General features: G+C 35.1%; 14 protein-coding genes and 3 long non-coding RNA genes across 37 annotated transcripts; 9 read left to right on the top strand and 8 right to left on the bottom strand.

Annotated features, from left to right (window-relative positions):
* Window positions 1-12,669: 12,669 nt before the first annotated feature.
* Window positions 12,670-17,653, top strand: LOC125675560 (uncharacterized). Its single transcript, XR_007370557.2, has 3 exons — window positions 12,670-13,281; window positions 13,482-13,672; window positions 16,949-17,653. It is a non-coding gene; the product is annotated as an uncharacterized LOC125675560 (long non-coding RNA).
* Window positions 17,654-48,051: 30,398 nt separating this feature from the next.
* LOC125677690 (uncharacterized) lies at window positions 48,052-52,511 on the bottom strand. Its single transcript, XM_048915825.2, has 5 exons — window positions 52,316-52,511; window positions 52,060-52,218; window positions 51,514-51,609; window positions 49,061-49,175; window positions 48,052-48,824 (listed from the first exon to the last, which is right to left on the bottom strand). The coding sequence occupies exons 1-5, from the start codon at window positions 52,380-52,382 to the stop codon at window positions 48,650-48,652; spliced, it is 612 nt and encodes a 203-aa protein (XP_048771782.2). The 5' UTR covers window positions 52,383-52,511; the 3' UTR covers window positions 48,052-48,649.
* An 8,290-nt stretch (window positions 52,512-60,801) lies between these two features.
* Window positions 60,802-73,151, top strand: LOC125674192 (uncharacterized). Of its 7 annotated transcripts, XR_008801601.1 has the most exons (6): window positions 60,802-65,103; window positions 65,465-65,698; window positions 66,501-66,645; window positions 67,591-67,686; window positions 68,699-68,975; window positions 72,399-73,151. It is a non-coding gene; the product is annotated as an uncharacterized LOC125674192 (long non-coding RNA). The 7 variants fall into 7 exon arrangements; XR_008801600.1 differs by lacking the exon at window positions 67,591-67,686; XR_008801602.1 differs by lacking the exon at window positions 67,591-67,686 and having other exon boundaries at window positions 65,969-66,645.
* A 2,833-nt stretch (window positions 73,152-75,984) lies between these two features.
* Window positions 75,985-80,588, bottom strand: LOC125676804 (uncharacterized). Its single transcript, XM_056159723.1, has 5 exons — window positions 80,470-80,588; window positions 80,209-80,373; window positions 79,706-79,801; window positions 77,027-77,141; window positions 75,985-76,790 (listed from the first exon to the last, which is right to left on the bottom strand). Exons 1-5 carry the CDS (start codon window positions 80,534-80,536, stop codon window positions 76,616-76,618), a joined length of 618 nt encoding a protein of 205 aa, XP_056015698.1. The 5' UTR covers window positions 80,537-80,588; the 3' UTR covers window positions 75,985-76,615.
* Window positions 80,589-99,787: 19,199 nt separating this feature from the next.
* LOC125674188 (galaxin-like) lies at window positions 99,788-111,641 on the bottom strand. 3 transcript variants are annotated; one of them, XM_048911282.2, is made up of 8 exons: window positions 111,533-111,641; window positions 111,230-111,346; window positions 110,865-111,002; window positions 107,219-107,527; window positions 105,363-105,518; window positions 104,713-105,007; window positions 104,467-104,588; window positions 99,788-103,357 (listed from the first exon to the last, which is right to left on the bottom strand). In XM_048911282.2, exons 1-8 carry the CDS (start codon window positions 111,576-111,578, stop codon window positions 102,975-102,977), a joined length of 1,566 nt encoding a protein of 521 aa, XP_048767239.1. In that variant the 5' UTR covers window positions 111,579-111,641; the 3' UTR covers window positions 99,788-102,974. The 3 variants fall into 3 exon arrangements, with proteins under 3 accessions (XP_048767239.1, XP_048767241.1, XP_048767240.1); XM_048911284.2 differs by lacking the exon at window positions 104,467-104,588; XM_048911283.2 differs by lacking the exons at window positions 110,865-111,002; window positions 111,230-111,346; window positions 111,533-111,641 and adding an exon at window positions 109,537-109,726.
* A 16,007-nt stretch (window positions 111,642-127,648) lies between these two features.
* On the bottom strand, window positions 127,649-137,536 carry LOC125674186 (uncharacterized). The gene is made up of 9 exons (XM_048911279.2): window positions 137,148-137,536; window positions 136,904-136,987; window positions 136,076-136,150; window positions 135,700-135,759; window positions 135,022-135,142; window positions 132,586-133,342; window positions 130,465-131,543; window positions 129,359-129,442; window positions 127,649-127,892 (listed from the first exon to the last, which is right to left on the bottom strand). The coding sequence occupies exons 1-7, from the start codon at window positions 137,506-137,508 to the stop codon at window positions 131,217-131,219; spliced, it is 1,785 nt and encodes a 594-aa protein (XP_048767236.2). The 5' UTR covers window positions 137,509-137,536; the 3' UTR covers window positions 127,649-127,892; window positions 129,359-129,442; window positions 130,465-131,216.
* Window positions 137,537-149,072: 11,536 nt separating this feature from the next.
* On the top strand, window positions 149,073-151,660 carry LOC125676803 (galaxin-like). Its single transcript, XM_056158972.1, has 4 exons — window positions 149,073-149,151; window positions 150,147-150,302; window positions 150,658-151,003; window positions 151,142-151,660. Exons 1-4 carry the CDS (start codon window positions 149,073-149,075, stop codon window positions 151,452-151,454), a joined length of 894 nt encoding a protein of 297 aa, XP_056014947.1. The 3' UTR covers window positions 151,455-151,660.
* Window positions 151,661-155,192: 3,532 nt separating this feature from the next.
* LOC130053118 (uncharacterized) lies at window positions 155,193-156,563 on the top strand. The gene is made up of 2 exons (XR_008801604.1): window positions 155,193-155,438; window positions 155,665-156,563. It is a non-coding gene; the product is annotated as an uncharacterized LOC130053118 (long non-coding RNA).
* A 2,277-nt stretch (window positions 156,564-158,840) lies between these two features.
* Window positions 158,841-175,735, bottom strand: LOC125674189 (importin subunit alpha-1-like). Of its 2 annotated transcripts, XM_048911285.2 has the most exons (11): window positions 175,606-175,733; window positions 175,266-175,359; window positions 170,584-170,721; window positions 169,476-169,657; window positions 169,077-169,249; window positions 168,465-168,547; window positions 167,513-167,723; window positions 166,090-166,376; window positions 164,639-164,821; window positions 160,500-160,649; window positions 158,841-159,491 (listed from the first exon to the last, which is right to left on the bottom strand). In XM_048911285.2, the coding sequence occupies exons 2-11, from the start codon at window positions 175,320-175,322 to the stop codon at window positions 159,396-159,398; spliced, it is 1,560 nt and encodes a 519-aa protein (XP_048767242.1). In that variant the 5' UTR covers window positions 175,323-175,359; window positions 175,606-175,733; the 3' UTR covers window positions 158,841-159,395. The 2 variants fall into 2 exon arrangements, with proteins under 2 accessions (XP_048767242.1, XP_056015693.1); XM_056159718.1 differs by having other exon boundaries at window positions 158,841-160,649; window positions 175,606-175,735.
* Window positions 175,736-176,225: 490 nt separating this feature from the next.
* LOC125675630 (centrosomal protein 43-like) lies at window positions 176,226-201,081 on the top strand. Of its 7 annotated transcripts, none has more exons than XM_048913394.2 (17): window positions 176,227-176,341; window positions 177,206-177,259; window positions 177,362-177,413; window positions 178,306-178,394; window positions 178,787-178,924; window positions 179,963-180,019; window positions 180,309-180,379; window positions 181,050-181,111; window positions 181,225-181,242; window positions 182,057-182,157; window positions 187,258-187,439; window positions 188,011-188,091; window positions 189,799-189,932; window positions 192,065-192,118; window positions 195,772-195,805; window positions 196,052-196,196; window positions 198,472-201,081. In XM_048913394.2, the coding sequence occupies exons 1-17, from the start codon at window positions 176,261-176,263 to the stop codon at window positions 198,550-198,552; spliced, it is 1,434 nt and encodes a 477-aa protein (XP_048769351.1). In that variant the 5' UTR covers window positions 176,227-176,260; the 3' UTR covers window positions 198,553-201,081. The 7 variants fall into 7 exon arrangements, with proteins under 7 accessions (XP_056015696.1, XP_048769351.1, XP_048769350.1 ...); XM_048913393.2 differs by having other exon boundaries at window positions 192,065-192,130; XM_048913395.2 differs by lacking the exon at window positions 181,225-181,242 and having other exon boundaries at window positions 192,065-192,130.
* Window positions 201,082-202,251: 1,170 nt separating this feature from the next.
* LOC125675729 (nucleolar MIF4G domain-containing protein 1-like) lies at window positions 202,252-221,637 on the bottom strand. 2 transcript variants are annotated; one of them, XM_056159710.1, is made up of 14 exons: window positions 221,272-221,637; window positions 217,729-217,872; window positions 217,249-217,390; window positions 214,843-214,944; window positions 213,558-214,143; window positions 211,943-212,142; window positions 210,942-211,063; window positions 210,614-210,707; window positions 209,003-209,224; window positions 208,077-208,202; window positions 205,954-206,069; window positions 204,795-204,959; window positions 204,300-204,431; window positions 202,252-202,589 (listed from the first exon to the last, which is right to left on the bottom strand). In XM_056159710.1, exons 1-14 carry the CDS (start codon window positions 221,497-221,499, stop codon window positions 202,296-202,298), a joined length of 2,673 nt encoding a protein of 890 aa, XP_056015685.1. In that variant the 5' UTR covers window positions 221,500-221,637; the 3' UTR covers window positions 202,252-202,295. The 2 variants fall into 2 exon arrangements, 1 of the variants encoding a protein (XP_056015685.1); XR_008801589.1 differs by having other exon boundaries at window positions 202,455-202,589; window positions 204,782-204,959.
* Window positions 221,638-225,436: 3,799 nt separating this feature from the next.
* LOC125674735 (uncharacterized) lies at window positions 225,437-227,865 on the top strand. Its single transcript, XM_048911991.2, has 3 exons — window positions 225,437-225,952; window positions 226,344-226,551; window positions 227,439-227,865. Exons 1-3 carry the CDS (start codon window positions 225,456-225,458, stop codon window positions 227,604-227,606), a joined length of 873 nt encoding a protein of 290 aa, XP_048767948.2. The 5' UTR covers window positions 225,437-225,455; the 3' UTR covers window positions 227,607-227,865.
* A 1,352-nt stretch (window positions 227,866-229,217) lies between these two features.
* On the top strand, window positions 229,218-248,191 carry LOC125674736 (chromatin modification-related protein MEAF6-like). Of its 5 annotated transcripts, none has more exons than XM_056159726.1 (8): window positions 229,218-229,358; window positions 230,601-230,716; window positions 234,292-234,379; window positions 236,442-236,478; window positions 239,380-239,551; window positions 243,898-243,928; window positions 244,161-244,206; window positions 247,064-248,191. In XM_056159726.1, the coding sequence occupies exons 1-7, from the start codon at window positions 229,254-229,256 to the stop codon at window positions 244,164-244,166; spliced, it is 555 nt and encodes a 184-aa protein (XP_056015701.1). In that variant the 5' UTR covers window positions 229,218-229,253; the 3' UTR covers window positions 244,167-244,206; window positions 247,064-248,191. The 5 variants fall into 5 exon arrangements, with proteins under 5 accessions (XP_056015701.1, XP_048767950.1, XP_048767951.1 ...); XM_048911993.2 differs by having other exon boundaries at window positions 234,280-234,379; XM_048911994.2 differs by lacking the exon at window positions 244,161-244,206.
* Window positions 248,192-249,716: 1,525 nt separating this feature from the next.
* On the bottom strand, window positions 249,717-250,989 carry LOC130053115 (outer dense fiber protein 3-like). The gene is made up of 2 exons (XM_056159727.1): window positions 250,895-250,989; window positions 249,717-250,119 (listed from the first exon to the last, which is right to left on the bottom strand). The coding sequence occupies exons 1-2, from the start codon at window positions 250,987-250,989 to the stop codon at window positions 249,870-249,872; spliced, it is 345 nt and encodes a 114-aa protein (XP_056015702.1). The 3' UTR covers window positions 249,717-249,869.
* Window positions 250,990-251,045: 56 nt separating this feature from the next.
* On the top strand, window positions 251,046-255,455 carry LOC125675387 (outer dense fiber protein 3-like). The gene is made up of 5 exons (XM_048913020.2): window positions 251,046-251,159; window positions 253,484-253,591; window positions 253,796-253,897; window positions 253,984-254,195; window positions 255,055-255,455. Exons 1-5 carry the CDS (start codon window positions 251,105-251,107, stop codon window positions 255,298-255,300), a joined length of 723 nt encoding a protein of 240 aa, XP_048768977.2. The 5' UTR covers window positions 251,046-251,104; the 3' UTR covers window positions 255,301-255,455.
* A 1,617-nt stretch (window positions 255,456-257,072) lies between these two features.
* LOC125674036 (uncharacterized) lies at window positions 257,073-271,003 on the top strand. Its single transcript, XM_048911048.2, has 12 exons — window positions 257,073-257,456; window positions 258,310-258,469; window positions 259,072-259,242; window positions 259,863-259,954; window positions 261,618-261,844; window positions 262,672-262,934; window positions 263,150-263,375; window positions 265,218-265,307; window positions 265,698-265,906; window positions 266,796-266,996; window positions 267,092-267,266; window positions 267,874-271,003. The coding sequence occupies exons 1-12, from the start codon at window positions 257,149-257,151 to the stop codon at window positions 267,981-267,983; spliced, it is 2,232 nt and encodes a 743-aa protein (XP_048767005.2). The 5' UTR covers window positions 257,073-257,148; the 3' UTR covers window positions 267,984-271,003.
* A 1,483-nt stretch (window positions 271,004-272,486) lies between these two features.
* On the bottom strand, window positions 272,487-286,904 carry LOC125674037 (sodium/potassium-transporting ATPase subunit beta-1-like). Its single transcript, XM_048911049.2, has 6 exons — window positions 286,879-286,904; window positions 286,034-286,418; window positions 278,566-278,673; window positions 277,333-277,508; window positions 275,982-276,086; window positions 272,487-275,522 (listed from the first exon to the last, which is right to left on the bottom strand). Exons 2-6 carry the CDS (start codon window positions 286,335-286,337, stop codon window positions 275,214-275,216), a joined length of 1,002 nt encoding a protein of 333 aa, XP_048767006.1. The 5' UTR covers window positions 286,338-286,418; window positions 286,879-286,904; the 3' UTR covers window positions 272,487-275,213.
* Window positions 286,905-288,358: the final 1,454 nt, after the last annotated feature.

Below are 288,358 nucleotides of genomic sequence, written 5' to 3'. Positions count from 1 at the left end.
GAAAAGAACTATTATACAGTTTAACTTCTCAAAAGTAAATATAAAAACTCATGTGTCATATGATATTTAGCCAAAGCTAAACACTCGAATTATCAAACAAAAGCAAATGAACTGATGAAATCTTTTAAAGGTGCTGCAGCCATGTCAGAAAAAGACAGTGAGCTAAGTAATGCCATGTAAAAGGGTTGTTGTGTGATATGAATGCACCTATGAAAATATTGTGCTGTTCATAATTCTACATAGGAACATGGTTTATTGATTAAAGAACGACTCGTATAAATGTCAGTAATGCTAAAGTGTGGCAGTTATTTATCTTGGTTAACGAAACATTAAAAACGTTGGCCTTATATTTAAAAATAACCCGCCAGTCTATTATTGGAAACCAGTGTTTTCCCTTTACATTTCTGAGTCGGCCGTTTCGTCAGTAAAAGCGCTATACCTCTTTACAGGAAAGCGTCCTGACATAGTGCAGATTCAAGTTCGTTAAAATCATGGCACCAGGAATAGGATGGGCCACAAAAGGGAATCAAAAGTTTACATGCTAATGTATAGAAAAAATCTTTAAAAATCTTCTCCAAAACCAAAGGGCCAATTTCAACCAAACATAGCACAAAGCATCCTTGGGTGAAGGGAGTTTTCTTCAAATGAAGAATCATGCCCCCAACAAAGGGAAGATAATCACAAAATTGCAAAATTAGGGAGGGGTAATTTAAAAATCTTCTCAATAACCACTGGACCAGAAGAGCTGAAATTTCAGTGAAAGCTTCCTGACATAGTACAGATTCAATTTCGTTAAAATCATGACCCCTGGGGGTAGGTTGGGGCCGCAATAGAGGATCAAAATTTTTCATACGAATTTATATGTAAAATCTTCTTCTCAAGAACCACTGGGCCATGAAAGTACAGTTCTACATGAAAGCTTCCTGGCATAGTGCAGATTCAATAAAAATTATGTCCCCCGGGACAGGATGGGGCCACAATAGGGATAAAAGTTTTACATGCCAATATATAAGGAAAATCTTTAAATATGGGCCAAGGTAACTCAGATGAGCGATGTGGCCCTTTGGCCTCTTTTTAGAAAAACCTTGTTTTTGTTACAGATACAGAGATTGCCCTGAAATTTAATTACAAGCTTCCTATCGGAGAAATATAAAATCAGTTTACATTTCAGCTGGATTGGTGCACCATGACCTACTTTATGGGTAATAGCAGGTCAAACAGTTTTCCAGATTTTTTTCATTATGAATAAGGTTTTGCCACAAAAAAAAAGAATTCATATTTTCTCCGGCCCTGATTCTGAAAAATACATAATCAGATCACATTTCAACTTGATATTGGTGCACCTTGACCTACTTTAGGGTTAAAAGTAGCTAGGTCAATTAGTTTTCTGGACCTTTTCTCATCATGGAACTTTTGCTGTGATTTGGTGCTAGCTGCAGAACTAATTTGATGCATGCTATGATACCTAATAAAACATTCTTAGGAGATTCAAATTGACCTTCTAATTTTTAGAATAACAATATTTTTGAAAATAAACAGTATTTGTTAATTTTTTTAAAGATAAGATTACTCGTAAACATAAAGATTACTCCAAATCAGGCACAGAAAAATGAGGTGAGATTGGACAAAAATTGTGTTTACGTAACTTATTCTGCTTAAGACTAATCACTCTTTCCGACCTTGAACTCGTATTCATGATAAGGTGGTCTAGCCTTAATAATTTCTGTGTAAAGCTTGTGATAATTAGCAGGACCTAGTCACATTAGAGTCGCTGATTAGTGTCAGAAGGAAGAAGATGCGAATGCGTTTTGATGAATTGCAAACACTACATGGCTTCTTTTCAGAGTTTTTCTGACCCATTTTGGGGTATTAGATGAAATTATTATTGACCTACAATGTAGTAAGGAATAATCGATTGTCTCTGTGAATCTCTGTTTGGATTGGGATATTAATTGTGGTTTTATTGATAATGATATGACAGGCTAATGACTTTACACATCCAAGACAGTTGATTTTTTGGTGAACATTTCTGGTTTTCATAAAATCCTAATCTTGTAGAAACAAAGATCTCATGCCCATCATTAAGTTTAGGAATTGAAAGGGTTGGCTGCATTCTTTAAGATTGTATCGCAGGATGTAGATTTTGGTTGATCATAAAGTTAAGTACTATTGTGGGTTGAAATGTTTACGCCCTCTGCACGGAGAACTACACCGCATGGTAGAGTTTGATGTTATGCACGCTATTGCGTCATACAACATAACATGTCAGTTATGCGGATTCTTTTTTTTTTTCGGGGGGGGGTATGAAATTTTGACGTCTTTTTTATTTCCATTCAGTCAGTTGATTTTAATCATTAAAAAGCAAATATATTATTTATATGTGTTTGTGTTTGTAATATATTGATGGAAACTTCCTTTTTCATAATCAAAAGGGCACTTCAAAATTAAAAAAAAAAAGTTTATAGATACAGTTTTTGACATTTTACTTTGAAGTCCATTTTTATTGGGGGGGGGGGTGTTAATCCCTGCAGCTATTAATTTCATAAATTTATACAGGAACTTATAACAAAGGGTTACACATCAATTTTGAGTGAAGGTATTATACAAGTCGGGCTTACATTGACCAGAGATTAATGACACACATGTTTGTGTCATAAAAATATTATCTGTTGCGTATTCTTAAAGTTGATCGGTCCTCGTGTGATGTCATAGCTTTTTACAAAAATCTTTAATGGAATTAAAAAAAAATTGCGCATGATAGAAATATATCTTTCAGAGGAATTTTATTGACTGCAAAAAATAAAAAAAAAACACCACTCTGATTCCACGCATAAGTACTCTGAAGGTGAAATAAAAAATATGCTAGAGTTCCTCATTGACAATATCTTCGTGGTCTTTGGTGATCAGGTCTTCCAACAGTCTGTTGGAATTCCCATGGGCACGAATTGTGCTCCTTTGTTAGATGACCTGTTTCTATATTCATATGAAGCAGAACTTATTCAAAAACTGCTACGCGAGAAGAAAAAATTTCTCGCTGTGGCCTTCAATTCGACATTTAAATATATCGATGACGTTTTGTCTATTAACAATGATAGCTTTCATTCATATGTCGATTTGATATATCCCTGTGAGCTCGAAATAAAGGACACCACAGAGTCGTCCATTTCTGATTCATACTTAGATATTTTATTGAAAGTATACATTAACGGCAAACTGACAACTCAACTGTATGACAAACGGGATGATTTCAGCTTCTCCATCGTCAACTTCCCATATTTATGTAGCAATATTCCATTATCACCTGCATATGGTGTTTATATATCTCAACTGATTCGATATGCAAGAGCTTGTTCTGCGTATAGTCAGTTTTTAAATCGAGGTAAGCTACTGCCAAACAAGTTGATGATGTAGGGGTTTCAACAGTCTCGATTGAAGTCAGCATTTCGCAAATTCTATGGCCGTTATAACGATCTAGTTCGTCAATACAACCTCGCATTGGGTCATATGCTGTCTGACGTGTTTCACACCGATTATTAAGCCGTTCTTGGCACACTGATTTTGACTGCGGATAACTCCGTTTACCTGATCAGGATATAGGGCTCACGGCGGGTGTGACCGGTCAACAGAGGATGCTTATTTCTCCTAGGCACCTGATCCCACCTCTGGTGTGTCCAGGGGTCCGTGTTTGCCCAACTATCTATTTTGTATTGCTTATAGGAGATATGAAATTGATCACTGTTCGTTATCTTCACCTTGCATTTTTAAAAGGTTTATATTTTCCATAGATAATCAATTCTTTGTAATTAAAAAAAAATGATGTTAAGGGCAATAACTCTTATGCTGGTATTTCTTCTACTATATGTCTATTATACATAATTTCCCCAATATCCACAATTGATTCATATATATTTATGAATTAACATTTTTTTAAACTGTTGACACTTAAAATTTGTCATTTCAACAAGTTTTTATCTATTTCAATTATTCTGTGTAACGAAAATGTGTGATTTTGTGATGTTAACACATACTTCCGTTTTTTATGTCTGACATCGTTAAAAATTTGGTAACATACACATTTTCTTTGGTTATTGATTATATTTAACTATATTGAATGGAAATTAATACAGATTTTCCACTTTTAACCATTAATATTGATAAGTCACAAGAAGATTGACCAACCTTAATTAGCAGAACAGACCTTGTGGTGTCCATGATTGATAAAATTACGTCACACTCTAATTGAGACTGGATGGTTTACTGGTTGTACAATGTTATTTTGAGAAACATTTGAAGTTGGGTCACAATTACAACATTTTGAAGATATACATTTTTGAAATATACACGAGGACATGAACTGTATTGCTTTACGCCTGCAAGCGATTAAGTGCTTCATGAAAAGTAGGCCGCTATGAAGCGTTAACTGCTATTGAAACCCTCATGTATTTTCGAAATTGAAATTTATTTCTTATATTTACATTCTATTTTTATTTCTGTCAGAGATTTCCCAGCTATTAAATCGGTCATACTATATTAAGCTATTCAAACTCTCATGTATTTTTATAAAAGAGGAATTCAAATTATTTCTTATATATGTATATACATTCTATTTTCATTTCTGTCAGATAATTCGAAGCCTTTAAAATAGTCGTACTTAATTACATTCATGTGGAAATGGCTATCATTTCAATTATTTAAGATATCAAAGGCAAAAACATTGAAAATTTAAATATTAAATGATGATTAACGCATCCATTGATATCTGACAATTATCATTCTATTTCCAAGTACTATTCCGTTATTCGTTGAATTACAGCATATCTTATGATGGTCAAAGAATTCTCATACTCTGAGGATCTTATTTTGTTAAAACTTATGACCCCCGGGTCTGTGATGGGGGAAGGCACATTTGGTTTCAAGTTTCACAAAAAAAATACATAAGTAGAAATCTAAGATAAAGTTTTTGAAATCAGTTTGTGCATCCTCATGTAATACACGATAGTCAAGTGACAGATTTTGACATTGAAATGATTGTGTGGGACATCAATTTTAATGGTCATGTCGCAGGTGAGTATAGTGGCCGATGAGCCTCTCTTTCTAGCCCACAGTTCTACACTGCACGGATATTTTCTTATAACCCCTGCAATAAAGTTGTGGGTGGTATACTGGAATCGGGTTGTCCGTCTGTCCGTCCGTCCGTCTGTAGACGGAATGGTTTCCGGGCTCTAAAGCGTTATCCTTTCCACCTACAGTCACCATATCATACATATGGACTACCCATGGGATGAAGATGTTCCCTATCGATTTTGGGGTCAAAGATCAAGCGCACTCCTAGAGAAGAGACTACCCAAGGTTTTGTCATGCCCTTTCTTTCTTACACTCAGGACAGAGGTAATGTATACCTATTAACAACACCCTTTGGGAGATTGGGGTAAGCGGGGGGTATTCTTAGTGAGCATTGCTCACAGTACCTCTTGTTGTTTTATGCATTCCTTCATAGCGGGAGGGGAATATTGCTTTGCATAGCGGGAAGGGAGTATTGCTTTGCATAATGGGAGGGGAATATTCCTTTGCATTGTGGGAGGGGAATATTGCTTTGCATCGTGGGAGGGGAATGTTGCTTTGCATTGTGGGAGGGGAATGTTGCTTTGCATTGTGGGAAGGGAATATTGTTTTGCATCGTGGGAAGGGAATATTGCTTTGCGTTGTGGGAGGGGAATATTGCTTTGCATTGTGGGAAGGGAATATTGCTTTGCATATATGTCAATTGCTCAGTCTGCCGGTCACTCTCCCACTGCAGCACATTAACCTCATTTCAAACTTGGTGGACTGATATACAACAATATGTACATAATTCGTATTGCTTAGCATGTTGTACAAGGTCACAGTCACTACCAGGTTCCACATTTTTTATGTGTGTAATGATATCTTGTGCAATGCAAATTAGTCTTTTAGCAATGCATAGACATCACAATTTTATAATTGCTTGCAGTTAACTAGCTGACAAACACTAAGATTACAGACTTTAAGAATTGTTTTGTGTGTTTGTTATTCTGTCATCAATTGAAAATCGTGGAAACATTAAATCATTGAAAATAAATTACTATAAAAAAAAAAGTTTCATTTGACTGCGAAGAGTAATTCTGTACAAACTGTTTTATAACAGATTTCAGCGTTGGAAGACATTTATTTTTGATAAAAACAACACATAATTCGATATGAATTTTGATGTGTCAACAACACTAAATTAACTGCACAAAATAAAAAGTCCTTTTTTCTTTCTTTAGTAATTACATGTATCTGGTTTCGCTTTCATATTGAAAAACATGGTAATGACCTCCAAGGACTCATTAATCATATCTCTCGCAGATTTAACATTATCATTTCATCTACTGATCATATTTCCAGCCTCAGCGCTCTTTGAAATCAAAGAACATGCATCTCCAACAAGTGCGCTGGAAAATGCAACAACTTTTGAAGTGTACAACTGGAAAATGAAACAGTGATAATATAGTAATTTTTTTAGTCATTTGAATTGTAAGTGGAGAAAAATGGTGTAATGACGGCAGTTTTGTGCACGATCACCATAGGGTGACTAACGATGTTGTTCCATACTTCATCAGACGTTTTTTGAATTCTCCTATTACAAATTGTTGTTTGATTTTTTAGTGTTGATTACAATTATCAAATTGTCCGTCATTTTTCTCATTGTGAAAATCTCGGTCCTCACATCAAAAGTCAGACAAAGGTTTTCTCGTAAAGCAACCCCCCTCGATGTCAATTATTTTGAGATCGAAAGCCTCAATTTGCAGTGGAAGGGCTATAGTAGGCACACTGAATATTCTCGTTTGTGACAACCACGCAAGAAACAACCATTTTGCTATTTCTTTCAAAGAATTTCATTAAGAAGTAAAAAAGAACCCCCCCCCCCCACAAAATTCGGAGTTGATGCATGATGCTGAAATTTCGTTGATGCATGATGCTGAAATTTCATTGAACTGATTTTATTGAGGTTGATCTATCTGGTTTCATGGAAGCTTCTTCTAACTGATGCAGTTGTCTAGTTTGGAGATCTAATAAGGGCTACAAAGCATGCAATCTTTTTGCTGAAATGAGAAAAATGATAACAAAGTCCCTTTAAAAGATAAGATCTGAGAGAGGAAACAGACATGTTTGCAGATTTTTAAATGTTTCTTTGTTTTCTTTTATCTCGCTGCTCTTTATTGATTTTTTTTTTCATTCTTACAATGGCTAATGATGTAAAACCTTCAATTTGGTCATAGATAGCTATGATTAAATACAGAAAAAGAAAAAGAAACAGTTTAATTGTTGTCAGAACTCTTTGTTTCATCATGGTGAGCTTTGTCGAAATGCGCATCTGCTGCATCAAAATTGGTACCGGATAAGTTTTACATTATGACCCCTGGGTCGAGGCCTCTGCTGGTGGACTGTTAGTTCCCGAGGGTCTCTACAGCCCAGTAGCTAAGTACTTCGTTACTAGCTTGAAAATACGGATGTATATTTAATTGCTGTTATAAAATTTAGAAATTCATTTCAAAATTAAGGATTATCTCCCTTACGCATAGTTCTTGTCCTTAGACCAATTTGACTCCACTTTTTTGGCAAACTGTTTTCCCCTATAATAGCTCTAAAACTTAATTGTTATTTCGGGTTTCAAACATTTCGGTTGAGCATCACTGAAGAGACATTATTTGTCGAAATGCGCATCTGGTGCCTCAAAATTGGTACCGTATAAGTTTTACACTTGACTGAATGAAAATTATGTGCATGTATACGATAATACATGTATGAGATCTATTTAATGAAGATATATGAAGAAAATAGAGTGATGACTTTTGTGTCTTATGAGTAGAATTAGTCAAAATGCGCATCTGGTGCATCAAAATTGGTACCGTATAAGTTATATATATATATATATATATATATATATATATATATATATATAAACCTCTGGGGGACACTATACACTGTATTTGGAATACCTAGTGGGACTGATCCCCTTGCTGAAGGGGAAACGGGCCAGCAAACTTAGGCCAGATTTTGTCATTTGGGGCAAAACCTGGTGATGAAGGTAAATCTTGATATATATAGATATGTATGTTTCATTTATGTGTAAAGTGGTTGCTGTTGTGTGACAAGTAAACTATTAAAAAATCTTTCTCCACCTTTCAAAATGAAAACTATATCAAAATGATACCGTATAGCGGGTTTTTTTGCAGGGTGATAAATTTGGCTTGTTTTAGCGGGTAGATAGCTTTCCACCAAATATCACTTGCCAAATCTGCACCCAATTGAGTCTTCAGTATTAGCAAGAGAGTAACTCTTCCATGTACACCAGAATTATTCCAGCTAAAATTATTACCATTCCTTTTAGCCAGTAAAGTGCCACATTTTAGACCCGTAGAAAAAACTCACTGTATGATATTCAGAAAAATGGAAAGTAAATATGGACAGCTGAAAGGGGTGGGATCCAAGTGTAACATTGTAAGATTAATGCCAGCATTTCTTATTTCATTTAGTTCAGAATGCGCCGCCTGAGTTTGATTTTGAGGCCAGTTTGACGGACTCGGATGAAGATATGCCCTCTGATGGGTGTGGGTCTCCCAGAATGCAACGCAAAAAGCGTCCCAAGATTTTTCGACCGAAGAAGGTGGAGAGATCCATAACCTTCCGTACACTCGATGAACTTTTGTGCAACAACAGTCTTCCAGAGGTAAGGATGTTACTGTATTCGTGCTACTGAGGGCCCTGGGCACTTAGAAAATTGGAAAAGGGGGTGGTTATTCAGTACTTTTGTGTTCAAATATTTCTAAATGAGTTATTGTTATATTTTCCTTTACAATAGAGATAATCCACCCAAGTCTTAAAATTTTATTGATTTATTATTTCAAAGTGTCAAAACAATATAGTAAATGCACGAAAGATGTAGCTATAATCGGTATAAGGTAAATGTTACTGTATTTAGGAAGGGGAGGGGGGCTATTGATTTTTGAGAGGGAGTACTGAGGACCTATACTTATTCCGATCCCTACGTTCTTTGACACTCTTCAAAGAGTCATATCACTGAAATTCCACGAATGTGGTACGATAAGCACCGAATCCTTTGAGATGAATATTTGAATAGCTACCGCTTGACGGGAAACTCGTTCGGATTGACAACAATTCACTTCAGGTACTGACGAAGTTTGCCAATAAGATGTCAGGGTGGGGTTTTTTTTATCTCTCCTGATGACTTAGATTAAGGTAAAATAATCTTGTTAGAGCACATTTTACTCCATGACGTACTCCATATTATAAAATTTCAGGGTGGATTAGTTTACATTTACTATGGTTTCTCAACAAGTCTCAGATAAGTACGTCCATTATGCGGAGGATTAACCGATTTACACAGAAATTGATTTCATTTTTTTAAATAAATGTAAACAGAAGGCTGTACACTGGGATTTTTATGGAGGATTTTTTGATGATAACAGAAGCCAGTTGGATCATCTGGTATCCAAAAAAAAAAAGAGAACTTTGTGGTTTTATCTATTCTGACATTACGATGGGCACTACTTCAGTAAAATAACCGCTTCAGCAAATGATGCCCTACTGGGATATATTTCTTAGAGAGCAGTTAACAATCTACTGATCATATACATATGTTGTAAGTAATTTCCATATATATCATATTTTATATCTGACCAAATGAGGAATTGACGGCCATGTTTTATTCATTAGTTCGTTAAACTAGTGGATTCTGTTGTATGTAAATATGAACTGACTTTTATATACAGAAATTTCTTGTGAGTAGACGAAATGAAGAACCAATCATTCCATAGAGATAAGTATAGTTCAGTCACTGATAGAGCCCTCAAAGTTGTCCTATTTCCATACTTAGTTCTGCGTTGGAGAGAAACATCTCTCTCTCTCTCTCTCTCTCTCTCTCTCTCTCTCTCTCTCTCTCTCTCTCTCTCTTGTAAGGTTATCTAAGGAACCACTGAGAAGGGTATATAAATATCATCTATACATTTGATATACTTTTAAACGTAGCTAAATTTGCAAAAGAATTTTGATGATATTCTCATCCAATCTGCTAATAATCAGGAAAGAATATCAAAGATGCAGCTGATCTCTAATCTGAATTCGGTTTATCGACTACACAGAAATTACTTATCCATAAAAATAAAGGGGACTGGTTGCTTTTATGATAAATTAATTACCGAACACATGAATTTGTCATTATTTTATATCAAGTTTGACATTCGTAGTTATGAAGAAAACATAAAATATTTTGAGTGTATATAAATCAATAACGATGTTAGCCTCTACAACATTAATCATGCACTGCTGTCCATAAAGGCTGGTTTTTCTAAATAAAGTCATACTTTTAGTAGTGGATGAAATAGTATTGAACACTATATGTGAGAAATTAATCGCGTTTATTATCTATCACTGAAAACATATTAAAAAATATCTTGCTGAGAAAATATGTTATTCGGTTCATTACCGTTAAAGTGTTTATACAGTTATTGATGGGGCCTCCGTGGCCGAATGGTTAGAGCATCGCGCTCAATATCACACGGCCTCTCATCTCTGTCGGCGCAGGTTCGAATCCTGCTCGCGCCGGTAAGTGAGAAAGTTTCCCAGTTTACTTTCGGAAGGTCGGTGGTCTCCTCCAAGGTGCATTGTATCCGGGTTCTCTCTTTACCCCGGCTGGTCAGTGTGATGAGGAGGGTGAAAACAGATCATGTAAGTATGGAGTTAGTATAGATGCTTGGTGTATACCTTCATTTTCCCCCTTTTATAAAATTGTAACAAGAAGGAAGAAAGTTCAACCAATCATCCAGACCGAGATTTGAACCTATTGAACCTAAATTCCCAGTCAGGTGTCCTACCAACTGAGCTATCTGGTCACCGGCGATTTAAGCCGTCTGGCCACATTCCTCCCTAATTGAATGTCTTCATGCATTGAAGATATGAACCCAGGAACTTTATACCCTGGCAGGTATTTACCTGTCAGTTCCAGGTGCTGGTCTACAGCACCAAATATAACAGGAAAGGTGAAAATGTAACATATTAGACCTCAACCAGGCCCCCTCAAGCTCTAGTCATAGGATCTACTAACTGAGCTATCTGATCACTGGCGATCGAACCCGTCTGACTGTCACAGAATTATTATTATTAAACGCATCATTCTGAAGGGTAAAAAAAGATTTTTGAAATCCTTTAGCTACTGTTCTGTTGACTGACCACTGGTCAACAGTTTCTGGAACTGTTACCCTCAATCAATCTGTTGATGGATTTCCTTAATTTCTCTGATTATGTAAGTCACTGTTTCCTTTTTGTCAAGGTAAACCAATCCGGGAAGTGAAGGTATATAAAATTAAATAGTTATAGACTGGGTTTTCTGACATCAGGAGTTTCGTTTGACCCCAGACTGGATCCCTTGTCCAAAAAAAACTTTTGTCATAGAACAAGTGAATTACTAATGTGACAGAATTATTTTCAATTTATTCATTGACATCACCATGTTGGCATACAGTCAAAATAACAAACAAATGACATACAAAAAAAAAAAAAAGGAAAACAGTTATGGCACAATGACTATAGCATATATAAGACATATTGATACGGTTCTTTAAAGTCCCTGAATTTGTTTCCTATGCATAAAGCATCTATCTAAATAGTTACACAAACATTTTGCAATATTATAATCACGTGGGTTAACAATTTCTTGAATGGGATCAGTACCAGAGTATAAAGTATCACAAAATAATATCATAAATATCCAAGTTTGTCATACACGGGACAGTAAAGACAGATTTTATAAGCTATGCACTTGGTTCATTGATTAAGTGGCTACTACTGTTTTATTCTTGAAACTGTCTAGATTTACAGTTACTTACGAATGATGAATTTTAAAGTTTTGCGGTAGGACAGTTTTTTTTAAAAATAATATGTACATATAGATATTGTTTTAAATATTCCATTGTCCATTATGTATATTCTTGTTCATTTTTCACGACTAATTCAACATTTGACAAGCATGGAGATGTTGCTTTTAGAAGTTTGAGTCAGATATTAAAATGTCACATTCAGTGTGAGTTCAAGTCCGGATGTTAAAATGTCCCATTTAATTTAATATGAATTTCCACTCTGAAATTCTTTCTTTTTTGAAACTCCCTCCAGAGCAGATCGGCGACATGAATATCGAATATTTACTGTCACATCCCCGAGGATTACTTTGTCAAACTGTTAAAAAAAAAAAGGTGTTAATGCATTCAAGTGCGTGGAAACCCTCCTCATTCGAAATCGCAATCAGCATATGAGAAAAATGTGTTTTCTCTCTTGATATTTGTTTAAAAAGATAATTTAGTAATAATGTCAGACAAATTATGTGGAAAAATATATCTACAAATCAATTTCATTACCTAACTGAGGGACGCCAGACTAATATAGTGATCATGAATATTCATTGATGATTTGTGCAAGTTCTATTGGTCTTTGACAATAATAAATCGCTAAAGATGCTGACTTAGCCGTCCAAGGTCAACATTCATTTCCAGAGTCTTCCTAACGATGTCCCATATAATGAGATAAATTTGGCCCCATGCTTATTTTTATATTGAAAGTAGTACATGCTTAGGAATCCTATTTTATGTGTACAAATTGGGTGGGTCATTTAGAAATTTGTGACTTGGAAATAAGTTGATTTGTGTTGAGAACATTGGAAGAATTGCATTTAGAAAGATATTTATCTGAAATGATTAAAGCTATGTATCCAGCAACTGAAGTACCTGTTCTACAAATTGTTATGAGACCAAGAGGAAAACGTTTGATTGGTTAAAAAAAATATTCAAACTGCATGAAAATATATACTTGCATGTAAATCATCATTTCTTACCATCACGTTGTTTTTGAGGAAAAAGCACTCTATGTCATTAAATCAAAAGATCCCTCATAAAACGGACCTCTTGGGAGATCTGGATAAATGTACTTATTTTCTTCATCTCTTAGGAAATCTGCCACCGTGCCTCTCTTCCGAATTCTCCACTGCACAGGGCTATAGACTCGCCCATGAGAGACATACAGGAAGAAATTTTACAAGGCACCTGCAAGCACTATAGTCCTATATTTAAACGAAAATCAAGACATTTTAATCCCACGAATTTTGATAACGAGACTGACGATCCCACTGACGATCGCACGCTAGAGGAGATCAAGTATTCCCAAAGTTTTAGGAATTTAGAGACTTTCCAAAAGGCTCAGCTTAAACAGAAGGTACGGATGTTTGTAGACCAAAGAGAGATAACTCGTGTTGTGAATTTAGGTTCATTTGCTTTATTTCACAGACAATTATATCGCTACTACTACAGAGTACTCTTTAGTAAATTCTAATCCAATAGTTGCCTGTGCTTTATATTTTTTTTTAAAAAGAAGAATTGTTTTATATGAAATATTTTTATTCGTCTAACTGTTAGCTTCAGAAGGTGCGGAAGAGAGGCGAAGACAGGGGAAGATCAAGGTACCCACATCTGGGGTTTCGCTAGTTTCGCATGCACAATAAAGCTCCTCTCTGGAACGAGAACATTCAAGTATACCAGCTGGACTTTGGGGACGGGTCAATTAAGAATCGGCCAAAAACTTCCAGATCGAGTTCCGAAGTCGTCAGGTGGGTATTTGTTCCAGATCGAGTTCCGTTGTCGAATGTTTTCACATCGGTTGATGTTTACAAAGTTCCAATTTCACAATGATAGACATAGAATGGAAACATGAAATATTTTAAAATTGATTTTAATCAGTGTGATGCTCATATTCTCCTGAATGTTTATGTGTGTGTGTGTGTGTTGTTTCAATACTGAATTGCCTCATTAATTATTCATGAGAAGGAGCGATTAGGAACGGGTGGAATGAAGCGTAATCAACAGTGGGTTTCCGACCATGACCCATGCATGGTGCTCAATTTCGTTGCAGTAAGGTCTCTTTTTTGTACCGTTATCTGAGAGTTAGTTTTCCAGGTTAAACATTCTTATTTTTCTTTTCTTTATTACGCATGCTTGCTTCAGTTTTGATATCCTTTTCAATGCTTTTTGTATTGCGAGAAAATGAAACATAGATTGATTGCTACGATATCGGACCTATGTTAAGGTTTTACACGGAGAACACATGTAAAGGAGAATCGAACACACGACAGTGAGAATCGAACACAGGGCAGGGGAATTCGAAGCTGAGACCGGAAATTGCGAAAACGAGCACATTAACCACTTTTCTATCGTGACCAGGTTTTCCTTCATGTAAAAAAGGAAAGAAGAAAAACGTGATTCGTTTGTTTCACAATTGTAATGATTTTAGTGTGTGTGTTGTTTTACTGGATTTTCTTAAGGAAAAAAATAGGAATACCATTATTATTGTTTGATTTCTATGAATATGACCGGGGCATATAGTTTTTGTCATGTCCGTTTGCCACTCTTCCGTCACATTTGCGTTTAGCTCAGCTTCAAGGAAACTATTCGAAATATTTTTATCAAACCTTATATCTGATACATATTGGTGACATCTATTCCACTGCATCAATATTTTTTTAACCTTGACATTTCTTTTGACCCTAGCCTCACTATTTTCCCTATTTGTTGGTTACTGGTTCACTCAGTTTTAAAGTGATTAATGAAGTGTTTATTTACCCCACTCTGAAGATAGTGTTTGTCATCTCTGTCTGTTCATCTGTATAAACATGTATTGAACTTGACTGGACAATCTTCTGCTTGCATTTTTAGGTCACCTGAGTATACTCAGGTGACCTATTGCAATCGGTTGTCGTGCGTCGTCCGTCGTGCGTTAACAATTGAACATTTTTAACTTCTTCTTGTTATACACCAATCCAATTCTTTTCAAATTTGGTATGAAGGATCTTTGCGACAAGGGGGACTGAAGTTGTAAATTTCAGGACTCCAGCACCCTGGGGGCCTAGGGGGTGGGGGGAAAACTGCCCAAAATTGACCAATTTTCAAAACTCTTCTTCTCAAGAACAGCACGTGTAAGAAAAACTAAATGGATGGTGATGGAGAGCAGGAAGGCCTCTACCAAAATTGTAAATTTCATTATCCCCGGGGTAGGGGTTCAGACCCCAGGGTAGGGCCAAACTTGTTATATAGGGTTTATGCGTAAAACACTTAAATAACATCTTTAGTGCTCTTGATACTAAATTGAAACTAAATGGATAGAGCAGGTAGTCTTTTACGAAAATTGTAAGTTTGATGATCTCCAGAGTAAGGGTTCTGACCCCAGGGTGGGGCCAAACTTAGTATATGGTATTCATGTGTAAGTTTGCTGATACTGTATAAAATCTAAATGCAAACTTAGGAGTAGCAGAAAATGATGTACAAAAAATGGTGAATTTCAATCAAAACCCAGAGTTATGACTTTAGGATAAGTCGAAATTAGTCATATGTTTTGATGTTTTAATGTTAATACACATATTATTTAGAGCCTTTCATCAGTGTATGCACGTTTGAAGGCAGTGAAGTTTTAAGAGCACATCTTTGTTTTATATTGTTGCTGAACATTAGAATTTAGCTTAGATATTCAGAACAGGGAATTTTGGCTAGATTTCATAGCCCATGGAAGCAGTGATACTTTTTCACTAGTATTCAGGTGACCGATAAGGCCCGTGGGCCTCTTGTTCATATATCAACCTCACTTTAAGACAAACTATTCAACATATTTTATGGTGAACGAAAACACAAAGCATGACGGAAAGACGGAAGACGGACATGACAAACACGATATGCCCCGGTCATATTCATGTCACCTTGAGGCATTCGTGTCCTATGTATATATTTCTAGTTCAATCTGTAATTATGTTTATGCGTAAAACACTTAAATAACATCTTCAGTGCTCTTGTTTAGATTTTTAGCATTTAAAATACCCTGTACATCCTGGTAGAACTTTAAATTTTTTCATGATGAGTGAGAAAAATTGAATTTGCTTGTCATCATGTTTTTGTTGTTAAGAACATTTCTAGGCCTCGGGTGACATGTATATGACTGTAGAACAATGAACTAACAATGGGAATCATAAGGGTATTTTCAGGTTAAACTGCACTGTTCACTATAAGTATAATGCTTTATAACAAAATGTGAAGATAAACGTATTACGGAGTGACTCACCGTTACTGAGGGGGTGCGGTTTAGTAGAGTATATTAGGGGAGGCCAGTGGGAATTCCAACGATTGTTCAAGGGGGATAATTTAGTAAGCAGTCCTCGGCCGACGACCAAATACATTATGTATGTCATTTTCATAAAAGAGAAGAAAAAAGTCGGTTACTGTGATCTCGTATTTAACTCTTATATAGGGATGTTACAAGTATACAGGATGTTAGGTAGGAGAAGGGAACTGTGTCAAGGTGTTGATGCGTATCTCAGGTGTACGAAATGTAGACCAATTAAAATGACTGTCTGTTGGAATTCGGATAAGATTTCTGTGCATTCTTAATTTTGCCGATTGTTCAATTTGAAGAGTTTTATTTTACATGGTAACGTGAGACGCCGTGAAACTGGAATATGTACACATCTTAATTTCATTTCTACACTCACTGACATTACAAACTTCTTATCTATTTAAGTCATCTATTTACAAGGTGTTTTTTTTTTTCTATGTTATTTTAAATTCATTGAAATAGATACCTGTGTACTGCATGGGTTATAAATCGGCAGTACGATGGAGTTTAAATACATATCGTGCGAGTACACATACCAAGGCCATGCGATCTATTCCAATGAATAACCCTCCTATTGCTCTCATGAATGTAGATGAAGAAAAAGGCGATAACTGATTGATTGATTTTTTTTACGCCGTTTTGGCAATATTTCAGCCATTTTACGGCGGTTACTGAGTACAGAGGACTTTGTATGAATATTTGGTAATTGTTTTAATTGTTCTTTTTACAGGTAATGTAGTTTGGTAGGATTGGGAGTAATGTGTACACCCTGGATTTCCAGTATCCGTTCACTGCGTTACAAACGTTCTCTCTAGCGTTAGCTAACGTGACGCAACGACTGAAATAGAAAGGGACACGGGGGAGGTTGGGGGGTAAATAGACACACTCCAACCAAAAATAAATCTTTCTAGAAGCTGGGATACATACATGTCGTACATATTTTTTTTCAATGTAAAGAATAGAGTTGCAATAAACACGTATTTGTATAAGTGTCTTTTATATAATGTTGGAATTTTTCAATGAAATTATTTTTTTATTTTTCAAAATTAATGAGAAATAGTAAAGGATTAAGTATATCTAAATAAAAACAAATGTTCTTCACTTTTTCGTACAATTTGTAACTTATGATTGTGATTCAGCATTTCAATATATTGTATAAATATACAAAGGGTCTAGCACCTTAGAACCTATACAATGGAGTAGATAGGTAATTGTGTTATTTATAAAGTCTCTTCTCAGCTGGCTGTATGTTAGGTTATTTGAATTAATCATGCCCTTTTGGGGCATTTTTCTAATTATTTTTTAAATCTCAATATTATGCTTGTCTTTTGTTAAATTGTAAGGAGATTTAGTTGAAGAAGCTTGCTCGTGTATGACTTTTAAACATGTAGATATGCCAAGTTACTTTTTGAATAAAAATTATCAAATCCTGTGTTATTTTGGATTATATTATTTTTTTTTCCGTTGTCGATTATTCTAACTTGAGCTGGCGTTTCGGTGGTGCCTTGAAATAATCGCTGCTTGATTTAAAAAGAAAAAACCACGTGCTGTTTCCTGTGTCTTATATATTCAGAAATCCAACCATTGGAGATGTTGTCTCATGAATGGTATATTTAGGGGTAGACATTTAAAAGGACACATTTGGACTGACCAAAATATGTATTGCTTCAGAATTTATTTTGCATACGTTAAGTCAATGGGCTTTTGGTTTGGTGGGAGTTATTTTATTTTTGTTAAAGTTGGTTGCTTGTTTGTATTGTTTTTGCATTATTATTTTTATATTTTATTATTGTAACTGATAGTAGTTTATGGGTTTGGGGGTGAAAAATTTCAATCTAATTTGTTTCTGTTTTTGTTTTTGCTCGTGAGAAATAAAATTATATCCGGAAATTCTGTTCTAAAGAATTGGGTTTCGTTTGCAATAACAGGTGATGGATGAATGAAAAGGAATAAAGAAGCTCCGTATGTGAATGAAAACACCAGTGGTGTGTTGACATTAAAAATAATACCGTGGAACACCAGACGAAACAATTATTCAGCGTTTTCTTGAACTGAGTTGACATGAGTGGACTTCCCGTACGAAAACGTGGAGTGCTATTGGAAGATTTTTGCAAGTCATATAGGTGTATTATGATTACATACTTTCTAAAATTCGGATAGAAAAAACAAACTTGAAGACACTGATAATGTAATAGCTGTGAATATAAGTTACAAACAGAATAAAAAGGAAACGCCATTAAGACGATGCATTAGGTGTGATAAGACAATTAAACCTGTTTGAACTGAGAAACTGATATTCGAGTTTGGTTCATGGTCAGTATCTGAAAGCGAATAACACGAGATGACTGGGTATAATCCTTGATGTTTCGTCAGATTTTTAATACAATGTGTACAGAATTAGATTTTCCGTACCACACTGTTGAAGTTCACATCAGATTACATCTTTAAAATGCATGTATGTTGAAGTAAAATGCAATCTCAAAACATGACCGCCGAATTTTTTTTATATATGACAATTTTACATGAACTTTAAGAGTAGTTACTCTTTCTTCTGCGTAGTTGTCTATACGCAAGTACGCAAAAATCTGCATACACATCATTTGCTAGAGAGAGATCAATAGAGATACACAGAGAGAGAGAGAGAGAGAGAGAGAGAGAGAGAGAGAGAGAGAAGAATTATAATCATTTTAATCAACATCATACTGTCCATTAAATCTTAAAGGGTTTTTTTAATTACAAATTTTCAACACCATGTTAAATATCACAGAAATGGGTGATTATGAATCATGGGTAAACCCCAGGAGCTTCCGGTGACTTTGCCCTCTGGGCTACGATCTCAAGGCCGCCACCAGACTCCCTACCTTGCTTTGCGTATACTTCATTTTCTTTCTGGCCACGTGCCTGTTTTTACATACGTGTAAGTATAGATTAGACTTATTGAAACCAATTTAGGGCCCTTGTGGGTAATCAAAGAGTAACACACAAAAGAAGGTATGAAGTTCACGAATGAAAATTGATATTCTTTGTTATCAGTAACATTTACTATATATACCAATCGAAAACAACGAACGAAAGCGGACAATGCAATTCTCAAAAAACAATGTAAAGTACACACGGTGAGTTGGCATAATAAAACACTTAAATAGAAATTAATTTTGTGACTTCTTTTTGCTTTGGGAATTGACAAGAAACTCTGTTTCTACGCACAAAAATAGATGATATCGTGGGTAAAACCCAGGAGTTTCCGGGGACATTGCCCCCTGTGCCCCATGCAGTCTCAAGGCCGCCACCATACCAATCGCTGTACTTTGCGTATAGTTGATTTTCGTTCCGGTTGATTCGTATCTCAGGTGTTTGTCACACTAAATGTAGACCAAGTATAAAGACTCTCTATTGGAATGCGGATAGGATTTCTGTGTATTCTTAATTTTGCCGATTGTTCAATTTGAAGAGTTTTATTTTAAATGGAGTGTGCGACGCTTTGGAACTGGAATATCTAATTATTTTCATTTCATAGTCAATGGGCTTTTGGTTTGGAAGAAAAAACACAAAGCAAAAGAATCTTTAAGACACTAATAATGCAATAGCTGTAAATATAAATTACAAACAGAATAAAAACTAGTAATCCTAATTGTTCGCGAACAATTAGAGGTCTTTCCACCTTTTCTGGATTTGTTTCTTGACCTTCAATCTTGATCCATTCTTCAGTAGGTCAAATGAGGCCAAAAAACTTTCAAGTCAATGTAAACTTGGAAAACTTTCAGGGGCCATAACTATTTAAAGGCGTTGGTGAATCTTTTCGCACTGAATAGATTGAAGAGTCTACTAAATCAGTACAAAACATTAATGATTAAGGTTTGGTATCTCCAGGGTTAACGGTTTCGAAGGACTAGTGATAACAAGCTTTATTTGTAAGATGGGCAATAATTTTTAAAGGAGCCCGGCTTAAGGGCCAAGAAAGATGATTTAATCGGTTTTAAAAGAACATACTAATGATGCAATGAAAAATGATGTATGTTGAAAGACAAAAGAGATATAAAAAGAGCTAAATTCTCAATATTTGAAGTAACTTTGACCTTTGACCTTCACCTAATATTCAGGGTCAAAGGTCAATGATCACATTGCAGTTGGTCCCATGTTTCTATGATTATCCGTTTAAAAGTTAACGATTAGCACAAACACATAAAAGGGCAATAACTCATATAAGTGGTCAGCGGATCCTTTCACACTGAATATGTTGAAGTTGTGCTTTGAGAAACCGAAGACATTGGTGAAGGTTTGGTGTCTCTATGGTCTATGGTTTCAAAGAGGTAGCGATAACAAGGTTAATAATGTAAGGGGCAATAACTTTTAAAGGGGTCAGTCTTAGGGTACAGGTATCAAATCTTTAAAATGGATTTAAAAGGACATACTAAAGATTCAATTATATGTAGTATATGTTGAAAGACAAAAGAGATATAAAAAGAGCTAAATTTCTCATATTTTGAATGACCTTGACCTTTGACCTTGACATAAATTAAAAGGTCAAAGAATGGAGATTCTAATGCAGTTGGTCCCATGTCTCTAGGATAAATGGTTTTATTTTTTTTCAATTATTTCTAAAAATGAAAAACTTTCAGGGGCAATAACTCATAAAAGGGGTCGAAGAATATTTTCACAATGACTAGATTGAAGAGTCTCCTTGAATAGTTGAAGACATTGGTGAAGGTTTGGTGTCTCTACGGTCTATGGTTTCAGAGGAGTAGCGATAACAAGGTTAATACTGTAAAGGGCAATAACTTTTAAAGGGGTCAATCTTAGGGTACAGGAATTAAATCTTCAAAATAGATTTAAAAGGACATACTAAAGATGCAATGATATGTAGTATATGTTGAAAGACAAAAGAGATATAAAAAGAGCTAAATTTCTCATATTTTGAATGACCTTGACCTTTGACCTTGACATAAATTAAAAGGTCAAAGGATGAAGATTCTAATGCAGTTGGTTCCATGTCTCTAGGATAAATGGTTTTAATTTTTTTCAATTATTTGTAAAAATCAAAAACTTTCAGGGGCAATAACTCATAAAAGGGGTCGAAGAATATTTTCGCAATGACTAGATTGAAGAGTCTCCTTGAATAGTTGAAGACATTGGTGAAGGTTTGGTGTCTCTACGGTCTATGGTTTCAGAGGAGTAGCGATAACAAGGTTAATACTGTAAAGGGCAATAACTTTTAAAGGGGTCAATCTTAGGGTACAGGAATTAAATCTTTAAAATAGATTTAAAAGGACATACTAAAGATGCAATGATATGTAGTATATGTTGAAAGACAAAGAGATATAAAAAGCTAAATTTCTCATATTTTGAATGACCTTGACCTTTGACCTTGACATAAATTAAAAGGTCAAAGGATGAAGATTCTAATGCAGTTGGTCCCATGTCTCTAGGATAAATGGTTTTAATTTTTTTTTAATTATTTGTAAAATTCAAAAACTTTCAGGGGCAATAACTCATAAAAGGGGTTGAAGAATATTTCGCAATGAATAGATTGAAGAGTCTCCTTGAATAGTTGAAGACATTGGTGAAGGTTTGGTGTCTCTACGGTCTATGGTTTCAGAGGAGTAGCGATAACAAGATTAATACTGTAAGGGGCAATAACTTTTAAAGGGGTCAATCTTAAGGTACAGGAATTAAATCTTTAAAATAGATTTAAAAGGACATACTAAAGATGCAATGATATGTAGTATATGTTGAAAGACAAAAGAGATCAAAAAAGAGCTAAATTTCTCATATATTGAATGACCTTGACCTTCGACCTTGACATAAATTAAAAGGTCAAAGGATGAAGATTATAATGCAGTTGGTCCCATGTCTCTAGGATAAATGGTTTTTAAAAATTTCAATTAACTGTTAAAATCAAAAACTTTCAGGGGCAATAACTCATAAAAGGGGTCGAAGAATATTTTCGCAATGAATAGATTGAAGAGTCTCCTTGAATAGTTGAAGACATTGGTGAAGGTTTGGTGTCTCTACGGTCTATGGTTTCAGAGGAGTAGCGATAACAAGATTAATACTGTAAAGGGCAATAACTTTTAAAGGGGTCAATCTTAGGGTACAGGAATTAAATCTTTAAAATAGATTTAAAACGACATACTAAAGATGCAATGATATGTAGTATATGTTGAAAGACAAAAGAGATATAAAAAGAGCTAAATTTCTCATATTTTGAATGACCTTGACCTTTGACCTTGACATAAATTAAAAGGTCAAAGGATGAAGATTCTAATGCAGTTAGTCCCATGTCTCTAGGATAAATGATTTTAATTTTTTTCAATTATTTGTAAAAATTAAAAACTTTCAGGGGCAATAACTCATAAAAGGGGTCGAAGAATCTTTTTGCAATGAATAGATTGAAGAGTCTTCTTCACTAGTTGAAGACATTGGTGAAGGTTTGGTATCTTTACGGTGTACGGTTTCGGAGGAGTAGCGATAACAAGGTTAATACTCTAAGGGGCAATAACTTTTAAAAGGGTCAGTCTTAAGGTACAGGAATTAAATCTTTAAAATAGATTTAAAAGGACATACTAAAGATGCAATGATATGTAGTATATGTTGAAAGACAAAAGAGATATAAAAAGAGCTAAATTTCTCATATTTTGAATGACCTTGACCTTTGACCTTGATATAAATCAAAAGGTCAAAGGATGAAGATTCTAATGCAGTTAGTCCCATGTCTCTAGGATAAATGGTTTTAAATTTTTTCAATTATTTGTAAAAATCAAAAACTTTCAGGGGCAATAACTCATAAAAGGGGTCGAAGAATCATTTCGCAATGATAGATTGAAGAGTCTCCTTGACTAGTCGAAGACATTGGTGAAGGTTTGGTATCTTTACGGTGTACGGTTTCGGAGGAGTAGCGATAACAAGCTTTTATTGCAAAAGGGGCAATAACTCCTTGAGGGGTCAAAGTTCATATACGCAGGGTGAACTGCCAAAATCTTTTAAGGAGTACATTCTTATGGACTATAAATCTTTTCGATAAATCTTGAAACTCAAAATCACGGGGAGGAAAAATAATAATAATAATAATAACTAGTAATCCTAATTGTTCGTGAACAATTAGAGGTCTTTCCACCTTTTCTGGATTTGTTTCTTGACCTTCAATCTTGATCCATTCTTCAGTAGGTCAAATGAGGCCAAAAAACTTTCAAGTCAATGTAAACTTGGAAACCTTTCAGGGGCCATAACTATTTAAAGGGGTTGGTGAATCTTTTCGCACTGAATAGATTGAAGAGTTTACCAAATCAGTACAAAACATTAATGATTAAGGTTTGGTATTTCCAGGGTTAACCGTTTCGAAGGATTAGTGATAACAAGCTTTATTTGTAAGATGGGCAATAATTTTTAAAGGAGCCCGGCTTAAGGGCCAAGAAAGATGTTTTAATTGGTTTTAAAAGAACATACTAATGATGCAATGAAAAATGATGTATGTTGAAAGACAAAAGAGATATAAAAAGAGCTAAATTCTCAATATTTGAAGTAACTTTGACCTTTGACCTTTACCTGATATTCAGGGTCAAAGGTCAATGATCACATTGCAGTTGGTCCCATGTTTCCATGATTATCCGTTTAAAAGTTAACGATTGGCACAAACACATAAAAGGGCAATAACTCATATAAGGGGTCAGCGGATCATTTCACACTGAATATGTTGAAGTTGTGCTTTGAGAAACTGAAGACATTGGTGAAGGTTTGGTGTGTCTACGGTCTATGGTTTCAGAGGAGTAGCGATAACAAGGTTAATACTGTAAAGGGCAATAACTTTTAAAGGGGTCAATCTTAGGGTACAGGAATTAAATCTTTAAAATAGATTTAAAACGACATACTAAAGATGCAATGATATGTAGTATATGTTAAAAGACAAAAGAGATATAAAAGGAGCTAAATTTCTCATATTTTGAATGACCTTGACCTTTGACCTTGACATAAATTAAAAGGTCAAAGGATGAAGATTCTAATGCAGTTGGTCCCATGTCTCTAAGATAAATGGTTTTAATTTTTTTCAATTATTTGTAAAAATCAAAAACTTTCAGGGGCAATAACTCATAAAAGGGGTCGAAGAATAGTTTCACAATGAATAGATTGAAGAGTCTCCTTGAATAGTTGAAGACATTGGTGAAGGTTTGGTGTCTCTACGGTCTATGGTTTCAGAGGAGTAGCGATAACAAGGTTAATACTGTAAAGGGCAATAACTTTTAAAGGGGTCAATCTTAGGGTACAGGAATTAAATCTTTATAATAGATTTAAAACGACATACTAAAGATGCAATGATATGTAGTATATGTTGAAAGACAAAAGAGATATAAAAAGAGCTAAATTTCTCATATTTTGAATGACCTTGACCTTTGACCTTGACATAAATTAAAAGGTCAACGGATGAAGATTCTAATGCAGTTGGTCCCATGTCTCTAAGATAAATGGTTTTAATTTTTTTCAATTATTTGTAAAAATTAAAAACTTTCAGGGGCAATAACTCATAAAAGGGGTCGAAGAATCTTTTTGCAATGAATAGATTGAAGAGTCTCCTTCACTAGTCGAAGACATTGGTGAAGGTTTGGTATCTTTACGGTGTACGGTTTCGGAGGAGTAGCGATAACAAGGTTAATACTCTAAGGGGCAATAACTTTTAAAAGGGTCAGTCTTAAGGTACAGAAATTAAATCTTTGAAATAGATTTAAAAGGACATACTAAAGATGCAATGATATGTAGTATATGTTGAAAGACAAAAGAGATATAAAAAGAGCTAAATTTCTCATGTTTTGAATGACCTTGACCTTTGACCTTGACATAAATTAAAAGGTCAAAGGATGAAGATTCTAATGCAGTTAGTCCCATGTCTCTAGGATAAATGGTTTTAAATTTTTTCAATTATTTGTAAAAATCAAAAACTTTCAGGGGCAATAACTCATAAAAGGGGTCGAAGAATCATTTCGCAATGAATAGATTGAAGAGACTCCTTGACTAGTCGAAGACATTAGTGAAGGTTTGGTATCTTTACGGTGTACGGTTTCGGAGGAGTAGCGATAACAAGCTTTTATTGCAAAAGGGGCAATAACTCCTTGAGGGGTCAAAGTTCATATACGCAGGGTGAACTGCCAAAATCTTTTAAGGAGTACATTCTTATGGACTATAAATCTTTTCGATAAATCTTGAAACTCAAAATCACGGGGAGGAAAAATAATAATAATAATAATAATAAACAGAAGAATATCAATAGGTCTTTCCACAGAAAGGTGGAAAGACCTAATAATAAACAGAAGAATATCAATAGGTCTTTCCACAGAAAGGTGGAAAGACCTAATGAGACGCCATTGAGACGATGCATCAGGTGTGATAAGATCATTCAACCTGTTTGAACTGAGAAACCAATATTCGAGTTTGGTTCAAGGTCAGTATCGGAAAGCGAATAACACGAGGTGACTGGGTATAATCCTTGATGTTTCGTCAGATTTTTGTATAATGGGTACAGAACGTCATTATCCGGGCATCACTGTTCATATCAGATTACATCTTTTAAAATAAGTTACATGTATGTTGAATTAAAATGCACTCATCTCAAAAAATGATTTTCTAATATATGGCAATTTTACATGAACTTTAAGCGTAGTTACTTTCTGAGGCGCGTAGCCGCCTATACTGAGATTGATCACTGTTCGTTATATTCACCTTTCACGCAGGTACGCAAAGATCTGCGTACACATCATTTGCTAGAGAGAGAGATCGAAAGAGAGAGATCGAAAGAAAGAGAAAGGAATTATGATTTTTAATTAACATCATAAATCAAATTTAACGTCTTTTTTTTTTAATTTTTAATTTTCAACATCATGTCGAATATCACTGTAATGTGCACCATACACGTAGTAGACGGATTAGCATATTCTTTGTTATCAATAACATTTACCATATATACCAGTCGAAAACAACGAAAGAAAGCGGACACCACAATTTGCAAAACAATTGTAAAGTCAATCCAAGCATACACACGGTGAGTCAAAGCACACACGATGAGTTGGCATAATGAAACACTTAAATAGAAAGTAATTTTACGACTTCGTTTTGATTTGGGAATTGACAAGAAACCCTGTTTTTATGCACAAGAATGGGTGATTTCAGGGTAAAACCCACTTCGCCCCCTGGGCCCCAGTATCAGGACCGCCACCAGACCTTTTGCCGTACTTTACACTTACATTTTGTTATGTCGAAAATCATTCAATTCTTGTAATTGTTGTTTAATGATACGTTGGTGTTTTCGATACATATCCGTATGTAGACTTCCCTGCAGACGTTCACACTTTTTTATGAAACGCCCAAATTCTCGACATCCTGTATATAAACACCTGTGTTATTCCCACCACTCGTCGGTACATTATTTCATGGCACGTGCAGCACAATTTCACCAAATAAAAGAAGGGTCATGAACAACGACAATCACATGCCAGTAATTTCAATTTGATGAATAGCAGCTCAAAGAAATGTGTATCATAAGCAGTGGTTTATTTTTAACGTAAGGTTTTCATTGTAATTAGGAATAGTTTATTAAGGTCTGCTATATACATAATATGTATACGGTGTGACCGTTGGACCGAGCGAAGCATGAAATGGTCATTGGAGTGTCCCAAGTGGTAATCATAATTCCGTTAAGTACGGTAGATTATGATTCATTTAAAAAAATATATTTTTAATGAAATTTTCCTTGCGTTGATAACCCAGTAAGATCTCAATATTAAAGGGGTTTATATGGGGAGAACAGTTTTACTGGATCCGCCTATCCATTGAGCGCGGGAAATAAAACGCAAGGCGAAGTAAACTGTGCATTGTGACGTCACATTTAGCCTCGACTTTTTTCTCTTTTTCAAAGCAAACAATTATTTTTACAACAATAATACATTCCGTATGCAACGAAAAAGGCCGTTATAAAACTAAACAAAATTAACTAATAAATTCAAAATGGTAAAAAAGTAACAGTAATTTTATCGTATATTCTTATTCAAAGAAACTCGGGAACTCGTTCATCTATTTAGTCGTATTACGGTTTTATATGTAATTATTTGCTAAAACCTGTTATAATGATAATTATACTATTTACTTTGAACAAACTGAGTGTTTAAATTACGAATTGCACGTCAGAGTCTTCTATTATTGGCATTCAAAATAAATTACGAATAACTGTTGAAGCAGGTAATGAAAAAATAAATGGCGGCGCCCATATGGATCACGAAAATTTCAGTGAACGTATATAGAGGTTATCTCTTTTTCTTTGGCTGAGTTTGACTTCTTTCTTTTACATACGTGTTACCTTTAAAGCCTTGCTTCGCGGACGGGCCTTCGGCCCGTCCGAGCTTCGCTCGGTATTAACATTGGAGATGAATTTCACTATGTACTCAACTGTGATGCAATATGAGCAAAGGATCAAATTTTTATCACCTAAACAAATAAAAATTAAAAATATCTTTACTTTTAAACAAACCTTTAGAAAACACCGTACTTTCCTTAGAAAATAATAATAAAATAAAACGTGCTCCCCTACCTAGAATGCCCACACTTCACATTAATAATAACACGGTTTTTTTTTTCTAACTTGATAAATACTTCATTACACGCATGTATTACTTAATGTATATATAACAGCTTTTTGTCTTTATATTTTTGTATACCATTGCATAATGGTGATGAGATCCAATAAATTGAATTGAGTACATGTAGTCTTGAAATATCATAAAGTATAGAGTTGACAACCATTCAAATAAAAATGCATACGTTTTCTCGTTTATTCAGTGACTCACAAACTTGCGCGTCTTCTGAATGAAAGTTGTAAAACAAACGTACTTAGGTTTTGGTCAGTTATAACATCATACGGGGGTAAAATTCATCTCATCTCCGCTAGTAATGGGTTTTGGGTCATCTGTGCCTTCGTGGACGAATAATCTTGGCTAGCGAAGATGGAAAAAAATGCCTAGAGAGTCCGCTCGCATTAACATGCAATATGAAGGTGAAATCGAAGAATTATCCAGTAAATCCAAGGATATTGTAGTATATATAGCATGTATTTATTTTATTTTGACTGAGAGGGAGATAGACAGCTAAGCACGTAACATCGTTTTAGAAGGGGGACTTATTCATTAGTCTCTCTCTCTCTCTCTCTCTCTCTCTCTCTCTCTCTCTCTCTCTCTGTTGCTTTCATTATTTAATGCATCTAAATTTTAAAATGATATTATAAAGCAATTAAAGATTTTAATAATCGATAGCGTATATGAATAAAAGCAAATAATCGTTAAGTCATTTCTGTTTATATTGATATTAGTCTTTTTTTCATGAACTAGTTGCATTTGACACCGAGGATTTACATCCTTAAATATTGATTACAAGCACGTAGAATCGGAGTGGGTGTAATTTGAAAAGTTAAGGATTTAGCCTTGTAGCTTGTAGCGACCTACCCACTGCACGATTTAAGAAATTGAAGTAGGAAGGGGGAATTGAGACAATTTCAGACTACTACACACACACCCACACATGTACACAATTTGGTTTTCGTAATCGGACCATTTTTTGTTGTTATCTTATTGCTTGTCAAGAATTTTACACAACTTAACCGGCAACATACCCCTTCTGATACATTGAAAAATATAAGTATTGTTAGCACGGGGCTCTATAAAGTTCAATCTGCAGTTTGGTCATACTTCGTCATTCAATAACTTATTTAAAATATACAAATATGTTTGTCGGGTTAGCGGTACTATGATGTATGACTAATATGTTTTACGGCGTGACCGTGTTTGAGGGCGAAGCAAAAAAAAAAAGTTTTGGCATTATTATCTATATCCAAAACAGGACAAAAACAACCCGAAGTTAGCACGCGGACGGAGCTGTACCAAAGCATCCTACTTTTGGACATTTGATCCGCCTATATATTGAACGCGGGAAATATAACGCAATTGATGTAAACAGTACATTGTGACGTCATATTCAGTGTCGTTATTTAGGAAATTTACAAACAGCGTTTGAACCACAACAAAAAACATGGCGTTAATTGTGGAGTGATTATATATGATTAAGAAAATAAGATTTACATGCTTTTACGGATTTTATGTGTAACATTTCAGAACGACGTTAACTAGGGTAGACGAGATTCAAAATGGAGGAATACATGTCCACGTGCTAATATTCGAATCGACGCCATTGGTACCAAACTTTTCAAGTTCCATACGTATGGTTTAATTTTTCATTATTTTCCTATATTTTCCTTTTAAACATACGTGTTACCTATAGGGAGAGCTCCGCTCTCACGGCCCTCCGGGCCGTGAGAGGGCTTCGCCCTCTATAACAATGACCTTTGTATAACTTGTACATTCCATGCAAATTCGAAGGGGTTTTCGCCTCAGTAGAACAATGGGGGTCAGCTAATCCGTGTATTTGAAATCAACAGAAGTGCTTGGCTTCCTGCGGAAAGTGTGAAATATATTGGGTCGGCGCAAGATACCCGTGATCTTAGACTAGATCTGATATCTCGCCGACCCAATATATTTCACACTTTTCATAAGAAGTCAAAACCCAAACTAGCTAACCGTAATTTTGTTATACTGTGACAAAGACCCTAGGAATTTGCATGGTATATACTTATTATACAAAAATCATTACATTATCCAGACACTCCCGATGAACATTTTTTTTAATGAAAACCTCTATCAAAGTACATTGAACATAAGTCTCCGTCAAATGTAATTAGCTCGGGATTTTAAAAATAAATCATTCGATAATTTGTATTTTTGCTTCTATTAATTATGTAATAAATTAATTCCAATTTGTTAATCATCGACAATGCTCTAATTTCTATATTGGATCAAGTTATACTTTTCAAGATGCATATTATCACAATATGATGGAAGTAATTATGTTAAACAGCGCATTTGTCAGAGAGAGAGAGAGAGAGAGAGAGAGAGAGAGCATCGGTAATTATTAAATATCCCTATTTACATGTTGTACATGTATGCTTTTCATTTATTGAATATACTAATTCGCATTCAAAACAGGAATTGCCTGCAAGTACGCATTATTTAAACATAGAATTTAAGAATATTTTAATGAAGAAAGAAGACTAAAAGAAAAAATTTCAAAACCAGGTTTTCTCAAAAACATAATATATAGTGTTTGGTATCGTTGGAATTGGCTCAAAATGCTGAAAAACAATATAAGTATCAGAAGGGAAAATATTGATATTTTTCCTTTTCTTCAAATTCCACCCTTATCATGAGTATTTGGCCTGCGGCACATTTTCACATCTCCCGCAAGGAGTCCGTGGCCAGAACAAAGCTCCTAGAAGCTGTGTGGATTCGCAAATAACACACACCGTGGAACACGGAGGACACGGAGTATCTCCGTGGATTTTCCACCGTGGTCTTTCCACGGTGGGATGTATAAAACTCGTGTCGTGTACTGTAGGTAGCGATGGTAGAGGAGCGGATCAAAGGATCTAATTTTAATTAGACTGATATTTACGATTTCTTCTTATTTGTAGCATATGCTCTTCACATTTGTAACATACATGTATGCATGAGCTTCACATTTGTAACATACATGTATGCATAAGCTTCACATTTGTAACATACATGTATGCATGAGCTTCACATTTGTAACATACATGTATGCATAAGCTTCACATTTTTAACATAAGCTCTTCACATTCATAACAAGCTTTTCACATTTGGAACATGATCTTCATATTCTTAAAGTAACATCTTCACATTTGTAACATACTTTTAATTATGGTCATCTCATTTTTAATTTTGTAACATGCTTTTCACATTTGTAACATTATTTTCACATGCATATACCTATCATTCCATAAAAATTGTGTTTATATGAATGTGCCTAATTTTTTATGACCTTTTTAATCACTATCTATTTTTAGCACCAAAATAATCCAATAAACAGCTTAATTAAGATTGCATTATTAAAAACTTGTGTACTTTTCAATTCTCGATTTGATGACAATGCCCTCAAATGGGTATCAAGGTCAAGTAGCTTCATTCACCTTGACTTTTGACCTTGATCAGAAAATCTAGCATAACTTCCGAATCTGGACAGATAGAGACATGGAATCTTCAACATTTATGGGACAAACCACTAGTATCAAGGTCAAGTGGTTTCTTTGACGATGAGGAAGTTAAACGCCTCAGCTCTTGATCACAACTGTGCAGAGTACTATAACTGTGTAGATGATGGTTCCCAGTGGCGGAGTCAGAGGGGGATTTAAAAAAGTAAAAATAACGCACTTTGAATGTGGGTCCCGAATGAAAACCAAAATTAACGGTAGAACCCCCCCCCCCTTCAAAAATTTCTGAATCCGCCCTTGGTTCAATACTTATTCATTTGTCCAAATATGCTATATTTTTAAAACTTAAACCTAAGAAATGGAAAGTTTGTATGTAAATTTCCAATTTAATTGGATTAGAAGAGGACTATATTTTGTGGCGAAGGGATTCTTAAATCAAAAAGATCTAAATTGGCACGATTTTACAGGGTTTTTTTTATCCAATATATCGTCAATAATTAAACCCCAAGGCGTGTATTTTAGTTCTGTTGGTTGGTTGTATATTTGTTAACGCTTTCACCCCTATGGAGACGTCACCATTGCCGGTGTAGGGCTGCAAAATTCAGGCCTTTACTTGGCACTTACGGTATTTAAGCAGGGAGGGATCTTTGACACGAGACCTAGGTTTTTGCTGTCTCATCCATAGGAACGTCCCATTAAGTCGCCTCTTAAAACAAGCAAGGGGTACTAAAGCGCCGAGCATAGGCCTAAATTTTGCAGCCCTTCATCGGCAGTGGTGATATCTCCATATGAGTGAAAGATTCTCGAGAGAGACGTTAAACAATATTCAATCAATCACAAAATACGCAAATTGGGTCTTTTTTTTTTTTTTTTTTTTTTTTTTTGGTCAAGGAAGCAAAATTAGTTCAGTAGTGTAATACTCTGTTCATTCATTAAATCAGCAGATTGTGTTTCAATATTATCAATAATTTAATCATGTCTAGGCCAAGACTTTTTTTTAAAAAAAACAAAACACAACGTTTATTCAAAAAATGTTCGTGAGGGCGTAAAGCTTGATTTTCTTATCGTTATGTATTTTCAAATATCAGAAATAATTTCTTTTTCTTTTTATATTTATATTTTACATTCCCTTCTGTTGAAATATTCCAAGCCGTTAAAATAGTCGTACTATAACCCTATTTATCAAGATCCATACCCACATTGACTATTTATTCGAAAAAAAAGGATATCTCTTTTAAATTAAAGAGATATCTCTTATTCTAAAGATATATCTCTTAAAAATGAGAGATATTTCTTGATTTTAAGAGATATCTCTCTAACAAAGAGATATCTCTTTCACTTCAAGATATATCTCTTTCAGTTAGAGGGATATTTCTTTTATTTCTAGAGGTATCTCTTACACTTAGAAAGATATCTCTTATACTTTAAGAGATACCTCTTTCAATTAGAGAGATATATTTCGCTTTGAGATATCTACTTCACTTAAAGAGACTCTAAGACTTCCTAGAGAGATATCACTAAACGTATAAGAGATATCTCTTTAATGGTTGGAAAGGTATATCTCTCAAAGAGAAAGATATATCTCTTTCCAATATCTTTTTTATTAGTTTGAATACTTAATACTTTTACTCCATACACCGGAAGCCCGCCAAAGCAAATCTTACCATGATGGCTGTAATCCCGGGTGAAGATTTTGCGTTTACCGCATGGGAAGTGTATACAGGTAACAAAAAAACAAAGACAACAAATTTATAAAATATGTGAGCTAGACTGGATTTACATTTACTGTTATGCCAAATTATATTTCCCCAACCACCTCTTCAACCTTTAACGCTATTTTTACACTAGAAGTATTTTGATTGTTTAAAAAATAGGGTTACATCATATTAATGGGGACGAAACGGGGAATTGTCATTTAGATCACCGGGGGATTTAAAGAGACATATCTTTAAGTTAAAGTGATATCTCTCTGACTTAAAGAGATATATCTTTTTACATTGATAGAGAGATGTCTCTTTTACATTGAAAGAGAGATATCTCTTTACGCTAGAGAGATATATCTTTCTCTATGAGAAATATCTCTCCAGCTTTAAGAGATATCTTTCAAAGAAAAAGAAATATCTCCCTAGCGTAAAAAGATATCTCTTGTTTAAAGAGATATTTTTCGTGAAAGAGATATCTTTTTTGTTTAAAGAGATATCTCTTTTGGTTAAAGAGATATCTACTTCGCGTAAAGATACCTTTCTAATTTACAGAGATATCTCTACAACCAATACAGAACTCTCTCTAGTGTTTATCTAAAGTGATATCTTATTTTACGAATAAATAGTAAAAGGGCTTGTCATAACATTGTTCAGAGTCCTGAGGAATAACTATCATTCAATAGATAAAGATGTGGAAGGTAAAAACGTAAATACCGCTTTAATTATTAAAAAAAAAACCTGTATATCTACAGAACCTGTAGTTATAGACAAATGATATCTTTAACAATGATGATTGGATGATGAACCCAACAAACTAGCGACTCCTTTGACCTTGACAAATCACCTTGATTTTATAAACTTGTAGACCTTCGACTAACAGAGACACGATGATGATTGGATGATGCGGCTTACAAATGAGTATCATGAACAAGTGACGTCATTTACATTGACAATTGACCTTAATCATAGAAACTGTGTATATCTTCAGAACCTCGACTGACAGAGACACGGGATCTTTAACAATGATTGGATGATGGAGTCTATACACTAGTATCAAGGTCAGATTACTCCAATAACTTAACCAATGACCCAGAACATGGGATCTTCAAACATGACGATGAAATGATAGATTTACACAACAAACTGGTGTATGCATTATAAAAATAACTTTAAAAAGTACAGTTTTAGGAGGTACTCTACATCGTCATATTGGCTGATTTCTCTGGTGTAGCATACCTCCTTGGGACTCTTTACGATCGGCAGATTATAATCATACCTTGTTTCCTTTGAAAATCTTAGTTCAAGTAAAGCATTTTATAAATGCTAACTTCATTACCATAGAACTTTGATTGTCAATGGAATTTCTTGATACGATTAGCGTACATTCCTGCTAACCTGATATCTTACACTTGGCATGAACTTACTCTCCCTGTTTAGGAATGGGTTGCACCGAGTATCGTATTTAAATATCACCGCATATTTAGCCTGACCGATATTCTCAATTTGTGGACATTTCCAGTTGGAAAAAAGCTGAAATTATATAAAAAAAAAAAAAAATAAAAAAAAAGGATTTGTTTGATACTAATTTCGGGATTTTATGTTGAATTAAAGAACAGTGATTATTTTTAAATTTTGACGACACCTCCTACACTGGCCCACCTAGGTTTTTCTTTTAAAGACATTGCAATCTGTGTTTTTATAATCGTGTATCGCGTTAGGTATTTAACATGTCTAGTCTGACAAATCGTTGGATAATTTACATTTAAGTTACTATAATGTGATTGTCATGAAAATTTTATTTCTTATTCTTATACAATTCAGTAATTTATTTTTTAAATACAAAAATTCACAGAATTTACACACCAGATACCGGTACATCTAACAAGTTCATGAATGTGTTCTCTTTCCCGTTTTGAGTATATGTAAGACTCTAAAGTGCGATGATCGCTCCAAATTGCAATGGTCTGTGCCAAAGTGTGATGATCGTGCCAAAGTGCGATGGTCACACCAAATTGCGATGGTCTGTGCCAAAGTGCGATGGTCACACCAAAGTGCGATGGTCACGCCAAAGTGCGATGATCTGTGCCAAAATGCGATGGTTTGTTAAGGTTACGGACGCCAAAGTGTGATGGTGCTGTGTTCGGTAACGTTTGTGACGGAACGTCATTGTGACGTCATTCTTGACGTCTTTCAAAATAAAACCGAAGGAATGCAACATCAGTTTGCACCAACGAAGGCTCTTTCTGCTGCAGTGCTGACACCAACTTCTTCGGGATGTATTGGAGAAAGGCACGGGTGATGAAGATTGACATGGACGACAGCAACAGCAAGGTTTACACTGTTGAGGATTGCGAGAACGGCAAAGTACATTCGTTGTCGGAACTATCTACTTCGCAGAAACATTTTTAATACGGGACTTTCGAGATACGAATCCACTCTGACTTTTATCGCGCGTTGAACTTTTTTTTTGTAGGGCATGTCACTTCCGGATTACTAAGTAAACAAGCATGGAATACTTCAATTGCTATCAAATTCCTGTATTGAAATGCTATTTTTCAAAGAAACAAATCACTCCAACCATTTATAGGAAAATACATTTGTATGATTATGTGAGTTGACGAGGAAAACAAATCTTGGGAATATCTTGAGGATATCGGTAAAACTTCACGCCTTCCATCCACGGATACGCGTCTAAATACGCCTCTTTCCTTCCATCTAATTTACACCCAGGTACTAAGCACCATTAGTGACTTGAATCGTCATTGTGGGACTGTGCATCTCTACGGAGCGTCTGCTAGGGAATCACCAACCTTACAGCAAACTCCCCGTCGAGGCCTCATTACGTCACCTACGAATATACCTCTCCTATGTGACGCAGTACAATATACAGATTTGTATATTGTGAGTCTGCGATTATCACGCAGGCAAATAACACTAAAGAAGTAGTTCATAATAAAAGTTTGAAGATATTAACATTAAAAGCATTAATATAAAAGTATGGATTTTATTTTAAACATAAAATGATCAAAAGATCATTAAAAAGTAGAGAGACTCTGTTCAATCATAGTGTAAAGTAATGAACTTAATGTTTACGTTCTTGTTTTGAAAGTTGTTTACATTTGACGTTATGTTTTTTCGTCATTCTACAGTGACGTCACACAGTATACGCGGCTTAAGAAATCGCTATCTCATAATGCCTAAATGGAAGAGTTTGGTTTGTAAGCAAACGAACTCTGGCGGAAGTTTGTGCCCTACAGTTGCTTACTATCACGTGACCGCAGTTTATAAACGTCAATTCTTATCGTTCGTTCCGGCACATCCCAAAAGTTCCGTATTCATGATCATTTATTACTTGTGATATACACATAATAAATTCCTTGGGGTATGCTATCATGCAAAACATGCATTCTATACGATTTCAAGTTGGAAACTTTTGTGAATAATAACACGACGATTAAATGGTACTGAAATAGGTTTTTATTCTTTTCTTTTTTTTTTTGCATGGATTTTGCACTGACATATTTGTTGAAACAACACACGGTTGGAACAGTCTGTAACAAAACACTGTAGTTTACACACCAACGGTCTTCGGCGTGTCACTCCATCGCACTTTGGCAAATTAGTATTTACCATCGGACTTTTTCGTGTCGACAACATCGCATTATGGCGCATTTGTCTCACACCATCGCACTTTGGCGTACATATATGAGTGTGGACCATCGCACTTTGGCGTGTCACACCATCAGGGTTTGGTGCAGACCATCGCACTTTGGCGTGACCATCGCACTTTGGAGCGACCATCAAACTTTAGAGTCTTACATATATGTGCAGCCTAGAACATTCACGCCTAAAGACAGCATATAAAAATAAATAAAAATCTGATTGTTGTCTGACGTGTTTCATACCGACTGTTAGACCGTTCTTGGCACACTGATTTTGACTACGGATAAATACGTTTACCTGATCAAGATATAAGGCTCACGGCGGGTGTGACCGGTTAACAGGAGATGCTTACTTCTCCTAGGCACCTAATCCCACCTCTGGTGTGTCCAGGGGTCCGTGTTTGCCCATCTCTATTTTATTTACCTTATAGGAGTTATGATATTGATCACTGTTCATTATCTTCACTTTCATTTGAATATCGATATGGGATAGATAATATGATATACAGTGGTGTACATTGTATATATTCACAATTACTTATCTATATATATTATAATTCATTTAACTAGAAATAATTGTTTTAGCACACTAAAACTAAGGTTTCCCCCTTCCATACTCCATACTTTTTAAAACCATTTTTAGGGATCAGAAAAGTAAGAGTTACGGTACGTAAGTTAACAGTCACCTATAGACGTATGTGCTTTAATTAAGGAACAGTATTATGAACATAAGATAGTAAATTAAACTTACCAGCATATCAAATATAAAACATCTACATCAAAAGACAAAAAAGTTCTTGTTCAGATAAAAATAAATATCCCAAAAATTCATAATATTTTACCTTTACATAAAAGGTCAAACGTCATAAAAAAAAAAAATGGCACGCAACACACTGTCTTATCATGATGTACCTACCTACCAGATACCAAAGCCCTACGCCAAAAGACAAAATACTCCAATAATTCTATTCTTTGACCTTTACATAAAACGTTAAGGTCAAAGGCCATCAAAAATGATTATGACACTGTCTTGTCATGGTATACCAATATACCAAATATCAAGGCTTAGTCAAAAAATTGTATTAAATATATTTGACCTTTACACAAATTTAGGGTCAATGTCAAATGTCATCAAAAATAGCAAGCGATACACTGTCTTATCAAGGTAAACGCACATTCCAAAGGTCAAAAAAGAAAGTAGTGGTCCAGACAAACTTTGTATGAGAAGCGGAAGAAGTAGCGGAGGAAGAAGACTTCACACAAAACGATATGTTCCCCTTCTGGTGTGGGATATTGGATAGATAATATGATATATGGGATTGTCCGTCCGTCCATCTGTCACACTTTCTTCTTCCTCAAACTCCTCTTTTACTTTTTTTTTTATTTTCATCCCGGCGTCCAAAATGGGGGGGGGGGGTAGAAAACGACGTGGTTTTTTTTTTTTTTTTTTTTTTTTTTTTTTTTTTTTTTTTTGCAAAACACCTGGTTCCCAAAACCCGTCTTACAGTTTACCTTTAGCCAAATCATTATTTAGAATAAAATTGGTGATGTCCTGTAGATGTGCAACAAGGTTCAGAATTTTTATTTTCACCGTGAGGCGATAACGTTGTTTTTCTGCAAAGACTGCGTTCCTAGAACTCCTCTTACAATTTACAAAGTACGGTAGACAAATAATCTTTTGGAAGATCATTGATGGTGTCCAATAGATGTGCAATAAGTTTTCAGAATTTTCTTATTCATCCGGGAGCTAAATGGGATGAAAAAGACTTTTTCAACGAAAGGCACCAGATTCCCCAAAATCCTGTAACATTTATGCAATAATTGCCAGCGATTTTTTGGATGGTAATCGGCGGTGTCCTACAGATGTGAAATAAAGTTTCAAAATTCTCATTTTTATTTCACCCTGTGTGCCAATTGGGGATTAAAAATATTTTCAATAGAAACATGCCAAATCATCTTTTGAGAGAAGATTGATAGCGTCCTTTAGATGCGCAATACGTTTTCGGAATTTCCTTTTTCCTCTTGAGAAGCAAATGAGATGAAACATCGTCGGAAACCCACGGTTGATTACGCTTCGTTCCTCTCTCAATCACCCGTGAGTCCATTCATTCCTACTCGCTCGTTCTCATTAGTAGGTATTTAAAATTATGTCCAATCAAAGTAATCGTTTTATTAACGAAACTCTTCTGTTATTTTTATGCACTAGTAGCTAAAACATTTAAGACTCTGGAAATTTGTCAACATCAAAATAAATGTTATTCATTATGAATAAATTAGGCCCCTAAAACCCGAGTTTTTGAAAATATCTAACATTACTTTCACAACAAATTGATCGACAAAGCTCGCAAACGACGTCACTGTGCCATGTGACTACCTAATTTACTAGGTTTTTTTAAATCGGGGCTTAGATTTAAGTCCGCATTGTGGCTAATCATTGCAATATTCCGTCGAACGAACTATTAGAATTAATTACTATACGCATACAGAAGACAAAATGCATATAATTTTGTATACTTTGAAAACATGTGTCCTTTAACTTAACTTTGCTATCACAACAATTGTATACCGAAATTGGGCTGAAAGCGTCTTGTTGATGGACAAATTCGCTCAGGGTGTACTATGAGTGCCCAATCAAATTGCCTCATTAATTATTCATGAGAACAAGTGATTAGGAATGAATGGGCCCACGGGTGATGGAGAGAGGAACGAAGCGTAATCAATCGTGGGTTTTCCAACGATGGGGGCGGAAAAACAACGAACAAAAACCAGTTGCTCTGTGTGGTGTGTCGTGTGCAACAAGATATTTGCGTTAGGGGTTGGAATCAACCATTTTGAAAATGTTTAAAGAATGAAACGATTGGAATTTTGGATGACACCAGCGCACTTGCCCAACAGAATACTCAATTCATCTTGACATGTTCAACAAGAATATTTATGGTATAATGGTTGTTTTGGGATAACTATTTTGGCTTCTTTGCTGGTAACACAAGTACGACGTGGGTATATTTAAAGACGTGCGTGTATTTCAGTCTAGTTTAAAATAGGATTTTGTGTGACTGATTCGTCATCGCTATCGTTGATTCGTTATCTTCACGTTTTATTATTCCTTGTGATGAAAGCATGGGTTCTTCTATCAGGACTAAGTAATTAATGACAACACATTGGTTTGTGGAAATAGCAATGTAATCAATAATGCATTTAGACAAATAATATCTCTTCAGTGATGCTCAATGTAACATAATGTCACGTGCAGCGGTTTGAACACACTCACCGTCGCTTAACTTTCGTAATCAAGAGCTAATGTACCATGCAAGGTGAAGATAACGAACAGTAATCAATCTCATATCTCCTATAAGCAATACAAAATAGATAGTTGGGCAAACACGGACACACTAGAGGTGGGATCAGGTGCCTAGGAGGAGTAAGCATTCCCTGTTGACCGGTCACACCCGCCATGAGCCCTATATATTGATCAGGTAAACGGAGTTATCCGCAGTCAAAATCAGTGTGCCAAGAACGGCTTAACAATCAGTATGAAACACGTCAGACAGCATTTGACCAAATGCGAGGTTGTATTGACGAACTAGATCGTTATAACGACCATAGAATTTGCGAAATGCTGACTTCAATCGAGACTGTTGAAACCCCTGTACCATCAACCTGTTTGTCAGTAGCTTACCTCGATTTAAAAACTGACTATACGCAGAACAAGCTCTTGCATATCGAATCAGTTGAGATATATAAACACCATATGCAGGTGATAATGGATTATTGCTACATAAATATGGGAAGTTCCCGATGAAAAGGCTAAAATCATCCCGTTTGTCATACAGTTGAGTTGTCAGTTTTCCGTTAATGTCTACTTTCAATAAAATATCTAAGTATGAAGCAGAAGTGGATGACTCTGTGGTGTCCTTTATTTCGAGCTCACAGGGATATATCAAATCGACATATGAATGAAAGATATTATTCTTGATAGACAAAACGTCATCGATATATCTAAATGTCGAATTGAAGGTCACAGCGAGAAATTGTTTTTCTCGCGTAGAAGTTTTTGAATAAATTCTGCTTCATATGAATATAGAAACAGGTCACCTAACAAAGGAGCACAATTCGTGTCCATGGGAATTCCAACAGACTGTTGGAAGACCTGATCACCAAGATCACGAAGACCATATCACTAAAAAAAACTAGCTCACCAGCAGTAGAAGTTCGCTATATAGTGTCCGCTACACTTCCCCTGCTCAGAGAAGCTTCGTCCTGAAGTTGTGCATGCATGATTCCGCTCTAATTGCACGGCGCCTCTTCATCAACAGCAACCGCCGTTCACGTTAACAACCACCGTCGTCCCCGGACAAAACAACGTCCGTACATGGACACAAAGTCCCAGAGCCACGACGATACTCTTCCTGAAGCAGGCCTCCCTACAAACACCAGAGTCACTACGCTGCCACCATTTTGTAACGTGTAATGGTCTGAACAAATCATTAGAAACACTAGCTTACTAACGAGGCAGTAAAAGCTCCCTATATACTGTAATCTACAACATCATAACTAACGAGGCAGTAAAAGCTCCCTATATACTGTAATCTACAACATCATAACTAACGAGGCAGTAGAAACTCCTTATTTACTGCAATCTACAACATCATAACTAACGACGCAGTAGAAGGTCCGTACATACTGTAATCTACAACATCATAACTAACGAGGCAGTAAAAGCTCCCTATATACTGTAATCTACAACATCATAACTAACAAAGCAGTAAGAGCTCCCTATGTACTGTAATCTACAACATCATAACTAACGAGGCAGTAGAAGCTCCCTACATACTGTAATCTACAACATCATATCTAACGAGACAGTAGAAGCTCTCTATATACTGTAATCTACAACATCATAACTAACGAGGCAGTAGAAGGTCCCTAAATACTGTTATTTACAACATCATAACTAACGAGGCAGTAGAAGGTCCCTAAATACTGTAATCTACAACATTATAACTAACGAAGCAGTAGAAGCTCCCTATATGCTGTAATCTACAACATCACAACTAACGAGGCAGTAGAAGGTCTGTACATACTGTAATATACAACATCATAACAAACGAGGCTGTAAGAGCTCCCTATATACTGTAATCTACAACATCATATCTAACGAGGCAGTAGAAGCTCCCTATATACTCTAATCTACAACATCATATCTAACGAGGCAGTAAGAGCTCCCTATATCCTGTCCTCAACAACATCATAACTAATGAGGCAGTAGAAGCTCCCTATGTACTGTAATCTACAACATCATATCTAACGAAGCAGTATAAGCTCCTTCTTTACTGTAATCTACAACATCATAACTATTAAGGCAGTAAGAACTCCCTATGTACTGTAATCTACAACATTATAACTAACGAGGCAGTAGAAGCTCCCTATATACTGTAATCTACAACATCATAACTAACGAGGCAGTAGAAGCTCCCTAAATACTGTAATCTACAACATCATAACTAACGAGGCAGTAAGAGCTCCCTATATACTGTAATCTACAACATCATAACTATTAAGGCAGTAAGAACTCCCTATGTACTGTAATCTACAACATTATAACTAACGAGGCAGTAGAAACTCCCTATATACTGTAATCTACAACATCATAACTAACAAGGCAGTAGAAGCTCCCTATATTCTGTAATCTACAACATCACAACTAACGAGGCAGTAGAAGCTCCCTATATACTGTAATCTACAACATCACAACTAACGAGGAAGTAGAAGCTCCCTATATACTGTAATTTACAACATCATAACTAACGAGGCAGTAGAAGCTCTCTATATACTGTAATCTACAACATCATAACTAACGAGGTAGTAGAAGCTCTCTATATACTGTAATCTACAACATCATAACTAACGAGGAAGTAGAAGGTCCGTACATATTGTAATCTATACCATCATAACTAACGAGGCAGTAGAAGCTCCCTATATACTGTAATCCACAACATCATAACTAACGAGGCAGTAGAAGGTCCGTACATACTGTAATCTATACCATCATAACAAACGAGGCAGTAGAAGCTCCCTATATACTGTAATCTACAACATCATAACTAACAAAGCAGTATAAGCTCCTTATATACTCTAATCTACAATATCATAACTAACGAGGCAGTAGAAACTCCCTATATACTGTTCTCTACAACTTTATAACTAACGAGACAGTATAAGCTCCTTATTTACTGTAATCTATAACATCACAACTAATGAGGCAGTAGAAGCTCCCTATATACTGTAATCCACAACATCATAACTAACAAAGCAGTAAGAGCTCCCTATATGCTGTAATCTACAACATCATAACTAACGAGGCAGTAGAAGGTCCGTACATACTGTAATCTACAACATCATAACTAACGAGGCAGTAAAAGCTCCCTATATACTGTAATCTACAACATCATAACTAACAAAGCAGTAAGAGCTCCCTATATGCTGTAATCTACAACATCATAACTAACGAGGCAGTAGAAGCTCCCTGTATACTGTAATCTACAACATCATATCTAACGAGGCAGTAAAAGCTCCCTATATACTGTAATCTACAACATCACAACTAACGAGGCAGTAAAAGCTCCCTATATACTGTAATCTACAACATTATAACTAACGAGGCAGTCAAAGCTCCCTATATACTGTAATCTACAACATCATAACTAACGAGGCAGTAAGAGCTCACTATATACTGTAATCTACAACATTATAACTAACGAGGCAGTAGAAGGTCCGTACATACTGTAATCTACAACATCATAACTAACGAGGCAGTATAAGCTCCCTGTATCTTGTCCTCTACAACATCATAACTAACGAGGCAGTAGAAGCTCCCTATATATTGTAATCTACAACATCATAACTAACGAGGCATTAGAAGCTCCCTATATACTGTAATCTACAACATCATAACTATTAAGGCAGTAAGAGCTCCTTATATACTGTAATCTACAGCATTATAACTAACGAGGCAGTAGAAGGTCCGTAAATACTGTAATCTACAACATCATAACTAACGAGGCAGAAGAAGCTCTCTATATATTGTCCTCTACAACATCATAACTAACGAGGCAGTAAGAGCTCCCTATATACTGTAATCTATACCATCATAACTAACGAGGCAGTAAGAGCTCCCTAGATACTGTAATCTACAACATCATAACTAACAAAGCAGTAAGAGCTCCCTATATACTGTAATCTACAACATCATAACTAACGAGGCAGTAAAAGCTCCCTATATACTGTAATCTACAACATCATAACTAACGAGGCAGTAAAAGCTCCCTATATACTGTAATCTACAACATCATAACTAACGAGGCAGTAAAAGCTCCCTATATACTGTAATCTACAACATCATAACTAACGAGGCAGTAGAAGCTCCCTATATACTGTAATCTACAACATCATAACTAACGAGGCAGTAGAAGCTCCCTATATACTGTAATCTACAACATTATAACTAACGAGGCAGTCAAAGCTCCCTATATACTGTAATCTACAACATCATAACTAACGAGGCAGTAGAAGCTCCCTATATACTGTAATCTACAACATCATAACTAACGAGGCAGAAGAAGCTCTCTATATACTGTAATCTACAACGTCATATGTTGAATTTGCGAAAACTGATTGAAAATAAGTAACATATAATCCTTTTGCATATACATGTAGACACACAAGTACCAAGTTGAATCATCCACCAAATTCAGGGTCCATGTCTATCGAAAGACAGTATTTCAAAGGCCCGTCCCCTTGAAATTCTAGGTTAGATTTCGATAAAATTTAGTCGCGGTTTATAAAATTTCGATTTCATTTGGAAATCTAATGCGAAGGCTGTGTGTTTTTTCCACATGTCTAATTCCCTGTATGATTTGTCATAACCTCGTCTTGAAACAGGAAGTCCAAAGTAAACCTGCTAGAAGCATTTTGTTGATAATCTTTAGTTTGATTGATGTTACAAGAAATGTTGTATGTATAGAGTAAACATTTGTTGGATGACAACATTTTGCATAATCTATCAGGAAATGATTTATAACCTTTATATCAGAGACAAAATAAGAATTATAATAGCCGAGAAGGTTATCCTGCAACATACATGAAAACAAGAACTTTATTTCTATTCTACTACGGCCCAGATATATACGACCAATCGCTTACCTACAAAGCTACGAATAATGTCACCGTGACGTGATGACATTTTCCTAAACGGTCTGTTTGCTGACGAAAAGGTGAAATCGTAGGGTTTATTAGATCTATTTTGAAAAAAATATCAAGTATTTAGTTTGATGTTGACTGATTACATATCATCTGCTTTGAATGCACAGTCCAAGAAAACTGTGTGTGCATCGATATGTTTGTGTACATGTGTACATGTATATCGATCTCGGAATGCAGACGATTGGTTTAAACTAAATGGCAAATCTTCGTCAATCATTTATAAATTTGTTTGCAACATCTGTTGATTAATTCTGATAATCATCAATTGAATTATCAGTTATCGACTTTATTGTTGTTGCATTAGCAAAATACGACGTTCAAGCGATATGTGTATCAATTTTCTCATAATCGGTTACGTATGTAGTCATATCGCAGAATAATGACCAGGACATTCCTAGTCATCACCGTGATAAAATTACATTTAATCAGCACTTCCAGCATTGTCTTCGATTGAGTTACAAACGATTTTATAGTGCATGACTGACGATTTCAAAATTGAATGACTAACTAGTTTTTTGTGCACATATGGTCATTGCATCAAACAAATTCGAAAAAAAAGTGTCATTTCTACAAAGTGTAAACTGTAGTTTATTCTCTCAAACCATACAAACAACTTATAAACGCATGGACTAAAATATAGATTATACAAAATATGGATAACATATATATAGGGTGAATAATTAAACAGGAAGAATAAGGAAACAAAGTGTAAACTCGAACATACAGTGACCCAAGAGAAAGGTTCAGCGTATATAAATATACACTAAATAGACTTCCTGTAGATATGAATATATTTGTATTGCCTCGGACCAGTATCACGCTTCCTATGTCATTCAATTAAAAGCGTCACGTGATTACGCCTAAATTTCTTTAGACGGCAAATAGTAAAATTTCGACACCAACATGGCTTCCGGAACGTAGTTTTGATTGTTTTTCTTCCATATTGTTTCTCTTCCAGATACAAATTAAAGCTGTATGACCCGATGTTCATGTATTATTTTTGTACATAATTACTTTAAAGCAGATTAATTACTTTATAAAGTTATTAACTTTCCCTTAATTACATGCTGGAAAACATCTGCATGTAAAAGAAAACAGTGCGAATATTATTTAGAAAGTAAATATAGTGGCTACATATATAAATCATCCCATAATAGACGTCTATAAATAGACCCACGCGCGTCAGGGGAATCCCAACATGATGTATTAACTCATACGCATACGCAACTGTCTAGTTTTAAGGCTGAAAGAGCGTAAAACAACGAATTTCTAAGAGGTATTTGATATTTTTATTTCTATTAAACTTATGGTACGGTACTGTTATAACAAAATACACAGCTTTACACAGATAAGACCACCGATGATCTGAAAGTTTGAACTAGTCACGTGACTGTCACTTGAAATGGCAGAGTGACGCGATTATTTGTAAACATCGATTTAAAATCAAATTATTTGGGTTAAAACAGGTGAAATAATTTATGATAGGTTGTACAGTCTCATAATTACATACATGCGATGATTTAATAGCGTTTTTACGAGATGGAAAAAAATATTGTAATTCGGACCATACAGGTTTAAACATATTGGTCAAACAAAACACTTAATAGGTTTGTTACCGACTTTCTGTAGAATGTGGTGGATTGTTAAAGCAATAGACTATAAATGATTCTGAACAGAAATGTTTCGCTTTCTTACAGTGGGTGAGGCCCATTTTTAAACATACAGGGGATGCTTACTCCTCCTAGGCACCTGATCCCACCTCTGGTGTGTCCAGGGGTCCGTGTTTGCCCAACTATCTATTTTGTATTGCTTGTAGGAGTTATGAAATTGATCACTGTTCGTTATCTTCACCTTGCATACATGACACCCATCTTAATAACATATTAGTATGTATTAAGCAAAAGAGTGTAGTGCTGAAAAATATCACGATCTCAGTTTGAATTTTCTCTATAAACTATTTATAGTATCCATGACGAGAACGTCTGTGTTTGTTTGGATTCCTTTGGTTTAAATCTTATGCATATTTACAAACCCCTCGATCATTATACCATACATTAATTTTCAACTAGATCTATTTGTAGGATTGCTACAATGTTATGATTTTTTGTTCAGATATTTAGCATGCAAGGTGAAGATAACGAACAGTGATCAATCTTAAAACTCTTACAAGCAATACAAAATAAATAGTTGGTCAAACACGGACCCCTGGACACACCAGAGGTGGGATCAGATGCCTATGGAGCAATCCAAGAAATGCTGAAAATGTGAATAAGCTTTTCATATTGCAAAAACGAGCTGCAAGGGTAATTCTTAACATCAGAAATATTGAAACATCATTTAATGTCATGTTTACAGAACTTAACTGGTTGCCTCTATCAGATTACTTTGTCTATAGAAAAGCTATTTTAGTGTATAAAGTTTTACATGGTTTAATGTCAGATTATTTAAATGCAAGGTGAAGATAACGAACAGTGATCAAGCTCATATAACTCCTACAAGCAATACAAAATAGATAGTTGGGCAAACACGGACCCCTGGATGTTTTTAAATATGTATCCAAAGTCAGCCAGAGGCAAACTAGAAATTCCAATTCAAATATATTGTATATACCCAGGGCAAAAACAAAATATTTTAGAAGATCTTTCAGCATTTCAGGAAGTGGAATGTCTTGAGTGAAAAAATATAATAAACTCAACAAGTTTTGTGTGTTTTAAGAGAAATTATCTTAGAGATTATCACCATACTTTTTAAGCTTCATTTTGTTCCTATATATCTGACATTCAATTATTTCTTAAGTTTATATGTAATCTACTTCTTTTAATCTGTGTTTATTTTACTAATATCTGTCTGTATGTATGTTAAATGTATATCCATGATCATATTGAAAGCTAGCGTTGTTGCTAAATATGTAATCCTGGATAAATAAAGGCTTGTAAATATGAGATTCATTTAGTGTGGATACATTTAATTTCGTTGGGGGTAATACAAGAACTCTTCAGATCGAGGAGGTGAAAAAATCCTTTAGAGAAAATGTCAGAAACCTCGCGCATGTCCTGACGGAGGTGCACTACATCGTCTTAGTGGCTGACTTCAAAACATGAATGAAAATATAGATATCAGCAATACATACTGATTGTATTCAGTAAATGATGGGCAACTAACACAATAAAAAGACTACACAGATAACTAGACAAACAGAATATCAGAATTAAAGAAGTTTTGTCAACCAAAAGTGAAACATGATGAGCGTCTACTCCTCAAATAACCATACATCAAATTCAAGTTTCTCAGTAGAAAAAAGTCTACAAAACTACAGTTTGCATTAAGGCCCATAAACATGGGTCAATTTTGATGAAACTTACATTTGCTCTATTAACAAATCTTAGCAAATCACATACCAAATATCATTTTTCAAATCAAGGTAAAAAAAATCCGAGAAAACTAATATTGAGACAGACAAACACTAAAATCCCTTCGTTGGAAGTGGACTACACAAAGGAAGAATCTACGTAATTGATTACTGCGCGTATTTGAATATTACAAACAATTTACTTCTATCAATCATCCACATGTATATTAAAACAATAACTAAGGGAAAAGAAAATTAAAATTGTTTCTGCTCAAAATAGAAATACATTTTCTTTTGAACATTTGGAAATTTAAAGTTAACTGTATTGTGACGTCATACTTTGACACCCTGTGAAAAACATTCCCCATCAGCCGTACAATCTTCTGGAGGGTTTTCCGATAGAAACATCAGCATTACCAAGAATAATGGTAATCAGAAAAGGGGGATGTTTTCCTTTCCATTTCCTACCCCTCCAAGAAAATAAGAAGCTCAAGGAAGACTTTCGTTTGCTCCCCTTTCTAGATGGATTTCTTCCATTGGACCTACAAATATATTATCATCTGTTGTTAAACTACCAATGTACTAGTACACCACCTTTGACATACATTTGTAGTTGTGAAACAGAGATGTCTAGAATGTACTATAGTATTATGACATTAATAACGTAACATGTGAAAACAGAGTTCCAAAAGACTTAATGTTTTGGTATGGACAAAATATATCAATACCTTAGATATACATGTATCAAGTTTTCAGGGTTGCAAATTTACTTGCTTACCTTTCACTAGCATTCTTAATTCCATCATTGCAATAGCGTCGTCTTTCGGAGACAGATGAGAAAACCTCATTTCCACAACATTCGTCTTTTTGCAGGTGCTTGGAATTATTCACATCTGTAACAATACCATAGAAATAACAAAATAAGTTATGCTTTGAAATCGCTATGTTGAATCACAGCACGTTTAACCCTGAAAAATGACCTTAACTTTAATAAGGTATATCTGACATATGCAAGGTGAAGATAACGAACAGTGATCAATCTCATAACTACTACAAGCAATACAAAATAGATAGTTGGGCAAACACGGACCCCTGGACACACCAGAGGTGGGATCAGGTGCCTAGGAGGAGTAAGCATCCCTTGTTGACCAGTCACACCCACCGTGACCCCATATCCTGATCAGGTAAACGGAATTATCCGCAGTCTATCTAGCACTTTAACATTCATCGATTTCCAATTTGTTCAATGCATTGAATGCTCAGGTAGATCTTTCTGAATGACAACAGCTTTCGATACGAATCTAGATAAAAATGCTGAATTCCCTTTAATGATACGATAAAGTTTAAAGATCCAATTACATTATATAATGTCTATTATTATTCAACCTAGTCCATTAACATATCATGTTATGTAACAATTGTGTGATGGGTTAACGCCCCTTTCAGAATTTTTTCATTCAAAGTGAGATACTACTCCTGCACTTGATCTCCTTTATATATATATATATATATATATATATATATATATATATATAAAGTCAAAAAATAAAATCCAATACTCAAACTTTTATCTATAGCGCTTTCGCCCTGCGGGCTCGTCAGTAGATTTTTAAACGTTTAAAAATCTACTGACGAGCCCGCAGGGCGAAAGCGCTATAGATAAAAGTTTGAGTATTGGATTTTATTTTTTGACTTTATTCTACCCCGATACCAAGAAAAAATAATTTATTGAATATATATATATATATATATATATATATATATATATATATATCAGGATATGGGGCTCACGGCGGGTGTGACCGGTCAACAGGAGATGCTTACTCCTCCTAGGCAACTGATCCCACCTCTGGTGTGTCCAGGGGTCCGTGTTTGCCCAACTATCTATTTTGTATTGCTTGTAGGAGTTATGAGATTGATCACTGTTCGTTATCTTCACCTTGCATATATAAACTCTGATACGTGACCAGATGTTAGTGGTGTCATAAAATTAGACTTATGCATGACGTTCAGGTCTATAGCAGGGATATTTTTTAACGTGCCAAGGCCTGCAACGGATTTCCATTTTTAAAGTCTGATTTACAAGATTAGTGACTCTCTCCTAAAGATGAAATATGAAATCATTTTTTATTTCTATGTCTTTGAACTAACGTGGTCAATGGCGTGGTTCCAACATACGACCTCCTTTCACAAACCGTATACTTTAACCGCTGGGATTCCGAAACCGGTAGAGGGCAGTAACAGTACGGTGACACGTGACCTTAGTTATATATACAGTATATATATATATATATATATATTACTAAGGTCACGTGTCACCGTACTGTTACTGCCCTCTACCGGTTTCGGAGAGAGAGAGAGAGAGAGAGAGAATTCTTTTATATGTGACAATGTCCGACAATTAATAGAAGAAAAGGTTTTGAAACATTTATAACACTAGTAAAACGAAAGCGCCTTCATTTTGATAATAAGTCGTTTTCAATACTGCTCTAGATACATGTACCTGATTTCACATCTGGTATATCCAGGAGTCCGTGTTTGTCTAACTTTTATTTTTGTACTTTTTTATAGGAATTATGACATTTTCTTTACATTTTGATTTTTACGTTCTACATTAAAAAATGTATGTAGCATAAATCTTTTAACTTTAATCGCAAGGCTTGAATCGCACGTGTACTTTTAATTCAGTGTACCCTCTTTAAACAGTAATCAGGTGTCAAAGAATACAAACACACGGATGTAATCTATTTTTGTTGCCTGGGCCTAATATTCATTAATGCAGTGTAAGCACCCGTCATAGATACATAAATCATATGGTAAATTCAGAGCAGAATGTGGTTAAAATCGATGAGTTTTTATCTATGCAAAGCATTAAGACATCATTACGTTAACTTCAGACAAATAGAACTTTTAAAAATCCAACAACAGAAAGACTTACAAAGTGGTACCAAAATCGATACTGCTAATATTTAATAGAAGTTAGGGCGGTGTTGACCTTACTTGTCCAACATTAAAATATTTTAAAATGCACATTTGAAAATATGATTAATATTAATTTTGTATTTTGATTTCCACAGCATACGCTTTATATGTCATGCACTTGATCTGTAATCATATCTTGATTTATAGACAATATATGTCCTGTCAAGATTGAAACATACAACAAATAAATGTTCAATATATAAATAATGCATACTAGAAAATATAACCACCAATACCCTGATGTCTTACCGTCTTTGTTGTAAACTTTATTTCCACAGCATATGCTTTTCTTGTCGTGCACTTGGTCAGCCCAACATATCTCGATTTCTGGATTGTATGTTCCATCTAAATTTGAAAAAAATATCCAAAATGGTTGTAAAAATCGCAGATTTGCTACGCCTACACACATCTCGAGAGTACAGTTGCTCATAAACCGTATACAGTGTGGATGGGGTGGTGTGAGAAAAAGATGGGAATTTTAAGTTCTGGTTATAGATATAAACGACTGATAAAAATTCTGATTAAAATACCATATGTGTGCTTCCATATCGTCAAACTTTAGAGATTTTAGAATTTTGATAGTTATTGCATAGAATTGTCTGTAAACATTAATGTGCATAAAGAACTATACAAATGTCAGCATCTACAAAAAGGAACATTCAAATACAAACATTAGACGAAAATACTTCAATGGGACTTCAATCGGCAGAAGTAAACAATGGCAGCAATCCAAAAGTTATTCTTTTAATACACTTCTGTACAATTAACAGCTAAATAATGTAGCATCATTCTTACTAGCTCCACAGCACTCCAATCTCTGTCCTTGATTGTCAGATTTATTGTACGTTCCTGATTTATTGCAACACATTTCAGTTGTACTATCGAATTTCTTGTATAATATTTCGTTATCCTTCGTGTACACACACAAAAGCTGTCCATCGTTATCTTCTACCTCTGAAAGTGCAATAATTGTCACTGTTAGTCTATCTATTTTAATCTTTTCAAAACGGAAGAGCTTTTCCAATTCATATTTAATGTTGATATTACTTACCACGACCCAAAGTACAATGTGCAGCAATAGCAAGAAAAACTATCTGCAAACAAAGTCCATGAACCATTTTTTCTGCAGACTGTCAGACCTCTAACGTAACGAGTAACACGGATACGCTTGTTAACTGTCCTTTTATCATCGACTGATGAGTACTTCCGGGAAAGAGGTATAGCGCATTTGTTGACGAAACGGCCGACTCCGAAATGGAAAACTAAATGGAAAACACCGGTTTCCAATAATAGACTGGCGTGTTATATTTAAATATAAGGTCGACTTTTTTTATGTTTCGTTAACCAAGATAAATAACTGCTGCAGTTTAGCATTACTGACATATCAGTCATTCTTAAATCAATAAACCATTTTCTTATTTGGAATGATGAACAGTACAATATTTTCATAGGTGCATTCATATTACACAACAACCCTTTTACATATGGCATTACTTAACTCACTGTCTTTTTCTGACATAACTGCAGCACCTTTAATAAATTTCATCAGTTCAGATAAGATAAGATAAGATATTCTTTATTTCCTCCAAATTAATGGAGAGTATATCATAATCAAATTATAAACTTATTTGAACAGAACAGGAAAAAAACATATTTATAGTATGTACATATTTGAAACTAATGATTATAATCTACAGATTACGGCAGTCTATGACAAAAAAACCTCTATTTTTATACAATGTATTTGCAACAGTTAGCATGATTTGCTTCCATTTTGCATAAGAAATATTTTCAAAGCTTGTACCTTGAACACAACCGATTAAAGATAAAAATTGCCATTCATGATCTTGATATTCAAACAAAGCATACTCTTCTACACTGAGTATTTGTAGAATATTTTCAAGCATAGTTTCTCTGTCTTCCAAGAGGTTAAAACAACTTAGCATAAGATGCATATTAAGATTATGCGTATTCCTATTACATAATGGACACAATTTACAAACAATTTTCATTGAAGACACTTGTACTAAAAAGTTAATCAACAATCTTTTGGACGGGTCGTCCTTAACAATTTGCCATAATCTATTAGGCCTCAGCTTTGTGTGTAGTTTCCTGAAAAAGTACATATCAGTGTCCACAGAAAGAGAAGCAAGCCATTGCCTTTCTTCTGTTGCCCATATTGCTTTAATAACAAGTTTGGAAAAATCACATTTGTTAAAAACTGTGGCACTGTTGTTTTTGAATAAGTCAATAACTTGATATTTTTCTGCCGTTTGTAACATAATTTTGGTTGAAAAATATTTTTCAGATATCTGAGCATCGACTAGATATTTATAAACTTTATAATGTACAGACGTTTTGTCTGATCTGTGAAGTCTGCCTAGAAACAATAGGCGACACTTGTCTATATAACCCTGTATGGTCCACAGTCCAATATTTGAGATGCTGGAAAGTGATGGGGAAAATTTAGAAAATCCTTGAATGATTCTTGAAAAATGCCTTTGTATATATTCAAGATGTTGTGTGTCCGTAAGTGTTAATGAAGGCCAGATCTCACAAGAGTAGAGGACAGAGGGTAACACGACACGTTTCCATATTTTTGATGAAACAGCTGGATGGATGTCAGAGTTATTAACACCAATAGAATATAATGAGTGATTTTTTTTATCTTGCTGCTTTACACACTCGTTCCGCTAGTGTATCACTTTTCATATTTCCTTGTAGAAGGCAACCAGCATAAACAGTACTATCAGACCGATGGATTTCATTACCAAAAAGAGTAATGCTATAAAATACAGAACATTTGTACGTTTTGTTAAATACAATTGATACACTCTTACATGGATTATAATGAAGTCTCCAAGTAAATGCATACTTTTCTACCTGGTTTAGTAAACATTGTAAGGACCTTGGTGAATTGCTTAATAAAGCAGTGTCATCTGCTAATAAAATACCTGGGATATGTATATCACCTAATATAAGATCATCGTTAGTTTTGCATATTTCGTGTAACAAATCATTTATATACACAAGAAACATAAATGCACTGAGGACTCTACTTTGTCCTACACCTTGTGATATTTTGAAAAGTTTGGAGTTTATACCACCGAATGATACAAAACATTTACTGTCATCATACCAATTTTTTATAAGTTGCCATAGTCTTGTGTCAATATTAAGGTGACACAATTTATATAAAAGACCATTATGCCAAATTCTATCAAAGGCTTTTTCGTTATCTAAAAATGCACAAAACACTGGAGAACCTTTGTCTACATAGTAACTAATGATTTCTCTTAAAACATAACATGCTGGAACGGCACCATGAGCATTCCTAAATCCAAATTGTAATTCATGAGGAAATGATATACTACTATTTGTGAAACCATCTTCAATTCTTGATAGTATTATTTTTTCAAACAATTTGCTCACAACAGATGTCAACGTAATCCCTCTATAGTTCGTAGGGTTACACTTATCCTTATTTTTACCTTTGTATATAGATATGATTTTTCCAACTTTGAAGATTTCAGGTACGTATTTTTCTTTAATTATAGCGTTAAATAGTAGACACAATTTTTCAGCGAGTATTTTCCCACTGTGTATAAGATGTTCATTTGTGACGAAATCCGGACCAGGAGCTTCTCCTTTAGAGAGTAGTTCAATTTGGTGTTTGATCTCCTGAACGGTTATGGCGTCTCGTTGTTCGAAAACAGTATCGTGGTGGTTCAAATTCCTATTGATGTTCTCTACGGTTTTGTCTATGTGGATTTTGAATTCCTCATCAAACTTTTTAGGATGATACTCTTCGTTGGCAAGATCAGAATAGTATGTCTGCCATAGATTGCACATATCTGCGATGTTTTCTGCGATGAGATCTTTATATTTCAATTTAGTAGGTAATCTTGTACTAGAACGCTTTTTGTTTTTCCACGCAGTTTTATAAAAAGTTCCTATATCAATTTCGGCGGCTTTTTCAATTTCATCAAATATTGTACGATTCCAATCTGTTTGTGTGGGCCGATGCAGCTTTCTAAATTTACGTTTTGTATTTTTGTAGTTTATGTATGATTCCCTGTGTTTATCTCTTGGTGATCCGTCAGATTTCCAGATCCTTCTTGAGTTCCGCATTTCGTAATGGGCATTCTGCAGTTCTGATTTTTTCCAGTATGGTTTAAGATGTGGATTGAATTTTCCATACGGTATATGCTCATCAGCAGCTGATAGAAGTGATGCGGTAATGTTGACAAGGAACATATTAATGTTTTCCTTCGATAACAGTTCTGTTTCTACTGAGTTCAGAACGTTAGTACATGTATTCTGGAATGCTGTTAAGTCGGTACTGTCGGCAGATTTCCATTTGATAACGTTTCTTGAAAAGTCTGGAGGGAGGTTGGAGAAAACATTAGGAACATCGATTTCACATAGTAGTGGAAAATGGTCAGAGACTTTATATTCAAAGTCTTGAAATATTTCTTTATATTTAACTTCTTGTGAAATATATTCAGGGACAAAGATGTAGTCACGTAGAGACTTGAATTGTTTATCTTTAGTTTGGAAACTAAATTGATTCCCAGATGTAAATAGACTACACATATTTCTATCCTGTATATTTTGAATGAGAAGTTTTGATTTCGGACTTTCGGACTTATTTTGAACGTCTGTGTTAAAATCACCACACAGTACTGCAGGACCAATTTCAGTTAATTCATCAAACAAATCGAATACATCTTGTATCACGACTTTGTATTCTTCATAGTTAAGGTTTGTTGAAGGAAGAAGACATCCTATAATGAACATTTTCTGTGAATGATATTCGATTTCTATTGCCAGGATTCTTTCATTTCTCTTTATATGTACCTCTCGAACATTAAAATCACTAGAATTTCGAACAAGGAATGCTATTCCTCCTCTTGTGATGTTATGTTTCGATATTCCTGGAGTAGCAAAACATGCTATATTTTCTGGGAATGACGTACGTAATACTGATAAGCAGTTTTTCGGAAGCCAGTGTTCAGATATGAAAACGACATCAGAAAATTCAAGCACATCAGATAACTCTGAAAGGCAGCTGAACACTCCATGTACATTCCAACATGAGAGGATCATAAAGGTTATGAAAAGAGGCGATACTGACATTACAGTTTTTCTGAGCGGTCCTGTTCAGTGTTTCTGTCATTCCGGATAATCCAATCCCTAACAGAGATGGTATCTGGCCAGAAATCTGGATCTTGGGTTTTCTCGTAGTCATCTTCAGCGATGTTTGCACGAATTACAAATGTAGGGAACCTTCTTGCTGAATGATGAGCGAGGAGAAATATGCTCGATACGTTGACATCTTTATTTTCGCACCATTCTTCAATGTCTGCCTTGACGTCCTCGTATGTTGTGCCCCTTGCCTTAATGTTTGCTAAAACAATGCGTTTGGTTCGGCGCTTGTTTCTAACAAACGTATAGCCTGTAAAAGATGTTTTGGTTCCAGCAAGGTTATCACTATTCCCCTCCAAAGATGCTAAAGCATTTGCGTAGGTTTTTGTCATATTGAAGTTTTCTTTCTGGTTTTCTACTTTCTCTGATTCTTTTCTGTCACGTGACGTAGAGGCATTTACTTCTGGAAAAGTAGTTAGAACACCTCGATCCATTAATATTCTTTCATCAGTTTGTTTGTGAATCCGCGTCACTTCTCCATCGCTTTTCGTGCTGTTAGTGTTCTCATTTTCACTGTGTCGTGTAGTCTTTTGTTGCTGCACAATTTGAGTTTGTTTATCAGCAGAAGGCATTTTGGGAGATCCCTTTGTATTCTGATGACCCCTTTGGATTTTCCTTAATTCCCTCAATATTTCTTCGTTGGATTCATTGGCGTCCTCGCAGGACTTTAGCCTTTGCCGTAGGAATTTGATTTCGGATTTTAGTTGTGCTGTACTATCTGCCAGTCTGTTTTTTTCTTCAGCACAAGTTGAAATTTCTGTTTGTAGACGATTTTTATCTGCACGTAATTGACGAATGTCGTTAGTTTTTGACCGTAGTTCACAAGCAAAGGTCGCTTTCAGTTCTGTTAGAGATTCCCTGATAGGGAGAAGTTCTTTGCGCATAAGGTCTTCCATGATATGTAGGGGTAGACTATACATGTATGTATCCATACTTTCTTCGTTTGTGTTACCAACAATACTCTGCGACAAGTCTTGTGACATGGCGTGTTTCAATCTGTGCTTGCTGATGACTTCCCTCTGGAACTCAGAGGTCGACACAATGCCCTCCACAAAAGCAAATATATAGTATACATCACTTGCGTATTTTTCGGTCACTGATTTCCCGGTGCCTCGTTGACGCCTTTCTGTTAGGAAACCTTGAGGGAAATCTTCTATTTTGGATTTCGCATAGTCATACAAACTTTGTCTTATATCATTTAGTTGTTCGGGTTCTTCACAACATTTCCCCACTATGTTAAGAATAAAAGCCTCCTTATCATATTGACCGAATTGTGTTTTTATCATTCATATTACACAACAACCCTTTTACATATGGCATTACTTAACTCACTGTCTTTTTCTGACATAACTGCAGCACCTTTAATAAATTTCATCAGTTCAGATGCCTTTGGTTGATAATTCGAGTTTTTAGTTTTGCTTAAATATCATATGAAAGTTGCTACATGACTTTTTATATTTACTTTTGAGAAGTCAAACTGTATAACAGTTCTTTTCCTCCCTTTACCTATTTTTACTTATTACATAATGTGCATTTGTGCCCTTTTTCCTGTAGTATTTGTTTAACTTTTCATCAGCAACATTACGGTTTAAAAATCCTGTGCACACAGGAACATGTTAGTGTAAACAAACGGAACTACAGTAATCTTGGAATAAATTCCCTTTCTTTAAGTCGTATTAACCTTGCAAATATTGGAAGTTATGATGAAAATGACTAATGTTTGTTATAATATTTGTATCACATTTATAACACACACACACCCTCTCAAGAAAACGACCCCAAAAAATGAAAAGCCAAAAAACAAAAAACAGATTGGGGAAATATTTGACTTGAACTCGGAATGTATGGTTTAAGTGTAAGATTACCGAGCACCTAAACCACTAGGCCACCCAGGCATGTAAGTTTAAAGGTTTAACGTTTGACAGGCTATTAAATCTCAAGGTCAATTATGAGAACAATTTTTTCATTTTTTATCCATTTTCAACAAGAAGGCCACCTTAAACCAAATTTCCTCAAATGGATTTATGTACAGTCTTCCTCAAGTAAAACAATTTAAGTGTTTTATTTCTGATTTAGGGTGGCCTTTTGCAACAGTTTGCAATTGGATATTACATATATTTAAAGATCTCGCGCTTCCATACAATATGTAGGTTTAAATGTCCCAAGTCAGCCGTTCACTGTAAAAAGCAGCCCTACTCCCAAAAGTCAAACGTTTCGCGACCTTTTTTGTAAATCTGTACTTTATGATTTTAAATGTTTACATGTGACATGAGTAATGCATTATATTGTTTAAACTCTAAACGTTTGCCGGACTTTTGATGGAAATCCCCGTATTTATTATCTACTCATATCATACATTGTTTAATGAGCAAAATACAACACATTGTTAACAGTTTATTACTCACAGAAATTTAGGTTTTGTTTTGTTTTAAAAATCATAGTCATTGATTAATTTTCCGGGACTAAGATTGTTGCTTAAAGACAAACTAATTGATAACTAAAATAGCTCACCCCAACATTTTAAACAATGCAATAGGCACTAGGTTCTCTTCTTCTGATAGGTCCTGAATACTTTTTAATACCTACTTTACGGACGGACGACCTGACCGCACCATTGTATCTTATGAGGTGTTATAACGTACTGCTACAACATTCAAACTGACGTGGAAATGATGTACGTACACATCTTATCAAATATTTAACGCTCACTCTTCGTAAAGTCGATTTATTTTCATTTGGAAACAGTCATATAATCATTCATAGATATTTTAAATTTCGAGGGCATTGAAATATTTTATATGTATAATGTATTATTTCATTGTCAATAGATATTTTAAATTTCGAGGGCATTGAAATATTTTATATGTATAATGTATTATTTCATTGTCAATTTGCATACACTATACTATTTTATTTTTATTTTATCTTTTGTATGTTGTAAAGTCGCTTTAGAGTAACGTTGCTAGACATATATAACATGGTAAATATTTTAAAGTGAATAAATTATTTAAAGATATATATATATATATATATATATATATATATATATATATATATATATATATATATTGCTGAAAAAACATGACATAATTTATATGCATTTCTCATGTAGTTTAATCCAAGGTCATTGTCGACATTCGTAAGAGATGACTAAGATATGTCTGTTTATTTCAACACCTGCGTGTAAAAAAAAACACAACCACACTTCCCCAGATGTCTTTTGTTAAAGTCAAACGTATATACCTAATTTCACCTCCTACATAATATTGATATAATCTAATAGGGAAAACTGGTAACAGATTATCTACGTTTGTGAACACTATGAGGCTACTCTGATCAGTGAAGAAGTGAACACGCGGGTACACTAAGTATTAACGAACCGGGCGTGGCAGATAAGTGTTGATAGTGTTCTTTTGGCAAGTGAAAGTACCTTGTTCGATTCTTGATTTCCCCCAGATACATATTACTCATTAAACAATGTATGATATGAGTAGATAATAAATAGGGGGATTTCCATCAAAAGTCCAGCAAACGTTTAGAGTTAATGCATTACTCATGTCACATGTAAACATTTAAAATCATAAAGTACAGATTTACAAAAAAGGTCGCGAAACGTTTGACTTTTGGGAGTAGGGCTGATTTTTACAGTGAACGGCTGACTTGGGACATTTAAACCTACATATTGTATGGAAGCGCGAGATCTTTATATATATGTAATATCCAATTGCTGGCATATATTGTATCTAATGATGTCGTAGAGGTTTCTCTTGGACACGCAAGTTAAACAAAGGCGAGCGTGTTCACACGTTACAAACTAGTGGCAGCGTAGTGATTCTGGTGTTTCGTGGGAGACCTGCGTCAGGTAGAATCTCTTCGCAACTCTGGAACTTTGTGGCCATGGTTACATTCGGTGACGCCGGTGGTTGCATGCATACCTACGTGTAAACTTTTAACCCGCACAAATACCTTGATTCATATGAAAACGCTAGTTTCCGCAAAACTGAAACCATATGGAAACCTTGCGGAAACCTGACGTTGAGGTTTCCCATATGGTTTCCGCAGTGCGTAAACGATTATATAGTTTCCGCAAGTTTCCGTCAAGTTTCAGTCTGCGGAAACCTGAAGTTGAGGTTTCCCGTATGGTTTACGCCGTGCGTAAACGATTATATAGTTTCCGTCAAGTTTCAGTCTGCGGAAACTGTAGGCTTTGATTCCTAATGGTTTCCGCAATGCTGAAACTTAACAAAAATTCGGAGGTTTTTAAAGTAATAATTAAATATGCAATAAATAATTCAAATGCGAATTTAAAAAGCACACAAAAAACTTTAAAATGTAAGTGAGAGAAGAATAGTAAGTACTTTATATACATCATATTGTTATAAGAATTTTTTCAGTTAAACAAAACAGATATGAAATGAGATACAGAAAACAAAGTATACTCCGTGTGTTGCTACGTTTGACAAGCTAGCATGCCTGTGTACTTCAGTTAATCCCTCCGTGTATTTCTTGTTAGTTCCATGTTAATTGCAAGGATTTTCCTCCGTCATGGGAACAATAGAGATAAATACACAAGGCAATATAAACTGGAAGAATAATGTCCAGCTTTGTCACCGCATAGAAACAAAGATCGAAGTTCATTGTAATTAAAAATAAGTGCATATGTGGGGTTGGGGTTGAATTGAACATGAATCTTCAACTGGGACATTTATATACAGCCATGTATTTACGCAGATTTTACGTTGCATGTGCATTGCTAAGAATGTAGATTTTTTTATTTTCATAATTTCAAAACTATGAATACTATAAATTAAGATTTCAAACACTAATACTATAGTCAGGTGGTAGAATTAGACACATATGTCTGCGTGTGAAATACGTTAATTCGCACATGCAAGTAAGTACATGAAATATGCCAACTGGAATTTTTTTTCGAATATGCTCAATTTATTGATTTAGCAATCAATATGTAATTTGCATACATGTATAATTATGCATGCATGTCAATGGGTGTTTTGATTTTATCATATGTTATAATAGTATCAAGGATATACAATGTGATTATAGGCATATGTTCTGAAAACTTATGTTGCCCTCTCTCTACATACAGTGTACATGTAGATTATGACATGTGTACATACATTATTAGTCACACTACAGTTTAGGACATTATACATGTGTAATAATATTAATATTATTTGTTTAAAAACATTTCAATTCAAAGCTTAACTGAATCTGTCAGGTTTTCTAATATATCTTTGAAAAATACAAAATAATTTAACACAATACGAATCATCGTCTCATAAAACATATGGTGTCAACGGTTTGAGTTTTATCAAGTCCATAAAAATGACCGAAGAAATCCTTCCTAGCCTTTGCGAATTTCGGACAGAAGAAAAAAATAATGGTATGCATCTTATACTTATAATATTCACATGAACATAACGAGGTTGCAGTAATAGATCATTGTTCATAGTACACAATTATGACAAAATCTAATACCTAGATGTACCACCATAAGTGGTAATTTAGCTTGCCGCTTTATTTATTATTATAATTTGAGATTGAATGAGCATTTCTAATACCAATAGAAAGGCAGTTGACCTGTAAGGATGTAATGCTTCCTTCATTTTATCGACATCAAATGAATATTTTACGCCTATGGAATCGACTCGTTACAATGCCGGACGACAGGCTTACGAAAAAAAAAATTCATGTGGGATATGGAATAATCACACAACATAAATTGGTCAAATACAGTCAAATTCCTTTTTGAATCTCTTGATATGACAGTAGATTTCCTAAATCGTATGGTCTGTAACGTGAACACAGTGGAAGAAAAACTTCGTCTGGATTTTATGAATGGCTGGAATGAAGAGGTCCATAACGTTCCAAAACTTAGAACCTACCGACCGTAAAAATATGAGTGATTTTCAAACAGAGAAATATGTAATCATGGATATTCCAAAAAGTCATCGTTCTATACTTGCCTAGTTCAGATGTGGTGTCTTACCTATAAGAATTGAAACAGGACGGTATAAGGGGGAGACGTTATCGGATAGACTGTGTACTTTATGTTCTTCAGATAGTGTAGAAGATGAATGTCACATTTTACTTCATTGTTTCTCTTATTCAAATCTTAGAGTAATCTTTTTTACCAGTATCGGATTTAACCCCACTGTGATCAATATGTCAGATTTAAACAAAACAAAATTTCTATTATTAAATTTCCCAAGACAAACTGCAAAATTCCTGTTCTCCGCATACACCTACAGACAGTCTATCATATACCATAATAGTAAAAGTCATGCATAATACATGTACCACTGTATTTATTATTTAATGTGTGTGTGTGGGGGGGGGGGGGTTCTGTTAAAAGTGACATATAGGCCCGATGGGCCGGGTGTTTAAATTCCTAAATTCCTATTATTCTGTTTAATATATAACACATTTCACTATAATAAATAATTTACTTACTTACTTACTTACATTCCTAGATGTATTTGTGTTCGATTACCTCGCATGCTTGTAACATTTGGGCACTAAACTGTATGCGAATATTTGTCGCATATAGTACTTGTTCACAAAATTCAGGACTAGTTAATTTTGGAATCAGCATATCTTATATTTTATAATATGAATTTAATGCAGTGCAGTTTGAAACCATGCAAAGTTTCACACATTAGAAATGAATTCAGCATTCTAATACAAACATGCACTGATGAACACTTCTCAATTTAAGTTCCTGAGAGTACATATTGTAACCTGAAAGTCTATTTACTGTTATTTAGAAGTTTGAATCTAAACCTACAACATTTGCAAAATCTGCATCTACTCAACAATACAATTCGGTGTGCATTATTTCGACAATAAGTTCTATGGGGATGTATTCTACACAACTCGATCAAGAACTCGGGTATTGGTAGTAAATTAAAGCAAATTTAATTAGATAATATCTTCACCATCTCTATATTATTATAACCCTAAAAAATATATATCCATGCACTTTGGAAGTGATATCATACAAATGAACATGATATAAGCATACAATAATCGTGCAAACTTAGAAGCTCTCAAATGTGTACTGTTGATTTTAAAAAAAATTATTTACGAATTTTTCACTTCATGCATATATCACTGTTGCATGATACATATGGGAAATAGGTTACATGGATATTTTCACACATATTCATTTTGAAATACGAACTCAATAACATAAGGTATACTGTCTACATTTCATATTCATCTTATTCTTTTGTGTAAGCATATATATGATGTAAACTTCTTTTTCAGAGAGAGAGAGAGAGCTACATAAGTATTATTTTCTTGGTAACATATTTTGATAACTATAATACATGTACATGTACATCTAGATATGATTTACAATGTATCTATTGATCAAACCAAACAACACACAAAAAGAAAAGAAAGAAAAAAGAAACACAATCGTATTTGATGAAAAAGTACCTATAGACCTACATGTATATACTGATCATGCATATGAGTTTTCACATATTCTCTGCCAGTGAATTTCATAATCATCATGTCTACAGTTTCTTAGCAGCAAGTACTTCTCAACCACAATTCTGTTCGTAACTATTTTTCTAATCGCAGATATATGTACTTGCGGACTATTTTGATATTTACAAGAAAATATATATTGTTTTACTACAAGCAAATCAAATTTTGAATGTCTAACTGTTGATTTTTATTATACATTTGTAGAATCAATATTTTATTTTTACTGACATGCATCCCGACTGAGATATTAATTATAGAAAAAGAAACTTAAGCAATTACTTGAATTTAGTATGTAGTTCCTGTGTTTCATCTATCATCTAAGGATTTCAACGGTTTAGTTCAGTAAAAATTGAGACTCCAGTAGTTAAGAAACCACTTTAAATGAAAGTAGATGGCTGAGGGGCACACGTACATGTACATGTGTTTACAAATATCCTTGACAATTGCGAGGCGAAATTAATGTGTTGCTAAGAAAAAAGCAGTTCATTCTTCAAAACATTTCCATGTATTTGGTTATCTCACATGCAGAATGTCCAGTCTTGTATATACCATTGCTTTATAGCTCATATTGTGAGAACAGAGAAAAGTCGGGCAGAAGAGGGGCACCTTATAATACCCCATAAAGATGCAGAAGAAAGTTTGTGTGACTGTATGCTACACCGGTATTGAGTTTATTTCATGATTTTTAGACCTCTAATAAACGTAAACTTTTCATTATAATACAACATATAGCACACTACAGATTATTTACATTTAAAATTGTAAACAAAGGGCGGCCATTTTGAACTTAGAGTCGCAGGGACGCTATTTAAAAAAAATCCTATGATATAGAAAAACGATGCAGAAATTTAACACATGCATGATTTTTTAAATTCAGACGTTTGTGAAACAATTTACACACAAAATAAATTATATATCTATAAAAGTATGTTTTCCCATAAATCCTCTCCTGATCGCTGATTGGTTGTAATTTTCGGCGGGCAAAATTGATTGTTGTTTGTGAGAGAAAACCTAGCGTGACTCAAATGGAACCATGTCATGTTTTGATTGAATGGAAGATCCAAAGATTTTTCTGAGAATAGGAGACGTCTACTGTTGTTGGGCATCATTCAGGTATGTCTTTTAGAGGGTATTGAGTAAAAATTTCTGGAACTTTTTAAAACAATCTTCCATTATGCATCCTCACTGAATATTTTAGTATGAGTCTGTCCATACCCAATACTGGCAATTGCCGTCTCATTTAAACGATTTTTGACGGGATATCATGTTATCTCTGACTATACAAATTTTCATTTTCTCATAAAAGAGCAATGATATTTAATATTCATTTCATAATCACAACAGACCACATCAAAACATGCTTGATATTCACCTTTTAGAATTTTGAATACAAAAAAAAATTAAAAAATATCCTGTCCCGATTCGGAAACAGGACGTTATCTAACCTATTCTTTCTCTCTATATATCATTGTAGGTATTTCCGGTGTTGACTTGAAACGTTTTTATTCACGATGTTGCGGATTCATCATTGCATTTGCATGGGGTAGTGCATATGTTGTGTGTGGCCTTCTAAACGATAAATCTATGGATTAAAGGATGAACAGGTCGATGCAGGAATATTCATTCTAATGATAAGGAAATACGAAATACAAGGACAACCTCCAAGCATGCAGTATGCCTTAGATCTATACAATGGTGGAATGTTCCAGTAAGTGGTGAAAGGTTTTACATTTAACGTTTGATTTTGTGTTGTGATTACAAGGTCCTTATATAGATCTAGTTTATGTGAAATTTGAAATGGTTTTGCATTGTAGTCTTTGAGAAATTTAGTGGGGGGGGGGGGGGGGGGGGGGGGGGGTTATTACGTATAATACTGTATACAGTGATGTATGTAGGGACCAAATGATATTACGACTATTGCATATTAGCCATACAAATATCTACAAACTATTTCCAGTTAACCATCCGAATTTTTTAGTCCTAGAAATAGTTTCTATTCTCAATTATGGTGCAGCATCAAATTAAAGATGAGAAGTAAATCCTGTGCCAATCCCTCAGCATTAGAAGTGAAAGGCACAGGTGTTTTAGGCATGATGTTAAAACCAAAGGCCCCATATCACGGTAGGTATTGGCACGATAAAGAACCCTCACTGCTACACAACTAAGTTAAGGCTAATCCCTCCAAAAGTCTCAGTGCTGTACATAAATCTACCTTCAAGTTGAGCAATGCACTTCACACCATACAATGTCACAATGAAAAAGTAAGGCACAACGCACAGGGCTATATATTCATATCATTGGGAAAATGTTGCAATATTTTAGCTGTATTGACCAAGGCTATCAAGTTCTAAGCTGTATACAAATTTGTTTAAAATTTTCTGTCATATGATATATTTTTCTCTTTGGTATTGTAGCAATTTCAAATTTTCAGTATAGAACATGTGCAAAGATATTATTCATATGATTGATTGATTGATTGATGTTTTCCGCCACACTCAACAATTTTTCAGTTATATGGTGGCGCCCAGTTTTTATTGGTGGAAGAGAGAACCCAGATACAATGTACCTGGGAAGAGACCATCAACCTTCCGAAAGTAAACTGGGAAACTTTCTCACTTAACGGCATGAGTGGGATTGGAACCCTCGCCAACAGAGGTGAGAGACCGCGTGATTTTGAGCTCGATGCTCTAACCACTCGGCCACGGAGGCCCCTTATTATTCATATGATATTATGACGTTGAAATCACCCGTAATTTATACATATAGTTTGTATTAATCCGAAATATTTGATGTTTTCCTGGCTTTTGATATTTACTGTGCCAGGAAAATGTCAGAACCGGCACCATTACGTAAACTGGAATCGTTTTATTGATTAATTATGAGTTTAACATTGAATTCGACTCCAAAGTATTTAAAATCGGCCCGAGAATGCCGCCTCCAAAAGGAGGCGGTGAATTTCCAGTTTACGTAATGGAGCCGGTTCTGACGTTTTCCTGGCACGGTAAATATCAGGGGTTTTAATTTTTTTTTCCTCGATTACTTTTTACTAAAACAACATTTTTTGACTAAAGAAAGTAAATTTAAAAGTTTTCAATTTCAAAATGTACATATCCTCCATTTTCATCCTCATCAAATTTTTCTGGTGTAGCATTCCTTCTTAATTGACACCCATCTGTTGACAAAAATAACTTTTGTCATCAATGTCTTTTCTCATAAAAATACAATCCACCACCCAACCTACATTTTTTGGTGACCCTGGATATTAATTAATCTACTCACTTGCTATTGTCTAACTATACTGATGAATTTAGGTACTCGAATGCATTGAGTTAGCCCACTAGAAAGGTAGTAGTTCTGAAATCTAACACATAAACTGGTGTATATAGTCATAATGATCTTGGTGGCCTCTAGTCAAATAATGTGTCCTGTATTATATAATTTTCTTTGAAATTGTCAGATGTCTGCTAGTTTTTTATGTAATCATGTGCATATAGATAAACACATATATGCATTTATAAACAATGTCACATGTACACAAAATAAATCTAATTAAAATTACTGTACCAAAAACACTACCAGCAATAAAATTTGCTATTTTAGAATCCTGAAGTGATCTTGTACATGTAAATGCATGCAGTGGTGGATTCAGGATTTGTTAAAGGGGGGATAGGGCTCCAGGGTTTTGAGGCATTTTAGGTAACTTGTAAGGTTTATTCTAGTTATAAATACATCTACAACATAATAGAATTATTATATGATAATAAGTAATGGATTTGCTTATCTTCATGTGCTTGTGTGTATATATATATATATTATGTCAAATCCTATACCACTATTTCTTTTATTAGCTCACCTGAACTGAAAGCTCAAGTGAGCTTTTCTGATCGACTGTTGTCCTTCATCTGTCCATCTGTAAACTCTTTACATTTTTACATCCTTGGGTGAAGGGCTTTCAAATTTGTTCAAATGAAGGGTCATGTCCCCTTCAAAGGGGAAATAATCACAAAAATGCAAAAAATAGGGTGGGGTCATTTAAAAATCTTCTCAAGAACCACTGGGCCAGAAGAGCTGAAATTTACATGAAAGCTTCCTGACTTAATGCAGATTTAAATTTGTTAAAATCATGGCCCCGTGGGGGGGGGGGGGGGGGGGGGGGGGGTAAGATGAGGCGACATTAGGGGATTGAAATTTTACATACAAATATATAGGGAAAATCTTCTTAATAATTACTGGGCCAGGAAAGTGGGAATTTACATCAAGGCTGTCTGGCACAGATTCAAGTTTGTAAAAATCATTGTCCCCGGGGGTAAGATGGAGCCACAGTAGGGGATCAAAATCTTGCATACAAATATATAGGGAAAATCATTAAAAATCACTTGCCAGGGAAGTTTACATTTACACGAAAGCTTCATGACATAGTGCAGATTCAATTTTGTAAAAATCAGGGCCCCTGGGAGTAGGTTGGGGCCACAATAGCGATCAAAGTTTTACATGCGAATAGGAAAAATCTTAAAATATGAGCCAAGGTGACTTAGGTGAGCTATGTGGTCCAATGGCTTCTTATTTATTTTTGGTCTCAATGTGTGTGCGTTTTTATATCAGCCACTGGCAAAGTGAAGACAGAATTGAGCAAAGTAACGATGTGTCTACTCAGTCTTGATATACCATATGTTACATAGGATTAATTTTTGTTTACTGTTTTTTTTAGAACTAGATGAGCAGAAGATGCATTCCATGACTGACTCCCCATATGATATGAAAGAGAGCCCATGAGAATGGAACCAACTTTCAGTGTTACAATGGATGAACACTCCTCCTGTCACAAGTCCATCTTGATTCAGTAAAGTGGTAGTCTATTTATCTAGGAAGCAACAAGACGGATCTGGACAAGGACCATATTGACTCAAGTTTTGGTGTCAGAAGACCATTTTGATTAAACATGTTAAAAGCACCACAGAAGTAAGAAGCTAGGATACCAGTTTTATGTGAGCATACCATTTAAGGATTCATTACTGAACAGTTGAAGGATAGTCACTATGACAAGAAAATGGAACAATTGTAATGAGCATTGGGGTCCATGTATTTAGAGCTTTCCATTTTTCTGTTGAAAGTCATATTGATATTGTTCTGTTTATTATTTTTTCTTACCATCAAAATGCTATCACTCTTTAAGACATATTGAAACACTTTATAGCTCACCTGAACCGAAGGTTCAAGTGAGCTTTTCTGATCACATTTTGTCCGTCGTCCATCTGTAAACTTTTCACATTTTCGACTTCTTCTCCAGAAGCACTGGGCCAATTTCAACCAAACTTGGCCAAAAGCATCCTTGGGTGAAGGGCTTTCCAGTTTGTACAAATGAAGGGTCATGTCCCTTTCAAACGGGAGATAATACAAAAAATGCAAAAATAGGGTGGGGTCATTTAAAAATCTTCTTCTCATGAACCACTGGGCCAGAAGAGTTGAAATTTACCTGAAAGCTTCCTGACATATCTCAGATTCACGTTTGTTCAAATCATGGCCCCCGGGGATAGGATGGGGCCACAAGGGGGGATCAAAGTTTTACATACAAATATATAGGGAAAAACTTTAAAAATCTTCTTCTCAAGAACCACTAAGCCAGAAAAGCTGAGATTTACATGAAAGCTTCCTGACATAATGCAGATTCAAGTTTGTTCAAATCATGGGCCCCGGGGGTTGAATGGGGCCACAATAGGGGATCAAAGTTTTACATACAAATATATAGGAAAAATCTTCTTCTCAAGAACCACTGAGCCAGAAAAGCTGATTTTTACATGAAAACTTTCTGACATAGTGCAGATTCAACTTTGTTCAAATCATGGGCCCCAGGGGTTGGATGGGGCCACAATTGGGAATCAAAGTTTTACATACAAATATATAGTTAAAATCTTCTTCTCAATAACCACTTAGTCAGAAAAGCTGACATTTACAAGAAAACTTTCTGACATGGTGCAGATTCAAGTTTGTTCAAATCATGGCCCCCGGAGGTAAGATGGGGCCACAAGTCGGGGAGGGTCAAAGTTTTACATACAAATATAGGAAAAATCTTTAAAAATCTTCTTCTCAAGAACCATTGGGCCAAAGAAGTTGACATTTACATGAAGGCTTTCTGACGTAGTGTAGATTCAAGTTTGCAAAAATCGTAGCCTCCAGGGGTAGTTGGGGCCATAATTGGAACTAAGGTTTTACATGCAAATATATATGGAAAGTCTTCAAATATGGGCCAAGGTGACTCAGGTGAGCGATGTGGCCCATGGGCCTCTTGTTAGTTCATAATACAATGCTTTTTGAGAAATAATCAGATATCAACCTACATACTTGAATTTTGAATCTGATCCTTGTTTTTATTACTTTTCTCTAACTTTAAATTCTATGAACATCAAACATTTGCTAAACACTGACTTGCTTTAAAAAAAACTGTTATTGCTATTCTTAGTTACTAAATGGAAAGATACAGAGACACAAAACATTTACTCATGAATTCACTTAAAAAAAAAATCCAGTGAGAGATCAATCAAAGGGATCTGAAGACCCTTAAACCTGGTTATTGTCCTTGAATGTCTGCAGTTTTTTTGTTTGAGCGCTAGCTTTTCTCAAATACAGTAGATGTTTTGTGACCTTGAATTCTTGTCAACTCCAGTTACCATCCCATTAATTTTATGTTTTGACTTGAATATCTTTGATACTATTACATGTACTCAGTTTAGGTTTTCTTAATTCTGGTTCTTACTCTTTTGACCTTGAATTTAGGGTCAAAGGTCAAGGCCATACATATATTGTCTAATGTTTGCATTTTTCAAACAAATTGAGCATTTTAAATCAAAGTCACCTCTCTTTTACAAAGCACTATGATACGATCTCTTAGAGGTTGTGTTTAGTCCCCTACCGACAAAATGGAAAGGGACTTTAGGTTTGCACTCCGTCCGTCTGTCTGTCAGATCAGTTTTAAGCACTTTTTGCTCTGTTCTTACAGATATACATTTGATATTTAGTACATTGCTTTGCCATAACAAGTTACAAATCTAGTTTGAATTTTATCTCAGTCCGTTGTACATCAAACTTGGTGCTCAAGTACATTGTAAGGAGTAAGTGACCTCCATTGATTTTGATGTAGCATGGTCAAAGATCAAGTGTCAAACTGGACACAGGAGAACACCTTCTACTCAATATCTTGAAAATCGTTTGTTTGACAGACATCAAACTTAGTACACCGGTACATCCTAAAATGAAGATGACCCTTAGTGATTTTGAGGTGACATGGTCAAAGGTCAAACTGGACATAGGAAGATACTGACCACTCAATATCTTGAGAACTCTTTGCTTGACAGACATCAAACTTGGTACATTGGTACATCTTAAGAAGTAGATGACCCTTAGTGATCTTGAGGTCACATGATCAAAGGTCAAACTGGACATAGGAAGATACTGACCACTCAATATCTTGAGAACTTTTTGCTTGACAGACATCAAACTTGGTACACTGGTACATCTTAAGAAGTAGATGACCTGTAGTGATTTCGAAATCACATGGTCAAAGGTCAAACTGGAAATAGGAAGATACTGACCACTCAATATCTTGAGAACCCTTTGCTTGACAGACATCAAACTTGCTACACTGGTACATCTTAAGATAAATGACCCTTAGTGATTTTGAGGTCACATGGTCAAAGGTCAAACTGGACATAGGGAGGTACTGTCCACTCAATATCTCGAGAACCCTTTGCTTGACATACATCAAACTTGGCACACTGGTACAGCATAAGGAGAAGATGACCCCTAATGATTTTAAGGTCAAAGGTCAAGGGTTAAACTGTATATAGTAATATATTGTCTCCTATACTTTAAGAATTATTTGATTGATTGACACTAAACTTGGTACACTGACAAAGCATAATGAGTAGATGACCCATATTGATTTTTAGGTCACATGGTCAATCCACTCCTGACATAGGAAGATATTGTCTTCTCAATATTTTTAATTGGTGATACTACTATAAAATTAGATATGCATGTGTATAACCCTTTTCAATTTTGCACCATGGGGGCATATATGTTTTACAAACATCTCTTGTTTGGATTTGAATTAATAGTTTTGAAATTTTTGGATTCTGTACTCATTGATGTTTGGGGAACATCTTTAAAGATCCCAATTGAGATTTATATAACAATTTATTTTCATAGAAATTAGGTTTGTGTAAAGGACAGTCAGATATAATATGAAATTTACTGTATAAAAAGAAGTGTTAGTACACATGATGTGTTAAACAAGATACTGAGTGCTAGAATGACATTTCTTTGGATTCTATGTAGAAGTATCCTATATACGAATATTGCTAGTATAAGTTCACCATAAGTATTGTTATAATTCATTGCACATCTTTTTACAGAAACTAAAGAGTCGAAAGGCCCAGCTGGAGAGAAATTCCCATTTCTCGACCAAGGACAAAAAAAAAAAAGATTAAAAAGGTGCTGACTAAGGAGGCAACGTCTCCAGAAGTAACGGATGATGAGGAAGCCACCCAGAGGAAGGTCTTACCATTTATATGGGAGTCATCCCTGCTGCGTAATGTTAAGTGCGACCTGGACAGAGAGTATGCTGAATCTTTGCAACTTCAATCAAATAGACAAAAAGCCAAGGCCATTAGAAGTAGAACGGAAATGACTATGACCCCACCACCTAGGAGCATTCAAGATTGGGCCGTTTCCTCTACTTATAAATGATGCTATTACTGTTAATAGTTATATTTAATTTCCTCATTTCTAGCTCACCTGAGACAAAGGCTCAAGGTCACAATTAATACTTTTATACCATTATAACCAGTTTTTATGAAATTTTAATAATGCTGTTGAAGGAGAATTGCAATTTTTTGGATGTTTATAATTGACACTGTTTAAGTATGTCTAGTATCTTAAAAAGTGAGATGACCTATATATTTCATTTCATAATTTATTAATTTTAACTTAAATTGAAATAAATGCATTTTTGATACTTTTATCAGAGAATATTGCAAGTATGGAGTTACCTTGATATATTTATACAGATTTGTTCTGCTTTAGTACTAGTGTATCAGTATTATTACATCAAGTTCATTTGTGTGAATATTATAATATTTAAGAATGAATAAAACTGTCAAATTGTGGCTTGTATTCTCTGTACAGTAGAAGGTCTTTGAGCATCAAGTTGGAAACTTGATATCAAATGCATGTATGCAGAAACCATTTGCATATCAGTAGCGTATGCATGCGGAAACTTGATGTAAACTTTGTGGAAACTTGACGTAAACCATATATAAACCAATATAGTTTATGTATGCGTAAACGTATGATAAACCATATATGCATGTTGATGGTTTACGCCTGCGGAAACTGATGATAAACCATATGTATGTCAGTGGTTTATGGCTGCGGAAACTTGAGGTTTCAGCAAGTTTCCGTTGCGGAAACCATATGGATTCGTGGACACCCTAAGTTTCCGGAGTGCGGAATCTTGCTGAAACTTGAAGTTTCCAAGCGGAAACTTGGCAGAAACCTTATGTATACCTAAGTTTCCGCAGTGTTTCAGCCTTGCGGAAACTGCATTTTTCATCATGTGTGCATTGTTTAAACTTTACAAATCGTGCATGTAATTGCATCATGATAAATTGAATGTAAGTTTAATATGCAGGTGTTTTGCGTTATATTTTATCATCAAATGCATCAAATTGTTATACTGCTTTATTCAATCAAACACACTCAGGTAAAACAAAGCATGCTAAGCGTACCGACAATTCGGAAATTACATGTATCCTTACTCCTGCTGGACACTTGTTTGCACCTCGGGTGTGTCCAGGGGTCCGTGTTTGCCCAACTATCTATTTTGTATTGCTTATAGCAGTTATGAGATTGATCACTGTTTGTTATCTTTCATGTACATTCGTATTAATGGAGATCTTTAGCTCCCTGGAAAATATTTGGACATACTACAGTGAAATATTTTGTGGACTTGTAAGGTACATGTAGCAGTCAATTAGAACCTCGTTGAATTTTGTACATATTCATTATATCCAACATGAAATATGTATTCGGTCTCTATTCATAATGCACATGAATGGTGAACGTGAATATTGGAAAGGTAATCTTGGTACGTTATGAAAGCCTAATCTGGTCTCCGTCCCCAATTAATCTCTTTCCAGTGCTGACATTAAAAACACAGAACTTCGGGGGGATGGAGACTAGACTGATGGATACCGTGAATGTAAAACTTTATATGGTACCAATTTTGATGCACCAGATGCGCATTTCGACAAATAATGTCTCTTCAGTGATGCTCAACCGAAATGTTTGAAATCCGAAATAACAATAAACTTTTAGAGCTATTTTAGGGGAAAACAGAGTGCCAATAAACTGGAGTCAAATTCGTCTAAGGATAGAGTTATGCATGAGGGAGATCATCCTTAATTTTGAAATGAATTTCTAAATTTTACCACAGCAATTAAATATGTACCCGTATTTTCAAGCTAGTAACGAAGTACTTACATGTAGCTACTGGGCTGTAGAGACCCTCGGGGATTAATCCCATTCCTTATTAACACCTGTTAAACAATTCTTATAATCTAAATGATTCTCTTTCAACCGAACTGGAATTAATTCATTCAAAATACCTTATGAACAAGAGGCCCACGAAACATCACTAAAGAAGATGCTATTTAAATGGTTTACACATAAACACCTTATACCCGGTTAGACCCCACCCTGGAGTCCGAACCTCTACCCTGAGAATCATGAAATTTACAAGTCTATAGAGACCTTCCTGGTTTAAATGACTAGATCTATGCATTTAGTTGTTCTTACATATCTGAGGTTGTTGAGATTTTAGCATTGGTCAATTTTGCTACATCTTGAAGGCCCGGGGTTGCAAAAACGTAGAAAAAGTTGAGATCGTAGGGTAAACAAGGTCGATTTTGAAAATTGTTTGTTTACATGTGTATCGATCTCGGAATACAGACGATTGATTAATCCCATTCCTTATTAACACCTGTTAAACAATTCTCATAATGACAGTCAGTGACTTTATTGTTGTATTCGCAAAACAAGAAGTGTCCGCGATATATGTTTCAATTTTCCCCATAATCTGTTATTACGTATTCAGGCATATTGCGTAATCTGTTATTACGTATTTAGGTATATTGCAAGATAATAACCGCGGCCTTTCTTTAATCTTTGATTAAATATTGAATGACTGACGATCCTTATATTGAGAACTAACGACTTTATCTTCAATGACTGTCGATTTTATATTGAATGACTGACGATTTTATATTGAATGATCACGAGGGACGATTTTATTTTAAATGACTGACGATTTTATATTAAACGATCATGAGGGATGATTTTATGTTGAGTGAATGACGATTCATCAGGTCGTTCTTGGCACACTGATTTTGACTACGGATAACTCCGTTTACCTGTTCAGAATATGGGGCTCACGGCGGGTGTGACCGGTCAACAGGGGATGTTTACTCCTCCTAGGCACACGATCCACCTCAGGTGTGTCCAGGGGTCCGTGTTTGCCCTACTATCTATTTTGTATTACTTTTAGGAATTATGCAATTGATCACTGTTCGTTATCTTCACCTTTCATCCATGACCAGAACGTTTGTGTTTGTTTGAATTTTTTGGTTAAAATCATGAATATTTATAGACCTCTCAATATTAATCCCACTAGATCTATTTGGAGGATTGCTACATTTTTATGATTTTTTGTTTAGATATTTAGCATATAAAGATGTGTGGGATCATTACCGAAAGGTTTGTAAACATGACATTCATTTGATATGGATACATCTAATTTCGTTGGGGGTAATACAAGAACTCTTCAGATCGAGGAGGTGAAAAAATCCTTTAGAGAAAATGTCAAAAACCTCGCGCATGTCCTGACGGAGGTGCACTACATCGTCTTAGTGGCTGACTTCAAAACATGAATGAAAATATAGATATCAGCAATACATATTGATTGTATTCAGTAAATGATGGGCAACTAACACAATAAAAAGACTACACAGATAACTAGACAAACAGAATATCAGAATTAAAGAAGTTTTGTCAACCAAAAGTGAAACATGATGAACGTCTACTCCTCAAATAACCATACATCAAATTCAAGTTTCTCAGTAGAAAAAAGTCTACACAACTACATTTTGTACTAAGGCCCATAATTCTCGTAAACATGGGTCAATTTTGATGAAACTTAAATTTGCTCTATTAACACATATTACCAAATCACATACCAAATTTCATCTTCCAAATCGGGGTAAACAAATCCCAGAAAACAATAACATTGAAACGGACATACAGATAAAAACTAAAATCCTTTCAGTTTCGTTGGAAGGGGATTACACAAAAGAAGAATCTACGTAATTGATTACCAGCCCAGTAATCAATTACGTAGATTCTTCCTTTAAATATTACAAACAATTTACTTCTATCAATCATACACATGTATATTAAGACAACAACCAAGGAAAATGAAAATTACAACTGTTTCTGCTCCAGACAGAAATACTTTTTCTTTTGAACATTTGGAAGTTTAAAGCTCACTTTGACACCCTGTGAAAAACATTCCCCATCAGAACCGAAGTCTTCTGGGAGGTTTTCCGATAGAAACATCAGCATTACCAAGAATAATGTTAATCAGAAAAAGGGGATATTTTCTTTTCCATTTCCTACCGCTCCAAGAAAACAGGAAGCTCAAGGAAGGCTTTCGTTTGTTCCCCTTTCTAGATGGATTTCTTCCATTGGACCTACAAATATATTGTCACCTGTTGTTAAATTGCCAATATACCATTGCACCAACTTTGACATACATTTGTAGTTGTGAAGCGGAGATGTCTAGAATGAACTACAGTATTATGACATTAATAACGTAATATGTGAAAACAGAGTTCCAAAAGACTTAATGTTTCGGTATGGACAAAATATATCAATACCTTAGATATACATGTATCAAGTTTTCAGGATTGCAAATTTACTTGCTTACCTTTCACTAGCATTCTTAATCCCATCATTACAATAGCGTCGTCTTTCGGAGTGAGATGAGAAAACCTGAATTCCACAACATTCGTCTTTTTGCAGGTGCTCGGTATTATTCACATCTATAGAATTATCATAGAAATAACAAATAATTTATGTTTTTTTAATCGCTATGGTGAATCACAACACGTTTAACCCTGAAAAGTGACCTTAACTTTTATAAATAATAATAATATTTATTTATATAGCGCCCTATATGACTATAAATAACCACTCTAAAGCACTGCACACAATAGAAATGACAGAACACGTTATAAAAGTAGTAAAAGGAAATTATAATAACATTAAGATAGATAATATCAAAACAATGCTAGAAAAACATCATTAATGTGAAGTAAAATTACTAAAATCTAAAACATGATATGCATGAAAAAATTCCACGCCGTACAATCAAATGCTATAAAATACAATAGTTGAAATAAATATACAATTATACACTTGAAAAAGTCATGTTAAAATGATGGTAAAGAAACCATAAAGATTTAACCACCTATAATACTAATAATATGCAAGTCTAAAAAAATGTGCTTTTAAATGTTTTTTAAAAGTGTTCAAATTCTGACAACGGAGGGAGGTATCAGGCAGATCTGACATATCTACCACTTTTACATTCATCAGTTTTCAATTTGTTCAATGTATTGAATGCTTAAGTAGATCTTTCTGAATGACAGGAGCTTTCGGTACGAATTTAGATAAAAATTCTGAATTCCCTTTAATGATACGATAAAGTTTAAAGATGCAATTACATTATATAAAATCTAATACTATTATTCAACCTAGGCCATTTACATAGCATGTTATCATTTAACAATTGTGTGATGTGAGACGTCACCAGATGTAGGTGGTGTAATGAAAGGTGAAGATAACGAACAATGATCAATCTCATAATCTCACAATCTCATAAGATGCATGACGTTCAGGGCTATATCAGGGAGGGTTTATATCACGTACCAAGGTCTGCCATGGATTTCCGTTTTTAAAGTCTAATTTACAAGATTTGTAACTCGCTTCTAAAGATGAAATGTTTGATGAAGGAGCACTCATTTCTTATTTCTATATCTTTGATCTGACGCGGTCAATGGTGGACTTCCAACATAGGACCTCCCAAACCGTATACTTTAACCACTGAAATACCGCAACCGGTAGAGGGCAGTAGAACTACGGTAACACGTGACCTCAAAATTGTATGTATCTATATGTGGATACCCACACTTAGTGACCTTGTGATTGTCTTTAAGATATAGAGGGCATAATATTCTTTTCAGATTTTTCGGTTGACGTTTGCTGTTGATGAATTTTATTTTTCTAAATATTTTCTTGGTTGATTGAAATCTGAAAAGAATATTATGCCCTCCATATCTTAAAGACAATCACAAGGTCACTAAGTGTGGGAATCCACGATGCGGGACCTGTCAATACATCACGGAGGGATTACAGTAAAGCTTTACTAAACGTCTTCTTGTATCTTTTTTATTTGTTACCTATACTTATACCGATCATTGCGACAAGTAACTATTATATATATATATATATATATATATATATATATATATATATATATATAAAGCACGGAAATAGCAATGAACTCTTAAATGAACATAATTGCCCTAAGTGAAGATATATTTAATATAAAGCACAGAAAATGTCACTCTATTTGGATTCCCACTAACGCCCTTACCAAGGATTAAACTCACGACCAGCGGAATTTTAACCAAATTTCCAAGCAGCATGTAACCAGCACGCTAGACCGCTCGAACATCTAGGCAAGTCAATATAACTCAATAGAAGAAAAGTGTTGTTTTTTTTAAAATTATCACTATTAAAACGAAAGCGCCTTCATTTTGATCACATGTCGTTTTAAATACATACTCCTCCTTGATACCTGATCTCAACTCAGGTATATCCAGGGATCCATGTTTGTCCAACTCTAAATTTTGTACTTTTTATAGGAATTATGACATTTTCTTTACCTTTTCATTTTTACATTCTACATTTAAAAATGTATGTAGCATAATTTTGATAACGTTCATCGCAAAGCTTCAATCGCACGCGTATTTATAATTCAATGTACCTTTAAACAGTTAGCAGGTGTCAAATAATACAAATTAAACACGCGGATGTAATCTATTTTTGTTGAATGGGCCTGGTATTCATTCATGCAGTGTAAGCACCAGTCATAGATACATGAATCATATCGTAAAATCAGAGCAGAATGTGGTTAAAATCGATCAGTTTTGATCTATACAGAGTAAAATAAGATACTATGAAAGATTAAGACATCAACACTTTAATTTCAGACAAATAGAACTTTTAAAAATCCAACCAAAAAAAAAAACACTTAAAAGGTGGTAACAAAATCGATACTGCTAATATTGAATAGAAGTTGACCTTACTTGTCCCACATTAAAAGCTTTTAAAAATGCACAGTTGAAAATATGATTAATATTAATTTTTTATTTTGATTTCCACAGCATGAGCTTTATTTGTCATGCACTTGGTCTGTACATCATATCTTGATTTATAGACAGTATATGTCCTGTCAAGATTGAAACATACAACAAATAAATGTTCAATATATAAATAATGTATACTAGAAAATATAACCACGAATACTCGGATGTCTTACCGTCTTTGTTGTAAACTTTATTTCCACAGCACATGCTTTTCTTGTCGTGTACTTGGTCAGCACAACAGATCTCGATTTCTGGATTGTATGTTCCGTCTAAATTTGAGAAAAAAATATATCCAAAATGGTTAGGAAAAAAATGACAGTTTTGCAACACCTACGCACATCGCGATAGTACAGCGAGAGTACAGCTGCTCATAAACCGTGTACAGTGTGGATGGGTTGGTGCGAGAAAAAGATGGGAATTCTAAGTTCTGGTTATAGATATGAACGACTGATAAAAATTCTGATTAAAATACCATGTGTGTCCTTCCATATCGTCAAACTTTAGAGATTTTAGAATTTTGATAGTTATTGCATAGAATTGTCTGTAAACATTAATGTGCATAAAAAAAACTATTCCAATGTCAGCATGTAAGTAAACATTGGCAACCATGGAAAAGTTATTCTTTTAAAACAATTCTATAGCCTAAAACAGTTAAATAACGTAGCATCATTCTTACTTCCACAGCACTCCAGTCTCCGTCCTTGATTGTCATATCTATTATACGTTCCTGATTTATTACAACACATTTCAGTTGTATTATCGAATTTCTTGTCGAATATTTTCTCAGGAAAGGCATCCTTGGTGTACACACAAAAAAGCTGTCCATTCGTAGCTTCTACCTCTGAAAGTGCAATAATTGTCACTGTTGGTCGATCTATTTTTCTTTTCAAAACTAAAGAGTTTTTTTCAGTTCATGTTTAATGTTGATATTACTTACCACGACCCAAAGTACAATGTGCAGCAATGGCAAGAAAAACTATCTGGAAACAAAGTCCATGAACCATTTTTTTTTCTGCAGACTGCCAGACCTCTAAATAACGAGTAACACGGATACGCTTGTTAACTGTCGTTTTATCAACGATCGATGGGTAATTCCGGGAAATTTTGAATGCTTATAATAACATGCATCTGGGGAAAACCTTCTTCTATATTTGTTATCTACAACGAAATTTTATTATTTCAGCATCTTTATAATCATATACACTTATTTATACAAAAATACATGGTTAGAATGAAGGGGAACCTTTTACAATGATGCCATCACAAGTACGTCGATATCAATACAAATATACATTTAAAAAGATACAATGAATGAAATAGATATTTCCAATTTAATCATTTTCTCTACATCATCTAATTTCTAAACATTGTTTTTTACTAGTGTATAGTAATTATTCAGTCATATTGAAATATATTTGAAAATGTTTTGTTTTGAACATATTATGTTGAACCTGCTGAATAAAGAAGAATTGCAGGAATCCAAAATTTATCTAAGCAGAGTCGTGACACATAACACAATTCATGAATTGCCTGTTGTTGTGTGCGTTTTTTGTCATTCCATTATGACATGCTCGTTGTAGAATTCCAAAGGAGAAATTATCTGTTCAGTTTGTAAGATATTAATGACTAATTTAAAAATCAACACCATTGTGCTAGCGTGTAATCCTCACTCCAACAGAAACACTTCAAATAAATTGTACGCAGTTTTCTGAAACTTACAAAAAACCTTTATCTTTAGAAATTGATCTTTATTATAGTGTTTTATTTTGATAATTCTTCAGATATTAGATCTGATGTCATAATGTCATTTGATTTCATTTTATTGTGTTTTATTGTTGCATTCTTCTTCTTACCCTTGTAAAGCGCCTTATATAGTAATTTGTTTTATATATGGCGCTATATATTGTACGCAGCTTTCTGAAACTTACAATTTTACTAACCTTTTATTGTATAATCATAAATTATTTGGTTGCGTCAGTAATATATACATATATCATTAATATATACATCAGTGAATATTGGAGATAATGAACGGGCACGTGAAGGCAAGCTACTTTGGCATTAATACCTAAAGTCTAATTAGTCCATTAATAAACTTTTGGACCAAACCTACAGAGACAGATCTAGAGGGAGTGCAATTTTCTGGATCCACCCCTGAACATGTGAAACAAACCGTTCGGAGGTTTACACACAAACTCAAACTATAGCTGCAAATCTTAAAAATACTTCCTACAAAGAAATCGAAATATTTCTGTATAAAATGTGAGGAAATATGCAAGACATGTAAAAATAACAACATCACGAACTGAATGAAGACAAATTGATTGTTAGTGTTTACTGGGTATTTGTTTTCAGAGCTTTCCCGTATAGAGACATTCTGTAATCGCCTGAATATTTTTACAAATTTAAAAACTTGCTCTAGGTGCATCATGCAGGTACGGAAGCCCATTTTGGAAATATCAGAAATATTTTTGAATTTGAAATAACGAATTCCAGAATTCGTTATTACAGATTTAATTTGTTCTTTCAAACTTTTGAATTCGTTATAACGGATTAAATTTGTTGTAACAAATTTGTTGAATTTGTAATAACAAATTGCAAAATCTATATCAACGAATTCAATTTGAAAACACAAATTTTAGAAATGGTTATATCAAATTGTCAAATTCTACATAACGATTTTATAAAATCGTTTATATCAAATTAGTAAATAATTCGTAATAACAAATTGCAGAATTAGTAAGAATAGATTAAATAATTTGAAATTATAGATTTTTGAATTCATTAAATCGGATTTTGGTTAACTAAAACAAATCAATTTCAATTTGTTGAAACGAGTAATTAACAAAAGGTAGTTGGATGAAGATGTCGCAAGATTAAGCACCTGATTCCACCTCTGGTATATTCAGGGGTCTGTGTTTGCCCAAATCTTAATTTTGTATTCCTAATAGGAGTTATGACACTGACCACTTTTTGTTATCTTCACATTTTCCTCAGTACAAGTTTTTAGAAAATTGTTGTAACGAATTATGCAATTTGATATAACGAATTTCAAAATTGGTTATTTCAAATTGAATTAGTTTTTTTCAAATTTTGAAGTCCGTTTTTACGAAGTTTACAAATTCGTTACAACGAATTTTAATGTTTGAAATAACGAAATAAAATCGAAATAACGAATTCTGAAATTCGTTATTTCAAATTAGAAATATATTTTTTATCGGTCCTAAATGGGCTTCCGTATGCAGGTACATAACTATCAATAAATACTCTACAATGAGGAAACTTTGAAACATGCTCGGGTTTTCTCAAAAACTGTAAAAAAAAAAAAAAAAAAAAAAAAATTTAAAAAAATCAAAAAAAAAAAATCAAAACTCCTCAAAAGAAGGTAGAAAGATTTGTTTGTAGAAAGTGTCTTTAAACCATGCATGGCGCTTCCTGTTGTAGCAGTGCGTGTTCTTTATCGTGGCACCCTAGCTAAGGTTATGTCCGACAAAAGACCCGTAAATCTCACTTCTAATATCGGGTGCTTGGCAAAAAACAAAAACACAATGCACTATCTAATGACACGGCGCCAAATCAAGAATCGAACAAGGTACTTTCATATTGGGTGCTTGGCGAAAAATCTGTGTTTTATCTAACGTCTTAAAGGGGAAGGCAATCCAAATAAATTTTACATGATAAATGATAGGATGAATTATGTGATAAAAATTTGTCATCTTAATTTGTTGATATACGGCCTAGATAAGCTTCAATACTAATTTGTATGAAGTAACGTGTATTGTCTGCCTGGTCTGCGATTCAAATGAACGTCTTTTCTCAATTTCTTCTAGCGAAAGAACGGGCTCAAATCTATACGGCTCCAAACCACCTGTTCGTGACTTGTCATGTTTACAGTGCTGCTGATGAAATAAACCGGAACCGAAGGTGTGACGTCATAAATTGAACTTCAATGACCGCTTTCATAGCGGCGGATAATTTAAAATATTTCAAAATTAAGGATTATCTCCCTCATGCATAGCTCTTATCCTTGGACGAATTTGGCTCCACTTTTTTGGCACGCTGTTTTTGGCTATATTTAGCTCTAAAACTTCATAGTTATTTCGGATTTCAAACATTTCGGTTGAGCATCACTGAAGAGACATTATTTGTCGAAATGCGCATCTGGTGCATCAAAATTGGTACCGTATAAGTTTTACAATATAATAGATTAATATTGATTGTATTGATTTAATCGTTATGCAAGGATTCTTGTTGTTAAAGACTGTCGTTTACGGTATCAGTGAGTTATACTTCATTCATAAAAGCAACAATGCGGTTGGTGTTGCCTGCTGAATCAAGAACCGAACCCGGTACTTCCGGTTGCAAAGAGAACACTTTAACCGCTAGGCTGTCACGTCTGGTTTGTTCAATGTACCTGATCAAAGTTTTGAAACGTAGACAATTTATTATATTCTACCATTATATGTAGGAGGTGAAAAAAGGTATATAAGTTTGACTCTAACAAAATAAATTTTATCTGGGGATTTTGTTTTCTATATGGCGGAGGTGAAATTAGGTATATACGTTTGACTTTAACAAAAGACTTATCTGGGGAAGTGTGGTTTGGTTTTTTTAATTTTTTTTTTTTTTACACGCAAGCGTTGAAATAAACAGACATATCTCAGTCATCTCTTACGAATATCGACAATGACCTTGGATTAAACTATATTTACCTGAGAAATGCATATAAATTATGTCATTTTTTCAGCAGTAGATGTATCTTTAATTACTTTATTTGAATATTTACCATGGTTGTACGTCTAGTACCTTTAATTTCAACGTTACTCTAAAGCGGCTTTGGAACATGCCAGAAATGAATAGAAAATAAAATTGTTTCGTATATATAAATTGACAATAAGATGATACATTATACATAAAACGGTACTTAAATGTCCTCTAAATAAAAGATATTTATGAATAGGTATGTGACTGTTTTAAAATGAACTTTAAAATAGACTTTACGAAGAATGACCGATAAATTTTTGATAGGGTGTGCACTTACATCATTTTCACGTCAGTTTGGATGGTCCAGCTATAAGTTCTAACATCTCATAAGATACAATGGTGCGGTCACGTCGTCCGTCCGTAAATTAGGTGTCAATAATTATTCAAGTCATACAAGGAGAAGAGAACCTAGTGCCTATTGCATTGTTTAAGATGTTGGGGTGAGATATGTGCTACATGTAATCTTTAAGCTCCAATCTTAGTCCCGGAAAACTAAGCAATGACTTTGACAAACAACCTAAGTTTCTGTGAGTAATAAACTGTTAACAATGTGTTATAGTACTCAGTAACCAGTGTAAACAATGAGATAGATGATAAATAGCGGGATATCCATCAAAAGTCCCGCAGATATTTGGAGTTTAAACAATATAATGCATTACTCATGTCACAAGTATAAAGTACAGATTTGCGAAAGATAGGGAAACAACCCAATAAGTTTATTAGGCCCTTAACGGCGAAGCGGAAGGGGACTCTGGGTTTGCTGTCCGTCTTTTAATCTTGCAAATCAATTTTCCGCATTTTAATTTTTTGTCATGCTTGCAAATATTCACTTGATATTTGGTACATTGTTTGACCATGACAAAGTACAGATCAAGTTCGAAATTTATTCCGGTCGATTGGTTTAAGAAATGAAACTTATAATTCTTTTCTTGATGCAAGTAACAAAGGAAAAAATGGACGAAAATCTTCATCAATGCGCGTAGCAATGAAAGTTTTCCGTCCAATATTTCCTTTCATATCTGTAATAAGAACAGAATTATAAGTTTCATTTCTTATCATTTAATTATGAATTTTGAAATAGTAAAACAAATGATTTCTCTCATTTAAAAATCTTTAATTAACATTTTTTGAAATGGCACGTAGGAATACATATACGTAACAATGAAAACAACAACACAAATGGATGCGCGTTCATGTCAGATAGAGTTACTGAGCTGAATTGAATGTATTAGACGCCAATTTAAAGGTAATTAACAAGCGGTGATTGGGGGTATGCTGCATTGTGATCGAGGAAACATCGAACACTGGTTGTGTCGAGGGAACATGCTCCATTTCATGACCTCTTCATTTAACTCGCCCTCGTTGTACTCCATATCACGCAGTTCAATTTCATTTATATCCGAGATCAAAAGTCGCCACTTGAGCTCCGTCCTGTAATCGAACTCGTAAAGCAGACGACATATACATATAGGGCATCCATGTATATCTGTGTCATCATTTGTATATCATTCATATGTTTGGTTGTGTTTATTTTTGGTAGCTATGCTATTACATTTCGTTTGTGGAAATTCCCGTTTTATAAATAGCGCTAAAATTAGAGCAGTGAAGGCGATGAAGACGCATTCCAGAGAAAACTAATCTCGTGTACTTAGTGTCAGTGCAGATAAACTCCCGAATATTTTTTTATTAAATTAAGAAATCACACGAATTTTTTATTTAATCACCATCGTTGTTAAGATCACTTTGAAGGTTATTAATTAAATTATTTAAATTTATTCACCAATATTATTCAAACTACTTGACTGGGGTCCAATAAGGAATATGTATTGCTATGCAATACTTACAGAATGCTTGTTATCAGCCAAATACGCAAAAATTATTCCGATTTTCCCTACATTTCTTTGAATATCATTTTATTAATTATATTTGATTTTTAGTTCGTTACCGTTGATGTGCAATCCGTTCCTCCATTTGTCTGTCAGTCCGGTAAATCAGTTTTCGGACTGTTTTTTCGTCATGTTAGCAGATATTCATTTGACATTTACTGCATTCCCCTACCATGACAAGTTACAGATCATGTTTACAATTGTAAAGAATCTGTTACTTGTTCACCTATTAGATTCCTTATCTTCGCCTTTTCATTCTACCATTATATGTAGGAGGTGAAATTTGGTAATTTGACTAGCAAAAGAATAGATTTCATCTGGTTATCTAAATACACGCAGGAATTCAATTTTAAACAGATATAAAATTACACATATCTCGGTCATCTGCTATGAATGTCGACAGTTACCTTAGACAAAACTATTTCTAAAATGCATATAAATCGTTTTAGTTTTATCAATAGTAGATCTATTTTTCTTTCTTTTACTTTTAGAGTTATCATGCTATATCTGTCTAGAACCGATCAATTTCAATGTTACTCTTAAGCGGCTTTACAACATGCAAAAAATAAATTGAAAATACAACTTTATAGTAAATAGAATAAGATATACAATTGTCAATAAAATAATACATTATACATATAAAAGTACTTAGATATCCTTGAAATGTAAAGATATTTATGAATAATAATATGACATTTTAAATGAAATTTATAAATCGACTTTATGAAGAGTGGGTGTTACATTTTTTGAAGTCCGTAAAGTAGGTATTAAAATTACTCAACTCATATCAGGAAAAGAGAACCCATCGCATTCTTTTAAATGTTGGGTTTCGAAAGGTATATGTGTTAATTTTTTAAACTAATAATACAATCTTAGTCCTTGAAAACTAATCAATGACGCTCATAAACAACCTAAATTTTTGTGATTGATAAACTGTCAACAATGTGTTGTACTACTTAGTAATCAATGTATACAATGAGTAGATGATAAATAGGGGGATCTTTATCAAAAGTCCAGCGGATCTTTAGAGTTTATACAATATAATTCATTATTCATGACACGGCTACCTGTATACACTCCATGTTATATTTATTTGGAGTCGCCATTTCTTACACAACGAGTCAACAGTGTTCAATATATCCTAGGCACCTGATCCCACCTCTGGTGTGTCAAGGGGTCCATGTTTGCCCAACTATCTATTTTGTATTGCTTATAGGAGTTGTGAGATCGATCACTGATCGTTATCTTCACCTAGGCACCTGATCCCACCACTGGTGTGTCCAGGGGTCCGTGTTTGTCCAACTATCTATTTTGTATTGCTTATAGGAGTTATGAGATTGATCCCTATTCGTTATCTTCACCTAGGCACCTGATCCCACCTCTGGTGTGTCCAGGGGTCCGTGTTTGCCCGACTTTCTATTTTGTATTGCTTATAGGATTTATGAGATTGATCACTTTTCGTTATCTTCACCTTTATAGGAGTTATGAGATTGATCACTGTTCGTTATCTTCACCTTCATAGGAGTTATGAGATTGATCACTGTTCGTTATCTTCACCTTTATAGGAGTTATGAGATTGATCACTGCTCGTTATCTTCACCTTTATAGGAGTTATGAGATTGATCACTGTTCGTTACCTTCACCTTTATAGGAGTTATGAGATTGATCACTGTTCGTTATCTTCACCTTTATAGGAGTTATGAGATTGCTCACTGTTCGTTACCTTCACCTTTATAGGAGTTATGAGATTGATCGCTGTTCGTTATTTTCACCTTTATAGGAGTTATGAGATTGATCACTGTTCGTTATTTTCACCTTTATAGGAGTTATGAGATTGATCACTGTTCGTTATTTTCACCTTTATAGGAGTTATGAGATTGATCACTGTTCGTTACATTCACCTTTATAGGAGTTATGAGATTGATCACTGTTCGTTATTTTCACCTTTATAGGAGTTATGAGATTGCTCACTGTTCGTTACCTGCACCTTTCATCCTGCAGACCCGTCTCAGTTGGAGTTATAAAGCACAGGTACGATATAAAGGTCGGGAAACAAACCAGTAAGCTTAATAGTCTCCTACCGGCGGAAGAAGAATTCAGGTTTCCGTCTGTCCGTCCGTCTTTTGATCTAGCAAATCAGTTTTCCCCACTTTTTTCGTCATGCTTACAGATATTCATTTGATATTTGGTACATTCCCCTACTATGACCAGTTACATATCAAGTTTACAAATATAAATGTTACTTTTTACAATTATTGCATTCTACTAGTGTATGTAGGAGATAAAATTTGGTAAATACATTTGACTTTAACAAAAGAATATATTTGGTCTAGGTATCTTTTTTCACACGCCTGAATACAATCAGGAAGTGAATTTTAAACAGATATAAAAGTACACATATCTTGGTCACCAGGCATGAATGTCAACAGTGACCTTGGACAAAACTATCTCTAAAATGCATATAAATCGTTTTATTTTTAGCAATAGTAGATATATTTTTCTTTCCTATACTTTAATATTTATAATCTCATCGTTCAATTTCAACATTACGCTAAAGCGGCTTTACAACATGCATAAAATAAAGTAAAACTCTATTGTAAAGAAAATAAGATATATAAATTGACAATAAGATAATACATTATACATATATAAGTACTTAAATGTCCGTGAAAGTTAAAATATATGACACTTTTAAATGAAATTTATAAATCGACTTTATGAAGAGTGGGCGTTACATTTTTGATAGGGCATGAAGGTATGCCATTACCTAGCTGCAGAACTGTAGCTCTCTGGAAAAAATATATTGATCAGTGAGCTACAGATCCATCCCTTATAAAAACCTTCAATTAGGCCAATTCAACTTAATTAGTAGATTATCATCCAGGGTCATCAAAAAGTATGGGGCGGATGGGAGGATTTTATTTTTTAATTTTTATTTTCTGATAAAAATATTAAAGTCAAACGAGTTTGGTTTTTTTTCAACAGATGCGCATTAATTAATGCCAGATGGATATCAATCTATGCTATTTTCAAATACGAATTCCAGGTTAAGCTTTAATTTCAAACAGAAATATACCTAACTTCTTCAAGATTTACGCCTGTAAGAACGTGAGAAATATTAAGAAAACCATGTAGATCTATTTTCTTCACGTTGCTATACCGGAAATGTAAACAAGAAGTGTAAATACCGGAGTCGGACATGAACATTTTCCGGAAATCGCAAGTTTTGCAAAATAAAAAAATTCGGGACGGGCCAATTTTTGAGGGGCGGGCGGGGATGATAATCTATCAATTAAGTTGAATTGGCCTTATCTTCATGAATAACAAACATTCCGTACGTGTTGCATAGCAATACATGTTCCCACTGGTCCCAAGTCAGGTCGTCTGCGTGAATAAATTTTGAAAATCATACGTCAACAATTGATGCACATGAATCACAAGATACCATAACAATAATGAGACATTCTAATTCCATATTTTCTATTTCCAAGGGCCATAACTCAGAAAAAGATCTAAGAACTGGAACAAAATTCAAACTTGAACTTTAACTTGTTGTGTACCAAACACCAAATGAATATCTGAAACATGACCAAAAAAGCGCAGAAAATTTTTATCGGACTAACAGACAGACGGATGGACAGACGGCAAACCTAAAGATTTCTTCGGTTCCGCCGGTAGGGAACTAAAACGCTTATTGCTTTTGTTTCTTAGAGGTAGATGATTGAGGTCATATTCAGATCAACTATAATTACTGCGCAGCATTGTGACAAATACTAATGAAAGGTGAAGATAACGAACAGTGATCAATCGCAGAACTCCTATGAGGAATAAAATATAGAGGTTTAGGCAAACAAGGACCCTGGACACACCAAAGGTGGGAGGAGTAAGCATCCCCTGTCGACCGGTCACACTCGCCGTCAGCCCCATATCTTAATAAAGTACGTGGGCTGTTCGATATGTAATGTGTATTGTACCACAGCGCGATAACGCTTTGCACGATTTAGTGGATGATGATACTCTTAAATACCTCTATTCGATACCTTTCTAACGGTATAAACACGACCCTTCAGCTCCACATAGTTTTAAACTTATAGTCATTTCGATAGAGCCAGTCGTTGATCGCTGTTGTAAAAATGGTTGGGAAACGGGTTGAGAATATTGAGGAAATTAGAGCTTACATAAAATTTCGTACAAAACTCAGTCATTCGGTAATGCAGATTTTTACTGAATCGGCGGAAGTTTATGGGTCTGATAAGGTATCTTATGAGACAGTTCGTAAGTGGAGAAAGAAATTTCTGTCCGCCAAAGATGCAACAAAATCTGACCGATCTGTGACTGTAACAGGTAAGGCAAATGTCTCCAAAGTCAAGGAAATAATTGAAAGTGATGGCAGATTCATGATTCGTGATATTGCCAAAGCTGTTGGCAAATAGCTATCGCGGGTGCATTTCATTTTGAAGCGTATTTTGAAAGTACGAAAGATTTCTGTCAGGTGGATACCGCATGCATTGTATATTCACAGATGACCAAAAACGGGTACGAGTACAAACCGCTAAGCAATTGCTCACAATGTTTCCCAAATTCAATCAAAGACAATTTGCAAACATGGTTACTGGTGACGAAACATGGCTTCCCTATTTCGAACCAGTAAGAAAAATTGGAAACAAAATATGGCTAACTAAACACGGTGGAAGGCCTGTAGTTGCCAAAAGAACCATAAGCAAAAAGAAAGTTCTTTATTGCATATTCTTCTCATGTGATAGTATAACCATACAAATTCCGGTGCCGAAGGGCAAAAGTGTTACATTAACGAGATGTTTAGCTGCAATAATGTAGCCCTATCCATTTTTTTTTTATTCTGACCGTTTTCGGGATAGGGCTACAATTCCATAGGATCTCCGTAATGGTGTAAAATAATTTTATGAATAACCGATAATAAACTCTGTGTATTAGTCACAAATGTTGTTTACACCAAAAGGAGTACCAACTTTGAGCTCGGGCATGTCTAATAAAGGTGTTTTTCATTAAATATAATGTACAACATGCAAAATTCTTCGTCTGCTCCGCCATGCTTGTTATCGCGAGATCTCGTAGGTGGATCTAATGAAAAACCTAAACATTGACAATCAGCGCAAAAATGCAGTTACTCGAGCCACTTCGACAAAGAAAGGAAAATCATATTGTTGCAGAAAGAATTTACACTCTGCTGTTCGATTTTTAACTTGATATCAAATTCAAACCTTTTCAATACCGACGAAATAGCTTTCGCCTCCATACTTGTTCATTGATGTAAATACTACCTTATATGGCATATGCAAATGACTTGACAACCGGAAGTTGAAACTTCAGTACATCAAACATGGCGCACAAATATGAATCGAGAAATTGGAATTTATCGAAATTGTTGAAAACGGTAGAATAGAGCCTCACAAATATTAAGTTGCAGGTTGTAAATTTATATATTGACTAAGAAACATAGAATATCATTTTATTTATGTATAGAAAGTCAGGAAATGTTTAGAATGAGCGCAAATGTTGCGGGAGTGAATCACTCCCGCATTTGCACCATTACGGAGATCCTAAGGAGTTGTAGCCCCCTTCCTTAAAAAAAAAAAAAAATCAGAGAGGGCTACATTATTGCAGCTAACGAGATGTTATACTAAAAACGTTCAAGAAATAGTATCATAAACGACGCCCTGTGTCAAGATTTAGGCATGTTCGTCAACCTCATGATAATGCTCCATCAGATACATCTGAGCTTGTGAAGCAATTTTTGAAGTCGGAGAAGGTTACCGTCTTACCACACCTACCAATCTTTCCAGATCTAGCCCCATGTGACTCTTTCCTTTTTCAAAAACTTATAAAGTTCTTGTCTGGTCGTCGTTACAAGTCTCGACAAGCCCTTGGCTCAGCCATCAGTCAGTGCCTCAGAGGTCGACCTAAATCAGCGTACCGTGACGCATTTCAGAAATGGATTCAAAGATTGAAATTATGTATTTCAAACCGGGGAGAATACTTTGAAGGGATGTAATGTTCATTTCACTATTTGAGTCGAATGCTTTTGAGATATCGTACAATATACATTGCATATCGAACAGCTCTCGTATACGGAGTAATCCGTAGGCAAAATCAGTGTGCCAAGAACGGTCTAACAATCGATATGAAACACGTCAGACAGCATCTGACCCAAAGATAGGTTGTAACAGCAAACTAAATTATAACGACCATAGAATTTGTGAAATGCTGACTTTAAATGAGACTATTGAAACCTTCGTACATCAACTTGTTTTCAGTAGCCTGTCTCGATGATTCGTGTTTGTTGCCGGAATAACGGTGCAGACAACCACTTGAAATATTTCGTGAGACGTACATGCTGTTACTGGCGACAGGAACTACCGATTTTGTTGACGCATACAGTCTTTATATGAGCGGAAAGAATTTTTATACGTTCTAGTTAGGATTTCTGTGCAATGATTGGATCAATAAAAGTACATTGAATTCGAGGCTTTTCAGAAATTCTGACGCAAGATTTACTTGTCAAAACAATCTTTGGAGTGTTTCATAAAGATATTGTAGTCATAAATTATTGTAAGCCGATCTCTTTAAAATGATGAATGTCCAGCGAGTGTTCTTTCCCAAAATCTTGAGCGATTGTAGTCTTGTTTGTGAACATGCAAACATCTCTAACTTTTTATTTACCAAAGGTTTGATTCTAGCAAAACATCAGTTAATATTACATGTAACATGTGTAAAAACAAAAGTCATGTTTCGTAGAGAAGGTTTAATTTTGTTTAATGATAATTATATAAAAGTAGCCCTAACATTTAATAAAACGAGTTTTTCTCGGCGACATTAAAAATAGAAAAAATAAATATGAACAATTATCGTGCACGACGTCACATAGATCTACATCAGTACAATATCGTTTATATATATATATATATATATATATATATATATATATATATATGTATAAGTTTCTGCATAAAGCATTGCATAAAAAAAAATCTGCAATGCTAGCTACCTCCATCACCCGATGAAACAACAAAGAAAGCATTTTATTGTTTAATTGACAGAATAGTAAAATGACATAAAAGTGCATTTGCAGTTGAGACTTTTCCTGGGGAAATACAATAGTAATGTCTGAGGCCTGGTCCTACACTATGTACAGTATATTTTGTCTTTGATAAGGTAAGATAAGGTAATTAGATCATGATATAGTTCATGAATGTTTACTGATAGTTTTGATAATGAAAATGGTTTGCCCTCAGAAGAAATAAAGAACTTACCTTGAACTTGCACTCTTAAATTGGAATGTCAGGAACCAGTTTTAGGACTGCTGACATCCGGGTTACCAAAATAAAGTACGAAACATGACGATGAAAGAAGAAATGAAGGGGAAAATCATCTTCTCTAATGATTGAGAGTTATTCATTTTCCCTCTATAATCAGGTTTAGTGTGCAAAATGTTTGAACCGCTGTCATACATTGTAAATGTATCTGCCGGTAAACTAGTAATGGTCATTTAAATGTTTGGAAAATAAAGAGTTGGAAATTATTGCACTTGTAGGTTAAGTGATCTAGGTTTGTTTGTACAAAAAATGCATCTGAAGGCTTAATCAGTTTTAAAAACTCCTGACATCCGGATTATTGAAATAAAGTACAAAAGACGGCGATGAAGGGGTGCATTTGAAATTCTTTAAAGTTCTAACGGAGAAATTTTGATTGGTTTTTTTTTTTTTTTTTGATTTTTTTTTTTTTTTTTTTTTTGGTGGGGTTTTCCACGTAAGAATGATAAAATTAACGGGGACAGAGTGCGAATGACAACTCACTGACTCCAGTCATTCAGTGTAGGTTTCTTTTCTCTTTTTTTTTTTCTCACGCAGGGGAGGTCAGTCAGTATGACACGAACTTAATACCTTATGGGGTTGTTTTTTGGTTGTTTTTGGTTTTTCTAAATAACAATGATATACTGCATGAGTTATATAAGTGCAATACATTTTATACACACATACACACAACAGACTACATGTTTTTTGGTCTTTAGGCTTGCAATCAATGTTAAAAGTGGAGCGAATTAGGACATGCCTTATTCGTCCAAAGAGCTGATCCAAAATGTACGAAGTGATAAAAATAGACCTAATTAATCTCAAGTGGAACGAGTTAACCCAATTACGTTGACAAATAGAAAAGCTAACTCGTACCCAGAGATATTCTATTTTAACTATGCATTAAGAATAAATAATTTATAAAAGATAATAATAAGTAAAAAAAAAATATCAACAAACACAAAAAATAAATAAATAAAAATAAACTATGTAAATGAATGAACACTATAAAATGAAATAAGAAATGAACAAAATTAGAGAGAAATATAATGTAAATAACAAGTTTGAATAAGTAAACAAAGTGAACCAACTCCAAACAAAAACAAAGAATAAGCAGCCTAGGAAATTGAATCAACATCAGACATTCCGTACTGATCATGTCTAGGGTAGACGTGCAAAAAACATAGAATCGCGGAAACTGATAAATGGGTTTTATATGTAAGCAATCGGTTATAAAGGTCGAAGTAATTAAAAGGGGTGGGCTGATTGTAAACAGAATTGAAAAGAAAAAAATGTGTTCAAAAATGGTCATAGTACCACTGTTAGGGACATGATCAGACGAGTAGGTCTAGATGAAGCTTAATATCTAGTAAGGGTTTAGTCCGTATTCATCCTGGTGAAGTCAGTAGGATTGTTAATACCATGCGGTTCAAATGACTTCAACCTGTGCATTTCAATTTTCGGCGAAAAGTTCGATATGATATGATAATTAGACCCCCACCGTTTAGAAGCAAATCTGCCAAGGTCTTACCTTTCGCATCGTCATGGTGAACTGAAAGTAGAGTTCATATATCGGCTATAATCAACCGTCAAACATTGTCTACTCCTTCTCAAATGCGACACATCGGCAGTAGACACCCCCCCCCCCCCCCACCCCCACCTCCCCCCACCTCCTAGATCATACGGTTCACGTATTGCAGTCCCCTTTTAAAGGACAGCAACTTGTTTAATACGGAATATCGGAACCATTTTTTCGTCTCGGATTCCGTCCCGGTTTTAATGTTTAGTATGTCCAACGAGATCACGTTTTCTGCGTGAACTTGGGCAACTTTTTCAGTTAACAAGAACATGCAACTTACTTACTATCAGATATAGTGAGTTCAGGGACAGTTTAGCGTCGTATTTGAAAGTTGAGGGGTGGGGAACACATAGGCGTAGCTTGGGTTCGAATATTACCGAGGCAGGGGTATCACAAGCTATCGACATTTTAACAACGTAAAAGGTGTATTTTTTACCGAGGCAGCTGCCTCGGTTGCCTCAATGGAAGCTACGCCACTGGAACAAACGAAGAAAAAAAGTGCCGTTATATTTATATGAAAATATTAGCAAGAAAAGCAGTTCTGCCCAACCCCTAAATCGTAAAGGGGGTGGTGTGGTTATCCTTCAGTACATGTATGAGTTCAATTCATCAATTTAACCTTGCATTTCCACTACCATTCACCGCTACTATATCAAGTGACCAGCTAATGAATCGATCTTTGCATGTACTAATAACAAATGTTGTATGCGATAATTTAAGGAGGTATGCTACACCAGAGAAATTTAATGTAGATGAAAAGTGTAGGATATGTACAAAAATATTTTGAATTTGAAAATTTTCAAATTTACTTTATTTTGTCAAAAAATACAGTTTTAGTAGAAGGTAATCTGAAAAAAATTTAAAACGCCTGCTGGACTCCAACCTGCGACCTACAGTTCAGCAGTCGGTATTCTAACCTACTGAGCTACTCGGATAGGTATTTAAATGGAAAAGGAAAAGTCAAATATTGCTGATATCGATTTTGTCATCCATGTTTTTAAAGGAAGTCAGCCATTATGACGATGTAGAGTACTACCTTAACGCGATGTCATGAGAGAAAAAAGGGGGTCCGGAGATATTTTGTTTTATCTCAGCTGCCAAACTTCAGAAACTCGTGTTTTGGTACCAGAGCATTCATTTGCAACATTCTGAAAAATTATCTTTAAATTAGGCAGGTATTTTTGTATCAGATATGAGTCGTCTTTAGACATCACCAATTTGTATACAAGAGTTTCCCAAGTAACGCATAATTTTCGGAACTTCTTTTTCTGAAGAGTTCCAAAATTTTCTAGTTCCGATGTCCCGTAATAAGGGTGATCTACTGCACAACCCAAAATATCCTGTGCAAACGGGCGATCTCCCGCACAATCATTTTATTTACATGAAATTTCTTGAAAAACAAGTGATAATTTCTGTCACCCTTTACAAGACATGATGGCAAAGGGCGGTATTACGTACATTTTATTTGCAATTTTATATAGAATATTTACATTCACTGAATCTTTTCTCTTATATATCTTTTGAAATTGACATTGCTTTCAACTGTGACAATGAATGCATGTTTGTAACAAAGTAGTTCCATCCGGTTTTTTTAGTACCGCCTGTCTGTGTAATCGTTATCAAATATGGAGCTTCATCAAGGTCAAAGTTGCCCAGAGCATCACATCCTTATTTTTTCGATGTAAGGCCCAATTTAATTTGCACGGGTTAACTTATCGATTGGTGCCCGTAACCTAAAGAGACACGGGGGTTAGATAAGTGAATTCTTTATTCAGAAAAGTGAAGCTGTTCTTTATCGTGCAAATCCGAATTTGCTGTTTTCTGATTTAAAGACATACATGTACAACCTTGATCAGAAGACCGTACGCGTACATAATATAGCAATATAGTTCTCTCTCTCTCTCTCTCTCTCTCTCTCTCTCTCTCTCTCTCTCTAGAAATCTACTATAAAATTAAACAGTAACTTTTCTTTTGCACTCTTCGCGATATATTTTCCTGAAGCTCATGTTTTTGTGTGATTATTTTTCTAGCGTCCGTGCGCGTAATCTGCTGGAAGTGTGTTGGGTCACAAAGCCTTTGATTCGGGAAGGTGCGAGTAAGACTGATAAAATCGCAGCTGGTCTGGATTTTTTTTTATTGACCCGGTCGCCTGTTCTTTTGAAGACTGAGTCTTGTTTGTCATTAGGTGTCACATTTAAAAGATTAGATAACGTTCATTCCTCAACATGGGAAGTTATTTTTATTTTCATCACATGCATTATGACAGTTGACTAAATAATTTAAAGAAGGGGAAAATATTGTTCTAAAATTAGCATGGAATTCCGACTTTTCGACTCGTGGCTCAACATTCGCAACACTGAAATTTCTATGAATGTATCTTATTTGTGAATAAGAAGTCTCTCTCTCTCTCTCTCTCTCTCTCTCTCTGATGGTTCCATGGGCGCCTGGGTCAAGGGTATTGCTAGTCTCGCTTTCCCACGCAGACTCTCGCTCTTGAGACTTTGCAAACTACATATGTAACTGAGGGTGCTTTCAAGTACGATTCCTTTTTTTTTTTTTTTTCTTTGGCCTTGTTGTTCTTGGGAAGTAGATTTTTACTTGACCCCGCCTCTCTTATTTCTTAAAGGGGTATGGACTCAGTTTGAGCTAAAAAAAAAAAAAAAAAAAATACATAAAAAAGAATTGCGAGTGCTGTATCTCACTTAGAATTCAACAACTGACATTCAAATTTTTGTTGCATTGACCATTAGAAATGCCTTAGTTAAGCATTCTAAATATTAAAATTGGAAAAATAAAATTTGAAAATTTTCAGCTCAAATCGTGTCGATGTCTTTTTAAAGTAATATTAGCTCTAAATCTGAAAATTTTATTTTGTTGTAAAAATATGCCATTATGATAGATTTGTATGTAACTTTAATCTGTTTAAGATTTTATCAAAGTAAAGATTTCGGTTGTTTTGAATATATAGCATTATATAGAAATCATTTTGTGTAATGTACTTTTGCTTCATTCAGAGCCTCTGGATAGGTTTTCTAACACAAATATTAATAACAAAAGTTTATATAACCTTATTTTTTCTGTCATTGGAATAGTAGTAAGTCACAATTTTGCGACAAAAATTTTCGACACCAAAACGACAGCTAGCATTGCTTTAATGAATTCCTTTAAAAGAGAGCATGAGTGACTTTCCCTTTGCACAAAATTCAATCTCCTTCGCCCAAAAAATGTCACGATCTTAATTCAAATTTCCTCAAAAGCTCTAGAGTCTTTATTTACATTATCCATGGCCAGTATTTACATAACCTGAAGGAATTGTCATGTCTGTAACTCGTCATGTAAATCGGGAAGAAGATTTTTACTTGACCCCGCCAAATTCACTTATTTCTTAAAAGGGCATGGACTCAGTTTGAGCTTTAAAAAAAATTACATAAAAAAGAAATACATAATATAAATGCATTGTGATCAATGAAATTGAAAGTCTGAAATTGTACCCCAAAAAATAAAAATTATTCAAATTAGTTAGGATATAAAACATTACCGAGTTTTTGACTTTGAATGTCTTTCATCCTTTTTTCGTCTTCCCAATAATCACTCTTTTTGTTATTATAATATATTGTGTTTGTCATTTTACATTGAAAATAAGCCATGTGGCTTTCATGGGTAACCCTTGGCATAGGCGTATGAATTATATCCACCATATTTTTAATACCAAGTACATGTAGTTTAAAGAGTTTTCCTTTGTACCTATGTGTTTTACAAGATATCTCGTTTTAAATGCATGTCTCTCTGTAATATTTTCTTGTGCCTATTCCTAAATAAATAATAATAATTGTTGCTATACCCCTTTAATGTGATAACGGAAAGGAAAAGCTGAAATACATCAGTTTACAGTGCCTTTGTTATCTTTTACAAATCATAATTGAATGATGTACATGTACGCACAGTAACAAACGAGGCGCATGCGAATCTTGATGAATTTTGATAAATATCGCACTTCTATTTTAAAAACTGGTAATTTTGACAGAAATCAAAGTTATAAAATAAATTTCTTTAGGGGGGGGGGGATACATGACGCTTCTCGCCAGCATATACTTTTGATGAAGCGGCGGATGAAAAATGCCAGAATGAAGCGTCGCAGTTTCAAGGTATCACACCGGTAATTATTTTCACTATATATTACTATAGAGGGAAAAAAATCATTAAAAGTCAGTTTACAAAATTGATGCCGAATAACGCAGTCGGACACGTTCTATGTTACCTATCTCGTCTGCCAACACCAGAAAAACAACATCCTACGCGGCATTTTCGAAAATAAATTACCCGCAAACAAGACTACCCTCAAATCCACGTGTTTTTCACATGTGTGTAAACAGCTGGAGTGCACCTCAGGAAGTAGCCTCAGCTACCAACAGCAAATAGTTCCTTTGTATACACTTGGTTATTTCTACAAATTACACAAAAATTTCCTAATCAGGGGTACAAAAATTAAGAGAAAAGAAGAAGAGGAAATGAGAAAAATCGCGCAAGGAAAAAAAATATTTCTTTAAATATATGGAACTACAATTGACTAAGTTCATTTTGATTGGACAATTACCGGTGTGATACCTTGTGATTTCCGAAGATGTATTTTGGTTAGCTCCTTTATATTTAATATAATCATTGGCGAAAAAATATAATTTAAAGGGGAAAAACCGCAAATAGCATTATAAAAATATTTTATTGAAAACTTGACAATAATACAGATAAAACAAAAAAGTCAAACGATAAATTACAATTTAAGAAGAAGAAAAAACATCAAAATATATTTTAACAAAAACATGACAAAAACAAAAAAACCCAGCAATATTAATAATTTTACTGAATTGCGAGTGCTGTATCTCACTTATAATTTCTTGGGGGGGGGGGGGGGGGGGATGATACATGACGCTTCTTGCCAGCGTAAACTTTTGATGAAGCGCCGGATGAAAAATGCCGGAATGAAGCGTCGCAGTTTAAACCCCCAAGTATTTTCATAAAATTGAAATTCATTTCTTAAAAAGATAGCAAAACCATTGTTGTAAACTTCTATTTGGGTCATGGTCGGAAATCCAAAACCTAAAAGAAGTACGACAGACCGTGGATTTCCGACATATATTTTTGTTAGCTCCTTTATATTAAATATAATCATTGGCGAAAAAATACCTAAAAGAAGTGTGACCGACCGTGGATTTCCGAAGATGTATTTTGGTTAGCTCCTTTATATTTAATATAATCATTGGCGAAAAAATATAATTTAAAGGGAAAAAACCGCAAATAGCATTATAAAAATATTTTATTGGAAACTTGACAATAATACAGATAAAACAAAAAAGTCAAACGATGAATTAGGCCTACAATTTAAGAAGAAGAAAAAAACATCAAAATATATTTTAACAAAAACATGACAATAATAAAAAAATAAAAAAACCCCAATAAAAACAGCAATATTAATAATTTTCCTCAATGGTTTTACATCTATGTCTGAACACAATGTGAAATGTACATAGTTACCATAAGGAAGCAATACAAAACATCTTCAATAGAAACCTTTCAGAATATACAAATGCAAAAATATCTTAGATTCATGTGATTTCCATTATTATATCTAGTGTTTTTGAAAAAAAAAATTTACTTTGCAAACGTTTAAAAACTGAATGGTAGTATGAAAATTGTTCCAACTCTGTTCATGTACAAATTTGTAATAATGTGCATATAATTTCATATCGTCAGGTGGAAATTAACAAATTTACACATTTTTCATATATCGGGGGAGTTATTTCTGCTGAAGAAAGTGTATTTTAACCGTCACCAATATTAATTCGATCTCGGATCAATGCAGCTGATATTTTTTTTTTTATCAGAAAAAGAAAACTTTAGTAACGTTACGACATTCAACAATTGCAAATCAAAGCAAGGAAATAACTTGTCAAGATAAATAATTATACACATAATACATGTATATATATATTTTTTAAAAACCAAATAAACAAACAAAAAACAAAAAATCAAAGCATAAAAAACAAAGATGCAACCCCCTCCTCACCAAAAAACAAATAAACAAAAACAAACAACTTAGCACTACATAGTATAAAGAATGAATACAGTTTTGGGAAATAACCAATGGTATTTCATTGTACATGTTTTATATATCAATAAAAACACTGGCAAACAACTCTGATACACAACTGACCAATCACAGCAACAAAATATGTTTAAAAAATATTCAAGTTCATTAAATTACACTACACAAATATCAGATATAAATGTACAATAGATAAATAAAACACAGGCGTTGATTGTTTGTCCCGTCGAGAACTTTTCACTCATATTGAGACAGTTGATAGTATGGACGTATAGTTCTACAAATTCCGCGTGCTGCCATTGTTTTTACATTCTCATAATACAAAAGACAATATGAGACATCCTCCTCAATTATTACAATACATTTAACCCGATTTCCTAGAACACAATCTGGAAAGAAGTCTACATCAAAGTCACCATAAAACGTTTCACAAGTAACAATTGGAGTACATAGATAAAAATGAACACATTTAATTTGATTTCATCATATAAATACAATGTTATCTTTTCCAGTTGCATTGTATAACTTTTCATTGATATCGTATATTTTCCATTTGTATTCTAAATTTACCATTTGTCGTGAATGATTTTTCATTTGTATTGGAAAACACTTTCGTTTGTATTGTATGATTTTTATTTTCAGGGAAGGCATATAATTGTATAATTTTTCATTTGTATTGTATCTGAGGGATTGCCTATTTTGGTTTGTTACAAATGATTTCTTTGGTTTAAAATATGGTTCAAATTTCGAGCCATAGGCTATATCTTTTTTATAACTACTGTTTAACTATACATGTCTGTAAATTCTACTGAACTTTCCCCCGTTTATCCACCATTTAACTTATCAACTAAACTAGTCCTGGGTGGAAATAGGGGACCAGTTTATCATGTGGTTTCAAAACCTTGCTCGTTTTCAACACGATACTGGCTAAATCTTGACCAATGGTGAAAAAATATACAACACAAATGAAAAAAATATACAATACAAATGAAAAAAATATACAATACAAATAGAAAAGATAAAATATGGCAACGTTTGATAAAATACATTTGAAAATAAAAAACAAAAAACAGGGGGCGCTATCAATGCAATGGAAGTGACCATATTGAAAGAATCAACTCAAAACGTAAACGAGTCGCCCTGAAATTCTGCCAGTTATATATAGAATCCAACACAATTACAAGTTAATCAATATTGTTAATATATACAACGTACATGTAAATTTTCAAAAATCAGTGCATATGAAAAATAGTGCCAAAGAATAGTTCATAACAATATCTAGATTTATAAGTCCTCGGAATGTTTTTTTTTATCTCCATCTGAATGAAGGAGGCCTACTAATGTCATCGTCCCTGATAAAAGTGAACTTCTTCACCCAAAATGCTGACCAAGAGTAAATCAATATACAATCAATATTTGCTAACTCATCCTGGTATCCCACTGAGTTCCTCTATGTTCCAAAACAGTCCCTTGGTATCCCAGCAGTGGTCTCTATATGTATCCCGACAGAGATCCCGAGGTATCCCGACAGAGGTCCCGAGGTATCCCGACCAAGGTCCCGAGGTATCCCGACCAAGGTCCCAAGGTATCCAGGCAATTTTCTAAGGTATCCTGATAGAGGTTGCGTTGTATTCCTACAGAGGTTGCGATATATCACAGCAGAGGTTGTGGTGTATCCCGGCAAAGGTTGAGAGGTATCCCGGCAAAGGTTGCTAAGCCTGTATTATACTTACAGTCGGTGATGCCTTCATATTGCTGCTAGCGCTAACCTCTTCTCGTTGCTCTTCATCGTAATCTCTTTTTTGATTTCAAAGTTTGTTTAATGAATGCGTATATATTTCTTACAATATGTTTTTCACACGTGTTTAATTTTCTTTTTATAATCTTTCCTATCTTCGTTTTGTAAGGGAGAATGATATCACTGTCCCCGAGATAAAACAATTTCTTAGGAGGTTTGACATCCATGTCTGTTACGAGCAGTATTTCGTAATTTTGTTTCTGTAGCTTTGCACTGCTACAAGGAAGATCCAGAGTAAAGGTTCTATCTATCTCCAGACCATTCTTGGCATTGTTGATTTTGTGTTTCACAGCCACGTTTAATAAAGTCCCTTTTTGCAAAGTGTCTGTTCTGTTGTAGAGTTCGAAGGATTTCACTTCCATTACATAAGCTGGAAAAAAAATCCCTAATTATTATAATAACGTATGTCTACTGTTGTAATTATTATAATAACGTATGTCTACTGTTGTAATTATTATAATAACGTATGTCTACTGTTGTAATTATTATAATAACGTACGTCTACTGTTCTAATTATTATAATAACGTACGTCTACTGTTCTAATTATTATAATAACGTACGTCTACTGTTGTAATTATTATAATAACGTACGTCTACTGTTCTAATTATTATAATAACGTATGTCTACTGTTCTGTTGCGACATAACTTCGATCATTTACTCTCAAAGAAATCCGTGTTTGCCCAACTCTGTTTTGTATTGTTAATAGGAGTTATGAGATTGATCACTGTTCGTTATCTTCACCTTTATAGGAGTTATGAGATTGATCGCTGTTCGTTATCTTCACCTTTATAGGAGTTATGAGATTGATCACTGTTCGTTATCATCACTTTTATAGGAGTTATGAGATTGATCAAAGTTCGTTATCTTCATCTTTATAGGATTTATGAAATTGATCGCTGTTCGTTATCTATTATCTACCTTTCTCAAGATAGAAGATCATTGAACATCCCTTTTAGGTCCGTCTGTCTCTTTGTTTTTTATTTACTTGAAACTTTCATCAAAATAAAAGATATTAGAAAACAGATTTTATGACCTAATCTACTACATGTATATAAATTTATATTACATTTTTTTTCAGTTTTCAAACTTTAATCAGCAGAGAGAGGGGGTGAAACAGTTCATTACGTGACCTACTATTACCTGATCATGTGACAAACTGTTTCCCGTCACGTGACGAACTGTTTCCCGGTCACGTGAGAAACTAATGCCTGATTAGCAGATTAGGTAATAAAACAAGTACAATGTATTTCATGCCTACGCGGGAAAAAATCAAGACTATTGTCCCGAGGTGGTGGCGAAGACCGGGGAGACTGTTGTCCCTGGCCTACGACCTCTAAAAACAGTTTCCCGGGTCTTCGCCACCACCTCGGGACAATAGTTTTGACTGTTTCCGGCGTAAGCTTGGATTAATTGCATACTGTAAAGTACAACTGACAAAATATACCATTTCTTCAGAAAGAAAATACAAAAAAATACCATTTCTTCTGCAGATGTATATTTTCTTATCCTTTATGAATTTTTGCATTTTCGATGGAGTCCATTCAGGAGAGCAAGCTGTGGAAATTCCGAATGTTTGCGGTTCTTTTTTATCAGGATGGCTAAAGGTAATGGATTATGTATTATTGACAAGAATGGATCAAAGGTTATACCCCTGAAAGTCTTTAAGGTCTTCAAGGGTAAATGAGAGAGAGAGAGAGAGAGAGAGAGAGAGAGAGTATTCACCTATCTGTTTTATTCTTGACATCATTAAGATGACACTCCTCCGTTTTAGGGTTATAGTTTTTAGTCCCTGAACCACAGCATTTTCGCCCAGATCCCTTGGCCCCTTTATGGATCTGCATATTGCAGCAGAGGTCTTTTTCCCCGTCATACGGCTGCTTTCCACAGGTATTGAAGTGATGAGTTTTCGTTTTGTCTGTTATGACGTCATTTCTGCAAAAAAGTTGTGATGTCCGAGAGTACACGCTTCTTCCACAGCACTGGGGTTTTTCAACATTGTTGATATTGTGCACGGTGCCTGAAATAACGGTGTTGGATTATGACATGATTATGAAAAGAAAAAGCTCATATGTTATCATACATAATTTCTGTTTGATTTTGGACAGAAGAGAAGGAGAAAGGGGTGTATATCATACATTTTGCAAAATATTTTTTTGTAGTAGAAGCAGATGAAAAAATTTGAAATAAATTTTTTTTTTAACATATCTGGTAAAATTGTGAATATTATTTATTGATGTCTTTTTTTAGTTTGGTTGAATGTTATGAGAAATGGGAAAGAGATCTTCAGTCAAAGAAAAGAAATTTAGTTTACAATGAAAACTATCAGATTATTGTATAGAATAGACCTACTCATGTGAGGTTTTTTTCTTTACCTTGGCAGCATATTTCGGTTTCTTTCTGGATTGCTTTGCCGTGGCAGCAGGTCTGGTGTCGTTTGTCATAAGAACCCCCTCCACAACAGCCTAATGTACCATTTGAGGAGATGATATTCCGACGGCAGCAGATCTGGTTGTTTCGGTTATACACCCCTAAGCAGAAATGACATTTTTAATACTACATCTAGCACTAGCATAAGATTTTTACCGTGAATTTATAGAAATATATGGAACACTTAGTGATTTTGAAAAGAAAATTGAAACCGTTGCGGTAGCTTAATGATCAGCGCGCATGCTTCACGACCGAGGGTGGGGGATTCTTCATCCCGGCGCCTTGCTTAACTTTAAAAGATGTTTATTATAGTGACTGTAAGTGTTTCTTCGCCGGGAGTCCGCTACTAGTAATAAAAGTCATGAGGTTTTCGGATATACGACAATCAAAACAAAGGTCGCAGGCCACTTTAACATAATACTTTACTATTATTATGTCACTTTAACATTATACAATTATTGCTGTTTTTGAGGTCAATACGATGATTTAGACACCTGAGGAGTACAATATTGTACTTCGAAGGTGTCTAAATCATCGTATTGACCTCAAAAACAGCAATAATTGTTTTATTATATGATTAAAAAACCCTTCAAGATTGTTCTTTGCTTTAATTTAGCCGAACCCAGTGAGAAATGCGGAATTTCATTGGACGGCAAAAATAAGTATAATCGATCGCGTCAAATTGGAAGTTCCCGACCTATTTTTGGTCCTATGTGGAAAAATAATTACTTATGTTCACCTGGAAGGTCACATGCAGGTAAACATAACGTAGTATGATTTCTACATTGTTGGATCTCAGCCAATGAGAGAGCTAGGAATTATTCAATCATATAATAAAATACTTTACTATTATTATGCCACTTTAACATAATACTTTATTATTATTATGCCACTTTAACATAATACTTTATTATTATTATGTCACTTTAACATAATACTTTATTATTATTATGTCACTTTAACATAATACTTTATTATTATTATGCCACTTTAACATAATACTTTATTATTATTATGCCACTTTAACATAATACTTTACTTTATTATGTCACTTTAACATAATAATTTTACTATTATTATGGCCCTGAGATGTTCCATCTGTCAGAATTTTAGCTACAGATCTGTAGCTCTCTGGGGAAATATCGGGTCAGACCAATATTTCCCTACAGAGCTACAGATATGCAGCCAATCTCTCCCCAGAGTTGTCGTTCCTTGCTCTCATTTACACCTCTGTCAACGTCTCAAGGGTTTTGCAAGATTTTTGTAAAATGGCACGTATGCTAAAATAAAGTATGGTTTCGACTTCAGTTACAAAAATATACGTAAATAAATAAATACTGAGCAGATGCCAAGTCTTTTTGACTTTGTGATACAAGAAGCATTGATTTGGATTGAAACGTGGATATTGCCCCTTATTGGGTAGTTTTATTGCACCAGGCCTATACACAAGTACATGAAGAATATATAGTAATGGAAAAAAATCTACAAATAGTTACTTGTCCTACATTTTCCTAATATTTTATAAAGTAGTTCTTAGTTTTATTAGCTGGTAAAAAAAAAAGTGGATTTACATGTGGAATAACATTGCTTATTTTGAGATGTTAGTGAGAGCAAGGAACGACAACTCTGGGTAGAGATTGATATGCAGCTATCGGAATTCGTGACACTTCAACAAAAGTTGATGCACTCGGAACTCCTCGCGCGACTCGTTCCTCACACACTGTATATGGAGCGTAGCGAAGTTAGCCGAGGGTTGCCGATTAAAGTTGATGAGCTTCTTTGTAAATGATTTAAATCTTACCTGTCCCACAACAATATCCACTTTTAGGCTGGACGTTGTCTGAACAGCATCGTTGTTTTCTATCATCAATTAAAGCCATCCCACAACACCGAAAATTCCAGTCACCGGAAGGAACATTGTGGAGACGGGAATTGCCGCAGCACGTCTGTTTCCGTTTGTCGAATTGTATCCCATTGCAGAAGTCGTGCCCCCGTGGAACCACGTGATATTTCACACAGTCTGAAACACTCCTGTTGAAGGCTATTGTACCATTGCAGCAACCGTAATCTTTTCTTATGAATTCACTTCCACAGCAGTACGTGTCTGTTCCTGAAAATGTAAAATATACAACATGTAAATGTATATAGTATTGACGACTTCCGCCTCACTCACGCACTTCATCAAATGTATATAGTATTGACGACTTCCGCCTCACTCACGCACTTCATCAAATGTATATAGTATTGACGACCTCCGCCTCACTCACGCACTTCATCAAATGTATATAGTATTGATGACTTCCGCCTCACTCACGCACTTCATCAAATGTTTATAGTATTGACGACTTCCGCCCCACTCACACACTTCATCAAATGTATATAGTATTGACGACTTCCGCCTCACTCACGCACTTCATCACATTCCTCTTCTGTGATTTCGATTCTAGATTACTCTGATATTTTTTGAAACTTTTTTTTTTTGAAATTTTAAAACTTCTCCGTTTCACCAAGAGGCTATGATTTTTATTATCTTCTCACTTCATACATGTACCTATTGAGATATCATCAATTATCACATAAATTGTAATCTCTCTCAGCTTATCATGGACATTACATGTTTGTTGGTTTTTTCAAACCAATATTTCATTCAAAATTAGTTTAGCCCTCTCTCTACATCAAGGTCAGAATGGAAGTGGAATACAAAATAAGTAGATATATGATTTACATACACAAACAATACAGACACACATACAATGGTGTACATCTGTATATCGTATTGTGTAGTTCTATTTAATTGTATACAATACTCAAGTAAGCTGTCTTGAATATATAACATCTGTATATGGTATGCATGTGTACATATTGTGGTATCATGTATTTATTTTTGTGTATACTATAAATAAACTGTCTTATGCCTCGTTCACACGGATGCGCATTAAATTTTACTTCGCATCAAATTTGATGCGAAGTAAAATAATGCGCATTAAATTAATTCGAATTAAATAGCGTTCACACGGCGGTAATATTTAATGCGAAGTAAACTAATGCGCATTAAATTCGTATGCATCTCTGTTAAAGGGTGCGCGAAATAAATTAAAGAATAGACTATGTTATTGAAAATTATTTTTATAGATATTTTAATGAATATTGTTTAAATACAGAATTCTTTGTTCAAAATGCTATATAGGCCTACATGTAGTATACTACATGTTTACAATTTAGGCCTACATACATAATTCTGATCTACACATAAGGAGATTTTTGTCGTGTTTATTTATATGTTCCCAAGAAATTACTTAGGTACAAGACTGCCAGTCTGATAGACTTGGCTCAGGCACCGTCCCTTGGTACCCTCTGTGTTTGTGACATTTTATAATATTGTTTTACTTTACTTCGCATATAGCACACTTATTGTACAGTACATTTCCAATCAGTATTGTGATGAGAATTCAATACCTATGTCAAAGTAGAAACCCTCAACGTGTATATGGTACACATGTGTAAATTGTACCATGTAGTTATAATGTTTAATTGTTAATTTGTATATGCCCCTTGAGGGCCCTTGATTGGTGAATAAATAAAAAATATATATACCATATATATGTATACATACAAGTCATATATACATATATAAACATAGAAAGGGTAAATTACCCTAACCATACAAATAGACTGGGGGGAACATATCAAATTGATATCTCAATATGTATGAAGTAAAAAGATAATATATTATACACAAAGTGCATTGATAATATATTAGGTATGAATACTTCATATGCATGATAAACTAACAAAACAGAGAAATGGAAAAGAAAGAGAAAAATATGGGATAGTTAATGGGAAGTCATCCTAACCACAGGCACCTGAAGTATGGATATTACTACCCCCCCCCCCTTTTTTTTTTGGTGGCAATATTTTCTCTGAAATGTGTGAATTCCCAGTCTATCTCATCCCTCTTTCGATTCATGTAATCGTTTCACGCTCTTTGTAAGCTTTAGAGATTGGCCTTCTACCGGTATAATAAAATACACATTTTATACACAGGTAAGAAACAAAAATTTGTAAACAAACAGGGGGTCCCCGTTTCGGGGCACATTTTCCAAGTAATTACCGGGTTACCTACGGAATTTTGGAGAGCGACAGGTCGGGGAGATGTCATACTACAAGTCTCTTCAACTCAAAACCCATCTCATCTCTTTTATTTGACACAATCTTGCGTGCATTGATCGGACAGGGTTTCCTCTCTTCCACTGGCAGCACAGGAGGTCACAGAGTACGAATTTGTTGTACGCGCCGTGTGATTGGTTCGCAAAGACATTGCTTAGTCTCGGGATCATCCGTGGGGTCTCGGGATTATTCGCGGACCAATCACACGACACGTTATAAATTCGTACTAATAAGTACGTCCGGCGCCTTTGACCCGGACAACCTCGGAATATTCGAATTTGCGAATTATGTAACCTTAATTGTGTAGAAGATGAATTTCATTTCCTTACTGATTGTCCATTCTATGTTGAAGAGAGAAATATGTTTTTTAATGGTATATACAAGCTCAACAAAAATTTATCTATCTAACAAATAAGGACAAATTTACGATAGTTGGTAAAATGGGTAGTAAAAACCGGGCCGGGCCGGGTCAGATCACCTTCGTAATCCGAATTTTTTAGTTTTCTTCCTTATTTTATTTTCGTTTGGTGTGAAACTTCTTAATCATAATGTGGATGATACATTGGATCTTCGCTACAAAAATTTATTTGGTTGATGATTAATGAAGACAAACCAGTAATTGATCGAGTGAATATTTAATGCAAACTTTCAGAAAAAGAAGTGATGCTTTAAAACTGCAAAAATCATTATAGTTTATTATTCATATGTTGGTATAATACTGATACTGTCCATTTACTTGTGTATACACATGATTAGCAATTCATATATATATGTATGTACTTGTTTTCCCATCATGCTGCATCCACATGCAGTTTGCAGTCTATGTAACCTGTAGTTAATGTTGTAAACTTTCTTTCTTTTTTGAATTTCCTTCTTTATAAACTGTCTTACTGTTATGCCCTCTGGGCCCAAAATTGGAATAAACTTATCTATTCGTACCATACTTAATGTAGGTTCCGAAAACAGCCGAGGTTGACCGAATGTGAGACAGGCGAGTCCTCTCTCTCTCTCTCTCTCTCTCTCTCTCTCTCTCTCTCTCTCACACACACACACACACACACACACATTCACTAATATATATGGATAGCCGCTTTCGCCCTTGCCCCGGGATCTCCTAGCACCATGTGAACAGCGCGCAACAGATCGCTCGCGAACCTAGGCGAGTCAAAATTCTCGCCACGCTGTTCAAAGGATCATACAAGATACACACTGCAGAGAGAGAGAGAGAGAGAGAGAGAGAGAGAGAGAGAGAGAGAGATTAAAGTGATGTGTAAACTTACCAATGGTGTCTGTCAGGTGAGTCCTGTTTCCACAGCACCGTTGTTCCTTTCCTCTATATTGCCCGGTCTGAATGAATCTGTCGTGTACTTCCCCGGAGTCACAACAGGTGTGGGAATTTTCTCTGTATATCTTCACACCTAAACAGAAAAAAATCAAAAGATATTCTACTTGTCAACTACATCTCGAAAAGAACAAGAATTGAATACAGGGTGTAATGCCACTGTGGTTTTTGGTTAAGCATTAAATTTCAATTCATTTCTTCTTTTTTAAATCTACGCTGTTTTGAACTTTAAATCATATCTGTTAGTGCAGGAAAATTCTCTCTTTCTCTCTCCCTCTCTCTCTTTCTCTCTCTCTCTCTCACCTTCACAACAGCGAAGATCCTCCTCTCTGTCGTAAACATGACCCCCGCAGCAAAATTGGCCGATATCGTAATAAGTTAGATTCCCGTCTGAGTTAAAACATGGACGCTTCGTCAATACTACAATGATAAAAGGATTATATGCCTATACCACTTGGTGTTGGTTTCTAAACAGTTTGATATACATAAGTTTAATATCGTTTATGAAATTCTACAATATCATTAAAATTAGACTAAGTGTTAATTGAATTAAGCATTTATGAATTTCAAAATAATTAGATAGATGAATAAATAAATAAATCATACCTAAATTTCCCCATCCCATAATGCACAGAAAAATGTACAAAAACATCGCACAGTTCAGCTGGAGAGTTTAAATTGATGTTCAATTCAAATATTTTTTTTTCAAAACTGAGCATCCTTGCAAAATATTCATCCTATATAGCCGAATACCAAGCTATATTTAGAATAATAATTTCCTATTTCATTTTTGGGTCTTCTGATATTGTGCTATAGGTGCAAAGGTAAACCCCCATGCAAAAATCTAGAAAAAGGAAAGCCCAGTCCTCATATTGCAGTTGGTGGGAGTGGTTTAGGTATATTTTGTTTTTATCATAATCATATCTATGGAGATACACCTGGTGTAGGAAGGGGGGGGGGCAACATAAAACACCTGGAATAGTAAGGGCTGCGTGTGGGATTTCCCCAAAGTCGATCACAACAGACTGGTGAATAGTTCATGATTCCCGCGCGATTTAAATCTCTGGAAAACACCATATCTATTTTAGAATAACTTGTGTTTGCCCCCTAAGTGTCTCTATAATTGTAGTTTTGTTTACAAACACAAGGTCGATGCAATATGCTATATTTAAATATGCGTCTCATGCAGAAATAATGTTTGACGTATCTTCCCATTTGTGATCTGTCAAGGACAATTTCTATTTTAAGAATGTAAACAAGGGATCACACAAACATATTCAAACTTTTTTTGTTTTCCAATTTCTAACCCCCCCCCCCCCAAGATTGTTCCCATGTGCAAAAATTCAGATTTTTCGCCATGAGGAGGAGTGTCCTAGTACGGTTCGAAATCCCCATTCTACAGTCGGTATTGTTTCCCCCCAAGGCGACAAGAAATCTTAGGCTACCCCATCTGGTTTCTGGATTTTCATTAGCACGTAGTTTTGTTCAAACCAATTTTGTTCTGAAATAACATCATGAGATTTAAAAACTAAAAATGGGGGGGGGGGGATTAAATCGTAGCAACAACAAAAAATTCAAAAACAAAAAAAAACCTTTGAGCAGGGCCGTAAATTAACCTTCAATTTGGAGGAGGCAGGAAATTAGGCGGGGGTCTGGGAGCCGCCCAGGCCCCTAGACGCTGAGCACATTTTGTGCACACTGAACACGTTTCGTGCAAAATCCTTGATTCTAGGGCCTTCTAAGATGTTACTTGACTAACTCATTCTGAAAGAAAGATTTGGAATGCTTTTTAAGGGAGGTATCATGTTCTTAGTTATTGGAAACAACATAAATTCTAATGAACTTTAAATTTTAATTTTTTTTGGCTCAAAAGTTGGAGGAGGCAGCTGCCTCCTCCGCCTCCATGTAATTTACGGCCCTGTTGAGAATGATTGAAGGGCAACATTGTTACTTGGTATTATAGAACACATGTACAATGCTGTTCATTTTTCATATAGTTCATTTGAAAGAAATGTATTGTGTATCAATATTTGTCGAGCAAATTGATCGATAGCGTTTTGTTGGTTCCTCTTTCCGACACACAATTTTGACCTACAAGTCCAATAGGTACAAAAATTAAAATACTAGCATACAGGGTATTCTGGGTTTTTTGGGGTTGTTGTTGTTGTTGTTGTTTTTATTTTTTGCTTTTTGTCTTTTTTTTTTTTTTTTTTTTTTTTTTTTTTTTTTTTGGTTGTTGGTTTTTTGGTTTTTTTTTCCTTTCATTGTTTTTTTTGGGGGGGGTGTTGTTGTTTTGGAGGGTTTTTTTCGGACAAAGGGCTATTTTTGCTTTCGAAAACAAAATGACCCCTAGCTTAGACATACGTGCATCAATTAAAGGAACCTACTGGAACTAAGCCCTTGGTATGAACGTACAATATATTTGTATGTATGTGTGTCAATATACCGAATAAACATTTATTTTAATTTCTTTAATTTTTATATTTGTACTTCAATAAACTTAAATGTTGTTTTAAGTAACAAACCAGGAATAGATGTGGAAAGAATAATGGGTTTTTTTTAGGGGGGGGGGTATAGCATTTCCGCTACAGAACATCAACTGCTCTATCTCTTGGAATTTTTTCCATCTATTTATTTTCCTTTAGTAAGAGAAACATCGTATGTAGGGCCATTTATATGAATCTTTGAGAAAAGACGAACCTTTTTATATTTATAACATACAATTAGCAGACTTTCTAATTATTGAAAAGGGGGAACCTAAAACTATTTATGTCTGTGTGACTAAGGCGGAAATTAAGAGAGCATAGTCGCAATTATATCATTTTCTCATTGTGAACTAAGAATAGTCAACGATGAAATTTCCTGTCACCAGAATCTTTTCCTGATATTTGTTTTGAAATTGACATTATTTTCATCCTTGACATTGAATACGTGTTTGTTGCAAACTTGAATGACCGCCTGACGAAGGCTCCCAAATAAGGAGCGTCGTAAAGGTCATAGCGTGTAGTGGTCGCTCCGTATAAAAGGGCATGGACGCTATTGGGACGGAACATTTTCAATTTTATTTTCCCTTAATGTTTACAATGCTTAACTAAGGTATTTCTAAAAACAAACAAAATGAGATCTGACAAACACTAAAAGCTGTTCAATTGTATTCAGAATGAGCCTTTTTTACATAACAAAGAATTGTGAGCTCTGTATCTCCCATGTACCTCAACAACTGACATTGAAATTTTTGCTGACCATGAGAAATACCTTAGGTAATCATTGAATTAAAACATTAAAAATGGAAAAATAGAAAAAAAATTTTAAGGTCTAATCGCCTCCACGTCTAACGAATGGGTCGACGATATGATATCTTAGTCTATAATTCAATAAATTATATAAACAATAAAGTGCCTTTCTACCTTCATCACCCGATAACTACAAGAAAGGCATTTTATTGTTTGATTAAATTGATTACTACCCATGTAGTAAATAAATTGGACACTCGAATTGCTAGATAAGTGGGACAGTCATATAGGGGGAGGGGGGGGGGGGCCTCTACTGGGGTTGTTTTACCTAGATTTGTCTTTCTTACGAGGAAACTGTAACCTAGTTTCGTCAATCTAAGGGAAAATTTTAATCTAAAATCATTCTTTCTAAGGGAAATTTTTAACCTAAAATAATTTTCTTTGTTTGTACTTCTCTATTAATAAGTGGGTCACCTGTAGGAAGCCAACAATATTCGTGCCGATCTAAGTTTTTAGAATTTGTGCTTGATCCCTTTGTAATTATATTAGAATTCAGTTCAGTTCAGTTTATTTCTTTGTGCCATCTGGCACATCAGATATACAATTTTATACATAATGAAATATAAGGTGAACAACATACACATAATCAGAGCTATAGATCAGCATACACATACAGATAAGTATAAAAGATAATATTTGTAATATAGGTGATTGCGTGAGAGTTGTATGGAAATAAAAATAGAAGAAGAAAAAACTGTGATAAATGAGAAAAAGAAATGGGGTGTAATTACAATTATGAATTATCCTTTCTTATTTTCTCTGCTAGGAATGAAAATTTTCCTAAGTTTCGCAATTCTTTAAGATCGGTAAAGTTGGCTACTAGTAACCAGCTACTAGTAACTGGCTACTTAAAAAGAGAAAAGTTGGCTACTAGTAGCCAGCTACTTGAACCAGGAAAAGTTAGCTACTAGTAGCCAGTTACTAGTAGCCAGCTACTAAAAGTATGAAAAGTTAGCTACTCGTAGCCAGCTACTACAAAATATAAAAGTTATAATTACTGATAGCTCGCTACCAGATAAAAGTTAATGAGTTTGAAAATTATTATCTATCAGATTTATTTCTAAAGAGGACGAGGAGTCGTATGAAATGTCATGCTCAATTATCCCCAATTACATAACATTGCAATGCAAAATATGAATAAACTTTTTCAACTGAGTGTTTACTTTAAAAGTGATACGGATTGAATTCAGACCTTCAATCATTTGATATACCATCCATTTTGAGATATCTGCTACTTTTACAATTTGATTCGAGTTACCCTGAAATTTCAACATAAGTGTGAATACCGTAAGAAACTTTATGTTTGACTTTATGTTTGTATTAGATATCTGACGAATTTACGACTATACATATGGCAAGAAGTGATAGATGGTGTTTTGGTACTCCACGAATTTTCAGATATCGCTCTTTAGGAAATCAGTTACTTATACATTTTGATTATCGGTACAATGAAATTTCAAGATCCGTGTGAATACCTTAAGGAACTCCGTGTTTATATCATAAATTTAACTAACTTACAACGATACGTATGGCAAGTAGTGATATTGGGTATCGTGATATGTCATCAATTTTCAGATATCACGCTTAAGGAAGTCAGCTACATATACCTTTTGATGGCAGGTAAACTGAAATTTCAAGTTTTTCGCAAATATCTTAAGGAACTCTGAGTTTGTATTAGATATCTGACGAATTTACAATTATCAAAGTGAAGAAGAGTGATATTAGGTATCTTGACATGCCATAAATTTCCAGATATCACGCTTAAGGAAGTCAGCTACTTATACCTTTTGATTCCTGGTATCCTGAAATTTCACGTTTTTCATAAATATCTTAAAGAACCCTGTGCTTGTATTAGATATCTGACGAGTTTACAACTATCCATGTGAAGTGGAGTGGTACTAGGTATCTTGATATGCCATTAATTTTGAGATACCACGCTTAAGGAAGTCAACTACTTATACCTTTTGATTGCAGGTAACCTGAAAATTAAAGTTTTTAGAAAATATATTAAGGAACTCCGTCTTTGTTTGAAATATCTGATTAATTTACCAATCCACATATGACAAAATCTGATACTAGGTATCTTGATATGCCATCATTTTTCAGATATCACGCTTAAGGAAGTCAGCTACATATACCTTTTGATGGCAGGTAAACTGAAATTTCAAGTTTTTCGCAAATATCTTAAGGAACTCTGTATTTGTATTAGATATCTGACTAATTTACAACTACCCACGTGAAGTGGTGTGATATTAGATATCTTGATATGCCAACAATTTTCGGATATCATACTTAACGAAGTCAGCTACTTATACCTTTTGATTCCTGGTAACCTGAAATTTCAAGTTTTCCGTAGATATCTTAAAGAACGCCTTGTTTGTATTAGATATCTGACTAATTTACAACTATCCATGTGAAGTGGAAGGGTATTAGATATCTTGATATGCCATCAATTTTCAGATATCACCCTTAAGGAAGTCAGCTACTTATACCTTTTGATTGCAGGTAACATGAAATTTCAAGTTTTCTATCAATATTTTAAGGAACTCTGAGTTTGTATTAGATATCTGACGAATTTACAATTATCAAAGTGAAGAAGAATGATATTAGGTATCTTGACATGCCATAAATTTCCAGATATCACGCTTAAGGAAGTCAGCTACTTATACCTTTTGATTCCTGGTAACCTGAAATTTCACGTTTTTCATAAATATCTTAAAGAACTCTGTGTTTGTTTTAGATATCTGACGAGTTTACAACTATCCATGTGAAGTGGAGTGATATTTAGTATCTTAATATGCCATCAAATTTTAGATATCACGCTTAAGGAAGTCAGCTTCTTATACCTTTTGATTGCAGGTAAACTCAAATTTAAAGTTGTTAGAAGATAGTTTAAGGAGCTCCTTGTTTGTTTTAGATATCTGATTAATTTACCAATGCACACATGACAAGATGTGATATTAGGTATCTTGATATGCCATCAATTTTCAGATATCAGGTTTAACGAAGTCAGCTACTTATACCTTTTGACTCTAGGTAGCCTGAAATTTCAAGTTTTTCATAAATATCTTAAAGAACTCTGTGTTTGTATTAGATATCTGACTAGTTTACAACTATCCATGTGAAGTGGAGTGGTACTAGGTATCTTGATATGCCATCATTTTTCAGATATCACTCTTAAGGAAGTCAGCTACATATACCTTTTGATGGTAGGTAAACTGAAATTTCAAGTTTTTCGCAAATATCTTAAGGAACTCTGTATTTGTATTAGATATCTGACTAATTTACAACTACCAACGTGAAGTGGTGTGATATTAGATATCTTGATATACCAACAATTTTCGGATATCATACTTAACGAAGTCAGCTACTTATACCTTTTGATTCCTGGTAACCTGAAATTTCGAGTTTTCCGTAGATATCTTAAAGAACGCCTTGTTTGTATTAGATATCTGACTAATTTATAACTATCCATGTGAAGTGGAATGGTATTAGGTATCTTGATATGCCATCAATTTTCAGATATCACCCTTAAGGAAGTCAGCTACTTATACCTTTTGATTGCAGGTAACATGAAATTTCAAGTTTTCTACCAATATTTTAAGGAACTCTGAGTTTGTATTAGATATCTGACGAATTTACAATTATCAAAGTGAAGAAGAGTGATATTAGGTATCTTGACATGCCATAAATTTCCAGATATCACGCTTAAGGAAGTCAGCTACTTATACCTTTTGATTCCTGGTATCCTGAAATTTCACGTTTTTCATAAATATCTTAAAGAACCCTGTGCTTGTATTAGATATCTGACGAGTTTACAACTATCCATGTGAAGTGGAGTGGTACTAGGTATCTTGATATGCCATAAATTTCTAGATATCACGCTTAAGGAAGTCAGCTACTTATACCTTTTGATTCCTGGTAACCTGAAATTTCAAGTTTTTCATAAATATCTTAAAGAACTCCTTGTTTGTATTAGATATCTGACAAATTTACAACTATCCATGTAAAGTGGAATGGTATTAGATATCTTGATATGCCATCATTTTTCAGATATCACCCTTAAGGAAGTCAGCTACTTATACCTTTTGATTACAGGTAACCTGAAATTTCAAGTTTTCAACAATAATTTAAGGAACTCTGAGTTTGTATTAGATATCTGACTAATTTACAACTATCCATATGAAGTGGAGTGGTATTAGGTATCTTGATATGCCATCAATTTTCAAATATCACCCTTGAGGAAGTTAGCTACTTATACTTTTTGATTCTAAGTAACCTGAAATTTGAAGTTTTCCGTAAATATCTTGAGGATCTCTTCGTTTGTATTAGATATCTGACTAACTTACAACCACCCACGTGAAGAAGAGTGATATTAGGTATCTTGATACCTATTATCATACCTCTTCACGTGGATAGTAGTTTACAGTCAGATATCTAACAGTTCCTTAAGCTATATACAAAACACTTTAAATTTCAAGATGTCTGGAATCAAAAGGTATAAGTAGCTGACTTCGTCGAACGTGATATCTCAAAATTGATTGCATATCAAGACAGTTCATATAAAGCTCTGTAATATCGGCAAAGATAAATTAGTCAAGTATCTAACATATCTATCTGACAATTGATGGCATTTCAAGATACCTAATACCACTCCACTTCAGGTTGAAAGTAGATAATTAGTCTGATATCTAATACAAACACACAGTTCCTTAAAAGATATCTACAAAACGTTTGAAATTTCAGGTAACCAGGAATCAAAAGGTCTAAGTAGCTAACTTCCTTAAGCGTGATATCTGAAAATTGATATCATAATAAGATACTTAATATCACTCCTTGTCATATGTGAGATGGTAAATTAGTGATATATCTAATACAAACGCAGAGTTCCTTAAGATATGTACGGAAAACTTGAAATTTCAGTCTACCTAGAATCAAATGGTATAAGTAGCTGACTTCCTTAAACGTGATATTAGAAAATTAATGGCATATCAAAATACCTAATATCACATCTTGTCATGTGTGCATTGGTAAATTAATCAAATATCTAAAACAAACACGGAGCTCCTTAAAATATTTTTTAAAAACTTGAAATTTCAGGTTACCTGCAATCAAAATGTACAAGTAGCTGACTTCATTAAGCGTGATATCTCAAAATTGTTGGCATATGAAGATACCTAATATCACACCTCTTCACGTGTATAGTTGTAAATTAGTCAGATATCTAATACAAATACAGAGTTCTTTAAGATGTTTATGAAAAACTTGAAATTTGAGTTTACCTGCAATCAAAAGGTATAAGTAGCTGACTTCCTTAAGCGTGATATCTAAAAATTGATGGTATATCAAGACACCTAATATCAGTCTTCTTCACGTGGTTAATTGTAAATTAGTCAGATTTCTAGTACAAACACAGAGTTCCTTGAGAAATTTATGAAGAACTTGAAATTTCAGGTTACCTGCAATCAAAAGGTATATGTAGCCCACTTCCTTAAGGGTGATATCTGAAAATTGATGGCATATCAAGATACCTAGTACCACTCCACTTCACATGGATAGTTGTAAACTAGTCAGATATCTAATACAAACACAGAGTTCTTTAAGATATTTATGAAAAACTTGAAATTTCAGGCTACCTAGAGTCAAAAGGTATAAGTAGCTGACTTCGTTAAACCTGATATCTGAAAATTGATGGCATATCAAGATACCTAATATCACATCTTGTCATGTGTGCATTGGTAAATTAATCAGATATCTAAAACAAACACGGAGCTCCTTAAAATATTTTTTTAAAACTTGAAATTTCAGGTTACCTGCAATCAAAATGTACAAGTAGCTGACTTCATTAAGCGTGATATCTCAAAATTGTTGGCATATGAAGATACCTAATATCACACCTCTTCACGTGTATAGTTGTAAATTAGTCAGATATCTAATACAAATACAGAGTTCTTTAAGATGTTTATGAAAAACTTGAAATTTGAGTTTACCTGCAATCAAAAGGTATAAGTAGCTGACTTCCTTAAGCGTGATATCTAAAAATTGATGGTATATCAAGACACCTAATATCAGTCTTCTTCACGTGGTTAATTGTAAATTAGTCAGATATCTAATACAAACTCAGAGTTCCTTAAGATATTTGCGAAAAACTTGAAATTTCAGTTTACCTGCCATCAAAAGGTATAAGTAGCTGACTTCCTTAAGCGTGATATCTGAAAATTGATGACATATCACGACACCCAATATCACTACTTGCCATACGTATCGTTGTAAGTTAGTTAAATTTATGATATAAACACGGAGTTCCTTAAGGTATTCACACGGATCTTGAAATTTCATTGTACCGATAATCAAAATGTACAAGTAACTGATTTCCTAAAGAGCGATATCTGAAAATTCGTGGAGTACCAAAACACCATCTATCACTTCTTGCCATATGTATAGTCGTAAATTCGTCAGATATCTAATACAAACATAAAGTCAAACATAAAGTTTCTTACGGTATTCACACTTATGTTGAAATTTCAGGGTAACTCGAATCAAATTGTAAAAGTAGCAGATATCTCAAAATAGATGGTATATCAAATGATTGAAGGTCTGAATTCAATCCGTATCACTTTTAAAGTAAACACTCAGTTGAAAAAGTTTATTCGTATTTTGCATTGCAATGCTATGTAATTGGGGATAATTGAGCATGACATTTCATACGACTCCTCGTCCTTTTTAGAAATAAATCTGATAGATAATAATTTTCAAACTCATTAACTTTTATCTGGTAGCGAGCTATCAGTAATTATAACTTTTATATTTTGTAGTAGCTGGCTACGAGTAGCTAACTTTTCATACTTTTAGTAGCTGGCTACTAGTAACTGGCTACTAGTAGCTAACTTTTCCTGGTTCAAGTAGCTGGCTACTAGTAGCCAACTTTTCTCTTTTTAAGTAGCCAGTTACTAGTAGCTGGTTACTAGTAGCCAACTTTACCGATCTAATTCTTTAACATTTTGTACACTTAATAATTGAATTAATTTGAAAACGCTTGGACGTCTAAAATAATACTTTTTGATACGTTCAAGCCTAGATGTATTCCGATAAGTTGTATAACTCTAGGACAATAAAACCAGGGACCTATATACTATATTTATTTATCCCGAATATTTGAATAAAAACTTTTGTTCGAGTCTGTAGCCGTGTCGGCGATTCCTGGGAAATAGTCTACATGTCTTTTAAAAGCGCCCACAACACAATACATTGATTGCATGTCCTCGAGATTCAAGGAGGCGTAAATTTGATATGAAACTTTCAAAACCATATGAACGGTGATCAATCTCACCTCCGAGAGGCAACTTGAGACTACATTTCAGGGCAATATCTGTATCTGTAACGCAAAAAGTCCCGGAAACTGACTGACCTACTTTAGCTTGAAAGTAGGTCACGGTACACTAATCCAGTTGAAATACAAACTCACTCTTAAGCTTCTTCAGGGAGAAAGTGTGACCAAATGTTAACACTGTACATGCATCTGTTACAAATGTTAACACTGTACATGCATCTGTTAACACTGTACATGCATCTGTTAACACTGTACATGCATCTGTTAACACTGTACATGCATCTGTTAACACTGTACATGCATCTGTTACAAATGTTAACACTGTACATGCATCTGTTACAAATGTTAACACTGTACATGCATCTGTTACAAATGTTAACACTGTACATGCATCTGTTACAAATGTTAACACTGTACATGCATCTGTTACAAATGTTAACACTGTACATGCATCTGTTACAAATGTTAACACTGTACATGCATCTGTTACAAATGTTAACACTGTACATGCATCTGTTACAAATGTTAACACTGTACATGCATCTGTTACAAATGTTAACACTGTACATGCATCTGTTACAAATGTTAACACTGTACATGCATCTGTTACAAATGTTAACACTGTACATGCATCTGTTACGGAAAAAGGTCTGGAAAACATCACCTCGGACTGACACACAGACAGACGGACAGAACAATCCAGCTGAAATGCAAACTGGACTTTGTATTCCTCTGAGAGGAAGCTTGTGATTACGTTTCTGGGCAGTATCTGTATCCGTAGTGAAAAAGTCGCAAAACTGTTTGACAGACTTTTAGTTGCTCTGTAGTAGGTCAAGGACGGTTCAATCCAGCTGAAATGCAAAATGAACTTCTATTCCTCTGAGAGGTAGCCTGTGACTATAAAGAAGATGGGTGAACTTGGCGAACAATAAGCCCAATCATGATTGGGCACCGGTCGCGACTCGGAAGTTTAAAATCCGCATTGATGGTACCCGTAGTTACACAGGCAAATGTGCCTCACGTGAATTTCACGTGAATTGCTCTTCACGTGAAATTCACGTGAACCGTTCACGTGAAATTCATGTAAATTTCACGTGAATTTCACGTGAAAAGTGATTCACGTGAAATTCACGTTAATATGCTCACATGAAATTCACGTGAATAACCCATAGATACAGTACCAAAACACTGTCCGAAATATTTAGAATTAAAAATAGATATATCATAGATCATACTTCAAAGAAATGATATTTAATAAAAATCAGCATCAGAATTTGTTTCACAGGCAGCATCACGTATATCAGACATTACGCGGTTTTAACACACACATAATTACACCTCTACCTGGAGTACCTATAGGTATCAAATGACACTGCATTTATGCTCGCAACGTCCAGCAGTATGTTCTCCGCATTTCCATTGACATATTAATTTACATGTATGTGAATGAGAAACCTCACATGTTTTGTGGTGTAAATCAAATGTGGAATAGTGTTTCCTGTATGGTGCAGTATCAATGCTTTCATTTGGATTCAGTTTTTCCCCAACAAATGTTTTTCAACAGCATTTACAACCTACTGGTACTAATATACCGAATATAATAATAAAAGGCATCAGTTCTCGTCTCTTTTGGTTTAACTCTGAGTCCGGTTTTACAAATACAGAACGCACATTTGCTGTTAGATTTCCCGGCAGATACAAACAGACACTTGATTTGTTTCTGTACCAGTTGGTTGCACAAGTAACTTCTTAAGGTGGCTCACTACACCCAGAAATAGTTTCTCAAATCAGTACGAATTGGTTTAATCATAAAAGATATGATGATTGATATACAATAAGTATATATGCCAAAAAGGCAAAAAATATATAAATTTGGATAAAAAAAAATATTTCAACACATATGAACAAAAGACTGCGGGATTTGAACTCGAGATCTGTGGTTCACCAGCCCAATGTTTTAACTAATTTCACAAAACATTTAAATCGCCATCTTGTGACGTGGTGTCATACAGAGTATAAGGTTTAGTGTAGTGAGCTACCTTAAACATTGTTGAAATAAACAACATTCATACTCCACAGGAGGTCACATACTTGTTTACATTTATTCACTACCTGCATGTTGGAATCTATTACTTGTGATTTTCATGAAGATTGCATAAACTTAGCATAAAATGCCAGAGACAAATAATTATGGGAAGTAATAATTCATAAGAAAATAAAAAGGTAGAAAAAAAAATGGTATTCGAACCACAGATATGCAATCTGGACTTGTCCTAAAGTTCAGTGAGACTACCGTTATACCACCTACGGCTATCCATCCCATAAGAAATGTCCGAATTTCAAGCTATCTAAATTCACCCGTCGTGGACATAGAAATTGTCTTGATAATATGACAAAAGTTATACACAAGAAGCAAGTTCTTTTTTCATAGAGTGGGTCAAATCTCCATACTTTTATTCACAAAACATATTACGCCTGAACATGTACTAACATATTTTACTCAGTTCACAATGGAAACTTGGCCCACTCCATGTGAAAATCTGCTTGGAAAAGTCAAATGTACTGTTATTTTGTGCGTTTTTCGTTATTTTAAGTAGGATTGTTTCAATGTTCCTTTGAAATGGACACATCGATAAAGGGTTTTTGGAAACTATGGATTGATTGTTTTAACTAGAATGCAAATTTTTCTTTTTCTGGAGTTTCAATTTTAACTTTGATATTTGTCCCTCTTTGAGATCTAGGCTCGATAAAGCCATCCATCTTCTTTCAGGGCAATATCTGTATTCATAGTGAAAAAGCCGGAAACCTGTTTGACCTACTTTTAGTCCTAATGTAGATCACAGTTGAAATGCAAACTTAATTCGTATTCCTTCAAGAGGAAGCTTATGACTAAATTTCAGGGTAAGATCTGTATCTGTAACGAAAAAGGTCCGGAAAACTGTTTGATCTACTTATAACCCTAAAGTAGGTCAAGGTGCACCAATCCAGATGAAACCCACTCTTACGGAGGAAAAATTGTGACTAAATTTCAAAGTCGTACATGCATCCGTTACGGGAAAAGTCTGGAAAACATGACCTCGGACGGACAGCCAGCCAGACAGACAGACAGACACACGGACAACGCCATAACATACGTCCCGTCTAACGACAGGCGTGTGAATACAGGTCAGCTAACAATGTAATCTCGGCTGAGATTCGGCTTGGCTGAATATTTCTACTGACACGGTTCTAGCAATTAATGTGCAATTAGGTGACACTGCTGTTCGCTTCAAATAAGTGCATGATTTGACTGTTAAACTAATCTCTATCACTATCAATTTTGCAATACTTACCATCTAGGTATGAAAATCCTAAAATGAAAATAGTCACTCAATATTTCCCGTTCAAAAGATTACTTCCATGGCACAATATTTTATCTCCTGAAATTGAAGAGTTCCTATAGTCTGTTATCTAGTTAGTGATACATTGTATCTCCACATACCGTCTTGTATATACATGTATCGCTAATTTAAAAAACAAACTATAGGAACTCTTCAAGTTCGGGAGATAAAATATTGCGCCATTTGAACGAAAAGTTTTATGATTGTGTATTTTATGGAATTTACATACTTAGACGGTAAAATGCAGATTTGATTATATATGAATCAGTGTGATAAGACATTTTTTTAAAACGTGGATCTGTTATAAAGACAAGTGTATTTAAGCTTTCCGAAACATGAAAAATGTATAAATAAACACCATAGATCGGAGAGAAATATTTATTCGAGGTTCGATCGAATTTCCTCCATTGATTACATATAGGTTATAGTGCAATATCCTTGATCCACGCTGGTTGGTTGTTTTTTGCATTTTGATTGTTTTGTTGTTTTCTTTGTTGGTTTTTTTTTTAAAATATGATTTGAATTACATTTATTATCTTATGAATGTGGATAAAAAATACAGAATGGGGAAGATAATAAAATAATCACTAGGCCTACAATAACGTGATCCAAAGAGTTGGATCACGTCTTGTTGACAGGCGCGGATCACCAAATCCAACTCGACGCTTCGCGTCTCGTGTGATCTGATGATCAGCGCCGGTCAATTCGACGTGATCCGACTCTTCAGATCAAACATAGACTTAAACCAAAGTTGAATTGGACTAATTTACATTTTAAGAGGGTGTCCATTGTGAAATCAGGCAGAGGTCGGCACATGCTATCTCTCAGATTTTCATGAAACTTTGTGTACAGGTTCCTACTGACCCCAATATTGAATTTGCGAAATAAAAAGTTTCTATCATGTTTCATTTTGGTTTAACATGATATAATTACTCTAAAATCATTTTCGGTGCAAAAAGGTCACGAAATATTGAGAAAAAGTGCAAAGTTTAAATAGCTCTAAAATATCATGTAATCAAGAAGTAGAGAAAAGCAATATTTTTTATGCTAGATATACACTATATGCAATAACTAAGAGGGTTTTTGTGTGCATGTTCATCCAATGAATGAATTTATTAATGGTTAAAGTTCCACATATTTCCTATCAATATATTCTACAAGATAATGATCAAATTTTAAGATTTCATAAAACCCAATACAATGTCACCAAAGAAATAAATTCTGTACACCCACAAAGTTGAAGAGGTGTATTTTAAGTTACAAAAATAAATTCAGTGGGAAAAACAACGTTTGATCAAAAAAAGTTGAATTGAAATCTCTAAATTTTTCAATTAGTGCAAAAAGGTCAACAACTTTAATAAAGGTCGATTATCTACATAAATTGTAAAAAATATAAAGTAGATATAACCAATCAATGATTAAAAGATTAGAATTCATGACAAAATTAGAACCTATAAAAATTCAGTATTAAATTTCAATTTTTATATACAATGTCCATTGTATGTAACAAAGGCAAAACAATGCTTAGGTAAATCAGTCTATAAAATTCTATAATGTTGATTAGTTTTGGGTCATTTCTGTACATAGGATTTATTATTAATCATTAATCATCACACACTAATGAGCACACACATAATATCAGTAAAGCAATTACACAACACAAAGAATCCTAGGCTATATAAATTCACTCACACTACCAATTTATTAGCATTTGTCTTTATTCCTGATACTTGTTTTGGTTTGCAAAGAAAGAGCTAGCATGCATACATGCTACTGACACTTGTTTAAAACAAACTTGTTGTTCCAGAAATTATGAAAATTGATGGAATTTATATATAATATGTAGATACAAATCATATACTAAGTACTATGGATATAGTATGGAGTCTTATTTGCCCCCCCCCCCCCCCCCCCCCCCCCCCGCTCTCATTTTATGTATTATGCCCACTATATAAGGAAGGGTAACATCATAAACCTTGAACATTACAAGGAATTTGAATTCTTGAAAATTTCATATTTGTTCTAATTAATATCAGAATTGGCAAATTTAATAATACATACTCCTAAATGTGTGCGAGGAATCGCTCACAAAATGAAAATACTTGCCACCATATAACTGAAAAATTGTTGAGTGTGGCGGAAAACATCAATCAATCAATCATTTATTTTCCTGTTGTTAAAATGAATGCAAAAACTCTTGATCAACAGACTACATTTCACATATATGAATCATTTCGCCATATTTAAAAGTACTCCATAAAATAAGGAATCTAAAGTATATATCAACTGATGTTTGTATTCCTGTACTAATATGTAGTTTAATGCATTACTTGGGACTATTATATTCTACATGCAAATTGACTTTAGTAGCTTATCTTCATTTTCTTGACATGCAATTTCATAAATAATGTCATTCAAGTCTTCATCAGTCTCTTCTTTAGGTTCAACAACAAAATTTGATTTTTTGTCAAATCTACAAAACAGTCCCTGGACTTGCTGGGAACTCAGCCATTCCTCCGGTGAAAATGTTCTGCTTCCATCCTCATCTCTTGCTGTTCTTAATTTCTTTGAAGCCTCTGTTGGTGTATATTTACGCCCTGTCCTTTCTCCTTCTTCGAAGAGTTGAGCAACAAAGTCCTTAACCTTCTTATTGAACCGTTTACTGATTCTTTTGCCTTTGAGAGCCCAGCCCTTCACTAAACTTCTCTGGGCACATGCATTTTCTATTTCACTAAGAGAGGGATGCTTGGTGACTTTCTCTTTGATGCCAACACATTCCTGGTCCACAGAATTTTCACATGGTCAGATGATGTCATATTGTGGTTGCCGATGTCTTGATGGATGTTATAGTCTTTTAGAGAAGTAAATGCAACACCACATTCACCACATGTGTATTCATCTACCACGTCTGTGACTTCATTTTCAACATCCATCACTTCATTTACCACATGCATAGAAGCTTCCTGGATGAAATATAAATATCAAATGATTTTGTTTTATGATACATTACATCTATACACCAGGCTTTGTAGTATCAAGTAACTAAGAACAATTCCAATATTAGCGATGAAGACAAGACCTGTTTTCTTGTGTATAAAATGTACACATCACTAATCATAATTTTTTTCATATCTTCATTTTTTGCATAGATAACAGAAGTGTTCATTATTTTAACAGGTTTTGGCTGTAATATGAATTTAGGCCACTATTAAAAAATTGTTTGTTGGGCGTTAGCCGCCTGACCCTCTCTAAAGGTCGCCGACCCAAAAAAAATTATTGGTCCAACAGCGATGGTTTTTTTTTTTTTGGTTATTGTCGGGTGCGGAACAGAACCGAGTTCGAGTCGGATTTTAGCTGTCCGAGTCAGTAAAGCGCTTCACATTCACCTTGATTCGCTTCAAGCGCTTCCTTGATGGTTTGTTTCAAAATGTCCGACCTGAAGAGGACAAAATCGTACGCAACTTTATGCGTAAATATAGAGTTTAAAAACTCAAAGGAACGAAGCAAAGCCATTAGACTGCTTGAGTTTGACACGGATTCAACTGTGGCTGACGAACGTAGACACAACATAGAGCACATGTCGAAGTACATATCTGATAAATTTATTTTCTCAAACCAAGCCATTATAACAGATTCTATGCTAGTTGGAACCCCCAGGTTACACAATGCTTGTAGTGCCTGGTTAATAGTTCATGCAGAAATGCATCTAACATTTATTTCAAAGCTTTTCTTAGAATTTGAAAAAAGATACAAAATCCATATTGTTTTCAATGTTTTAGACTGCTACTTTACATTTTATACCCAAGAAAAACTTTGAAATAAAATCCACTCATCATGCTTTTATGTTACTGAGCAGTACTTATATATTTCATTTAGAAATTTCAAATCTACATAAAAGAGTTGTCACACTAGTTCCATGTGTCGGACATGTTCAATGGAATATATAACACTGCATGCCTACTAGCATAAAGCAGAGGATGACTAAGAACTAAAGGGTGCATACACAGAACAACACAAAAGTACAAAGCAAAACTAATTCTTATTTATAAAGTGGTGCAAAGTGGTGTACTGATGAATAGTGATGTTAGATACAAAAGTAGATATATAAATATGATAGAGCTGAATATGATAAGGCTGGCACATATGTACATTTAAAAGCATATTTAATAAATGACAAAGAACTTAGCTAATGAAGAGATATAATATAGCAAACAAAATATACAGATATATGTAGACGATGTACAAAAAATTCCAGCAGCACTGATGTATGTGGGAGAACAATATTTAATGCACGAAAAAAAATTAATCCTGACCAAAAAAAAAAAGCCTACCTACCTACCTACCCATCATCAAAGGGGTAGGGTAGGCAAACGCCCAACAAACAATTTGTTAATAGTGGCCTTATCCTATGTGTACATGTACTTCATACCTCCTGATTTGGGAGAGTTTCTTTGAACTTTCTTTTCCTTTGGCAAGTGTTACCCCTTTTTGTCACCATTGGATGCTCCAAAATCTGTAATTTTACAAGAATAACAGTAAAACTGATGGATGCTCCTCTAACTGCTTCTATCGAATGAACTACTTCATAAGAAGGATGACTTACACAATGATCAATAACTGTTAAAATACTGTGGATTGATTGATTGTATCTTGCTTAACGTTTCTCTCGAGAATTTTTCACTCATATGGAGACGTCACCAAGACCGGTGAACTGTCACTACCTGTTTTAACGACTTAGGTTTGTCGCGGCCGGGATTCGAACACCGGCCTTCTGCATGTGGGGTGAACGCTCTAACCTCTTGGCCATCGCGGCGGTTGAAAAAAAATACTGTGGAAGCCAAGGATTTGTATATATATAAAATGCATATGTTGTGTGACCTAGACCTTTACTAAATGACTTTGATTAACCTTTGTCTGAAAGTCATTTGCCTATTATTTTATTTGTGTGTCATAATATCAATACTTGTTCAAAAATTTGCAATAAGGAAGTTTTTCCTGATTTAAGGTATGTTCTGATCTCTGTTTTCTTGAGAGCAATTGTACATGCAAGACAATGATATAATTATATTCTGTAGTAAAGCACAGATTGCTACAAAATCTAAAAGAAAATGACTACGTCCATAAAGTTAAAAAAAAACAACATGTGAAACGAAAATATCAATAACTTCCTTGAATGTTAGAGAATCTCAATAAAATCAATAAAAATGACAAGTGCACAACTTCATTATATATATAATATATACACAAAGTATGAATCAAATCTGTTCATTGGTTTCTGAACATTGACAATACCCCTTCAAAATGGAAAAAAATATCCATAAATTTTTTAAAAATCTCAATCAAAGTAGCAGGTGCACATTCAACATCATTATTCATATAAGATGTACATATCAGCTCATTAGTATTAAAGATATTCTGGACCAATTATGTTTACAGACAGACAGACAAACTGAGGGACAAGGTGATTCCAGTATACTTCATTTGGAATGGGACTTGATTATGTCATCTTAAATTATTTGCATGATATAAACTTACTGTAAGATTTGTGTCTCCTTGAGAGGTAGCTGATAAACTGTTATAAGAAACGAATTTTCCCTCTCCAATACCATATCCAAGCCACATTCGTATACCAGTGTCTTCAAATTTGAAGTTATTAAACATGTTGATGCCTGGAATAGAGCATTTTTTCACATTCTGATGATCGAAATTGACTTCAGCCGTGTACACATGTGAATCTTGAATGCCACCGTAACTCTCGAGGGCAATTTTCAACTCCTCAGCAGTGGTTATATCATGCCCTTCATTGCCAAAGCGTTTTGCATGAATTTTCATAGGAGCTGTGCGTCTGTCACATATGTCTGCCACTTTGTGCCTCACTAAAGTCATATCGACAAATGTTAATTCCTGTTCTTTCGGATATGCCATGGATGGATGCTATCAGTGGACTACAATGGTAACAAGCAGCATTATCACTTCTGAGATAAACTTTTGTTATTTTGTCGTTCTGTATTTTGATGCAATGAAGAACGTTCTCCAGAATTGAAGCTACTGCAAACCAGCCTTGCGGTATGCTATTGAACAGATGTACGTAACAGTCAGTACTTATCTGACTTCTTTCATTTCTAGATAGTACAACACTCACATGCCAGTTGATGCCCTTTTCCCCATAAAAATCAGTTTGCTTTTCGCGGTCTATCCATGGTAGAAATTTCATGGCCCAGTCCATTACAACAAGGGCTTGATCCTCTTCCAAGTTTTCTAATACTGATGTTTTTGCTGTTTCCTGATTAACTGTTCTCAAAATATGTTGTTTCCACTAGAATTTTTTCTTTACATATTTGAAAGTCATGAATAAACTCTCTTCTTATTTCATTGGTGAAATACTGTCCATCCACAATGATTTGTTCAATATCATCAATAGCTGCATGGATATCTGAACAGAACTTGCAGCTTTCATCATGTTCATGAGGACATGTCTTTGAAAGATTGGTGAAGTTCTCATGACTTAACGAGTATTGTATGCAATGGTCTGGAATGTGTGAGCACTCTTCAACATGCCATCGGTAATCATATGAGAGATATCGCTTTGCAGTGTGCAATCTAGACTTGATATCCTGAAAAATAGGGGGAAATTTTAGATATTGAAGAAAAGACATAAAGGTAAATTTTAGAAACAAGAGATACTGTGAGCAATGCTCACCCCAATCTCCCAAAGGGTGTTGTTAACAGGTATAAATTGCCTCTTACCTGAGTGTTAGAAAACAAGAGGCCCATAGGCCACATCGCTCACCTGAGTCACCTTGGCCCATATCTGAAGACTTTCCATATATATTTGCATGTAAAACCTTAGTCCCTATTATGGCCCCAACCTACCCCTGGAGGCCATGATATTTGCAAACTTGAATCTACACTATGTCAGAAAGCTTTCATGTAAATGTCAACTTCTTTGGCCTAATGGTTCTTAAGAAGAAGATTTTTAAAGAATTTCCCTATATTTGGGGGCCTACAGACGGATAGACAGACAAAACAACCCAATTCCAGTAACCCCCCCCCCCCCCTCAACTTTGTTACAGGGGGTATAAAAAGTAATGTTATAAATATCTTCATTCCAAGTTTCTTACCCATAAACAAGAATATTACAAAAACTGATGGATTCTCCACGAAATACTTCTAACCAATGACCTATTTCATATGAGGAATGACTGTTCACATATATACATGTATGTTCAGTGATGTTGACCTTTACAAAATGACTTTGAGTGACCTTTGTATCAAAGTCATCCCCCAATTACTTATTTATGTGACATGATCAATACATGTTCAAAAAACATTTTCAATAAGGCACTTTTTCCTCATATATAAGGTATATGTTCTGAGTGACCTTGACTTTTCCAAAATGACCTTGAGAGACCTTGGTCCAAAAGATGAATAACTGTTGAAATAATGTTAAAATGAATAGGAATACATGGTCACCTATGAAATATGAAAGTTCTATTTCTCTAAAGTTACGTTCAAGATTAATAGTTTTGTACAGAAAAAGTTCAACATCAGGAGGTCAAATTTGGATACCATTGGAAAGGTTTCATCATAAGTACACTTGTACACTGTACAAGTATTTCTAAATATTTCTATGTAAAATGCATTGAATTTATGTACCTTAAACACATTTTCTCTTGTATTTGGACTGTATGCAACCATATTTTCTGATAACTGCACCAGTTTGTCAAATGCTGTCATGCCATCTGCTGTAGTATTGTCCAATCCAAACAGGCTTTTCCTCTGGCTTGCTGCACACTGTTTTAAGATGTGGTAAAGACTTGATCTCTTCAGTGCATGAAAATTGACTTCCGCACAATATGCAAGGTATGAGGATATTATTCTGCTACCAATCACAGTTCTTACTACATCGGGAATGTGTACTTTTTGGCCACTTGACAGTTTTAAGATTCTTTCTCCAAAAGCTACATCTTGGATAAATTGTGGCTGGGAAATGAAACTGATGAAATGTTGAACTTTGTCTGTGGGGAGTTTGGATGAGAATGAAGAAGTTGAATCAAGCTGGTCAGTTCTATTCACCATGGCATACTTCCTAGCAGAGTCTATCTTGTGCTTTGTTAATCCGGGTATAGCAGTAAGTGTTTCTTTTGAATAGTGGTTCACAAAGAGTGATAAAATTTGTCGCTTTAGAAATGGAGATCCTGCTTCTTGATACGCTGCAACCATAGAGTTGAAGTAGTGGTCATCAATATCTTTGTCAGCTGTAAATTGTTTTTGAGAAATATCTGTCAACAAAATTTCGGATTGAAGGGGAGCTATGAGTTCTGTAATTTTTTTCATTATGTCACAAGTCTTCTGTCTGTAATAGTTTCGTGTTCTTTCTGATGCATCTTCCCATCTTGTACTCAGCTGAGATCTACAAACAAAATGTTGTGTAAATAAACAAGAATATCAGTAAAACTCATATCCATCACTCTGTCACTCAATGTCATAGATTTGAGTTTGTCCGGTCTCTAACTTTCATACTACCTGGTTGTCAAGGGGGTGTGTCCCCATACCTGAGCAAGGTTTAAGTTCAAGACAAATAGATCAACAACACCCTCCGCCCCCCTTGACTTTAGTTGCTTGCAAATTATCAGATATGACTAGCTGACTACTGATGGTCCTGAATTTATTGAGAGAAGATTTTTCCTACACATTTCCATGTAAAATATATTGAATAAACTTGAATCTACTCTATGTCAGGACACCTGAGTTTACTCAGGTGACCTATTGCAATTGGTTTTCGTCCGTCGTGCATTAACAATTGAACATTTTTAACTTCTTCTTAATAACTACCAGTCCAATTCTTTTGAAATTTGGTATGAAGCATCATTGGGACAAGGGGAACATAAATTGTAAATTTCAGGATTCCTGCACCCCTGGGGCCCTAGGGGTGGGGCAAAAACTGCCCAAAGTTGACCAATTTTCAAAAATCTCCTTCTCAAGAACCACACACAGGTAAGAAAAACTAAATGCATAGTGATGTAGAGCAGGAAGGCCTCTACCAAAATTGTAAATATCATGATCCACGGGGTAGGGGTTCTGACCCAGGGTGGGGCCAAACTTGTTATATAGTGTTTATGTGTAAAACACTTAAATAACATTTTCTTTACTGCTTTTGATACTAAATTGAAACTAAATGGATAGAGCAGGTAGTCTTACCAAAATTGTAAATTTGATTTTCCACAGAGTAAGGATTTTGACCCCAGGGTGGGGTCAAACTTTGTATATATAGTATTTATTTGTAAGTTTGCTGATACTGTATAAAATCTGAATGTATACTAAGGAATAGCAGAAAAGGATGTACAAAAAATGGTGAATTTCACAACCTAGGGTTATGACTTTAGGATGAGTCCAAATTAGTCATATATTTTGATGTTTTAATGTTGATGCACGTATTATTTAAAGCCTTTCATCAGTGTATGCACTTTTGAGGGCAGTGAAGTTTTAAGAACACATTTTGTTTTATACTGTTGCTGAACATTAGAATTTAGCTTAGATATACAGAACAGGAATTTTTTTCTAGATTTCATAGCCCATGGAAGTAGTAATACTTTTTCACTAGTATTCAGGTGACCGATAAGGCCTGTGGGCCTCTTGTTTAGAAATAAATATCTAATCTGTGGGCCTCTTGTTCCTTTATATATGCTTGCAAATGTTTGACCCCCCAATTATGGTCGCACCCTAACCCCAGTGTCAGTGATTTGAACAAATTTGAATTTACCCAATATCAGAAAACTTTCATGTAAGTTTCAACTTTTCTGGCCTAGTGGTTCTTGAGAACATTTTCAAAGAACTCACAATATATTTGCCTTTTCGTGATTATGTCCCCTTTGAAGGGGCATGGCCCTTTATTTGAACATGAATCTCCTTCAAGCCATAGATTTTGATTTGTGCCAAGTTCGATTGACATTGGCTCAGTGGTTCTGGGGAAATGAAAATGTTAATGACAATGATAAGAACTCCAACAACATACGCCAAACAAATTATGATTTAAGCTTTTAGCTCAGGTGAGCTAAAAGAAACCTGTATATTCATAGATTCAAAGCTTACCTTAGCGGAGATATTCTGTCATCTGATATTTGACGAATTACATGATTGACTCTCTCTAAGGCAGACATCTCTGGTTCCCATTCATCTAGACTGCTCAGTGTTTGGGATCCCAAAACGGAAACTAAAATGTAATTATATTATACAATAAGAATTTATTCAAACAGCAGCCAGTCCAATTTAAACCATCACCTCTGATCTATAGATGCATTGATCATGCATTGATAATTGTGTATAAATGTACATGCAAGTATTTGCATGAAGTAATCATTGTTGTGATTGGCATGGTGGCATCACATGAAAGTTTACAATGAAGGTCCTATGGTAAAAATGTTACTTATCAAAGGAACACACATCTCTATAATTATTGTGTCATTTCTAAGGTTAACATTAATTAATTTATATAATGTATATACAATTATGGTTGTGAAATCATAACTTTAGTTGCATTTCGTTAGGACTTGTCACAAGGAATACATATACATACATGTTTATAAATATGATAAATAATATTTTAAAAATATATATAGATATATATGAAATGTAGAAGTACTAGTCCTATCATCATGTATTTCAAAATTTACATTTATGAATTATGACAATACAACAAGGTCAGCCAAGCCATGGTCTGAATTTACAAATGATTTAAAATCTACGATTGAAAGATAAAAGTATACTCACTGCTACAGTCAGAGAATTGGCTTGCAGTAAGAGTAATTTGACTATCATTATTTTCCATGTCTGTAATAAAATGGGTGTTTTGATAAAATCATAGCATCAAAATTTAATATTCCAACATGAAAAGAACAATTTCATTATCATTCATAGTTAAACCAATGATGATTTCATGTTTGCACAGTACTTAGCATTTTAGTTAATCAACAGCATCAATACTTAGAAATATTTCATTAACAAGCTTTAGTATATTTACTACACTAATAAACTTTGGTGTTTGCATGCATACATATCATGATAAGATTTTGTGTCGTGTTAAACAATCTGGAATTCAAAATGAGATTAGCCATCACACTTTTGACATGGCAAACTTTTATCTTACCAGGCTTTGCAGCTTCCATCGAGGACAGAGGGGTAGAAATTTGAGCTGCGACACTTGTAGAACCCTCAACCCCAGCTAAAAATGAAAACACAAACTAATAATGACTTGCATATGTATGCATATCAAATGATAATGCCTATTACCATGATCACTTTGCAGATTCAAAAGGGAATAACTCAGCTATGATTGTTTAAAATCCAGTGTTTATTTTTGAAACTGTAAATTTTCCTGACATGTTCAGCAAGGGAGTGGTCTGACTTTGAAATTTACTGCTATGCCATGTGCCATCTGTGTGTAAAATTTGGCATGGCCAACACTAACATGGTCTTCAATCTCTGACATGAAAATTCAGTAAAATCTTTGGGATATAGAATTTAATGTGTGTAAACATTTTAAGTAATCACTTCCAAATTCCCTACTTTCTATAAATTTGGAAGATGACCAAAATGGATTTTGAAATGATATATTTTACATGCTTTTTAAAAATTGTGGCAGTACTTTAATATTTTTATACATCTAATCATAGTTCATGTTTCCCAGTGACATATAATCCATTTAACGTGATTAGACAAAGAAAAAGGTAATCATGCATTTAGTAGTAACACTGTACACAAATCAACCTTTAACAGCTCCAAGTCATTATAGTATATATATTTTGGTGATTCTTATAATGGTCACACAATATTTAATTATATGAATAAATATAATAATTTTTATACATACAGTGCTTACATGTACATACATGTAGCTTGCAGGACAAAAAAAAAAACATTTACAAAAAACATTTCTTAAAAGCTTATCACTCATATCTATTTTATTATTTTTTACCTTCTTCATCTTGTCCGCATAGGATTTCATTGTTTCTTGATTCAACGATTTGGAGGTGTTGTGTTCTGCAGGTTTTACAAATTCCTACATTGAAAAAAAACAATTATTTTCAAACAAAAACTAATTTTATCAAATTAATTGTTGGCATTGATCCATAATGAAAATTTATATCAAAATTGTCAAACAACCAAAGACAAAATTATCTAAGAAAAAGATCAGAGAAAATTCGACATTGATATATTACCACTTCCAACGGGAACAACTTCTTGAAATAGGTAAAATATTTCCCTAGACACGCTGAAGTTCACAGCTCTGTCTGGTTTACATTTTCCTTTATGTAATGGATAACAGCATTTGATGGTGGGTTGCCTCCAGTAAATCCCCAAAGAATCACGATGACATTGGCATACTAGTAAAAGTCGTCTGCACAATCGCTCTACATCAAAATACCCCGATCTGTAGAGCAGGAGGTCAATCTCGGTTGAATTGTAAGGCGTTCCAACTTTCAGATATCTTAAATGCCCGCTTATATCTTTAGAACAACTAGTAAGGGGTGTTAAGTCCCCAAAACAAGGATCACTGCCAGAGAAACTGCACTTCTCCATCACCTGTCAGCCATCTTTGTTTACCCACGAAACCTTGATGAGATCCGGGCTAAATATTTATTTTTTGACCATATAATTAAAAAAAATTTAAACGTTTACATTTTGTATAAATCATATTGAAATAAGGTAGATGTATTCTAAATAAATATTCTTTTCTGCAAAAATTGCAATTTATGCAAGGTTTGGGTCATTTTATTTTTTTTACGCAAAGGGAGGTAACTCAAATTACTCGCTCATCGGCTACTTTTGTCGGTAAACACTCAGCAGTAACATGGTTTCCCAGCAATTTTATTGTTTCATCTTAATTATTGAGATATTTTCTTTAAATAGTGACTATACTTTGTATACAAATTTTATTGTATTGGGTTTTATTTAATTTTCCAAAGTGGTCGTTTTCTATAGATTATATAGGCTCCTCAGAGAAATGAAATGGGCCAAGTTTTGGCCCTTAACAATGTTTTTCACGAAATTTACTTTACATACGATAAAATTGGTGTATGATCTTCACTTTTATTGAGTATAATTCAAATTGTGGAGAATAGCATGTGCCAGCCTTATTATAGCGACTGCCTGATATCTCCGTGGACGGCCTCTTAAAATATCTCTCTTTATTCTAAACGAACACACCATGACCACGTCACAGTTTTTAACGTAACAATGTATAATACGTCATAATCCACACAATGTATATTACGTCATAATTAACTTCCTTACCACCAAACCAAAACAAACGCTTGCTTGGAGTCAGTATCTACATTCCTGTGGTAATAAAAATGGAATTTCAAAACATGTTTTTGGGAAGTGAACCAAGTCCTGATTTTGTTCCCCGTGACAGAATCAGAGACACGATCTTAAGAATTGAAAATCTCAAAGCAGCCAATACAAATACTTGTTCATTTTTGCCGTCATGGGTAAATGACAAGTATTTCACTCAGTTATATACAACGACGGAAACCAAGAGTAATGCATTGGAGACAACCACAGAAAGAGTAGATAAGAGAGACACATTGAGGACGGCGGAACCAAAAAGCAGTGGTGAAGAACTGGACACAAAATCAAAGGACGTTTCGGAATCAACAGTCCTGAAACTAGATACGATTGAAAAGAGCCTCGTTGTAAAAAAGACTGAGAATAATTCAGATCCAGACCTACAGCGCGAAAAGGAATATGAATGCCAGAAAAAAACATGCTTGCCTAACGAACCTCATTCTAGAAGAGCTTAAGGAAAAGACCAAGGAGATAAGAAGTAAATTAGACTAAACTAAATTTCTGTCTGCATTCAACCCAGCTGTCAAAATACCTAAATTTATTCCACGGAAGTTATTTTTATCCAGTATAGAAACATTCAAGCTCGTTCCGGAACCTTGTGATCAAAGATTACCCAGGACCACAAAAAACGAGACCAAACCAGTGAAACCAAATCCTGTGTAGTACAGGTTCTTCTGCACCACCGAGCTGTCTCCTGCTGAGGAACTCCGTGTGGGGGCGAGACGGAGGACCACATGGAGGGAACGGATCCTGGGGTTCTTTGGATTTTTAAAACGATGACACTTAGAAATATGTGTAAAGATGGAAACGTGATTATAAATATTTGTGACACTTTGTATATGTTTAACTTATTGTTTCTGATGTTTAAAGTGGATTAAAAATTCTTAATTTTATTTTACAATTTTCTTCTTCACTCTCTTTGTACACAGAAGCACCAAAAACAATGGCAGCTTGGTGAAGTAATAAAGTGCAAACATTGAACATGGGAAGTGCACAAAATGTATCTGTGGACCACAACTTACATAAGTATTCAATAAATACACAGAACAAAAACAAGAGGCCCATGGGCCACATCGCTCACCTAAGTCACCTTGGCCCATATCTGAAGACTTTCCATATATATTTGCATGTAAAACCTTAGTCCCTATTATGGCCCAAACTACCCTTTGCAAACTTGAATCTACACTATGCCAGAAAGCTTTCATGTAAATGTCAACTTCTTTGGTCCAATGGTTCTTGAGAAGAAGATTTTTAAAGCTTTTTCCTATATTTGTATGTAAAACTTTGACACACACACCCACTTGTGGCCCCATCCTACCCCCCGGGGGCCATGATTTGAACAAACTTGAATATGCACTATGTCAGAAAGTTTTCTTGTAAATATCAGCTTTTCTGACTCAGTGGTTATTGGGGAAAAGATTTTAACTATATATTTGAATGTAAAACTTTGATCCCCCTTGTTGCCCCATCCTACCCCCCGGGGCCATGATTTCAACAAACTTGAATCTGCACTATGTCAGAAAGTTTTCATGTAAAAATCAGCTTTTCTGGCTCAGTAGTTCTTGAGAAGAAGATTTTTCCTATATATTTGTATGTAAAACTTTGATACCCTATTGTGGCCTCATCCAACCACAGGGGCCCATGATTTGAACAAACTTGAATTTGCATTATGTCAGGAAGCTTTCATGTAAATCTCAGCTTTTCTGGCTTAGTGGTTCTTGAGAAGAAGATTTTTAAAGTTTTTCCCTATATATTTGTATGTAAAACTTTGATCCCCCCTTGTGGCCCCATCCTACCCCCGGGGGTCATGATTTGAACAAATTTGAATCTGAACTATGTCAGAAAGTTTTCATGTAAAAATCATCTTTTCTGGCTCAGTGGTTCTTGAGAAGAAGATTTTTAAAGACTTTTCCTATATATTTGTATGTAAAACTTTGATCCCCCATTGTGGCCCCATCCAACCCCAGGGGCCCATGATTTGAAAAAATTTGAATCTGCATTATGTCAGGAAGCTTTCATGTAAATCTCAGCTTTTCTGGCTTGGTGGTTCTTGAGAAGATTTTTAAAGTTTTTCCCTATATATTTGTATGTAAAACTTTGATCCCCCCTTGTGGCCCCATCCTACCCCCGGGGGTCATGATTTGAACAAATTTGAATCTGAACTATGTCAGAAAGTTTTCATGTAAAAATCATCTTTTCTGACTCAGTGGTTCTTGAGAAGAAGATTTTAAAAAACTTTTCCTATATATTTGTATGTAAAACTTTGATCCCCCATTGTGGCCCCATCCAACCCCAGGGGCCCATGATTTGAAAAAATTTGAATCTGCATTATGTCAGGAAGCTTTCATGTAAATCTCAGCTTTTCTGGCTTGGTGGTTCTTGAGAAGAAGATTTTTAAAGATTTTCCCTATATATTTGTGTGCAAAACTTTGATCCCCCCTTGGGGCTCCAATCTATCCCCGGGGGCCATGATTTGAACAAACTTGAATCTCAATATGTCAGAAAGTTTTCATGTAAAAATCATCTTTTCTGACTCAGTGGTTCTTGAGAAGAAGATTTTTAAAGATTTTTCCTATATATTTGTATTTAAAACTTTAATCCCCTATTGTGGCCCCATCCAACCCCCAGAGCCCATGATTTGAACAAACTTGAATTTGCATTATGTCAGGAAGCTTTCATGTAAATCTCAGCTTTTCTGGCTTAATGGTTCTTGAGAAGAAGATTTTTAAAGTTTTTCCCTATATATTTGTATGTAAAACTTTGATCCCCCCTTGTGGCCCCATCTTACCACCGGGGGCCATGATTTGAACAAACTTGAATCTGCAATATGTCAGAAAGCTTTCAGGTAAATTTCAGCTCTTCTGGCCCAGTGGTTCTTGAGAAGAAGATTTTTAAATGACCCCACCTTATTTTTGCATTTTTGTGATTATCTCCCCTTTGAAAGGGACATGGCCCTTCATTTGAACAAACTTGAAAGCCCTTCACCCAAGGATACTTTTGGCCATGTTTGGTTGAAATTGGCCTGGTGGTTCTGGAGAAGAAGTCGAAAATGTGAAATGTTTAACAGACAGACGGACAGACAGACAGACGACGGACAAAAAGCGATCAGAAAAGCTCACTTGAACCTTCGGTTCAGGTGAGCTAATAACTACATTCATGAATTAAAAATTTGTACATTAATTATTTTTTGAATGCCCATCTGATGTTGAAACACTATACTCCGACAAAGAAAGGAAGACCATATGGTTGCAGAAATAATTTACACTCTGTTGTTCGTTTTTCAACTTGATATTGAATCTAAATCTCTTTATATGGCATATCCAAATAACTTGACAATCGGAAGTTGAAACCTCATTCATCAAACATGGCCTACAAATATGATTCGAGAAATTGGAATATATCGAAATTGTTCAAAAACGGTAAAATAGAGCCTCACAAATCGTAAGTTGCAGGTTGTAAATTTATATATTGACTAAGAAAAAACATAGAATATCATTATATTTACGTAAAGAAAGTCAGCAAATGTTTAGAATGATTGAAAATATTGCGGGAGTGAATCACTCCCGCATTTGCACCATTACGGAGATCCTAAGGAGTTGTAGCCCCACCCCCCTCCCCCAAAAAAAAATCGGAGAGGGCTTCATTATTGCAGCTAGTAAAAACAGGTCAACTAACAAAGGAGCACGATTCGTACCCATGAGAATTCCAACAGACTGTTCGAAGACCTGATCACCAAAGACCACAGTATCTGAATTTTATCAATAAATAGATATAAATAGAAAAAAAATCTATGCATAAATATATATATATATATAGATGGAGTTTTTTTTTTCTATTTACATGTATATCTATTTATTGATTAAAATTCAGATACCTGTGGTAAAACCTACAAACCACAAACCTTGACCTACATATGACATTCACGTTACTCGCTCCGTGGATACAGTATATATTTTATAGACGTGATGTGGAATCGGAACCCCATTTGGTGGAGAATGCTCTGTCTACTTCACGTCAGACATTGGTAATCAGTTCCAGTCTAGATTACTATAATCATTCGGAGAGAAGATGAGGTGTAGCGACTGGAAAACACTTCAGCAAAATAGAAAAAACAAATAAAAAAACCACACACGTAAAAGACCCCCCGCCCCAACCTACCCCCCCCCCCTTCAAATAAAACTTATTGACAGTATCATACAACTGATATTCATTCTAAAGAGGAGACATCGACCCAACACGTGTATGGAGACGTCATCAATTTGAAAGTCTGACAGATATAAGTTTGATTGATTGATTGAATATCGTTTAACGTCCCTCTCGAGAATTTTTCACTCCTATCGAGAAGTCGCCATTACCGGTGAAGGGCTGCAAAATTTATAACTATGTTCGGCTCTTACGGCCTTTGAGAAGGGAGGGATCTTTATCGTGTCACACCTGATGTGACTCGGATTTTGCGGTCTCATCAGAAGGACCGCCCTATTTAGTCGCCTCTTACGACAGACAAGGGGTACTGAGGACCTATTCTAACCCGGATCAGATAGGAAATAGTATTTTTTTTTCATTACTACATATGTAAGTGTAACAGCGATAATAAAGTGAATGAAATCATCTTATTGAATAGGGTGGATAGGAAAGATCGATTGCTAATTTGATGCAGTTCTCTTTGAAAAAATCAAAAAAGTACATATTTTGTTATCTCTTTTTCATTTCACCAGTTTTTAATAAGAAAGTAAATTCTTTGATGAAAAATACACTCATTACAAGGCACTCGACGTTGTAAATATCTATATTAAAAAATTGACTTCCCATCAACAAAATATTCACTGTGTAACTAAGGTACTTCTAATGGTCAACAAAAAAATTAGTCAGTAGAGAGATACAGAGCTCGCAATTCTTTGTTATGTAAACAAGACTCGTGCCATGATTTTGTTTAATATACTAGTAAAACTTTCGTTTAAAGCAGATTTTTTTTTCAATTTACAAGTTAATTCTGAATACAATTAAGCAGCTTTTAGTATTTGTCAGATCTCCTTTTGTTTGTTTTTTAGAAATACCATGATAGTTAAGCATTGTAAACATTGAGGGAAAATAAAATTGAAAATGTTCCGTCCCAGTAGTGCCCATGCCCCTTTATACGGAGCAACCACTACACCCTATGAGCCTATGACCCCATGACGCTCCTTATTTGGCAGTCTACGTTCGGTGGTCATTCAAAGTTTGCAACAAACACGTATTCAACATCGAGGATGAAAACAATGTCAATTTCAAAACAAAAATAAGGAAACGATTCTCGTGAGAGGAATTTCCAGCGTTGGTTATTCTTGGTTCACAATGAGAACATGATATAATTACGACGATGTTATCTTTTCCATCTTAGTCACACAGACATAAATAGTTTTAGGTTCCCCCTTTTCAATAATTAGAAAGTCTGAAAATTGTATGTTATTTATATATCATAATGTTCGTCTTTTCTCAAAGACTGCAGATTCAAACAAGTGGTCCTACATATGATGTTTTACTTACTAAAGAAAAATAAATAAATGGAAAAAATTCGAAGACATAGAACAGTTAATGTTCTGTGGCGGAAATGTTTTAACCCCCCCCCCCCCCCCCCCAACACACACACACAAAACAACAACATTATTCTTTCCACATCTATTCATGATTTGTTACATAAAACAACATTTAAGTTATATAAAAATTAAAGAAATAAAAATAAACGTTTATTCAGTACATATACGCACATACATACAAATATATTGTACGTTCATACCAAGGACAAAGCTTATTCCAGTGGGGTCCTTTGATGCACGGATGTTGGCGCAAGGGGTCATTTGTTTTCGAAAGCAAAAATGGTCTTTCTTCAAAAAAATAACACAACCAATACCCAGTATGTTAGTATTTTTTGTACCTATCGAGTTATAGGTCAAAATTGTGTGTCGGAAAGAGAACTATTTACCAGTTTGTTGTGATCTACTTAGGGGAAATCCCACACGCAGCCCTTACTGTTCGAGAGGTCCCACACCCAACCCTTACTGTTCCAGAGGTGTTTTATGTTACCCCCTCCTACACCAGGTGTATCTCCATAGATATGATTCTGATAAAAACAAAATATACTTAAACCACTCCCACCAACTGCAATAAGAAAACTGCGCTTTCCTTTTTCTAGATTTTTGCATGGGGTTTACCTATACACCTATCAGAAGACACTAAAATGAAATAGGAAATTATTAATATATTATTCTAAATATAGCTTGGTATTCGGCTATATAGGATGAATATTTTGCAAGCATCCTCTGTCTTGAAAAACAAACAAACATTTTAATTGAACATCAATTTAAACTTTCCAGCTGAACTGTGCGATGTTTCTGTACATTTTTCTGTGCATTATGGGATGGGGAAATTTAGGTATGATTTATTTGTTTATCCATTTATTGAAATCATCAATGCTTAATTCACTGATTTTAATGATATTGTAAAATTTCATAAACAATATTAAATTTGTAATATATAATAAATTATATGCATGCATTGAATACAGAAGCAGAATGACGAATTGATTAACAACACTTTAATTTATACATTTTAACGTTTTCATTTTTAAAAAATTGAAATCATTCCTTTCTTCTCGCTATTTATGAATGCATTGCATGGAACAAAAAAAAAGTCTACATATATCTTATGTTTATCAAACTGTTTAGAAACAAACACGAAGTGGTATAGGCATAGACCATAACGCATTTAATCCTTTTAATCATTGTAGCGTTGACAAAGCGTCCATGTTTTAACTCAGACGGGAATCAAACTTATTACCATATCGGCCAGTTTTGCTGCGGGGGTCATGTTTACGACAGAGGGGAGGATCTACGCTGTTGTGGAGGTGAGAGAGAGAGAGAGAGAGAGAGAGAGAGAGATACAGAGAGAGACAGAGAGAGAGAGAGGCAGACAGACAGACAGACACAGACACACAGAGAAAGAGAGAGACAGAGAATTTTTATACTACAACAGATATCTGATTTAATGTTCAAAATTTCTAAGTACATTAAAAGAAGATGAAATAAATTAGAATTTAATGCTTAATAAAAACCGCAGTTGATATTACACCCTGTATTCAATTCTTGTTCTTTACGAGATGTAGTTGACAAGTAAAATATCTTTTGATTTTTTTCTGTTTAGGTGTGAAGGTATACAGAGAAAATTCCCACACCTGTTGTGACTCCGGGGAAGTACATGACAGATTCATTCAGACCGGGCAACATAGGGGAAAGGAACAACTGTGCTGTGGAAACAGGACTCACCTGGTAGTCACCATTGGTTAGTTTAAAATACTGAATTCTTTCTACAAACAATATACATATATCAAGAGACATCTATTATATAAACAAGTATCACACACCACGAAAAAAACGACAATAATCTACATTGTTAACAAGAATGATACACTGTTGTACAGAATGACAAAATGGTTTCGTTGTAAGTCATTCTCTCACCAGAGGGCGCGTTGCGCAAAGGTTCATTGCCAATCGGAACTCCTCGAATGTCTCGCGAACTCGACATAGATCTCGGATGTAATACGGTGGCATCCATGAGTGAATTTGATGCATTGCCAATTGGCAATGCATCAAATTCACTCATGGATGCCACCGTATTACATCCGAGATCTATGCATCAAATTCACTCATGGATGCCACCGTATTACATCCGAGATCTATGTCGAGTTCGCGAGACATTCGAGGAGTTCCGATTGGTTCATTGCGAGTAGCGCACGGAACTCTGGGTAGAGAATGGTTCAATCTGATTAAAATATAGATCTCTCAAATAGCACACAGCGCAGTTGTGCGCTATTTGAGAGATCTGTATTTTAATCAGATTGAGAATGGTTTGTTTACTAACGATAGTGTAGAGAGTTTGTACCATGGTCGGGTCGGGATGAAAATATAATTATTTTTCAAAATTATAGAAATCAAACAAATTTAGAGGGAAAACTTCCCAAACAATGTGATTGTGAAATAAAATGGTGGTAAGATAATGATTTGAAGTGATTAAGTTCGAAACAATATTTGGTAGTCCGTACTATTGTTGATTCGGATATGGTAAACAGTGCCGACAACGAAAAATAATATGATTTGCCACAAGAACATGATTAAACAACAAAGTCAATTAATAGACACATAAATCTCGCATCAAAATCAACAATCCAAGAGGTGAGTGGGAGAGAAGTCTAACGAAAATATACTGTATTATTTTTCAAGCTAATATATTTTTCAAGGTCAAACAAATTAAAGCCGCAATCTAGAAATTCTGATATCGCAACATAAAGAGCTATGCGAATCCAAACTTATGTTTATTTAGAATAATGTTTAGAGGTCTCAAGATGATATATTAATGATATACTAGTCTTCAAGATCAATACATTTTTTTCTTATTATCACCCCCATTTTTAAAAAAAAAAAAAAAAAAAAAAGAATTAAAGCCGCAATGTTGAGACCAGAATATGAAATATATATATATATATATATATATATATATATATATAAATTAATTGTTGTAATGATTTTTTGTAATGTTCTAACATAATTAGGAAGTATTGAAGGTCAAACTATAGTCGCAATTTTGGGAATCCTCATTTATGCTAAATTAAGGAATTCAAGGTCAGAGCCTTGCAACGAGGGAAACGAATTGTTTTCTATTAATCATGCAAAAGAAGATATCTTAGGGGGTGAATTTTGGCGATTAGGCTATGGAAACTGATTTTAACTAAGGATTTATCCTGGATTCATGCGCGTGAAATTGTAACGTATTTACGTTAACTTCTGGGATCGTACCTGGTCAATTCCAGGGTTTGGGGTATTCAACAATAACTAATTTAAACTAATTGGTATGATTTTAGTGGACTGCCAAAATATACAAATATGTCCTAACCTTATCTAGGTTAATTATCATCAAACAGAGAATCACTATATCAATCAGAGGCAAGCAACGATAAACTGGTAGTGCTAACTTGACAAAATGTAAATCTAGAGCCCAGTCGCCCTCGGATTACCTCATATACTGTAGGACGCCTTATTCAGGACGGACAGTATATGTGGTAGCCCTTCAACCACTGCACTCATTGTAGGATGCCTTATTCAGGACGGACAATGAGTACAACGGCCTGGACGACGGTCTGTTCAGCCAATGCGGACGACACCCAAAACGAATTATGGCTAGCCTCATTACTGGAGGTCAACCTCTTCGTGGCAGGCCAGACTTCTGATGGCCTTCCAAATTCACTCTCTAACTGTAAGAACAGGCGAGGAATTGTTTACTATGAATACTTTATTAATACCCATACTCTCGTCCTCTCAACTTGGCTGGGTCTTCTATCTGAATGACACTGACGACTGCGGAGTCTCGGTATTTATACACAAATGAGATCACGTGATGTAAAGTGACTAATTGAGAACTCCGCATGGTCGTACCTCAAATATCCGGAATCATTACAAAATCACTCAAATTATTCATTCCACCTGGACGGAATTATTTGAAACGATGCATCCAGGATTTTCGTGTGCTCTTTCTCTCTGCATCGGTCCATATTGGGTTATGATCAATAACAACCACTTGCATGTCTTGCCAAATGTGACCTTCTTTATTGAAGTGTTCTCCTACGGGTTCGGATGGTTGATCGATGGTTGATGATAATTGATAATAATAGAGGGCGAAGCGGAGCTCTCCCTATAGGTAACACGTATATACATGTTTAAAAGGAAAATATAGAAAACTAATGAAAAATTAAACCATACCTATGGAAATTTAACATTTTGGTACCAATGGCGTAGGTTTTTATAAGAGCACGTGGACATGTATTTCTCCATTTTGAATCTCGTCTACCCTACTTCACGTCGTTCTGAGTTGTTACATAAAATCTGTAAAAGCATGTAAATATTATTTTCTTAATCATATATAATCACTTCTCAATTAACGCGATTGTACCATGTCTCCTATGTTTGTGAATTTGTTAAACACCGACGCTGAATATGACGTCACAATGCACTGTTTACTGCGTTCAACGAATAGGCGGATCAAATGTCTATTAAAGTTAGGAGGTAGTCTGGTCCCCCTTCCCACAATTCCGTTCGCGCACTCCAATCTCTACAAAGAGCGTAAGGAACGACAACTCTGGGTAGAGATTGCGCGCACTCTCTACATTGAATTGTGGGAAGGGGGACCAGACTAAGTCAGGAGGATGCTGTTCTCACACGTTTAGTGCCAACTTTGGAATATTTTTGTTTCTGTTGTGGAGATAGATTCTGTAGATGCCAATACTTTTTGCTTCGCCCTCAAAAACGGTCACGCCGGAAGACATACTATTTCAATATGTATAAAGTAAATAGATAATACATCATAGCCTCTTGGTGAAATGAAGAAGTTTCAAAATTTCAAGAAGTTTCAAAATATGTCAGACTAATTTAGAATCAAACTACCAGATGCTTTGATCGAAATCACAAAATAGGAATTCGATGAAGTGCGTGAGTGCGAAGGAAGACATCAATACTATATACATTTTTTTTTTTACATTTTCAGGAACAGACACGTACTGCTGTGGAAGTGAATTCATAAGAAAAGATTACGGTTGTTGCAATGGTACAATAGCCTTCAACAGGAGTGTTTCAGACTGTGTGAAATATCACGTGGTTCCACGGGGGCACGACTTCTGCAATGGGGTACAATTCAACAAACGGAATCAGACGTGTTGCGGCAATTCCCGTCTCCACAATGTTCCTTCCGGTGACAGGGATTTTCGGTGTTGTGGGATGGCTTTAATTGATGATAGAAAACAACGATACTGTTCAGACAACGTTCAGCCTAAAAATATATATGTTTGCGGGACAAGTAAGATTTAAATCATTTACAAAGAAGCTCATCAACTTTAATCGGCAACCCTCGGCTAACTTCGCTACGCTCCATATACAGTGCGTGAGGAACGAGTCGCGCGAGGAGTTCCGAGTGCATCAACTTTTGTTGAAATGTCATGAATTCTGATAGCTGCACATATGTAGCTCTATGGGGAAATATTGGTCTGACCCGATATTTCCCTAGAGAGCTACAGATCTGTAGCTAAAATTCTGACAGATAGAACATCAGGGCCATCTGCGCTCAGGGCCATGATAATAGTAAAGTATTATGTGAAAGTGACATAATAATAGTAAAGTATTATGTTAAAGTGACATACTAATAGTAAAGTGTTATGTTAAAGTGACATAATGATAGTAAAGTATTATGTTAAAATGACATAATGATAGTAAAGTGTTATGTTAAAGTGACATACTAATAGTAAAGTATTATGTTAAAGTGACATACTAATAGTAAAGTGTTATGTTAAAGTGACATACTAATAGTAAAGTATTATGTTAAAGTGACATACTAATAGTAAAGTGTTATGTTAAAATGACAAAATGATAGTAAAGTATTATGTTGAAGTGACATACTAATAGTAAAGTATTATGTTAAAGTGACTTAATAATAGTAAAGTATTATGTTAAAGTGACATACTAATAGTAAAGTATTATGTTAAAGTGGCATGCGACCTTTGTTTTGATTGTCGTATATCCGAAAATCTCATGACTTTTATTACTGTTAGCGGGCTCCCGGCGAAGAAACACTTACAGTCACTATAATAAACGTATTTTAAAGTTGAGCAAGGCGCCGGGATGGAGACCCCCCCCCCCCCCCCCCTGTCGCGAAGATTGCGCTGTGTTCATTACGCTACCGCAACAGTTTTAATTTTCTTCTCAAAATTACTAAGTGTTCCGTATATTTCTATAAATTCACGATAAGAATTTGATACAAGTACTAGATGTAGTATTAAAAATGTCATTTCTGCTTAGGGCTGTATTACCCAAACAACGAGATCTGCTGCCGTCAGAATATCATCTCCTCAAATGGTACATTAGGCTGTTGTGGAGGGGGTTCTTACGACAAACGACACCAGACCTGCTGCCACGGCAAAGCAATCCAGAAAGAAACCGAAATATGCTGCCAAGGTAAAGAAAAAAAACCTCACATGAGTAGGTCTATTCTATACAATAATCTGATAGTTTTCATTGTAAACTAAATTTCTTTTCTTTGACTGAAGATCTCTTTCCCATTTCTCATAACATTCAACCAAATTTAAAAAAGGCATCAATAAATAATATTCACAATTTTACCAGATATGTTAAAAAAAAATTAATTTCAAATTTTTTCATCTGCTTCTACTGCAAAAAATTATTTTGCAAAATGTATGATATACACCCCTTTCTCCTTCTCTTCTGTCCAAAATCAAACAGAAATTATGTATGATAACATATGAGCTTTTTCTTTTCATAATCATGTCATAATCCAACACTATTATTTCAGGCACCGTGCACAATATCAACAATGTTGAAAACCACCAGTGCTGTGGAAGAAACGTGTACTCTCGGACATCACAACTTTGTTGCAGAAATGACGTCATAACAGACAAAACGAAAACTCATCACGATCGATGTTGTTATGGTAACACATTGCCCTTCTCATGCACAGAACCTCACTTCAATACCTGTGGAAAGCAGCCGTATGACAGGGAAAAAGACCTCTGCTGCAATATGCAGATCCATAAAGGGGCCAAGGGATTCGGGCGAAAATGCTGTGGTTCAGGGACTAAAAACTATGACCCTGAAACGGAGGAGTGTCGTCTTAATGACGTCAAGAATAAAACAGATAGGTGAATACTCTCTCTCTCTCTCTCTCTCTCTCTCTCTCTCTCTCTCTCTCTCTCATTTACCCTTGAAGACCTTAAAGACTTTCAGGGGTACAACCTTTGATCCATTCTTGTCAATAATACATAATCCATTACCTTTAGCCATCCTGCAATACCAGCAGCCCCTGGTCCACCGGGTTCTGGGAAGCCAATTGCAGATAAAAAAGAACTGCAAACATTCGGAATTTCCACAGCTTCCTCTCCTGAATGGACTCCCTCGAAAATGCAAAAATTCATAAAGGATAAGAAAATATACATCTGCGGAAGAAATGGTATATTTTTGTATTTTCTTTCTGAAGAATTGGTATATTTTGTCAGTTGTACTTTACAGTATACAATTAATCCAAGCTTACGCCGGAAACAGTCAAAACTATTGTCCCGAGGTGGTGGCGAAGACCCGGGAAACTGTTTTTAGAGGTCGTAGGCCAGGGACAACAGTCTCCCCGGTCTTCGCCACCACCTCGGGACAATAGTCTTGATTTTTTCCCGCGTAGGCATGAAATACATTGTACTTGTTTTATTACCTAATCTGCTAATCAGGCATTAGTTTCTCACGTGACCGGGAAACAGTTCGTCACGTGACGGGAAACAGTTTGTCACATGATCAGGTAATATTGTGATGTAGACGATAAGATGAGTTCATAATTCAGATGTTGGTTTGTTTGATTGATTGATTTTATATCGTTTGACGCCCCTTTCGAGAATTTTTCACTCATATCGAGACATCACCATTACCGGTGAAGGGCTGCAAAATTTATAACTATGCTCGATGCGTACGGCTGCTGTGATTCGGATTTTGCGGTCTCGTCTGAAGGACCGCCCCATTTAGTCGCCTCTTACGACAGACAAGGGATTTTGAGGACCTATTCTAACCCGGATCAGAAAAAATTAGAATTTTTTCATTACTACATATGTAAGTGTAACAGCGATAATAAAGTGAATGAAATCATCTTATTGAATAGGGTGGATAGGAAAGATGGATTGCTAGTTTGACACAGTTCAGATAAGGCCTTTTGAAATTTAAAAAATAATTCTAAAATTGTATCCCATCTTTACTTAACACTAAAGATCTCTCTCTCTCTCTCTCTCTCTCTCTCTCTCTCTCTCTCTCAGCTATTCTTTGTAAGTTCCCAATCAATGATGTCTTTGTAACTATTGTAAAAGGAATGACGATAAGCCTTAATTAACATGAAGACGAGCTTTAAACATTTTTTGTTCAAAGTGTTTATAAATCTAAGTAACAGAGCATGAAGAGGAATGTTTATAAATCTAAGTAACAGAGCATGAAGAGGAATGTTTATAAATCTAAGTAACAGAGCATGAAGAGGAATGTTTATAAATCTAAGTAACAGAGCATGAAGAGGAATGTTTATAAATCTAAGTAACAGAGCATGAAGAGGAATGTTTATAAATCTAAGTAACAGAGCATGAAGAGGAATGTTTATAAATCTAAGTAACAGAGCATGAAGAGGAATATTTATAAATCTAAGTAACAGAGCATGAAGAGGAATGTTTATAAATCTAAGTAACAGAGCATGAAGAGGAATGTTTATAAATCTAAGTAACAGAGCATGAAGAGGAATGTTTGCTCGTTGTGTATATGTTAATTGTTAGGTTTTAAAACTCGGTTTCAATGTTGTTGAATCTTTGCATCTGGGCTTATATATATATATATATATATATATATATATATATATGTTGTTAGTTTTACCGCTTATTTAAATTAAAACATTGCCTTAAGGACAGAGGATGGGTTAACCCTTCTCCCCAAATCGTAAAGAATTTTGTAAAACTATCTGTAATTGTTGTACTTCTCTTGGGTAAAAAGTTCAACATAATAACGCCTTTTGCGTCCAAAAATACTCTGATAGTTTTCATTGTAAACTAAATTTCTTTTCTTTGACTGATGATCTCTTTCCCTTTTCTCATAACATTCAACCAAATTTAAAAAAGGCATCAATAAATAATATTCACAATTTTACCAGATATGTTAAAAAAAATTTATTTCAAATTTTTTCATCTGCTTCAACTGCAAAAAAATATTTTGCAAAATGTATGATATACACCCCCTTCTCCTTCTCTTCTGTCCAAAATCAAACAGAAATTATGTATGATAACATATGAGCTTTTTCTTTTCATAATCATGTCATAAAGACACAATCCAACACCATTATTTCAGGCACCGTGCACAATATCAACAATGTTGAAAACCTCCAGTGCTGTGGAAGAAGCGTGTACTCTCGGACATCACAACTTTGTTGCAGAAATGACATCATAACTTACAAAACGAAAACTCATCACGATCGATGTTGTTATGGTAACATATTGCCCTTCTCATGCACAGAACCTCACTTCAATACCTGTGGAAAGCAGCCGTATGACAGGGAAAAAGACCTCTGCTGCAATATGCAGATCCATAAAGGGGCCAAGGGATTCGGGCGAAAATGCTGTGGTTCAGGGACTAAAAACTATGACCCTGAAACGGAGGAGTGTCGTCTTAATGACGTCAAGAATAAAACAGATAGGTGAATACTCTCTCTCTCTCTCTCTCTCTCTCTCTCTCTCATTTACCCTTGAAGACCTTAAAGACTTTCAGGGGTACAACCTTTGATTCATTCTTGTCAATAATTCATAATCCATTATCTTTAGCCATCCTGCAATACCAGCAGCCCCTGGTCCACCGGGTTCTGGGAAGCCAATTGCAGATAAAAAAGAACTGCAAACATTCGGAATTTCCACAGCTTCCTCTCCTGAATGGACTCCTTCGAAAATGCAAAAATTCATAAAGGATAAGAAAATATACATCTGCGGAAGAAATGGTATATTTTTGTATTTTCTTTCTGAAGAATTGGTATATTTTGTCAGTTGTACTTTACAGTATACAATTAATCCAAGCTTACGCCGGAAACAGTCAAAACTATTGTCCCGAGGTGGTGGCGAAGACCCGGGAAACTGTTTTTAGAGGTCGTAGGCCAGGGACAACAGTCTCCCCGGTCTTCGCCACCACCTCGGGACAATAGTCTTGATTTTTCCCCGCGTAGGCATGAAATACATTGTACTTGTTTTATTACCTAATCTGCTAATCAGGCATTAGTTTCTCACGTGACCGGGAAACAGTTCGTCACGTGACGGGAAACAGTTTGTCACATGATCAGGTAATATTGTGATGTAGACGATAAGATGAGTTCATAATTCAGATGTTGGTTTGTTTGATTGATTGATTTTATATCGTTTGACGCCCTTCTCGAGAATTTTTCACTCATATCGAGACATCACCATTACCGTTGAAGGGCTGCAAAATTTATAACTATGCTCGATGCGTACGGCTGCTGTGATTCGGATTTTGCGGTCTCATCTGAAGGACCGCCCCATTTAGTCGCCTCTTACGACAGACAAGGGATTTTGAGGACCTATTCTAACCCGGATCAGAAAAAATTAGAATTTTTTCATTACTGCATATGTAAGTGTAACAGCGATAATAAAGTGAATGAAATCATCTTATTGAATAGGGTGGATAGGAAAGATGGATTGCTAGTTTGACACAGTTCAGATAAGGCCTTTTGAAATTTAAAAAATAATTCTAAAATTGTATCCCATCTTTACTTAACACTAAAGATCTCTCTCTCTCTCTCTCTCTCTCTCTCTCTCTCTCTCTCTCTCAGCTATTCTTTGTAAGTTCCCAATCAATGATGTCTTTGTAACTATTGTAAAAGGAATGACGACAAGCCTTAATTAACATGAAGACGAGCTTTAAACATTTTTTGTTCAAAGTGTTTATAAATCTAAGTAACAGAGCATGAAGAGGAATGTTTATAAATCTAAGTAACAGAGCATGAAGAGGAATGTTTATAAATCTAAGTAACAGAGCATGAAGAGGAATGTTTATAAATCTAAGTAACAGAGCATGAAGAGGAATGTTTATAAATCTAAGTAACAGAGCATGAAGAGGAATGTTTGCTCGTTGTGTATATGTTAATTGTTAGGTTTTAAAACTCGGTTTCAATGTTGTTGAATCTTTGCATCTGGGCTTATATATATATATATATATATATATATATATATATATATATATATATGTTGTTAGTTTTACCGCTTATTTAAATTAAAACATTGTCTTAAGGACAGAGGATGGGTTAACCCTTCTCCCCAAATCGTAAAGAATTTTGTAAAACTATCTGTAATTGTTGTACTTCTCTTGGGTAAAAAGTTCAACATAATAACGCCTTTTGCGTCCAAAAATACTGTGGTCATCACCTTGCCAGCAGATTATTGCGTCTTGAACTTCTTTGGCCTCGGGTACCCAGGCCCTACCCACTGACGACTCTGAGCTTTGTTCTCTGGCTCATAATAATGAACCATCTACAGTCACCAGACGTAAAGACGCATTACATTCAAAAAGGTTTGAACATGCATTATTTGATTTGATCCGAGATTTACTTTGTGATATATATTTATATGAATTACTTGTGCATGCGTGAATATTGTTTTTGAATGCTTGTTTGTTGTGTTAACAACGAGTGAGAAGAAGAAAACTTGAGTAAATGGTTTCGATATTTGAATTATTCACAATGAAACAATAAGCCTAAAGATTTTTTTTTTTATTACATCTAACTTGTCTACAAAAGATTTCAGGTAGATCACACCACCACCACGTCACAGTTTATGAACGTAACAATGTATAATACGTCATAATCCACACGATGTATATTACGTCATAATCCATTCTTCCTTACCACCAAACCAAAACAAACGCTTGCTTGGAGTCAGTATCTACATTCCTGTGGTAATAAAAATGGAATTTCAAAACGACATGTTTTTGGGAAGTGAACCAAGTCCTGATTTTGTTCCCCGTGACAGAATCAGAGACACAATTTTCAGAATTGAAAATCTGAAAGCAACCAATGCAAATACTTGTTCATTTTTGCCGTCATGGGTAAATGACAAGTATTTCACTCAGTTATATACAACGACGGAAACCAAGAGTAATGCATTGGAGATAACCACCGAAAGAGTAGATAAGAGAGACACATTGAGGACGGCGGAACCAAAATGCAGTGGTGAAGAACTGGACACAAAATCAAAGGATGTTTCGGAATCAACAGTCCTGAAACTAGATACGATTGAAAAGAGCCTCGTTGTAGAAAAGACTGAGAATAATTCAGATCCAGACCTACAGCGCGAAAAGGAATATGAATGGCAGAAAAAACATGCTTGCCTAATGAACCACATTCTAGAAGAGCAAAAAACGAGACCAAAGCAGTGAAACCAAATATTGTGCAGTACAGGTTCCTCTGCACCACCGTGCTGTCTCCTGCTGAGGAACCCCGTGTGGTGGCGAGACGGAGGTTCACATGGAGGGAACGGATCCTGAGGTTCTTTGGATTTTTAAAACGATGACACTTAGAACTGTGTGTAAAGATGGAAACGTGATTATATAGATTTGTGACACTTTGTATATGTTTAACTTATTGTTTCTGATGTTTAAAGTGGATTAAAAAAATTCTTAATTTTATTTTAAATCGCACAATTTTGTTCTTCACTCTTTGTACACAAAAGCACCAAAAATAATGGCAGCTTGGTGAAGTAATAATGTGCATACCCTGAACATGGGAAGTGCACAAAATGTATCTGTAGACCACAACTTATATAAGTATTCAATAAATACACAGAACAAAAAATGACTACATTCATGAATTAAAAATTTGGAGGTTGACAAAACACGGACAGTCACGGACGCACGGATGCACGGAAACAGATAAAAATAGTACAAATCACGGATTCATTTTGCACGGATGATAAAATTTTCCGTGCATTTTTTAAATATAGAATATGCTATTGATTTGTGACTTCGAACATCCATTGGATCTTTTTTTTTTTTTTTTTTGGTGCAAGTAGGTAGGAGATATGCAGGTAGACTCTACCAGTCACAGACTTTTTCCGTGCATTGTGACGTCACTGTAATTGTTATAAACATTAGAAATTTACACTACATTACAGACAGAAGACTATAATTCTTTCATAATACAAGAATAATATTTTATTTCAATTGTTATTTCTTATAATTCTTCAATAAGAACAATTTACAGAATTTCCGTGACGTTGGTATCCGTGACTAAAAAAATCATCCGTGACTTTAAAATCGTCCGTGAATCCGTGAGTAAAAAATTGTCCGTGACTTTTTGTTTTGGTTTCTGCAATTTCCGTGATTTTATGTGTTTACGATAAATAATAATGATAAATGTGTTTCTAGTTTTCAATTTTATTGATCCGTAAATTTTGTTAAAAACGGAATGTCAATTTCATATCTTTATCTGTAAAATTTTATGACAGTGCAATGTCGATTTCGTCCGCTGCTCAAAAGAGCATTTTTAAATTCACGGAAATTGTTATCATCCGTGCAAAATGAGTCCGTGATTTGTATTATTTATCAAATCACGGACAGATTTTTTTTTTCAGTCACGGAAACCATAGTTTATGGAAATTCTGTAAATTGGAAAATGTATATGAAATATAACGATAAAATACTTGTAATATGAGAGAAATATAGTCTTCCATCTGTAAATTTCACATGTTTGTAATGTGATGAAGGAACCACAGAAATATTGCATACAAATCACGGACAGATTTTTCTTTCCAGTCACGGATACCAAAGTTTACGGAAATTCTGTAAATTGAAGAATTTATATGAAATAATGATAAAATACCTGTATTATGAGAAAATATAGTTTTTATGTTTATTATAATGTAATGAAGGATTCACGGAAATACTGCATACAACACAGACAAATGTTTGTGACGAAACAATTACGGTGACGTCACAATGCATTGAAAATTTCTGTGACTGATAGATTCATTCCCTGGGGTGTACACAAAACAATTCAAAGTATATTCGAAGTCACAAATCAATTGATTCTATAATTTAAAAAATGCACGGACAATTTCATTATCCGTGCAAAATGAATCCGTGATTTGTACTATTTTTTCTACTTCCGTGCATCCGTGTTTTGTAAATGGCGTAAAAATTTGAACATTATTTTTTGAATGCCCATTTGAAGTGGGAGTAGCCCGTCGTTTATGAATGTTGGTCACTTTCGACGGGCATATAAAAACAAGTCAGCTAAACAATAGAGCACAATTCGTACCCATGAGAATTCCAACAGACTTTTCGAAGACCTGATCACCAAAAACTACGAAGATATTGTCTATGAGGAACTCCAGCATATTTTTTATTTCAACTTCAAAGTATTGGTGCGTGGTGTTTAAAGGTTGTTTTTTGTTTTTGGATGACGAATATGTCCTTTTTCCATTTTTGTTGAAAACGTAACTGCCAATATCAAAGTCTATAATTTATCGTGAGGAATGGTCGTTCAGTGTTGAAAAGTCAAATTTCGATATTAAAATTAAAATTGCAGTTCAAGTAGAAAAAACAACCCTTGCTAGCCGTAAACATGTTGATCTAAGCAATTAGATACATACACTGTCGATATTTATATTTCATTTAGCAATTATGATGTATTTCTCCTTTAATGCATCTTCACAAGTCTTGGGTAACGAATCAATAACTCTTCCATACTCAGTCTAATAAATAAAGGCCAATTATCAAACATGATCCTGAAGATGTGCCAAAATATGACCAACGGTAAAGGGTAGCTAAGCATCCAAGTGCTTAACTAGAGTGCGCTAAAAAGCCACCTTATAATATATACTCAAACTTTCACTACCGCCACCCTTAAAAGCAGCATTTATGTTTCATAAAACTGTTCTAAAAATCAATGTTTTAAATTGAGAATGAAAGAAAACATTTTTCAGTATTAAATCGTTTTAATGATTTTTCATTAGTATTAAAAACAAGTGTAATATTCTGAGACATCACCATTCAATAGGACAATCTTAAAATACAGTGAAAAGTTAGGAAAATCAAAGAGGGAGAGAAAGATTGAAAATCTGAAGACAAGAGCTGTAATCACAGTATTGAAGGATGCATGAAGACAATTTCCTGTACTACAACCATAAACTGAACACATTCTTTTTGTCAAAGTAGCAATAATCTGAAATTTCATTGAACACAAATCTCTGTATACATGTATAAATGCGTCTAATAAGAAAAGGAAAAATTCATCAAAATTGCACATCTTTTTCACAAATTGTAAAATGTCTTAAACTTTTATAACCAATAAACTCAGCACTTTCCATCGACTTTGAAACGCTCACATTCACACAGTCTACATTGCAAATATAAATGAAAGGTAACATGATTGCACAAGAATTTTGTCGGAGATCCATTAATGAGCAGCACAGGAGGAATTCCCGTGTTTCTCGTTTCTTTCCCTAGGTCTCGGAATCACAATAAACAAGATCAGAAAGAGAAGCCCTGTTGAGGAATGCTGGCCGCGGCGTTGAACTGGTAGGCCCCTCCTTCTGTGGTAGTGGGTGCTATGCTTTCATCCTCCTCCTAGGTGACAAAATCATATTTTAATTACAAGTTAACACCAAACAAATAACACAAGAACAAACCTTTGAGAAATTTCTCCGACATGGAAGTATATAACATCACACCAACGTTTGCTTAAACATATCCCCCTCCCTAAGGCCAAGTAAAATTAGTAAATTATCATTCCCGCCTGCCCCGATTTTTTTTATTTTTCAAAATTACGATTTCCGGATATTTTTATGTCCAGTCCGGTATCGTAAACGTACTTTGTTTCACTTTGCCTTTTAGAAACCCAAATACACATGTAATTATGATTTATAAAGCCTTTTCTCAATGAGAGAAGGCATTTTCGAGGTCAAGAATACCATGGCGAAAAATAAAATCCTCCCACCCGCCCCATTTTTTTTGTTAAGTTTGAATGATAATCTACTTATTAATTTTACTTGGCCTAACACTTAAAAATTAACATTCATGTCCAAGTGTTCATGCAATATGGTCCTATGACCATTTACTGAGAATATTGCATATATAATCCATGTCTTAATGTAATCAAATACTGCATTTGTATTCAACATTTAAAATTAAAGCTTTATCGTGAATTTTATTGATTTATAAATTACTAGCAATATAACAACACTCACTAAAACCTTTTTTAATAAAATGAAAGCTGAATTTATGTTCTTATCAGTAAAATGAATACTATTTACTATATGGAATGTTATTTATTCCTTGATTTCTCGAGCCCAAAACTGGGAAAATACAGGGGAGTGGTAGGATATTCAGGTTTTGAACATCATGGAAAATATACAAGTTCTATTTTTACTGAATTTTTGACAGATGAGCCCTTTTTAGTTGTACACTATACAAGCACTGGTATATCATGTCATCGAGATCGTGTGAAAATTTTCTAATCAATTGAAAGATATTACACTACTCCAGGCAAAGGGAGATGTTAACTACTGATATCTTGAAGTGAAACACTTTCACTGCATTGGTCCCATCAATAAGACGTCCCCTCAAATGACTAACCTCGCCAGAGAACCACTTCTCGATGAGCTCCAGCGCGGACTTGTAGACGTGCTCGTTCTCGTGGTTCTGTAGGTTTTCAATTTTATCCAGGCCTCCCGATTCCTCGATCATCACACACACAATATCCTGCTGGTTCAACTTCTCAGCAGCCTAAAAAGCAAAATTATAGGTTTATTATGGCATCATATATATATACAGTCAAACCTCGTTTTCTTGGAACTCGATGGGACCGAGAAAAATACTTAAAAGAATAAGTATAGTTTGGACATCTGAATCACTTTGATAAATCCATTTGAGATAGCAGTGTTCAAGATACCAAAGCTCAACTTTATTCCAGATGTTGTGTAGTGCAAACTTTTTGATTAAGATGCAAACAAGAGGCCCATGAGCCACATTGCTCACCCAAGTCACACTGGCCCATATTTAAAGATTTTTCCTATATATTCAGTGATTCAGATTGGAATGCAATTTGATAGGACAGAGGGCCTATAACTCCATGAAAACTTTAGGACCTAAATAGATATGAAGCAATGCTGCAAAATGAACTCAAAACTTTAAAATCAAATTGACTTTTTATTTTTCAATTCTTCAGTTTAATTGTCATGTTTTGGAATTCTTCTCGGCCATTCCTGTGTTGCAATGTGTTGTTTGCTGTTGTTATTGTTTAATTGTTTTTCATTCATGCGTGCGTGTATAAAATTCAAAAGAAAGAATTAAATCCAAAAACATCACACAATAACCAGCGAATACTTCCTGCTACATGGAAACGTTGAAGACATACTGCCATTCTCTACCCAGAGTTCCGTGCTCTCCTCGCATTACAGCTGTCTACGGCTTTTTACAGAAATCTTGTTAAAAGTTTCTATTATCCAACATTTATGTTTTGGACTAAATATTTAGTCATGTTATGATGTTTTTGGTGCAATTAAATTTATGCTTAATGTAAATTGTTTAAAATCGCCGTTTTTGGATCCTAAATTTGGAACTATTTCATAATATGTGTATGAATGTAGGACATTCATGTGGTGGAGATAAAAATGTAAACATGGAATCAAAGGAAAGAAAGTCTGTAAAAATACAACTTGTAAAATAAGAAAAGAAGTTAAATGGTAAATATGTACGTATTAAAGTGCCAGTGGACTATAAAAACAGCCTAATGTATCACCTGTTGCCAGAACTTTTAAAGGGAAAGGAAACCGAGAAGGATTGTTTATATCATGTGATTATACTGTGACACACATATAACTCAAACACCGTTGTGTCACCGAAGTACATGTATGTAAAACTCAATTATATTCTCCCATTAAGTATAAATAGAAAACATTAAAGGGAACGTAGGGTCAAAAATCAAATTTTGATATGTGAAAACTAGTACCATGCAGACAACAAAATCTAGCATAGAAAAAATAATTGCAGCTGATACCAAGATTTAATCTGTCATTTACACTGAAAACTGAGCTGAATGGGAGAATCTCTTATCATGGCGGCTGATGACGTGTATGCGGCAATTCATTACAACTGCTGTGCCTAGCACTAAATGGGTTACAGAGTATCTATGATCTAAATGTCGGGAGTTCAAGCGAAATTTTGCACTGTGGTCAAAGGAAAAGGAATACATGTATCTACCTTTTAGCATCCCTGATCTCCCCCCAAAACTATGAACATTGTGCAATAATTGGATACATAACCTTGGAAATGAATCTTTTGTTTTTGAACGGCATTTTGAGAAAGAGTCTTTTAAAGAGGATATCAGGGTAAGTATACCAGTTATATTTGCTTTTTACTCAGTAAATACTAATAATTCTTAATGTGTATAATCAGAGTTTATTTACAACAAACTTTTACTTATATAATAATTTTCTAATTTAATCTATCCTTATCCAGTGAACATTTTGTACAGGCTAAATATGAAGGGATGGGTAAACACTGCTTTTTAAATATTCAAAGTTAAATTAATATCTATTTAAGATATTGGGATACACACCAAAACCTATTAAAAAGAAGATGCAGTAACTGAAATATTTGATGGCAGCAAGCCTAAGAAATAAGAGAAAATAGCTCAAAAAGATGAGGAAAAGGAAAAGCAGGATACATGTAATACTTTCAAAAATCATCACAGCACTAGCACATTTTGTATTATACTATTGTTTTTAAAGAAATTGAAAATGTACAAGTAAACAAATGAAGTATAGTATATATGAAGTAAGTATATATAATTAATTAGTCATTATTTTTCAGCTAATCCATTTTCTTTTGGAAACCAATGAAAACTCATATGCAGAACCTATTGACCAACCTGGACTATCAGCATCTAAGGAAACAGGTAATTTGATGCACTTCTCTATTAAATGATTAACAAAGTTTTACAACAAAGGTCATTTTAATTCCCCCTGTGCAGTTAATCTTTCAAGTCTTGACATTTATACGTGGCAATTACTGCAGGGGTGTAGTGATAATCAACTGATTTGTGCTGTATACAGATTCACATTGTAAGATTCTCTTGTAAACAGATGTACTAATAAATCAGAAAGAGAGAAAACTACTATGAAAAATAAACTCTTTGTTGTGTGAAATACATGTACATGTACATGCACTTTCATGAAAATTCATTACTAAATTTATAAATTAATGGTTTGATTTCATTTTTATATTTTCAGCTCAATGAAGACATGAATAGTGACAAAAATATCCCACTCTCAATCCATATTGAAGAATAAATCAACTTTGTGCAACATATACAGATAGAATTGCCCAGTAGTCATTGTCCATCATATGTGCTAAGGAATGTTCAAGTGAAGAATGAAGAAGTGAAGATAATGAACAATCCTGTATAAAGAATACAAAATTAAAAATTTAAGAATTAAGAGTGTCGTTTTCATCAATTTATCCCAATGCACTAGTGTTTTCATTTGAATCTGCTAATAATTCCTCTTCATTATAATCAGGCTCATATTGATATCATCTGCATTCAGACATGATCAGATACTTTCACTGAGAGGCAATTGCCCGGTATACGTCATAAACAGACGGGATTGTGGGAAATATCTTAAAGAGCGATAACTTTATCTTGCAAAATGGCAGCCTCCAGCAGATGGTGTGTAGCTATATTTAATAGCCGATTTCTACACAACAGATTACAATCAAATGGAAATAACCAGTGGACTTAATTACTAAATATTTAGTATTTGAAATGTGAAAATATTTTTTTATACCCTACGTTCCCTTTAAGGTCGCATCCGAAAGACCCGTGATTCTTACTTTTAAATCTAGTAAATGACAAGCGTTTGGCGAAGGAGCAATCACTAACCATGTTTACTTCTTAGGTTTGATGTGGCTATGGCACGAGCTCAGGGCTCGAAATTAACACATGCCCACAAGTGTCATTTACGAAAATATACTTAATATGAAATTTTATACACATTTAGCATGCTTTTTTTTTTATTACAATCTTTAATCAGGAAGCTTTCATGTAATTGTAAACTTCCCTGGCCTAACGGCTCTTGAGAAGAAGATATATAAAGATTTCCCCCATATTTTTATGTAAAACTTTGATCCCATATTGTGGCCCCATATTAACCCATGATTTTAACAATCTTGAATCTGCATGATGTCAGGAAGTTTTCATGTAAATTTTAGCTCTTCAGGCTCAGTGGTTCTTAGGAAGATTTTTAAATGACCCACTCTATTTTTGTAATCATCTCCCTTTTGAAAGGGGCATGGCCCTTCATTTGAACAAATAGAAAACTCTTCACCCAAGGATGCTTTTTGCCAACTTTGGTTGAAATTGGCTCAGTGGTTCTGGTAGAAAAGACAAAATGTTACAAGTTCACAGAAAGACAGACAACTTGAGTCAAAAAAGGTTTCTGACCTTTGATGTTCAGGGATAAAGAAATTGTTTTACATCAATGCAATGTTCATTCATCTTGAGAGCCAAGTACCCTTCTTCACAAAAATCCAGCAATTAAGACAAAATGCTTTCCTGTTAAATATCTTACCTGTAATTTTTTTTGTAAAACTGCAATCATTACAATTTGTGAAGTCGAACATTTGAATTTTTTCAAAGCAGTCTCACAAACTCTGCATTTATTACCATCAGCTTGCTGTTGTATAAACTTCTGCACACATTAATTAATCATTACCATTAGTATGTTGGAGAGAGCATCCAAAATGACCAGGATAACTTTGGCTTCTTTGACGGTCAGGAGATCACACAATGGTTTGATGGCTCCGAGCTGTACCAGGTAGGCTATCTGTTCTACAGTCCCTCCGGAGGTCAGGTTCGTTATCGCCCACACAGCCTCCTTTTGGCTTTTGTAATCTCCCTGTGAAATCAAACCTTGATGTTTCACTATTTAACTAACGTAAATATTAACAATTATTTGTTTCATTGAAAATGGCTGCAAGGAAGATTTCCCAGCAGTGACGAGTTTACATAGAAACCATGCATCTGTCTTTACAATAAACAGTCAATTCAATACATACACCCATCAATGTTGTACAATCATTTTGATTCTTTTTGTCAGGTAGAAAAAAGGGCAACAACTCTGTTTTTACCATACAAACTCTTACAGCGCAGATTGAGATTTTACTTTAAGAGTATGTTGATTTTTCCACTACAAGTTACATCAAATGAGTTAGTTCTGGTTCAAGTATGGAAATTCTTATCTTATTTTGTATGGCGATTACCATCAAATTTAGACCTTAAAAATCCCTGGATTTAAGGGCCAAGTTCTACAGTATCAAAATGGTGACAAAGACAGCTGGAAATAAAGTGGCCACTCAAATTGAGCTGTCATCATCTCAGACCCCAATTTTTTTTTTAATGAACACATTTACATGGTGAGAATGGACATTCTATACACTGTACAGTCTAAACAAAGACTTCTCAATGGATATTTCCTCCCAAGACATGCTGGAGATTGACGGGGGTTTCTGGTGATCTTACGGGTGTGGTTCTCCCCAAGTTTATAGGACAGGATAGACTTTTCAAAGTTACTGTCAAGATCATTCAATGATTAGATATGCGTTGTCCTGCGATACTAGTATCTATCACGGTACCATCAATGTTTCGGTTTTTGTGGATTTCAGAGATTTTCCGGATCACCACAATGGTTTTCCGATTCTGCATCAGCATCCTCTAAAACTGACGATTGTCACAATGCATGAACGCAACATTTTTTGCGGAAAATAACTGTCACAAACAATACTGTTTACACAAAATATAATTTTGCAACCGTACACCGAATAAAATTTCACTGTATGTCTGTTTTTGATAATTTGAATTACATTTATTATCTTATAAATGTGGATTTAAAGTGCATAAGGGGGTGTATAATAAATTCATCATTACTACAGTAACTTGATCCGAAGAGTTGGATCACATATCGTTGACAGGCGCGGATCATCAGATCAAACTCAACACTTTGCATCTGATGATCCGCGCCATCAACTCGACGTGATCCGACTCTTCTCAGAGTTACTGTAGTGATATGTTATCTTCGCTCCACAATTACCTTGATGAGGATTTCCAGCAAGGGCGGTAACAGATGATTGTCTATGTGATGAATTAGTTACAGTAGTGATATATTACCTTGATGAGGATTTCCAGCACGGGCGGTAACAGCTGATTGTCTATGACGTGCTGTATCTGTTGAGTGTTTCCCGCCGTGATGTTGGAAATCGTCCAAGCCGCCTCCTTCTGGATGTTGATCTTGTGGTGTTTGAGCAGACTGTGGAATGCTGGGAGTGCTCCATGGTCCAGGATGCACTGCGTCTGACTGTCATCGCCAGTAACAATGTTTCCTATTGCCCTCAGGGCAGGTGTTATCACAGATACTTCATTACTGTTTAAAAGTTCTACAAGTCTCGTCACAACATCTAGAAGAAAAAACAAAATCTCCTTTGCAACTGTATAAAGATAAACTGTTTCTGTCCTATTCAATTCCAAGATAACATGAATGGCCTGCCCAATGCAATAGCCGGGGCATAGGGTTTGTCATGTCCATCTTCTGTCACACTTTGTGTTTAGCTACCATTAATATTTATATCAGTGCAAGAGTTTTCATAAAAATATTGTTGATAGTTGCTTTGAAACTGAGCTAAACACCATAAAGGAAAAGTGATGTCGAGGTAAATTAATATATGCACCCAGGGGTGCATGAGCTGAGTTGCATGGGATACATTGTAAAGTCAGGAATGATATTGCATATTTATAATTGTGAAGAATTTCAGTTTTAAACTTTTCGAGTTACTGTCCAGAAACCATAATTGTCTAAAGATTTCTATCTATTTTCAGTCACTGTGACCTTGACCTTTTTTCTCCAAAATCAATAGGGGCCTTGCTTTGCTGGTATCCAACAAAACATCCAAGTTTCATTTGATTCAAATTAAATTTTTTCGAGTAATCCTCCTGAAACGCATTTTTTGGGGTGGAATTTTATATCTATTTTCGGTCACTGTGACCTTGACCTATCTTCTCCAAAATCAATAGTGGTGTTCCTTACCTGGTACATAACAATATCTTTAAGTATCATTTGATTCAGATTTAAACTTTCTTAGTTATCACCCAGAAACCAAATATTTCTGAAATTTTCATTTTATATTCGGTCACTGTGACCTTGACCTTTGACAATTTTTTCTCCAAAATTAATAGGGGTCTTCCTTACCTGGTACCGAACAATATATCAGAGTTTCATTTGATTAGATTGTAAACTTCGAATTATCATCCAGAAACCAATTGTTGACGCCCAACCGCCTGCCCGCATCACCAAACCAATAGCCGAGTTCAACTTCGTTGCAACTCGGCTAAAAATATTGAGACAGTTGAATAGCTGTCACCAATCTGTATCAGCACATAAGGTTTGATAAAAATATCAGTATCTTTGAAACCGAGCTAAATGCAAAATGTGATGGAAGGACAGAGGGACAGAATACGGACATGATAAACACTATCTGCCCCGGTCGTATTCAGTGTGGTGCATAAAATTCTCTTATTGAACAATTCAAAAACTTACTACTGTCAATCACTTCTTGTATTTTGTCATTTGTTCCATCTGTAAGATACGACAGAGCCCAGCATGTGTCCGTGAGAACCTCTCTATCAGTGTGGTGAAGCAGACGGGCCAATGTTGGTAGAAACCGACAAACCACCTTAAACTTGGGAGGTGGGTTTTTGTTTCTACAGAGGTTTGAAAGCGTCCATGTTATATTTCTCAAAAATCCAGCCTAAAAAAATAAAATAAAAAAATTTTGGATTGTGCAAATTCTTTTTTTTCTCTTCAAATCAACATGACAACATTCAGTAAAGGCCTTATGATCATAAACTGAGAATGAACTTGAGATTATTTTTTTTTTCAAAAACAAAGTTTGAAATCTATCACAGTTTGAAATCTATCAACTTATATATCATGGTGGCAAATCACGCACCTTTGGCATGACCTATTACCCAGGAAAATGATGAAAGTCAACACAAGGGAAAATTCAAATGATTAACTAACATCTTTATTAACAACGAATTGTCACATAACTTGTATCAACATTTGAGGATTTCTCAGGAACAAACCTACACTATGTGCTATAGAATCAGAGAACAATGACAGTTTTTTGGTAATCGCTTGTTGCTCCTGTCACACGTAGAACTACCGTTTTAGCATAGATTGATGCCTCTGCCATTGATAAAGGTGTTTCTTACTCATTTGATTGAAATCCCTCCCCCCCCGAGTTGACTTTTGTCGAAATTTTCTTGGGAAATAAACCATGCCATAGTCATGTGAATCGAGACCATGTAAATATCAATATTGAGGTCTCTCCCCCCCCCATCATTTTTTTGATGGAAAAGCCTGCCTTATAAATATTTTAATTCCGAGTATATTCTCATTTCACGGTCATGGAGTGTGGATTGGACACTACAGTATGTCTACAAACATAGATAGCTGCAGTTTCAAACATCAATTTTGAGTCACTTACTGGAGTGTCAATTTCAATAAGTCTTAACAAGGGCTCCACAATACCAGCTTCTGTTACAAAATCTCGGAGGTCAGGACCATCACCTGCAAAGAGAACACATCATTCAAACTGAAAAAACACAGCCTTCATCTTTCTGTCATAGATGTATTATGATTGTTACCAGTCAACAGACAATGACCAGCATTACTACATAAAAACCAGGGCTTGAAGCTAACTTTTTATGTCACCACTCCCAGCCGGACTGATGGGGTATAATTTCAACCAGTCCACAGAAAAATTTACCAGTCCCACAGAGATTTCAAGAAATAATTAAACATATTTCGTTTATGTTATTCAAATGAAATATGCCTCAGACAATATGTGGGATTTATATTTATAAATCAGATTTGTCTGATATTTACAGATCGAAGCATGCCAAATGTGTGTATAAATTTTCATAAGTATATTTTCCAAACTGGTGCTTTAGAATATTAACCAGTCCCATCGGACTGACTAAATCAATTGCCAGTCAGTCCTCCACACTTTTGACCAGTCACAGACTGACGGGCATATGTTAATTTCAAGCCCTGAAAACCAGTGTTTGTGGGGCCCACATATCTAATCCACACACACCTGCAATGTTTCCCAGAGCCCACACTGCCTGTTCACACACATTGTGGTGGCGTGAGGATAAGAGTTTGACGAAGCTTGGAACAGCCCCAGCCTTTACCACACACTTAGTCTGCTCGCTGGTCCCTGAGGCGATGTTTGTCAGGGCCCAGGCTGCCTCAAACTGTAGCTCCGGTCTGAAAATACAAATCACGAGGTCATCAACAACCAAGGCTTTAGTCAATCTTTTTTTTACCACGCAATTTCAATTGGGAAAACAGTGCATCAACAAGTTAAAAGGATTTACAAATCTGCAGACTGGGAGCCCAGCAAAGCATGCATTTCTTTCCACGGCAGTTTCCAAAAATATAAACACCCGAGAATGTGCAATAGACTAAACACTTTGAATTGTGTCAGTATTACCTATCATTCTGAGCCAGAAACACCACCAGCCTAGGAATGACATCAGCGTGGATGATGTCGTCGATGGGCGGGTTTCGTTCTTTGGAGAGAAGTTTTCGGGCAGCTTGTGTACATTGCATCTGTGTTTGGGGGGAGGTGCTGTTGATTCCAGCAATAATCTCAACCAGTGTCAATCCAGTACCCTGAAAACATTGATCAACTTATCTTAAACACTTTTTTATCTTTGTCTTTTAATGTCAAGCAATATAACCGGTACAAGTAGCTTGAACTGTGGGTAACTAATGCCTCGTTCACACGGATGCGCATTAAATTTTACTGCGTATTAAATTTGATGCGAAGTAAAATAATGCGCATTAAATCAATTCGAATTAAATAGCGTTCACACGGCGGTAATATTTAATGCGAAGTAAACTAATTCGCATTAAATTCGTATGCGTCTCTAAATTAAAGGGTGCAAGAAATGAATTAAAGGAGAGACTATATATTATTAAAAATTATTTTTATAGATATTTTAATGAATGTTGAATTTGCTTATAACTAATCTAACATTAATAGATATAGCTGACCACGGGTATGATGCATGTCACCCAAATTTGCCATTACGCATGCCTGTACATTTCATGCGAATTAGCTTTGTGTTGCGTTCACACGGAGCTAATGCGAAGTAAATTTAATTCGCGACGTCAATTTTAATTCGAAGTAAACTAATGCGCATTAAAATCTCCGTGTGAACGCGGTTCAGATTTAATTCGCACGAACTTATGTTTTAATGTGAATCAAATTCTTCTGTGAACGAGGCATTAATATGATGAATGCTGAAACTAATCGTTAACAAGTAAAAACATAGATCATAAATAACACTCTTGAAATCTTTTCTATTGTTTATTCCCAAATGAAAGTGTACATTAAAACTATTAAATGTTCATTAAAATGTAATATCATGTTGTGGTTTTTTAACAGTCGCTTGTTTCTCTTCTTCTTTACACTAAAGTGTAATCGATGTCGGATGACAAATCTAAGGGAGATTTTATCCCCCTCCCCCCAACTATATGAATGATTTTTATCTGACATCGATCTTTTCATCTCGCCCCTCACACATCACCTGTACCTTGTTGGAGTTGTCCTTCAGGGGACTCGTAGCATCATCCTCCTCCTCGATGGCTACATTTCTTCTTTTGAGCAATTGGTCGTCTTTTTTCTGTTTTCTGAGCTCAACTGAAACATCCGTTCTCCGCCTTCTCATTTCCTATCAATAATCAAACAGTAAATTGACATAATAACATTGGATCGCACAATTCAGGGCCATCACTGTCCTTTTTGGTACAGGCTCCCGGTCCCATTAGATTGGGAAAATTATCAACGTTTTGGGTCAAATTTGGAAGTTTTACTTTCATACAATGATTTTAAAAAACTATTAAAAAATTAGTTGATTGTTCTAGGGTAAAGATAGCTGCAATAATGTAGCCCTCTCTGATTTTTTTTTTTTTTTTTTTTTTTTTTTTTTTTTTTTTTTTTTTTTAGGGAGAGGGCTACAACTCCTTAGGATCTCCGTAATGGTGCAAATGCGGGAGTGATTCACTCCCGCAACATTTGCGCTCATTCTAAACATTTCCTGACTTTCTTTACGTAAATAAAATGATATTCTATGTTTCTTAGTCAATATATAAATTTACAACCTGCAACTTAAGATTTGTGAGGCTCTTATTCTACCGTTTTCAACAATTTCGATGAATTCCAATTTCTCGATTCATATTTGTGCGCCATGTTTGATGTACTGAAGTTTCAACTTCCGATTGTCAAGTCATTTGCATATGCCATATAAGGTAGTATTTACATCAATGGACAAGTATGGAGGCGAAAGCTATTTCGTCGGTATTGAAAAGGTTTGAATTTAATATCAAGTTAAAAACCGAACTGCAGAGTGTAAATTCTTTCTGCAACAATATGATTTCCCTTTCTTTGTCGAAGTGGCTCGAGTAACTACATTTTCGCGCTGATTGTCAATGTTTAGGTTTTTCATTAGATCCACCTACGAGATCTCGCGATAACAAGCATGGCGGAGCAGACGGAGAATTTTGCATGCTGTACATTATATTTAATGAAAAACACCTTTATTAGACATGCCCGAGCACAAAGTTGGTACTCCTTTTGGTGTAAACAACATATAGGACTAATACATAGAGTTTATTATCGGTTATTCATAAAATTATTTTGCACCATTACGGAGATCCTATGGAATTGTAGCCCTATCCCGAAAACGTCAGAATTAAAAAATTGGATAGGGCTACATTATTGCAGCTAGGGTAAAGACAATCAACAAAGTTCACTTAGGTTTTATTTTTCAATTGATCACCTGGCTGCCAATCTATAAAGAGACTATAGAGGTCTCTTGTCTAACTTTTCTGGCCTTGTCGAAAATGCACAAGAAGTTGCAAGTAAAAACGAAACTAACATGTAATTTTTTTTTTTATACACGTAATGTAACAGTTTGTGATATTGGGAATTTCTAGATAAATTGGGAATTTTGGTTTTTTCCCCCCAATTAAGAAAGGTCCGTTTATCAAACCCAATACGGAATATTGGAACCATTTCGTCTCTGATTCCGTCGTGGTTTTAATATTCAGTTTTCCCAACGAGATCACGTTTTCTGCATTAACTTGGACAACTTTCAGTAGACAAGCACTTAGTTATTAATAATTATTATCGGATATCGTGAGTTCAGGGACAGTTAAACGTTGATTTTTAAAGTTGAGGGGTGGGGAGCAAACGAAGAAAAAAGGTGTCATTAAATATGCATTAACATTTTAGCAAGAAAAGCAATTCTGCCTAAACCCCAAAAATCGTAAACTCAAAAGGGTGCGTGTGTGTATTCTTCAGAACATGTACGAGTTCAAAACTTGCATTACTATTACCTCTCATCGCCATTATAATAAGTGACCAGCTAATAAATCGATCTTTGTACATGTATATGATAACACGATAAGTATGTCACATGTCAAGAAAACGGGAAAGGGGCAGGGGGATAGAAGTGAGGGGAGGGGCTACATGTTGAGCAATGTATGTACGTATCTGGGGATCAATGCAAAAATTGTGATTATCTATATCATTTCATAGCGGTTGTTTGTTTTAATGACTCGAGAAAATAAATCTCATTAAGTAAATATCCACATATGCATACGTACATAGAGAATATATATCTTAGCTTTTAAACATCAGAAACTTAATCCAATAACTCATGTTTTTGGTACTTGGGTATTCACTTGCATCATTCTGAAAAATAACTTACAAACCAGGTAGATATTTTTGTATCAGAAATGAGTCATCTTTAGCCCTCACTATTTTGTATACAAGAGTTGTCCAAGTGATGCTTAATTTTCGTAACTTTTTTCTGAAGAGTTCCAAAATTTTCTAGTTCCGATATCCTGTATACACCTATCAACACTTCGCCGCGAGTTACGTCCCTTTGCGGGGTCAGCCAAAGGTCAATCGGTGAAAATCCAAGTTTTCCTTCTTTACCTTACCAAATGTAAGATGTTATTACTTTGAATTTTAGCCAATTACCAAGTTTTCATACAAGTTAATGGGTTGCCCCAATCTGGGGCATATTGTAGTTGACTGCAATTGATGGAAAAATAACAGATGTCAAAGCTACAGATAGGAAAATTACAAAGGACAACGTAGGGAAATACGATTTTTATCCGGGAGATGGCGGACAAGGGACGTAACTTTCGCGAGTGTTGATACGTGTATTGAAAGAGATTGACGGCCCTGCAGCTTCACATGTATTGGGACTTGATACGATGGCTTTGCAATATATTCAGTGTGCATGTTTGTTTTTTTCTTCTTCTGAATAACAAAATGTAAATATTCTTTAAGTTTACTGTACACATGTACGACAGTTTGAGTCTTGGCACATGCATGAATGACTTTATGCGCAGAATCAGTGAATGAAATATTAGCATAAGGGGTGTATAAAGACCATCCCTCAACCACATCAAAAAAAAAAAAAAAAAAAAAAGCAGGGGAAATTTATTCCATCAGATCGACTCAAGTGATATATGGGTATTTAGAATAATCTAACTGTGTCTCGGGACAGGCCCTCACCACAGTTAGAATACCTCCCATATACCCGTAACGTAGCAGAAAATTGCGGAATCGCTCCAAAACGATTTTAAACTTATCAAAGAATAAACGCATACATTTAAAGTTAAATTTATAAACAACTAACCTCATTGGTAATTTGTAAGTCCTTAACACTGTAAAAAAATCGTATAATAATATTGAAAACTCAACACTTTGAAATGTCACTTTTCTCGATTCGAACTGACTGCCATTTTACCGGAAACTGCCATCGGAACACCCTGCTGTTTTCCAAAAACGAACGCTTACCTAATTTGCAAATAAGAACGGCCCACTACCATATAAGGCATTGGTGGGAAAAAAACCGGTTTATACACATGGCGTGGAGACAGAAAGTTGACGATCTGAGCACTGCGTCTTTACCCCTTTGTCTTTCTGTAAAACATCTTTCACAGTTCTGTCAATCCTAACCAATTTAGAAGTCAGACTTTTCTTGTTTCCAGGTTTTTTGGAACATGAAAAAGTTTTCCCACAGCTTATGCAATTGTTGGATTCCATTTTGATTATGAGATCATATAAACCATTAAAGGAAATTAGGAATGTTGATGGCTTCATCCGTACCCGCCATTTTCTGAAGCATCCACTGTTTTCCCATAATTCCTGCATGCCTCAGTGCACTCTGGTTAATTTTCTTTATCAATGAAATCAAATTTCAGCAAAAGTTTATATAGGGAGAATATTACTTCAATCCCATGTTACAATATTTAGTTAACATATATTTCTCGATTTCTAACGTTTATTTCAAACTTTAAATTCATTTTCATGTCAAATAACGAAGTAGTAAAGATCGTAGTAGCATTTTCCGTAAAAGGCTATATCTCCATATTTGGAACGTCATTAATGTTCAGTATTTCACGCTGTGCGCATACGCAATGACAAGTTCCGGTAAAATGGAAGGTGTTAGCAGCGAAATTCAAACTCGTGGGTTTACATTCTCAAATTCAACTAATTAAAATGGATTTAACGGCAAGTGGGTCGTTAAGGTAACTTTCCAAATGCATATGAGTGATGTGTTACATAATTTTACCGAAACATGCACTGTGTGCAATTTTCATTTTGCTACATTGCAGGTATATAGGACGCATTCTATCGTTAAATCAGGTCCGTAGGACATTATCATTTTAACGATAGAACATTCTATCTAATATATGGGGGAAAGATACTTAATAAACTGTACTACCAAGACTTTGCAATCAATAAAGATTTCTATCTATTACAAACTTGTATGTGTGATGTAAAATTACATTATCTTGCAGCAAATGGCATGACATCGCACAAAAACTTAGAGTTAATACTTTCAAAAGTGTGTTTATTTTAGAGTTTAATGTAATTAACTGGTGTCCGTTCCAGAAATCAAGTGGGGCACATCAATTTATGATATTTATACCGGGTACTACTGTGTTTTTCACGAAATATAGTACCAGAGTGGTTGTTTTTTTGTTTTTTTTTTACATTGTAGACCTTTACAGATAAAACTGCCTACTCCTATGGTAAAACTTGAGGCAATAATGGAAATTGCTAGCTTAATTAATGTATCATATTTATAAAGTTAATTACAGTATCCATTTACACAGGAAAATTGTTTTGCCAAAAACAAGAAATTACAATAAGAAATAATGAAATCTACCTAGATCTATATTTTGCACTTACATCAACATCCCTGCCCTTGTTTTTGTAAGTCTTCAATCGGTTCTCGTTGGCTGGCATTTTTCTTTATTTAAATGTTTAGTCTTGGAATGTACAGCTGAAATAAGAGACCCAATATATGACTATACACTGAATTTAATAACAATGGTATAGGCCCAGACTATCTGAATTTTCATTTCTACATACGGAAACTTTATTCACAAAAAGTTAAGAAACATCTGCATAAGAGTTTATGCAGTATTGTTTTAACTGTCCCATTCATTATATTAGACCAAAACCTGTGAAAATTTCTTCTATCCCCTGATCTTGTCAGATAAATATCATTTAGTTAGTGTTCACTTACTTTATCGTGACAACTCACACCTCTCTCAGATGTCTGTGTAAGCAATAACTTAAACTTGCAGGTGATTGTCACGTGGGAGAATTTTTCATTGGCTGTTCTTTAAAAAAACTAAAATCTGATTGGATGAATCTATGGCAACAAAACCATGAACTCATACTAAAAACTCGTGTAAATCCGTATGGGGTCCATTGTACGGAATCTGCCGAGGAGAAAAGAATAAAATCATAGAAATCATTTTTTCTCTCGTTTATTGTGTGAAATTATATGCGTGTACATAGCATGCATTTAGATCTAAGTAAGTTTTATTAATGACATATTATTTAAACTGTTGTATTATAGTTTGGTTCTCCTCTCCGCCACTCAGTGATCACTCTAGGTTACAATACGAGTAATAAAGGAGTGGCGGGAGCGGGAACCAGAATAGTTCTGATAATAATTATATTAATTCGTACCCTGTGAATTCGTCACCAAGATCATCTTTCGAATTTCAAAGCAATCAAAACATCATTCCTTCAGTTGTCAAATATTTTTAGTTTAGATTCGAATCACAGTTCTTAAAATACAATTCGCTCTGTTACTAGTCTTGTTTGGCTTATAAATAAATAACGAACTCTTCTTCGCACATGCGCACGAAGGATAACCATAATAAACAATCATGTCGGCGGACGAGGATACCGAATTAAGAGATCTTGTAGCCCAAACCCTTGAAACAAATGGTGTATTGGGCAAAATAAGGGTAAATGAAACTTACAGGATTTTATAAACCGTATACACATAAACTCAATTGTTTCACGCAATGTCGTTGTGAAATAAGATGATGCACTGTATGATGCAGACATGCATGCAGAGACAGGAAAAATGTGTCGAACTTGTAAGCTGGGTTCAGCATTAGCGCGCGAACGCGCGGCCGGTGTAGATTGTGACGTTTGCATTTAAAATAATGAGAAAATTTGACTTCTTGAAGAACAAAAAATCTATTGAGTATTATATGAGACTGTTGCAAGTCAGAACAGCTTTTTAAGAATGAGAGAGAGAGAGGGGGGGGGGTCCTTTACCTACCTACAGTCCAGATGGTATTTGTATCATGGGTGACATGATATATAAACTATATGAAGGCATCATTAGAAGACGTGGCATATATCTACAAAAATGATCCCCATGTTTGGCAATAAAAAAAATTCTGTTGTTCTTGTTTATATGCTTTTCAGAAAAAGAGTAGATTATGGTCAGATTTTTTTTCATGATGAGAAAAAAGAAACATGTATGATTCTGAAACATTGTGTAAATGTCACCCAAACTACAATACCGTCCATATATTTTGACAGATCTTCAATTTCCTAGCATTATCAACATTTTGGGGATAGCAAAGGGCAGATAATTTAACTTTGATAATTGGATCCCATGTCTGAGATAAAAAAAATTAGAAAATTATCTGCTATTAGCATATAATGGGGAGGCTATGTTCAACAACAAAATTTGAAAGTGGGTTTGTATACAGCTTTCCTGAAATATCAGACTTTAGCTAAAAGTTTAATTATTCTTGAAAAATAAGCAGAAAACTTCATCTTTATGTCTGTATTTTATTATTCTCCTATTACAGGCACAGCTTCGAGCTAGTGTTTTTCTTGCATTGGAAGAGCAAGAACAAAGTCAGGTTAGTGACATCATTTAATGGAATTAAAAATCTTCAATTAATAGAATCATTACTTGATTTTGTTATATTTTATATTTAACCATTCTTTCATTTTCCCTATAGGACAAGTCTTTTGCCAATCCTGCTTTGAAACAGTATTTAACGACAAAAGAAGGTACTGCAGTTGACAATTTAAATAGAAATGATTGGGTTCAAATTTAAAGTTTTGAATGTTCTAGAGCTTGCTTGCATTTACAAGTATAATAGACACACGATTGCTGGTTGTTGTTACCATGGTATTCATTGCAAATGGAGCTTTTCATCAAAACTCATTTTAAATTAATAATTGCTTATTGATAAGACATTTCTTATCACAAAACATTATTGATAAAACATATTGTACAAACAAATTCAGGTCATCTATGATATCATTTAAGGAACAGCATTTTAAAATTTTGTTTACAGCTCTTTATTTCTGTTACAAATCTTTCATACACTGTGAGCACATAGAACTGAATGAACTTGACAACTGAAGTATGTCGTATCCGCAATTCTTCAATCTGATTAAAATCAGCTTCTCAATCCGATTCTTCTTCTTCCTTTTTTTTTTGTCCCTACACATGTAAAAAAGAGGAGCTGATTTTATCAGATTGGCAATTCTTAATACAATTATTAATATTGTAACGGGACTTTCAGACGAGAGTTTCAGTGTTTAAGAATAAAATAATATATTCTTAGTAAAATCACAAGTATTTACAAATTAATTAGTAAGATATATATGAAACAGTATCATAACAAGTCCAAAGAAGTGTGATATTTACCATTTAAAAGCTGTATAATTCCGAATTTAACCCCAGTCCCCGAAATATGTCTAAACAGTACTAATGTAAGTGGCTATCTCCTCTAGAATCCCCCACCGGCTGGGTCGTACAGTCCCGGCACGCGCATAAAAAACCCAGTCAGGTCTAAACAAAGGGAAGTAACTCTAAATAGAATGAAGTACACACAAAACCATCACAATATGTTAATGTATATATGTAATTTTTCGATCAATTTTTTTTTATAAGGTCAAGCAGTTGCTGGGCTAGTCCGGGAGTTCCTCGAGTACTTCAATTTAGACTACACCTTAGCTGTTTTTGAACCGGAAGCAGGCATAGTATGCAATCACTCACACTCCACTGTTAATAGCCAAAAAGTTGAAATGCAATCTAGGGGCCCGTTTTACAAAACAACTTACGACAAAGTCGCAAGCCTTAAATTGTATTACACAGTTATTACTTTAAGTGAATGAAGTAAAACTTTTCTGAGGCTAAATTTTCAGCATTTTCAAAAAATATTTTGCATTTGGAGTGAATGATCTTACAATAAACAGGAAAATTTCAGTATGTAAAGTTGGTCGTAAGTTGTTTTGTAAAACGCACCCCAGGGCTGCTTTGGAGAGAGCAGACCTTTGTTTGAAAAAAAAATGCTAAAAATTGTTGAATGTAAATTGAATGCTAATGATTAAAAGATAGACTAAATGCTAATGAATATCTTAACATTCTTCAGGGGCCAAATAAAGGTGATAGACAGCAGCTAGCCCGAGAGTTAAATATTATCGAGTCTGATGGTCCCCCAAAAGGGCCTCTTCTAAGTGCTGTAGTATCAGGGAGCAAACCAACCGTACCTCAAACAAAAGCATCGGATGTGAGTAATCTAGATGATGTATTGGATGTTAGTGCATTCTGTAACCTGATTTCATTAGCAACATTTGTAATACCCCTATCATTCACATTCAGTGAGGGGGTATTCCATCGCATAGGACTTCATAGTTAAGATACACAGCAAAACATATGATGATGTTTAAGTGAGATCTACATGTACGTCGCACCAATCAACAGTTTTTTTTAAAAACAACTACAATAGTTGAATTACTGGACTATTTCTTTAAGTAGTCTATTTGTTATTATTGATTTATTCACACAGCTATATGATTTAAACTGATATGTATATTATGATTTGATGTACATGTAGAAGACAGTATTGTACATGTTAGATGATGATGCATAGGGCTGCAACGGGTACCTGAAATAATCGAAAACCGCGGGTTGTGTTGTTAGGGTCTGGGTTTGGTTCCATTTTTCCAGATTTCCGTTTACATCAGGTTTCTATGATAGAATCATGATTACAAATCTGTTTATATAAAATCTAAGTGGTGGCTTGATTTTTTGTCAAATGATGTCATCGCAGACAAAACAATGACAATATGTCGGACACAGGATCAACATCATCAATGATGAAACATTTATATCAAAATCATGAATGGAAAAGAGTAGAAGTGCAAGGAAATGCTGTTTCTAGTATGGACGTCAAAGTTTAAACCAGAGTTCATATCTGGGAGTAATTATTGTAAAAGATACAAGGGGTCTTTTATTTTAGCACGGCTATATAGACCTGAATCAAAATACCCAAACCCAAAATTAAAAATCCTGAACCAACCTGACCCGACAAAATTTGGAACCGTGACAGCCCTATTGATGCATATAGATATTATTATCGTCACAAACCACGGGTTATTGTTTCATTCTATTTCACAGATTTTTTTGAAATAGAATGAAACAATAACCCATGGTTTCCGATGATGATATATTATTTGATGATGCATACTGGGCACATGTTCAAAGATGAGACATTTACAATGCTCTGTTACACAACATATATAAAATCTTTTACATTCTGTTACAGGAACTGACACCTGCCCAAATAGCTGCAGCGGAACAGAAATTTAATTATTATGACAAGGTAGAACAGAAATTTAATTATTATGACAAGGTAGAACAGAAATTTAATTATTATGACAAGGTAGAACAGAAATTTAATTATCATGACAAGGTAGAAACGCCTTCTGTTTACATGTACTTATACAAGTTTAAAGGTGTGAATATTTAAAGCCACATTAAAATCATAAACGGTGGCAGACATTTTTATAATGTAGATTTAGTCTTCATCGAAAATGTGTATTTTGTTGGTGATTTGAAGAAAAAATTGAATGTTATTCCAGGATTTTATTTACATGTATTGTGTGTTTCAGAATCACAGTGGGGACATAGATAAGAACGAGCTGCGGGAACTCTTTCTTGATATTTGTCCGGGGTTTAACAGGTAAGGACCTGTTAGAAGTACCGTGTAAAACAGTGCAACAGTTATCAAGAATTTTTTTAGGGTATGTAGGGGGCTGAAATAAGGCCCCATTCCCAATGCTAAAAAGCAGGTATTGTCCCCAATTTTTGCTTTGAAATTCCCAAATAATGAAAACAAATCAAGCAGAGTAGCCTAATTGTTCATAAATCTTCTTCACAGGCCCACAGATTACAATTTTTGCTTCAAAATTTTCTGACCTGCATATTTGAAAGAGGTGACCTTTGACCAAATTGGAAGTCAGGAGTCCAATTATACCTTAATGACTCTGGATTGGTTTTCTCCCTACTTCTTTGTTTGAAACATTTTCCCCAATTTCAAGCACGTATCGATATTTTTCCCAATTGGAAAGGTCAAGACCCTTGAAATCAAGACCTTGAAAAAACCTATGTTATAGTGCTGTCAGAGTTGTTCTTTAACACTCAGCATGAATTGCAAGCCTTAGACTGTAATATTAAAGTTTAAGAAATGTTGTAAAAACAGGAATTTTATGTACTGCTTTCTTATAAAAGTATTGATGAAAAGAAAGGTAAGAAATGGCACATAGTATTCATGCATACAGATGTGAGCAATGTTTAAGTGAAACAGAAATTCTTTTCAGTGATGCCAATAATTTTATCATTTTTGCCTTTAGAAATATGATAGAGAGATATGTGAATGAGGAATTCAAAGCAACGGACACCGATTTTAGCAGTTGTAAGTATCAATTAAAAACCTAGAAATGTGTAATTACAAAAGCAACCAAATTTGAAATCTTTTACAAAAAAGGTTAAGAAAAGTATCGTGTTAACACACAGTTTGTTCTACAGCCAAATTGAATGCCTCACGTAAGTATGGTTCTAGCATCAGAACTTTGTTAGTTTTTGTTGTATTTCTGTAAAACTTTAGAAATTCCCATATTTGCTGTTCTTGTTCCACAAATGTTGACCAGAGACCTTTAGCTAGTATGACCAGACCAGAGACCTTTAGCTAGTATGACCAGAGACCTTTAGCTAGTATGACCAGAGACCTTTAACTAGTATAACCAGAGACCTTTAGCTAGTATTTGTTGTAAATACAGATTATGAAGAAAAACGTGTGAATATAGTGGTAGAGACCACCTGCATGTAGAATTTGTAGAATCTGTTAATTACCAATCAAATCCCCCCCCCCCCCTAAATTTGCATTTGCTTTTGTAGATGCTTGTAGAATCTGTTAATTATCAATCAAATGCCCCCCCCCCCCCCCCCCCTAAATTTGCATTTGCTTTGTTAGAGGATTCTCGGGACATGCTCGTGTATCAAGTAGAGTTTCTCATTTCTGAGACCAGAGATAAGTTTACAGATAGTCAATGTGGTAATAATGATTTCATTACAGAAATAGTGATTTTTTGCTTCAGAAGTTCAAAGCCGTATTCAGCATTGTAGTTTTGCTGTAGATTACCTCCCATTGTTTTGTTGGGTGTACTGTGTTTAAATACAGCTGTGATCAGTATTGAAATTGATGTGAACATTGCTTGAAAATTACCAAATGGTTTTTTTTAATTTTACACATAAACATGCAAGTACAGATTTATATTGTCTCTCTTGTATTCTGTGACTGCATTTAAGGTGGAGGCTGGGAAGCTGTGTAACATTTTTACCTCCTCTTGTACTGTTGTAGGTATAAGTTTTGAAGAGTTCCTAGGGATGTACAAGAGACTGTTTGTACAGTGCAAGACGGTCGTTTCTGGGGAGGTGTCAGATTTGGTTAATTCTCACAAGGTAAAATCTTATTCTCAAGATCAACCAGATTATTGTACGGTAAAATCTTATTCTCAAGATCAACCAGATTATTGTACGGTAAAATCTTATTCTCAAGATCAACCAGATTATTGTATGGTAATAATAGAATCCTTCATTAGTACGAGTGTGGGATAGGGAAATTCCACCGAGTGGACAAGATTCGCAGTCTAGGACGAGGCTTTGCCGAGTCCTAGACAGCGAATCTTGTTCCAGAGGTGGAATTTCCCTATCCCACATGAGTAAATGATGAAGGATTATTTTTCTCCCATTTTACCTACAGTTTAGTGTATAAATTTAGGAGCTTTGAGAAAATTCTAAATTATCAAAATCTTCATTTGAACTTCGATGCAAAAACTAATTAGATAGGCAGAAAGAGCATACCCGAAAATGGTTAACACTGTAAGTGTAAACTAAAAAACCCAAGATTGTCCGCCAGAAAGCTATATAAATTAAAATTCAAAGATAACAATGCAAAATATTTTTACTTCACTGTGTAACGTAAATCTTCACCGTGTAACGTAAATCATAGAAAATATATGACGTCACAATCAAATGACGCCGCAGCAGTGTGAGACAGAAAAATCTCACATGGCTGTCTCACATGGGTAAAGTCAATCTCACACTGGTGATAATGTGAGAAAATCTTATTCTCAAGATCAACCAGATTATTGTACGGTAAAATCTTATTCTCAAGGTAAACAAGATTATTGTACGGTAAAATCTTATTCACGGGATCAACCAGATTATTGTACGGTAAAATCTTATTCACGGGATCAACCAGATTATTGTACGGTAAAATCTTATTCTCAAGATCAACCAGATTATTGTACGGTAAAATCTTATTCACGGGATCAACCAGATTATTGTACAGTAAAATCTTATTCACGGGGTCAACCAGATTATTGTACGATAAAATCTTATTCTGAAGGTAAACCAGATTATTGTACGGTAAAATCTTATTCTAAAGGTAAACCAGATTATCGTACGGTAAAATCTTATTCACGGGATCAACCAGATTATTGTACGGTAAAATCTTATTCTCAAGGTAAACCAGATTATTGTACGGTAAAATCTTATTCTCAAGGTAAACAAGATTATTGTACGGTAAAATCTTATTCACGGGATCAACCAGATTATTGTACGGTAAAATCTTATTCACGGGATCAACCAGATTATTGTACGGTAAAATCTTATTCTCAAGATCAACCAGATTATTGTACGGTAAAATCTTATTCACGGGATCAACCAGATTATTGTACAGTAAAATCTTATTCACGGGGTCAACCAGATTATTGTACGATAAAATCTTATTCTGAAGGTAAACCAGATTATTGTACGGTAAAATCTTATTCTAAAGGTAAACCAGATTATCGTACGGTAAAATCTTATTCACGGGATCAACCAGATTATTGTACGGTAAAATCTTATTCTCAAGGTAAACCAGATTATTGTACGGTAAAATCTTATTCTCAAGGTAAACAAGATTATTGTACGGTAAAATCTTATTCACGGGATCAACCAGATTATTGTACGGTAAAATCTTATTCTCAAGGTAAACCAGATTATCGTACGGTAAAATCTTATTCACGGGATCAACCAGATTATTGTACGGTAAAATCTTATTCACGGGATCAACCAGATTATTGTACGGTAAAATCTAATTCTCAAGGTAAACCAGATTATTGTACGGTAAAATCTTATTCTCAAGGTAAACCAGATTATTGTACGATATAATCTAATTCACGGGATCAACCAGATTATTGTACGGTAAAATCTTATTCTCAAGATCAACCAGATTATTGTACGGTAAAATCTTATTCTCGGGATCAACCAGATTATTGTACATTCACAGATTTTCATGGCATTGGAATTTTTTGTTTCTGCATTACAAACAGACCCACAACACTTAATCATTATAAGGTCTAGGGCAATACGGGACTTTCGAGATACGGATCCACTCGACTCTTATCGTGCGTTGAACGTCAATTGTAGGGCATGTCACTTCCGGATTACAACAACAACTAAGTAAACAAACATGGAATTCTTCAGTTGCTATCAAATTCCTGCATTTAAATGCTATCTTTGAAAGAAAGAATTACTACAACCATTTCATAGGAAAATGCATTTGATTAAAATATGGGAGTTGGCGAGGGAAATAAATCGAGGGAATATCTTGAGGATATCGGTAAAACCTCACGCCTTGCATCCAATGATACGCGTCTAAATGCACCTTTTCCCCTCCATCTAATCTACACCCAGGTACTAAGCACCAATAGTGACTCGGATCGTCATCGTGGGACTGCGCATAGCTCTTGACGGACCGTCTGCTAGCGAAACACCATTTGTATCGATGTTAACTTTGCCCTACAATTGGTTATTATCACATGACCATGGTGTGTAAACGTCAAATATAATCGGTCGTTCCTGCACATCCCGAAAGTTCTGTATTGTTTGACCACAAATTCAAGATTCCTTGAACATGTTCCTAATACCAGAATTGTGCAGTGATGCTCAGCAGGTAAATGCTTTGATGTTCGGAAGGTATGAGTGCTCAAGATTTTTGCCACTCTATGTCTAAATTCCATTGGAAACCTTTGCTTTTTTAAAAGTTTTTTCTTGCATTGAGAAATTATATTTTGAAATATTTTTCTTTTCTCAAAAACAAGCATCAATATCACATTCATGGTTTTTATAAATCTTTTTTGATATGAATGACATATGAAACATAGGTTGACTATAAACCCCAAAAAATTGCGACTAGTTTATTAGTCCTCCTTAAGGATGTATGCTACACCAGAGAAATTTGATGTAGATGAAAAGTGGAGGATATGTACAACAATATTTTGAAGTTGAAAATTTTCAAATTTACTTTATTTTGTCAAAAAATACAGTTTTAGTAGAAGATAGTCTAAAAAAAAATCAAAACCCCTGCTGGACTTGAACCTGTGACCTACAGTTCACCAATCGGTATTCTAACCTACTGCGCTACTCGACTAGGTATTTAAATTGAAAAGGAAAAGTCAAATATTGTTGATATTGATTTTTTCCTCCATGTTTTTAAAGGATGTCAGCCATTATGACGATGTAGAGTACTTCCTTAAACCACACAAAGTTAAGGTGACTCACTACACTCTGAAATAGTTTCTCAAATCAGTACCAATTGATTTAATCATTAAAGATATGATGATATACAATAAGTATATATATGCCAAAAAGTCAGAAAATAAAAATATGATTTTCAGAAAAAAATAATTCAACACATATGAACAAAAGACTCTGGTGGATTTGAACTAGATATCTGCGGTTCACCAGCCCAATGCTTTAACCACTGAGCTATGATGATTGATTGGTTGATTGAATATTGTTTAATGTCCCTCTCGAGAAATTTCACTTATATGGAGCCATGAGCTATGACGATAGACAAACACAAATCGATCGATACAAATAATTTCACAAAACAGTTAAATCGCCATCTTGTGACATGGTGTCATAAAGAGTATAAGCTTTAGTGTAGTGAGCTACCTTAAATCGCCATCTTGTGACGTGGTGTCATACAGAGTATAAGCTTTAGTGTAGTGAGCTACCTTAAGTGATTCTACGGTGAGTCTGTTACCCCCTAATCACAACCTTCACTTTATGTGATATTCTGATTATATACTTATAAAATATCAAATTCGCATGAAATGTCCTTTACAACAGAGACCCACTGACTTTAAGTAATGATGGTCGAAAACTTTATCAGTGTTGTATATGATACAGGAAATGGTTGTCAAGATATATTGAACATTAGGAGATTTTTTCAGCTGTTCATCACAGTACACACAGTATACCTAGTATCATTGCATGTGTATGTTGATGTGAACTTTAATGTAATTGTCATTTGATGAATATTTTTATTTGTCTTTTATATGTATGTGGTTGTAAAATGTATACATAATCCTTGCCTGTAATTCGTATGGCTCTCTGCTATTAAACTGAACTCGGTAGTGGTGTACCGATTGTCGCCAACTTTCGATTGTCGGTCGCTATAACTGAAACGATGTGAATAATCGATTGTCATTTTAAAAATCAAAAATCGCCAATGTCGGGATTTTTTTTTAATAATACAAATATTCCTGCCGCGACTTATCTGAAATTAGAATTGGCTGACGAAGCTGAATCATCCGATAAGATTGAATGATTGAATATTGTTTAACGTTCTTGAGAATCTTTCACTCACATGGAGACGTCACCATTGCCGGTAAAGTCCTGCAAAAATTTAGGCCTATGCTCGACGCTTACAGTCTTTGAACAGGGAGGGATCTTTATAGTGCCACACCTGTTGTCACACGGGGCCTCGGATTTTGCCTCTTACAAGGATGTGGTAATGAGATTCTATTCTGACCCAGATCCCATAAGAACAACAAAAGTCGAGAGATATATCTCTATCCCATGAAAATGAAATCAAAAGTATGGGATTATTAACTTCAAATTTCTAATTATGATTTTGGACGTCTCCATATGAGTGGAAAAATTCTTGGGAGAGACGTTAAACAAGATACAATCAATCTAATGATTTTATTCTAATTAACTTAATATCAAGGGTAAAACATAAAGTAAATCTAATATATTTATGCCATAAATTTGAAGTCATTAAAATTCGATTATTTTTCTATTAATCAATCAAAAAGGTACATCCGATTAATCCGATCATCGATTAATTTATTTTTCCCGATTGCCCATCACTAGAACTCGGAGGATATTTCAGTTTGTGGCAGTGTTTTGAAAGATAATTATCATTCGAAAAGATCACTTCTTCCAGAATAAGTGTCATTTTGTTCATCACCATGTCCTTATATACAAATAGCTATCTATACTGTATGAGCAGAATTTTTAGCGATAGTGATGAAATCACTAAAACTGAATATCGTTAACAATTCATTCCATATCGGAGGTAATAGTCACCTTTCCTGTCATCAGAATTAGCTCTCGCTAAATATATAGATATATGCATACCTATGATTTATGGAAAAGTCGCTAAATTTGTGTCCCACTAAACAGTCCACTTATACGTTATACCATTTGAATTACATGTTCCAGACAATTGAAAGAAAGGAGTTTGTGGAATCTAGGAATCAGCGCAACCTTCAGTCCAACTTGAATGACCAGCGGAAGAAGCAGAATGTGGAGACGGACCTGCTGGGCGGCAGTGACGTGGAGATAGAAGATCCGTTTTTTGACGACCCGGTTCCACATAGCTCAGGACTTAAAGGACTTGGAACGTAAGTTGTTTACCATGGTAACATGACTGCTTTTACACAAATTTTTTCCTCAAATTTGAAGACTTGTGGCAAATAGATACAAACAAGATTATATATATACTTACGCATGATGTATTCCAACACAGCTTTTTTGTCTATTGGTATTTTTTGAAATTTTATGCACATGGATTCAATATTTTTATAGATGTTATTGTGTATCAGAGATTTTGTATCCAGCACTCTATAATTTGTGTTCAGGAATGCATTCTCTACATTATTAGGAATTGGGGAGACTTAAACTTCCAACATTTAATGCGGTTCATTTGTATAAATTTCTAAATTCTAAATTCAAATTAATGATAGTGGGTTTTTTTTAAAAAAATATGTAAATATTTTAAAGTATTTTTTATCTGATACAAACTGAAGTTGTTTTGCCTATTATTTTTGATATACCTATACCAAAGTATAAAGAAATAAGTGATGTCGCTTATTTTTTAATTATAAATGAATGTTTAGAAAATGTCTTTGAATTTTTATCCCTTTTCCTTTCACATAACCTCTATTCATTCATTTGATTGGACATTATAAATAGCGTGGCTGAGACTTCTGTCGATAGTCGCCGAGGCATGGGCGCCAGACCTTCACAAATTCCCGTCTACTCCCCCCTCCGCAGGTTTGACTTTGTAATGTGGTATGAGTGATTATTAATTCCTTGGCTGGACGAGGAGTTCGGTCAAACTCTGAACTAATCTTTTCGATTTTTTTCTTCTGTGTAGCAGACACATTAATTCTATGCAACCTTTGCACCATAAACAGTGATAGATCAATTTTACATACTTTAATTCTTGCTAAGTGCACAGGTGTGATAACGAATTATCCTGGCTGCAATCACTTTTCACAATATTGTCATGTACACTGAATGTATGCAGTGCTGTTGACAACAATGTACATTATGTAAGTCTCACAAATAATCACATGTGCACAACTGCAAGTCACAACACTATACGTAATGGCAAATCACAACACTATGCGTAACGGCAAATCACAACACTGTACGTAACGACAAATCACAACACTGTACGTAACGACAAATCACAACACTGTACGTAACGGCAAATCACAACACTGTACGTAACGGCAAATCACAACACTGTACGTAACGGCAAATCACAACACTGTACGTAACGGCAAATGCCTTTAAAAATTAAAGTGGCAGAAAAATTTCTTGGTGTCTGTTTTGCTAGAAATCAATCTAAAGTAGATGGGGAGGGATATAATGGACATTGATATGCTTTGAAATTCTTGATACAAATGTAATCAAATGCGGAACAAAGCTGCAATATACATGTAATTTGATTTTAAATACCTTTACTAAAAAGGCATGTACTTTCAATTTCGAAATACATGAATCACAATAGGAACGGGTTATACATGTAACAGGTTTAGAAGTTTGTGGGGATTTTTTTTTTCATTTATAGTGTAATGATCACTACTGTATTCAGAGAGAGTCACTGAACTTCACCAGTCACTAACGTATATTGTGTGCTTTATAGCGTGTTCAGTTCCCAGTATGCACTGTAGCCTCAGATCAGAGCCGCCCACCCCTTTAGTGTAAATGTGTGAACTAGTACCGTTCCATGTAGTTCAGAGTTGAGCGCAGGGTTTGCAGTGTTTTTTTGTGAATTTCTTTTCTGTTTCTATTCCCGATAATTAATAAATTTGAATTTATTTTAGGATATATGTGTAAATTGTTAGGAGCACTAGAATGTTCTGATTAATAAATTTGAATTTATTTTAGGATATATGTGTATATTATTAGGAGCACTAGAATTTCAAATCATTTCATAGGAGATTTGTTTTACACTAAAGGAAATTTTCACAACAGGGATGGCATTTTGTTTTGTGTTGCATGAAATGCATGATACATACTGCTCTGGGAGCATGCTGCTCAGATTTCTGAAATTCTGAATAATCGGGAGGGGGGGGGGGGGGGTTAGAATGAAGGTATAGACATTAGCAAAAACTACTAGTGTTGCATGTTGATTTAAATTGTGTCATAACAGTAAGTAATTTGTCGATAAACTAGAAATAAAAAATTAGAGAAAAATTGGATTATTGTGAAAGCATAATCATTTTTATTAATGGAGTGTTTTATTGCATTATATGATGTGGTATATACAAGCACAATCTAAAATGATGTTCTTCATAGATGTTGGTGAAAAAACTGTCCTTGTTGTTGATTTTTCATGTTGTTGATCACAGTAAAATGTATTTATTATTTTTCAGATAATTTCAATCAGCATTCAGTTTTATATCAGAAATTTATCGTGCTTACAAATTATCTTTTGTGTAATTTTTCCCTGGTTGTGTCCCTTTACAGTGCCAACAGCAGCGTCAGCAGCGACAGTGGGAAGGATGGCAAACCGTCTGTAAATGGGTCAGGTCAAGGTCACAGCTTGCAGTCCTCTCTCTCAGGTCTCCCCAATCTTGCTCCGTCCAAAACACGCAAATCACGTAAGCATTTAACAGAGTAGTCACTCTTGTCTCTAAGTTAGATGAAGATTCACAAAGTGTTCTAGTTTCTTTAACTCATACTGGACAGTTATTAAGGGTACTTTCAAAAGATATTCCATTTTGAATGCATTCTTTTGCAAGAATGATTTCATTCCTCATTATCCAGACAAGGACAATTCTCTAGATGATAATGTATATTTTTTGATCCTGGTATTTATCAAACATTGGCTTAGTAACTGAGAAAAAAAACACCCTTAGGTGAAGACGTAAGTCAAGATTCATGATTGTAATCTTGGGTAGAGAAGATGTTTAATGTAACCTTCCATTTATATATAAAAAAAAAAATGTCTACAATTTAACCCAAGCATTATCTAAAACAAGAACAATATAACCATTCATTTTCTGAAACATGTTCAATATAACCATGCAATAACTAACTGTTCAATATAACCATGCAATAACTAACTGTTCATGGTTGTTTCATATGAAGATAATTTTACAGACAGGGTATATTCAAATCCATTCATCGGTACGTACTTTAATTGCTTGAAAACCTTTGTCCAGATTTGATTTATTAGGGTTTGGATTTGATTCTTTGGCTAGTATCTAGGACAATTTATGTAATCAGGAAACTTCTGGGAGTGGAATAGAGTTTGAAGAGCACCTTCAGTTTCACACAGGCACTTCATGATAGGAAGATTTTCATCACCAACTGAAAATTCAGCCTTCAAAAGAATTATTTTTAACATTTGACAGAAACAGTTTATGGCATAAAGTTCTATATGGAATTATATTACACGCTGGAACAATCTGACTACAGTACAGACTTATATATACATGTATATAATGTAGGTCTGTACTTTAGCCAGATTGACACTGGAATTACTTTTTATAACTTTTCAAATTGTTCATCCCCAACACTTCACTATACAGGCACATAAAATTAGGGGGCCAGGACTATACAGGCACATAGAATTAGGGGGCCAGGCCCCACTTTTTTTTGGCAATGATCATTATTTGTTATTCTGTAAATGCAAATAAAGATATATTGGGTGACTGTCCCCCTCCACAATATTATAATTATGAATGAAAACTATTAAGGGAAGGATGATTTATTAAGAAAATTAAATCGGGGGAAGTCTATTTTATTTTAATTTGTGAAGCCAAAATGCAATTTTTCTTCCATTTGGGCCCTCCCTTTTGAAAAACAATGATATGTGCCTGCTATAAGTGAATTTTACTGTAATTGCACATTTGCTGTTCCAACATTTTTACTAATAGCAACATAAATTGCTGTGGAAATGTATGCACTAGTAGAGTTCATGTTGTAGAATTTGTGGTATACCGGTTATGATCATTTTTGTGGATTTGTTGTCAAAGGACTCTGTATGATAACAGCCCTTTTAGGGCCCCAAAGCTTTACAGAAAGGCTAAACCTTATTTTGGTTCATAAAGGAGATGATGTCTATTACAGATTTACCTGATTTGTCTCCTGTATTTGCTGTTATTTAGAGTTTTTAGCATCAAAAGTGTCATCACTTCTCAGTTTTCCGCGAAATTCAGTTCATATGTTCAGTTTTGTGAACGTTTTTCCTTTCAGAAAACAAATTTTTTCTGTTACATACTTGTACTGGAAAGAAAGAAATAAACATGTAATTATATACAAGTTTGTCCAGATCTTTGGTCGTTTCTACAATACAGAAAATGGCATCACCAAGTCATGTTTAGAATATCATAATTTTCATTCGACATCATTATGATCAAAAATAAAATAACAATCAAAATTGCATCAGGATTCTTAGACAAATTTTAAAGGAAAAGCATGACTGTCAGTTTTGATGGTCAAATAGAGCCCTTATCACAGATCGTTCTCATGTGTGCTTTTGCCAAAGAGTAAAGTTTCACTGATGCATGAAATTAAGGACTGTTATTTTTTTCCATTTTAAATGAACTCTTCTTCACTGACCATCTTATATGTCATTCATTGCACAAACTGAAATTGGTTTTCATTGATAAATTCTGTAGACCTGTATTTCAGGACTGGAATACATTTCTGTCCCAAAGTGTATTTTGTGATTTGTTTTCAGGAAATGTATTCATACCAATTTTAAAATTTGCGTTTTATGTTTTAGTGGAAAGCGAGGAAGAGAATTTACGAGCGATGGACAGAGGCATGGCGGACTTAGGTCTGGACGGTGGTGGGTGTGACTAACTTCACTTTGCACTGTTTTTCAAATTCTAATTTACATAGAGCATAGTTATACATATCGGTACAAAGTCATAAAAAAAAATACAGGCTTGTAATACAACATAGGAACATTAAATACAACTTTTTTCCTACAAGAACACATCTCAAACGTCACCATAATACGTTAAAAATAACGTGTTATAAACAGACAAAAATTAAAAATAACGTGTTATAAACAGACAAAAATTAAAAATAACGTGTTATAAACAGACAAAAATACGTTAAAAATAACGTGTTATAAACAGACAAAAATTAAAAATAACGTGTTATAAACAGACAAAAATACGTTAAAAATAACGTGTTATAAACAGACAAAAATTAAAAATAACGTGTTATAAACAGACAAAAATACGTTAAAAATAACGTGTTATAAACAGACAAAAATTAAAAATAACGTGTTATAAACAGACAAAAATTAAAAATAAACAGACAAAAATTAAAAATAACGTGTTATAAACAGACAAAAATTTTAACACAATTTGTATCAAAGTTAACTTTATAGTTGTACATTTATTTAAAACGGTTCAAAAAATTTATGAAAGAGTATTCTATACATTAATGTAAAATTTGTACATGGATGTAAAATTCAAGCCTAAGAAGGATATAATACTCAAAAATGACAGTTCATGAATTATTTATTCTTATGTACATGTACAATATTTCCCCTTTACATATCTTATCAGGTCAGATCCATACATGTATGTACATAGTGTTAGATTGTTAATTAATTCAGATCATTTCACATGCTACCGGGGCATTTTACCTTGTCTGTGTTGCTATTATTTATTCTGAAGCAACACGGCAACATTGATTGCTGTGTTTAATGTCTGTGGCAGCACACACTACTTGACACTTTTTCACCTGTTTTATTAATTATATTCTTGATACATATATCATATCCAATGTCAGATGAATGAGTGTTCCCTTAGTTTTAATAGGGGCATGGACACAATTTGAGCTGAAAATTTTCAAATTTTATTTTTCCATTTTTAATGTTTAGAATGCTTAACTAAGGTATTTCTAGTGGTCAGTAAAAAATTGAATGTCAGTTTTCGAGGTACATGGGAGATTCAGAGCTCTAAATTTTTTGTTATGTAAACAAGGCCTGTGCCATGTTATTTTTACATAGGCTAAATATACTAGTGATAGTTCATTTAAAGCAGATGTTTTCAATTTACAAGTTAATTCTGAACATAATTAAATAGTTTTCTATTAAGCAATCTATATGTACCGGTAAACAACAACATGGAACGAACCTTGTTTACATAACAAAGAATTGTGGGTGCGGTATCTCACGGTAACTCAACAACTGATATTCTAATTTTTGTTGACCATTAGAAAATTGTAAACAATAAAAAATGGAAGAATAAAATTTTCAACTCAATCGTGTCCATGTCCCTTTAATGATCAGAATCAAAAGAGAATTTAATGAAATGAGTTTTACCTAGAACCATTAGCTTTTCACAATGTATAAGGGTTTATAAAAAAGTTTGTGTAGCTGTTTATAATGTATCGGTATGAGGGGTTATAGAAAAGTTTGTATATATGCACCATTATAGAAATAACACGCAAGACTGCAATCAAACAGTTGTTACTTTGCCTTTTGCCTTCACTTGACCAACTGAATTAAATCTCCCATATTCAAAAACAATTCACACCATTTTAGTACAATTTTTAAAAACCGTTGTATATTTATAGTAACAGCTGAATGTAAACATCGTTTACAAGAAGAAAAAGATTTTGCTTCCAATGTACCCAAATTTTTGTGTGCAAATGTTTGATAATAGAAACATATGGAAGTCCAGTCCCCCCCCCCCCCCCCCCCCCCCCCCCCCCCCCCCCCCCCCCGAACTAATTGAATATAGATTTTTACCCAACATTTATCTTTTCCCATTAAGGTATAGAAAATCAAATTTTGATTTACAAAACTCATTTAAGTATTTGATTAGACAATTTAAAATCCATGTCAAATACAATATTATACTTTGTTGCATTTTTTGAATTTGAAAGTGATGAAATCTGCAGTTCATCTCAAATATGGCGTGAATTCATTCTTATGATGTTCATTGCATACTCCTGTTTGAAGAGGGTTTAAAAAGTGTAAGATAATGGTAGGGATTGCTCTCCCAGAAATCTCAAGTAGTCCTATGTTTGACACAGGAGTCAGAAATCTCAGGTAGTCCTATGTTTGACACAGGAGTCAGAAATCTCAGGTAGTTCTATGTTTGACACAGGAGTCGGTTTTAGTAGTAGAATGGAACACAGTAACTTAATCAGTAATTTCATTCTCGTGATGTTCCTGCGTAAGTAAGTCAATACGCCAGTTTCGAGATAGGAGCTCTCTCCTGTGTAGGAGGTACATTTAGTAGAACTTTGAGTGCCTAAGTGGGACAGAGTGAACCTACAGTCAGTGAGGAAGATGATAAAATGTATTAAAAGCGGCTTCTCGTTAAGGATACACCAAAGGGTTTTTTTATGATTTTCAACAATTTAGAGATTTTTTTGTGTAGGAAAAAGAGCAAGTCACAGCTTTATAATGCATATAAAATTTCTACAAAATGTGGAATGGTTTTCTAATTATTTAACATTATTGAAATATAAATACCAACACGTGTGAATGTGCCGTTATTGAAGCTTCTGATTGGGTCTGTAACTACTAGCTGATAAAAGGAGCAATAAATCACTGTGACCACATGGGAAATTGGGGGTCAATTAATCTGCCATTATACTGCCTGTATAAAGATTAGCATCAGTAGGAAATTGTTAGCACATCACAGAATTTTCTTTAAGAAGATACCGATTATAATTTTCAAAGAAATGCTGAACTTGAAAGAAGAATGAGTTATAATGAATTATAATAACTCATAGAAATCAATGTCAATTAATTTGCAGGAAATACAAAATACTATCAAAAGAATGTTTTACTAAAGTAGAAATATAAAAACAATGTCATATTCAAAAATAATATCCTGGATACAATACCTACAATCAACAAAATTACGTGATACAACAAGAATTCCAAAATTATGTGATATAACAAGAATTCCATGTATTTGATTACTCCCTGAATAATTATATTTTACTTACTTTGTGTATCAGTCGAATTCGGGTGATCAAACAGCGTATGAGAAACTTACTGAGTACATTCACTTACGCAGTGATGAATATTCGTCCAACTCCCGCATGTAACAAGTTGTTTTGCGCCTTACTATGTACGAGAGTTCTTCTGACTTCAAAGGGAAATAACTCAAACGCATCTCGAAACCGGCATCCTTCACTGTTAAAATCTGTACAAATTCTCACCAGCAATCGGAAACTTCTCTGGAGATTTCAGAAATGGTCCAGCTTATTCAACTTGGCTTTCAACCCAAACCTCATAGACAAACTACTTGTGCTCACTTTGAGCATGCTCGAGTTGTGGTGGAGGGATTTTCTATCTTATCGATTTCTAGACAATATCTAAAGCTGCAGAGGAACAATTAGAAATGTGACTGTTTCATTTTCCTTTCAGTATATTTGTCTTAGTTAAGTGAATAGTTTGTTCCTTGTATCTTGTACGTGTGTTCTATCTTTCATTTTTTTGATTTGTAGATTTTGATTATGATGATGACTTCCAGAGCTCGGGGTATGTGTCTGTTTATCACTAACTTCATGTTCTTTTCTTGAATATCTATACAGGGCTATTTATTGAGTATCCCAGAAACAATATTGTTAACTCGGGCTGAAAAAGTAGCTGATATTTTTGTTTTAGAAGGACAGTTTGTCATTTATTAAGAAAGTCTAATTATTATAGGGAGAGCTTTATCTATCACATTATCAGATTATTTACTAAAATAAATGAGTGTGTACTAATTGGATTTTCTATCAACAGTCACAGTTTAACCAAGAGTCCTCACACTATAAGTAAATCAGAACAACGATCTGAGCAGAACGGCAGTATAGCAGAGGAAATAGAAGAAGAAATCGATGACATATCTATTGAAGCTGATGACTTGTTACGCAGTGAAAGAAGTGGGGTAGGTCAAACACGAGGACTTTATAAGCCAGAAATTCCTTAGTTATTTTCTCATCAATGTAGAAAGCTTTTTAGAAGCAGTCTCAGACGTTTTATTTATACATACAAAATGACAGTTCTGCAGCTATGAGTATATTGTACTTTAGATACATGTAATATGCAAGTGTCAAGATAAGAGCTCTTCTGTGTGGGAGGTGCATTTAGTGCTACTATGAATGCCTAAGCGGGACAGTCGGTGAGGACGACCATAGAAAATATGAAAAATGATGTAAATTTAGGAAATATAAAATACTATCACAAGAAATGTTTCACTGAAATGACAACATAAAAACAATGTTACATTTGTACATGTAGGTAATGTCTTAGATATGGTATGTACAACCAAGGAAATATGACGATAAAATAAGCATTTTGTGTGCTTGTTTTGTGTAGTAATCAAATTTAGGTCTTGAAACTGCATATGAGAAACTTAAGGTGTACATTCACTAATGTAGTAATGCACATTTGTCCCCCACACCCGCGTGTAAACAAATTGTTTCACACCTTGCTGTGCATTCATTTCCATAAGTGAAATAACTGTGATGCATCTCGTAAGTTGCATATTGCATATACCTATTTATGTGGTGCGAAGTAGGTGAAATGATGAACTAAACATACAGCTCATATACACTTCTGGAGGACCCGTGAACATATAGCATGTGTGATGTGGATAGAATTTGGATGGCTAACCATTAGATAGGATTTACATGTATTAGACATAAACTGAATGAGCTGGAACATGTATTATACATACACTTATTGAGCGGGAACATGTATTAGACATAAACTCAATGAGCTGTAACATGTATTATACATACACTTAATGAGCTGGAACATGTATTATATAATACACTTAATGAGCTGGAACATGTATTATATAATACACTTAATGAGCTGGAACATGTATTAGACATAAACTTATTGAGCTGGAACATGTATTATATAATACACTTAATGAGCTGGAACATGTATTAGACATAAACTTATTGAGCTGGAACATGTATTATACATACACTTAATGAGCTAGAACATGTATTATACATACACATAATAAGCTAGAACATGTATTATACATACACCTAATAAGCTGGAACATGTATTATACATACACTTAATGAGCTAGAACATGTATTACACATACACTTAATGAGCTAGAACATGTATTACACATACACTTAATGAGCTGGAACATGTATTACACATACACTTAATGAGCGGGAACATGTATTATATAATACACTTAATGAGCTGTAACATGTATTAGACATACACTTAATGAGCTGGAACATGTATTACACATACACTTAATAAACTGGAACATGTATTATACATACACTTATTGAGCTGGAACGTGTATTATACATACACTTAATGAACTGGAACATGTATTACACATACACTTAATGAGCTAGAACATGTATTACACATACACTTAATGAGCTGGAACATGTATTATACATACACTTAATGAGCTAGAACATGTATTACACATACACTAAATGAGTGGGAACATGTATTATACATACACTTAATGAGCTGTAACATGTATTAGACATACACTTAATGAGCTGTAACATGTATTACACATACACTTAATGAGCTGGAACATGTATTATACATACACTTAATGAGCTGGAACATGTATTACACATACACTTAATGAGCTGGAACAAGTATTATACATACACTTAATGAGCTGGAACATGTATTATATAATACACTTAATGAGCGGGAACATGTATTATACATGTATATACATTTAATGAGTGGGAACATGTATTATACATACACTTAATGAGCGGGAACATGTATTATACATGTATATACATTTAATGAGTGGGAACATGTATTATACATACACTTAATGAGCGGGAACATGTATTATACATGTATATACATTTAATGAGTGGGAACATGTATTATACCTACACTTAATGAGCGGGAACATGCTTGTAAATGTTACTAGTACAGAAACACCGAATAGATTTATGTTCACATGTATTTTCTCCCAACATTCATACAACTCAAACAACGTCAATTTTGTTTAGTAATGGTAATTGTAAGAAATGTTCTTGTTGCTGTAGTTTGATTTTGTTTAGTACTGGTAATTGTAAGAAATTTTCTTGTCGCTGTAGTTTGATTTTGTTTAGTACGGGTAATTGTAAAAAAAATTCTTGTCGCTGTAGTTTGATTTTGTTTAGTACGGGTAATTGTAAGAAATTTTCTTGTCGCTGTAGTTTGATGACATGACAACAGACAGAACGATTTCTCAACAAGATGGTTTTGATTACGTAGAAGACCTGCAGTCCCCGCGGTGAAGTGCGTCCAGGAGGCAACACCGAACGTGATATTATCAGACATATTTATCTAGTCTAGGTCCCACTTTACAAGTAACTTTGTCTGCGGGAGGATGCCGGTAAAACATATGAGTAATCAAGTTGCCAGTAGTGGGTCGAAGGTCAAAACACCTTACACACACAAATGATGTTGCCAAACTCATCCCGGACCAGTTGCTGGTCTTGTCTCAAACATTTCATGTGGTGCATGGCTAACATGTTCAAAGGAACATCTAATTCCTGCCATTATTTCATCATCGAAAGCTTGAATACTAATCTTCTTTTACTTTCATATCTATTTGATTTTCTAAAATATAAGTGCATAATCTATAGAATTTTATGTATTGTTAGATAGAAATAACAAAATATGTTCTGAATCTGTATTTATGTAGATGCAATATAGTGTGTTATTTATCAAAAATTATCAAGAGTGTTTATCAAAAAAACAATATTTTTTGCATTTTGTTATGTTGTCGTTCCAATTTTCCCTACTCTTTCAAGGGATTAAATTTTTAGAATAAAACAAAAACTGTAATTTTCATAGGTATGCCCAAATAAAAACTGCCATGTTAACTTTTTATACTCTTCTTTGTAGACTGTATCCGTGTGTAATGTTTTTGAAATGCATTTTTAGTTTATTGTGATTATTGGTACTTTATTATGCAGCCCAATTTGAATTTTCACTGTTTTCACTGCAGGTCAAAACTGTGAAATTTCACTTGCAGTGAATTTAAGTTCGCCATAACCATTTTATAGAAAGGATTTTAAAAGAAATCATAAATTCAAAACTGTGAAATCAGCAGTGAATTTAATTAAACTGTAACCATTATAGAAAATGAATGTTAAAAAAAATCACGAGTTTAGAACTGTGAAATGGATATAAACATAAAATCGTGAAAATAACAAGGAAATTGAAAATCTGGGTACACTTGTTCTTGGATTATTGTGAAATTTGAATTACTTGTACGTGTTACCTGATTCTTTAAGGGGCACATGTTGAATGGGTTTTTTATAGCAATGCATTTGTTAATTATGCAATATGTGGTTGTTAATTAATTTCTATGTTGTGCGACATATTTATGCGATTTGTTTTTTATTTAGTCATATGTTGTGTTTTGTATCAATTAGGATATTTTTTTTTTTAATTTTAGGTGGGCTTCATTGATAACAATCTGTCAAATTGTTTTTTCTAAAAAGTGTTCTAGTTCATCAAAGCATCAAAACATGAATACATAAAATTTTATAAAAATTACAGGCCAGTGGTCGTTTGGCTACGATTTTCTTTTTTATACCGAACGAAAGAATAAATGTCATCAGTCTTGGGATCACTGTCAAAATCATATGGCACAAAGAATTTGATGCAAAAATAATGATCATAATTCTGGTCCTGAAATTTAAATGTTCTGCGATTGCCATGAAATCTAGTAATTTCCATGTAGAGGAAGTCGGAATTCTTTTACTGCCAAACTGATTCCATGTCAAAAAGTGGGCCATTTTTACTTTATTATCATTATTTATGTTTTTTTATTTTCTTTTTACATTTTTCTTTAAAACTTTCAAGGCAGTTTTTATTAAATATAGATATTCCACGTGATAACTAAAGAATTACAGAATGTTTGATGTTGTATATTATGCAATGTTGAAAATATACAAATTAAGGATGGATTCTTGTCACTATTCAGACGTATTAGACGGTATCCGCCATATGTGCGTTTATCGTCTTCAGATAGAAAACCTTTGGGTCATGAAGGGATGTTGCCGTTTCACTTGTATTTGTAACATTTAACACTAACTTGGGGTCTGGGGAACTTTATTTACGGGGGTATTATATTGTTGGAGGGGTCAGTGGCATAGTAAAATAGCATTTTATTTCATCAATTGAAAAATTCCAAATTGCTGACTTTAGTCTCCTGGAGAACAAAATCACAGCAAGAAAAATATTTTTAAAACAATGGAAAGGTGTCATAACTGACAAGAATAACAGGGAATAGTCAATTCCTGTGATGTCGTGACCTTGCTACCCCACTTATATGCCATACCCAATATTTTCTCGAAAAAATTGTATCCATCACACATTGATAAACCTGTACAAAACTATTCATTGTAGTAAAAGAAAAAAAAAGATTATAATATGGATTTTGTTATTAGCAGAGAAACATTGCCATTTTCACAAAGTATTTCAAATGCAACTGTCTTCATTTTTTTTTTCTAGTTTTCAACGAGTCTTAAGCAATTGCTTTCATGTTATTTTTAAAAGATTCTTATGAGCAGAAGGTCCAAATGCATATAACCATAGATATATCTATGATATATATATATATATATAAACACACACACATACAGACACACACACGTGTATGTTTTAGTGATAGGTTTCTGAATAATTGTATCGTTCTCAATCCGTGTCTCTGTAGCAGATCTATGCATTGTTACATAAGTATCATTTGTTAATTCATCGACTACAATTGATCTGGTATATATGATGCATAAATAAAGTTTATTTTGATAGAACTCTCTGGTTGGTTATTTTTTCTGGGTTAACGTATGCACGGGGAATTTTAGATCTTGAAGATTACACGTCCATTTTCATGTTTAATTCCCGATTCTGGCACTAAGGTTAAATCTGTGACATTTAACATTGATAGTGATTTTTCCTTCACCGAGTGTCTGACATTACTAAGTTAAATCTTCGACATTTAACATTGATAGTGATTTTTCCTTCACCAAGTGTTCGACATTAAAAGTGCAAGTCACACGACTTTCAGATATGACCTTGAAAATGGAGGTCATGTGTCACAGTAGACGGTGGCACAATAAAGTACCCTCACTGCTGCGGCATACGTCAAAATTTGTAGCGATATCTCTACACGTGAAAAATTAACAAGTGGAGTGCAAAACAAATGAGCAAAGTTTTTGCAGAGTTGTGTCCATTGTAATTATAATCCGTGTAAATTCAGGTATAAATACAACTGTACATGTATATATTTAGTATTTAAAAAACGGACTTTATCTATAAAAGGAAGACCAATGAACACTTTTGACACAATTATCAAACATTACCCATTGAGTTATAGTGCATTTACATGTATATTTTACAACATCCCTATGGAATTTAAAAAGTCTAATGTCTGTATCTGTCGCAGTCCCGTTACCATGGTAATCGTTGTCCGTTGTAGTTATACAGTTGTGTACAAGTTAAGTTCACAAAAAAATGGTACAGAGCTGACACTGGTCAGTCCATAGTCAGAAATCGAGATCTTAATATGGTACAGAGCTAACACTGGTCGGCCCGTAGATAGAAATCGAGATCTTAAAATGGTACGGAGCTAACACTGGTCGGCCCGTAGTTAGAAATCGAGATCTTAAAATGGTACGGAGCTAACACTGGTCAGCCCATAGTTAGAAATCGAGATCTTAAAATGGTACAGAGCTAACACTGGTCGGCCCGTAGTTAGAAATCGAGATCTTTCAACTTCATCAAACTGGCAAAAATTAAAATCGTGTCAGTATGGCAAAAAAAAAAGAGAAAAACTCCACTTGTTTTTAAAAATTTAGTTGATGCCATAAAGATTCAGTTGTACAAATACAGTTTCCTAAAAATCTCCGATATTCCACTATATGGCAGTAACCTGCTTTCCTTCCTATGAACTGGAACTAGAGGAGTGAAACTTCTTACAAGAATAGATGATATAAATTTATTACCATAGAACACAATTCCTATATAATCAGTCATCGAATTCTGAATGTGAATGAGATGAACTAGCAGATAAAATTTTATCAACCATGTCAATACGTTCTTTTAATAAGGGAGTGTCTACCACATCCTTAGATTTCTTCCTCAATAAGAAATGCTGCATGAACAGCTTCAGTCCTTCGTGTAAGTGCTGAAGTTTGGACAGTGGGGCGATCCGATGGAACATCGCCCTGGTAACGTCTTCCGGATAATCCAAGAGAACACTCTGAATGAGATGTTTTAGGAATCTCAGCATGTACACATCCAGGGTACCAAACTCTACCACCTGTAAAATTTCAGAACATACATGTACTTCAATCCGGAACGAAATATGAGAGGCCCAAGGACAACTATGCCTACCTGATGTCTAAATCCCCAGAATGGCCTTTTCATGGGAATCATGATTTCAACAAACTTGAATGTAAAAATTTGATGGATTTGACATAAAATTGGATTTTATCCTCATTATTACGAGGAAGATTTCATAAAGGAAATTTCCTATCTTTCCCTCATTTCGGTCTAAAGGGGCCCTGATATGGACAAACATTAATCTGTACAACAGTATGATAACGTTTGCATATGTATATGGTTAATCATGCTCTCTTGTTTCCTTTAGGAGATTTAAATAAAAATCTTTCCTATACAAATGTATTCCTATGTAAAATTCTAAACTGTCCACATGGTCTCATCAAGGTTTTATGGTTTACGGAAAATTTAGTCTCAACTATACAGAGACTTTTCCTATCACTAGTTTATGGTTAACAAGAAGGAAGTTAACAAAAAACTCAATCCATTTTCTTTAATAATTATCTCCCTTTTGAAGGTGTTTGTTTGAACAACTTGATTTAATAATTATCTTCCCTTAGGGGGCGTTTGTTTGAACTTGATTTAATACTTATTTCCTCTTTGAAGGTGTTTGTTTGAACAACTTGATTTAATAATTATCTCCCCTTTGAAGGTGTTTGTTTGAACAACTTGATTTAATAATTATCTCCCCTTTGAAGGTGTTTGTTTGAACAACTTGATTTAATAATTATCTTCCCTTAGGGAACGTTTGTTTGAACTTGATTTAATACTTATTTCCCCTTTGAAGGTGTTTGTTTGAACAACTTGATTTAATAATTATCTCCCCTTTGAAGGTGTTTGTTTGAACAACTTGATTTAATAATTATCTCCCCTTTGAAGGTGTTTTTTGAACAACTTGATTTAATAATTATCTCCCCTTTGAAGGTGTTTGTTTGAACAACTTGATTTAATAATTATCTCCCCTTTGAAGGTGTTTGTTTGAACAACTTGATTTAATAATTATCTCCCCTTTGAAGGTGTTTGTTTGAACAAGTTGATTACCCAAAGGAGCCTCTCCTAACAACTGGTCCACTACTTTTATAAAAGTTGAAAGCGTGAAATATTAACAGACAACGGACAGACTATATGGAAAAATTTTGATCCAAGATTCTGCGAGTGAGTGAGTCCCGGAGAACTAATGATTCTATTTCCATTTTGTCTTGCACTAAGAAACACTGACATTTGCTTCGAAGCCTCTGACAAGAGAAAAAGGATACACACATTAAGAATTCGGTCTGTATGTTTACCTACTTTTAGAACAGACAGTGGCATTGTTGGTGTGTATTTTTACCTTTAGAACGGACAGTGACATGGCTGGTGTGTATTTTTACCTTTAGAACGGACAGTGGGATTGCTTGTGTGTATTTTTACCTTTAGAACAGACAGTGGCATTGCTTGTGTGTATTTCTACCTTTAGAACGGACAGTGGAATTGCTGGTGTGTATTTTTACCTTTAGAACAGACAGTGACATTGCTTGTGTGTATTTTTACCTTTAGAACAGACAGTGGGATTGCTGGTGTGTATTTTTACCTTTAGAACGGACAGTGGGATTGCTTGTGTGTATTTTTACCTTTAAAACAGACAGTGGGATTGCTGGTGTGTATTTTTACCTTTAGAACGGACAGTGACATGGCTGGTGTGTATTTTTACCTTTAGAACGGACAGTGACATGGCTTTGGAGGACAGTAACTGAGACAAAAGCTGGCTGAGGTGATCTCTCTGTATCTGAGAAACTTTCTTCATATCTTTAAATCTGTCCCACATCAGAAACTGGGTGGACATCTGCAACAACAAAAATCAACAAATATGTAATTAAATATTACAATTTTGTTAAATACACTGGTGCAACAATATAAATCAACATATGTACCCGGTAATATTACAATTTTGTTAAATATACGGTGCATATCAAACATTCAGACAACCAGACTGTGTCTGGGGCAATACAGATCTTCTAAAGAATTTTGCATATTAGCCATTATAAATTATTTACCTACATGTGTGTACAGTCGTGAAGTTTATTCTCGTTAAGCAGAATATGTCATAAATTCTTAAAGCCCCGAGTGACACATTTTCTTTGAAGTGTGTTGATCCTTATATAAGGAATTTCTCTTCTCATGTGAACTAATTACCTGAATTAATTACCTGAAATCTTCTGTGATACAGACAAAACTTCTGTAACAGTAAAGTGTAGAAGGGGTTATAGTTCTTCTCTTGTAGACACAGGTCTACAATGATATGAATTATCTCCCTTTCCTGTTGGTTCTTCAATCCCAGGCGAAGCAACTTATCAAAGGCATCAATGTAATCCTACAAAATAAAGTCTAGATAATTGGCAACACTAACAGAATGTGATGAATTAATAATGCAGTTCATGTACTGTTTGTTAAAACATGTTATATCAAGCTACATTCTATCAGTAGAGTAAGGTTCCTGTGGGGATCCGGGTTAGAATAGGTCCTCAGCACCCCCCTCCTCCCGGGATCCGGCTTAGAATAGGTCCTCAGTACCCCCTCCCCCGGGATCTGACTTAGAATAGGTCCTCAGTACCCCCTCCTCCCAGGATCCGGATTCGAATTGGTCCTCAGTACCCCCTCCTCCCGGGATCCGGGTTAGAATAGGTCCTCAGTACCCCCTCCCCCGGGATCCGGGTTAGAATAGGTCCTCAGCACCCCCCTCCCCCGGGATCCAGGTTAGAATAGGTCCTCAGCAATCTCCTCCCCCTGGATCCGGGTTAGACTAGGTCCTCCGCACCCCCCGCACCCCGGGATCCGGGTTAGAATAGGTCCTCCGCACCCCTTGCTTGTCGCAAGAGGCAACTAAATGGGGTGGTTCTTCAGATGAGACTGCAAAAACCGAGGCCCCGTATCACAGCAGGTGTGGCACGATAAAGATCTCTCCATGCTCAATAGCCATAAGCACCAAGCATAGGCCTAAATTTTGTAGCCCTTCACCAGCAATAGTGACATCTTTATATAAATGAAAAATTGAGAGGGACGTTAAACAGTATACAGTCAATCAATCAGACAGCAGAGCAAGGATAATTTATCACCAATACAGAGACAAAGACTCTTATAAACATATCTAAAATGACCCCTGACCTGACTAGACATAAAGAAAAAATGACCACTGACAAATGACCACTGACCTGACTAGACATGAAAAAATGACCACTGACCTGACTAGACATAAAGATAAAATGACCACTGACCTGACTGGACATGATAAAATGACCCCTGACCTGACTAAACATAAAGATAAAATGACCACTGACCTAACTGGACATGATAAAATGACCACTGACCTGACTGGACATGATGACACAGAAGATGTTCTTCCTGATGTCGGTGTTCATTCTCTGTTTCCGTGCCAACTCCAGCAGCTGGGAACTGACATCCCCCACCACCGACTCCATCGCAACTACAGTCAATAATTGATATATTGATTTAATTTTGAAGAGGATCTTACTATATACATCACATGTACAGTGTATACTGCATAAGGCCAATGATAAAAATTGTTGAGTTTCCGCTAACGTTCCAGAAAAAAATAGGGTAGGTAGGTAGGAAATAAATTTTATTTTTTTTAAAAATTTTATTTTTTCAAAGTATGCAAAAACATTGTAAACTCTAACAAGTGTAGTATAGGAAGGAGGAGAAAATCTTTGGCTGGACCAGGAATAAAACCCGGGACCCCTGCATTACTAGGTAAGTGCTCTAACCACTGAGCTATTCAGGCCGATATCCAGTCCGTATAGCCCTAATTACTACATTCCTCCCTCCTTAAGATCAATTATAATTTTATAATTGTCTTTCAATATCAACCCAGGTTCTTTTCGCCCCTGACAGGCCAACCTGCACCATCTGGGGTGGTCAACGGCACCAAATGTAGTATGGGAAGGAGAAAATCTTTGGCTGGACCCCTGCATTTCTAGTCAGGTGCTCTATCTACCAAGCTATCCAGGCCGATATCCACGGTCCGTATAGCCCTGATTACTGCACAAGTTAAATGTTCTATTTAATTTTATACTTTCAAAATAAAATTTTGCTTAAATTGCATTGCAAGTAAACTTTCAATCATAACATTTCACCCGTTATTGGCTGAGGATTATTTCCAGATGTTTTATAAGAAACTATATTTTTCAATGAAACATAAACACAAAAGTTAACTCCTCTATGCTCTACAAGTACCAGATATATTGTTTCTACATTTAGATTGGTTGTCATAGGAATACTTCTATTGGATATTTTTGACAGGAAAATAATGTGATGGTTTTGAAAAAATACATTAAATCATCACCAAAATATCAACATCATTAACATATTTTAAGTTTATTAATACATTTCTGAATGTATTTTCACAATCTAAATGGAACAAGGGTAGGAAGACAGTTTGGGCAGATCCCACTTATCCTAATGGGATCCAACTCTCTTCCAGCTAAAACTTTTTACCGGACATAAATTTTCCTCTCGGCTCTCACCAGCCATCAACAACTCGGATGCGCTCACTGCTTTATTTGCGGCCTTTTTCATAGTGTTTTCAGTTAGAACTGCAGCAGAAACCAAGGATGTGCATACAAATTTGACAGACTGGACATTCATGTATGTCACTCTGCATCATGACCTCCATATAAAACTAGGGTCCCCGTGTATACACAGTAATGCCCGATGAAACGATAGCATAAGACAGTGCATGGCTATAAATAGCCACCGTCTAAAAACAACATAGGAGTTGGCAATTTTAACAAAAGAAAATCATCTATGAAAACATGACACTTGGCAGTCTCTCGACCGTCTGTTAACTTCAATTGTTAAATCACCGTTGCGTGAGCACGCATGGAGGTACTAGCCACTAGGTCAACCATCATCCATGCTGTTAGTTAGAAACATTATCAATGTTGTTTAAACGCTTGACACAATACCATGCAATTTTGTATATCATTAAAGCGTTTGAATGACTTCATCTCAATGTCTAACTAAAACGAAAACCAAGAACCGGGAATATATTTTTTCCGGGAAAATGACGATTTTTTTTTTTGAATATCGAAAAAAAATTCTAGGGTCGGGGCTATAATTTAGGGTCGGTCGGGTTAGCGGAAACACAACACATTTTATCAGTGGCCTAACGCCTATCTTCTGCGGTTGTCCATGTTTTGTGGACTTTTGCAATGTGAAAAATTCACAAAAATTACAATTGCAAAAAATATATATCGATACATATAAGTTAAGCAAGAGAGGTACAATAAAACCACAGAAATTGAAAACGCATAATATACTTTGATACCTTTTAGGAATTGGATTGTAAAAATTTCCATCCGCAGAAAATACCTGTATTATGGTATTTATGACTTTAATGTTGAATTGTTGAAAGTAGAAAAATGCCCCCACCTTCCGTATTGATGTACATGCTCCGAGTTAGATTACAGACCTGCAGGTTTAGGGTCCTGTGTGGGCCCCTCCCAGGCTGAGCCGACCAGCCACCACCTCCCCTTCTCCTCAGCATTCATCAGGTCCTTTAGAGTGACGTGTAGCTGACCTTCACCAAGTGTGCTCCCTGTCAACGGAAAATATTTTCATATAATATTTTTAAAACAGTTTTTCTTCAATACCCCGTGAAATACCTGACTTTTCTAAGTGTTATTAAAGTTGATGAAGCAGAACGATACGGTCCACTGAAGTGTTTCTATCATGAAATCATCAGATTTTGTGGGGGCTCAATTTTTGTGGATTTCGTGGATACCTATCCCACAAATTTCAAACCACAAAATTATTTAATGTTTCAGCATACAGAAACCATATCCACAGAATTACATTCCAACGAAACTGTAAACTCAAAAATCCACAAAAATCAAACAAGAGGCCCATGGGCAACATTGCTCACCTGAGCAGCAGTTCTAAGCAATAAACAAGCTTGAGCAAAACTATCATTATACAAGCAGCTTGGTTCAGAAAAAACTATTCAAAGCTAATCACTAAATTAAGAAATTCATTTGATCAGAAAAGCTCATTTGAGCCTTCAGCTCAGGTGAGCTAAAAATCTCAACAATCCACAAAAATTGTAAAATCTCAACAATCCATAAAAATTGTAAAATCTCAACAATCCACAAAACTGTAAAATCCTCACAATCTACAAAAACTGTAAAATCCTCACAATCTACAAAAACTGTAACATCTCAACAATCCACAAAAACTGTAAAATCACAACAATCTACAAAAATTGTAAAATCTTAACAATCCACGAAAACTGTAAAGTCCTCACAATCTACAAAAATTGTAAAATCTCAACAATCCATAAAAACTGTAAAATGTTTACAATCCACGAAAATTGAGCCAATTTAAACAATTTCAAAGTACCTCTCAAAATTCCTCTGGCCACTTTCTTGAGATGCTCCAGGTGCTCTGGATCATAGTTAGGAATTTTCCTCATGTTGTTGTTTTTAATTGCCATGATGATCTCCAGCATGTATTTGACATGAGAGGACTGATCCCCACCCAGAGACTTCGCCGCTGTCTGAATCTCCAAAATAACATCCTTCAGACCACCTGGGTTGTCTTTTCTCAGAGTGAAACCAACATCTAGTGAAAAGAAAACAGAAATGTCACAGTATAGTAAAACATGCTTATAATGAACATGCTTACAATGATTATTGTGAAGTAATAATTATTTTCCTATGAAAGTTGATATAACTAACATTTTATTGGATATAATGAAGTTTGGTTAGGGCTGTTCCAGAAATGATCAAATGGGGGGGTCGGGCGGCAAATGATATTTTTTTGTGTGGGTGGTCGTATTTTTTCATATTTTATTTGGTCCGTGGTTGGACTGTTAAAAAAATATTTATTATGGGTAGTGGGTAGTTTCTATTGTTTTATTTTGTGCCACGTGGGTGTTGAGTTTTCAGAATATTTTTATTGTCACTCTTGTCGTGTTGGTTACAAAACGTCGGAGGGAAAATTGAAAACGTGCTTTCGAAATCGGAAATCGGAAGTAACATAGAACTATTCGAGTTGTCGCTCTTTGCAGCGCATAACTTTCCATTACGGCACTCTTCAAATTAGAGGCGCGTTTAGTAGGGTCCCTTTGGACGTGATGGTGGCGAACTCTGTTCTGTAGATTATTACAGTTTACAGTGCATCGATTTTGAAACCAATAGGTATTCCGTTTTCTAATAAAAATAGGCAAACCTTAGTTGATTTATACGAGGGTACCGATGCGTTATATTTATCAGTCAGTGTGATGGTGATATAGAGGCCTCCGGGCGCGGGCTCCATTAGAAGACGAACGATTCGTGGAAAAACATATCCATACCCATTTCATGATAATAGCATCGTTTGGACTCCCAATCTTTCCAACATTCCCGCCATAGATGCCTTTGATTGTTGATGTGACATCGTTTCTTCAGAACTACTGTGATACAATGTCGCACAGGCATTACCGCGTCATTGACTAGAATGTTTGTCCCGAAAACCTCGCGAGATTTGTACCGTTTTCATTTTTAAAAATATTTTTGTGGTGGGTCTGGTTAGTTTTTTTTTTAATTAGATGGGTCATTGTAAAATGAGTTTATCAATTTGATGGGTCATGGGGTAATTTTTTTTTTTTTTTTATGGGTGCTTGGTATATACAAAAGGTGCCTCCCGACCCCCCCCATGTATTTATTTCTGGAATAGCCCTTATAATGAATGGTTTTTCACTGGTCGTGGAGGTGTGCAATAACTGTTTTAATGTATAATGAAGTTTCATCATAACAAACAGTTTTTCGCTGGTCCTGGAGGTTTGCAATAACAGTGTTTTACTGTATAATGAAGTTTCATCATAACAAACTGTTTTTCGCTGGACCTGGAGGTTCGCTATAACCGTGTTTTACTGGAAACTGAATTCAAACTATCCAGATCAATCTTAAGTGTCTGGTCTTCTAATACATGTACATAACAACTTCAGTTCTGACTATAAATTCCACTCACTCTTTAGAAGCAGAAGAAGAATCTGAATATCTTTCTCTTGGAATGACTTCACTAAATCCTCCATTATTCCAAAAATCAGAACACTATCCACAACCTGCCAGTTCAAAGAAAAAGAAATTTACTACCAATCTGCAATATTCAAATATAAGGGATTTGTTATAAATTGATTTTGGAAACAAAGGTGCCTTTGTTATGAAATCCTAAGTTTTGTTACAAGTTTCACTGTACATCCACAACTTCACCCATCTTACTACATCCAACTTTTTCAACAAAAGCCAAAAACAAGAAAATATCATACATTGAATGGCTGTACATCTTGCCTGTTTACCTTGAATGTGTAAAGAAACGCAAACAGCATCACCGTGTTGTCAAGGGACTTGTCCTCCAATCTGTTTCCATGGTTACATACTGACTGATATTTCTGGGCCACAGTTTGAAGAAATAAGGCACCTACAAACACAATTAGAAACCAATGCCCCGCTGTGTGCATAAAACAACATTAGTAGTAATGCCCCGCTGTGTGCATAATACAATATTAGTAGTAATGCCCCTCTATGAGCATAATATAATATTAGTAGTAATGCCCCACTATGAGCATAATATAATATTAGTAGTAATGCCCCACTATGAGCATAATATAATATTAGTAGTAATGCCCCGCTATGTGCATAATACAATATTAGTAGTAATGCCCCGCTCTGTGCATAATACAATATTAGTAGTAATGCCCCACTATGAGCATAATATAATATTAGTAGTAATGCCCCGCTATGTGCATAATACAACATTAGTAGTAATGCCCCGCTGTGTGCATAAAACAACATTAGTAGTAATGCCCCGCTGTGTGCATAATACAATATTAGTAGTAATGCCCCGCTGTGTGCATAATACAACATTAGTAGTAATGCCCCACTATGTGCATAATACAACATTAGTAGTAATGCCCCACTATGTGTATAATACAATATTAGTAGTAATGCCCCGCTATGTGCATAATACAACATTAGTAGTAATGCCCCGCTATGTACATAATACAATATTAGTAGTAATGCCCCGCTGTGTGCATAATACAATATTAGTAGTTTCTCATTCTTACTTTAGAAGTAATACGTTTCTGTATGTATTAAAAGAGGAAAGGAGTGGGTGTCAATCATTTGTTGAGCGTTTTAAAAACATCATTATAAGGCATTCATAATCTCTTTCCTGACTCTCGGCTAACTTAAATGAGAATAAATCAGTTATGAACAGATACATTTTCACCCAAAAATAGCATCACATGATATTCCCTCCACAGGATGAACCTCGGACATTAATTACAAATCTACTTACCAACTTCCATCCCCATGTTTCCATGGAGAATGGTAATAAGCATCATCATTTCCATGGCAAGTCTTTCTGGTGTCATGGTGACAGAAACGCAAGCATCGATCACAATGGCCGACAGAATCTCGGTGACCTCTGCCCTACTGTTGCTACGGTAAACAGCCTCGATCTGCGAGCAGATCTGGGACATGTTGGCTTCACTTGCTCTGTAAAAATGAATCCGATATCACAGTTTAAACATCATTTTGTTATTGAAATAGCTTTCTTTAAACTACATAAATATATATTTACATTCTCTCTCTTTTTTTTGGGGGGGGGGGGGGGGGGTCAAAATAGCAAATAAATGCACATAAGATTGATAATTATTAAAGCCCCACAAATTTTTACACTGGTCAGTTCATCACTAAATGTACAGCACACTATTTTTAATTATTCTTACTTTAACATGACCTTTAGATTAGGTTAATGTTCTTCCTTTAATCACTAGTGCATTTTTAATTATTCTTACTTTAACATGACCTTTAGATTAGGTTAATATTGTTCCTTTAATCACTAGTGGCGGCAACATTTCCCTACCCTCATCAATATACTTCATATTCCTGCACCTCAGCTAAAACCACGTGATTTTCCTTTCAGAAAGAGTTCCCCTCTCTCCATTACTAATACTGTACCTAGGAGGGGTATTAGGGAGTCTGATAAAATGAAGATCTTAGGAAGATCCCTATCGTACATATGAAATGAACATTTAGGCCTGCTAACCTAACCTTAAGTCTTACCTATTGACATTGACACCTGCTAACCTAGCCTTAAGTCTTACCTATTGACACCCGCTAACCTAACCTTAAGTCTTACCTATTGACATTGACACCTGCTAACCTAACCTTAAGTCTTACCTATTGACATTGACACCTGCTAACCTAGCCTTACGTCTTACCTATTGACACCCGCTAACCTAACCTTAAGTCTTACCTATTGACATTGACACCACCTGCTAACCTAGCCTTAAATCTTACCTATCGACATTGACACCTGCTAACCTAGTCTTACGTCTTACCTATTGACACCCGCTAACCTAACCTTAAGTCTTACCTATTGACATTGACACCCGCTAACCTAGCCTTACGTCTTACCTATTGACACCCGCTAACCTAACCTTAAGTCTTACCTATTGACATTGACACCTGCTAACCCAGCCTTAAATCTTACCTATTGACACCCGCTAACCTAACCTTAAGTCTTACCTATTGACATTGACACCTGCTAACCTAGCCTTAAGTCTTACCTATCAACATTGACACCTGCTAACCTAGCCTTAAATCTTACCTATTGACACCCGCTAACCTAAACTTAAGTCTTACCTATTGACATTGACACCTGCTAACCTAGCCTTAAGTCTTACCTATCGACATTGACACCTGCTAACCTAGCCTTAAATCTTACCTATTGACATTGACACCTGCTAACCTAGCCTTAAGTCTTACCTATTTACACCCGCTAACCTAGCCTTAAGCCTTACCTATTTACACCTGCTAACCTAGCCTTTAATCTTACATATTGACACCTGCTAACCTAACCTTAAGTCTTACCTACTGACACCTGCTAACCTAGCCTTAAGTCTTACCTATTGACAAGTCCCTTCAGCTGCTTCTGTAATCTCTCTAACTGGAATTTCCTCTTTCCATCACTGGTCTGAAGCTTCCTTCCTGGAGGAACATACTTCCCTGTCTGCGGTGAACTCTTCACAACGTTTCCTTCCTTGTCTCGAAGTCTGCCATAAATGTCTTCCGTCAGTTCCGAGTCCTGATCCTTCTCATCTACACTCTCATCAGACTCCTTGTTATCATCATTATCATCATCATCACTAATATCATCGCCATTATCATCATCATCATCAACAGTTAATTCCTTCTTCATTTTCACAGATTCCCTTTTTAGTTTGTTTTCATCCTTTACATTTCTTTCTGTCGCTTTTTCAAATGTCACCTGTTTCTTTTGTCCTTTTGTATCAGATTTTGACAGAATTGATTTAACATTACCGGATCTTTCTGATGTTACACCAGCCAATTGATTCTGTTCACTGCTATCTGATTCTTCATCATCATCACTAAAGTAAAAATCTTCTTCCTCATTTACACTCTCATCATTCTCTTCATCATCATTTTCTTCTTCTGAATTATCTTCATCCATTTCCTCCTCTGAATCTTCATCTGAGGAATGAAACAATCATTTTTACACTTTAAAACAAATTATTACTTCATATATAACATACTGCATGGGAACTGAATCTTTCCTCTTATATTTCTTTCTTTTGAAAGTGACATTGCTTTCATCATGCAGTAAATACACGTTTGTTGCAAACTAGTTCAATCCGGTTTTCTAGTACCTCCTGTCTGCAAAATCGTTACCAAATATGGAGTGTCATCATGGTCAAAGGGTGCATTGGTTATTCCATTTAATATAACAAAGGGGTCAACCATATGATATTTTTTATCTTAATTCTAGTTTACATTTTTAGATTATACATAAAACTATGAATATAAACAATAAAATGTCTTTCTTTCTTCTTTCATTGGGTGATGAAGGTAGCAATCATTGCAAAAAACAACAACAAAGAAAGCATTTTATTGTGTAAGTAATATCAAATCATGGCTTTGACAATACAGTTTAACTTCGTTATCTGGAACACCGATATCTCGAACACCATGGATATGTTGAAGTGATTCGAAAGTCCCAACCACCTATGCTTTAAGTATTTTACCCTCAATATCTCGAATTCTCAGATATCTCAAAGTTTTTTTCCCAGTCCCATCGAGTTCAGGGTAACAAGGTCTGACTGTATTTTGAAAGAATCGTGAATACTACCACCTCTAAGCGTGGTCTGTCACTCATACTAAATCATTGCATACTTCCTCTCTTCCCGATTTCCTCTTCATCACTGGATAACCCTGCATCATCCTCCATGTCCTCCATCTCTTCATCGGGGGGGTTGTCCAGAGCATCCAACAAATCTTTTCAGTGTTAAAGCTCGTAACTAATAATCTTATCTATTGTCAGTGTTAAAGCTTGTAACTAACACATCTTATCTATTGTCAGTGTTAAAGCTCATAACTAATAATCTTATCTATTGTCAGTGTTAAAGCTTGTAACTAACACATCTTATCTATTGTCAGTGTTAAAGCTCGTAACTAATAATCTTATCTATTGTCAGTGTTAAAGCTCGTAACTAATACATCTTATCTATTGTCAGTGTTAAAGCTCGTAACTAATACATCTTATCTATTGTCAGTGTTAAAGCTCGTAACTAATAATCTTATCTATTGTCAGTGTTAAAGCTTGTAACTAACACATCTTATCTATTGTCAGTGTTAAAGCTCATAACTAATAATCTTATCTATTGTCAGTGTTAAAGCTTGTAACTAACACATCTTATCTATTGTCAGTGTTAAAGCTCGTAACTAATAATCTTATCTATTGTCAGTGTTAAAGCTCGTAACTAATACATCTTATCTATTGTCAGTGTTAAAGCTCGTAACTAATACATCTTATCTATTGTCAGTGTTAAAGCTTGTAACTAATACATCTTATCTATTGTCAGTGTTAAAGCTCATAACTAATAATCTTATCTATTGTCAGTGTTAAAGCTTGTAACTAACACATCTTATCTATTGTCAGTGTTAAAGCTCGTAACTAATAATCTTATCTATTGTCAGTGTTAAAGCTCGTAACTAACACATCTTATCTATTGTCAGTGTTAAAGCTCATAACTAACACATCTTATCTATTGTCAGTGTTAAAGCTCGTAACTAACACATCTTATCTATTGTCAGTGTTAAAGCTCGTAACTAACACATCTTATCTATTGTCAGTGTTAAAGTTTGTAACTAATAATCTTATCTATTGTCAGTGTTAAAGCTCGTAACTAATAGATCTTATCTATTGTCAGTGTTAAAGCTTGTAACTAATACATCTTATCTATTGTCAGTGTTAAAGCTCGTAACTAACACATCTTATCTATTGTCAGTGTTAAAGCTCGTAACTAACACATCTTATCTATTGTCAGTGTTAAAGTTTGTAACTAATAATCTTATCTATTGTCAGTGTTAAAGCTTGTAACTAATACATCTTATCTATTACATGTTATCAGTATTACAACCAATAATCTTATCTATTACATGTTATCATTATTACAACCAATAATCTTATCTATTACATGTTATCATTATTACAACCAATAATCTTATCTATTACATGTTATCATTATTACAACCAATAATCTTATCTATTACATGTTATCAGTGTCAAAGGTCATACCCAATAATCTTATCAACTAGATGTTGTTTTTATCAGAGTCAAAGGATTAAAGATCATACTCTGTTAACCCAATATAAGTGTATCCTATCCACTATGTGTTGTATTTTGTACTTTAAGAAAAACTAGATTAACTTTAATCCAAAACTTTGGTAGTTGTTAATGGTGATAATGGTGTATTACTTGATGACAAAGGGAGACAGAAACAAAACCACATTTGTTAGAAGAATTTTCAATTTAAAGAAATTACTTTGTTTATTCTAAAAATCTAAAATCATTAACGAATCTTTTTTTTTTTTATTCCACCTGAAATAAATCACTATAATGAATATCTCTAACACTGATATGGACAGTTTTGATCTAATATCTTAATTTTGTAGCAAGGGGATAAAAACTGAATGCCAAGGTATTGTATGTGTACTGATTTTAGTGGGATTCAAATCTTGAGGCTTCAGCAGTGAAGCGAGTTGAGCGCCAATTGATAGTTACACTAAAATAAGATTGATCGATTGTATCTTGCTTCATGTCTCTCTCGAGAATTTTTCACTCATGGAGACATCAGCAAGACCAGTGAAGGGTTTCAAATTTAGGCCTATGCTCGGCGCTTATGGCCATTGAGTAGTGAGGGTTCTTTAGCGTGCCACACCTACTGTGACACGGGGCATCCGTTTTTAAGGTCATCTCCGAGGACCTGTGACATTCACACCTGATGTCAAATGCTTGATGATGGAACTGTCACTATCTGTTTTAACGACTTAGGTCTGTCGCAGCCTGGATTCGAACCCTGGCCTTCCGAATGCGGAGCGAACGCTCTAACCTCTAGACCACCAAGGCGGTCCACTAAAATAAGAAATTCATCCATTACTTCATCCGTTATTATACATAGAAGAAACACTAAATCATGATTACATCAAATAGTGCATCAGCTCGTCGCTAAATTTCAAATATGCTAAAATAAATACAGCTGTACAGTATTATTATAGCCCCTCAGCAGTGTAGGATACAGTCCAGTCCATCATTGACAAAGGATTGTGGGAGATTCTTGCTCTTCCTTTTGTTGAGACGAAGGTTTTTCTCCAGCTGTTTCAACATCTTGTCTTCCTTTATATTATCTTCAAGCATTAGCTGCTTTCTGCTAGTCACCTCCTACAACGAGCCATGGAAAGGTTTCAAAATCTACATTATATTTAAAAAAATCTACATTATATTTAATTCAGACCTACTTTACATTATTAACTTTAAAGCCCAAAATTATAGAGAAATTATCTCATTTTTTACCAGATATGAAAATAAATAAAGAGGAATTGAAAAGTAAATTCATCAACATGATTATTACAATTCCCTTCATTATATTTTAAACACATCCTAGTAGCCTGATGATGAGCAGTGTACAAAAACCATTCAATATACTGAACTGTCATCTCTAACAGCACAGAATTAATTTTATACCACATTTGATGATTATGAATTTTTCTAAAGCTTACCACTTTTTCTCTTTCCTTTTTATTTGCTTTCATTTTTGCCCTCTGTTTCTTCTTCTTTTCTTTAAGTTTCTTTAATGACTTTTTCTTAGTGTCAAAATTTACATCGTCTAGCTTCGATTTTGTCCATGTCTGCATGGAGGGGAGCTGAACCACAGAAATTGACATCCATAAAACACTGTTAAACTTGATACAGTCAACATAATGAGTAAACAACAGTTGAGTCTCACAATATTTAGATGAGGGTCAGTGATAAATAAAAATAAATAAATGTTTATTCGGTATATACATACATACAAACATATTTACATAAATACCAAGGATAAACCATGAAAACTCGAAAGCTTATTTCCAATGGGGTTCTTTGATGCACAGATGTTTGCGCTAGGGAGTCATTTATGTGGGAGGAAACCGGTATATTTTAAAACTCTACAAGTTATTACTCAAAAGTATCTGGATATTACACCTGTCAGTACATTTGATATTGAAATCAGTGATTATAGTGTATATATACTATAGTCATTGTGTAACATTTTATCTGTAATTATGAATAATTCAGGAATGCTCAAAGTTGTTGGAGCAAACTATTATATTTGATGCTTTTCAGTAGGGCTGAAACGATACGCCAAAATATCAATACTGTTCAATATAAGCTCTCGATTCAATGTTTAATCCATTGCCTCGATACGTTTATTACAAACTGGTTCAGTAAAATACATCAGGCTTGGCCTGTACTTGTCATTATGACCTGCATGAAGAACAAAATAGCATCAGATTGTTGTTTGCCTTGAGTTTTACGAAAATAATAGTGAACTTTATCAGTTTAAACTACAGATCCAACACGCACCTTATTGTTTGGCAGTTTGGAAACATTTTGCTTTTAAAATTATGAATGTGAATCTTGGTAATTAAATTTTTCTTCCGGGTTATTATTGGTTTCTTCTGTAAATTGTATTGTATTGAAAGTATTGAATCGTGACATAAGTATTGCAATTTGTATCATATCGTGAAGGGGGCGTATGGTTTCAGCCCTAATTTTCAGAGGGCTTAAGTAAACGAGTTTTCATGTGAACATTGTCACCAAGGAAATTAGCAAATTAAGAAATATAAGCCCCACTTAGCATTAAAAATCTTATGGATTTGACTTTCAATCTTTTGGATTTCAAAGTCCAGTCTCACTTATCTTTTGTTGAAACCAATAGCTAGTGCAGCAAGTCAGCTTTTTAAAAAAAAAAGAAGTCTGCATTGATGCTATACAAAAAAAATATCTAGACTATCGTTTGTTTCCTTTTATCCAGGTTAAAAAAAATCAAGGCAGGTAGGTAGGTAGGTAGTTTCTTTTTTAAATTATTATTTTATATGCAACTTCAAGAAATGGACCTAAATTAAGAACTAAATAACAAAGAGTACTGTGGTTGTGCGTTCGAGCCCCATTCAGGCCATGACTAAGTCAAGGTGAAAACCTAAACACTGATTGTTATTAAATCACACACTCAGCATTCATAAATGAGAATCATGAGTCTTTCCGATATGACCCTAAAAATGGAGGTTCAGCTTCGTGCCTTTGATCATAAATATTTTAAAAAGTACTCAAGTTACTAAATGATGAAATCGCCGAGTTCTCACTGTGAGGACTAAATTCTTTGCATGTTAATCACAGTAACTGGGCTAGCTTCCTTTTGGAGGGTGGGGGTGGGGGGTGTTTAATTCATAAGTTAACCTGAATCGAAAGTAAAACAAATTCTGATTTGGAAAGGATTTTTTTCCTAGAAATTTGGTTAGAGAAAATCTAGGTCAGTATCTGCGAGTCCATTAGGTTGGGTAACAGACAAACACCTTTTTTGGCCTCAGTTAGAAGTATTCTTTGACACCATTCCAAAAGTCCCTCATAAAAAATAATGTTGATCAATCATATGCTTCACAATGTCCAAATTTTATGGACATGTGCCATTCATTGCAGGGTGACCTGAATATATTTTCCTTTACAGTAGCATTGTACAGGTCCAGTCCAAAGACTATTTCTACTTACGTAGCTGTTAATAGCTACCTAGGTATTTAAACCTACATAAAGTGGCTACTTCTACCTATTTTTGAAAATATATATAAATAATAATTAAGGTGCATCTTTTAAACAGGTCCATCGTTTTATGTATCATGTTGTGCATGTGCACGACAAAATTCGGAGTGTAACTTTGAATACTTTACGAGGGTGGAGAATGTAGAGGAAATGCATGAAAAATCGCCCCAAAAACCTTTAATGTAAATATATGTGAAGGTAAACTTCAAAATTAATACAGATTTGTAAAACATTTTAGACTTTTTATGACATAGCTTTGGTCCTATAGTAAGCTCCTAGAAAATGGAACTGCGTGCAGTTATTGATGCAAATTTGAAAATTTTTACCTACTTTTTCCTTTACTTGCATTTCGTGGCCAAAAGCAGGAACGGCGCAATATAGTGTGTACAAAATTTCTTGATTTACTTACACTGACGATGAATACCACAAAAATATTCAACAAAAAAATGATTACATTCTAACCCTTCAAATTTACATCAATAACTACCCTCAGTTCCATTTTCTAGCAGCTTATGATCAAAGCTACGTGATAAGAAGTCTAGAATGTCTTATAAATCTGTATTAATTTAAAAGTTTACTTTCATGCATTTTTACATTAAAGGTTTTTGGGGAGATTTTCCATGCATTTCCTCTACATTCTCCACCCTCGTAAAGTATTCAAATTTACACTCCGAATTCACAACATGATACAGAAAACGACTGACTTGTTTTAGTTTAAAAGATGCGCCTTAATTATTATTTATTTAGAGAGGGCAAAGCCCTCTCACGGCCCAAAGGGCCGTGAGAGTGGAGCTCTCCCTATAGGTAACACGTATATACATGTTTAAAAGGAAAATATAAAAAACTAATGAAAAATTAAACCATACCTATGAAACTTGAAAATTTTGGTCCCCATGGTGTCAATTCGAATACTATCACGTGGATATGTATTTCTCCATTTTAAATCTTGTGTACCCAAGTTCACGTTATTCTGAGATGTTACATAAAATCCATAAAAGCATGTTTACAGTAAATCTTATTTTCTTAATCATATATGTAGGCCTAATCACTCCTTGATTAATGCGAATTGTACAACGTTTCCTATGTTTGTGTATTTGCTAAACACCCACGCTGAATATGACGTCACAATGCACTGTTTACATCAGTTGCATAGCGTTTCCCGCATTCAATGAATAGGCGGATCAAAAATGTCTAAAGTTAAAATACTTTGATTGAGCTCTGTCCTCACACGTTACGTGCTAATATTTCGGGATATTTTTTGTCTTGTTATGGATCTAGACACTAATGCCAATATTTTTTGCTTCGCCCTCAAACACAGTCACGCCGTAAGACATATTATTTTAAAAACAGGTAAAAATAGGTAGAAGTAGCTACTTTAAGTAGGTTTAAATACCTAGGTTAAAGGTAGCTATTATTAATTGGTAGAAATAGTCTTTGGACTGGACCTGTTAAAATTGTTGTCAAATTACCGGTCTTCCACACTTAAATGCATGTTTTCGGGCCTTTTTCAGTTTCCTTTCCTCCTTCCGTTTTTGTTTTCTGGAGAATGACTTGTCATTTTTGAACAGCGCTCGGTGTTTATCTGAGTCGTCTACAGTTTTCGAGAAATTTAACACATCACTTCGATACTTCTTCAGTGCTGGGGCTTCTTTAGCCTTACACTTCAGAGTGAATGGTGTCCGCTTTCTATTGCTCATATTAATGCACAGATTCCGTCAATGCCCAAACATTACTCAAATTTTATTTTTCCTACACACTAACACAGATCATCACCGTATCACGTCTTCAACCATGGGGGCCGCCATTGTGGTTTAGATTTTGGAAACATCGATGCCGAGGCAATTGTTTAACTATCTAAGGTCATTGAATTTGTTTCTCTCTATAGTTGACCCTCTCTTTTTTCTCCCTCTGTCTCTCAATTCAGCGAAACACACCCGATACCTCTCTTTGGAGAGGAGGGTGGGATTTACAAGCGATGTGACGATTTATCTAGAAAAATTATATTCCGATGCAGAAGAGCTATTTCATGTAAAATATCATTGTTATTTGATGAATAGTAAAATCGAACTAAGCTTACATCAATACAGCACTATATAGAAGGCTGCTCCAAACTTGAAACAATCTTCTTCTTTTTTCTCTTTTGTATAAATGTAGTCCCAGAGAAAGAACAAAGTGAGATATTACACTTCTAAGTTTCCGAGGGAGACACCCCCCCCCCCCCCCCCCCCCCCACAAAAAGAGCAGAAGCAACATATAAAGCTACGTACACTGGACCTAAAATCTGCATGATTTACACTTACATGTGGGGCCAGACCAAGTGGCAATAAAACTTTTAAATTGATTTAAGGTGGTAAGATGCCTAGCTTCATTTGGCAAAGAGTTCCAGATCTTAGGAGCACTGTACCTAAAGGATTGCAGCCCATCCTTGTTGTCCTGACACTGGGCACAATGGCAGTGTTTGTGTATCTAAAACTGTAAGAGTGATCTTTAAATGCAATGATGTCATGAAGAAACAGAGGGCTGGATTCATTTATAATTCTATAAGTTTCTATAGCCAGTATGCGCATACACCTTACTTTTAAGGTTGGAAGAAGAGATTTATGAAGCATCATATGTAGAAACATAATCATTATACATGTATATGAAACGAAGGGCCCTTTTCTGTAGTTTTTCCACTTTTATGGTATTCTTCTCAGAGCAGAAGTGCCAGGTAAGGGGGCAGTAGCTAAAATTTGATAAAATAAAGGAATGGTAAATTGTAAGTTTACTTAGACGATTAAGAATGCATGTGTCCTATTCTTTTTAAAAACATTTAATTGCCTAGCTGTCTTTCTACAGATGTCAGTAATATGGGAGTTGAAATTTAATTGATAATCTATGGTCACCCCTAATAGTTTAACCTCTGATTTACTGCATAGAGTAGTTTCTCCTAAATCAAAAGTTAAATCTAAATCTTTGCTCTTCTTTCCTACTGAAATTGCCTGAAATTTGTCAGGGTTTGCCTTCATTTTGTTGCAATTGAACCAGTTTAAAAGGGATAAGCTATCATTTTCCAACGTGGTCTTTAATATATCTGCTTTTTCATGAGAGTAAGAAACAGTGTTGTCATCAGCATAATTATAAATGGAAGAGTCAGAGACAAAGCCGAAAATATCATTTATAAAGACATTAAACAGTATTGGTCCAAGTATCGAGCCCTGAGAAACACCTTTGAAAATGGGTTAAAATGAACTAGAAAACTCCCCGATTTTCACATATTGATATCCCTCACTGAGATAACTTTCCATAAGACTTTGATGATGTGGAATTGTAATACAGCTTATCGCAACTTTGAATTAGAACGCTTTGGCCGATATAGTATTGCGTTGTGTGACGACACAATTGAATCTGTTTGTAATACAATTGCGAAATGCAACAGAAACTCTCATTGGTCCATATGTATTAGTCCGCCCAAATTCCCTTATACGGGAGTAGTCGGCATTTGAAAACATGACGGCCAGATGGAAACAAACTTCAAAGGAAGAAAAAGAAAAAGTTGTATTCTTGTGTTGTTAAATTTAATATAAAAAAATTCCTAACATATTTTCCTACTATACTAAGCCTTGTGTCCAAACATACCTTCAAATATTTATTAAAGCCCCATACGACCCCAAAACTCACATCTTTTGATGATTTCGTTCGTTGACGTAGTCATGTTAGGTAGCCAGTCAATTCGAATCCCGGTTCATTTCCATACTAGCACAATAGCGTGTAGATGTGAACTAATACCCCACAAATATTTTAGCTAAATATTTTAAAGTAATATAACATCCCAGCTCCGTTAAATGATAATTATTCAAATAGCTAAAACTCACGGCAATGCGGCTTTCATCAATCTGGGCCGGTCTCCATCTCTGCCACACCATAATGGGCTTGTGTAGCATTTTCGTTTATGAGCTTATTTTACCTTTACAAAAACTATATTTTTTAATTTCTATGAATTATTCGTGTTAAGAATAAATGGAGAATACATAATTTCGGGTCGTGTGTGGCTTTAATGAATATTTGAAGGTATGTAAGTATAGTAGGAAAATATGTTAAGATTTTTAAAATATTGAATTTATGAGACAGCAACACAAGAATACACCGATATCAGGCCTCAACCGTGCGCAGCTTTTTGTGCCCCGTAAATCGAAGGTTTTTATAAAAGGTGGATCTATAGGTCTCTGTTCCGTCACAATATTTTTTCAGAAAGCTTACAGTTCTCCAGCTAGTAATTCCATCTTATCTGATCACCTGAATCCGCTCGAGAAAGTGGGCGGGCTGTAATCGGCCAATGAAAATCCTTATTGTATTACATTAAAAATGTCATTCAAACTGTTCAATCGTCTCACACTACGCAATACTATATCGGGTAAATCGTTCTAATTCAAAGGTGAATTGCGATAAATAAAAAGTGTAAGATATTTTGTTCATTACAAGAATATTCAATATGTTTAGAAATCTTTATAATGTATACAACTATAATACACAATCTCATACACGCCGTGAAACAAAACCTTGTCATTTAGATTTGCGGAGCCCTGCATGACCCACAGTGCATTTCTCGAAACTTGATCTAATATTTTATATTTCACAATTTTTGAAGAAAATATTTTTCATTTTTGATGTTAAACATTAAAAATATAAATCATTTAATGTTGACAGTAAAACTTTTCACATTCGGAATGCAAGAATAAAAGTAATATTTAGCCTTAAATTTGTGTTATGTAAACAAAGACTCGAGTCTTTTAATGTATACAAACAAACTAGTATAGTATTAATTTTGTAACATAAAGCATCTTAATTTTGCATAGTCACAAATTTTAACATCTAGATGACACATTTCACCCAAAGAATGCTTGAAATGTGAAAGATATAATAAACTTAGATCAACATCCATTTCTTTTGAAAATTTTGTAAACAATAACATACCGCAATCTTTGTTTACAAAACAAATAATAAACTCTCTGAAATAAGCTTCTGTTATAATGTATAACCTTAATTTTTATGTGAAATCTTTTAAACACATTAGACAGTAGATTTTAATCATTAAAAGTGAAAAACAAAATTTTGGGGGAAATCGTGAATCAGTCCCTTTAATAAAATTTTGACTGTTCAAATAAAGAGAAAACCCCAATTTTCTCGAGAAATCCAAATCTGGCTTTGACATAAAATAAACAGGGTCTATATTATAGATCATAATATTTGCTCAGATTGCATCGATTGTGTACAAATTCTGTGTTTCACGTTTGCCATTGTCACGTCATAAATTGTCTGTGACAAAGTCAAACTCCCCGTCGAGGCCTCATTACGTCACCTACGAATAGATTTTTGAGCAAACGAACTCTGGTGGAAGTTTGTGACAAAGTGTGCAATGAAGCTTGACGTCACAAAGCTAAACATCACACAACTAAAAACGTCACAATGCTTTAAGTATAATTATGACGTCATAAACGATAGAGGAGCTAACGAGTGAAGGTACAGCGTAACACGAAGCAAGTATAAATTTGTTAAATTATGCTGAGTTGCATTATACATATAGAGAAAACTTAATTTTCGCAAGCATTATTGAATAGTTGTTTTTTAAAGCCCTTTCCTTTCTTTTAGATTTCAAAATGAAATATCCTTAGGTATGGGGATATTTAGTGGTGGCGCTAATTGTTTCGGTCACTGGTTTCGATCAAAGGACCCAAACAGTCGTAACAGGAAGGATGATCGCCGACAGATGCATATACACATACTCCCATTCAAGTTTTTAAAAAGGTTTCGTTCCAACAACTCCGAGCGGATACACCCAGTCTCAGACAATTATGTTGATGCCCTGCGACAAGAGGGCTTGCTAGTCCCCGGATCAAGTGCTCACCCCGCCCTCAATATATGTGTGGAGTTTCTGGATGATGAATTACAGCACTACAGACGGTTGCGATTTAAATCGTACGGCAGATCGAGATGGGATGACGTTTTTGCAACTTCTCGTGTCCGAAAAGTTGCCATGGATATGGATGTCAATGAACCAATCATTGATGAGCTGCCTGTCTCGCTGTGGCTGGACTGTGTGGATCCCATTCTTCCCGCTCTTGTCTCACTCAGTCAAATGCAACGACGCAAAACAAACCTAACCAAATCTAAGTAAGGATACAGGTTCATTATTTTTTCGTTTTCAAAAATCAGTAACAAACATCAGTCAAGCCATACAGATTCCATCACAGGCAGAAAAGAATCTTTTTATCCACTTACCATATCTTGCCCAACTCAACTGTGCTGGCGCCAAGTCTTGATAAATTCCTTCAAGGCTCGGCTTTAAAACCATCAGGCAAATCTCAGACTGTTCTTTTTTAACTGTAGATACTTTTTATTTTGATGTTTTAGAAAATTTGACAATTAAGTTACTGACGGGTGCTTCTCGTCGAATATCTAGTCCCGTCATCACGGGTTTGAGGGTGCGTGAGTCGACTCAAAACCATGGTTTACGACGCGATGGGCCTGAAAGTGTATCAATTCTTTCCTCATTCTTTTCTAGGTCCTCCGCAACCCCGTTGCCAGATCCAAACGAATCACCCAGGGACCATGGCGATTTCGATCTGGAGCCTTGGTTTCTTGGTGTGGGGCCTCCACTTGTTGACAACATCGTGTTGTTTCTTCTGCCACCAACGGAAGAAGTCAGACCCACAATGATGATTGAAAGTGGACACATTGAGGAGAAGATCCGGTGGTACGACCTCGTCACGGTAGGTAACAATGATCTTAGTGATAGTAATGCTGTATCATGTAGAATGTACGTAACGATGATCTTAGTGATAGTAATGCTGTATCATGTAGAATGTACGTAACGATGATCTTAGTGATAGTAATGCTGTATCATGTAGAATGTACGTAACGATGATCTTAGTGATAGTAATGCTGTATCATGTAGAATGTACGTAACGATGATCGAACACACTCTTAGTGATACTGGTGTGTTCATGTAGAATTCCCATTGATATTTCATGTAATTTTTTTCATGTAAGACCCGTGTAAAATTTGACAACTTTTCGCTCATGAAATTTCTTTGAATCCTTTCTTCTCTCTTACTAAATGTAGTTATAGTTTAAAACAATACTTTATTCACTAAATTGATGGGGCATTATACAGCAGCAGACTTTGGCTGTACCAATCTGATTAAAATCAGAGTAACGACCAAAAAAAATAATAATAATAATAAATAAAAAAATAAAGGAGCGGATCGAACGGGATATGCACATATGTGCAGAATTACATAACATTTGTGATTAACATTTGAAATCTACATTGTACGTGTATATGTAACCTAACAGCTGAATAATGTTTGCACATGCATAGTAAAATATAGTATACTATAAATACATATGTATATAAAAGTATAAATATATATAAATGGTACCGGTTATATGTATCATATAGGTTTGATATGTTTTATGATTATCTAAATATTCTGGTAAGTGAAATGAATTTGAGCACAAGTTCAAAATTATTGGTCAATGATATCAGAATTTCCAAAGTATAAAAGATAAGTTGACATCATTGCATTTATATGACGAAGAAGTGTCATGTCTAAAAAATTTATTTATAAGTAGGACTTGTTGATCCTATTTCACAGGCACACAGAGGCAAACAGAACGTGAGATCTAAATGCACCAGAGTTTCATCTCCGCTAGTGATCTTCACATCCATGTATCAAGCAGAAAGTGAGGACGACGAGGAGGCGGATCCTGCGTCGGAGGATGAGGGGCACTATCACCTGATCCGCGATCTTTTTGACGAATAACTCGTCAATGTTTTTTTCTTAGTAAAATCAAGAACAGTTTCCAACATCAGGAATATTTTGTAATTAATTTGATTTACCAGATGGACTGGTAATGATATTTTAGACATATTTTAGGCTATTTATTTATTTTACCGTTCACCAATGAACACGTTGTTATGTAGAAATATTTTATATGTATATCAAGAACAAGACCTGGTATACCGCTAGTATAATCATATACAAAATATGTTTTATGTAAAATAAACAATTCATAAATTTATTCAGCTTCATGTGGTACTTTTATAACAGATCGACCATTGCTCAAACACAACTACACATATCTTTTTTTTTTTTAAACTGAGATCGATATATTAAAAACATAACGTAAATCAGAGAATTCTCATGCCAATAGATTACCAATTTTAAAGCCTGAAAAATGATACTTCCTGTCCAAGAACTACGACTTTGTCAACCACGAATTTCGACAGCTTTTCGAACATGCATGCCAAAAATACCCCATCTCCCTTATCACATTTTCGTGAAAATTTAGAAGTCGTGAATCGTAAGACAAGTATTAGAATCGTTACCGTTCATCAGAAACCACAAAGTACACAAAATATGTTTTGTGTAACTGTCTTTGAACGTTATTCCTTTTTATCTTGCGGTACTTTTCCCGAAAAGGGGTGGGGCAAAACAATAACAAACGTATTGAACCATGTTTGTAGGAAGTTTGTCAGATTAATTCTAAAATTGTCAGTAAAAATACCAGATTTTTTTTTTTTCTACAAAAGCATGAGTTTTGACGATCAAATGTTTTGTACATCAGCGGATGAAAAAAAACAAACAAACCAAAAACAAAACAAAAAAACCAACAACACATGTACATGCAGAGTTCAGTGGTATCGACACAAAGGACGAGAAGCAATGTCGCAGAGTTAAAAAAAAAATCGTCATTAATATCCTGATATCGAATGAAGAGGAATCTGTAAATAATTAAGAGGAATGATAGGAAATCAGCAGGTAGGAAAAGGTGCTAGGTCCTCACGACATACACCACGTCTCTCAACTTCTCCATAGAGAATAGGATTGGGGTGAAATTGCTTGAACACTGATGAAAATGTAGTTGCGTATACATGTAGCTAGGCGCAGGTAGTCTTTACCCAGGCTTGATTAAGAAAACATACTTAATTTTGAAATAAAAATATTTACTTCAAGAAGGAAAAAATTCCTATCATTCCAACAAACTCGCTTTGGCTGTCATTTTATAGACCCCCCCCCCCCCCCGGACATTTTTAATATGAAGTAATACTTTTCAAAATTCGAAAATGAAAATGAAAATACATAGTTTTGTAAGTTAAAAACAGATTAACGTTAAAGATTTAAAATTAATAAACAAGATCAGAATCCATTATAACTGCACTAATGCAATCAGCTTGAAAAAAGATATGAAAACATTTTAGAATTAGAACTTGAGATCTTTATATCCGACTCGAAATATTTATCAATCTTTCAAAATTATTTTGAATTGGTCGAAAACTCTTAGCAATACTAAAATAAACATACAAAAAAAAAAAAAAAAAAAAAAAATGCGATGCAAATTAATGCAAAAATTGCTCGCAATATCAGATCGGGCTCAATATTCAATATTTCACTAAAACCGGTCAACCAATGAAATCGCAGTTTGCATTTCGTGTTAAGATGAGCACGCAAAAAGCAATGGTAAACACAAGAGAAGAATTGAATGAATTAGTGCGGCGGAGGACGGAAATAGCGGTAATTATTTCATATACGAGTCTAGTATTTTAGTTTTTAATCACTGAAAGTTAAGTTGAATGTGATCTGTGCCGTCTGTGGTAGAAATTATTGAACATATGACGCGATAGTAGGGAGTCTAAAATGGCGGGTGAAACAAATTTCCTCAAATGTCAAACTGATTCAGTGATTGTGGAAAAATAAAACACAGGAAGCTAATTAGATGTATTTATTTAGCTGTTAAATTCTATACCAAAGCTAATCCATTCTTTAGGCTTATTAGACAAAGAATGATACATTTAGTCCACAGGCACCTGAAGTGTGGATAACTTTAGATCTTATGTACATACCCCCTGAAATAAATGGCAGAATACGACAAATAAAACGGATGGCATGGGATTTAGACGAAAGACATAAGTAGAACTAGATTAGCCTGTTGAGATATTTGCAGAAATTCCTTCGATAAGGTTGGTTTATACTCCGTGAATCGGTCTAGAAGCAGTTTACATGATTTGTTGCACACCTTTACATTATCATATAATATAGTATGTCTTACGACTTGACCGTGCTTGAGGGCAAAGCAAAAAATATTGGCATTAATATCTAAATCCATAACAGGGCAAAAAATGTCCCGTAGTTGGCACCTAATGTGTGAGGACAGAGCTTAATCAAAGTATTCTAACTTTAGACATTTTTAATCTGCCTGTTCATTGAACATGAGAAACTCTATGTAACTGATGTAAACAGTGCATTGTGACGTCATATTCAGTGTCGCTGTGTAGCAAATTTCACAAAAATAGGAGACATGGTACAATCGCGTTAATGGAGGGGTAATTATATATGATTTGGAAAATAAGATTTGCATTCTTTTACGGATTTTATGTAACATCTCAGAATGACATGAACTTGGGTACACGAGATTCAAAATGGAGAAATACATGTCCACACGCTATTATTCAAATCAACGCCATTGGGACCAAAATTTTCAAGTTATATAGGTATGGTTTAATTTTTTAATTAGTTTTCTATATTTTCCTTTTAAACATGTATATACGTGTTACCTATAGGGAAAGCTCCACTCTCACGGCCCTTCGGGTCAGTTCTAATAAAAATTTAGAGGGACTCCTCAGGGTTTTCTTTGTCGCAACCTTCTGAAAAACCATGAGTCCATGACTTGTCTTAAGGAAATCCTACAGAAAACCCTGAATTAAATCGTAGTACATTTCAAAGTTTTTAACAAAACTGTGGTCTGGAATTTTTCAGGATACTCTTGCTAATCTTGAAAGACAGATTTATGCTTTTGAAGGAAGTTATTTAGAGGATACCCAGCTTTACGGAAACATCATCAGAGGATGGGACAGATACCTAGCAAACACAAAGTATGTCAAACAAAGCAAATACAAAGTATGTCAAACAAAGCAAATACAAAGTATGTCAAACCTAGCAAACACAAAGTATGTCAAACAAAGCAAATACAAAGTATGTCAAACAAAGTAAACACACAAAGTATGTCAAACCTAGCAGTGCTTCCCAAAGTCTTCTGGTACTTACTGGACATTTGGTCCAGTAATGTTCGAGTTATTACTGGACCAAATCACATTTTACCAGACCAAAATTTTATCTGCAAATTAATCCCCTATTGTGGCCCCACCTTACCCTTGGGGGCCATGGTTTTGACAAACTTGAATTTACACTATATCAGGAAGCTAAATATTTCATGTAAATTTGAACTTTCTGGCCCAGTGGTTCTTGAGAAGATTTTTAGGTCACCTGAATTCATTCAGGTGACCTATTGCTATCTGTTTTTGTCCGTCGTCGTGCGACGTGCGTCGTGCGTTAACATTTGAACATTTTCAGCTTCTTCTCTGAAACCCCTGAACCAATTTCAACCAATTTTGGCATATAGCATCTGTGGGTGAAGGGGAACAAAAATTGTGAAATTCGTGGTCCCTGCCCCCCTGGGGCCTGAGGGGTGGGGCAAAAACCATCAAAATGAGTGTAATTTTAAAAAATCTTTTTTACTCCTGGACATCAAGAAGCCAAACTGTGGGCATAATTATAATGAGCGTTGAGCCCTCTACCAAAATTTTGAAATTCATGGCCCCTGGGGCAGGGGTTCTTGTGTTGGGTTGGGCTCTATTGGTCATACAGTGAAAGTGTAGAAATTCTTTGAAAATCTTCTTCTCTGTCTCTAGGTATTAAGTAGACAAACTAATAGCATGGTAATGATGAGCAAGGATGCCTCTTTATACCCCCCGCAACAAGTTGTGGGGGGCTATACTGGAATCGGGTTGTCCGTCCGTCTGTAGACGCAATGGTTTCCGGGCTCTAAAGCATTATCCTTTCCACCTACCGTCACCATATCATATATATGGACTACCCATGGGATGAAGATGTTCCCTATCGATTTTGAGGTCAAAGGTCAAGCACACTGGACATCGAAGTAGCAATATGGTTTCCGGGCTCTAAAGTGTTATCCTTTCCACCTACAGTCACCATATCATACATATGGACTACCCATAGGATGAAGATGTTCCCTATCGATTTTGGGGTCCAAAGGTCAAGCGCACTGGACATTGAAGTAGCAATATGGTTTCCGGGCTCTAAAGCGTTATCCTTTCCACCTACAGTCACCATATCAAACATATGGACTACCCATGGGATGAAGATGTTCCCTATCAATTTCGGGGTCAAAAGATCAAAGGTCAAGCGCACTGGACATTGAAGTAGCAATATGGTTTCCGGGCTCTAAAGCGTTATTCTTTCCACCTACAGTCACCATATCATATATATGGACTACCCATGGGATGAAGATGATCCCTATCGATTTCGGGGTCAAAAGGTCACGCGCACTGGACATTGAAGTAGCAATATGGTTTCCGGGCTCTAAAGCGTTATTCTTTCCACCTACAGTCACCATATCATATATATGGACTACCCATGGGATGAAGATGATCCCTATCGATTTCGGGGTCAAAAGGTCACGCGCACTGGACATTGAAGTAGCAATATGGTTTCCGGGCTCTAAAGCGTTATCCTTTCCACCTACAGTCACCATATCATACATATGGACTACCCATGGGATGGAGATGTTTCCTATCGATTTTGGGGTCAAAAGGTCAAAGGTCATGCACACTGGACATCGAAGTAGCAACACTCAGAAAAGAGGTAGTTTATACCTATTACCAACACCCTTTGGGAGATTGGGGTAAGCGGGGGGTATTCTTTGTGAGCATTGCTCACAGTACCTCTTGTTAAAAATTGTGAAATTCATGGCCCCTGGATCAGGGGTTCTGGTGCTAGGGTGGGGCTCTATAAGTCATATAGTGAAAATGCATTATTTCTTTGAAAATCTTCTTCTCTGTCCTTGGGTATTAAGTAGACAAACCAATAGCATGGTTATGATGAGCAAGGATGCCTCTTTCAAAATTGTGAAATTCATGGCCCCTGGGTCAGGGGTTCTGGTATTAGGGTGGGGCCCTATTGATCATACAGTGAAAATGCATTTTATTTCTTTGAAAATCTTTTCCTCTGCTGCTGGGTATTAAGTAGACAAACTAATAGTATGATAATGATGATCAAGGATGCTTCTTTCAAAACTGAAATTTATGGCCCCTGGGTCAGGGGTTCTGGTGCAAAGGCGGGGCTGACCACATAGCTATTCAATGTTTTTTCCATCCAAAAGTAAAATTTTTATATTTAAACACAAACCTAATTCAAACATTGGAAGGTTGTTACATGATACTCAGGTGACCTATAAGGCCCCTGGGCCTCTTGTTAAAGATATCCCCTATATATTCCCATGATAACCTGTGATAACCTATTGTCGCCCTACCCTATCACTGGGGGCCATGATTTTAACAAAATGTCAGGAAGCTTTCATGTAAATTTGAATTTCTGTCCCAGAATGGCATCGGCGACATACTTTATTAGCCCAAGCATTTCACTTCAGATTCGTCAGTGGAGTAAACTTTTCCAACCCGTGTTCAATACCAGTGTTATGAAATACACGGTTTTTTAAAACTCGAGCAATTCGCGTAACTCAAATCAAACGTGTCCATGTTGTTCAAGTACTACTTGAGATCAGTTTAAACACTTTATTTACTTGTTATTTATTACCTAATTCAAACGCTTCACAGACGTCTGTAATTTCACAGGATATTGCTCAATTGTATTATCGCCCTCTCAGGGGGGGGATTGAAGATGATTGCAAGTTTGATAAATATTTGAGTTAAACGTAAACAGGTTTTCTGTTTGCATTGACTAAAAAACAGAGTAACTTTTGGGACGTGCTGCTAAAAATTGAAAATTTATCTGATCATGTATTTCATTGGAGAGAAAAAATCATCGGACACTTGGTCCGGCCAACAACTGATATTGATCGGACCAAAACAAAAATTACCGGACATTTGCCAATGTCTGACGGACCTTCGGAATCACTGACTTAGCAAACACAAAGTATGTCAAACAAAGCAAACACAAAGTATGTCAAACAAAGCAAACACAAAGTCTGTCAAACATTTATCAAACACAAAGTATGTCAAACCTAGCAAACACAAAGTATGTCAAACCTAGCAAACACAAAGTATGTCAAACATTTAGCAAACACATATTTGTTGCATCTGTCAGAATGACGATTAAAAAACCGTATTCATATCATAGACCTAATTAATTCTTTGGAAGAAAAGATTGTGTAAGTCGAACTCGTATCATCATAGTTACGTAACACCTCTACCTAATTTTGTTTTAAGACTCCTGCTTCATCCTGATCTACTTCCACTACAAGATTCAGCTCCTGATTCATGTTCATTTCAATAATCCTTGTATCTTGAAATCTTATTGTATACTTCCATTATTTCATTTTCAAATTAATTTACATATTCATGCCTTTAATCATTTCATGCTCATTTCATCCCCGTATTAATCTCCAACCAATCCACAGCCTGTTTTCCAGGAACACAAACAGTAAAGCAGACAAGCGGAACCGAAAGTTTAAGGAAGCCGACCGTCTCTTCTCCAAGTCCTCAGTTACGTCAGCTGCAGTAAGTGGAACTCATTTGTTGTCGTGAAAGTTTTATGGGAATGTTCAGTCAACGTTTTGCTGGAATAGCATGGTACTGATGTTATACAATGTATTCAGTGGTTACTGTAAATGTGCTGGTATAGCATGGTACTGATGATGTAGAATGTATTCAGTGGTTACTGTAAATGTGCTGGTATAGCATGGTACTGATGTTATACAATGTATTCAGTAGTTACTGTAAATGTGCTGGTATAGCATGGTACTGATGATGTAGAATGTATTCAGTGGTTACTGTAAATGTGCTGGAATAGCATGGTACTGATGTTGTACAATGTATTCAGTGGTTACTGTAAATGTGCTGGTATAGCATGGTACTGATGTTGTAGAATGTATTCAGTGGTTACTGTAAATGTGCGGGTATAGCATGGTACTGATGTTGTAGAATGTATTCAGTGGTAACTGTAAATGTGCTGGTATAGCATGGTACTGATGTTGTAGAATGTATTCAGTGTTACTGTAAATGTGCGGGTATAGCATGGTACTGATGTTGTAGAATGTATTCAGTGGTTACTGTAAATGTGCTGGTATAGCATGGTACTGATGTTATACAATGTATTCAGTAGTTACTGTAAATGTGCTGGTATAGCATGTTACTGATGTTGTAGAATGTATTCAGTGTTTACTCACTGTAAATGTGCGGGTATAGCATGGTACTGATGTTGTACAATGTATTCAGTGTTACTGTAAATGTGCTGGTATAGCATGGTACTGATGATGTAGAATGTATTCAGTGGTTACTGTAAATGTGCGGGTATAGCATGGTACTGATGATGTAGAATGTATTCAGTGGTTACTGTAAATGTGCTGGCAGTGAAAGCAAAATGTCGTCGGACCGACGGACATGTCCGGTAATTTGACTCTCGGTCCGGTAAACTTCGTTATATTTTCGGTCCGAATGTCCGGTGACTTTCCAGCAACGGTTTCGAAAACTACGCAGCATTTTCCCCCTTATATAACTGGTACCGATAAATGGTACCATTTCCAATGCCAAAAACCGTTGATTTTTCCCAATTTTGAGACTAATAGTTCGCAAATCACTTGCCGAAAAATAGACCGCTGAAATCGTAATTTTCTTGTCTGAAACGTTGTACAAGTTAACTAAAATGTTCCCTTCCGGTATTAAATCGAAAGTACAGATCATGGCAGTGTGTTTTGTACGATGATTCCTTATGTTTCACAACAACAAATATTACCGTAAAAAAGTTTGTAAAGAGATGAATACTTCTTGTTTTGTTGTATTTTTTCTTTTCTTTTAGCTGAAATCATTTGCCTATACATTGGTAGAAAATTCCCAATTTGTTCGATTTTGATGCTTTTTTCCCAATTGAATGGGTACCGGTACCAGTGGGTAGAGAAAAAAAATCGCTGCTACGTTTCGACTTCCAGTTCCATTTATAAAAAAAACCCATACAAAAACGGCAATATGTTCCAATTAAAATGGAACAGTAATGCAGTCCATGGTAAACCTTTAAAATGAAAATCCAATGACCAGGAGGCTCAAAGTCTTTCATGTTTTAATATAAAATTACTACTACTTTTTTCGGTCTGGTAAAATGTGATTCGGTCCGGTAATGTTCCTGTGTTTACCAGACCGAATGTCCTGTAAAACATTTCAACATTTCGCGATCACCGTGCTGGTATAGCATGGTACTGATGATGTAGAATGTATTCAGTGGTTACTGTAAATGTGCTGGTATAGCATGGTACTGATGTTGTAGAATGTATTCAGTGGTTACTGTAAATGTGCTGGTATAGCATGGTACTAATGTTATACAATGTATTCAGTGGTGCATCACTCAGCTTTGTTATATTATGATTATATTATTATATAGATTTTATTTTATTTTTTAATAAGGACAAGTAATGTGAGAATTATAACACATACTTTATACATTTGTAGATTTAGGCAAAGTAATAGATTATGAATATTTAAAAATAAGATAAATCCTGTATCATTGTTTTATTAATGATCAGAAGACATTTCTTTGTGTAACTATTCATCATGATGCTTTTTTTTTCAGGCTGTCAGTGGAATTGTAGACACATTTGACAAAAACCGTAAGTTCATATGTTGCCAGTAAGTTTTTATCGAGTTAAGACCAAATCAACTTAATTAGTAGAGTATCATCCAGGGTCACCAAAAACTATGGGGCAGATGGGAGGATTTTATTTTTTATTTTCTAAGAAAAATATTAATGACAAACGACTTTTTGTCAACAGAAGTGGATCATTTAATGCCAGATGGATATCAATCTATGCTTATTTTAAAGACGAATTTCACGTTAAGCTTTAATTTCAAACACAAAAAGATACCAAACTTCTTCAAGATATGAAGAACATTAATCCCTTCCTTTCTTTTATGCCCGTAAGAACATGAGAAATTATTTTCTTCTCGTGGCTTTTCAGGTTGCTACACCGGAAATGTAAACAAGAAGTGTAAATACCGGAGTCGGGCATGAAAATTTTCCGAAAGTATCAAGTTTCGCAAAATTAAAAAAATTCGTGGCGGATCAATTTTTTTAGGGGTGGGCGGGGATGATAATCTATCAGTTAAGTTGAACTGGACTTAGTTGTTAGTTTTTATTTCTTTTTAAGACATCTATCAGGGTTCGAGATTACCTCATGTCTGTAAGTCCGAGACTAGTAAAAACCGTGTCGGACTAGTAAATTCTCTATAGCACTAGTCCATACGGACTAGTGAAAATCTGGAAATTAATCTTGAATTGGTTATGATTTTAGCAAGATTTGTCTGAGTCTCTTAGATGTTTGAACTTATGGTCGATTACCTGCATGGTTAAGTGTTTGCGTGACTATGACATCCATGGTATGCCTTCGAGACCGCTGTTCTTCGAATGAGTACAAATTCCCGTTGATTCCGAACACCGAGTACGCATCACGAGAACGGGTTCGAGGTGCAAGAACTGCAAGTGGAGTATTCTAAGAACATGGACGTTTGTGCGCACATGTTCTCGTCAATCGCGACTCTAACACAGGATTTTGTAACACTATATAGCTCATGGCTTGGTCAATCGAGAGAATTTTATTGACTTTATTTATAAAATTCCAAACTCCTGTGACTCTAAGAGCTGAGCACGAAAACAACAGGAACGTCGATCTTGAACGCATTTATGTACATGGTATGGACGTTTATAAAAGAATTAACTCGGATGTTGCTGTTTGCTTCTGATGATCTTGAATGCAAAATAAAGTATGGTGGTCTTTTTCTTCTGTAGGTGTCAGAAACTGAATTGCTTGCAACTGTGATGTGTTTGATTTCATTAAATACTATTGAATAAAATGAAGAGATCATTTAATATGATATACTGGACGGACTAGTGAAATGCTTTTCGGACTAGTGAACATCAATAGTTACTAGTCCGTACGTACTAGTGCTTGAAAAAGTTAATTTCGAACCCTGTCTATTAAAGTAGTGGACAGGATTCACTGCTATAAGCACTACTCTAAAGACAAAAAAATTGGATAGAGATAAATATTAATGAAAGCAGGTAAAGCCTGATTGGACATCTGAAGATTTTAATGCCATGTACTTACATTGCTCGTATAAATCTGATGATGGATAGATGATAAGAACCATGAAATAACTTATTCATTATTTTGTATTGTTATAAAGAATTTGGGCAAGTAACATCATGTTTTTATGGTGTCCCAATAGAGCTATGTGCACCAGCGCATCTCTTAAAACACGCTAACACAACACGCCATCGTGCTATCACACAATACGCAGTCACACAACACGCCATCGTGCTATCACGCAGTCACACAACACACCGTCGTGCTATCACACAATACGCAGTCACACAATACACCGTCGCGCTATCACGCAGTCGCACAACATACCGTCGTGCTATCACTCAGTCACACAACACACTGTCGTGCTATCACACAACACACCGTCGCGCTATCACACAATACGCAGTCACACAACACGCCATCGTGCTATCACGCAGTCACACAACACACCGTCGTGCTATCACACAATACGCAGTCACACAATACACCGTCGCGCTATCACGCAGTCGCACAACATACCGTCGTGCTATCACTCAGTCACACAACACACTGTCGTGCTATCACACAACACACCGTCGCGCTATCACACAATACGCAGTCACACAACACCGTCGTGCTATCACGCAGTCACACAACACACCGTCGTGCTATCACACAGTCACACAACACACCGTCGTGCTATCACACAACACACCGTCGTGCTATCACGCAGTCACACAACACACTGTCGTGCTATCACACAACACACCGTCGCGCTATCACACAATACGCAGTCACACAACACTGTCGTGCTATCACACAACACACCGTCGCGCTATCACACAATACGCAGTCACACAACACACCGTCGTGCTATCACGCAGTCACACAACACACCGTCGTGCTATCACGCAGTCACACAACACACTGTCGTGCTATCACGCAGTCACACAACACACTGTCGTGCTATCACACAACACACCGTCGCGCTATCACACAATACGCAGTCACACAACACGTCATCGTGCTATCACACAATACGCAGTCACACAACACTGTCACGCTATCACACAACACGACGTCGCGCTATCACACAACACGCAGTCACACAACACGTCATCGTGCTATCACACAACACGCAGTCACCATCTAATGAACAGCAAATTGCAATAAACACTAGTTATTCATATGATGTGAAATTCATGTCAGCTCTTCCAGTACTATATGTAAAGGTAAGATTGGGCGAGAATTTTTATGACCGTTGCCCACCATAGTTTCTGAAGTAAATTTTCTGTATAGATTTTAAAATAAAATTGGGAAACCTAATCTGAAGTGTTTTTTCTTTGAAATTGCATGTGAGTGATCAATGTTGAGAAGTCTTGTTGAACATGTTATTGATTTAAAATGTCCTTCTGAGGAAATCAGATTGTAGATTGTATTCTCCAATAGGTGACAGAGATTGTCCATCTAGTCCGGAGTCGCAGAACAATCAGAATAGTGCCAACACTCCCCAGACAAATGGACAGTCGGACAGCAACGAGTCCAGTCACCTCTCAGGGAAACTCCACAAAGGGGGCGGAGTTATACGACACAAAAAAAATAAGAGCAAAAATAAACACAGGTAACATTTCAAAACACCTACCATGGATCAACCAAATGTTTTGCTTTTATGTAAAAATTACTTTCAACTCCACTTATATTGAAGTTACTTATATTGAACTCTCTGTTATATTGAAGTAGAAATAAATCCTCTGTAACATAATTTCTATAGTTCGACATCGGTTATATTGAACTTTGAATACAGTTAACTTCGATATTGACATTATAGATTTCAATATATCTGAAGAAGACTGTATATGATACATTGATAGACTTTTGGTGCGTTATATCAAAACTTGATGTTAGATAATACTAGATATTCTCTCATATCTACGTATGTAAGATACAGATATCAGAATGAGAGATATAAAACTCCCTTATTGGTAGCCATGAAAATATGAGGTCATTCCACCCTAGGATTGCAAAAAAAAAAAAAGCTATAAAAGCCTTGGCTTTACCACTAGGGTAGAATTACTTTTGCAATCCATAGGGTAGAGCTACTTTTACAATCCCTAGAGCAGAATTACTTTTACATTCCCTAGAGCAGAATTACTTTTACAATCCCTAGAGCAGAATTACTTTTACAATCCCTAGAGCAGAATTACTTTTACAATCCCTAGAGCAGAATTACTTTTACATTCCCTAGAGCAGAATTACTTTTACAATCCCTAGGGCAGAATTACTTTTACAATCCCTAGGGCAGAATTACTTTTACATTCCCTAGGGCAGAATTACTTTTACAATCCCTAGGGCAGAATTACTTTTACAATCCCTAGGGCAGAATTACTTTTACATTCCCTAGGGCAGAATTACTTTTACATTCCCTAGGGCAGAATTACTTTTACATTCCCTAGGGCAGAATTACTTTTACATTCCCTAGGGCAGAATTACTTTTACATTCCCTAGGGCAGAATTACTTTTACATTCCCTAGGGCAGAATTACTTTTACATTCCCTAGGGCAGAATTACTTTTACATTCCCTAGGGCAGAATTACTTTTACATTCCCTAGGGCAGAATTACTTTTACATTCCCTAGGGTAGAATTACTTTTACAATCCCTAGGGCAGAATTACTTTTACATTCCCTAGGGCAGAATTACTTTTACATTCCCTAGGGCAGAATTACTTTTACAATCCCTAGGGTAGAATTACTTTTACAATCCCTAGGGCAGAATTACTTTTACATTCCCTAGGGCAGAATTACTTTTACAATCCCTAGGGCAGAATTACTTTTACATTCCCTAGGGCAGAATTACTTTTACAATCCCTAGGGTAGAATTACTTTTACAATCCCTAGGGCAGAATTACTTTTACATTCCCTAGGGCAGAATTACTTTTACAATCCCTAGGGCAGAATTACTTTTACAATCCCTAGGGCAGAATTACTTTTAATTCCCTAGGGCAGAATTACTTTTACATTCCCTAGGGCAGAATTACTTTTACATTCCCTAGGGCAGAATTACTTTTACAATCCCTAGGGTAGAATTACTTTTACAATCCCTAGGGCAGAATTACTTTTACATTCCCTAGGGCAGAATTACTTTTACAATCCCTAGGGTAGAATTACTTTTACAATCCCTAGGGCAGAATTACTTTTACATTCCCTAGGGCAGAATTACTTTTACAATCCCTAGGGCAGAATTACTTTTACAATCCCTAGGGCAGAATTACTTTTAATTCCCTAGGGCAGAATTACTTTTACAATCCCTAGGGCAGAATTACTTTTACAATCCTTAGGGTAGAATTACCTTCATTGAAAGGGGAGTTGAATAAATTGCACAATTTTCTCTCTTGGAAGAAATTCTGTTGGAAATTTAAGGGGATTGTTTGTTTTCACCAATGTTTTCTTATTATACCCCCCGCAACAAGTTGGGGGAGGGGGGGGGTATATTGGAATCGGGTTGTCCGTCCGTGCGTCTGTAGACGTAATGGTTTCCGGACTCTAAAGCATTATCCTTTCCACCTACCATCACCATATCATACATATGGACTAACCATGGGATGAAGATGTTCCCTATCGATTTTGGGGTCAAAAGGTCAAAGGTCAAGCGCACTGGACATCGAAGTAGCAATATGGTTTCCGGGCTCTAAAGCGTTATCCTTTCCACCTACAGTCACCATATCATACATATGGACTACCCATGGGATGAAGATGTTCCCTATTGATTTTGGGGTCAAAGGTCAAGCGCACTGGACATCGAAGTAGCAATATGGTTTCCGGGCTCTAAAGCGTTATCCTTTCCACCTACAGTCACCATATCATACATATGGACTACCCATGGGATGAAGATGTTCCCTATTGATTTTGGGGTCAAAAGGTCAAAGGTCACGCGCACTGGACATCGAAGTAGCAATATGGTTCGGTTTGTCATGCCATTTGTTTTTTACACTCAGAAAAGAGGTAGTTTATACCTATTACCAACACCCTTTGGGAGATTGGGGTAAGCGGGGGGTATTCTTAGTGAGCATTGCTCACAGTACCTCTTGTTTCCATTAAAGCTGTATGGTCCGAATGACAGTATTATTTTCCATCTCGTAAAAAGGCTATTAAATCATCACACGTATGTAGTTATGGGGCTGTATGACATATCATACATTAGTTCACCTGTTTTAACCCAAATTATTTGATTTTAAATCAATGTTTACAAATAACCGCGTCAGACTGCCAGTGCTCCCACTGGACCAAAATTCCCTTTCGCCACTTTTTCAGGGTGCGGTGCAGCGCAAATAATCTAGTGCTTTACAATTATTTCCATCATATTATTTTATTCATTACACTGATTTTAGCATTTTGAATCAGTTACATTACTTAATCATATCCAGCTACCATACCTAAACACTTCTTTCTGAAATAATAAGTTGATTTGTTTGATAAATTCTATTATTGAAATCAAAATCAGATTATAAATCATATAAACTTCATGATGCTACACCCCTCAGTGAAAACATTGTGTACATTGCCCGAAATGCAGATGTCACAAAACATCAAGCCCAATTTAGAGTTGTATCTCAACCATTCCCTATTAAATTTCCGTTTTGGTAAGAAAGATTTTGCAATTTGGACAGAATCAGATGTTTGAGCAGGTGGGGTTGACAGTAAAGCCAAACATAGATACTTTTTGAATTTTAGACTGACTAGGGTCAGAAGCTAAAAGTTTAGTGTCAAAATAGAATATGGTGCATAGTCTTATGAGATTAGCATTTATATACTGTTGCACACTGAACTTCAAAGAAAATTATTTATTAAAATTGCTATGTCCATATCAATGGTGACCGACCGCATCGTTTATGAAATATTCGAACTAAAATCAAACACATCAAAATCAAAATCTTGTAATCAACGAGCTTGGCCGCAAAAACAAACAATTGATGTATATACATTATACACAATAATACGGCCAATTTAATTACCGGTCGGTTCTGTGGTTAAGAATTGACATTAATGTGGAGATGATAACACAATAATGAATAAGACTTTAAATGTTAAACAATTGACCACAGCAGGGTACACAACTGTCCAATGTACTTTATTACATGATCACCGACTTTTTTGCAGCCATACATTACCTGAGGCTATTATCTGGCCTTCGTGACCAGCTCTGTGTGCACTGGAGCGACGCGAGATTTCCGGTCGCATGCGTTGATTGAATAAACAAATTTTGACTGCATACACAAACTGGCGATAATGTGTCACTGACAAAGGAAAACACTAGACAGATTTTAAAATACAATTTATTGCAAAAAGGGATTTTCGTCACTTTAAATTTTTTTTCGCCAATTTTGAAAAAAATTCGCCATTGGCGAAAATGGCGAAGCCCAGCTCAAGCACTGCAGACTGCCAGTTCAAGTGACAGTCACATGACCAGTTCAAACTTTCAGATCATCGGTGATCTTATCTGTGTAAAGCTGTGTATTTTGTTACAACAGTACCATGCCACAAGTTTAATAGATATAAAAATATCAAATACCTCTTATTAATTGGTTGTTTTACGCTCTATCAGCCTTAAAACTAGACAGTTGCGTATGAGTTAATACATCATGTTGGGATTCCCCTGACGCGCGTGGGTCTGTTTATAGACGACTATTATGGGATGATTTATATATGTACCACACTTATTTACTTTCTAAATAATATTCTCACTGTTTTCTTTTACATGCAGATGTTTTCAAGCGTGTAATTAAGAGAAAGTTAATAACTTTATAAAGTAATTAATCTGCTTTAAAGTAATTATGTACAAAAATAATACATGAACATCGGGTCATACAGCTTTAAGGACCAAAATCTCAAGGATGATGGACAACATGGTCTCATGATTGTTGTTTTTATAACAAGCAGATGAATAGATATTCACTTTGTTTACTTTTGTAGGGTGGAAGTAAAACTTAAAAGAGGAAAAGATGTAAGTATACGATTCAAGAATATGTAAATATATATAAGCTATAAAGATGCTTATCTTTTCATATTTTTAAGGAGAAAAAAAATAGATATGTACACTGTATATCATATTAGAAAGGGAAAAAAAAAACAAATACAATTTTAATACATTGTATTTTAATGTATCTCGTGCCTCATTTGAATGAAAACTAGCACTAGAAAATATTGCTGATATGGATACTAATCTTCCACTTCAGAAATAAATGTGGATAGGCGTGGAAGGTATTGACCATTTACACCAAAGTGAGTGTTCTCAAGGCTCCTCATAATGTTTTGTTCCTCTCACCAATTGTAATTCTCATTGCTGTGGTGATTAGATGCTGTAACTTCCTGTGTATCCAAATATGTGTATCGTGTATTGAAATTCTTGTCAACATCCAGGATATCTAAATATTTAGCAGTGTAAATAAACGCAATGCACAGTAGCCATCTATCATTTAATCGTTAGTAAACAAACGCAATACACAGTAGCCATGTATCGTTTAATCGTTAGTAAATAAACGCAATACACAGTAGCCATGTATCGTTTAATCGCTAGCATAGTTTGCAACACATCAATGCGAGTTAGGAATAGTATTCATGTATTGCCTGCAAATTCATGATCAAGAAAAACATTTAGTGCACTTAGTAATACATCAGCTTGTGTTTTCATAACTGTAATGATTCTTTGACTGAGAAGAAATACCATATATGAAATTGCTACAGTAAGAGGTAAAGTTAAAATTGTCTTGGTGAACTATACGATAAAAAGTCAATTGATCATGTTTATAGCCATTTTCTGTAAGCAATGCTTTCATGTAATTAAGGCACTTGGATTTTTTTATACACAATTATTTATTACTAACCATACATATATGTATTAGTGAAGTAGATAAATTTTCACTGGTGCAATCATCTGTTTGTGAGACCCATTCTGTAGAACGTCATTTGGCCAGTTCATAAGGTGATATATATTCTCAAGTGATGGTTCAGGTGTTGGATTTCTGTTTATTTATAGCGACGATATTTAGAGCCTAGTGAATAATTAAACTATCTATTTCTGGAATTCTTCTGCCTGAATATATACCATATGGTATCGGACCTAGTTTATGTTTAATAGTATTTTAAAAGGAGGAATAGCACCTCATCATTAAATGGCTGACCTTTTTTTTTCAAGACACTGATGGGAAAAAAATCATATGTGTTATATTCCTTTAATGTCCTTTTAAAGTGTATTGGCAAGTTCATTGAGATATTATTACATGAGGCAGAGGAATGTGAAGGAAAGCATGGGTTTCTTTCTTTCTTTCTTTTTTTTGAAACATGAAAGATGACTTTCAATAAAATTTTATTTTTTTCACTGGTGTAGGTAAATTTTAAAGTTTTTTGATTTCTATAAATTTAATGTATTTTTTTTTCACTGGTGTAGGTAAATTTTAAAGTTTTTTGATTTCTATAAATTTAATGTATTTTTTTTTCCACTGGTGTAGGTAAATTTTAAGTTTTTTGATTTCTATAAATTTAATGTATCTTTTTTTTCACTGGTGTAGGTAAATTTTAAAGTTTTTCGATTTCTAAAAATTTAACGTATATATCCTCCTCTTTGCCGTCCGGAAGAGTTTCTGTGGTGTGCTATTCCTCCTTAAGTATGATTCTTTTTGTGGGCAAGGTGCGTTACAATTTTGTTTTAGTCACTTTACATGTATTTGATAAAAATTTCTTTGACTCACAAAACACAGGAAATTTTATGCCTCATTTACATGGATGCATATCAAATTTTACTTCGCATTAAATTTAATGCGAAGTAAAATAATGGGCATTAGATTAATTTGAATTAAATAGCGTTCACACAGCAGTAATATTTAATGCTTTGTATATAAATGCGTATCAAATTTGAATGCATTTCTAAATTAACGGTGTGCGAAATAAAGAAAAAAATAGACTATATCAATAAAAATTATTTTTATAGATATTTTAATGAATATTGTGTATATATACAGAATTCATTGTTCAAAACACTATATATAGTGTACATGTTTACAATGTACATGTAGGTAAGTTGTAACTGATCTACACACACAGAGAATTGTCGTGTTGGTTTTTATATGTTCCCAAGAAATCACTATGTTATTTATGAACTTTCACCATTCCACTGACTAATATTGTGACATAATTTTTAATTACGAATACGTATTATCAGCCTACTATGATGTCATGGTATGGAATTCAAACATGAGCGACATATTTGTTAATACAAAATGAAAAAGAAAAGAACCAAAAAAATCACGATTTTAAAACATTTTTATCGTATTTAAAAGCACCTTCCATATGTATTAATACTCGACATGTCTATGCCAAGCACGTCTGTGTTCACATAGAGCTAATGTGAAGTAAATTTGATTTGCATTTAATCGTGACGTAAATTTTAATTCGGAGTAAACTAATTTGCATTAAAATCTTCATGTGGTCGTGGTTCAGATTTAATTCACATTAACTTATGTTTAATGTGAATTAAATTCTTCGTGTGATCGAGGCATTAAACATATTGCCATGTTCTCCTTTGTACAAAGTCATGGTGATATAAATTGTATGTATTTCATCAGACTGATTACAACCAAAATGAAATGTACACGTCCAGCTCGTTTTGTATTTGTGTGAAGGTACTGAAGGTTTTAATCAAACTGATATCACGTATTAAATCATCTCTTTTATTTACATTTTGATTTATGAATTGAAGGTTTTAATCAGATTGATATCTGGTATTAAATCACATTTTGATTTATGAATTGAAGGTTTTAATCAGACTGATATCTGGTATTAAATCATCTCTTTAATTACATTTTGATTTATGAATTGAAGGTTCTCTCATGCTTACAGGCCTTCAGGATGGTAACAATTGCAAAGAGCAACAAAAACATTTACAAATACGTACAGAATCATGCAATTATTACGTATTATATATCATCTGTAATTTGTTGATTGGAAATTTGTAAGTAGCTCTTTCAATTTGCTCTGGGGTGAAAAGTGCAGCAATTTGAAATATTTGATAGGAGCCTTTTTAAATGAAAATATCCTAAGTATGATATGAAGATAAGGATTGTTTTTTCTTTTTGTTTTATAGGTGTCAGGAGAGTAAGAGGATGGAAGTGTAAGCTTAGTGTTTTAAGCTAGTGACGTGGTCTTCTCTGTTACACTCTTCCTGGATGGACGCAATAGATTTCAATCTTCTCTCTCGGACAGACAATTCACTGGTCTCATCTTAAAGAATTCAGCACTTTTCCTTCCTAAACAGACTTGATGGAATACAAAACTTCTCTCTCCCAGGGAGGTGTTTCAACTGATGGAATTCAACACTTCTCCCACACAAACAATTTAGTGTTAGTGTCTCGATAGAATTCAACACTTCTCCCATGCAAACAATTTAGTGACAATGTCTTATCTGAAAGAATTCAACTTTTCCCACCATGACAGGCGCTTTAGTCCACAGACAGGAAAGAATTGAAGAAAAGAAAATTGTGTCTTTGTTTGTGATATTATAGTATGGAACAAAAGATGACTCCTATTTGCAACACTTCATTGTGTGTATCTCACCCCCTTACTCCCAAAGTTCAAACTTATCACTTAGTACCTTTCAATATAAAAGTATACCTAGTTGCTTCTCATTATATTAGGAATCTCCAGCGCTGAGATTACGTCATACATTCATTCATATACACAGTATTATCACAAAGCATTGGCGATCTATCTGTTCCTCGTAACCTCTGTGGTTCATTTATTTCATTGATCGACAAACTATAATTCCCTAACCTCTGTGGCTCATTTATTTCATTGATTGACAAGCTATAATTCCCTAACCTCTGTGGCTCATTTATTTCATTGATTGACAAGCTATAATTCCCTAACCTCTGTGGCTCATTTATTTCATTGATTGACAAGCTATAATTCCTTAACCTCTGTGGCTCATTTATTTCATTGATTGACAAGCTATAATTCCCTAACCTCTGTGGCTCATTTATTTCATTGATTGACAAGCTATAATTCCCAAAGTTCTGTGATGTATTTATGTTGCCATGTATTCATGAAACAATGTCTGATTTTTCCAGACATTCAGTATTACAACATATCCATGCTTTTAGGGTAGTATGATGTTGTTGAACTTTTCAGGTGTTTTAAGTTTTGTTCTGTATTGAAATCCCATATTTCAAAGTCTGTTGTAAAAGTCATGATCATAAATTATTTTCAAAACTGATTTTCCTTTGTCATTTTAATCAGGCTTGTGTTTTAAACATCTATGCCTTATGATGGATCAAGTTTGATATCTCTCCATCAAAGAAATGGTTTTCAAGATATTGAGCAGACAGTATTTTCCAATGTCGAGTTCAATGGGGGGGGCATAGCTAGGACTATTTGAATTTGTAGGCTGATGCATTCACCGAAGAGCCTAAGGGAAGGGATGGTCCCATCCCACTGGAGGGTGTTTCAGACAGAACATCCCCGAAAATTTTATGATATAGTAGGACTTGTTTGTGCTACTCTGATCATCAAAATGATTGCAGATGGCAAAATATCTTGTACAACTTTTATAAAATCTTTAAACTATTATGTTGAATGTTGATCAATCCTGATCACCTAAGTTTATATAAAAGTTTAATGTTATAGTGAGCAAGCTCAGATGGGCCAAAGGCAATGATGTAAAGGTACCAGTGCTTAAGCATCCCATCAAGCTTCATTGAACCCTTTTCTTGTTTCATGTGAAAGCCAAAACAAAAAAATAATTTAATATGTGGGTGTATAAAGCAAGAGGCCCATGGGTCACCTTGATACTGCTGCTATTTAGCTAATGTGATTTTTAGAAGATTTTTTGCAATCATTAAAATTCCCTTGAAATTTTTTGACCCCAGCTTTGCCCCCATAGAGTTGCAATATATCCATGATACAATGTTGCAAGATAAAATTCATGTTATGAAAATTTCTACCCCCTAATGGACGTGATTGGAACATGCTACTTTCTGTGTTGCGTGGGGATGCTTGCTTAGTAATATGATTAACTATGGTCCTGTTTCTTGAGAAAATCTTTAAAGATATACCATGTATCACCATGCAAAACTTGATCACTTATTGTAGCCCTACCCCTGGGAACATGATCTGAAAAACTCGAATCTGCACTATGTCGGGAAGCATTCTTACAAATTTTATTTTTTCTGGCCTAGCGGCTCTTCGGAGACGGTAAAGAATAAGTAAAACTTTTGTGGTATATTCCAAGAACCAATAGACTAATGGGATAAATTACTCTTGGGTGAAGGGGATTGAAGTTTGTACAAATGGGAGAAGAGGCAAAAATGGTTAGGGGTCATTTAAAAATCTTTTTACGCAGAGAATACGGCGCAGATCTAAGAAGTCTTGATTTTTAATTGGATAAATCATGATTGAGAAATTGTTATGGGATATTTTTTTGTATGCGCATTTATCGGAATGATATTTAACAAGAACACAATTAAACTGCAGATTTTCATAATTGGGGTATTTTGAGGTACGCAAGTTGGGGGGGTGGGGTGGGGATGTGTGAATTATGATAAATTGTGTCAAATTACCAATGTTTAAGTTTGATTTTTAAATTTTTTAGTATTATTCAAATTTCTTCCAATGTAGTAAATTTTTGATACCCTAAAATTATCAAATTTTACTGATATTTTTCATCCACTACAATTTTTTTGGATGTTCTTTACAGACTCTCCGTGAAAACAACCAAGAACAGGTCACTACACAGAACATTGTTATTTTGTATCATTTATTTACTCAAAATAACAATTATTACATAAAAAAAAGATAATCAAACTGTTATATTCAATCTACTGATTTTAAATCTTATACTAATGAACAAACAGTATGGTTTAATTCCCATGCAGTTGAAAGTCATTCTCCCTTAATCAGGCAATAAAAACACACGTGGACTCGGAGTAACGACTTCCAAATGAGAATTTGGGAGCCTGGGGGCGATAGCGCACTTTCTCTGGGCTGTAGGCTCCAGGGCCGGGTTTGTTACTATCACCAGGAGGGTGGCATTTAGATCTCATTGTGTACACAGGAGCCATGGTTGTGTTCACATTGGGATTGATGGCGGCGTACTTCCCGGGGCCGGGCAGGGAGACTTTGCCCATATCAAAACAGTAAAGAATTCTGTAAACATGTAAAATTATCAACATCATCATTGTTCCCTAACACAGTGTATTTATATTGCAGTTTCTTGTGCTTATTTCTATACGCTAAAAATGAGAACAGGGTTTGCGAATTCCAGATTGAGAGAGCCGTTGATCTGAAACGTCACAGAATCCATGTACATGTAGCCGTAATCAACAGCACGTAACTACTTTAAAATTATCACGTAGCGTTTAGAATAATGAAATGGGTTGTACTAAGTAACATTTTTAGGAAGTAAATGTAGGTTCATTAATGAATTTAGGTAACCTGAATTCATAAGATTTTAAGAAATTGAAATGTTCAAAATACGTAATAATTTTAGTAATTTAGAATCACGAATTTAATACTAGAATGGATCCTTTTGTGACCCCCCCCCCCCCCCCCCCCCCCCCCCCCCCCCCCAATATAGTGTAATGTGCTGAGCTGGGTTAATATTACCATTGAATATTTACTTTTCCAATGATCTTGCTTTTGATATCTTTAAAAATTGTAAACATTGCGCCTTGATAAGTATAGTGGGTCTATTTTAAGAATTCCAACAGAAATGGCTATTTGTTTGGCTACCCCACGTAGATACATGTAAATTTAGCGATACCTGTACATGTGAAAGATCTGCTAAAATATGCATATTACTGTGGGAAATGTTCGTTTTAAATAGCAGTAAATAATGAATTGTACTTAGTAAATATACTGACATAATATGAATGACAAACACTCAATGGTCTTAGCAGTAAGAATTTTCAAACGTGCCAACCTGTGCCGCAATAAATTTTGGAAGAAACACCAAACATTATTGACTTGAACCCGAGCATATTTAAAATCTAGCTCAACAAGACGCCTTGTTTCCATCAAGCGTGTATTTGACTAAGACAGCGTCACCATAGATACTTCGACAAGTATCTACACCCGCCATTTCTTGAATCGAGGAGATTATTTACCAGAGATAAACACTATTTCTAAGAAGATGCCAGTAGACTCTGGAAGAAAAATAAGAAAGAAAATCCCTGCGAGAGAAAGAGGTAAGTGCTTCACCCGATGTCATATTGATTGGAGGATAATTTAAATGAATATGTAGCCTAGTGAGACCACAGGCCACTGAATTTCTTTCAATACGCCGTAAGATGTGTAGTAGGCCTAATGGTGATCTGTGTATTTAAATACATCACCCTTACTACACATCTTACGGCGAAATGATAGAAATTCAAAAGCCTGTGGTGAGGCTTCGTACTTACCCAGTAGCTTATCTCTGAAAGAATATTCTTTTCCCAGCTGTATAGCAGTTATTTTCCCGGGAAGTTTAGCGGTCATATGGTATACTGAATGCCATAATTTTCGGGTCTTTGTGAAAAAATGCAGTATGATAATACAGTAACAGTCACCGTATTACGGGATTACAGTATCTAGCCGTGTTTGTCACTTGGTAATGAGTTCACTACAAAAGAATATACATCTAGTCCAGGCCCGTACCCAGACTTTTTCAATGGGGGTGGGGGGGGGGGGTGCATAAATTTACGGCGAGCGGTTTGGGGGCCGATTTTAGAAAATATTTGACTTTAATAGTGCTTGATGATTTACACAGCCGACTTTAATAGTGCTTAATGGTTTTCACAGGGCACCCCCCCCCCCCTCTCGGTACGGGCCTGTAGTCCTAGCCATGGGATATGACCTTCATCCTCAGAAAAGACTGAAAGCCCCATCAGCTCTAACATTAGGCTGATCTTAGCTAGATGTGCTAGTATAGACTTTCCCGTGTAATGTATTCCGAGTATCTTTTTAAGTTATAATAAATACAGAGAACAAGCTACATGTATAAGAACATATATCTGTTTATAAAAGGTCCAAAGAAAGAAGGACCAATCTTTCATTTAGATATCACCATAACTGGGATTCCCCATTCAAAATGTTTGTTCGAATTCAAAAGGAAATCGGAGTCTAGGTTCAAGGGCATCGGCAAGTATTTGACAATAAGGAGACGAACTAAATCGAAGGGGGGAGGGGGGGGGGGGGGCTAACTTTAGTGTTTTGACTTAAATTCAGATTTCCAGCGACTGCCAATGCATCTGCAGCCTCCCTGTTTATTGTTAATATACGCCGGGCACATGAAAATCCCATTTTGTGTCAGTGTAAACACATTGCAATAGCTTTCACACTTTGACACTCATATTTTCTGATTTAGCTTATATCTGAGTTGAGAGCTCAAGTTAGCTATTCTACTCACCTTTTGTCTGTCTGTCCGTAAACTTCACTTTTTCATCGTCTCTAGAACAAATCAAACTTGGTACACATCATCCACGGGTGAAGGGGATTCAAGTTTGTTCAAATGAAGGGCCATGTTCCCTTCATCTGAATATAGGAAGGTCATTTAAAAGTCTTCTCAACATCCACTTGACAAAGTCCCGTGTGGATCCGGGTTAGAATAGGTCCTCAGCACCCCCCTCCCCCCGGGATCCGGGTTAGAATAGGTCCTCAGTGCCCCTTGCTTGTCGTAAGAGGCGACTAAATGGGGCGGTCCTTCGGATGAGACCGCTAAAACCGAGGTCCCGTGTCACAGCAGGTGTGGTACGATAAAGATCCCTCCCTGCTCAAAGGCCATAAGCGCCGAGCATAGGCCTAAATTTTGCAGCCCTTCACCGGCAATGGTGACGTCTTCATATGAGTGAAAGATTCTCGAGCGGGACGTTAAACAATATACAATTAATCAATACAATCCACTTGACAAAAAAGTTCAAATTTACATGAAAGCTTCCTGATATAGTGCAGATTCAAGTTCGTTAAAATTACGGACCCCGTGGTAGGGTGGGGCCACAAAAGGGGATCATACTTTTACATACATATAGGGAAAATCTTTAAAAGTCACAGGTTGAAGTAGTCTAGTATATTGAACCTATACAAATGAAGGGACAGATATAAAACTTCCGTTGACTACTCTTTCATTCCATTATCATTAATTATTAGGCATGATAAATAATACACAGTACACAATAAAATATCATAAACAGTAGTATAGGAATTACCATACAGATTAGATAAGCCATCTGAAAACTTAAAAGTTATACCAGAAATACGCAAAATAGTCTGAAACTCTTGCAAACTTCCGGTCTCTGTTCCTGTCCCTCCGTACATCCATCACTTCCGGTCTCTGTTCCTGTCCCTCCGTACATCCATCACTTCCGGTCTCTGTTCCTGTCCCTCCGTACATCCATCACTTCCGGTCTCTGTTCCGGTCCCTCCGTACATCCATCACTTCCGGTCTCTGTTCCTGTCCCTCCGTACATCCATCAAAATTCCTCACCGTATTTGTTGTTGCTGTACATTAAATCTTAATTCACCTTTTTTTTTCCAGGACCCGGACCCGGACGTTACGAACTGCCCTCTACACTGGGGTACGAGGCCCATGACTGCACCAGACCGAAGCAGCCTGCCTACACTATAGGCAAACGGCTAGAACGAGGTAAACCCCAATACTGCTGAGGAGTCGATAATGATAGTTCGTGATGAAAATCGTATTTGAATTAAAGTAGAAGCTTTTGAAGTAACACGAATAAAGCCCCAACTCATTCCTGTAAACACATAATTTTTAGAATAAGTAAACTAAAACAACATATGTAGTGGCATTAAACAAGAAAGTAATGAGTAACAATGTCTCCTTATACAGCCCAAGCCACGAATCCTGCCCCCTACTACGTGGACCCTAGGATGACCAGAACTGGGATGCACGCTGCCCCCGAGTACACGATGGTTGCACGGAAGGATATTAGTATGTTAATGAAAGTTATTCTTGATTTGTGTGTATGTGTCGGGCTTTGTTTGTATTGTTATATAAATGTACGTCCTCCATTTCAGATATTCCCCAAACCCCTGGCCCCGGGCGTTATACATGTAACACTGAAAACATCCAACCTCGAGCCCCTCAGTATACTATTAGAACTAGAACTAGACTGCGTCGTAAGGATCCAATCCCGGCTCCCGCTACCTACACGTTACCGCCTATACTCGGCAACAAACAACTTTACAAGTCCACGGCGCCAGTGTGCGTCATATTGGATCGCCCACAGGTTTGTCTATAATAAAATTATATCAGGAAAGGAGACTTATGTTAGTATGTTTACTAAGTACAATTCATTATTTACTGCTATTTAACGACATTTTCCCCACTGTAATATATTTTAGCAGATCTGTCACAGGTACTGGTGTCCCTAGATTTACATGTATCTACGTGGGGTAGCCAAATAGCCATTTCTGTAGGAATTCCCAGCCATTAAAATAGAAGCACTATATTCATCATAACTGTTGTGCGTTCAAAAGGAATCATTACAATTCTTAAAGATATCAAAAGCAAAAACATTAGAAAAGTAAATATTCTATAATATTTTTTCAAATCGATTTAAATAGTGATATTCGTAAAGATTAACCCTGCACAGCACATTACACTTTATTATTTTTTCACAAAAGGATCCTTACTATTTGTGACCATGTCCATTCTAGTATTAAATTCGTGATTCTAAATTAGTAAATACTAAAATCATTACGTATTTTCAACATTTCAATTTCTTTTTCTTCTGAATCTTTTGAATTCAGGTTAAAGATGATTAATGAACCTACATTTAGTCCCTAAAAATGTTACTTAGTGCAATCCATTGCAACTTTTATTATTCCAAACGTTACGTATATCAGATTTAGTGGTAGTACTGGATTTATTGTTGAACGAGACTAATTAACGTGCTGTTGATTACGAGTACATTTATTCTGCGACGTTTCAGATCAACAGCTCTCTCAATCTAGAATTCGCAAACCCTGTTCTCATTTTTAGCGTATAGAAATAAGCACAAGAAACTGCAATATAAATACACTGTGTCTGGGAACAATGATGATGTTGATAATTTTACATGTTTACAGAATTCTTTACTGTTTTAGGTGGGCGGTACCTTGGCGGATATGGGTGAGTCTCCCGGCCCCGGGAAGTACGCCGCCATCAATCCCAATGTGAACACAACCATGGCTCCTGTGTACACAATGAGATCTAAATGCCACCCTCCTGGTGATAGTAACAAACCCGGACCTGGAGCCTACAGTCCAGAGAAAGTGCGCTATCGCCCCCAGGCTCCCAAATTCTCATTTGGAAGTCGTTACTCCGAGTCCACGTGTGTTTTTATTGCCTGATTAAGGAAGAATGACTCAACTGCATGGGAAGCCATACTGTTTGTTCATTAGTATAAGATTTGTCAGCAGATTGGATAAGAGTTTGATTATCTTTTTTATGTAACAATTGTTGTTTTTAAGTAAATAAATGCTACAAAATAACAATGTTCTGTGTAGTGACCTGTTCTTGGTTGTTCTCTCGGAAGTTTGTAAAGAACATCCAACAACATAAAGAAGAGAGAGAGAGAGAGAGAGAGAGAGAGAGAGAGAGAGAAACCTATCCCAAAACATTATCTTTCCTGACGAATAAAATCTGATACATGTATACTTATATGATATGCTGTTCCCTGCCTTATATTTTAACAGTATCCCTTTACCTCTCTCTAGAGCGGAGACTTATCAAAATAAGGGTCTATCACATATCGTTTTCATATGCGAATCGTGATTCATATACAAAACTCGAGATCTATATTCAATAATCATGTTATTCATATGCGAAATTCGCAATGTATGATCGATCAATCTAAGATCCGCTCGCATACTTTCATAGATATGCGAACGGGTCTAACATCTATTTTCAATTAGATATATTAATGTTCGATAAATCTTGATTTATATTTGATAAATCCTTATTTAGTTAGGTTTAGTAAATTGGATTAAAATGGATTTGTATTTGATAATCTTGTTATTCATATAAATGCAAATATCAAGGTTAATGAATACACATCAAGATTTATCGAATATAAAACAAGATTGATCAAACTTGCAATTAAAAAAAATCAAAAAAAAAAATCGCAGATATGTTTGGAAAATTAGATTCAGGAACATCAACTTATTTCTGATAATGATAATAATAACTACACATGTGTATAACTAAATACAGTTCATCAGAGTATACTTGTGTATTGGTAGATAAATTACATGCATATTAAAATGCATGAAGTTGAAGGTGTGTAACTTATGTTCTTTTTAAAAAAAACAAACAACAAAACCAGCGGACAATATAATGCATCCGAATCACGTGATCTGTTGTCTAAGGTCTGGAATGAACTACTTAGGTGCAGGTAGGTCATTGAGTTCAAACAAGTCTCCATAATGGAGAGGCTCTAGTAAACTGTTTGTTAATCATCGTCGATATGGAGTACATTTATCGCCATACGAATTTTGAAAGTTCTTTAATAATACAAAAACATAACCTAAATGATTCAACTGTACCTACTGTCGCCCATATATTTCCAGATCTGTAAAAGTATGGGCGGGGCCAAATCCCTATGGGAATTTCAACTAATGAGGAAACCTCAGACTTATAAACCCAGATTGATATACCGTTTGTGGCGAATTTATGCACCTTGTATGATAGCATATAGTTATTTCACTTCGTGCTTTGTATAATATTGCGACATTGTACACGTCACAAGCAAAGTTCCTCTATATATTAGTCCGAAATATATGACGTTTTCTGGCTTTTTTATGATTTTGATATTTACCTGGCACGGTAAACATCAAAATCATAAAAAAGAAGAAGCCAGGAATACGGCGGATATTTCGGACTATGTACATATACACGCAGTTGACAGACTGACAGACTGACTGACAGACATCCCAGAAATAAATTCGAACGTACTTTTGATATTCATGGACAACATTGATCAATGTCAGTTTTTTCAACACTATCACATTTCTTAGACGTTGAATGAATAAATTAATGATAAATTGATAAATTAAAACCCGGATATAAGTTTCTCGTTTTAAAATTTAGCATTCCACATTATACATCCGGTGTGTGTGTTTACTATTTTATTGTCACGTGAAAGAAACGGAGCCTTATCACAAAACCAACATAAAGACCAAAAGAATTTGTCCGGTACAATGTTATGGCAGTGCGTCTTTTACATCAGTTTGATAAATATATCGCCGACACTCTCAGATTATCCATTTAGGAATGTTTCACTTTCGTGGACCGAAAGAGTGGATGATTTGGTCGGCAGGTTGACGTTGGATCAAATCATTCAGCAACTGGCACGTGGAGGTGCAGGGAAAAATGGAGGACCCGCCCCCGCCATCGAGAGCCTAGGGATCGGACCGTACCAGTGGAATACAGAATGCTTGAGAGGTGACGTCGAAGCGGGAAATGCCACATCTTTCCCCCAGGCTATTGGGCTTGCGGCAGCCTTTAGGTATGTTTACTTTGCATGGGGTGGACCTGAAAAGCATTGATTATTTTACGTCCCTTCCAGAAATTTTCACTCGTATCTAAATGTCAAGACCCATCACTAAATGCTGTGTGTTTGCAGGCAAAGGAAAATTATAGTCACTATCTATATTTGATGTATTTGACTTGGTCGAGGCCTGATCAGGGATTTCCTGGTCACAAAGTAAATACTCTAGCGACTGAGCCCCAATGACTTTGAATTCTTTGATGCACACATGCAAATAATGTTAGAATGCCTAACTCAATAACTTTAATTTTCCATTTAATTTGTCATAAGCCGGCTGTATGAATTGTCATTGTCTGATAAGGCGTACACCTATAATGTTGTCCCAAATTCACCAAAAATAATTATTTAAGGAAGTTTTAACATTATACATACTAAAATGAAAATGAAAACAATATGCATGATATAGAACATGGCAAATAAATGTGCAAGGTTAGGGTTTTTTTCTCCCGGGGGTGATCAAGCACACTAAGAATAAATGGGCAGGGTTAGGTGTTTTGGGGGTTGGGGGGGTTGGGGGGGTCAAACACACTATGAATTAATTGGTTGGGAAAGTTTTCCGGGGATGGTCACAGCACACTGTACATCAAAACTCAGAATTCAAAGACAATTTTTATTTTACACGTACTCCTTTCCTAATCTGTGTAATAGATTATTTTGATTTTTCAACTTGATGTATGGATGTCTTGAAAGGCAGTTTTTGTGAATTTCAAATAACCACAGCAAATATTGTGACATTTGGTCACACGTGTATATACATCTTCACTGTCAAACACAATGGCCAAAAATTCAACAGAAATGTTTCTTTTCCCAGCAAGGATCTTATCTACAATGTCTCAAAAGCTGCAGCCACAGAAGTGAGAGCAAAGCACAATGATTTTGTAAAGCGGGGGATCTTCTCAGACCACACGGGACTCAGCTGTTTTAGTCCTGTAATAAACATTATGAGGCACCCATTATGGGGGAGAAATCAAGTATGTCTGCATTATACATGTATTGAATTGTGGCAATATTTCTAGTTTCTGGACTAACTTTTTGATAAGAGCATTTGCTAGTTGTCATACCAACCTTCAGGAATCTGAAAGTGAGTATTTATTGTGAATTTTGTGAAGGACTATTAAAATGTGTGAGGAAATCCCATTTTAATTATCTCTTTGGGGAGTGATTAATACACCAAAACTTAGGATTGAAATTGACAATATTTTTGGGGTATGGGTGTCATCCTCGTATGACTTATACATGTATGGATATGTTACAGTGACAAAAAGTTTGCTTTTTCTTTCCATCTGCAAACTGTTCAATGAAAGCGTGAAGATAATGAACACTGATCAATCTCTTAACTCCTATAAGAAATACAAAGTAGATAGTTGGGCAAACACGGACCCCTGGACACACCAGAGGTGGGATCAGGTGCCTATGAGGAGTAAGCATCCCCTGTCGACCAGTAATAATATGTAATGTAAGAGCATATTATACTGGAAGAACCACTTGGTATTAGTGCTAGTATAAATATGGTTGTACAGAAGTCAGTATTTTATGTAAAGAATTGGGTTTTTATGATGATTGTATCACACAGGAAACCTATGGGGAGGATCCGTACCTCTCAGGGATGTATGCTGACTACTTTGTGAGGGGACTGCAGGGTGACAATGACAGATACGTACAAGCTAACGCTGGATGTAAACATTTTGATGCGCACGGTGGCCCGGAAGACATCCCAGTGTCAAGAATGAGCTTTGATGCAAAGGTGTGATGCTGAATGAGTTTGAAATATGTGTTAATGATTTAAAATATATTTTTTGCAAGTAAATCACAATTTGTGAGATTGGGGAAATCTCCCTGAGGGGTGGGGAAATTGTGGACAGGGATTAGGTTTGTTGATTTTATGAGTGAAATATGAATATATAGAACAACGAGGATGAGATTTCTGTATCACACAATGGATATTATTTCTCTCCCATTACTCGCAAATTATACAGGTTAATCTTAAGGAATTTATTCTGAAACTATAATTATCAAAATCTGTATTACGTTTTGCAATGCAGAAACAAAAGAACACTCGTCTGGAAGATCATACCCCAAAATGGCTTACTTAAACGATTTGTAAACCTGCAAACTGAAAGAAAATCAGAGAGATTTTTAAAAAATTATAAAAAAAATTGACAAGCTTTGCACTGGTATTACAATATGTCTGAACCTTTGGCATCATTATAATGTTATAGCTACATGAGGGAGATCGAGCTTTCACTTTGACACATCAGAGGTTCTCATCACAAACACCTGTAGTTAGTAGTGGTATCTGACATACCGGAAAGTGACATTGTCGAAGTAGTGAGAAGTTTCAATGTTTTTGAATTATTTTTCCAGGTGTCAATACGGGATTTAAGACTGACATTTCTCCCAGCATTTAAAAAGTGTGTAGAAGCAGGAGCCTATAGCCTAATGTGTAGCTACAACAGGTTAGTGTGTAGAAGCAGGAGTCTATAGCCTAATGTGTAGCTACAACAGGTTAATGTGTAGAAGCAGGAGTCTATAGCCTAATGTGTAGCTACAACAGGTTAGTGTGTAGAAGCAGGAGTCTATAGCCTAATGTGTAGCTACAACAGGTTAATGTGTAGAAGCAGTAGTATATAGCCTAATGTGTAGCTACAACAGGTTAATGTGTAGAAGCAGGAGCCTATAGCCTAATGTGTAGCTACAACAGGTTAGTGTGTAGAAGCAGGAGTCTATAGCCTAATGTGTAGCTACAACAGGTTAATGTGTAGAAGCAGGAGTCTATAGCCTAATGTGTAGCTACAACAAGTTAGTGTGTAGAAGCAGGAGCCTATAGCCTAATGTGTAGCTACAACAAGTTAGTGTGTAGAAGCAGGAGCCTATAGCCTAATGTGTAGCTACAACAGGTTAGTGTGTGAAGCAGGAGCCTATAGCCTACTGTGCAGCTACAACAAGTTTGTACTATTTGTTGATTGATTGTATATTGTTAAATGTCCCTCTCGAGAATTTTTCGCTCATGTCATATGGAGGCGTCACCATTGCTGTTGAAGGGCTGCAAAATTTAGGCCTATGCTGGGCACTTACAGCCTTTGAGCAGGGAGGGATCTTTATTTTGCCACAACTGTTTTGACACGGGACCTCAGTTTTTGCAGTCTCATCTGAAGGACCGCCCCATTTAGTTGCCTCTTACTACAAGCAAGGGGGTACTGAAGACCTCTTCTAGCCTGGATTCCCGCGGGAATACTTTATATGTACAGAGAAGCTGGGACCTAATTAGCCTTACGACATGTTGCTTCAAGATTAACGAGGCAATTAGGTCATATAATCTTGGTACACAGGGTTGAATAAACCCTTTTTGTTACAATAGGTTGGTGTCAATTAATATAGTAATACAGGAAGGCAGGTGCTAACCCCTTATTAAAAAAACATTCTTATAGACCAGCTGTGAGTTGGTCTCTTCCTTCCAGAATTAAGTTTCTTCATATTTTTATAGTCTTAGAATCACACCTTCTTAACACTAAAAAGTGATTATCTAACGTAGTTTTATTTATTAAGTTTCTCTTGTTTTTGTACAAAATAAATGTTTTTATAAGTATATATATATATATTCCTATGCAATTGAGAGATTTTGAGAAAAAAATGGTTGTCATCACCCCCACAGCTAGTGCCCCTTTAAAATTCAGTTCTCTCCTGACTCACACAGCAACATGGATATGTGATATCTGTTCCAGTTATTACAAACAGTTGAATCTAAAAATGTTTTTCCTACAGGAGTGTTGTAGTTACTTTTTATAAAATTAAAGAAATTGCATTTCACAGCCAAACCAGTTAATCAGTGTTTTTAGTAAGTTTGCATCAATCTTAAAGGAAATATATCATTAGGAAGTTGAATGATATGGTGGATAAGAATTATTATCTTCAAGATCACAAAATCCAACATCACATATTCATGTGCCTGTTTTGAGGTTAAGAAGTGTTTGAGATAATTGATTACTGGTGTTATTACTGAAATACATGTATATACTGCAGAGCTCTTTTCATTTAATTCAATTTTTGGTGACAAATTTACGGTTAATGCCCCTTTAGATATCAAATGGCAGTAACCTTTGTTTTGGTGCCTGTTTCCAGAATTAACGGGATTCCAGCCTGCAGTAACGACCTCCTCCTGATTGACATTCTGCGAGAGGAGTGGAACTTTACGGGCTATGTGGTCAGTGACGAGGGGGCCATAGAGAACCAGATTACGTACCACCACTACTACAACAACACACTGGACGCTGCGGCCGGCTCAGTGAATGCTGGCTGTAATCTGGAACTGTCCACAAATCTTACAGACCCCATCTTCTTGAGAATTGGTACAGACTTTTAGATGTCTTTATCATTTTTAAAACATTACAGATCAATTCATTTATTACATGCATTGGCTATCTATAGGTTTTAGTAATTGAGAGTTCTATTTCTAACTTTATTGAATATCTTGGCACTGCCAGCAATCTTTAGATGAATTTTTGGTGACAAAGTTCTATAAATGAGTATTTTTATTGTAATTAATTGAATTGTCACTAGCTGATGCCATTGGTAAATAGTCTTGTAAACCAGAGGATATTTTGTGAAAAAATTTATTAGAATTATAGGTTTATCTCATATACACCTGATAATGAAATTGATCTTCTGTTATAAGATCATCAGTAAAAATCGTGAGACTCATAAGTTGGTGAAATGAAACATTACACATGTTTTGTCAAATATGACAAGGAATTTTCCATGTGGAGAGGAGTGATTCAAAAAGTTAAGATGTCATGTCTGAATAAAACTGAACTTGGACAGGCAGTACAATTTCTAGTGTACTAAAGTTATGATGGTAATATTACTGTAGACTCCGTAATATTTTACGCGAATACGGCAAAATGACTCATATACACGTCTGATCTCGTGAACATGAATTCGCGTGTCGTCTGTTAATGAAGAGTTCTTACATGTATTTTAGCAACAGAGAATTAAAAGTGAGTATTTCTATTTCACGAGTGATGCCTCTCATGAATGCGATAATAAATTCCTCATGTACATTTAGAAATCTACAGTATTTATGTGCAAATCATTTGTGGTTGAAGTTAAAAACCTGATAAAGGTACAGTTCTGAGGAGTTCTGACATGATAGGGTAAATTTCTTTATTTTCTGAAGGTGATGCAGTTAAGAGTGGAAAATTGGAGGAGTCTGTTGTTCGTAATCGGGTGAAGCCATTGTTTTACACCAGAATGAGGCTGGGAGAGTTCGATCCCCCCGAAATGAACCCGTATTCATCTGTCAATCTGTCAGTCATTCAGAGCGAGGAACACAGGAAGCTTTCTCTTACAGCAGCTGCTAAATCAATGGTGCTGCTGAAAAGACCATCAGAGTTTAGTAGGAAGCATTTGATTGGTGGATTTCCTTCAGAAAGAATGGCAGTATGTAAAATTTACTCATTAAGAAAGTATGAAGTGCAAAAGAAATAAACAATAAAAGTTGATGGCAGCTCTTGAGTTAGGATATCCTTTTTGTCCATATAACTTTTGATAAAATTGTTTTCTTTTTGTGGAGAGTAGGATTTACCAAAGTTTTTCCATTCAAAGTATCAATGGTGGGAGATATATTTTGAATACATGTAATTGATACCAAACAGGTTATTGGACCAATGGCCAACAACACGGACCAAATGTTTGGTGACTATTCCCCAACAACGGACTTCAGTTTCGTGAAAACCCCTCTGACGGATCTCGGGGAGCTAAACTTTTCTATGAACTACGCTGCAGGTTGTTTAGACGGTACTCCGTGCTTGAATTACTCCCAGAACGACGTCAGGACGGCCCTTACAGGAGCAGATCTGGTGGTAGTGTGTTTAGGAACAGGTCAGCCATCATCAAAAAAACTTAAACTTGTTAGAATAATCTGTGTCTCAGACAGAATAATCTAACTGTGTCTCAGGCAGAATAATCTAACTGTGTCTCAGGCAGAATAGTCTAACTGTGTCTCAGGCAGAATAATCTAACTGTGTCTCGAGTAGAATAATCTAACTGTGTCTCAGGCAGAATAATCTAACTGTGTCTCAGGCAGAATAATCTAACTGTGTCTCAGGCAGAATAATCTAACTGTGTCTCGAGTAGAATAATCTAACTGTGTCTCAGGCAGAATAATCTAACTGTGTCTCAGGCAGAATAATCTAACTGTCTCAGGCAGAATAATCTAACTGTGTCTCAGGTAGAATAATCTAACTGTGTCTCAGGCAGAATAATATAACTGTCTCAGGCAGAATAATCTAACTGTCTCAGGCAGAATAATCTAACTGTGTCTCAGGTAGAATAATCTAACTGTGTCTCAGGCAGAATAATCTAACTGTGTCTCAGGTAGAATAATCTAACTGTGTCTCGGGTAGAATAACCTAACTGTGTCTCAGGCAGAATAATCTAACTGTGTCTCGGGTAGAATAATCTAACTGTGTCTCGGGTAGAATAATCTAACTGTGTCTCGAGTAGAATAATCTAACTATGTCTCGAGTAGAATAATCTAACTATGTCTCGGGATAGGCCCTCACCACCAGGTCCGTAGGATATTATCACTTTATCGATGGAACATTCTATCTATGCAAACACAACTTATATAAACAAATTTATTTCCTGAGTCACAACATTTGATCCCATTCAGTGTAGCAATTGTCCAGCTTTTATGATCGACTAGGTCAATATACTTGTGAATTTTATTTCTGTGTTTACGATTTCATGGCTCTGTTTACTGAAGAAATTAAAAATTCTGGCTTAATTACTGTCAATATCCACTAACCAACAGATCTACAGTAGTACATGACTTATAATAGTAAAGTAGAGCCCTAGTCACTGTGTATAAAAGTCTTACGATCTACAGTAGTACATGACTTATAATAGTAAAGCAGAGCCCTAGTCACTGTTTATAAAAGTCTTACGATCTACAGTAGTACATGACTTATAATAGTAAAGCAGAGCCCTAGTCACTGTTTATAAAAGTCTTACGATCTACAGTAGTACATGACTTATGATAGTAAAGCAGAGCCCTAGTCACTGTGTATAAAAGTCTTACGATCTACAGTAGTACATGACTTATAATAGTAAAGCAGAGCCCTAGTCACTGTGTATAAAAGTCTTATGATCTACAGTAGTACATGACTTATAATAGTAAAGCAGAGCCCTAGTCACTGTGTATAAAAGTCTTACGATCTACAGTAGTACATGACTTATAATAGTAAAGCAGAGCCCTAGTCACTGTTTATAAAAGTCTTACGATCTACAGTAGTACATGACTTATGATAGTAAAGCAGAGCCCTAGTCACTGTGTATAAAAGTCTTACGATCTACCAGAGAAGGAGGACCAGATAAAAATTATCTATATTTGATCAAACACCGATATCTCAAATACCACGGATATGTTGAAGTGATTCAGAAGTCCCAACCACTTATTCTCTAAGTATTATTTTTTATGTAATTTACCCTCAATATCTCAAATCCTTGGATATCTTGAAGTTTTTTCTCAATCCCATCGAGTTCGAGATAACGAGGTTTGACTCTATATTCATGTGAAACATTTAAGATATTCAGAAATCAGTTCTCTCATCTTTGATTGTCCTTTGCATACATATTATAATAAACAAATACAGTTTTTGGTTACTGTAACTTACTCTACATCAACGATTTCCTTAATGATATCATATTGATGTTGAACAGGTAAAGAGTTGGAAAGAGAGAACGTTGACAGGAAGAATATGTCGTTACCAGGGAAACAGCTACAACTTCTCCAGGATGTTGTGTCAATGAGTAAGCTTTGTCTTGCGCTGATTCTGTAGATGATTCTGGAAGACTATATATACAAGGAATGTCCAGCAGAAATGTGGACGTGTTAGCTGAAGTGAAAAATAATCAATGCTGTGTTCCAAAATTTCACTACTTTTTAGTACATGTAATATTATCTGCTTAGTCAATTTCATATTAGATATATGTTCAAATGATATAAATATGTTCAAATAATAAAAATATGTAATTCATATATAATATTGATATGTTCAAATAATAAAAATATGTTTAGATGATATTGATATGTTCAAATAATAAAAATATGCTCAAATAATAAAAATATGTTCAAGTTATATAAATATGTTTAGGTAATATGTTCAAATAATAGAAATATGTTCAATTTTTTTTCTTCAGCCGACAAGACTGTGTATCTTCTGGTGTTCTCTGCGGGGCCATTAAACATCAGCTGGGCGGAGGAGAGCGAGAGCGTGCTAATCATTATCCAGTGTTTCTTTCCCGCCCAGGCCGCAGGAGAAGCCATCAAAGAGGCACTGATTATGAAGGACGGGCGGTTTAATCCGGCAGGGAGACTACCATACACATGGTACAAATATGCTGAACAGGTGAGGTTGTAATTTGCTGTAGCCACATTGTAAATATTAAAGCGCGAGTTAGCAATTACAGAGGTGTTTCTGTGTAAAGGACAACATTGTAAATATTAAAGCGTGAGTTAGCAATTACAGAGGTGTTTCTGTGTAAAGGACAACATTGTAAATATTAAAGCGTGAGTTAGCAATTACAGAGGTGTTTCTGTGTAAAGGACAATTTTATGATTAGATCTTTTCCCCCTAGCAAAATGTTATTTGGATTTTTTTAACGTCCTTTTGAGAATTTTTCACTCACATCAGGACGTCATTAGCTGTAGTACCGCAAAAGACATTCTGGGACGCGTTTTACAAAAGAATTTAAGACCAACTTTACATACTGGAATTTTCAAGTTTATTGTAAGATAATTCACTCCAAATGCAAAATGTATTTTTAAAAATTTTGAAAATTAAGCCTTAGAAAAGTTTTACTTTATTCATTACAAGTAATAACTGCATGTGTAATACAATTTAAGACTTGCGGCTTTGTTGTAAGTTGTTTTTGTAAGACGGGCCCCAGGGCTGTAGATTTGAGGGTTCTTTATCATGCCGTGACACGGGACCTCAGTTTTTAAGATCTCATCTTTAAGACTCGTGACTTTCACCTGTATGAGCTGAGAGTTTTGGCAAAAGAGCAGTCACTATTTATTCCTCTGCATCCAAGACAAACATTCTGCCAAGATATGACTGGAACTCAAAGCCATGACTTCCCAAGGTCCCTTACATCATATAAAAACCAAGAAATCTTAACTTTTAAAACCTCTCTTTAGTGATTAACTTAATGCAGGTTATCTTCAGTCTATGACATACATGTATATTGAATACTTGTCAACTTGATGAAGATGAAGTCAAAGGATGTTGCTTATAGATTCCCTCCATGACGGACTACTCGATGAACAGGAGGACCTACCGCTACTTCACGGGGGTACCCCTGTATCCCTTTGGTTACGGACTCTCCTATTCCACCTTCGTGTATAGTAAGCTTTACTTCCTTACCAAGATCCAAGCCGGGGCTCCAAATGTTGTACAGGTCAGGTTGTTCAACAGCGGTCCTTTCGATGGGGATGAGGTAAGAGTTTGAGGGTGTAGCATTGTTTGCAGTATTATAATTTGATGTCATGAAGTCAAAATGAGAAGGAGATCAAATCTATCTCACATATTTAGGTATTTCAAGTATACATAAAATGGTTGTCGACAAAAGAGAGGATGCCCCGTGTCCAGCTGGTGGCGTTTGAGAGGGTCTTCATCAAAAGCCAGCAGTACGTAGACATCAGCACTGCCATACTTCCACAGAGCATGGCGGTGTGGCGGGACGGCGTAGGATTCGTCATCGAGCAAGGTACAACAGCTGTCACCGTTATTCTCTGGTATTCTGGATATAGTAAATATTTCAACACGCTAGTTTTGAGATGCGTCAGAGTTGTTTCCCTTTAGAGGACTCTATAGTATATAGTAAGGTGTGAAACAATTTGTTTACATGCGTGAGTGGGACAGATATTCATCATGTGCTCAGTAAGTTTCTCATCCGCTGTTTCATCACCCAAATTCGATTGATACACAAACTAAGTAAGTGATAATTAAATTAATTAATCAAATTAAATACATGAAATTCTTATTTTATCACATAATTTCGTTGGTCATAAATACCATATCTAAGATATTACTTGCAAATATGACATTGTTTCCACTTCAGTAAAACATTTCTTTTGATGGTATTTTGTATTTCTCACATTTATATATTTAAAGAGAAGCCACTTTTGATACATTTTATCGTCTTCCTCACTGACTGTAGGTCCACTCTGTCCCACTTAGGCACTCAAAGTTCCAGTTAAATGGAAGCATGGTCATGTCAACCTTCAGTCTCATTGTGAGAATAAGTGTCAAGGTCACCGATAAAATGGAGTGAATTATTCAACGTTCTGAAGTTTTATGGTTTTTTTTTGCAGGATATATTCAACTCTATGCTGGTGGTCAGCAGCCGGACCAGAAAGTGACCGTTCCTTCCAATATCCTACAAGGGCAGTTTGAAATCGTTGGAGAAAAGATTATATCTTAATCAAAAACACAATGAACAGTATTTTTACGAGTGCTTGTACAAGAGAAATGTGTATGTAACTATGTCTTCCAGTCACAGTCATGAATGAGAATATAGTATTTAGATGTAGTATAGGGTATTATTCCTTAGTTAAGAAGACTGAGCCCCCCCCCCCCCCCCACCCCCCCACCCCCACCCCCCCCCAATTACATTTAAAGAAAAATTACTGTAGTTTACATGTACTTTACTGTAATTTACATTTTACCTCATTATAAAGAAACCAGTATGTTCAGATATGTACTTTTTACTTTTTAGTTCATCCGAGTCAAAGGCTCAGTCAAGGTTTTCTGATCAAGTTTTGTCCAGTGTCTTTTTTGTCTGGCATAAATGCTTCACACTTTCATCTTCTTAAGAACTGAATATCAGTCTCGACCAAACTTGCCACAAGGCATCTGGTAAAGGACGTTCGGATTTAAGGTCATGTCCCACTCCCCGGGGAAATAGTTCTCTCCTCTTGAGAACCACTGAACCCATCGAAACTTGTTTCATTGAAACCTTCCTTACTTTATGAAGATTTATGTTTGTTCAAAGTATGAGCCCCCGGGCAGCCTAGGGCTAGAGTGAGGCACAATGCCATGGGACTAATATTCAAGCAATCCTGCCCCCGGGCAGCCCAGGGCTAGAATGGGGCACAATGGGACTAATATTCAAGCAGCCTGATGTAGTTTATAGTTTGTTCACAACATGATATTCGGAATCTGGATGGAGTCACAGGAGAGGTTCAAAGAATATAAGAACATTCTTGCCCACAATCACATACTTAACGCAGTTTCATTGACTGAATGAACAGTAATTTGTTTTTACTGTGTTTTGTCGATGATAAAGAAGCATGCATTAATGGTTGTACATTCATGTACATGAATTACTGAAACAAAAAACAAAAAATCTAAATAATTTTCGAATATTTAAAATTGTAATTTAAAAAAGAAATGGATTTTAGGATTATAAACCTTTCGAAAAGAGAATATTTTACCCCTTATTCATCGGAATTTTTTACTTGTTTTTATTCTTGATTCGATAGTCATAGAATATCAGCTTTTATAAGAACTATCTGTGGTAAGCTAAAATGATATATAACAATGGGAAAGATGGTAAAGTCCAAATGCTGTGGGTAAAAGGGCTACATCATCATACAGCGGCAGAAGTCTGTTTAGATTTAAGTGCTCAGGTGAGCAATGTGGCCCAATTGTCCTCTACTTAGCCATGTACACATTCCAGTCAATCTTATAGTGCCATTTCATTTTGTGCAATGACTTTATGAGGATCTCATTTTGATGTGGAGACATTATGAATTTATCCATGTATTTAGTATATGTGTCGTGCGTGTGTTTGTGTAGTGCAACACTAAGAGTTAACTATAGATTTATGAATGGTGGAGAAATTATTCTTTTTTAATGGGAATATATAGATGTAAAGTATAAGGAGTGGTTCTGTTGATGGTCGTTCCACATGCAGATTTATAGCAAATGTTACAGCAAACATGCTTATAATAATTCACACTTACAGCAAAGTGATTTTCATTCCCTGTGGTTATAAAAACATACATACTGAATATAATGAATTACATTTATAAAAAAAAAAAACTGTTTGTCCCCAGCAATACATGTATCAACACTTCGCCACGAGTTACGTCCCTTTACGGGGTCAGCCAAAGGTCAATCAGTGAAAAACCAAGTTTTCCTTCTTTACCTTACCAAATGTAAGATGTTATTACTTTGAATTTTAGCCAATTACCAAGTTTTCATACAAGTTAATGGGTTGCCCCAATCTGTGGCATATTGTAGTTAACTGCAATTGATGGAAAAATAACAGATGTCAAAGCTACAGATAGGAAAATTACAAAGGCCAACGTAGGGAAATACGATTTTTATCCGGGAGATGGCGGACAAGGGACGTAACTTTCGCGAAGTGTTGATACGTGTATTGGTTGTATGTTTCAAAGATTCACAAGATAAAATACATTTGTAATTACTATGATTATTTTTATTATATATAGAAAATTTTTATTTTACATCTGTGCTGCTTATACCTGATTTGTCTTGTATAGACAAAGGTTCTTAAATAAAAAAAAAACCCACGTTGATTATAATGTTACAGTGTGAACACCGAGATTGGTTGACCTCTGTTGTTTTTGTGTGCGATTGTTTTGTATTGTAATCAGTGATACGATTGGTTGACCTCTGTTGTGTTTGTGTGTGATTGTTTTGTATTGTAATCAGTGATACGATTGGTTGACCTCTGTTGTTTTTGTGTGTGACTGTTTTGTATTGTAATCAGTGATACGATTGGTTGACCTCTGTTGTTTTTGTGTGTGATTGTTTTGTATTGTAATCAGTGATACGATTGGTTGACCTCTGTTGTTTTTGTGTGTGATTGTTTTGTATTGTAATCAGTGATACGATTGGTTGACCTCTGTTGTTTTTGTGTGTGATTGTTTTGTATTGTAATCAGTGATACGATTGGTTGACCTCTGTTGTGTTTGTGTGTGATTGTTTTGTATTGTAATCAGTGATACGATTGGTTGACCTCTGTTGTTTTTGTGTGCGATTGTTTTGTATTGTAATCAGTGATACGATTGGTTGACCTCTGTTGTTTTTGTGTGTGATTGTTTTGTATTGTAATCAGTGATACGATTGGTTGACCTCTGTTGTTTTTGTGTGTGATTGTTTTGTATTGTAATCAGTGATACGATTGGTTGACCTCTGTTGTGTTTGTGTGCGATTGTTTTGTATTGTAATCAGTGATACGATTGGTTGACCTCTGTTGTTTTTGTGTGTGATTGTTTTGTATTGTAATCAGTGATACGATTGGTTGACCTCTGTTGTATTGTATATCAGTGATACACATGAATGTATGCATCATTTTTGACTATTTAAAAGTTTAATATGACAACGAAAATACATTTTAACACAATATTGTGATGGATGGAGTATTTCCGTAAGGACTGCTGAGAATAAGAATAAATAAATAAATTAATTAAGTGCTGGTTTTATTCAAAAGATCAATGAGAAGTTACATAGAAACATAGAAAAATGCAGCTGGCATCAGACAACTCTTGTTAGTGGACAATTTATCAAGTGATTTGGAACAAGTGGCCGATTGGTGTTACTGGTCACCTGATTAACACATACAAACTCTAGAACAAACGTTGCACGTCTTTCAAACCTGGAGAATGGAATGGGCTTGAGTTTGTAATCCATCTTTACACATCATCTAATGATAAGCCAAATTGTGCCAAATAGTGGTACATGCATGTTGCTTCTAATGTTTCTTTATTACAACATTGTTACCTTTAATCAAAGTGGAAGGGAAGAGCAGGACATGCAGACATATTCCTCTGTTAATGAACTTTGTTATGGAGTAAAGGAGAAGATTGCAACACAGGTTCGAATCCTGGTCACGGCACCAAATGTAACAGGAAGGGAAAAATGCAATGGACCAGACTGGGATTTGAGCCCGGACCTCCTTCATCCCTAGTCAGGTGCTCTACCAGTAGTGCTATCTAGCCATCAGCAATTGAGCCCAGCTGATCGCTAAATTTATATTTGATTTTTTTCTCTCACTAAAGTAAATGATTGAGATAGCTCTATCGTGGTGCTTGAGTTCTTAAAGAGAAATTTGCTCCATCCCAATATACTATGCAGTTTGACTCTGTTCCAGAGGTTTAAGTTCAGTTTTTTTTTTTTTGGTGTCATAACTATCAGAAGAATTTTCAGAGAAATGTTGCACATTCACTATATGAATGATACAGCCCTGCCCAAGCAGTAAAGTCACTGACCCAGAGGACATGAGAGGCAGAGGCTTCTCTCCTCATTATTGCCATCATGTGCCGAGTTATATTGAAATTGTTTGATGTTCAAGAATCATATGAAGACAATTTTTAAATTAAATTTCCACAAAGCAGGACATCCCCTCATAATGTAGGCAATCAGAAAATGTAAGACTTGGTTTTATTTCTATGAAGTCCCGTAGTGACCTTGACCTTTAAACACCGAAATCAATTCTTTCTCTTTTTATATCAAAGCTACATGCGAAATATCAAATTGAACATGTGTCTACAAGCTCAGTGTTACAAACACATGGTTCTGTTACCAAATCCCCTTTTGCAAAGAATTCATGAACTATTCAATCCATTAAGCCCTTCCAAACCCTTTAATTCGAAAATGCAGTTTTCACAATTGTGTGATTGGTGAGCTACAAATGATCATCTGATGTAGCAGTGTAACAAGTTTAGTGTCAATCAAGTAAATGGAGGAGACAATATATTAATACTCTGTCCAGTTTGACACTAAAATTAGACTTGACCTTTGACCATGTAAACCCAAAATATATAGGGTTCATCTACTCCTTACGACCTACATATTCTTGACATGATGACCCTTTAAAAATTTCATGCACATGAATGTTCTACAAATTAAATAATGCTGCTTCATTTCTTTACATCCGAGAAAAGATTCAAAGACGTTTTATTTTAACAACTTTATTTGACAATAAATGTGAGTAACAAAAAAATAAATCACTTTCATAACAGATCATGACCATTAAAAAAATTAGAACATTTTCAAATAAAAAATACACAACCATACAAAATACGATTTAGGAAAACGAGATACACACAGTTTAATTTTTCCATATAAGAATGTGATACAATTCCATACTCAACACCAGTAAGATTTTTGTAGCTCACACTGGTTTTGGTCAAGTTGACATGTTTACAAAAAATTCGATAGACAAATTATTGAATAACTATTGCAAGGATTATTTAAAACTTGATTGTGTATCAGTCATTTTACAATCAATGAGTATTTCACTTGGAAACTCTTGGATTTAATTTATTTAAAACTCTCATTAATGGCATTTTAAAACAGTAATTTTAATATGGAATGTTTTGAATATACTTGTTATGAATGGAATGTTTTTTGTTTTTAAATCCTCTGAAAAACAGTGATTGTGACACAAAAAACAAAACAAAACGTACACCAGCAGAATAAAAATCCTGTTCAAATTTCGTGTAGATGTACATGTATGAAAATACGAAATATAAAATGAATTCAAAAATTGTTTTGTTTTTTTTACAACCAAGCAGTACTAAACATGTCTGATTTGATTCACAGGAAATGAAAAATTCTGTCCGATGTTTTTCTCCAATTTGGTACATGTATGTAAGACTTGCAGCCTTATAACTTCTAAGTAGAACCAGGATGTGTAAAAATACTTTCAGTTAAATCAGAGACATCAATAATGGGGCTAGTACGCAGGCTGACCTTTTAAAGATGCACAACAGACCCAGCATCATTTCTAAATTTCATTTTCATTCCCTTGAATGAAACAGAATTAAATTTAACAGATATTTTAATGAAATAAACAAACGTATGTTCAGCAAATTTAACAACTTAATCGTGAAAATTTCCTGAAAACTTATCAATATGGCCCACTCCCAGTTTTGTTGTCCTTCAAATTTCTTTAAAAGGGTATATTTTATATTATATCTTAATTTTTTAAAATTCTTGTTTAGAAATTTGCATGAATTATACATGAAAATTAAAAGATATAATTACTATGAAGTTAGGATTCATTAATAAGTATCAAACTCTGCAATATAATGATTTGAAAAGTTGCTAGTCTCCCATTACTTATGTGTCTGGATAAAGGCACTTCTTAAATACCGTATTTGCCCCTTTTACTGTCAAAATCTTAATAATTCCCATTGTTGATATCTTCAAACTCCATAAATGCTCCTTATATCACCAATTTAATCATAAATGCCCCTTATATCATTAACTTTACCAAAATACCCAACCATATCTACATGTAAATGAAGTTTTGTTTATTTAGGTTTGTATGTGTAATTATTTTTGCAGTATTCACATTTCAGTACTCCTGGCGGTGGAACAAGAGCATTAATTCATAGTTATGAGAGAGTATGAAAATATTCATTTATCCATTATCATAATAGAAGCAACTTCTAGCAAACAAATTTTCAATCTGTAAATCTTATAAATGGCTTCATTCACCCACCTTTTTAAAGCTGTTTGGGCAATTATTCTGGCAAATACTGTGAGCATTATAAGACTATGACAGAATATACCAATATTCGTGATATAGGGACGGTCAGACAGCACACAAGATCTGAATATATATATATATCCTTATACATTACTCTGAACTTCACATGTTCATACAAAAATACATACCTCTGGACTGGAATATAGATACATGTAGATTGCACTAAGTAAGGATCAATGATCATATATAAACTCACAAACACGGGTGTATGTAAAACTTATCTAGATGTACACGTGTAATTCACACCTGAAATTTACAACCATTCCTTTGTAGCAACTACGTACTGAACTTGTATGTTATAAATAGAAAAAATGTGTATATGCCATGAAAAATGATTTGTAGAAATGTTGAAAAGTACATAAATTTTGTATGTGTGTTTATATAAAAAATACACCATACTGAACATATATACATCACAATGTCACAGAAATAAAATTAATACTCTGTGGCTTGTTTTAACATAGCAGCTTGCAAATAAGACCACAATCTGGACTTGGTACAGAATTTTGTTGTCTATACTAAAGACACTTGCTAAGGAAGTGAGTGCATATGGTTGTCTAATTAACTTATATTTCATATACATAAAAATAACAATAAAATTTATAACCAGAATACATTATCAAATTCACTAGTCCAGGTTTGGTTTTACGTGTGAGTACTGTAACAAAACAGGAACTGAAATACTGATAGCAAAATGAGCTATAAATATTATTAACATGATGCCTATATCAAAATGTTTTTACCACAAATAGATCATAATCTTAATCAATGAATCAAGTTATTGATGATTTGAAGATAACACACGGGATATAAAAATAGCTCATAAACTATTCCAGGTACAAGTATAAAAAATGTTTCATCTTTTCTTAGAATTGTATAAACCTCGATAATGTTAGCGGATCTAATGAACCCCCCCCCCCCCCCCCCCCCCCCAAGACGTAAAAATTAGTTTTTTGTCATCTGGATATTTTAAAAATGTGATTGAAATGAATCCAAGCCATTACACAACACAGAACATAGGCAATCAGATACAGCGAAAAATTGTAGTGAAAACTGACATCTCCATCTTTATAATAACCCCGAAAATTCCATTCTTAAAATATCCCCATCTCTAAATGAATGACACTACTTTGTGATTAAAAACCGGAAATGGGCAGTATAGATTTCTGACTCTTCTGGATTTTCTCCTTTATCCGGATTCGCCACCCAAGCAACACATTTGATCCGAATGACGTGATTGGTCATTATCGTGTTGAACTGGACCATGACGGACGGAGGGATGTAACTAGATGGGTTTTTCTGAGGGAAATAGGTTAGGTTGAATCCGTAGGTGGGAAAATTCTGAATTGGTTTCTCTCTCATAACTGGATGGTTTTTGTCCAGGACTGGGGCATACCATCGATCCGGACCAATGTACTTCCTGTCTGCCTCCGTCTGCATAGAGAGAAAAATTGAATGCAATACTTTCAAAAGGACAACAACTGTAGAACCATATGGCAACAAACCAGATAGTTTGGGAGATTTTAAAGTCATTCAAGCAATTCTCCTACACAGGTAACACAACACAAACATACACTTTCTTTAGCTTTATCGATTAAAATAAGTAATAATCGCGATATCATATTGATGAGTTCACACCAATTTAAAAAGACTCTTGGCTTGAATCTATGATTATTAGAATAGATTAATTAACACCACTGTTCAAATTATATGATAATAAATATCAGATTTCAAATTCATAGAAAATAAATAAAAAATTATAAAAAATTAAATACAACAGGTACAAACTTTCATTTTATCAAAATAATCGGGTATTCAAAATTTTCATCGAAAACAGGACATTATTATTTGCACACAAGAAATGGGGACAGACAGGGTAAGAATATGATTTACCTCTCCGTTGCAAGTCAGACTTATGTGGTGAGGGGACCAGCTATCGTTCAACATTTTCCCTACATCAGAATCCTGGGAAAAAGTTTCTGGCACGTCCTCTGGTTTCTGAAAATATATGTTTAGTTTTGCATTATAAAGGTGAATTAAAGGTATTTCTTCAGGATACATTGTACATTAAAATTTTGTTAAATTTCCTGTTAAAAGTTTTGTTTGACAATTTGTCACCTTTAAGAATCATTGATAATAAAATCTGAGGAGACCATCTTGTATGAACATTCTACTAAATTACTTATACATTATGCATATCAAATTTTCTCCCATGAGAACGCCGGCACAGTTGTGCTTTTATTGGTTTTACTAACGTCTTATAAATCACTTGGGGCAATTCTGATTGGTTGCTTTTAAATTTTTAATATTCCAACTTTACCTTTGTACATTCAATTTTATTTCGACAGATCATCAATAGCACTTGTGTTTATTGCATGTATATTTCAATAAGTCAACATCAGCTGAAGTAAAGACGAAATGAGAATTTATTTCCCCCAAAATCTCATCTCTTAATTTTAAGCTGAGTGTCTCTTTAAAATTTAAAACATTAAGAAACTCTTGGTTAAGAAAATTTTGAATCTTCATTACATAAAGGAAACTTTTGTGCAATTTTTCTTTGCTTTTAGTATATTTGTGGTTGAGTAAAAAATATCTTAAACACCTTATTTTTAAAAGATTAACCAATATAGCCCCACCCCCTCTAGAATGACACATGACCCTTCATCTAAACAAATTCACACAAGGATACTTCAAAACAGTTTGGTAGGAATTGATAGAGAAGTGAAAAATGCAGAAAGATTTCAACCAAGACTGAGAGACAAATTCTGATCAGAAACGCTTGATTGAACTAAAAGAAAACTATATTACACAGATGAGATAATGAAGTAAAACATCGTCGGAAACCCACGGTTGATTACGCTTTCTTCCTCTCTCCATCACCCGTGGGTCCATTCATTCCTACTCGCTCGTTCTCATGAATAAATATTTTAAAATATCGTCCAATCAAAGTAATCCTTATAGTAACAGAATTCTTCTGGTTTTAAAGGTAGCATCAACTTAACTTTGCTATCACAAGAATTGTATACCGAAATTTGGCTGAAAGCGTCTTGTTGATTGGACAAATTCGCTCAAGGTATACGATGAGCGCCCAATCAAATTGCCTCATTAATTATTCATGAGAACGAGCGAGTAGGAATGAATGGACCCACGGGTGATGGAGAGAGGAACGAAGCATAATCAACCGTGGGTTTCCGACGATGGAAGTAAAATTGACTGAAAGTTTCTCATACAATGAAATTCTTACCAATTTTAAAGTCAGCAGTATGCACGGTCTTCCTTCTAAATACCCATAGTTCTTTAAATGTGTACACTGGGATCCAAATGTCTTTATGTTCTGTATGCAGACTTTGCCATCAGGGACTTTTTCTCCATTCTTACACACCATGTACGGGTCATTGTCATGGGTGTATCCATTGTAATCTGTCAGCCAATCAAAAGCATCAACAGATTATTCGTACAGCATAAAATTTTTAACATCAAAACATTGGTCTGCGGATCCAGAATATTCCACAGGCACCTGAAGTATGGATACTACCCAGCCCCCCTTTTCTGATTTTTAAAAAATAATAAAATACAATTTTATTATAATACCAGTAGAGGGCCATGCAATTTTAAAACAGAGTGAAACGATTACATGAATTGAAATACGGAAGTTCCGAGTTCCCCAAGAGTTATTTCCCTTTGTCGAACTCTTCCGTAAATTATGACATAAAATATGATGACAGTGGGTACATTTGCTAATTACTATCGTTGTATTATTTCTTAAAAGATGATAACCAGAGTTTCTGAGACCATCCTATCTCAGGGGAAAGGCCACTTTAATGAGTTTATGAGTATTGGATAACAAAATGGCTCAAACAAATACTGTTAATTGCCATCTTTCTTTGATAAAAGCGTCACTCATGTAGAAGAGGAAACGAATAATGATTTAATAGCCAATTTGATGATCTTATTCAAACAGATTATGCTTGATATGGCCAGAATATACATACCAGTGATTGATATAAACAAAAGTTACGTTTTTATTACATTAACCGTACGTAATCGTTATGTACAATGCCAGTCTACGATATAAAGTGTACATTGTGTACCCACCATACGTTATAAAATGCGAAAGAGTTCGACAAAGGGAAATAATTTTTGTGTAACTTGGAACTTGTGTATTGTGATGAGATAGACAGGGAATCCACATATTTATGAGAAATTATTCTGTTAAAAAAAATCAGAAGGGGGGCAGTACACTGTATCTATACTTCTGGTACCTGCGGAAAATTCTTCCCAAAATGAGGAGGGGGTGGTAGTTCCCCAGACACCTATAGGAGTCTACAATTTCATATTTAATACAAGGATCTATACAACTGAAACTGCATGAATATAGACAAATATATGCTAAGTTTTGACCAATCTCAGGACCAGAATAGATACTATACTCTTACATTGTGATTTGAAACATGAATTCTAAATTTATTAATGATACCATGCATGTGGAAGTCCAGATTATTGAGGTATGGGTTCATGGTCTGCTGGTTCTGTGGACTGAAGGTAATCAGATGCTTATTATCCACGTAGGGTTGGAAAAACAGCCCTGCAAAAGATACACACATATTACAGCACTTAAAAATATCATACACATCTTTGATACTGAATAAGATGTCTGGATTCTTCAATGATCCAGTTTATTTTTTAATTGCCTGGATTCTCCAATGATCCAGTTCATGTTTAACTGTTTGGATTCTGCAATGATCCAGTTTATTTTTAATTGTTTGGATTCTGCAATGATTGAGTTTATTTTTAATCCTGTTAATTGTCTGGATTCCCAAGTGATTCAGGTCCAGTGGGGATTCTCATGCAGTACCTCCTTGCTTGTCGTAAGAGGCAACTAAATGGGGCGGTCCGCAAAAACCGAGGTCCAGTGTCACAGCAGATGATGTGGCATGACAAAAACCCCTCCCTGCTCAAAGGCCATAAGCGCCGAGCATAGGCCTAACTTTTGCAGCCCTTCACCAGCAGTGGTGACATCTCCATATGAGTGAAATATTCTTGAGAAGGACGATAAACAATATTCAATCAATCAATCAAATGTTCCAGTTCATATTTGTTTAATTGTACGGATTCTCCAATGATCCAGTTTATTTTTAATTGTACAGATTCTCCAATGATCCAGTTTATTTTTAATCGTACGAATTCTCCAATGATCTAGTTTATTTATAATTGTCTGGATTCTCCAATGATATAGTTTATTTTTAATCTATTCAGATTACAGTGTACTAGTGATGCCGTAATCAATGAACTACATGGCTGACACATTGACCTCTGATTACAGAAAGCTTTTCAGTTTTCCAGGTACAATAACGATCATCACCATGATTACCATCAATTAAATTCCACTTCCCTGTGATTTCATGGTCTGTTAATACAGTACCAAGTCACAGTGTTTAATAATCCTTCCTTACTATCCAAATATTTATAATAGGTGTGCCATAGGACTGTTCTATTTACAATAGGTGTGTCATAAGACTGTTCTATTTACAATAGGTGTGTCATAGGACTGTTCTTTTCACCACACTGTTGATTTCATTAAGTTCAGAAAAATCTAAGATTGGGAACATACTGAAATCAAAACAACTACTATGTATTCCTAATTTCAATACTGTATTCAACATATTTCTCTGAAGAGAACCTGCCCTAGAGACATGACCCTTTATAATGAGCATCATGACACAGGTTACATAAACATGCAGGATCTTCTGATACTGATTTTAAAAAAAAAAATCTGTCAGTGGGAAATATCCTCCATCATCAGCAGTCCAAAGAGGATATCTGGCTTGTCTTGATACGAAATATCTCAAGTGTATCATGATAGATTTTAAAAGTATACCAAATTGAAAAAAAAAACAAAAAACCTGTGCACTTTTCCCGATATTTTTCATTCACAGTCTAAGACTTTTATTTTGATTTGGGTGCATTCTATTTTAGTTTTTTTCATAACTAACTTTTTTTTCAGCCTGCCTGGGGTGGGATTTACTGAACTGAACATATCAAGATTTTTGCACTGAACTGCCCATGTCAACTGAGCAAAGCAGACTGCTGAACTTCATTAAATCTGCTGAGTAAGGGTATCAATAAGTGGGGGAGGGGGGAGAAGCTATGTTTCACAAGCACACTGCTGAACTTTATTAAATCTGCTGAGTAAGGGTTTCAGTAAGTGGGGAGGGGGATGAACCTTTGTCTCACAGAGACAAACTATCTTTTAATTACAATGAATGGTGCTTGAGTTTAGAGAGGAAAATTGACATCATAAAGCCTTACAATGCCCACATCGTCATGACTAAAGTGACATAAGCTCCCGTTATTCTGAATATTGCTGTGTGTAATTGACAATAGCTGGAGGCAGTGTCTGTTTAGATTCAGATAATGATAGAGAGATAATGAACTTTTCTCCACTTCCTCTGTTTAAGTCTCCATAATGTTTATTCACTCCATGTTTGATTGACTGACTGTGACACAGCTAGAACACATTGATGTTGGGGGGAGTGGGGAAGGTCATATTCTTACAAAGAACAAGGCTCCGCAAAATCCAAAAAATAATCAAATTATGCATTATTTGACAGAAAAAAATGACAGGGGTTGTTAGTAATGGTATAATGATCTGATAAAATAAATGTTTTAAAGCATTTGCTATTTTATTACTGTAAAAATGAGATATTTTATAGGAATAAAATCAAAAAATTAAATTCAGAGTCACAGGAAATGCTTTTAATTCGAATGTTTTAACCTATACGGTTACACCTGTCATTCTTTTTTCTTCTGTCAAATAAAAAATTATTTACAGATACATTCTACATATTATTTGAAAATCCTTCTTAAAAAAAAAATCGCATAGAAAACGTTAAATTCACTTTTTTATTAATGCACTTTATATCTTCATATTTTAGAAAATAAAATCAGGGCATAATTTACATATGTCATGAATTGATTTTCCATTAAAAAGAACATTTTTCAAAACTGATTCTTTTGTCGTGAAACAATATTCCTGCTGTCAATTCTCTAATCCTCTGGTAAGTGTAAAATCCTGCGACTGGCAAATTGACAAATCAAACAGCTACCATTGAGGATCGGCAAATTGTCACTTACTAACATATAATATCAATTCACTCTATCATGAAAAGCTTCATCATACTTTACATATAGCGCAAAGTATAATTTCTCATTGAACACTTCATCTCAAGGAACATATTATGAATTATCTCAGAGAACACCACTATCTGGGCATGCAGACACGTGCATTAAGAAAAAAAAAATTTAATACAAAATTAATGACATTGCAATATGGTTGATAGAAATCACAATCTGCATTTTAAAGAAAAGAGGAAAATATTGATTGCCCTGCTCTGAAAAATGGAGACAGACATAAAAGCAAGAAAAGCTTTGATCCTAATGTATACCCATCTTTAACGAAGTGCCATATGGTAGTTTAATTGATTCATGAATCAGGGAGATAGTGGATGTGGTGTGAAAATTTAAATAAGAGGTAAATACGAGTTTTCAAATATTTAAAGTATCACCTTAACGACATATATCCCCCAACAGGACCATTCAGTAACCCTCACATCAGGAGTATGTATGTCATGGACTACCCCCCCCCCCCCAAAAAAAAAGAGGGGGGTAAGAAAGACCAAATATAAATAACCCCCTCATTTCCACAGATATTAAGTCATGGACCGAAAAAAAAAAAAGAAGTCATGGGCCTAATTGGGTTCCCTATTTTGGAGACAAAGTTGACTTTATTGTGATGCATGGTGCAACGCTAACAGCTCAGCTTTCTGATACATCACATAGAAATGTGCTGGTGATCCGAACATGTATGACAACATCAACTTTGAGAAATGATTTTTACTTCAAAGAAAAAGTCTACATTTTTGTACCATTTTCCTTATGCAAACCCATGCATTATAAAACAGGTCAGACTATGGGAGAAAAGATTATGTTCTCCAAAGTGTATTTAATGTTTCTGAAATCAGAAACGCTAAAAGTTACAGGTTTTCATTGGAAAATGAAACGCTTCATTTCTGCTATCCTACCAGTTACAAAAGTAGTGGTCATCTTGGTTTGTCACACAAATACTGAAGTTTGAAAAAATTTACATTAAAAATGTGAGGGATTCAACTTTCTGTGTTTTGGTCAACTTTAATCCTTATCAGATGTAGGTTTTATCTGCACTATTAAACTGATAAGCTAATACTCGGAACTCTAGTGGCTATACGCTGCGGTTAAAATTTCTGAGGCACGCACTTTTCTTCTCTCAAATGAGTATTATTTTGTGAAAATGAAGCTGTGTCATAAGAAAATTTACTTAAATTGAATCATTTTCAAATAAACACAAAGACTTAGTAGGTATAGTCCTACATGTATGTAGACCACACTTTAAAATTTTCAAGACCAGCATTGTTTATATACATATACTGACATATTCAAACTTGTTTCTCTCTCTCTCTCTCTCTCTCTCTCTCTCTCTCTCTCACAGCATAATATAACCATACATAAAGACATTCTCTTCACAAATAAACCCTATCAGTACTTTACTTTCATCTTATCATAATCAATTTACTACCCTTCAATAGTACAGAATTTCTTCAGAGTTAGGAACATGGTCGATACATTCACTTTTTGAAGTCAAAGAAATGATATATGGCAAGTTAATTATTACTTATTGAATGAATATTAGGAAATACGCCTACTCGGGGTTGTCGCACGGTGAAGCAAACTGAATTTACCAGGTCTGCTTCTGCGGAACGAATGAGGGCGGACATTAACGTCCTGATATTCAGACAATAACCTTTTTATATATTTAACACTTATTTTTAAAATTTTATGTACTTCTAATTTTAGGAGATCACATTGCTTATAATTTCTGTTTATGTCCATTATTATTTTGTTAATAAAGATATGACATCACAATCATTGAGATGCATCATCAACACATATATGATATGTCACAATATTGACTATTATACTATTTAAAAAAAAAACCAGTTATGGTTTTCTATGAAATATAATATAATATATACACATATGTATGAATGTATACAAATATCTATTGCATCATACCATATATTGTATGTACAACCTTAAAAATGGAATTTAACCTTTTTACAGCTGGTGTTGACACTTGTTGAATTAACCCGGCCAACACCAAATCCTTCTTATATAGCTAGTGTAATGTTCAAACAAGTGAAACATTTATATAATGGTTAAATTATCTGGGAACACTACACATTGTAAACATCCCCTGGCTCTGTCACTAACAGTCATTTCATTTCTCATTCTGTTTCGATGTTAATGTGAATTATGTCTGAAAAGTCCCAATATCCTGCAAAATATACCAGACAGGATTTCCAAAGCTTGGTCACAAGCATAGATCCCAAAAGTCACAGAAAATAAGATGAAAAGAAAAATCAATTTCAGTACACTCTACGCTGACTGTGAACACAAAAGTTGATATAAAGACAGTTTTAAACTCACGCAAACAAAAAACAAAGCTTATATAAACAATATCAGTCTTCCTACATCTAATTTTACAAGCCTCAGGGCCTTCGGTTAACTGGGTTATGGACTATGAAGAAATGTGTTTCAACTGACGGGCTTTGCCATACTGGTCCAACATCAACAATTAACCCAAACAAAATCACCATTACACCATAAGACAAATAACAGGATATGATTTGTTTTCCTATTAAACATAAATAAACAATATCAACATACTTAAACTCCTCCCACCGACTTATCCCTTGTTAAATGTCAATCAACTATTCCAGGGAAGACAGATCTGTTATCGGTACTTGCATGACTTCGCATTATTTCATGTTCATAAAATATCCCTTCAGATAAGTATATTTACACAATATACAAAACACATTTCCTTTCCACGGGATGTTTTTCTTTGCTTATAGTATAGGCAGTCAAAATGTCCAAGGTGCTAGATTCTCCAATTCAACATGTAATCCAATCAAACCTCTGTGTATTTCTTCTAATCATATATATTTAATAGTTTTTAAACCATATACAATTGTAATTGTTAGATACATATAATATGTAGATACCTGCTCCACAATTTCATGATGCCAAATCAGAATACCTACCAGCTTAATGGACAGACTCCGTATAGTGGCGTTTATACTATATTACATATACATGTATGTACTATTATACATTTACTGTCAATTGCTTTTATTCAGGAGAAATTTATTTTTGCGTTATAAGTTAATGACATTTGTCTTGGTTCTTAATAATATTGCTGTATACATCTACTTATAATATAGTAAATTATAGAAATAGTCTCTTAAAAATAAGTAACTGGTTTATACAAATGTAACAGTAGCATGAGCAGTGGGAACTTAGACAAGATTTGCATCAGTAGAGTATTTAGTTTACATAATTTTAATATGGGGATAATTTGTTTTATAAATATATGTCCCATTCAAGAACTTTTCACTCGTGTAAAAACATCTGATTCAGATTTAGAGATGAAGTGCCCCAGACTTTGACTTTAGTATGTAAGGCAGTCAAGGTTGTAGCATTATGGGATCTTATTCAACATGTCAATGCCTATAGTGACACAGGAAATTTCCAGTTTACGTAATGGCGCCGTTTCTGACGTTTTCCTGGCACGGTAAATACCAAAATCATAAAAAAGCCAGGAAAATGTCAGGTATTTCAGACTAGTCTCTGTGTTGGAATTATAACTCAGAGGAAGGCTAGCTGTTTACACTCTAGCATTAAGGTAGACTAGTCTCTGTGTTGGAACTATAACTCAGAGGAAGGCTAGCTGTTTACACTCTAGCATTAAGGTAGACTAGTCTCTGTGTTGGAACTATAACTCAGAGGAAGGCTAGCTGTTTACACTCTAGCATTAAGGTAGACTAGTCTCTGTGTTGGAACTATAACTCAGAGGAAGGCTAGCTGTTTACACTCTAACATTAAGGTAGACTAGTCTCTGTGTTGGAACTATAACTCAGAGGAAGGCTAGCTGTTTACACTCTAGCATTAAGGTAGACTAGTCTCTGTGTTGGAACTATAACTCAGAGGAAGGCTAGCTGTTTACACTCTAGCATTAAGGTAGACTAGTCTCTGTGTTGGAACTATAACTCAGAGGAAGGCTAGCTGTTTACACTCTAGCATTAAGGTAGACTAGTCTCTGTGTTGGAACTATAACTCAGAGGAAGACTAGCTGTTTACACTCTAGCATTCAGGTCTCTTTGGTAGAGCTGGATCTGCTGAATGTTAAAAACGAGATTTAAGGACTAATGCATAAACACACATTCAGACTTCCTTTTCACCTTTCTCAATAGCCGTGTTTCGAGTTACTCCGGAACACAGTGTTTATTCTGTGTTTAGTCACGCCGCGTCAAAAATGTTCCACAGGGTTACTTCCGGTTTATCGTTGTTTACCTTTGTTTACCAACAGTCGACACTTCGTGTATTAGGCCTAGGCTTAATTTTGTCGATCATCATGAAATTGAAATACACATTTAATAGTTTGGGGTGTATGCGGTACATATTTGTTTATGAGCGTTTGATAAGCTACTGCTATTGATCTACGAAATACAACGAACAGATTTCTAGGTATAATACAATATAAAACACAATATCTCAATACTCTATCATATATTGCATTTCTGTTTGTTTATATATATATATATATATTATATATATTATAGCACTTTCAGTTTCAGTATATCCGAGTATGGACTTTCCAATTTATAATACACATGTTGAATAATGTTCCAAGCTTACACTTCAATGCAACATGAAAATGTAGACTATTCTGCAAATCCCTACAATAACACTTGATTATTTTACTATATTATAATCATTATCAACACTGACCAACAACCTTAATACATTAAAATCATTATCATTAGCCTAGCTCCTTACACAACACCTACCATAGCTCTTCTTTTCTTGTACCCTTTCTTCCGGTTTCTCTGGTGCTCCATTAGATCTTGCTGTGCTGATGACGGTGATTGCGATTACCAGAAGAACGAGAACAAGAATCGCACCGATCACCGCTATCCTGCTGAACTTTCGCTTTACTTTGAAGCACGCGATTTTTATCGTATCTTCGTGGTTGTACCTTCGGGAAATGATGGACACCCCAGGGTAAACACCGGTGCCCAGTTCCTCTTGTTCATGATCTGAATGGAGGATAGCATTTTCTGGATATGCGACTTTGTCGTACTTTGATTCCATTGTTCAAAACTTGTTCGCAATTTGTGTCATCGATTTTCCAAACAGATGCGTCACCGGAAGTTAGGAAAGGAAAGGGTGAAACTAAAGACCGAGAATTCCGATAAACATATAAGAAATTAAAAAAAAAAAAGAAGAAGTTTTAATTCCTTATATGTTGTTTTTTTTTTTATATCGAGGAATGGTACTTCAGGGTTATATCTTTTGTTATGTCAGACTTATTCTATTAAAGAAAGTAGAAATGCATGCTGTCATGTTATGAATTTCAGGAATATATTTCTAAAATCACTACAGCACAATAATATCAAACATCATGAGTCATGCATGTCTATGATGATAATTAAAGCATATAAGCAGAAATTTTAGTGAGGATTTAATTTTGACATTATTAACGAAAGTGTTTAGATTGCATGCTTAAATTCGATATCGCTATAACAATTTACTTTTATACAAAACAAATATAGTGCAACATCAAATCTTAATTAGCTAGTAAATTAAATCCGTGTAGCGGAGAGTATATAAAGGGGGAACTTAACTGCCTCACCAGAGAGCTAGCTTTTCTAGTGATGTCATGTGGTAGAGTCTCTCTCTTGATCATGCAAGTTAATCAACGGCAAGTGTGATCAGTACTGGATGACCGCTACACGTTTACACTTGTAAGGATCAGTTACCTTCACTCCAGAATGTACTGTATGATATTTTCCATCTTCAATAATCTAGGATTTTCATTTACTTTGTACTTACTAATTAACACAGGACACTGTTTTTGGCTTGTTAATTATATAGGGACTTGTAAATTTTCCATGATGTTCCAACTTTTAAGTTGAAATATAAATTACCCCTTCTTTATATCTCTATACAAATTGATTCCATGTGCGACATATGAGTATAAATCATGGCCGGGATAAATTACATTCCCTCCAGTAAATTATATATATTTCATTTTACTTATAAAAATATTTCAGTTTTCATTTTCATCATTTTTTAAAAACAAAGTTTCGTAATATAATTAATAGCTTGTGTAAGAGCTAAATACTCCTACACTAAACAATCAATCCACGTGGACTGCAGTTATACAATCTTGACACATTAATTATTGGACAACAGTGCATGTATACAAGACTAATTATTCCAACAACCAGTTATGATTCAATCCCGTGGGGATCCGGGTTAGAATAACTAGGTCCTCAATACTCCTTGCTTGTCGTAAGAGGCGACTAAATGGGGCGGTCCTTCGGTTGAGACCGCAAAAACTGAGGTCCCTTGTCACAGCAGGTGTGGCACGATAAAGATCTCTCCCTGCTCAAAGGCCGTATGCGCCGAGCATAGGCCTAAATTTTGCAGCCCTTCACCAGCAGTGGTGACGTCTCCATATGAGTGAAATATTCTCAAGAGGGACGTTAAACAATACACAATCAATCAGTTATGATTCAGAGGAGGCATGCAATACTCCGACAGAGGTCCCGGAAATTATATATTCCAAGCTTTATGTTTCATCAAACAGATAAAACTTTTACACTTGCTGAATGCACATTATAATTGAATATGGTTACATTATTATGATCTTCCTCCTAGCTCTATTCACTGGATTCTGGATAAATTGTATATAGAACTAGTTTAGTGGATTCTGGATAAATTGTATATAGAACTAGTTTAGTGGATTCTGGATAAATTGTATATAGAACTACAATTCAGTGGATTCTGGATAAATTGTATATAGAACTACAATTCAGTGGATTCTGGATAAATTGTATATAGAACTACAATTCAGTGGATTCTGGATAAATTGTATATAGAACTACAATTCAGTGGATTCTGGATAAATTGTATATAGAACTACAATTCAGTGGATTCTGGATAAATTAAAAATCATGGTTAATATGAAATTTTCAAAGAACTATATAAAACTCTGACCCCCTACTGTAGCCTTATGCTACCCCTCAATAATTATGATTTTAACATACTTCAATCAGCACTATAGCGGGGGATACATGCAATTAATATGATAATAAGAGTATTCATAT

This window comes from Ostrea edulis, chromosome 3 (assembly GCF_947568905.1).
Source record: "Ostrea edulis chromosome 3, xbOstEdul1.1, whole genome shotgun sequence".
Lineage (NCBI taxonomy): Eukaryota > Metazoa > Mollusca > Bivalvia > Ostreida > Ostreidae > Ostrea > Ostrea edulis.
Note: the sequence above shows the minus strand (reverse complement) of the source record. Positions and strands in the feature narration are given on the sequence as shown.

Excerpts from the sequence above, each read along its gene's own strand:
- LOC125674735 (XM_048911991.2), top strand. The coding sequence starts at position 225,456 with ATGGGGATATTTAGTGGTGGCGCTAATTGTTTCGGTCACTGGTTTCGA. Across the intron at positions 225,953-226,343 it reads ACAAACCTAACCAAATCTAA|GTCCTCCGCAACCCCGTTGC; the intron begins GTAAGGATACAG and ends ATTCTTTTCTAG. Across the intron at positions 226,552-227,438 it reads GGTGGTACGACCTCGTCACG|GCACACAGAGGCAAACAGAA; the intron begins GTAGGTAACAAT and ends CCTATTTCACAG.
- LOC125674186 (XM_048911279.2), bottom strand. The coding sequence starts at position 137,508 with ATGGAGAAGTGCAGTTTCTCTGGCAGTGATCCTTGTTTTGGGGACTTA. Across the intron at positions 136,988-137,147 it reads AGTTGTTCCCGTTGGAAGTG|GAATTTGTAAAACCTGCAGA; the intron begins GTAATATATCAA and ends TTTTCAATGTAG. Across the intron at positions 135,143-135,699 it reads CCAATTCTCTGACTGTAGCA|TTTCCGTTTTGGGATCCCAA; the intron begins GTGAGTATACTT and ends ATTACATTTTAG.
- LOC125676804 (XM_056159723.1), bottom strand. The coding sequence starts at position 80,536 with ATGGTTCATGGACTTTGTTTCCAGATAGTTTTTCTTGCCATTGCTGCA. Across the intron at positions 80,374-80,469 it reads ACATTGTACTTTGGGTCGTG|AGGTAGAAGCTACGAATGGA; the intron begins GTAAGTAATATC and ends TTGCACTTTCAG. Across the intron at positions 77,142-79,705 it reads TAAAGTTTACAACAAAGACG|ATGTGAATAATACCGAGCAC; the intron begins GTAAGACATCCG and ends ATAATTCTATAG.
- LOC125676803 (XM_056158972.1), top strand. The coding sequence starts at position 149,073 with ATGGCTTTAATTGATGATAGAAAACAACGATACTGTTCAGACAACGTT. Across the intron at positions 150,303-150,657 it reads AACCGAAATATGCTGCCAAG|GCACCGTGCACAATATCAAC; the intron begins GTAAAGAAAAAA and ends CTATTATTTCAG. Across the intron at positions 151,004-151,141 it reads GTCAAGAATAAAACAGATAG|CCATCCTGCAATACCAGCAG; the intron begins GTGAATACTCTC and ends CATTACCTTTAG.
- LOC125677690 (XM_048915825.2), bottom strand. The coding sequence starts at position 52,382 with ATGGTTCATGGACTTTGTTTGCAGATAGTTTTTCTTGCTATTGCTGCA. Across the intron at positions 52,219-52,315 it reads ACATTGTACTTTGGGTCGTG|AGGTAGAAGATAACGATGGA; the intron begins GTAAGTAATATC and ends TTGCACTTTCAG. Across the intron at positions 49,176-51,513 it reads TAAAGTTTACAACAAAGACG|ATGTGAATAATTCCAAGCAC; the intron begins GTAAGACATCAG and ends GTATTGTTACAG.
- LOC125675729 (XM_056159710.1), bottom strand. The coding sequence starts at position 221,499 with ATGAGCAATAGAAAGCGGACACCATTCACTCTGAAGTGTAAGGCTAAA. Across the intron at positions 208,203-209,002 it reads GGCCAGAGGAATTTTGAGAG|GGAGCACACTTGGTGAAGGT; the intron begins GTACTTTGAAAT and ends TTCCGTTGACAG. Across the intron at positions 204,960-205,953 it reads GTGTCATCATGTCCAGTCAG|GATTACATTGATGCCTTTGA; the intron begins GTCAGTGGTCAT and ends TTTATTTTGTAG.
- LOC125674189 (XM_056159718.1), bottom strand. The coding sequence starts at position 175,322 with ATGCCAGCCAACGAGAACCGATTGAAGACTTACAAAAACAAGGGCAGG. Across the intron at positions 164,822-166,089 it reads TGCTGGAAATCCTCATCAAG|GGAGATTACAAAAGCCAAAA; the intron begins GTAATATATCAC and ends TTGATTTCACAG. Across the intron at positions 160,650-164,638 it reads CTCTCTCCAACATACTAATG|GCTGCTGAGAAGTTGAACCA; the intron begins GTAATGATTAAT and ends TTTGCTTTTTAG.
- LOC125674188 (XM_048911282.2), bottom strand. The coding sequence starts at position 111,578 with ATGTTTTTGTACATTTTTCTGTGCATTATGGGATGGGGAAATTTAG. Across the intron at positions 111,347-111,532 it reads TATGGGATGGGGAAATTTAG|TATTGACGAAGCGTCCATGT; the intron begins GTATGATTTATT and ends TTATCATTGTAG. Across the intron at positions 105,008-105,362 it reads AACCGAAATATGCTGCCAAG|GCACCGTGCACAATATCAAC; the intron begins GTAAAGAAAAAA and ends CCGTTATTTCAG.
- LOC130053115 (XM_056159727.1), bottom strand. The coding sequence starts at position 250,989 with ATGGAAACAAGGCGTCTTGTTGAGCTAGATTTTAAATATGCTCGGGTT. Across the intron at positions 250,120-250,894 it reads CAAAATTTATTGCGGCACAG|AATTCTTTACTGTTTTGATA; the intron begins GTTGGCACGTTT and ends ACATGTTTACAG.
- LOC125674736 (XM_056159725.1), top strand. The coding sequence starts at position 229,254 with ATGAAATCGCAGTTTGCATTTCGTGTTAAGATGAGCACGCAAAAAGCA. Across the intron at positions 229,359-230,600 it reads GGCGGAGGACGGAAATAGCG|GATACTCTTGCTAATCTTGA; the intron begins GTAATTATTTCA and ends GGAATTTTTCAG. Across the intron at positions 230,717-234,291 it reads AGATACCTAGCAAACACAAA|GAACACAAACAGTAAAGCAG; the intron begins GTATGTCAAACA and ends CCTGTTTTCCAG.
- LOC125675630 (XM_048913393.2), top strand. The coding sequence starts at position 176,261 with ATGTCGGCGGACGAGGATACCGAATTAAGAGATCTTGTAGCCCAAACC. Across the intron at positions 182,158-187,257 it reads ATTTGGTTAATTCTCACAAG|ACAATTGAAAGAAAGGAGTT; the intron begins GTAAAATCTTAT and ends TACATGTTCCAG. Across the intron at positions 188,092-189,798 it reads GTCTACTCCCCCCTCCGCAG|TGCCAACAGCAGCGTCAGCA; the intron begins GTTTGACTTTGT and ends GTCCCTTTACAG.
- LOC125674037 (XM_048911049.2), bottom strand. The coding sequence starts at position 286,337 with ATGGAATCAAAGTACGACAAAGTCGCATATCCAGAAAATGCTATCCTC. Across the intron at positions 276,087-277,332 it reads TACTGCTGACTTTAAAATTG|AAACCAGAGGACGTGCCAGA; the intron begins GTAAGAATTTCA and ends ATATATTTTCAG. Across the intron at positions 275,523-275,981 it reads GTCTGACTTGCAACGGAGAG|ACGGAGGCAGACAGGAAGTA; the intron begins GTAAATCATATT and ends CTCTCTATGCAG.
- LOC125675387 (XM_048913020.2), top strand. The coding sequence starts at position 251,105 with ATGCCAGTAGACTCTGGAAGAAAAATAAGAAAGAAAATCCCTGCGAGA. Across the intron at positions 251,160-253,483 it reads AATCCCTGCGAGAGAAAGAG|GACCCGGACCCGGACGTTAC; the intron begins GTAAGTGCTTCA and ends TTTTTTTTCCAG. Across the intron at positions 253,592-253,795 it reads AGGCAAACGGCTAGAACGAG|CCCAAGCCACGAATCCTGCC; the intron begins GTAAACCCCAAT and ends CTCCTTATACAG.
- LOC125674036 (XM_048911048.2), top strand. The coding sequence starts at position 257,149 with ATGTTATGGCAGTGCGTCTTTTACATCAGTTTGATAAATATATCGCCG. Across the intron at positions 259,243-259,862 it reads GAATGAGCTTTGATGCAAAG|GTGTCAATACGGGATTTAAG; the intron begins GTGTGATGCTGA and ends TTATTTTTCCAG. Across the intron at positions 259,955-261,617 it reads CTAATGTGTAGCTACAACAG|AATTAACGGGATTCCAGCCT; the intron begins GTTAGTGTGTAG and ends GCCTGTTTCCAG.